Raw genomic sequence first — 282,502 nt, 5'->3', positions numbered from 1 at the left:
CAAACATGATAAAACATAATAACAATAAAACATTGCAGAATAGAATACAGTAAAAAAGAGCAGAACAATAGAGAGAATAGAGAGAGAGAGAATAGAGAGAGAACAATAAAACTACAACTATTACTTTTTATTTTATATTTTTGTTTGTGTTTTTTTTTTTTTTTTTTTTACACTTTTTTTGTAACTGTAACTTTTATAACTGTAACCGGTTCCAGGTTCGGGTCTCTCAAAATGCGATGGCATCTTGGGAGACCCTGTGAAAGTGTGTCCTAGTCTGTGCAATGCTGTACCCTACGCTAATACTCAGCTAGTGAATGGTAGCATTCAAAACATTCACCAATGCAAAGACCAGGATTGTCAGGACAGGAGGGACAATAATAGCGGGTGTCATGCCTATATCCGCGCTTACTGCAGACACGACATCTTTTTTGGGGGAGTTCGTTGGGTAGGGGTACTAGGGGGAGGACATAAAGAAAATGCCTCTCATGCAGCCAACTGCATTTGGTTGGGGATGTGAATGGGGGAAGTACGGGCGCTGCAGAAGCGGTGGGTTCCCAATTAGGATTGGCGAATGCAGCAGGAAGGGCATTATGGGCACGACGGGCCTGTGTTTGTCTTCTTTGTGGCAGCGGGACACTACTTGTGCTTGCCACCTCACCAGCTTGAACTGCACTTATGGGACTCGCCACGTCACCAAGTGTTACTGCAGTGCTGGTTTGACTACGACCGGGGTGTACTAGGCCGCTGGTGCTTGCCAGTTCACCAAAACGCTACCAAAAAAACTGTTAGCGATCGCAGGGATCAGGCCTGACTCTGCGAACGCTGCAGTTATGCGTTTCGTGTTTTGTAAGTGACAGTGATCGATCGATACTGCACTTGGGTGGGCTGGGCTGGGCCGGGCGGAGGGGCAAAACGCAGGTGCTAGCAGGTATCTGGGCTGATCCCACTAACACTGCGTTTTTGGGAACCCTAAACTGCTGGGGATGCCAGTATAGATCTGATCGGATCAGATCAGATATTGATCAGTTCAGATACTATACCACTAAGGGAGGTGTACGGTGCGTGCGTGGGTGTTAGCGCTACTGGCACTAACCTGATGCTGCCTGGGGCTGGTGCTTGCCAGTTCACCAAAACGCTACCAAAAAAACTGTTAGCGATCGCAGGGATCAGGCCTGACTCTGCGAACGCTGCAGTTATGCGTTTAGTGTTTTGTAAGTGACAGTGATCGATCGATACTGCACTTGGGTGGGCTGGGCTGGGCCGGGCGGAGGGGCAAAACGCAGGTGCTAGCAGGTATCTGGGCTGATCCCGCTAACACTGCGTTTTTGGGAATCCTAAACTGTTGGGGACGCTAGTATAGATCTGATCGGATCAGATATTGATGCGTTCAGATACTATACCACTAAGGGAGGCGTACGGTGCGTGCGTGGGTGTTAGCGTTACTGGCGCTAATCTGACGCTGCCTGGGGCGACGCATATCACCGCCGGGCGATCAGGGGGCTAAATCTTTATTCGGCGGGTGCCCTGACACTATAAAAAATAAACAAACTAACCAGCGTCACCCGTAACGGTTATACAGTGATCAGTGGTGAAAGGGTTAACTAGGGGGCAATCAAGGGGTTAAAACATTTATTAGGTAGTATATGGAGGTCCCTGTCGCTATAAAACGCTGACGGCGAACCTAAATATTTACCTCACTAACTAGCGTCACCAGCGACACTAATACAGCGATCAGAAAAATGATCGCTTAGCGACACTGGTGACAGGGGGTGATCAAGGGGTTAAAACTTTATTAGGGGGGGTTAGGGGGGTACCCTAGACCTAAAGGGGGGTAATACTAACTGTCCTAACACTGTAAATGTCACAAACTGACACCAATACAGTAATCAGAAAAAAAAAAAAAAAAAAAAAAACCTGCTGGTGTCAGTTTGTGACAGGGGGGGGGTGATTGGGGGGGGATCGGGGGGCGATCGGGGGGGTGTTTTGTGTGCCTGGCATGTTCTACTGTGTGTGTGTGTGTTGTGCACTCACATTGCAGTCTTCTCTCCTCGGCCCGGAACGGAAAATACCGAGCCGAGGAGAGATGACATCATTTCCTCTGCCTCTGTGTACAATACAGAGGCAGGGAAATGATCCCATTGGCTGAGAGCGATCGCGAGGGGGGGGCCACGAATGGATGGCCTCCCCCTCACCTCCGATCGCCGGGGGAGATTTGCCGACCGCCGCAGGCACCGGGGGGGGGTCCGATCGGACCCCCCACCCGCGGGCAGGCAAGGACGTACATGTAAGTCCTTTTGCCTGCCCGTGCCATTCTGCCGACGTATATAGTCGTGCGGCGGTCGGCAAGTGGTTAAAAACATATCATTAGACATTAAATGGTAGTAAACCACAAAGCGAGAGATGATGATCCTGATTGCATAAATCTAGATCTCCAACGCATTTCGACTTAATAAATCTTCCTCAGGGGGATGGTGGTTGTTAGCATTTTAGAGAAATCTATGATCATGAATAGTATAAACATTTTCACATTATGCTGGAAAAGACAGGGATGGAATGCATCAAAAGCACTATGTCCTAAAACACAAGGGACATATATACGTATGAACCTGAGTAGCTTGGTATATGCCTGAAAGTTACTTTTTAAGTAGCTGGGTCTGTCATAGATACAACTAAAAGCCAAACAAACTGATGTGGAGCAAGATCTCTGTACTGCAGAGCATACAGTAACTATTCCACTGACCCTTTTCCTGGAATCTATGCTGCTTGGAAGGACAAAGCTCGGCGACTAGGCCTCATTCTCCTTAAACGTACCCTAAAGAGGCTGCTTTACCAGAATCAACGTATTTTTGAATTTGGAGACAAAAGCAGCCGTCTCCTAGCTTATTTGTCTAAACCTGATTACCAACCCTGTAGTATCCCTGGAATTATCAAATCTGTAGGTAAGCTGGTTGTCCATACTACTGAGGTGGTACAGACCTTTCTGGACTTCTATGAAGAGTTGTATACTACACCAATGACATAAAGAAGTTTGTCTCCCACTGCAATAACAACTAGAAAAGGGCACTGCCGAAAAATGTGTTCATTTTCGATTTCATTTTATTTGTTTGTTTTTTTTTTTAGTTTTTCGGGTCATTCGTAAATTTGAAAATTCGTAAATTCATATAGCACCCTCTACCTTAGGTATGTTGCTAGAGGTAGTTGTTGTGTTTTTTGTTTTTTTTACAGCCAGTGCAGGTAAATTTAGGCAGGCCTAGCTGTGAACTAGGCCTGTTTGTTTTGATCTGGGGGGCTGGGGAGTGGTTTTGAGAGTAGCAGCAGGTGACTGACATGCACTTCATCTCTCTGGTGCCTCCTCTGTTTTTAGAGGGTTCTGGAAAAGAGGCAGGGCAGAGGAATGGAGTGGCATGGAGTGTATCTGGGAGCCCTGACCAATCCCCAACCAGGATTGGCATGGGGCAGGCCTCCTATATACACTCATGGTCAGCCTGCTGTGGGAGGAGTTTTTGGGTGGAAGAACTGAGTGTTAAAGTGTTAGGCTGTGGTGGCCTTGGAGGGAGTCCCCTTTCTAGGGGGTGACCTTGGGCCTGGAGTTCGGGAGTTGGGAAGGAACCCCTTCATACAACCCTGTCGTGGGGTGTCCTGACTAGGAGCAGGAAGAGGACAGTGGGGAGCACTTCAGGGAAAGTAATTCAAGAGGGATACATTGTGGGGTCGGTAAGTGACAGGCAGAGTGAGGAGATCTGAGAGAAACATGCCAGGAGTGGATGTGAAACCAGAGGGAGAGACTGTGATGTTGCTGGTGTTTAGGTCAAGGTGCTGCAGCCAGGAGGGTTGGCAGGACTTGCACAGGACTAAATGGGACCAGTAGTCCACCAAGATTACGTTAGCACAAAAGTACTTTTTCATTATTATTGGTTGCTACACCAAAGGGGACTGCAGACCACTTCCAGCAAATGGCAGATATTGAACAGTTGGGACTTATTCAGAGTGAGGCCTAACCATGTGCTAACAGTGACAGGAATCTAGGATTGCGCAGTAGAGAAAGTGGAACTAGGAAAATTGGAAAGGGGGACTTTTAAGGTGCCTAGAGAAATTACAACTATTTCATATATAAAATAAATATCTGATTTTATTAAATACATATAAAAAAGATATAACAATCTTTAAAATAAAAAGGTGTAAATGTTCAGACCAAAATGTCAGTATATTTACTGTACAAAAACATATTTCTCGAACTGTTTCGCTATTCATAATTGTCTGTGTACAGCGTGTTCACCCGAAAAGATTTTCCGGTTGGCATGTGAACCTACCTGGACCTCCAGACCGTCAAGTGTGAGAATATCAGCGTGTCATAGGAGAAACAAAGTGCCCATAAACGACCAACTGGTATAAACAATTTGGAAGCTGTAATTTTCTTTCGTCTGCCACCAGAGGGAGACAAAGAATGAGCAACATTAGCAGCAAAGAAAGTATAGGTAGTTCAAGTACAGGTGTCAAACTGAATTCTGATCAAGGACATCAAAAAATTCCTTCTCTCCAAATCTAGATCTTTTTAAAATAAAGAGGCTGAAAAGGCTGGTGTGGAGCTCTTGGTGGAATGCACGGAGGATGGTCTTTACCATGGCCTCTTTTTTTTTTTTTGGCTAAGACCATCCAGTCCACCAGGAGCTCCACACCAGCATTTTCAGCTGAAGAAGTTTTTGATGTACTTGATCATGAATGCAGTTTGACACCTGTACTTAAACTACCTGTACTTTCCTGCTACCTGCTGCTAATGTTGCAAGCTTTCTAGTAACTCCTCATTCTTTGGCTCCTTCTGGTGGCTGACGAATGAAAATACAGCTTCCAAATTGTTTATACCAGTTGGTCTTTTGTCACAGATCATTTATGGCAGGGGTCTTCAAACTATGGCCCTCCAGTTGTTCAGGAACTACAATTCCCACCATGCCTAGTCATGTCTGTGAATGTCAGAGTTTTACAATGCCTCATGGGATGTGTAGTTCTGGAACAGCTGGAGGGCCGTAGTTTGAAGATCCCTGATTTATGGGCACTTTGGTTCTCCTATGACACGCTGATATCCTCACACTTGACGGTCTGGAGGTCCGGGCAGGTTCACATGCCAACCGGAAAATTTTTTCAGGTGAACACGCTGTACACAGACAATTATGGATCTCCTGAAGAAGCCATCATAGCGAAACATTTAGAGAAATATCTTTTTGTACAGTAAAAATACTGACATTTTGGTCTGAACATTTACACTTTTTTATCTTAAAGATTGTTATATTTTTTTTTTATATGTATTTAATAAAATCAGATATTTGTTATACATGAAATAGTTGTTATTTCTTTAGGCAGTCTTAAAAGTCCCCCTTTCCTATTGTCCTAGTTCCTTCAAATAATTGGGATGTGGTGCCATGCTCCACTCATCCTGGGCTGATTCTTCTATTTTTGTAGAGAAAGTGGAGTTTACTCATAAGTGATGTGCTGGAGGAGTGTGGAACTTTAGAGACTGCCAATATAGATTCAAAATAGTTTGTTCAATCTAAGAAGATCAATTATCTGGGCATCCCATGTCCCTTTCCCCTTCCAAGTTAAATCCTCTCAGTAAAAAACAGCAAAAACAAGCTGATGGACTGTTCATTGTCTGGCAACGTGTGACTGGAAGTGAATGCCGTGCCGAGCAGTGTGACGGGTGGAACTACTTGCTACACTCAGCGACTCCACAGGGGAACCACTACATTTTTAGGTCCCACTGAGATTCCACTGTCACGGTTGACCTGCTAGCCTTCGCCCCTAGCAACGCAGGAGAAGGGGGGACTCTGTCTGTCCTGTTACAATGAGGATTAAACCCTAGGGAAAAGGACTTGTGTGTTGCCTGCAATTCAGCGTTTAACAAGTGCCGTTGTCAATAGCAACCACTCAGGATTGTCATAATTACAGTTTCTGCTACCCAGTTACCCCAACCAGTGCTGGGGCAGACACTCGTACTAATCCTGCAATTCAGTGACTGTTAAATATGTGCCATCACCCGTGGCAACCACGGCGGGTGATCGTGGCCATGGATTACAAATATGTCCAGCGCTCTGTATGGCATGGGCTTTTCCCACTGGATTACAGGAAACTTGAACTTTGCTCCAAAGTCCTGCTTAAAGGCAAGTGTGCCTGAGAATGTCTACTGTTGCCCCGGGTAATAGGCAGCCTGAGGGTGCCTGCGAGCGGGATTATGTCAAGTCAGTTCTTTACAGGGAGACATTGGCCATTAACTTCATTTTTGCCACAGCCAACCACTGGACAATTCACCTGCTATCAGTCTCTAGTTACTTTGGCGTGGTCATCGCTAAGCAACATGTCTGGGCAAATCCTGATAGCATCAGCACACCTGCAAAATTCAGTTCATCTAACAAGGGGTTAAAGCAGCACGTGCAGAATGGAGCCTGCTTATCAGTTCCACAGGCACCTGGCAGACGGAGAGTCGGAGGGTAGAGCCACACCCTGGAGAAAACTAACAAGTTCCTGCCAGCAGCAAACACCACGAGGCAGCTGAAGATGGCAGAGGGCAATCGCCTGATGCCCACTGTGCAGTGGTTACCTGACATGCAGGAGTGGGCGCTGGTGGACACTAGCGTCCGGCTGGAGCTACGCGGAGGGTTCGCCTTGGGAGTGGTGGATGGAGCGGAGTGACACTGCCTGCTCTTTCCTGGGTGCCGGATTCCGACGGCGGAGGTGACTGCTTGGGCCCGGTGTGGCCAATGTGGGGAGCCACTTACCAGTCTGGAACCCGTCCAGCAGGAGCCGCAGTACTACAATGTCAACCTGCTATTAGGACTTTGTACGCTGCAGCCACGAAAGACCCTGAAGACGGAGAGGGCCAAAGACCACCACCCAGAGGCGGAGAGGTGTTGTGGCCTTGCGACCTCTCCATGAACACCGAGGACATCGGCAAGGAGATTGCCATGACCTGTGGCCTAGCCAGGGGCCTGGCCACTGCATGTGCTAGTGTTCAGGAGCCCGATGACATCCCAGAAGGAGCCCATCTAGACGGAGGTGCGCCTCCAGGTGAGCTGGACGAAGTAAGCGAGGGTCGGATCATAGATTGGGGTTTCCCCGGAGTGCCAGCTGAGTTTGGGTCCGTGGAACAGTTGACGGAGTGAGAGTGGGAGACCGGGGAATCCCAAGTCCTTGAGGCAGGTAAAGGACCCGAGTCAGCAGCGGGATCCAAGTTGGCTGTAAGAACCGTGATCAGCAGCAGACAATCCCCAGAACCCAAGCCCACCACTACCCAGATCGGGGAACCTTCTCATTGGCAGTGGGTCAGTCAGGCCCTTACTGCCTGTGTTCTGGGGAACATTTATTAAGAGTGTGTGTGCGTGTGTATGTATATATATATATATATATATATATATATATATATATATAATGCATTTCATGGATTTTATTCCATGCGATACAGTGGGTGTGGTGTATGCAGTCAAATGTCCATGCAATTTAATCTATGTGAGTAGAACCATAAGAGCACTAAAGGACCGCATGGAGGAACATGTTAGGAACATTAGGAAGGGGTTCGAAAAACATTACCTCTCTATACATTTTAGGGATGTCCATAATAAAAGCACAGAGGGTATGCAATTTTGGGGCATTGAGGCACCCAAACGCCAATGGAGTGGTTCCAACTATGTGGGGGATATTAGTAAACGCGAATCATGATGGATACACCAGTTGGGCTCTTTGGCACCTGGTGGGTTAAATAAAGAATTTGATTTAAAGCATTTTATTCTTGAGCCCAGACAGCACAATGTCTTGGGCCGGCCCTGATAATACAGATTTGGTTTGTTAAGATTTAAAAGATGGGGTTATGTCAAGTAAAAAGGCGTGGCCTGGTCGGGTCTGGGCTTAGGTTGTCACTCCATTCGTTGCAGTGGGACAACATGGACGTGCGACTTCCGGGGGTTACCCTTCCTTTCTTAAATGGATATCAAACTTGTCAAGCCTTAAATTGGGCATGCCCATGAAATGGTAAAAAACTGCAGTACTCAGAATTTTCTATAGGCTTTAAAATCCTTTGCAGGTTTTTTTAACCATGAATGACGCCCCAGGAATGATTAATTTCACTTTGACAATACCTCACATGTATGGTGCAATTTTTAGTTTTTTTAGTTTTTATTATTTCTTTTATTATATTCAATTTAAATTTTTTTAACACGTTTTTTTTTTTTTAATGCAACCTTTTTGCTATAACAAGGGTGAGCTAAAAGGCCCCTATATGATAGCATGGGCCAGTGACAGGTTCTCTTAATAGATATATCAAGGGTCTCCCCTGCCCTCGACTCCAGCTAATTACTGGTGGTTAGCTAAAATTACATTGGTGGTCAGCTAAAGTACTGACCACCAATGTAAAGAACATTCTTCCCACTGATCACCAATGTAAGGAACATCCTTCTCACTGATCACCAATGTAAGGAACATTCTTCTCACTGATCACCAATGTAAGGAACATTCTTCTCACTGATCACCAATGTAAGGAACATTCTTCTCACTGATCACCAATGTAAGGAACATTCTTCTCACTGATCACCAATGTAAGGAACATTCTTCTCACTGACCACCAATGTAAGGAACATTCTTCTCACTGATCACCAATGTAAGGAACATTCTTCTCACTGATCACCAATGTAAGGAACATTCTTCTCACTGACCACCAATGTAAGGAACATTCTTCTCACTGATCCCCAATGTAAGGAACATTCTTCTCACTGACCACCAATGTAAGGAACGTTCTTCCCACTGACCACCAATGTAAGGAGCGTTCTTCCCACTGACCACCAATGTAAGGAACGTTCTTCCCACTGATCACCAATGTAAGGAACGTTCTTCCCACTGATCACCAATGTAAGGGACATTCTTCCCACTGATCACCAATGTAAGGAGCATTCTTCTCACTGATCACCAATGTAAGGAACGTTCTTCCCACTGATCACCAATGTAAGGAACGTTCTTCCCACTGATCACCAATGTAAGGGACGTTCTTCCCACCGACCACCAATGTAAGGAACATTCTTCTCACTGACCACCAATGTAAGGAACATTCTTCCCACTGATCACCAATGTAAGGGACATTCTTCCCACTGATCACCAATGTAAGGAACATTCTTCCCACTGATTACCAATGTAAGGAGCATTCTTCCCACTGATCAGCAATGTAAGGAACATTCTTCCCACTGACCACCAATGTAAGGAACATTCTTCTCATTGGCCACCAATGTAAGGGACATTCTTCCCACTGATCAGCAATGTAAGGAACATTCTTCCCACTGACCACCAATGTAAAGGACATTCTTCCCAGTGACCATCAATGTAAGGAGCATTCTTCCCACTAATGACTAATGTACTGTGAGTTGTTGAGTAATTAGGCCAGAAAGCCAGAAGACCAGAAAGTTATTTTAAGGGTTCCCCAATTTTAGGATAGTTGAGGAAAGCTGCACTAGATCTGGGCACATGGCCCATTGGGGAAGATGCCTTTAGAATTCAGCCATTGCACTGGGTTACAATGAAACAATAAACAGCTGTTGTCAGGGAGCGAGTGAGGACAGAGCCTAAAATTGACACTCTCCGTCACTCGCCTCTTGCTGTGTCTCAAGGCATTTCAAAACAATGAATTCTCAATATCTGGGGAAGAGCCGCTTTCCAGCCAACTCACCATCCTCTGCTTCGTATACAAGTCTGAGACACACTGGAGTGACCCTCACATTCACACTGATGGGTCTTTTGTTGGTGAATCTTCTGGTCAGCGCCCTGAAGACAGGCTCGGTACAACACCCCTGAACCCTCACAATGCACAGTGACTCCTTTATTATATAATTATCTGCTTGATGGCAGAAAAGACCATCAAGATACAGCCAAACAGGTACCAGCACACAAGCACACACCCCGATGAAGTCATCGTGCACATGCAGTCTACATCATGGCCGCCTGCCAAGAACAGCACATAAGATCCAAGTTTTAAGTGTATGTCAAAGCAAATAGTATCATTTACTATGTGACTGCATAGCTCGACAGATAAACAATTAAACAATTTATGAAACCTTTTTGTCTTTGTTGCCTACCTATGCAAAATAAAAAAAATTCACAGCCCAGGTGAGTAGAGGGACCCAAAACCCAAGGGACACCATTGGGTTTTCAAGGACCATAAATTATGCATCTGATTTCCCCAAGGTATTTTCTGAAAGACATAGTGACTCTTTTGAACATGCAGGAAAGAAAATGAGAAGTATTTTTTTTTACATTAAGTTGTCAATAAGATATTTGACATACGGCATAGACATACTTAGAATTACGCTCCAAAACACATTCAGCTACTCCACCAAAATATGGTGATACCACATGTGTTAGACTTTTTCACAGCCTAGCTACACAGAGGCCCAACATCCAAGGAACACTTTTAGGTGTTCCGGGACATAAATTACACATTTAATTTCCTGACTACCGATCATATTTTTGAAGGCCCTGGAGCACCAGGACAATGGAATCACAAACAAAAGGACCACATTTTGGAAAGAAAACAACCCAACATATTTTCTTTGTGACATAGTGAGTCTTTTGAATACTTTTTTTTATTTTTTATTTTTATAATTTTTTTTTTCCAAGTTTTTATGTAAATTCGAAAAGAAAATAAAAATTATTAAGTTGTCAGTCTATTAAAATATTTCTTGCACACAGACTGAAGAAGCCCAATCACGGGGCGCAATGCGTCTAGGGAGGAGCCGAGCCTGTAATGTTACGTTGTTCTCAATGGCTGAGTTGGCTGATGATCATTTATTTTGGAGCATTATTCAAGACTGTTTTTAGTAAGTGCAGTTAATGTGTGGAAATAAACGTGTTTTTAAAGCGGAGTTCCACCCACATTTGGCACCTTTCGGGAGGGGAGGGGGAGCAGATACCTGTCCCACTTTTGGGAGCCTTGGCCGCAGTACATTGCTAGTAGAAGAGCGCAGCGGATATCTTGCGCATGTGCAGTAGGGACCCGGCGTGAAGCCGTAATGCTTCATTGCCTGGTTCCCTTACCGGCAATGGCGGCGGCAGCACCCAACAACTGATAGAAACAACAGCTGCGGTGCCGACATCGCTGGACTCCAGGACAGGTAAGTGTCCTATTATTTAAAGTCAGCAGCTGCAGTATGTGTAGCTGCTGGCTTTTAATTTTTGCAGCGGTGGACGGACCTCCGCTTTAACAGTATACACAATGAACTACCACAGTGCTCAACAGCACCATGGTAGTTCTTTGAGAACTACAAGCTGACAGCCACAAAGGATCTTGGGGCTTGTAGTTCATTCATAGCCGTTTTTAGGGTGGAACATGTAACATATTCCCAAAGGTGAACTTATCCTTTAACTGGCAATTGCTCACTAACACTTTATATCATTTTTTTCACACAAATAGAGCTTTCTTTTTGGTTTTTGATCACCTCTGTTTTTTTTTATATACTGTATATTTTTTATATATTTTAAATGAAAAATGTAATGAGTGTAAAATGTGCTGCTTTAACTAACAGATCTGGTTGTTTTTTCTCCCTGCAGGGAGAATAAACAGCCAGATCACTCATCTGTATGCAGAGCCTTGTGTGTTTGCAAACACAGGACTCTGCGCTGTGTTTGGCTACAGCTGATCAGCAGGTCTCAGCCATAAATCATTGGCTGGGACTGGCTGACAGTGACAGGTTAGCTGACACAGAGAGTCGGCTTGGGAGCAACACGGAAGAAATGGCTGCACTCCAAGATCCATCAAAATTCTTATTTAACGAACGAACATCCCAAGTGTTAAGAATAAGACTAATTAGGACTAAGAACTCATGTTGGGAATCTATTTACTCAGCATAACCTCATGTTTTATAATTTACCAAAAAAAAGGGGTAATATATTGGGTTTATCTTGTTTTTTTAGAGTGCAGGTTCCAGGGCTTCCATCTTTTTTTCCTTTCCTTCCTACCTGCTGAGTCCTGACCTGGAAGAGCAATGTGTATATCACTTGTTGGCACACCTGACAGGCACTTGATTCTCCCAGGTCATTGGCACAAGGATGAGGATGATGGTTCTGGAACCTGCACCATGGAAAACAAGTCTTCAATGGCTGCTCTCGTCTTTCTGTCCTGACAGATCCACTTTAAGCATCAATTATCCTTGTGACAAACTCAACTGGGACGGGGGCTTTTGGAGAGTACTAGGGGCTAGCCTTCTACCCACTGATTATAGCCCACGGAGGAGACTGGGGATTTTGTCTGCTTCTCCCTGTCAGAGCCTGGAAAAGAGCTTCAATCTCTGATACCATGGAGAGAACAGATCATCCTCTAATGATGGACAACAATGTGATGAATGCCGAGAGCGAGGCTTGGATTATTTCTCTGAAGACAATAAAGCTTCCTTTCTGAAGTGGATGGAAAGGTGTATTACAGGTATGTACAGATGAATGGTCAGAGGCAATATGGTGGCCCTCCTTCAGACTGGGTTGGATAAGCTTCTCCACTTGGGACAGAGATATTTATAAACAATATCCCTCAAGAAACCTATGAAGCTAAATTAATTCCACTTTCTCAGACTGCTGGAACATTGTATGAGTTTTGTCTTATGCCGCGTACACACGAGCGGACTTTACGGCAGACTTTCCCGGGCGGACTTTTCGATGGACTTTATGACGGACTTGCCTACACACAATCCACCAAAGTCAGTCGAATTCGTACGTGATGACTTACGACCGTACTAAAACAAGGAAGTTCATAGCCAGTAGCCAACAGCTGCCCTAGCGTGGCTTTTTGTCCGTCGAACTAGCATACAGACGAGCGGACTTTTCGACCGGACTCGAGTTCGACGGAAAGATTTAAAGCATGTTTCAAATCTAAGTCCGTCCATCTTTTGAGAAAACAAAGTCCGCTGGAGTCCATGCACGATCGAATTGTCCGAAGATCCCATCCGCCGGGCAAAGTCTGTCGTAAAGTCCGCTCGTGTGTACGCGGCATTATGATAACTTTTTTAGTGGACAGATTACACCAAACACCTGACAGACAGCATGTGTAATGTACTTTGTGTATCTGTGGGACTGGTGCCGTACTGTCTGGATGGGCACTGATCTGAGTCACCCAGGCTTGTCCCGGTGACTAGTTAATTAGCTTGCTGTTTAATTAAATTACTGTTTATGTTTATGTTGGCCGTTCCTTAGATGTACTGATGATTTAGATTGCTGTTTACAGTTTGCATTGTGTAGGATAATGTGATCAAGCTTTTACCTTATCTTGTGTGTTATATATTCTGTGTGAGTTTGCAATAAAGTCAGTTCCAGTTTGCACCTAAGCTAGTGTCGTCTAGTTCTGGAGTGCAATGCTCAGCTATAATACCTGGTTCCTAGATCCAGTGTGGAGGAAGCTATATCTTGGCGGAAGCACCCAGGCAGGGTGCCAGGTGGTCTGTCACATTTGGTGGCAGCATTGGGATGCTTTCTGCAGTCTTGGACATCAAAACCCCCACTGGAGCAGAAGAGGAGAGGTACAGATACCAGCCGCCGTGGCAGAGGAATTCGTAATGAGGCTGTGAGAGATGCAGCTGCAGCACAGAGGACCAGTGCCAATGCAGGTCCTGCTGGGATGGTGTGACTTTGTCTGCCAGCAACTCTGGAAGGAAGAGCTGGACCGAGAGCAGCGCCTCCAGGAAAAAATTCTCCCCTCCATCCAAGAAAGGTACTGGTTGCAGTACAAAGTGCGAGTGCAGTTGTTGGGGGAACAACCACACGAGGAGTGGACAGCTGAGTCAAGCAGACTGGTCCGGGCAGAGATGCAGCTGGATGAGAACTACAGAGCCATCCGGTGGCATGTAGCCCAAGTGTGCCCTTGGATAGTGGACGACAGCCCAATGGAAGGCTTTGGCTATGGCGGCTTGGGGCTGTTGTACGGGAGACTGTCACAAGACCCTGACTTTGGGAGTGATCTGGAGTAGTGTTTGGAGGAAATCATGGATTACAGAGACTGGATGCTGAAAATTTCGGAAGTGCTCTGGGCACAGGAAGATTTGGAGTTTCTAGCCATTCAGGGATGAGAGCTGGAGATTGCCTACAGACAGCTGCTAGACTCTGCTCAGCAGCAGAGCTGGGCTCCCTTTGCCTGGGTCGGGAAGTACCAGCCGACAGCTCCTAAATCCTGGCTGAAGTGTCGGAAATGGGGCAGAGGTCTGCTTGAACCCCTGGACTTAGGATCCATGACCAACACAACACCAATACTTGGCCTTTCTGAAACCCCATTAGTTGCCTCATGTTGCTTTGGAAAGTCACAGTGCTAACTGACACGCCACTTTTAAAGCTGACACATACTGCCAACTGACAGTCCAACTAATACAACTCACCTCGGCAGCTTTTTTTGTCATTGTAATATAATTCCTTTAAACTTTAATTTCATTTTACATCTAGTTTCCATTTTTTGTCAATAAGATTTGGATACTAATGAAAAATGTTGTAGAATGTAGATCCGAGAAGTTTATGATTACCTTTGGAGATTAATAAGGAGGAAATTTGACCATCATTTATACGAGATTTTATCTTCTATATCAACTGCAGGTTTAGGCATCTGAGGATACAAGGTTTGGATATTTAACCCCATTTATATTTACTTTGGTTGAACTCCATTGACATGTCTTTTTTTATCTCTAACTCTACTCTCCTGAGATATTCTGCTCTGCTGGAGGACTCTTCTCCTTCCTCTATAACTCTACTCTCCTGAGATACTCTGCTCTGCTGGAGGACTCTGCTCCTTCCTCTATAACTCTCCTCTCCTGAAATACTCTGCTGGAGGACTCTGCTCCTTCCCCTACAACTCTCATCTCCTGAAATACTCTGCTCTGCTGGAGGACTCTGCTCCTTCCCCTATAACTCTCATCTCCTGAAATACTTTGCACTGCTGGAGGACTCTGCTCCTTCCTCTATAACTCTCCTCTCCTGAAATACTCTGCTCTGCTGGAGAATTCTGCTCCTTCCTCTATAACTCTCCTCTCCTGAAGTACTCTGCACCGCTGGAGGACTCTGTTCCTTCCTCTATAACCCTCCTCTCCTGAAATACTCTGCTCTGCTGGAGGACTGTGCTCCTTCCTCTATAACTCTCCTCTCCAGAAATACTCTGCTCTGCTGGGGGACTCTGCTACTTCCTCTATAACTCTCCTCTCCTGAAATACTCTGCTCTGCTGGAGGACTCTGCTCTTTCCTCTATAACTCTTCTCCCCTGAAATAATCCTCTCTGCTGGTGGACTCTGCTTCTTCCTCTATCTAACTCTCCTCTCCTGAAATACTCTGCACTGTTAAAAAAAGCTTAGTTGCTCCCTGTGTTGGGATCATATACACAGTACACATATATATAAAGGAAGGTCGGACACAATGTAGAAGGAAGTTCTTATATTTTAATGAAAAATGTTGCTTTCAGTTACAAGAATGCAATCCAGATACATTGTTAGATTGTACAGATATGACTTGTGTCTGAAGGACAACAGCAAGGTTCAGTTCTACTGATCACTGTCAGTGATAAACCGTAAAGAAAACATCTTTTAACCCATACTCATTGAAATCTTATGATGATTGGTCCTTTAATGCAAAGCTCGGCCTTTTTAATAAACATGATCCTTAATTGAGGGGATAAAATCACCAACTTTTATATAGTATTTGTTCCTTCATTTTCTTTTATCATTTGTGGAAGCTTTTAAGTAATAGACGATGTTCAGTGATATTTAGTAACAAAAACAACACGTTTTGGTGGTCTGAACACGCCTTCTTCAGGGTGGATGTTGTATATATTCAGTTTCCAAAATTGATCCAGCAGCAAATTGTTTTGCCTATTTCGAATACTGTATCACTCACATAAACTTCATATAAACTCAAATTATAAATTCAGGCCCTGATGAAGAGGGAGTGTTCATACCCTCGAAACATATTGGAAGTTTTATTCATTTATTTTATGAATGTTTATTTCTTTGGACTCCTTTGTGGTTTAGAGCTCTTCATGCGATCTTTCTCTTTCAGCAATAAGAACTTGACAAGGGTTCTAACCCTTCCACGCCCCATCCAAAACAAAACAAAAAAACAGATGTTGGCTATGCATGCACTTTAAAGTGACCCTGTCAAGGGGTTAGAAAAAATCCAAAGGTATTACCCTGTAAAGAAAACAGCGTTAAACTTACCTGTACATCAACCAGTTTGAAGGAAATTCACTATGTAGTAGAACACCCGGTGTTGATCTTCTCAACTCCTCGGGCTGGTCCAATAGCGATTTCCCCATTGACTGCTGTGGTTCCTCCTGCTGACCCCTATTCACCGTAGGACATAATAGTGACGTCTTTGGGAGGTCTTTGGGAGGAACCACAGTAGCCAGCAGGGGACATGTTAGCCTACACACCCAGAGGTGTAGCATAGGATCCATCCCGGGAGCTGTGCTACAGGGCAAATTTCTGCACACTGGCAAACAGACAGGTAAGTATGGAGAATTTTTTTATCCCAGGGTACTGTTTTTGGACTTTTTCTACACCCCTGACAGATAGCATGTGTAATGTACTTTGTGTATCTGTGGGACTGGTGCCGTACTGTCTGGGTGGGCACTGATCTGAGTCACCCAGGCTTGACCCAGTGACTAGTTGTTAATTAGCTTCCTGTTTAATTAGATTACTGTTTATGTTTGCCGTTCCTTAGATGTACTGATGATTTAGATTGCTGTTTACAGTTTGCATTGTGTAGGATAATGTGATCAAGCTTTTACCTTATCTTGTGTGTTATATATTGTGTTTGAGTTTACAATAAAGTCAGTTCCAGTTTGCACCTAAGCTAGTGTCGTCTAGTTCTTGGGTGCAAAGCTCCGCTATAATACCTGGTTCCTAGATCCAGTGTGGAGGAAGCTGTATCTTGGCGGAAGCACCCATGCAGGGTGCCAGGTGGTCTGTCACATTTGGTGGCAGCATTGGGATGCTTCCTGCAGTCTTGGACATCAAAACCCCCACTGGAGCAGAAGAGGAGAGGTACAGATAACAGCCGCCGTGGAAGAGGAATTCCTAGTGAGGCTGTGAGAGATGCAGGTGCAACACAGAGGACCAGTGCCAATGCAGGTCCTGCTGGGATGGTATGACTTTGTCTGCCAGCAACTCTGGAAGGAAGAGCTGGACTGAGAGCAGCGCCTCCAGGCAAAAAATTCTCCCCTCCATCCAAGAAAGGTACTGGTTGCAGTACAAAGTGCGAGTACAGTTGTTGGGGGAACAACCACACGAGGAGTGGACAGCTGAGTTAAGCAGGCTGATCCAGGTGAGATGCAGCTGGATGAGAGCTACAGAGCCATCCTTTGCCATGTAGCCCAAGTGTGCCCTTGGATAGTGGACGACAGCTCAATGGAAGGCTTTGGCTATGGCGGCTTGGGGCTGTTGTACGGGAGACTGTCACAAGACCCTGACTTTGGGAGTGATCTGGTGTAGTGTTTGGAGGAAATCATGGATTACAGAGACTAGATGCTGAAAATTTCAGAAGTGCTTTGAGCACAGGAAGATTTGGAGTTTCTAGCCATTCAGGGATGGGAGCTGGAGATCGCCTACAGACAGCTGCTAGACTCTGCTCAGCAGCAGGGCTGGGCTCCCTTTGCCTGGGTCGGGAAGTACCAGCCGACAGCTCCTAAATCCCGGCTGAAGTGTCGGCAATGGGGCAGAGGTCTGCTTGATCCCCTGGACTTAGGATCCATGACCAACACAACACCAATACTTGGCCTTTCTGAAACCCCATTAGTTGCCTCGTGTTGCTTTGGAAAGTCACAGTGCTAACTGACATGCCACTTTTATTGCTGACACATACTGCCAACTGACAGTCCAACTAATACAACTCACCTCAGCAGCTTGGTTTGTCATTGTAATATAATTCCTTTAAACTTAAACTTCATTTTACATCTAGTTCCTTTTTTGTCAATAAGATTTGGATATTCATAAAAAATGTTGTAGAATGTAGATCCGAGAAGTTTATGATTACCTTTGGAGATTAATAAGGAATTAATTCCCTGTTAGAGGAAATTTGACCATCATTTATACAAGATTATATCTTCAATATCAACTGCAGGTTTAGGCATCTGAGGTTACAAGGTTTGGATATTTAACCCCATTTATATTTACTTTGGTTAAACTCCATTGACATGTCTTTTTTTATCTCTAACTCTCCTCTCCTGAGATACTCTGCTCTGCTGGAGGACTCTACTCCTTCCTCTATAACTCTCCTCTCCTGAGATACTCTGCTCTGCTGGAGGACTCTGCTCCTTCCTCTATAACTCTCCTCTCCTGAAATACTCTGCTCTGCGTGAGGACTCTGCTCCTTCCCCTATAACTCTCATCTCCTGAAATACTCTGCACTGCTGGAGGACTCTGCTCCTTCCTCTATAACTCTTCTCCTTCGAAATAATCTGCTCTGCTGGAGGACTCTGCTCCTTCTTATATAACTCTCCTCTCCCGAAATACTCTGCACTGCTGGAGGATTCTGCTCCTTCCTCTATTTAACACTCCTCTCCTGAAATACTCTGCACTGTTAAAAAAAGCTTAGTTGCTCCCTGTGTTGGGATCATATACACAGTACACATATATATAAAGGAAGGTCGGACACAATGTAGAAGGAAGTTCTTATATTTTAATGAAAAATGTTGCTTTCAGTTACAAGAATGCAATCCGGACACATTGTTAGATTGTACAGATATGACTTGTGTCTGAAGGACAACAGCAAGGTACAGTTCTACTGATCACTGTCAGTGATAAACCGTAAAGAGAACATCTTTTAACCCATACTCATTGAAATCTTATGATGATTGGTCCTTTAATGCAAAGCTCGGCCTTTTTAATAAACATGATCATTAATTGAGGGGGATAAAATCACCAACTTTTATATAGTATTTGTTCCTTCATTTTCTTTTATCATTTGTGGAAGCTTTTAAGTAATAGATGATGTTCAGTGATATTTAGTAACAAAAACAACACGTTTTGGTGGTCTGAACACTCCTTCTTCAGGGTGGATGTTGTATATATTCAGTTTCCAAAATTGATCCAGCAGCAAAGGGTTTTGCCTATTTCGAATACTGTATCACTCACATAAACTTCATATAAACTCAAATTATAAATTCAAGCCCTGATGAAGAGGGAGTGTTCATACCCTCGAAACATATTGGAAGTTTTATTCATTTATTTTATGAATGTTTATTTCTTTGGACTCCTTTGTGGTTTAGAGCTCTTCATGCGATCTTTCTCTTTCGGCAATAAGAACTTGACAAGGGTTCTAACCCTTCCACGCCCCATCCAAAACAAAACAAAAAAACAGATGTTGGCTATGCATGCACTTTTTTTTTTTTTTAAAGATATTTTTATTATTAATTTTATAAATCAGTTGTACAAAACAAGCACAACAAACATCCACTTAGTATGCTCGGTCAGTCATTGGTAAACAGCAATAACATGTAGCTCATATAAACAGAGATAGACATTGGTACATCTGCTAATATTTGCACGTAACAACTCATACAAGCAGTTCGTCTGTACATAACGGTACCAATAGTTTGCATAAATTATATATTATCCTGGCGCGACCTGTAAACACCCTAGCTACATATCCTACAAGGTGAGGGTCAGAGGGCTAGCAAGCCATCTGCCCCAAATTTTATGGAATGTTTTTGTCCGCTTTCTTAGTTCGAAAGTGAGTCTATACAGTGGTATCACATCATTGATTAGTTTTAGCCATAGAGATTTCAAGGGTGTTGATACACCCTTCCAAGACAACAGGATGGTCTTTCTGACATAAAAGTAGAGGATTCGCAGTAGTCTTTTGGCCTGTGTGGATATCTGTAAGTCTCCAAAAATCCCCAATAGACCATTTTTTGGGTGGATAATATTGGGAAGGCCTAGAGCTGAGGAAATGAAAGAGCCCACTTCTACCCAGAAGTCCTGAACCACCGGGCAGTTCCAGAAGCAGTGCATAAAATCAGCACTCCCTCCACAACCGCGAAAGCACTCATCAGAGGTCCTCAGTCCCATTTTGTGTAATCTGGCCGGGGTAAGATGAGAGTGGTGAAAAAATTTAATCTGTATAACTCTATCTCTAGATGAGATGACCGTCGCTTTATATGTGTCTCTAAATTCAGTCCAGTCTTCCTCAGTAAATGAGATGTTCATGGATGTCCATTTTTCCTGTGCTTTACTAAATCGGGGGTTAACGTCCGTCATTAGGGCCTCATAATAAGTTGAAATAAGCTTATTAGGGTCTGGTTGTCTTAGTAGTCTCTCTAGTGGAGGCAAATTTATGGGATTCTTTAAGGAGCCAAACTGAGCTCGTATAGCATGCCTAAGTTGATAGTAGTAGAGTAAATAGGAGCGTGGTAGGTCGAAGTCCAGTCTCAGCTGTTGAAAAGTTTTAAACCCCTGGGCATCATACAGATGACATAGGTATTTTATTCCCTTAGAGTACCATCTCTGAGTGTCCGGCAATGAGTGTAGTTCCTGCAGAGTAGGGTTGAACCACAGGGGATTGTTTTGGGATGTGGACCAGGAAGATTTAGATATTTTTGTAGTGATATATCGAAAAAGTAAAAAAGAAGTTGCTAGCATGGAAGTGCCCGGTCGACTTGGAACCCCACCTCTATAAACAATGTTATGTAGAGTTTCCATGGAAGACGCAATGGCTCCCTCGGTGGTAGTACATGCATTTGCCGGGACCGGACATAGCCAATCATGCACATGCACTAACTGTGATGCTAAGTAATAAAGAAAAAAGTTTGGAAACGCCAACCCCGCCATATGTGACGGCAGCCGCAACGTCTCCAGTGCCACCCTGGGAGTCCCCCCACTCCACAGGAACGTTGTACAGATCGCATCTATCCTTTTAAAAACAGATCTGGGGATTTTGCAAGGGGAGTTAGCTAGTACGTATAGTAGTTTTGGTAAGTAGATCATTTTAAGGAGGTTTGCTCTTCCCATAAGATCTAGGGGTAAGTCCATCCACTGTTTAATTTGTTCCTGTAGTCTATTCAGTATGGGGTCTAAGTTATTAGTAATGTAGGTGGACAGGGGCGACTGTACCAACACCCCAAGGTATCGAAAGGAAGTCACTACCTGTAAGTTGGAGTCCGGGTGGATCTGGGAGATCGCCGCTGAATCCAAAGGGAACAGGCTGGACTTGTCCCAGTTCACCCGGAATCCAGAAAAATCCCCAAACCTATTAATCTCAGCCAATAGCGACCGAAGTGATGCATTGGTATCTGCCAGATACACCAAAGTGTCATCTGCATACAGCGAAATACGTTCCTCAATGGTAGCAATAGGCAGGCCATTGATGGAGGAGGATGTACGTATCCTAGCCGCCAGTGGCTCCATAGCCAAGGCGAATAGAAGCGGGGATAAAGGACATCCTTGCCTCGTGCCCCTGGTAATGGAGAATGATTTAGTGATGGAGGAATTAACGCGCACTCGGGCTTGGGGGGATGTGTAAAGTAGCCTAATCCATGCCACCACGCGAGGACCGAAACCGTACACCTGCAGCACACGAAAGAGATATGGCCACTCCACACTATCAAATGCTTTGCATGTGTCCAAAGACACAATGGCACGGGTACGGGGGCATTCATGAGGGTATTGCAAGTTTTGGAATAGTCTGCGGATATTCATTCTTGTGGACCGCCCAGGTATAAAACCCCCTTGGTCGCTATTGACCAGGGACGTAACTACAGTATTTAAGCGATTTGCAAGCACTTTTGCTAGGATCTTAACATCCACATTTATGAGGGATATTGGGCGGTATGACTCACATTTAAGTGGATCTTTGCGGGGTTTCAGCAGGAGCACGATCAAGGCCTCTCGCATGGTGGGGGGAAGGATACCAGCATCCAAAGCCTTATTATATGTACGTAGCAGAAATGGGCACAGTAAATCCTTAAATTGTGAATACCATTCAGTGGGATAACCATCCAGCCCAGGAGTCTTGTGGGCTGGCATTTGAGTAATGGCTACTGCAATCTCTTCAACTGAGATGGGAGCGTCTAACATCTCTCTTTCCTCAGTGGAAATGGAGGGGAGAGATATGTCAGCAAGGTATTCGTTTAGCTGGGGCTCAGTGTACTCAGCTCTACAAGTGTAAAGTTCTGTGTAGAAATTTAGAAAAGTTTCCATAATATCCCCAGGGGCCTCACTCATTTGGCCTGTCTTAGTATAGATACAAGGAATAGATACTGGGGGGTGGTCAGGCCTCGTCAGATATGCTAAAAGGCGCCCGGCCTTGTTGCCATGTTCAAATGATTTCTGTGCCGTGTGTAACAATTTCTTTTTTGTAAGGTCTAAAAGACGTATTTCATACTCCCTACGTTTCAATAGCCATGTTTCTCTTGTGTCTGGAGTTGGATCAGAGGTATATACCGACTCCGCTTGTACCATGGCAGTTTCAAGTTCTGCCGTATGTTGTTGGTTATTTTTTCTCAAGACTCCAGTGATGGACATAAAGGTGCCCCTCAATGAGGCCTTGAAGGCCTCCCACTCTATAGAAGGGTCCACTGTCCCCACATTGTCTCTCCAGTATTCCTTGATACCTTGTTTACATGTTCCCTGCACCACCTCATCCTCCAGCCAATAAGAATTTAACCTCCAAATGGAGGGGATAGATCCTGGAAGGATGGTGAGGTCCACAGAAAGGGGCGCATGGTCTGAAACCCCCCTAGGTAAATAGGAAGTTGCAGCGACAAAGGGGAGGGTGTCTGCTGGGGCAAAAGCCATATCAATTCGAGACATGGTGTGAAATGAGTCTGAATGACAAGAGAACTGACTATCATCTGGATGTTTCCAGCGCCATAGTTCAGTAAGGTCATAAACCTGCATCCAGTTCAAAAGGGAGGGAAAGGGTCTACCCCCACCCCCCAAGCGATCCACGGCCGGGTCAAGTACAGCATTAAAATCACCAATGTAGAGGAGAGGTCCGGGGGGTCTATCCAATAAGTGCAATGATAATTTCAATAATACCTCCACCGAAAAGGGTGGAGGAATATAGAGGTTAACAATAGTAAACGTTATTGAGGAGATTTGTAGAGTAAGTACAACATATCTCCCGTTTGGATCTGTCTTGACTTGTAAAGTTTCTGCTGGGAGGGATTTTGCCACTAAGATGGAGACTCCCCTAGAGTAATTTGTGTGCGTAGCATGATAACCCCGAGCCAGCCATGGACGCTTAAGGGCCCTCACCTTCGTGTCAGTTAGGTGGGTCTCCTGTAAACATACCACATGAGGGCGACATTTCTTTAGGACTGAAAAAACGAGAGCTCGTTTTTGGGGGGCATTTAAACCTCTAGTATTCCATGATACTATTTTTAGGGACCCCGACATTGTATGCCAAACAATATATCATGTTCATAAGGATATATATGCACATACTCATCTAGTACCTCACAGGCCGCGCCAGGCCACATGCATTCAATGATATGTATAACACATTTCAAATACCTATGTTTACTTGAGTCTGTATCGTCAGTATACAGGCCCGAGTAAGCCAATAAATCGATCCGAGCAGTATCTATATAAATTGTAAAAAAGAGAAAAAAAGAAAAAAAAAAAGAAAAAATACTAAAGAGCACAAAAAGGTGCAAACCGTGTTTGAAAAACCCGTAACCCCCGCCCCGCTCGGCCATCCCCAACTTAGCGAGCCTTGGATCCCAAAACCCAAACAGACCCCTTCTACCCCGTAAAAAAAGGGGGAAGAAAGTGTTATTGAGGGTCTAACTATTCCGTGGTCACACCACTATCCGGTGGGGAGGTAACGTGGAGATCAGTGTGGCTCCCAACTGATATTAGAAAAAAAAAATAAAGTTGTGTCCTGATTCAGGATCAGTCCTTCTCACTAGTAAAAGGAAGAAAAAGGAAGTTGAAATGCTGGATCAAGTAGAAATGCCAAGGACCGTTGCAGGATTATAGATCTTTCTTCCTTCTTCTCTCTCTTTTTCCTTTCATTACAAGACCTCAGGTATAGGCGAGTAGTCCCATATGTTGACGTAGGCCTGTGGTGAATAGGGGACTGCATGGTTTCATCCAGAAAGAGTTCAGCCAAGGGGAACATTACACAGGGGAAGCTGTCAGTGTCCTCTGCGCCTGTCTGCGGGCCCATAGCGATCATTTAGCCAAGCCATGGCTTCTTTAGGGTTGGAGTAGAAGTGAGCTTTACCATCAAATATGATGTGGAGCTTGGCAGGGAACAGCATGGCATATTTCAATCCTTCCTCACGTAAACGACTCTTCACTGCTGAGAATGATATGCGCTGGCGCTGCACCTCAGCAGAGAAGTCAGGATAAATAGAGATATTGTTGCCGTTGTATTTAAGCGGACCTTTCTCTCTTGCTATTCGTAAAATGGCCATTTTATCCTGGAAATTAAGGATGCGGGCGATGATTGAGCGTGGAGGTGCTCCCTCTGGGGGAGGACGTGGGGGTGTGCGGTGTGCCCTCTCAATCACATATGAAAATGATGGCGCATCAGTGCCAAAGATATCCCGCAGCCAGGAGTACAGGAATTTTTCAGGGTGGGAGCCCTCCGCGCGTTCAGGGAATCCAACAAAACGTAAATTGTTCCTTCTAGAACGATTCTCCAAATCGTCGATTTTGGCGCGAAGAGCTGCTAGTTCCCCAGTATTATCTCTCACTTTAACAGTTAGGGGGTGCATAGTGTCCTCCACGGAGCTAATACGTTCCTCCATATCCCCAGCCCTGTCACGTAGGTTTTGGACATCCTGTTTGAGGAGTGAGAAATCCATTCTTATGGAGGCTATTTGAGTAGTGAGGGAGGCCTTACAATCTTGTATAGCCAGCATAATAGTGGCTAGGGTTGGTTCAGCAGGGGGATTTAGCTCTCCATCATCATCTGTGAATTGCTGGGGGTCTTGGGCTGTCTGGGGGTCTTGTGATAACTGGGAGACAGACTGTGTACGGAAGATAGCAGGAGTAGAGGCACTCACCCCACCAGCAGAGCTCCGGTCATCAGACATATTCGCCTGCAGCATAGCTGCCTGAGAGGTTTGTGTCCCGGCGCCATCTTGCCTCCGGAATCCCGCCAGACGGTCCGACGTGGATGGGGGCCAAGCCGGCCCGTATTTCACCATGTTAGCCAGCCTGCTTCGTGCCCACTGCCGTGGGGAACAAATTGAGACCTTCGGCGAGGAGATAGGACTCAGGATGCCTGTAGGATGGTTGTTGAGAGCCGGAGCGCTGTGACTATGCGGCCGCTCGCTCCACCATCCTATGCATGCAGTTTAAAGTGACCCTGTCAAGGGGTTAGAAAAAATCCAAAGGTATTACCCTGTAAAGAAAACAGCGTTAAACTTATCTGTACATCAACCAGTTTGAAGGAAATTCGCTATGTAGTAGAACACCCGGTGTTGATCTTCTCAACTCCTCAGGCTGGTCCAATAGCGATTTCCCCATTGACTGCTGTGGTTCCTCCTGCTGACCCCTATTCACCGTAGGACATAATAGTGACGTCTTTGGGAGGTCTTTGGGAGGAACCACAGTAGCCAGCAGGGGACATGTTAGCCTACACACCCAGAGGTGTAGCATAGGATCCATCCCGGGAGCTGTGCTACAGAGCAAATTTCTGCACACTGGCAAACAGACAGGTAAGTATGGAGAATTTTTTTATCCCAGGGTACTGTTTTTGGACTTTTTCTACACCCCTGACAGACAGCATGTGTAATGTACTTTGTGTATCTGTGGGACTGGTGCCGTACTGTCTGGGTGGGCACTGATCTGAGTCACCCAGGCTTGACCCAGTGACTAGTTGTTAATTAGCTTCCTGTTTAATTAGATTACTGTTTATGTTTGCCGTTCCTTAGATGTACTGATGATTTAGATTGCTGTTTACAGTTTGCATTGTGTAGGATAATGTGATCAAGCTTTTACCTTATCTTGTGTGTTATATATTGTGTTTGAGTTTACAATAAAGTCAGTTCCAGTTTGCACCTAAGCTAGTGTCGTCTAGTTCTTGGGTGCAAAGCTCCGCTATAATACCTGGTTCCTAGATCCAGTGTGGAGGAAGCTGTATCTTGGCGGAAGCACCCATGCAGGGTGCCAGGTGGTCTGTCACATTTAGTGGCAGCATTGGGATGCTTCCTGCAGTCTTGGACATCAAAACCCCCACTGGAGCAGAAGAGGAGAGGTACAGATAACAGCCGCCGTGGAAGAGGAATTCCTAATGAGGCTGTGAGAGATGCAGGTGCAACACAGAGGACCAGTGCCAATGCAGGTCCTGCTGGGATGGTGTGACTTTGTCTGCCAGCAACTCTGGAAGGAAGAGCTGGACTGAGAGCAGCGCCTCCAGGCAAAAAATTCTCCCCTCCATCCAAGAAAGGTACTGGTTGCAGTACAAAGTGCGAGTGCAGTTGTTGGGGGAACAACCACACAAGGAGTGGACAGCTGAGTTAAGCAGGCTGATCCGGGTGAGATGCAGCTGGATGAGAGCTACAGAGCCATCCTTTGCCATGTAGCCCAAGTGTGCCCTTGGATAGCGGATGACAGCTCAATGGAAGGCTTTGGCTATGGCGGCTTGGGGCTGTTGTACGGGAGACTGTCACAAGACCCTGACTTTGGGAGTGATCTGGTGTAGTGTTTGGAGGAAATCATGGATTACAGAGACTAGATGCTGAAAATTTCAGAAGTGCTTTGAGCACAGGAATATTTGGAGTTTCTAGCCATTCAGGGATGGGAGCTGGAGATTGCCTACAGACAGCTGCTAGACTCTGCTCAGCAGCAGGGCTGGGCTCCCTTTGCCTGGGTCGGGAAGTACCAGCCGACAGCTCCTAAATCCCGGCTGAAGTGTCGGCAATGGGGCAGAGGTCTGCTTGATCCCCTGGACTTAGGATCCATGACCAACACAACACCAATACTTGGCCTTTCTGAAACCCCATTAGTTGCCTCGTGTTGCTTTGGAAAGTCACAGTGCTAACTGACACGCCACTTTTATTGCTGACACATACTGCCAACTGACAGTCCAACTAATACAACTCACCTCAGCAGCTTGGTTTGTCATTGTAATATAATTCCTTTAAACTTAAACTTCATTTTACATCTAGTTTCCATTTTTTGTCAATAAGATTTGCATATTAATAAAAAATGTTGTAGAATGTAGATCCGAGAAGTTTATGATTACCTTTGGAGATTAATAAGGAATTAATTCCCTGTTAGAGGAAATTTGACCATCATTTATACAAGATTTTATCTTCTATATCAACTGCAGGTTTAGGCATCTGAGGATACAAGGTTTGGATATTTAACACCATTTATATTTACTTTGGTTAAAATCCATTGACATGTCTTTTTTTATTATCTCTAACTCTACTCTCCTGAGATACTCTGCTCTGCTTGTGGACTCTACTCCTTCCTCTATAACTCTACTCTCCTGAGATACTCTGCTCTGCTTGTGGACTCTACTCCTTCCTCTATAACTCTACTCTCCTGAGATACTCTGCTCTGCTGGAGGACTCTACTCCTTCCTCTATAACTCTCCTCTCCTGAAATACTCTGCACTGCTGGAGGACTCTGCTCCTTCCTCTATAACTCTCCTCTCCTGAAATACTCTGCTCTGCTGGAGGACTCTACTCCTTCCTCTATAACTCTCCTCTCCTGAGATACTCTGCTCTGCTGGAGGACTCTACTCCTTCCTCTATAACTCTCCTCTCCTGAAATACTCTGCACTGCTGGAGGACTCTGCTCCTTCCTCTATAACTCTCCTCTCCTGAAATACTCTGCTCTGCTGGAGGACTCTACTCCTTCCTCTATAACTCTCCTCTCCTGAAATACTCTGCACTGCTGGAGGACTCTGCTCCTTCCTCTATAACTCTCCTCTCCTGAAATACTCTGCTCTGCTGGGGAACTCTGCTCCTTCCTCTATAACTCTCCTCTCCTGAAATACTCTGCTCTGCTGGGGGACTCTGCTACTTCCTCTATAACTCTCCTCTCCTGAAATATTCTGCTCTGCTGGAGGACTCTGCTCCTTCCTCTATAACTCTCCTCTCCTGAAATACTCTGCTCTGCTGGAGGACTCTGCTCTTTCCTCTATAACTCTCCTCTCCTGAAATATTCTGCTCTGCTGGAGGACTCTGCTCCTTCCTCTATAACTCTCCTCTCCTGAAATACTCTGCTCTGCTGGAGGACTCTGTTCCTTCCTCTATAACTCTCCTCTCCTGAAATACTCTGCTCTGCTGGAGGACTCTGCTCCTTCCTCTATAACTCTCCTCTCCTGAAATACTCTGCACTGCTGGAGGACTCTACTCCTTCCTCTATAACTCTCCTCTCCTGAAATAGTCTGCTCTGCTGGATGACTCTGCTCCTTCCTCTATAACTCTCCTCTCCTGAAATGCTCTGCTGGAGGACTCTACTCCTTCCTCTATAACTCTCCTCTCCTGAAATACTCTGCTGGATGACTCTGCTCCTTCCTCTATAACTCTTCTCCTTCGAAATAATCTGCTCTGCTGGAGGACTCTGCTCCTTCCTCTATAACTCTCCACTCCTGAAATACTATGCACTGCTGGAGGATTCTGCTCCTTCCTCTATCTAACTCTCCTCTCCTGAAATACTCTGCACTGTTAAAAAAAGCTTATTTGCTCCCTGTATTGGGATCATATACACAGTACACATATATATAAAGGAAGGTCGGACACATTGGAGAAGGAAGTTCTTATATTTTAATGAAAAATGTTGCTTTCAGTTACAAGAATGCAATCCAGATACATTGTTAGATTGTACAGATACGACTTGTGTCTGAAGGACAACAGCAAGGTTCAGTTCTACTGATCACTGTCAGTGATAAACCGTAAAGAGAACATCTTTTAACCCATACTCTTTGAAATCTTATAATGATTGGTCCTTTAAAGCAAAGCTCGGCCTTTTTAATAAACATGATCATTAATTGAGGGGGATAAAATCACCAACTTTTATATAGTATTTGTTCCTTCATTTTCTTTTAACATTTGTGGAAGCTTTTAAGTTATAGACGATGTTCAATGATATTTAGTAACAAAAACAACACGTTTTGGTGGTCTGAACACTCCTTCTTCAGGGTGGATGTTGTATATATTCAGTTTCCAAAATTGATCCAGCAGCAAAAGGTTTTGCCTATTTTGAATACTGTATCACTCACATAAACTTCATATAAACTCAAATTATAAATTCAAGCCCTGATGAAGAGGGAGTGTTCAACCCTCGAAACATATTGGAAGTTTTATTCATTTATTTTATGAATGTTTATTTCTTTGGACCCCTTTGTGGTTTAGAGCTCTTCATGCGATCTTTCTCTTTCAGCAATAAGAACTTGACAAGGGTTCTAACCCTTCCACGCCCCATCCAAAACAAAAACAAAAACAGATGTTGGCTATGCATGCACTTTAAAGTGACCCTGTCGAGGGGTTAGAAAAAATCCAAAGGTATTACCCTGTAAAGAAAACAGCATTAAACTTACCTGTACATTGACCAGTTTGAAGGAAATTCACTATGTAGTAGAACACCCGGTGTTGATCTTCTCAAATCCTCGGGCTGGTCCAATAGCGATTTCCCCATTGACTGCTGTGGTTCCTCCTGCTGACCCCTAGTCACCGCAGGACATAATAGTGACGTCTTTGGGAGGTCTTTGGGAGGAACCACAGTAGCCAGCAGGGGACATGTTAGTCTACACACCCAGAGGTGTAGCATAGGATCCATCCCGGGAGCTGTGCTACAGGGCAAATTTCTGCACACTGGCAAACAGACAGGTAAGTATGGAGAATTTTTTTATCACAGGGTACTGTTTTTGGACTTTTTCTACACCCCTGACAGGGTCACTTTAACGTTCAGCTTGTTGCTGTGTGGTAACTGTAGACACATTGGTATAAAGACAACTGTAGTAAGCAACAGACATGCACATCCCTTCTATAACATTTCCCATTGAGAACAATTAGACACTTCTAGAGCTTCATGGAGCAAAACTGATCACAAATACTATTTAATAGGTCGTTGATTTTGCAGCCCGGCCTTACAATATGAACATATTCAGGAAGGCGGATTTGCGTTTCTAAATAGCACTTTCCCAGAAGTCCTAGAAAAAGCCATGCAATGTATGGGGTTAGGTCAGCACCAGGCAATAAAGCTGTCACAATAATTTATATGGAGCTCTGTCCATGATAATGATTATGTTGTCCTGGAAGGAGATGAGGGCAAGGCGGTCAAGTGAAGAACACCCAGCGGCCATGATCACTCAAAGGGGCCTATTGATTTTTGAAGCTATAATAGATGCAGGATTGCTAATAATACTGGACAAAAGACTGTGAAATTGTTGTTTGGTCTGGCAACACTTGATATCTACAATATCTAGATGGTAGGACCAAGTATTGGCCTACATGCTTTGGAATCCATGCATCCCGTCTTATTTCATGGTAACGGTTCAGGCTGGTCATGGCAGCAGGTGTATAGGCACAGCATAGGGTTCTTTAGGAAAGGCTGAGCTCAATTTTTAGCCACAGCATACCCAAGTTTTGCTGCTCACCATCAGGGCTGCTGTTAGAAATAATGGGGCCCTGTACAGCCTTCCTGACGGGGCCCCCCACCCACCTTGACCTTATCCACCTACGCCCCGAAAATGGAAAAAAAAGCTCCTCCTGGGCCCCTCAGTTGACGTGATGGGGCCCAGGAAAATGTAATTTAAGCCCTGATAAGCAAGTTTGAGCGGGGTGTGGTCTAGTAAAATCAATTTATTAATTTATGCAGAAATGAACAATAAAGCCACACTGGGCCCCCCTGTTTAGCTGATGAAGCCTGGGCCCAGTACAACAGGACCAGTTGTACTGCCTTATCAGTGGCCCTGCTCACCATGTATAACCCTTTATGGTTACCAGATAGGTGAATCTAATAATCGCCAATTTTGCAAATGGACTCAAAAAATGTATAAAGACTTTTTTTTTCTTTTTGTAGAGAGTTTACAGCCAAAAGTTTTGAGAATGACTCAAATATAAATTTTCACAAAGTCTGCTGTCTCAGTTTTTATGATGCCGATGAAAATGAACTTAATCCCCAAAAAAAACATTTCCACTGCATTTTAGCCCTGACACAAAAGGACCAGCTGACATCACGTCAGTGAAACACAGGTTTCAGTGTTGAGGAGAACAAGGCTAGAAATCACTCTAATGCTGATTGAGTTAGAATAACAGACTGGAAGCTTTAAAAGGAGGGTGGTGCTTGAAATCATTGTTCTTCCTCTGCTAACCATGGTTAACTGCAAGGAAACACGTGCAGTCATCATTGCTTTGCACAAAATTGGTATTCACAGGCAAGGATATTGCTGCTGCTAAGATTTCGCCTAAATACACCATTTATCGAATCATCAAGAATTTCAAGGAGAGAGGTTCAGTTGTTGTGAAGAAACCTTCACGGCACCAAAGAAAGTCCAGCAAGCACCAAGACCATCTCCTATAGTTGATTCAGGGCACCACCAGTGCAGAGCTTGCTCAGGAATGGCAGCAGGCAGGTGAGTGCATCTGCACACACAGTGAGGAGAAGACTTTTGGAGGATGGCCTGGTGTCAAGAAGGGCAGCAAAGAACTCACTTCTCTCCAGGAAAAACATTAGGGACAGACTGATATTCTGCAAAAGGTACAGGGATTGGACTGCTGAGGACTGGGGTAAAATCCTTTTCTCTGATGAATCCCCTTTCCGATTGTTTGGGGCATCCAGAAAAAAAAAAACTTGTCCGGAGAAGAAAAGGTGACCGCTACCATCAGTCCTGTGTCATGCCAACAGTAAAGCATCCTAAAACCATTCATGTGTGGGGTTGCTTCTCAGCCAAGGGAGTGGGCTCACTCACAATTTTGCCTAAGAACACAGCCATGAATAAATAATGGTACAAGAACATCCTCCAAGAGCGACGTCTTCCAATCATCCAAGAACAGTTTGGTGAGGAACAATGCCTTTTCCAGCATGATGGAGCACCTTGCCATGAGGCAAAAACAATAACTAAGTGGCTTGGGGAACAAAAGATCGAAATGTTAGGTCCATGGGCAGGAAACTCCCCAGACCTTAATCACATTGAGAGTTGGTGATCAACCCTCAAGAGGCGGGTGATCAAAAAAAAACCCCACAAATTCTGACAAACTCCAAGCATTGATTATGGAAGAATGGGCAGCCATCAGTCAGGATGTGGCCCAGAAGCTTATTGGCAGCATGCCTGAGCAAATTGCAGAGGTCTTGAAAAAGAAGGGTCAACGCGGCAAATATTGACTCTTTGCAGTAATGTAATTGTCAATAAAAGCCTTTGACACTTGCTTGTAATTATACTTCAGTATAGCATAGTAACACCTGACCACGAAATCTAAAAACAGTGAAGCAGCAGACTTTGTGAAAATTAATATTTGTGTCATTCTCAAAACTTTTGGCCATGGCTGTAAACCAACCAGGGTTTCACCTTGTTCTGCAACTTTCCATTTGAACGTTTATAAACTAGACAAAAGTGTTGTGCCTGATAGGAAACAATGTGAAAAAAATTGAAACAATTATATGATGGATCTTTATAAAATAGGCCCTTTTAAGCAGCCCTTCCCAGAATTCATAGCAAAAGCCGCTCAAGCAAGGAGGTGGGCACCGGTTGGCACTGCGCAATGAAGTCGTAACAGTAATTTATAGCGAGCCCTGTCGCTGATAAACATGACTTCATCCTTGTTTGGCAAAGCAGCAGCAGCAATATAACGAGCAGCCAGCAGATACAAAAAAAGAAAAAAAAAGAAAACCTTTATAGTGATCACTGTCACTGATAAATTATGAAGACGCAAGGAGCCCTGTGACTGGTTGGTAGGTGGGATGTAGAAAGGGTCCAGCATTGAGCTCCTATAGGTGCAAGTTGACTTGACAAGCTCCCCTGATCTAGAAATTCCTTTGGACCTCCCAAACCTCCCCACTCAAGGCGTTGGCTGCTCCCACCAGGGTCCAGGTGAAGAGGGCGATCTGCTTGCGCAGCTCGCTGCTGTCAATTTGGACCCGGCTGAGCTGTTCCATCAAGGCTTCCAGGGTGTGCTCACCTCGCCCGATGAGGATATGGCGGTACGGGTAATTGATGGCGGACACATACTGGGACAGGAAGTAGAACTCCACCTTCAAGAGAAAAACACCAGAGTGAGTAGATACTATGAGGCTGTACATTCCAAGTTACCCATGGGACTTTAAATGAGCTTCAACACAATTATATAATGAAATGTTTTTTTAAAAATTATTTAATAAGACAATTAGAAACAAATTATACATTGTATGTAGGAACATGCCTATATAAAATGAACTAGCTGATTCAACCTATATAAACGAACACCAGAGGGCGCCAATCTGAATGTAGTAATAATAACATATTGTTACACTCAAATTAGTGCCCTCTGGTGTTCATTTGAGATGTAATATTAGATAAGCACCTGAACGAACACAACATACAGGGATATACAATGTAATACTGACATATAATCACACACATGGGTTGGAAAATACCGTGTGACATAAAATATTGCAATGACCGCCATTGTATTCCCCAGAGTCTTTGCTAAAATATATATATATATATATATATATATATATATATATATATATATATATAAAATGTTTAGGGGTTCCAAGTTGTTTTCTGATTTTAACTTGTAAACAACAAGTGTCAGTGTTAAAATTCCACAGAATACCAATCAAATGGCAGGATCAAGTGCATCCCACTACTCGACGCGTTTTGTGAAAATAATTCACTTCCTCAGGAGTAGATGCTACTGACCTACTGACATGGTATCTGCAGACCCCCCAAAAAATATATAAAGGTATCAAATTTGGGAACATTAACCACATGACCTCCGGAAGGTTTCACACCAATCGGGACCAGGGCATTTTTTGCTGTTCAGTACTACGCTACTTCAAGTGTATGGTCATATAACACTGTATTTATTTATATAATTTTCTTCATGCAAATAGGGTTTTTTTTTTGGTGGTAATTTATCACCACTGGGTTTTTTATTTTGTCTTATAGAAACGAAAAAAGACCAAAAAATTTTTCATAATTACATTTTCTAGATTCTGTTTTGAAATATATCCGATAGAAAGTTTAAAAACTCAAATTATTTCACAACTTTAGGCCGAGACGTATTCTGCTACAAAAATCCCAGTAAGCATAGTAATTGGCTTGTGCAAAAGTTCTAACGTCTACAAACCATGGGATATGAAAAGGAGGTATGACTAAAAAGTACTACCTATGGTCGGACTTTATAGGCCAAGAAACAATGGAAAAAAGGGGGATAATATAAAACGTAACATTTATTGGAAAAGTATAAAATATAGATATAATAGTTGATAATAGTAAAAAAACATAATACATATGCATATATGCAATTAGTACAGTGAGCCCTTGTGCATCTACGCGTTTCGCCATTAGGCTTCTTCAGGACACGACTAAGGTTCAAAAACTCAACAGATAAGAGAACAAATCTTACTATCTGAAATGAAATACATTGCCATTAAATGATCTTATCTGTTGCGTTTTTTGAACCTTGGTCGTGTCCTGAAGAAGCCTAACGGCGAAACGCGTAGACGCACAAGGGCTCACTGCATATATGCATATGTATTATGTTTTTTACTATTATCAACTGTTTTGTCTATATTTTATACTTTTCCAATAAATGTTATGTTTTATATTATTCCCCTTTTTTCCATTGTTTCTTGGCCTATAAAGTCCGACCATATGTAGTACTTTTTAGTCATACCTCCATTTCTCCTCCTCAATATTACGGACGTGGCAATTGAGTGCTCCTTTTTTCTATTTAAACCATGGGATATATAGTGGAATTTACTTATTTGCTATATTGTAATGGCAGTGATCAATTACTTGCAGTGGGACTGTGATAGGGTGGCGGACAATCTGGCGCTAACAGGCATTTACCTGGAAGGGTCACTAACTGACACTGATGTCGCTAGTGACACCAATACAGTGATCAGTGATAATACTGTACACTGTCTCTGTTCTAATGACATTGGCTGTCAAGGGGTTCACATCTAGAGGTAATCAAGGGTTTAACTGTGTGCTTAACTGCTTGCCTCCATCATCAAATGACGTCGTCCTAGAATGTGACCCTCCCCCCCCCCGGTCGCACCATGTTGCTAGGACAGGGTGCGACCCCGATCTCTGTAAAGAGCCTATCACGCGGCTCCTTAACCATGTGATCGGCGGTGTCCAATCACAGCCAGTCACATGTAAACACGGAAGTGCCGGTAATCGGCTCTCGTCGCCTCACACTGACAGAGTGTGTGGCAAGGAGAGCTGATCGGCGGTAGACATGTGCGCCGTCCATAAATTTGTTTAGTTTTGTTGCGTTCCGTTTCGTATTAAGATTAATTCGTGATTCGTGTCCGAAATTCAGTTCGGATTCGTACGAAATATGAATTTTCGTTAGGTTCGTAAAATGTTCGTAACAATAACGAAAGTTTGTTATGAAAAATTTATCATTATGAGGGGCTCCCACCATCCCTGTGCTGTGCTGACTTCCTGGGGTTTTTAACTTTTAGTTTCGTTAACTTTTCGTAACAATAAAGAAAGTTCGTTATGATAAATTTATCCGAATTTCGTAAACAAAATTTCGTATTTTGACCAAAATTCGTATGCATAAAAATTTGTATTTCGGATCCTTACGAATGTACGAATTTTCGGAAACTAAGTGCACATGTCTAATCAGCGGCATCTCCTCCCAGGGGACATCGAGATATGTAATCAGGGTACTGATCATCAGTGCCCTGATTACAATACAGCACAACCAGTGCCAGCAATCAGTGCCCACCAGTGCCAGCAATCAGTGCCCATTAGTGATGCCAGTCAGTGCTGGCTATCAGTGCTGCCCATCAATGCCCATCAGAGCTGCCTATCCATGCCACCCATCAGTGCTCATCAGTGAAGGAGAAAATTTACTTGTTTACAAAATTTTATAACAAAAACGAAGAAAGCCTTTATTTTATTTTTTTATTTTTTTAATTTTAAATTTTCGGTCTTTTTTAATTTGTAGCGCAGAAAAATTTTAAAAAATCCCAGTGGTGTTCAAATACCACCAAAAGAAAGCTCTATTTGTGTGGGGAAAAAAATGATAAAAATGTCATACATCGTAGCCTGACCGCGCAACTGTCAATCAAATTGCGAGAGCGCTGAAAGCTGAAAATTGGCCTGGGTAGGAAGGGGGTATATTTGGAAAAAATACACTTTTTTGAACTAAAATATAAGACAACAGTAAAGTTAGCCCAATTTTTTTTTTATATTGTGAAAGATAATGTTACGCCGAGTAAACTGATACTCAACATGTCAGGCTTCAAAATTGTGCCCGCTCGTGGAATGGCGACAAACTTTTACCCTTAAAAATCTCCATAGGCGACATTTAAAAAATTCTACAAGCTGAATGTTTTGAGTTACAGCAGAGGTCTAGGGCTAGAATTATTGCTCTCACTCTACCGATCGCGGCGATACCTCACATGTGTGGTTTGAACACAAATTTATTTTTTTCTTATTTATTTTACCTTTTATTTTTTATTTTTAATGTTGTCACTTTTATTCCTTTTACAAGGAATGTAAACATCCCTTGTAATAGAAAAAAAGCATGACAGGTCCTCTTAAATATGAGATATGGTGTCAAAAAGACCTCAGATCTCATATTTACACTAGAATGCAATAAAAAAAAAAAAAATTGTCATTTAAAAAAAATCATTTTAAAAAAATGGCCCTTTAAGAGCTATGGGCGGAAGTGACGTTTTGACGTGGCTTCCGCCCTGCATTGTTATGTAGATGGGTGGGGGCCATTCCCCCCCCCCTCCACTTGTCTCCATACCTAACAGGAGACAGGACGTGATCACCTCCGCTGCTGCCGACGGAGGGCACCGGAGCGAAGCGGGAGGGGGGGCGCCTCTCCCGCCGCTGATAAAAGTGATCTCGCAGGGAATCTGCCGCAGAGACCATTTTTATCTTGTAGTGGACTGCCCATTGAAGACGAGGATACCAGGGTTATGGCAGCTAGCTGCTGCCATAACAACAGTATCCTCCTTCAAACAACCGATGTAAAACTGCGGTGGGCGGTCCGTAAGTGGTTAAGCTGTAAATTTTATTAGTATTCTAATGTTACTTTTATTTACATTTTTGGATGTCTTAAGTACTCTCATTTTTACATATCTACTATTTTTGTTTCCAATTTGGCCCGGTTTTCTCCCCTTCCCTCTCTCAGAGACCAGATGGGCATACTGTATAATGTTTTCCTATCTGGTCTCCCTAAACATGGCTGCCGTGGCAGCTGTATTTAGCCATGTAGATCTAAACCTGGATGTAATCAGGGTTTGGGGCGTGGTTCCTCTTTGGGCGGATGGGAGAGAGGCTTGGAGTGCAGGGGGAATGGGCGCTTCTATTCCGTCCCCCCCCCATATAAGGAAGATACGACGAGCTCTGACCACGCCCCTGATGACGTTTCTCTTGGACGAAACGCCACGTAGGGTGGAGCTCTGACGTCACGACGCTGTCGTCTTTGTGGTTGGAAACTAATTGCTATTCATAACAGACTGCTGCTTCTGATATGCTTGTTTTTATTTGCTAAAATGTGAATACCCTGGCTGTTTTTTAAATAAATGTGAAACTAGTTTTGATATATTACACCATAAGGAGTTGCTTTCTTGTATTCTATGCATGTACCTTTTGAACCTTCATCTGGTGAGACTACAAGACCCAGCCATCTATGTATCAAGTGAAGTGGTTTTGTGGTGCTGTGGATGTATCATGCATGTTTGACCACCTGTAATTCGGTGGTCCATTTTCTTTGGTAAGAGGCCTGGTGTGTTGATGTTCGGTGGAGGATAAGTCCGTGCTCACCTAATCGTGTCTTTGTCTACACCGTGGGTGGTTCCAGATTTTTCCCTGAACAAGGACTTTATTCTAAACACTATAGACTTTTACTTTTATGTTACTAGCGCTGCATACATTTATTTTTTAAAACAATTTATTCTCTAGGGCCTCTGCTTTAAAAAAAAAAATCTAGAATGTTTGGGGGTTCTAAGACATTTTCAAGCTAAAAAAAATGCTGATTGCTACACAAAAAGTGCCAGAGAAGATCTGGAGCTGAAGCGGATATAGTGTATGTAGCCAAGAAAGGATTTATTTTGAAAGAGCGCTCCGAGCTGCCAGCTTTACTTGGCAAAGAGAGCAGTCCTCTGCTGAGAGACGATGTTACTCACCCTCATGATCCGCACGTTGAAGTACTGGATTATCTTCTCGTTGTGGAGGTCTGAATTTGCAATTGCCTTCTTCAGCCTGTCCGTTGCTCGCGCATAATCCCCGCGCGCGGAGTACAACCAGGAAAGGGTCAGACCCTGAGGCTGAAATACACACAAAGCTTTATGGTCACCCTTTGTCCAACGTCAATAATGTGTGGTCGTGGTCACACGACCGTCCTGTAGGAGCACAAACTGACCGAAACATTTTGTGTGCCTTTATTCTCTATAACTCCGATTACTTGAAGCAAACATTTACCGGACACTTTATTAGGTACACCTGTTCAATTGCTTGGTAACACAAATTGCTAATCAGCCAATCACATGGCAGCAACTCAGTGCATTTTGGCATCTAGACGGTGAATATGACTTGCTGAAGTTCAAACCGAGCATCAGAATGGGGAAGAAAGGGGGGTTTAAGTGACTTTGAACGTGGCGTGGTTGTAGGTGCCAGACGGGCTGGAAGGGGCATTTCATAAGCTGCCAATCTGCTGGAATTTTCACACACAACCATCTCTCGGGTTTACAGAGAATGGTCTGAAAAAGAGAAAATATCCAGTGAGCGGAAGTTGTGTGGAGGAAAATGCCTTGTTGATGTCAGATGTCAGAGGAGAATGGGCAGACTGGTTCCAGATGATAGAAAAGCAACAGTAACTCAAATAACCACTCGTTACAACCAAGGTATGCAGAATACCATCTCTGAACACACAACACATCGAACCTTGAAGCAGATTGGGTGCCACCCCTGTCAGCTAAGAACTGGAAACTGAGGCTAAAATTGGCACAGGATCACCAAAATTGGACAATAAAGAATTAAAAAAACATTGCCTGGTCTGATGAGTCTGTATTTCAGCTGCGACATTCAGATGGTGGGGTCAGAATTTGGAGTAAACACAATGAAAGCATGGATCCATCCTGCCTTGTATCAACGGTTAAGGCTGGTGGTGGTGGTGGTGTAATGGTGTGGGGGGGATATTTTCTTGGCACACTTTGGGCCTCTTAGTACCAATTGAGTGTAGTTTAAACGTCTCGGCCTACCTGAGTATTGTTGTTGATCATGTCCATCCCTTTAGGACTACAGTGTACCCATCTTCTGATGGCTCCTTCCAGCAGGATAAGGTCAAAAAGCTCCAATCATCTCAACACTGGTTTCTTGAACATGACAATGAAATCACTATATTCCAATGGGCTCCACACTCACCAGATCTCATTCCAATAGAGCACCTTTGGCATGTGGTGGAATGGGAGATTGGCATCATGAATGTGCAGCCAACAAATCTGCAACAACTGCTTTTCTGGGGTTTTTCACCTTCCTCTGGATCAACTGTGGGTATAGGATTGGGTATATGGGATTTTATATTTTTTATTTTATTTTATTTTTTATGGGTGAACTAGATGGACTTTTTTTCATGTGTCTTTTTTCAACCTGACTAACTATGTAACTATGTGATCATGTCACTATGGAGCAAAATCTCTGAGAAGTGTTTCCAACACCTTGTTGTATCTATGCCACGAAGAATTAAGGCAAAAGGGGTCCAACCCAGTGCTAGCAAGATGTACCTAATAAAGTGACCGGTGAGTGTAGATCTGATGTCAGGAGCCTCACCTCTAGCTTGTCGGTGTACTTTCTCAGGCTGATCAGATGTTCTAGGAGCAGCGTGTTATAGGCAGTGTATTCCAGAGGAAGGATCCGGTCATGGGACAGCTTCATCAGAGACAGACCGGCGACCTGTGCCAGTGTCAGAGCCACCGCTGGTAACCGACCACTCATAACACTGTTCAGATGAGGCTTCTGAGAAGAAGAAGGAGACACTGAGGACTGTTCTGCAGAACCTTCTGATAAAGAGAGAGGAGACGGAGGAAAGAGTCCAGAGTCTGCAGGAACACAGGAGGAAAGTAGAAGAAAAAGCATCTGGTGACACCGAGAGAGTCACTGTCCTGTTTAGAGATCTCAGGAGACGTCTGGAAGACCTGGAGAAGAGAATCCTGAGGGAAATCTCCGGGAGGGCAGAGTGGATCTCCATCTCCATCCGGGATCTGGAAATAAAGAAGGAGGATCTGTCCAGGAAGATGCGTCACATTGAGGAGCTGTGTAACATGACGGATCCACTGACTGTCTTACAGGAATCAGACACAGGTGACTTGTGTGATACTGAGGATGGAGATAATGAGGACAGAGAGAGACATGAGAAGCTCCTCCATGATGGAGGGGGTCTGGATGTGGATGGGATATCACACACATTACACACATTATCTGATATAATAACTGAAGGAAATGTATCCTTCTATATACAGAGAGCTGCAGACATATTACTGGATGTAAACACAGCTCATAATATTCTCCATATATCAGATGACAGGAAAACTGTATCCTGGTCAGATAGAAAACAGAATCGTCCAGAAACACCAGAGAGATTTCAGGGTTATCCTCAGGTGTTGAGCAGTTGGAGTTTCTCCTCAGGGAGACATTACTGGGAAGTGGATGTCGGGGGATCAGATTGGTGGAGAGTCGGGATGTGTTACCCCAGTATAGAGAGGAGAGGAGGGCAGTCACTGATTGGATGTAATAAGAAGTCCTGGGGATTGTACAGGAAAGAAAATGAGTATGGGGAGATACATTACAGTAATATGATCCCCTTACCCCCCAATATCCCCAGTAACAGAGTCAGGATATATCTGGATTATGAGGTCGGACGGATCTCCTTTTATGATCTGTGTGACCCGATCCGACATCTCCACACCTTCACCACCATCTTCACTGAGCCCCTCCACGCTGGGATATATGTAGGGAGAGGTTGTATAAAGATGTGTGGGGGGAATAGGGAATAATAGTAATAGTGAGAACTCCGCCCAGAGACTGGTGATGTCACAGGGATGGGTAGTGGGATTGGTAGAATATTCAGCCAATAGGATAAAGCAGTGGGTGGGACTTCAGTCAGTGCCCTGCAGGTTTTTGTTAAATGTGAGATTTCTCCCTCTGTCACTCCCTGTGATTGGGTAGGAGATCTCTCCAGTTACTGGAGTAACAATGAATTACATGTTCCTATTTGTCAGTAAAGAGGGGTGTGGTCTATCTATCTATCTATCTATCTATCTATCTATCTATCTATCTATCTATCTATCTATCTATCTATCTATCTATCTATCTATCTATCTCATGATAATTACTTTCATTGTAATCATTAATCAGAAAGTTATCACAGTGTGTGACATCACAAATCTCCTCCTCCTGCCCCTCCCCCTACTCTCTGACCCTCCCCCATATGCAGTCACTCTGTGTGGGGTGCAGTGCGGTCGCTGTGATTGGATAGGATGGGGTCCCCTCTCCTCTCTTTCCTTCTCCTATTCCATACAATCTATACTAAATAGAGATGAAAAGAAATGTAACAATCTCAGAGGAAATATATGAAGAAGGGATCTAGAGATTTACTGCTAAGACAATGAAATGTGATGTATCATTAAAGTGTATGTCCACCCATAATGTTTTCTTTTCTTAGTTTTGGATGGAGTGGGGGAGAATTAGAACCCCTGTCAGGTTTTTACTACTATCCAGATTTCCATTAAAGAGATTTCCTCTCACTTCCTGTCCCGGTGACAAGATTTTACCAATCAGGAAGTGAGGAGAGCTCTCCACAATTATAATAAAATCTGACTGGGGCTCTAGCCTTCCTCTATTCTACTAAAAATGTATGTCTGGGTCCCCTTTGCTGATTTCCTCTCACTTCCTGCCCGGTACAATGTTGTTAGCAGGACAGGAAGTGAGGGGAATCCCCAGATATCAGTAAAAACACAACAGGGGTTCTAATCCTCCCTCACTCCATCCAAAAACTATAAAGAAAAGTTCTTAGCTTGGCATAGACTTTAATAGAATGTATCAGTAATATAATTGTGTTGGTGTCACTGTTATCAGCACTGAGATGTATATTGCTGTGCAGCATGTTCTCCGGTCTCACCCTCATCTTCCCCACCAGAGAGGACAATACCTTACAGAGACACGGCATACATTAGGCTGGTAATATGTAGAATATACGGGAAGCCAAAGAGGGTGAGACCGGAGAACACAATCAGGGCTGCTGTTAGAAATCATGGGGCCCCGTACATTACCTGACAGGGACCCCCCAGCCTGGATGGGTGTGTGGGGTCAGGTGTATGGCCCTGAACACGGCTTCAGCTGCAGGAACAAATTCATACAGCCAGAGTACCTGTGTGAATGAACCCTTAATTATGTTTTTTTTTTTTTTTTTACAATTTATGTTTGTTTTATTATTTACATTTTTTAACAGCCCTGTGTGTAGAGGGGTTTTGTGAAATATAAGGGGTCCATACAGACCCCTGATGATACACTCTTGAGACAGAAGAAGAGATTGAGAACAGAGATCCCCACTCCTTTCTTTGGAGCTGAAGCTGCAGAGAATGAATGAACAGGAGGTGCTCTGTACAGAGGCTTACTGTTCATTCACAAACTGAAGCATAGTAAGCACAGTTTATCATGCTTCAGTTATGAATAAACACAGGAGTGATCATTATCAATCACTCACTGTGTTCACTCAGAAAAAGAAGGGGCTGATAAATATGACATATATACTGGTCCCCCTGTGTGCCCACAGCAGCTGACAGCCAGTGCCAGGTAGAGGAGGAGAAGCTGACAGAGCTGTGGGGGGAGGGGTGGACACAGGGGGATCAGAGCTGTGGAAATGGGGATTGGGAACAGGAGAGGGGTGATTAGAGCAGTGGGGGGACCAGTCTCTGAAATGGATCCCCCTGCAGCAGCCGGTGGGAAGGAGAGAAGGAGAAGTCATCTGTACTTTGGGGAAAATGGTGGGGGCTCTGAGCTGTGATCAGCAGCTTTTCGAGGGCGTGGCATTCGTTTGTGGGCGGGGCATACTGTAACAGAAAAATATGCATCGATTCGAAAAATGGGCGTGGCTTGAGCTGAATAGCAGGCGTGTCTTAAATGGGCGTGGCTCAGAAGGGGTGTGGTATGAGATGAATGAGGGATGGAGGGAGAAAGAAAGAAAGAGGGAGAGAAAGAAAAAGAAAGAGAGAAAGAAATAGAAAGAGAGAAAGAAAAAGAGAGAAAGAAAGAAAGAGGGATGGAGGGACAGCAGGCCCAGATCCTACACAACAATAGAAATCTGTGTATTCCAAAAAGTTTAACAAATCAGCAGATAAAGATACTCCATACACCTGGTGTTGGCGCTTCAATCATCCCGTCACCATGTTTGTTATGGTGTCAGGATGATTGAAGTGCATTATTTCTATTATTACATTGTAATATAGAATGAAATTATTTAACTCACCATAATGCAGAATCAGTGGGAACCCTGAGCGTGTCACCTGCCACGTCACCTGCCACCAGATGCCATCAGGTGTCCCCAGCAGAGTCCTCCCTTACATCAGGCATTTCAGCGGAGTCCTCCCTTACATCAGGCATTGCAGCGGAGTCCCCCTTACATCAGACATTGCAGCGGAGTCCCCCCTTACATCAGGCATTGCAGCGGAGTCCTCCTTACATCAGACATTGCAGCGGAGTCCCCCCTTACATCAGACATTGCAGCGGAGTCCCCCCCTTACATCAGACATTGCAGCGGAGTCCCCCTTACATCAGGCATTGCAGCAGAGTCCCCCTTACATCAGGCATTGCAGCGGAGTCCCCCCTTACATCAGACATTGCAGCGGAGTCCCCCCTTACATCAGACATTGCAGCGGAGTCCCCCCTTACATCAGGCATTGCAGAGGAGTCCCCCTTACATCAGGCACTGCTAGCAGAGTCCTGTCTTTACACCAGGCATCCCCCAATGGAGTCAGGCATTCCCAGCAGTGCAGAATGGGACAAAATAGCCGGGTGGCTGCCAATAGCAATTGAGCTGCGGTGCCGCCCACCCCTTCCCACATCAGGTCGCAGTGGGGCGGGAGGTGTGCGGTGCCACAGCTCAAATTCTATTGGCAGTCACCCGGCCATTACTAAATAGTAATTTGGCCTCCGGGAAAATGGCGGCCAGTGGAGACATTGTCTCCGTCGGCCACAGACCACTAGCAGCGGGCGGCAGCGGGCGGCAGCGAAAAAAGAAAAAAAATAGTAAAATTTGAATTTCCCGGGACATTACCGGGAATGGCTAAATCCGGGAAAGGGGGCTAAATCCCGGGAATGTCCCGGGAAATTCATGACAGTTGGCAAGTATGCTAGGGATCCTATATGAGGCTTTATTTATTTTTTGAGACCCAAGTATATTGCATTGTTTTGGGACCTCAAATGGTCTTAAAGAGACTCTGTCACTTGTCCACTCCCCTTTATATTACCCAATATTGCTCTCCTCCGATGCTCCTCCCAGTACATGATCATTATGTATAGTGAGATGGGACATTGTATAGAGTGCTGGACCTGAGACAGAGCGCAGAGTGTAACATGACTTATGAGAGGCACAGATGGAGGTGTACTGGCCCTTTAAGACCAAATCTATCTATCTATTTATCTCTCTATCTATCTATCTATCTATCTATCTATCTATCTATCTATCTATCTATCTATCTATCTATCTATCTATCTATCTATCTATAATATAAGATTACAATATGTCGTAGAAATAAGAATATAATAAGTTTGAAGATTGTGACATTCTTTTTCATCATATATCGCTGTCATCATGTATGATTGATAAGTGTATCTACATTATTATATCATATATTATATCACTTTTATAATGGATCCTAATATAATGTGTCCCCATAGAATGGATCACCAATAGAATTCTATGGGATCACCTTTATAACTAATGATTTTATATTGTATAACTTATACTGATTTTTAGGTTTTTGATTTATTCGATTTTTAGATTTAGGTCACATCATAATTGCACAAATCAAAATAATATTTTTGCTGAAAATACAGGAAAATCATTATTAGCGGATACAAATACAACATAACTTACAAAATTCCTTCTAATTCTAGAACATGAACCTGTATTGAGCTAATAAATAACAAATATTTGTAAATTTTAAATTGTGTTGTTTTTTGTAAACCAGTGAGAATTGAAGGAACACAGAACTGTAAATAGGCGACTTACACTGACCAATGGCGGCAGCCAGTTGGGACTGAGAAAAAATGTTACAACACACCCCTTTTATAGAAATCATTGTAACGATTGACTTCTGCTGAGCAGGGACGGCCGCACACTGATTGACATTGAGCCGATCCCCGCTGAACCGGCTGAATTTCCATCCATGTATGGCCAGCTTTAGGGTTCATTAACACTGGGGGCAGGGACTGACACTCCTTCGAAAAGTGGTCCATACTCAGATCACTTTTCAGGGGTGTTTGACAATATCTCACCTCCTCACCACCCATTTTAACCCCTTAAAGCAACGCCACCACCCTGCAACTGTGTGCATTACACATGGATATGGGGTGGTTGTAGAGTGTCCCTATCTACTGTAGAGTCCGGAGGGAAGGGTTCCTCTGGGCACGACCGACCTGGAAGCTGCAATCAGAATCATGTGATGGAAACCAGATCCTATGAAATCTATGAATGTGTCATGTTTGGTGGGTGGTGGTATCTGCCGAATGCAATAAAGGGGTACCTGCTTTGCTTCATGGCCACAACATGTGTACACCCCTGACTGCTGACTGCAGCTAAAGGGGGAGCAGTTTTGGGCTCAACCAGGGGGTTATACCACCCCCCAACTGCTAGTGTGAAGGATTCTCATGTGTGTTGGTGCACCACAGACAGCCAATCATAAGCTGAGGAGACATTCCTCGCCCTGCAGCTGCACATATACATGTCCCTTGAAGCACATGGGGGGAGGGGAATCAGTGGACACGGGGGGGGGGATCAGAGGAAACGGAGTGATGAAAGCCCATGGAGGATCAGAAGAGATGTCAGAGATCTGCAGAAGGGGGAGAACACTAACTGCAACCAATAGAAAATAGGAATGGTGCTAGCTGCGGGGGTTGGGGGATTGGGGGGGTTCACTTTTTGAATGAATAGCTGTAATCGGCCATTTTTCTACTCACCAGAGTCTGGGGGTCACTTCTGGTATAAGTTGAAGGTTAGAAATAGAAATGATTTGAGGCACTAAGGACTTTCATGGTACCATTGAACTCACCACACTAAATACAGTGTAAAATCATTATGTTTAGTATGCCGCGTACACACGGTCGGACTTTCCGGCGTACTTGGTCCGGCGGACCAGAGTGTGCCGGACAATCCGCCCGTGTGTAGGCGCCAGCAGGCTTTTCCGGCGGACTTTTTCCCAAAAGTCCGCCGGACCTAGATTTAAAACATGTTTTAAATCTTTCCGTCGGACTCAGTTTCGGGCGGAAAGTCCGCTCGTCTGTGTGCTGGTCCGACGGAAAGCCCGCTCGTGTGTATGCTGGTCCAACGGACCAGATACAACGTGAGGGCAGGGTATTGCATTTCGCGCTCGCAAATTTTCCTATTGCGGCGAGCGCGGGGCATACCAGGCTCTTAGGTCTGGTATGGATTATAAAGGGGAACCCCCTATGCCGAAAAAACAGCGTGGTGTCCCCCCTAAAATCCATGCCAGACCCCGATCTGAGCACGCAGCCTGGCCAGTCAGGAAAGGGGGTGGGGACGAGCGAGCGCCCCCCCCTCCTGAACCGTACCAGGCCGCATGCCCTCAACATGGGGGGTGGGTGCTTTGGGTGAGGGGGGTGCCCTGCAGGGCCCCCCCACCCCAAAGCACCTTGTCCCTATGTTGATGAGGACAAGGGCCTCTTCCCGACAACCCTGGCCGTTGGTTGTCGGGGTCTGCGGGCGGGGGGCTTATCGGAATCCGGGAGCCCCCTATAATAAGAGGGCCCTCAGATCCCGGCCCCCCCATCCTATGTGAATGAGTATGGGGTACATGGTACCCCTACCCATTCACCCAGGGAAAAAGTGTAAATAATAAAACACTACACAGGTTTTTAAAATATTTTATTAAACAGCTCTGGGGGGGGTATCTTCCTCCGGCTTCGGGGGTCCCTCCGGTTCATCTTCTCTCGGCGTCCGGTTGGTTCTTCTCCGCTCTCTTCTCCCGGTGTTCCAGTTCTTCGGCCGGCTCCTCCGCTGTCTTCAGGTAGCTCTCTTGCCAGCGGAGGTCCGGACTTCTGGACTTCTGGGCTTCTTGTCTTCTCTTCTCTTCTCCAGATGTTGACACAACGCTCTCTCCGGCTGGACTGCTCTCTGAGGGCTGCGTTGTGACTTATATAGGCGGAGACCCCGCCCCCTTATGATGTCACAGTCCCTGGGCATGCTGGGACTGTGACGTTTTAGGGGGCGTGGTCACCGGGTGATGTTGACCACGCCCCCTAAAAAGTCACAGTCCCAGCATGCCCAGGGACTGTGACATCATAAGGGGGCGGGGTCTCCACCTATATAAGTCACAACGCAGCCCTCAGAGAGCAGTCCAGCCGGAGAGAGCGTCATGTCAACATCTGGAGAAGAGAAGACAAGAAGCCCAGAAGTCTGGACCTCTGCTGGCAAGAGAGCTACCTGAAGACAGCGGAGGAGCCGGCCGAAGAACTGGAACACCGGGAGAAGAGAGCGGAGAAGAACCAACCGGACGCCGGGAGAAGATGACCCCCGAAGCCGGAGGAAGATCCCCCCAGAGCTGTTTAATAAAATATTTTAAAAACCTGTGTAGTGTTTTATTATTTACACGTTTTCCCTAGATGAATGGGTAGGGGTACCATGTACCCCATACTCATTCACATAGGGTGGGGGGCCCTCTTATTATAGGGGGCTCCCGGATTCCGATAAGCCCCCCGCCCGCAGACCCTGACAACCAACGGCCAGGGTTGTCGGGAAGAGGCCCTTGTCCTCATCAACATGGGGACAAGGTGCTTTGGGGTGGGGGGGCCCAGCAGGGCGCCCCCCTCACCCAAAGCAACCACCCCCTATGTTGAGGGCATGCGGCCTGGTACGGCTCAGGAGGGGGGGCGCTCGCTCGTCCCCACCCCCTTTCCTGACCGGCCAGGCTGTGTGCTCGGATCGGGGTCTGGTATGGATTTTAGGGGGGACCCCACGCCGCTTTTTTGGCGTAGGGGGGGTTCCCCTTTATAATCCATAACAGACCTAAGGGCCTGGTATGACCCGCGATGGGGCTCGCAAGGTGTCAATCTCACCGATAAAAGCGGCAAGATTGACATCCTTTTCTAGTCCCGTCGCACCTGAGTCACGTTCAAAATGAACGGACTTGTCCGTGTGTGGGCAAGTACGTTCATTCTGAAAGTCCGCCGTAACTCCGGCGAAAGTCCGTTGGAAAAACGGGCAGACTTAGCCCGCCGCAAAGTCTGGTCGTGTGTGGGCAAGTCCGTCCGTTTTAAAGTCCGGCGCACCTGGCGGACAAAGTCCATCAGAAAGTGTGCCGGACCAAGTAGGACAGAAAGTCCGACCGTGTGTACGCGGCATTACAAAAGTTATACAAAATCATTAATAAATACATCACACACCAGCGACAAAATGTAATATAAAAAAAAGTAAAGGGAACTAAACCCCTTCAAAGACTGGATGTCTTCATATAGTCCCCCATAAATGTAAGAAACCTGTAATAGGTGTTAGTAAAGCCTTCTTGCCGACATGTTTCGCGGGGTAATCGCTTCCTCAGGAGTTTTAGAAGGAGTAATAATCTACAGAGCACAAAACATAAATCATAGCACACCAAGAAAACATGTATAGACATACAGTATGTGCCCATGTATACACGTATGATAAAACACACATACACATGTGCACACAAGATACACACACATAATAAATTCACTATATGCAGCGCATCACCACATGCACTGTGCAAGAAACTCATATGGCCAATGAAAACAGGAGAAGGGGGGGGGCAACACTCCCCCCAAAAATTCACACAGACCCATCCAGGAAGGGAACACCACATATGGTGGTGGAAGCCAGGTAAGGTGAGGGCTGATAAGCTCTGTTTGATATACGTATTTCTTAATATTATAGCATTGTAAGGGTAGCCAACCAGATGTTGTACAAGTGTACAGAGTACTCTATATACACACCAAGGAGATGTAAGGATCCTATAATATTGTACACTGGCAGTGCGTGATCAAAGAAATAGGAATCCTTCAAAAGTACTAGCTGGTCAAAACCAAACCTATATAGATAAGTAGAGAGAAATCATTAGAGATGGGCCAAACACTCCTGGGTTCAGTTTGCAGCAGAACTCCTGAACAGGGGAAAAGTTCTAACCCAAACGGTGAAACCCCATTGAAGTCTACGGGAGCCGAACAGGAAAAAATCAAAAGTCCCCATTTTAAAGGCTTATATGCTAGTAATTGGCCATTAAAGGGATATGGGGGCCGGGTACTGCCCTGGAGGACTCGGCTTTTGGGGAAAAAAAAAAGAAAAAACAGCGTGGGGTCCCCCCCTCCATACCAGGCCCTTTGGGGGTTTTTTTTACAATTTTTTTACCGCCAATTGTTTTTTTTTTTATTCAGCTGTCAGCGATGAAGCATATTGACAGCTGATGACTCATCAGTTGTTAAGGACGCTGCGCCCGGCTTCCCAGCCCTGCTCCTTTACAACCAGCCTTTACTGCACCATGATTGGGCAAAGCTTTGCCCAATCAGGGCGCAAAATGCACTGTGCAAACACCCACCGAACACCCTGCAAATTTAGGTGTTCCTTGAATAGGGCGAAAAGCCAATGTTTGGCCCAAACTCATGTTCGGCCTGAAAGGTTCACCCAACACTAGTAATCATTAACCCTTATCGAAAATTGTGGGCATCTCGGGCTCTATAGTTGGACTTCATAGCTCACCTCAAAAATCAGCCTGAATCAGCACATCATGACAGCAGTCCCGAGGTTAGATGTATATACCACTTGTAATGATGTCATAATCCTTAGCATATAATTTTTTAGCCATCCGTGGAGCAGATAAGTGTAATTCCATTAAAACATGTAAGGGTATAAATTATGTGCTGATAGTTTCACAGACTGAGAGATGAGGGTAAGTTGAGGGAAACCTATAATTGAAAAACAGGACAACCATGGTAAGATACATATAAGTGAATTCAGCTGATCGACCGATTCAGGTAAGTCCCTTAAACAAAATTGCAAAGTTTCTATCTTACCAACAGGTCCAAAAGTTCACATATCACTGCCAGAGGGTCTATTTGAAGGGAGCGCATCCCCCTATATATAGCCCTGGCTCCTGCCTGGCAGCCGGTGACATCACCTGCCCAATCCGTACTGCGCATGTGCCGAAAAGGGTGCATGTGCAGTGTCACGCGAGGGTTGCCATGGAGAGAGAACAACATCCGATCCATTGGCCACCCCGAGCAATACAGGATATTGCCATCATATGATGTTAACCCAGCGACGCCTAGTGGACAGCGGATAGACTGCAAGGTGTTTGCAGTGTCCTGTATAAGGGACCACACAATTTCTGGAGTAAAAACCAGTCCAGGCATCACCCCCACATCGACAGGAAAGGAGAACCAGTTGGGCCATTCAGCACCTCATTGGCCAAGAGTTAAAACAACACGGTGCACAGGGGCCACATATCTCTGGTTACAATACAGCAGGTAACAATCTCAGACATTCTAAGACAAATAAATATAATAACTACAAAAACAGCAACAACTATTATTGACTAAAGTAAGTAAATCCAAACAACTATGAACAAATCACCGCAATGGGCCTTAGGCAGGGCAATGGACATGTAAATGTCAAAAAAAATTACACTGTATTACCAAAAGTATATCCTGCCCTTACACCCATATGAAGACAAGTTTATTGGACGATTCAGCATTACAGTACAGTCAACTTACAGTGATACAGTAGTATACAGGTCTAGTCATCAGTAGATCGGTACCCGTCCACGTGTTTCCACCCAACCGATATTGATCAAGTACACACATATCGAGAATTCAATTGTGCATGATAAGTATTCCATGTCATTAACTCTATGGCATCTCTTACAATTTCCAGTTGTAGCATGTGTAGAGGACTAGGGTGGGGGGGCAGCACCCATCAGCAAGTCGATCAGCTGTATTCAGATGGGGGGATCAAAATCATCACAAGCATCTATCCAAGCAGACCAGACCTTGTCAAACTTCCCCGGGCATTGTCTGCTCTCATAAGTCAGCCGGTATAGGGGCAGCACCGAGGTCACCGAGCGTTGCCAGGAGACATGAGTGGGAGGATCCTCCGACTTCCATTTCAGCAAAATTTCACGTCTAGCGTAATATAGTGAGAAGGTCAGACATAGTTTGCAATACCTATCCCCTTCTACATCCTCCATATGGCTTAATAGTAGGATTTTCGGTACGACCTGTACCTTTGTCTTACATATGTCACTTAATGTGGAAGACACAGCCACCCAGTAGGGTCAGATTTTGGGACAGGACCAGACCATATGCCAGAATGTGCCCACCTCATGTTTGCATCTTTGACAGTTGGGTTCCCGCTGAGGGTATATACACGCCAGCCTCTGCGGGGTGTAGTAAGCCCTATGTAAAAATTTTAGTTGGGCAAATCTGTCTTTAGCGGCAATCATAGAAGGGATATATGAGGAGAGGCACTCCTCCCACTCTTCTTCTCCCAGAGACGGTATATCTGCCCTCCACTTATCCCAGGATTTAGTGAATTTGGTGTCATATTCTACTGTGAGGTATAAATAGAGGGAGGAGAGAGGTCTCCCCATCACATCAGAGATCAGAAGGCGCTCTATGGAGTCTGACTCCAGGGTCAAGGGTTCAGGAAACTGGGCTACAAAGGCAAGCTTCAGCTGTCAGTACCTAAACTGAAAGGAGATCGGTAGAGAGTAGGTACGTTGTAGTTCCAGGAAAGTCATGAGCCTACCATCTAGGACTATGTGTTTCATAGCCATATGAAGTTTAATGGCATCCCAGTCTTAGTCCATACGGTTCAATATTGAGTTGGCCCACCCTTTACAGCTATAACAGCTTCAACTTTTCTGGGAAGGCCGTCCACAGGGTTTAGGAGTGTGTCTATGGGAATGTTTGACCATTCTTCAGAAGCGCATTTGTGAGGTCAGGCACTGATGTTGGACGAGAAGGCCTGGCTTGCCGTCTCAAAGGTGTTTGATCGGGTTGAGGACAGGACTCTGTGCAGGCCAGTCATGCTCCTCCACCCCAAACTCGCTCATCCATGTATTTATGGAACTTGCTTTGTGCACTGGTGCGCAGTCATGTTGGAACAGGAAGGGGCCATCTCCAAACTGTCCCCACAAAGTTGGGAGCATGAAATTGTCCAGAGTGTCTTGGTGTGCTGATGCCTTAAGAGTTCCCTTCACTGGGGCTAAGCCCAACCCCTCATAAACAACCCCACACAATAATCCCCCCCCACCAAATGATTTGGACCAGTGCACGAGGCAAGGACCATAAAGACATGGATGAGAGAGTTTGGGTTCATGTGTGTGTAAAGGCATGCGTCCCAGTACTTTTGGTAACAGAAAAGGTTTGTATGTATTAATTGCATTTATCCCAGGAGGGATAGTGGCTGCTAGCCGCTCAATCCAAAGTGTTTCACATTGTAAAATGCGATTATCCCAGTCCCCCCCTCTTGGATCTGGGGGGACCACTTCCAGCACAAAGAATGATATCGTAGTGTTATCAAATCTGTGATAGAGACCAATATGTCTAGAGATGGGGGTGACAACTTTGCCATTGCCTAAACAGTAGACATGGTCTCCAATTCTTTGGCCAAGTTGAGTTACTTGAAGGTTGCTGAAAGGACCATGAGCTTATTACAGAAGCAAGAATGCAGCCAACAAAAGGGATACTGAGCTGGCCAGCTGGAAATGATACCTCAGTTTTTTTGCTAGTGTCCTCAGCTGATGGACAACCTCTCTCTACTAAGATCGGTTTTCTGTCAGGAGCATCTAGTGCTCCTGCTTCTCATTCCAGCATCCTGGTTTTGCCTGTGGCATTCTCCTTCTGTCTGTCCACCTGCAAGTTGATTTTTGCGGCCAGAGGCGTAATTAGAATCTTCAGGGCCCCGATGCAAGAAACCATAAATGGCCCCCTGACCACGACCGGGGCCCTTCCTTTTGAGCCCAGGGCCCTTCCCACTGTTCCCAGGTTTCACAGCCCTTTATTATGGTCCCACAGCAGATCCCTTTCACATGTTCTGCAGTGGGCCCCCTCCCTATCGTCTTGGATTCCCCCATGGTGGTGGAGTGCCAGGGCCCAGTTGCAAGTGCGAACTTTGCGACCTTGCTAATTACACGATTGGTGGCAGTAGGACTGTGAATGGTGTCAGTCAATACATCAATGGACGGTGTCAATATGGCAGTGGACATTTTCAGTAATGCATTGGATGTGGTCAGTAGGGCAGTGGACGGGGTTAGTCGTTTTTAATGTTTGATAGTTTTTTTATCATTTTATTTTATTTTTTATTTTTTTTAGATTGTATTTTATTTATTTTTTTACACAATTATTTAAGTGCCCCATTAGGGGGCTTTGGTGAGATATCAGGGCAGTATGACAGGGGTGACAGATGAGGGGGCAGTGTGACTGATAGGGGGTAGTATGACAGTGGGGAGGCAGTGTGACAGGTGGGGGGCAATGTGAAGGGGAGCAGTATGACAGGTAGCAGTGTGACAGAAGGAGAGCAGTGTAACAGGTGAGGGGGCAGTATGATCGGGGGCAGTGTGACAGATGGGGGGCAGTGGGACAGGTGGGGGCAGTGGGACAGTAGGACACACAATATGCTGTGGCAGAGAATATGCTTTCTAGACTTCCTTGCAGGAGCAGCCTGAGGAAAGTAAATGTCCTACCTTACCCGGCAGAAGCAGCTTGGAACCAAGAAGCCGGCACTGGAATTGGGAGGTGGAGCGGGAACTCCAAGCAAACATTGGCTGCCAGAAATACCCAGAACCGGGCTGGATCAAAGGGGCAGTGGGGCGGCTTATAGGGCAACCGATGCTCTCCCCCTGCAGCAGCTGAATGTTTGTTTCACCTCCTCTCCCTCCCGCTGGCATTCAGCGGCTGCAGGGGGGAGAATGCAATGCTCTATATTCTGCCCCACTGCCCCTCTCATCCAGGTGTAGTAAAATGTGACAGGGGAGCTGCACAGGCCCCCTACAGCATGGGGCCAGGTCGCAATTGTGACCTCTACGACCCCTATAGTTACGCCACTGCTTGTGGCCAGACTCTGGGTGGAGACCAAACCTGATATAAATCAGCCAAGCCTGCAGTTTCATGCTTGTGATAGAGTGTATAATACCTGATCAACTTTGTCTTTCTGTCTGTCCTGCTCTGCTGTTTGGATTCCCTCATTAAACCGCTGTATGGTCTTGGCCACCATGCTGCAGCTCAGTTTCAGGGTCTTGGCAATCTTCTTATAGCCTAGGCCATCTTTATGTAGAGCAACAATTCTTTTTTTCAGATCCTCAGAGAGTTCTTTGCCCTGAGGTGCCATGTTGAACTTCCAGTGACCAGTATGAGAGAGTGAGAGCGATAACACCAAATTTAACACACCTGCTCTCCATTCACACCTGAGACCTTGTAACACTAACGAGTCACATGACACCGGGAAGGGAAAATAGCTAATTGGAACCCAATTTTAACATTTTCACTTAGGGGTGTACTCACTTTTGTTGCCAGCGGTTTAGACATTAATGGCTGTGAGTTGAGTTATTTTGAGGGGATAGCAAATCTACACTGTTATACAAGCTGTACACTCATTAACTTACATTGTAGCAAAGTGTAATTTCTTCAGTGTTGTCACATGAAAAGATAGAAAATATTTACAAAAACGTGAGGGGTGTACTCACTTTTGTGAGATACTGTATATCTGGCTCAGCTCCAGTTTCTTCTAGCTTGGATATTGCCTTGCTAACCCTGGCAGATCCTGCTTTTAAGCAGCTTGTCCAGGTGAACCAGAATAGTATCCAGTAACCTTTATACTCCGCATTTAGTCAATCAATGAACCAGGTGTGAACGCCATTTTTTGCATATATCAACGGTAATCTACTGTAATCTAAAGTCCTATATGTTTCAACCACATTTCCTGAGTTTCTTACCTACTGTAATATTGCGTTTCTGTGCAAGCCATTCCACTCTCCCACTAAAGTGCAAGGGACCTTGTTCACTTAGATTGAATATCTAGGACAGGGGAGGACTTGCAATTGGCATATTATGCTGGTTTACATCGCTACTTTTATTAGTGTTTTTCAGTACTGTGTATTGTGAATTTTTTATTTTTTTTTTCTATTTCAGACTTGTAATACCTAAAATGTTAAATAAAGATTATACAAAAAAACTAATTGTAAATTTAACAGCCTTGACACATTTTGATCATTCCATTCCAAGATCTTCCTCAGGGGGAATAAGAGAAGGGGGGAAGTATTGAAAATACATAATCAATTACTTAAGCCTCAATAATTATCATTACATTAAATGGTCTGCAGTGATAGGTGGGGTACCCCAAGGCTCTACCCTGGGACCAAATCTGTTTAACTTATTCATAAACGACATTGAGGTTGGTATAAATAGCTCAATCTCAATGTTTGCTGATGATACGAAGCTAAGCAGCACAATAACTTCACAAAAGGTTGTAAAAAAACCTTACAAGAACACCTCAATAAAATAGAGGGGTGGACAATTACTTGACAAACAAGGTTCAATGTTGAAAAATGTAAAAGTAATGCACTTGGGGGCTAAAAACAGAAACGCAAGTCACTCGCTAGGGGGGAGAACCTTTAGGGGAATCCAGGATGGAAAAAGATCTGTGGGTCCTAGTAGATGACAGGCTCAGCCATGGCATGCTGAAGCAAGCAAAGCCAGCAAAATATTAGCATGCATTAAAAAGGGTATCTACTCAAGAGATAAAACTATAATTCTACCACTTTATAAAACTCTGGTATGGCCGCATCTGGAGTATTCTGTCCAGTTATGGTCACCAATCCTCAGGAGGGATGTGCTGGAACTGGAGAGAGTCCAGAGGAGGGCAACAAAACTAATAAGGCGACTGGAGAATCTCCGTTATGAGGAACAACTACAAACATTAAACGTATTCTCCCTGGAGAAGAGATGCTTGAGAGAAGACATGATAACAATATACAAATACCTCAATGGTGATTCTATCATAGGGAGGAAACCATTCAGTTTCAGGGAACTGAAGAAGACACATGGCCGCATATATTTACTGGCATGGGGACTTAGATTTATTCTATTTACGGACTGGCTGTTATGCAATCCTTACACTTGGCTATGTGATACACCGGTAAGCTCATGGAGGCTAGATATGGATTTGGGGATAGATGTAATGTTCTTTTGAACTTTTATCTTCCTTCCTTTATTATTGCATATATCTATACATGTTTTTCAGGTTAGGAATCCGGCGACTCCTGGCCTTTACCATTAGATTTTGGTTTAGTGATATGGAAGTGTGACCTTTTAAACCATTTACTCCACTTCTACACAAGATCTTGCCTGTGGCCAATATGGTGTACGTTCTTCAATACTGTTTACCCTCCTCACTTCAAGAAATATTTTTGATTGATACACATGGAAAGGATAAATATAACTGCCCCTATCCATATATGTTTCTTAGACCAAGCATTGGGTAAATGTTGTGCATTAGGGATGAGCTTCGAGTTCGAGTCAAACTCATGTTCGACTCAAACATTGGCTGTTCGCAAGTTCGCCAAACAGCGAACAATTTGGGGTGTTCGCGGCAAATTCGAATGCCGCAGAACACCCTTTAAAAGTCTATGGGAGAAATCAAAAGTGCTAATTTTAAAGGCTTATATGCAAGTTATTGTCATAAAAAGTGTTTGGGGACCCGGGTCCTGCCCCAGGGGACATGGATCAATGCAAAAAAAAGTTTTAAAAACGGCCATTTTTTCAGGAGCAGTGATTTTAATAATGCTTAAAGTCAAACAATAAAAGTGTAATATCCCTTTAAATTTCGTAGCTGGGGGGTGTCTATAGTATGCCTGTAAAGGGGCGCATGTTTCCTGTGTTTAGAACAGTCTGACAGCAAAATGACATTTCGAAGGAAAAATTCCATTTAAAACTACCCGCGGCTATTGCATTGCCGACAATACACATAGAAGTTCATTGATAAAAATGTCATGGGAATTCAACACAGGGAAACCCCGAACCAAAATTAAAAAAAAAAAATGACGTTGGAGTCCCCCTAAATTCCATACCAGGCCCTTCAGGTCTGGTATGGATATTAAGGGGAACCCCGGCCAAAATTTAAAAAAAAAATGATGTGGGGTTCCCCCTAAATTCCATACCAGACCCTTCAGGTCTGGTATGGATTTTAAGGGGAACCCCATGCCAAAAAAACGGCGTGGGGTCCCCCAAAAAATCCATACCAGACCCTTATCCGAGCACGCAACCTGGCAGGCCGCAGGAAAAGAGGGGGGGATGAGAGTGCGCCCCCCCTCCTGAACCGTACCAGGCCACATGCACTCAACATTGGGAGGGTGCTTTGGGGTAGACCCCCAAAACACCTTGTCCCCATGTTGATGAGGACAAGGGCCTCATCCCCACAACCCTGGCTGGTGGTTGTGGGGGTCTGCGGGCGGGGGGCTTATCGGAATCTGGAAGCCCCCTTTAACAAGGGAACCCCCAGATCCCGGGCCCCCCCCCGTGTGAAATGGTAAGGGGGTACTTACCCCTACCATTTCACTTAAAAACTGTCAAAAATGTTAAAAATTACAAGAGACAGTTTTTGACAATTCCTTTATTTAAATGCTTCTTCTTTCTTCTATCTTCCTTCATCTTCTTCTTCTGGCTCTTCTGGTTCTTCCTCCGGCGTTCTCGTCCAGCATCTCCTCCGCGGTGTCTTCTATCTTCTTCTCCTCGGGCCGCTCCGCACCCATGGCATGGGGGGAGGCTCCTGCTCTTCTCTTCATCTTCTTCTTCATCCTCTTCTCTTCTTCCTTCTTCTCTTCTTCATTTTCTTCTCCGGGCCGCTCCGCACCCATGCTGGCATGGAGGGAGGCTCCCGCTGTGTGACGGCGTCTCCTCGTCTGACGGTTCTTAAATAACGGGGGCGGGGCCACCCGGTGACCCCGCCCCCTCTGACGCACGAGACATGAGGGGACTTCCCTGTGGCATTCCCCGTGAAGGGTCTGAAGGGTCTGGTATGGAATTTAGGGGGACTCCCACGTCATTTTTTTTTTCATTTTGGTTCGGGGTTTCCCTGTGTTGAATTCCCATGACGTTTTTATCAATGAACTTCTATGTGTATTGTCGGCAATGCAATAGCCGCGGGTAGTTTTAAATGGAATTTTTCCTTTGAAATGTCATTTTGCTGTCAGACTGTTCTAAACACGGGAAACATGCGCCCCTTTACAGGCATACTATAGACACCCCCCAGGTACAAAATTTAAAGGGATATTACACTTTTATTGTTTGACTTTAAGCATTATTAAAATCGCTGCTCCTGAAAAAATGGCCGTTTTTAAAACTTTTTTTTGCATTGATCCATGTCCCCTGGGGCAGGACCCGGGTCCCCAAACACTTTTTATGACAATAACTTGCATATAAGCCTTTAAAATTAGCACTTTTGATTATTCATGTTTGTGTCCCATAGACTTTAACGGTGTTCACGTGTTCGAGCAAACTTTTTTCCTGTTCGCATGTTCTGGTGCGAACCGAACAGGGGGGTGTTCGGCTCATCCCTATTGTGCGTTCATCATCAGAGTTGGGTCAAGCCACCTGGGAAAGTAATCTTATTATCATCCATCTGAAATTTACATAGGACTCCTTGGGTGGTTGATATCATGTACATTTTATCAATTTGACCATTTTCCATATTAGATAGGATATATTCAAATTATTGGCAATTATATATGGTATATGTTTTATAGATTGTAGTCACCTGCGAGCGATTGGTTTATAGTGCTGGTGTGTCTCACATATCCTCATAATTATACATTGAGCGGGGAGAAGAAAATTGTACATAACCATAATGGGTAGTATTTTGAGGTTTGGCTTGTATTGTAACAATTACACCCCCCCAGTTTATATAATGTTTATACATATACATATATTTTGTAGTTTTTGAACACTGTTAGGTGTTCCACTTCTGGTTCCCCTTTCCGCCATTGTTGTTGGGCATTCTGTATGACTACTCGTGTATTCCTAGATGGATGCCCCCAGCCGGTTGGCCCTATTATTTTGGGGGAAAACATACCTCATTTTTAAGAAGCTCAGGACTCATGTGTTTGGTGACTGTCTTTTTTATGTACCGTATATACTCGAGTATAATTCGAGGCCCTAATTTACCACAAAAAATGGGAAAAACTTAGTGACCCGAGTATAAGACGAGGGTGAGAAATGCACAGCTACTGTAAGTGGAAAAGAGGGTCAACAATGCCCATTTGCAGCCTCACTGTGCCCATTTGCAGCCATAGGTCCCCCGAACTTCAAACTCGGTAGTTAAGGGTTCTTAGATGCCCCATAGCTGCAGCCAAAATTTGGGGTCTCTGAACCCAAAGGGTCCCAAAATGACATTGCTGCAGATGGACACAGTTGACCGACTTTGGGGCCCGTATCTTGGGCCCACTTAGTGTTAGGAACCCCAAATTTGGTGTGCAAACCCAGTGGAACTCGTACCATAAATTATTCAAAGCTGGGGTTTCTAGCACCAAGTGTCCCTGAGATACAGGGCCCCAAAAATTGGTTCAGAAAATGTCAAGCACTTTTCTGCAGCAGAGAATGACATTTTCCGAACCGGGTTTGGGGCCCCGTAACTCGGGGCCACTTGGTCCTAGGAACCCCAGCTTGGATATGTTGTGGTACCAGTTCCACTGGGTTTGCACACCAAATTTGGGGTTCCTAGCACAAAGTGGCCCTGAGATATGGGGCCCCAAATTCGGTTCGGAAAATGAATTTTTTTGCTGCAGAAAAGTGCTTGACTCGAGTATAAGTCGAGGGGGGCACTATCAGCACAAAAAAATGTGCTGAAAAACCCGACTTATACTCGAGTATATACGGTAAGTGGTGAGAAGATTTGTACATGTAATATAATAGTAATTATTGTGGCTTAAGTAATTATGTATTTTCATTACCTAGATACCCCTTTCTCTTGCCCCCTGAGTAAGATCTTGGAATGGAATGATAAAAACACATTGGGGCTGGTGTGGTTCATAAATTTACAATTTAAATACTTACTTAGCATTGATTATATGACTATTTGTCTATTGCTAGAACTAACGGGGTCACACATTTGAGTCAGAGCTTATGTGTCCATTTTTTTTAAATCAGATTCTTTTTATTGATTTTTAAAACATAAGAAGAGAAAAAACTCTTCCTTAAAACAAAAACATAAAACATACATCAAATTACGTTGCCAAGATGTGTCCATTTTAATGTGTAATGTGTTTCAATGTTTTTATAATAAAGCTACTATTTTATTGTACATATTCTATGGTTGTCATGAACAATTTCTGCTGCAACAAATTCCTAAGGGTAATGGTGTATATATATGTAGCGCCTACCCCGATTTTCCAGGAGCCTGATGGTCAGGGCCACCATCAGAAATTTTGGGGCCCCTTACACAGTTTTAGGCCTGGGCCCCCCATCCCCGTACCTGACCATCAACATTCCCCAGGGCCCGCCCATTGGCAGTCCCACCGATTCCCATCCCATGTCCTCCTCTTTCAGTCTCATCTCCCCGATCCCATGTTTTTCTCCTCCTAAACCAGTCCCATGTCCTCCATCCTATGTCATCCTTCTCTAGTCCCATCTCCTCCATCCCATGTCCTTATTCTCCTCCAGTCCCATCTCCTCCTCCTCCAGTCCCATCTCCTCCATCCCACATCCTCCTCCTCTAGTCTCAACTCCTCCATCCCATGTCCTCCTCTTCCTCCAGTCCCATTTCCTTCTTTTCCTCCAGTCCCATGTCCTAATCCTCCTCCAGTCCCATGTCCTAATCCTCCTCCAGTCCCATGTCCTAATCCTCCTCCAGTCCCATGTCCTTATCCTCCTCCAGTCCCATGTCCTTATCCTCCTCCAGTCCCATGTCCTAATCCTCCTCCAGTCCCATGTCCTTATCCTCCTCCAGTCTCATGTCCTAATCCTCCTCCAGTCCCATGTCCTTATCCTCCTCCAGTCCCATCTCCTCCATCCCACATCCTCCTCCTCCTCAAGACCCATCTCCTCCATACCATCTCCTTCTCCTCCTCCAGTCCCATCTCCTTCTCCTCCAGTCCCATGTCCTTATCCTCCTCCAATCATATCTCCTCCATCAAATGTCCTCTATCCCATGTCCTCCTCCTCAAGTCCCATCTCCTCTATCCCATATCCTCCTCCTCCAGTCCTATCTCCTCCATCCTGGGACTCCGGTTCTGGTGGCAACTGTCTCCAAGGGCATTTCTCTCTCACTACCGGTTGTGTCTATGGGACCTCACAATGGGACACAGATGGTAAAAAAAGAATATGTTTTTAACATGAAAAAAGTGCTTGCTTTATATATACTTATATACTTATATATTATACATAACTAGAACATCTAATAGGGTTATATCATTGCATGAGATTTCCCCTCACGTCCTGTCTTGATGTCACCAGAACAGGAAGTAGGGGAATCTCACTGTGGGGAAAAAATAGCTTCCAATTGTTGCCTTATAATGTCCATATTAATATATATATATATATATATATATATATATATATATATATATATATATATATACCGTATTTATCGCCATATAACATGCACAGGCGTATAACACGCACATTCATTTTAAGAGGGAAGTTTCAGGGAAAAAAAACTTAAATTTTAAATAAGGAACTTTGAAGTAAAATAAGGGTCAGTGCCCATCTGCAGCTTCACCATTGCCATCAATGCAGCCTGATCAATGCCCATCTGCAGCCTCACAAGTGGCATCAATGCAGCCTCATCAGTCCACATCAATGCAGCAGCCTCACCACTGCCATCAATGCAGCAGCCTCACCATTGCCTTTAGTGCAGCAGCCTGATCGATGCCCATCTGCAGCCTAGAGGAGACAGGGAGGAGGGCGGGACGAGCGCCGACAGATTACATACAGTGAGAATCTCCTATGATAGACAGAACAGTGGTCCAATGGCGGCCCAGGAGACGGGACTTCCTATTACAGAGGCTGCCAAGTAAACAGGAAATTCTCACTGCATGTAATCTGACGGAGCCCCTCCCGCCCCCCTCTCTGTCCCCTCCGAGGCAGCTATAATTGAAGTATTGGCGTATAACATGCACAACACGCTATTTGCACCCAATTTTCATGGTGAAAAAGTGAGTGTTATACGCCAATAAATACAGTATATATTTATATATATATATAGAAACAATTGCTGGCTATATCCCCACAGGGAGATTCCCCCACTTCTTGTTCTGGTGACATCAAGACAGAAAGTGAGGGGAAATCTCCTGCAATGAAATAACCCTATTAGATGTTCTAGTTATGTATAATGCTAAAGTATATATAAAGCACCTTTTTCCCCCCATTTTGGCCAAATTATGAAAGAGTTTAAATCCCGTTTGTTTTATTTCCCCCATCTGTGTCCCACAGGTTGCAGGAAAAAAATTGCTTGATTCCCCCATCAATACAGACAGTGTTGATGGGGAATTCCCTGCTGCGGTGCCATTGTATTCTCCTGGAGTGGGGTGGGAAAACTGCCCCCCACCAGGAAAACACAGTGATTATTGCTTGTGGCTACAAGAGCTGCTAGCGAAAATTGTGTGTAAAATCTGACAGGCTGGTTGTACTCAAGTTGATCGATCAATCAACTTAGGTACATTCAGCCTGCCCATACATAGTTTGAATCTCGGCCGGTCTATGCTAAACAGACCGAGATTCGAACCGTCTATAGCCTTATCTGCACTCTAGCTGCAATCCTCACACAGGGGCCGATCCAGTTTTTCTCAGCAGAGGATCTGTCCGTGGATCCCTTGCTGAGCGGGCAACTGATAGGTCTGTGTACACTCATGCTGTCCGTTTACACCCAACTGTCCTCTGATCTGGACAGACGGAGGGGAATGAGGCCCATCCATCTTTTCTTTATGCCAGATCAGATCAGATTGGAGATAGGAGGGTGTAAACTGACAAATTTCCATTTAAATCTGCCGCTCCATAGAGAACAAATGGGTGGTCCGATCAGGTTTGCCTCGAAAACGGACAGGAGGACCCGATCGGACCACTCATGTGAAAGGGGCCTGAAAAACAATCCGCATGGATTGCTTTTTATAGCATTGGCTAGTTTAATGAACCTGGACCAATAACAATCACTGTAATGCTACCCATATTGCTGTCCTTTTAACATGGTGACATAAGTGGACACCTATGCTGCACATGTGTAATGTTATGTTTATCCTGCTAAAAGGACAGCAATAGGCCTGGCAATACAGTGATTGATATTAACAGGGGAGCACAGGCTGTGCACTGTACATGTCTTCTAGCAGCTTCTGGGAAACTTTTCTTTTCACTCACCTCGATCTCTGCAGAGGAATTCCATCCCACCAATACAGGAAGCACAAGGCTCTGCAGTGATGGACAGTCCACCCTGTGTACCTATTGGCTAAGGAGGCAGCATGTGGTGAGGCAGCCCGCCTCCTGCTGCCTTCTCAGCCAATGAGCAACTGAAAGGCTGTTAAGTCCCTCCCTCATAACATCTCCCGAGTCCCAGCCCTGCCAGCTTACCCTGTGCTGATTATGTGCTTAGCCTCCGGCTCCTCTCTCCTGCACACTTCCTGGTTGCCAGGCCCCTCCAGACGCTCGGTCCCGGTACATGTGTATCGGCTGTACCCCCCTGATGGAGGCACTGCTGATGGTGACTACCGAGGGTAGGGATGGCTGACATACATTCTCAAGGTTGCAGGTTTGTGGGCATGGTGGGTGATGAACAAGAAGAAATTGGGCGCCAGTCACTTTTATGCTTTAAACAATAGAGAAGTTTATTTCTCAGAACAGGAAAAATGTGGGAGAGAGGGGAGTAGAGCACAGGACACCCTTAATAATGATCAGCAACAGGCAGATTGGCTGACTCCGTAGACAAAAATAGGTGAAGTAAGGTAGACAGCAGTACAGGAATAAAAGGCTTTAAGCTGAACCAGCACATCTGTACTTTGTAGGACAGGCTGTCTCCTATAGTAACTGAACTTTACTCACAGCTTCATCTCAGATTCCCTTGGATGAGTTCTCAGCTACTTTGTCCCAGCCACTTCATAGCCTCCTGCTCATGAAGGGTCCTCTCTCTGGTGCTTCCCTAGAACTCCATCCCTTTAGAATCATTCCAGATTTTTGGCAGGCTTTCCTCCGCATAAACTTAAACACCCGGATAGGCCTTGAGAGGCTTAGCAGCCGGGAGCCACCTGGATAGGCTGCAGACTTAGTAGCCAGGAACTGTACACACACCATCCACCCAGGCCAAAGCCCCTGAGCAGGAAAGACTGACCCTGTCACCTGACTTGGTTCCATTAAATAGCTATTCCCAGCATGCATCACAGAGGATATGATTGGCTGAGAAAAGTATGTTTATCCATAACTTGCATATACTGTAGCTCATCATACTAATGTCAAAGGCAACAGTGCCACCTACTGACAAAAGGGAGAAGCCACACTGAACGGAATTAACAGAAATTATTTGACACTTAAATGCTACAAATTAGACAGGCTAGTTACCACCCAGCATAACTAAATTTACCTGCAGCCCTACTCTAAGGACGAGGGCGCTACATATATATGGTATGCCCTCTGCACTCACCCAGTTTATCTCTGTTACCTCGCTCCCAGTGACAGAATGGGGTCCCGCTGTGCACATAGTTAACTCCTTCTGCTCTCCTGTACCATACAGCTAGGGCATGGGGTCTCCATACTGTGGGTTCGTTCTCTGATACTTTTCAGGGAATCAACCACTAGGGAGAAAGCCAAGACACCGACCCCCTCACTACGAAGGATCCATCACCCATGCCAGGTACTATGATTATTGACAGGCTGCTGTTCACTTTGGTTACCTGTGACAGCTGTTCTCTTCTCCTCCACACCTGCTGCCAGGTTAACCCTCTGTAGTGGTCCTGCTTCTGAAACCCATGTGTGTAATACAGGCCTTGTTCTTTCAATACACCAGAAACCACCATGCACCCCTCAGTGACTTCAGACCAGGCTTTGGAACAGTTCAAAGAATTTTACAGGAATTTCTGCAATAGTACAGAAGAAAGTGCATCACAATCATCCTGACTACTCTTTGGCTGCCCAGGCATACCTGAAAAGGTGGAAGTCCATATATGGTAGTAACCATTCCTGGTGAATCCGTTACGGAACTCTGGACTCTTCTGTTCCTATAGGACTACATAGCTCAGCAGACCTTTCTCTGTAATCCCATGTGCAGGTTCTCCCCCCGAGCCCGGTCTCCTCCTGTTTATACATGAACCGGGAAAGAAGGCGGGACCCAAGTGTAGCCCAGGAACCCGGCATCCCGCAGCCTAACCCTTGCATAAACTGAGCAGTCTGTCTAACTTGCTGACATAAGGAATTTCCCCTACCTGCCTACATACGTCTATAGAGATGTGAAAATGTCATTGGCATCTAGGTGTCTGTTCTGATCAACAGGCCTGCTATTTCCTTTCAGCTTGTAATTTGGGACTATCTGTCCATGGCTGATTACTGAATCAGGATAATACTGTATCTTTAAAATCACTGAATTAATATATCAACAATCATACTACTTTTACATTTATAATACATGGGTTTTCTCATTGTGTCACATCAATGAGAACTGGCCGTCTTATCTGGTAAGGAAACGTTCCTTGTTCTTCATAAATACATGGTGGTTTTAGTCCCTGGGCCTCCTTCCTCCCTAAGGCAGTAGAGCTTTCAGCCCCATCCAGCCATCATGTATTTTACCCTTTCATAGACTTTGACAGGCTGCAGGCCTAGATGCTTCACCTAATATCCCAGAATTGGACACACATGGACTAAAACCTAGTGTGCAAGGGGCCATGGTGTGCTCTTCTTCACACCTATCTTTATCCCTTTCTCACCTTCAAAGTTGGGAGGTTTGGTTATCTTTACTACAGTGAAAAAAACCCACTCTTCTGTACTTTAATCTCTACATCTAATATTACTGACCTAGTTGAGCCTCACCCTGTGTAGCAGAATGTGACCCACCCAACTGCATTCTTCCCCAGTGTCAGAGAATTTCATTTAACTTCCTTGTCTGTTGTCAGCGATGGCGTCTGCTGATTTAAGAGCTGATACCAACAAAACCTGGGGAATGCCCAGGAAAAAATCCAAGCCTACTTACCACCAGCTCGCAGACAACCACTTGACCTGTCTAACAGTATGCGTTAAAAACAGGGGTTTAGCCCGCATGCATTTGCAAATGCATGCGTAAGCCACAGAGCCACGTCACGGCACCCTGATATCTGTGGTCCTAACACTAAAATTTGAGTGTCCCCACAGTGGAGGCACATACATTCTGATGGATAAGTGAGGGCAGGTGGACTGAAGGGAGCCCACCCCTTCTTAATGGTACAGGAGCACACCAAACACCCATCAGATAGCACAATGGCTGCAAAGGTGTTGGCGCGTGGCTGGACCAATACACACACCAACGTGATCACAAAAAACTTGCCACCACCCTCATTTATAGCTGGCTATCGCAGTAAGCGGCATTGGAAGGCTACAAACATGATTTGAGAGCTGAGCTGGAATGTTTTGCCTGTCTAAACATTTATACAGATCCTGTAAACTTAAAATGTGGACACAACTTCTGCCGGGTCTGTATTGATCGTGTGTTGGATACACAGGAGGGGTCTGGAGGATATTCCTGTCCTGAATGCAGAGTGAAGTTTCATGACCAGTGTAGTCAAGATATCCCCAACTTTCTCTTACCACCCTTACACCCCACAAACTCCCCCCACCCCCATTCCCATACCACCATCCAATGATAAGACCAGACAAGAGTTTGGAGTATAAATGGCCATAGCAGCCTTTTTATTAACAAAAAATATTAAATAATTTCCAAATAACCTTTGTAACGACAACTTTTTAAACACAGCCTGTTGGTCTTTGATGGCACCCCGAATGTAACATTTTCCACAACTACACTGCGGGACCTTTTACCATAAAAGGCCTCCAGCCATATCACCAGCTCAGAGACAACCCCTTTCCCGCAGTGCAACCAGTACCGTATTCCAGCATACCATTCCACTGGAATACCACAGATGGGCCCATACCACCGATGGGCCCCCTCCACTTCCATCCCATCTGTTTTCTGCCACCATCAAAGACCAAAGACACAGCTGCTATGACGACCCGAATCCATTGATCCTAAAATAAAAGAAAACAAACGAACAACACACAAAGACAAAACAATAGGGAAGGTGGGTGGGAAACTGCTTCCTTCTGTCTCCCTCACCAACTGCTCCCGGAAGTCCCGGCCTACTCTTTTTATACAGCTCCTCCCCCCTCCAGCACTTTTCCTCCTGAATCCTCCCCCTCAATCGTCTTCCAACTTAACCCCTTATTGACTCTCCTTTCCACCTTGTCATGCCCGGCCCTACACTACTTGTTTCCTTTATCTTCTCCGTTCCAGGCCTTACTGGATCGGCCTGCACTGCAGAGGAACATAACACTGAGTAACATAGTGGAGAATTTCCTGTCTGCTCAGCCAGATCAGGAGGAGTCCGGGGTCTTCTGTACTCACTGTGTGGACTCTCCTGTACCTGCTGTTAGATCCTGTCTGCTCTGTGTGGTTTCTCTGTGTGATAAACACACAAGAGTCCACAAAAAATAGAGATGAAAAAAAATGTAACAATCTCAGAGGAAATATATGAAGAAGGGATCTAGAGATTTACTGCTAAGACAATAAAATGTGATGTATCATTAAAGTGTATGTCCACCCATAATGTTTTCTTTTCTTAGTTTTGGATGGAGTGGGGAAGAGTTGGAACCCCTGTCAGGTTTTTACTACTATCCAGATCTCCATTAAAGAGATTTCTCCTCACTTCCTGTCCCGGTGACAAGATTTTACCAAGCAGGAAGTGAGGAGAGCTCTCCACAATTATAATAAAATCTGACTGGGGCTCTTTTCTACTAAAAATGTATGTCTGGGTCCCCTTTGCTGATTTCCTCTCACTTCCTGCCCGGTGCAATGTTGTCAACAGTGGTTCTAATCCTCCCTCACTCCATCCAAAACTATAAAAAACATTTCTTAGCTTGGCATAGCATTTAATAGAATCAGTAATATAATTGTGTTGGTGTCACTGTTATCAGCACTGAGATGTATATTGCTGTGCAGCATGTTCTCCAGTCTCACCCTCATCTTCCCCACCAGAGAGGACAATACCTTACAGAGACACGGCATACATTAGGCTGGTAATATGTAGAATATACGGGAAGCCAAAGAGGGTGAGACCGGAGAACACGCTCAGGGCTGCTGTTAGAAATCATGGGGCCCCGTACATTACCTGACAGGGACCCCCCAACCTGGATGGGTGTGTGGGTTCAGGTGTATGGCTCTGAACACGGCTTACTTATTCATGTGACCAAATGCTTGTGTGAATGAACCCTTAATTATGTTTTTTTTTGTTTTATTTATATAAAAAAAAATTAACATTCCTGTAGGCAGTGGGGGGGGGGGCTTTGGTGAAATATTAGGGGTCTAAACAGACTGCTGTTGTTTCACTTTTAAGACAGAGGAAGAGATTGAGGACAGAGATCTCCAATCCTTTCTCTGCAGCTGAAGCTGCAGAGAATGAATGAACAGGAGGTGCTCTGTACAGAGGTTTTCTGTTCATTCACAAACTGAAGATTAGTAAACAGATTTCAATTATGAATGAACACGGAAGTGATCATTATCAATCACTCACTGTGTTCACTCAGAAAATGAAGGGGTTGATAAATATGACATATTTACTGGTCCTCCTGTGTGCCCACAGCAGCTGACAGCCAGTGCCAGGTAGAGAAGGAGAAGCTGGCAGAGCTGTGGGGGGAGGGTGGACACAGGGGGATCAGAGCTGTGGGGAGAAGAGGGCCACCATGGGATTAGAGCTGTGGGGATTGGGGATTGTGGACAGGAGAGGGGCGATCAGAGCGTTGGGGGGGGCAGTCTCTGAAACCAATCCCCCTGTGGCTCCCCCGGCAGCAGCCGGTGGGAAGGAGAGGAGGAGAAGTCATCTGTACTGTGTGGGGGAGATGGTGGGGGCTCTGAGCTGTGATCAGCAGCTTTTTGAACTGCCTGCACCATAAAGCTGCCCAGACCCCATACAGGAGGGCCAGTTCTACCCCCTCTGTGGCCCTGAACACGCTGAACAGCAATATACATCACAGTGCTGCTACCAGTCACACCATCTGATTGGTTGCTCCGGGTCTCACACTCTGCACTACTGTGCTGAATAAGAAGAGATGTATTATGGGAAAAGGAGAACACGGGGTTAATCTGTTACTTTATCTTTCTGAAAGCCTACGAGGGAAGCCGGGGGCCCAAATACTGTATATGACATTGTCTGGAGGTCACAAAAATATTACATTGCCTAGGGGCCCCAAATATATCATATGGCTTGGGAACACAAGTATGTGACATTCTCTAGGGTTCCCCAAATATGCCCCAGTCCCTGGGGGCCCAAATATGTCACGTTGTGTGGAAGCCTGTAAAATCTATCATTGTCTGGGGGGCCCCAAACATTTCCAAGGGTCTGGTGGCAGGGCTAAGCCAAAGAGTTACAGAAGAGGCGGCCAACTTGGGTACTTCAGTGGGATGGGGGCACAAAAATGTCAGAACCTGCAACCTATACCGCTATAGTTCACAGCTCATGGGGGGGACACTTTGATTTTTTTTACCTTGGGTGCGAAAAGGAGTCTGTCTGGGGCCCCAAGTGTATCTCAATGCCTAGGAATCTTATATAAGGCTTTATTTATTTTTTGAGACCCAAGTATGTCACATCGCTTTGGGACCCCAAATGGTCTTAATTTGGCTGCCAAATGACCAGGCCACTTTTTGCAATTCAACACTGCATCGTTTAACTGACAATTTCGCGGTCGTGCGACGTGGCTCCAAAACAAAATTGAAGTCCAAAATTGAAGAGAAAAATAGAGCGACAATTTTGAAAAAAAAGCAATATTTTTTACTTTTTGCTATAATAAATATCCCCCAAAAATATATAAAAAACAATTTTTGTTTCCTCAGTTTAGGCTGATACGTATTCTTCTACATAATAAGTGTTTATTGATTGGTTTGTGCAAAAGTTATAGCGTCTACCAAATAGAGGATAGTTTTATGGCATTTTTTTAATATATATATTTTTTTACTAGTAATGGCGGCGATCAGCGATTTTTATTGTGACTGCGACATTATGGTGGACACAATCGGACAATTTTGACACATTTTTGGGACCATTGTCATTAATACAGCGATCAATGCTATAAAATTACATTGATTACTGTAAAAATGTCACTGGGAGTGAAGGGGTTAACCACTAGGGGGCAGTGAAGGGGTTAGGTGTGTCCTAGGGAGTGATTCTAACTGTCTGGGGGATGGGCTGTGTGTGACATGACACTGATCGCTGCTCCCGATGAGGGGGAGCAGACGATCAGTGTCCTATCACTAGGCAGAACAGGGAGATGCTGTGTTTATACTGGCATCTCCCCGTTCTTCAGCTCCGTGACATGATCGCGGGCACCCGGTGGACATCGAGTCTGCGGGTCCCGCGAGCACGGTCACGGAGCTAACAACAGGCACGCGCGCATGCACGGCAGAAAATTCAAAGTGATGTACAGGTACGTTAATTTGCCCAGCCATGCCATTATGCCGACGTATATCGGCGTGAGCCGGTCTTTAAGTGGTTAAAGAGACTCTGTCACTTGTCCACTCAGGGTCAACCCACTTATATTCCCCATTGTTGCCCTCCTCTGATGCTCCATTCCTCCCCCCATGTAGGTTCCATGTAGGAATATGTCAGAGCTTACACAGGATTGATGATGTCACCCCTCCCCCTCCCTCATGTGATAGTATTCAAGCCTGGGGATTGGCTGCTTACGCCTGAGCATTGTTTGCTGGGATCACATGATCCCTCATACCTGGGAAATTGGGAACCTAGCAAGGGCTTTCATGGAGCTACAACATATTGGGGAACAGTAAAGGAGGATATATAGGGGGTTTGGAGGGTTTTTAAGAGAAACTTCCAACTTTAGCCTGAAAGGACAAAGTGGGTGGAGTCTCTTTATCCCCCCTCTGGGCTGGCCAAAGGTTCCTCAGTCAGTATGACTATGTTCAGTGGTACGAGGTAATGGGGTGCACTGATCTGGGGGTGCAGTGTTTACCTGGAGAGATGTACTTACTGTTATTTATAGACTGCAATATAACAGTGTACACTTCTCCAGCTCTGAGTGTGGATATACATGGAGACTCTATAGGGGTGTACGGCTGCTGCATTACTTACAGAAGGGGGCGGGGCATTATTTCCTATAATATAAGATTACAATATGTAGTAGAAATAAGGATATAATAAGTTTGAAGATTTTGACATTCTTTTTCATCATATATTTCGCTGTCATCATGTATGATTGATAAGTGTATCTACATTATTATATCATATATTATATCACTTTTATAATGGATCCTAATATAATGTGTCCCCATAGAATGGATCACCAATAGAATTCTATGGGATCACCTTTATAACTAATGATTTTATATTGTATAACTTATACTGATTTTTAGGTTTTTGATTTATTCGATTTTTAGATTTAGGTCACATCATAATTGCACAAATCAAAATAATATTTTAGCTGAAAATACAGGAAGATCATTATTAGCGGATACAAATACAACATAACTTACAAAATTCCTTCTAATTCTAGAACATGAACCTGTATTGAGCTAATAAATAACAAATATTTGTAAATTGTAATTTGTGGGGTTTTTTTGTAAACCAGTGAGAATTAAAGGAACACAGAACGGTAAATAGGCGACTTACACTGACCAATGGTGGCAGCCATTTGGGGTTAAGAAAAATTTCACAACACACCCCTTTTATAGAATTTGTTCTAATGATTGACTTCTGCTGAGCAGGGACAGCCGTACACTGATTGACATTGAGCCGAACCGGCTGAATTTCCATCCATGTATGGCCAGCTTTAGGGCTCATTCACACTGGGGCAGGGACTGACACTCCTTCGAAATGTAGTCCATACTCAGATCAAATGCAGCGCCACCACCCTGCAACCATATGCATTGCACATGGATATGGGGTGGTTGCAGAGTGGCCCTATCTACTGTAGAGTCCGGAGGGAAGGGTTCCTCTGGGCACGACCGACCTGGAAGCTGCAATCGGAATCATTTGATGGAAACTGGATTGTATGAAATCTATGAATGGGTCATGTTAGGTTAGTGGTGGTATCTGCCGAATGCATTAAGAGGTACCAGCTTTGCTTCATGGCTATGGCATGTCTACATCTCTGATTGGTGCCTCTGAAGTTAACGGGGAGAAGTTCAGGGCCAGTAATACCATGGCTCAACCGATGGGTTTTACCACCCCGAAATGCTAGCCTGGATGAGCCTCAGTGCTGGTGCACTGCAGACAGCCAATCATAAGCAGCGTAGACCTTCCTCATCCCACAGCTGCACGTATATATGCCCCTTGAAGCACATGGAGGAAGGGGAATTGGTGGACATGGGGGATTCGGAGGACAGAGGGGGATCAAAGCCCACAGAAGATCAGAAGAGGTAGCAGAGAGCCACAGAGGGGAGAGGACACTACAACCCAGGAAGCAGGAATGGCACTAACTGCAGGGATCGAGGGGTGCCCACTTTTTGAATAAATAGTTGTAATCAACTACTATTCTACTCACCAGAGTGTGGGGATCACTTCTGGTATAAGTTAAAAAAGTTGAAGGTTGCTGAAGCGACCATGAGCTTATTGCAAAAGCAAGAATGCAGCCAACATAAGTGATGCTGGGCTGGCCAGCTGGAAGCGGGTCTGTGCCGCCGTATTCCTTACATTGATGACAGTGAAGCGGTTAAGAATTGACTATGGGTTATATGCTGCCACCTTCAGCTGAGGTCACTAGCAAACAATGTTGTTAGGACTGCTTATATAACTGCTCCCAGCAATCCTCAATTTTTTTGCTAATGTCCTCAGGTGATGGACATCCTTTCCCACTGCTAAGATCAGATCAGACCCTGCCACAAGGGAGACATAGGGTGAGCCTAAAAAAGCTGACTCTGGAACTGGACTCAGAGTGTTCTACAGGTCCAGAGCAGTGGTGATCTGAGTCCAAGTAGTTTGAGTCCCACAGAGGAGAGGCCATCTGGTGGTACATCCCCTGTGAAGGTGCCTTTTCCCGGTGTGGTGAGTCTGAGGCTTTGCCCCTTCCCCTGACCCTTGTGACATATGTCGGACAGAAGAGAAATAAGACATTGGAGCTGCCTAGCACACACCATGCACAGGGCCATGATGGGGTTGTTCAGGGTTCTTCTCAAAAAACTTTGTCTCCACACCTCAGCATTTTCCTTATCTCCTTGTGTACTTCCCATTCCTCCTTTTAAACTACAGTAGAGAGGAATTTACTGCCTTTATGGCTGATGGCTGGTATGGAAAGTTTCTGCAATCAGAGACCACAGGACACACAAGGCGTAAGCAGGAGATGGCAGAGTTCTTTCCCATTCAGTGTTCCAGAAAATCTTTTACAATCCTAATTTCACAATCTTTACTAAACCAAATAAAAAAGTTGCGCAACAATTGTCACCAAATAGTAAAAAAAATAATTATTTTGTGAGAACTTGCCACATACTTTGAGCCTAGTTGTCTAACCATCATACAGTACACACGGTCGGATTTTCCGATGGGAAATGTTCGATGGGAGCTTGTTGTCGGAAACTCCAACCATGTGTAAGCTCCATTGGACATTTTCTGTTGGAATTTCCGACAAACAAAATTTCTCAAATGGATCTCAAATTTTCAGACAACAAAATCTGTTGTCGGAAATTCCGATCGTGTGTACACAATTCCAAAGCACAAAATTCCACGCATGCTCGAGATCAAGCAGAAGAGCCTCACTCGCTATTGAACTTGGCTCGTTGTACGTGTCGTACGTCACCACGTTCTTGACGTTCGGAATTTCCGACAAGATTTGTGTGACCGTGTGTATGCAAGACAAGTTTGAGCCAACATCTGTCGGAAAAAAAACATGGATTTTGTTGTCGGAATGTGTGATCGTGTGTACGCGGCATAAAGCTGGTCATACACTGTAAGATTTCTCTCATTCAGACACAACAACTGAATAAGACAAATTTGTCAATTTCTTCAACACCTATTCAGAGCGGATGGACAAATCTAAAGTGTCAGCTATTGTAGTGTAACATCTGTGGTTGTCAGAATACCCATACAGTGGCTGCATCTGCATTTTTCCATGTATAGATAGAAGGAAGTTGGGTAGGAATGTGTTGATAGGGCCATCCACTGAGCAAACTACGGCTGGTTCATCAGGAACTGGGAAAATACCCATGATACCATGTTTATACAATGTGTGGATAAAGTGGCTGTAGCTATAGTTTTGGCGGTTTGCTGGAAGCTTCCCGGCTCATCACATGGGTGTCATGTCATTACACATGCATAAAACAATTTGGCTAAAGACTGCAGAACTTGCTTCTAAGAAGAAGAATCTGGTCAGCATGGCCTTTGAAGGGCAGCATCTTCACATCTACTTTTGATTCCATTATCAGGGATGCCTACTGGTGGCAAGAGCAGAAGAAGCCAAAGAAACAGACTACAAAGTCTTCAAAATGTTCCTTTCATTTCTCCACTCCTGCATCTTACCCATCAAGACCCACCAAGCTTGGCTTCCAGTCTACTCACAAGTTCTTGGGCTCAAATTTTGATAAATTCTCAGACAAGCTTTCCATGAAAGATGGTCATGGGACCACAATGAGGAGGGTCAAGCAAAGGTTTAAACTTCTGTAGAATCCTCCTACACCCACCCCACTGTCTCCAGCAGCATTCCCCCCAGGGCATATGTGTCTTTTTCAGCTGTTGGAGTGGAAGAAAAAATATCCCCAAATAACCTCCATGCCACCTTCTATAATATTAGGGACTGTGCTACTCCACTAGGAAAGGTTACCATTTGCCGCTGATTTGTCCAGAAAGAGATCCCTGCCCTTGACCAGCATGTGGAATGTAATGTGTGTGTTGCTGGACTGACATTGTACACATGTACACATGACAATGGAGATGTGGTCCAAATAGTATGGGCAGGGATACTTCATATCATTCATAGCATACTGGGTCAAACATATGGTGGCTGGGAAGAATGCAGGGCTGAGCAGAACACCGGAGTAGGTGGTGGTGCCACACATTTTGTCCGATGGTGACAGTACAGGCATCTCTATCCCATCCTCCTCACTTACTTCATCCTCTGACTCCTTGGAACCAGCAGCCTTCCCCTAAGAACCCCAGAGCATAAGCAATATTCCAGGCTAAATGCTTCCATACTGGGGACAGGAGCAATTCTGATTTAGAGCTGCTGGCAGCTCTCTAGGCTGAAAGGTGGCTGACCCCACACACCATCCATATCCAGGCAAAGTTATGTGTGACAACAGCACTAAACTTATGGATGCCCCTCGCCTGGGGAAAAAGCACATGTACCTTGCCTGGCACATGTCCTAGTGGTTCATTGGATCATCATGAAGTGCCCTAGCTTTCAGTGAGTCTTTCGTCGGGCCAGAAGGGTTTGTGGCGCTTTGGGTGGTTATAGCTTGCCTAGCAGAGTTACAGCTCCAATATTAGCTGCCTCAACTGTGACACCTCCAGGCGTCAGAGCCGGACAGAGTGGGAATGTAAGGTATGTACTACAACCTGTTCTTTGATCCCTAGATATAACAAGCATTTAACCCTTGCAAAGCAGGCAAATTGCAAGGGTGTATTTTTAAAAATTCTCAGAATTGGGCTTTAAGAACTTCTTTGCTGCATTTCCTGATGGTGGCAGGATCCCTTCTGATAACTAACATGCCTCTGATCCTTTGATTCCTGAAAGAAGAAGCAACAATGGCAGCGGCTGCTTCAGCATTGCTTTGTAGGGTTTTTCAAACTACAGCAGACAGGCCTGGCTTCGGGCAGTGCTTAATCACATGATTGCTGACTACATTGGGTCCAGGGCTGATGTAGGCACTCTCAGATACGTAGACCCTACACACTATTGGGTGTCGCTGAATCATGGGCTGGATCTTGCACAGTATGCGTAGTTTTTTTTACAAAGAGGAGAATCCACTTATCCCCTGACAGTCGACCACTTTTATTAAAATGAACCAGTCTTGGATTACCAATGACTACAAAACCTCTGCCGCTGATACTATAGACTAGAATTAGAACTGCCACCTTTACCAGCTTGTCATGCACCTGGTGAAGATCGAGCTAAAGAGGGGACTTCTCCTGCACCTCTTGTCAAACACCCGTGGTAGTGGGGACAGGACACAAAGTATCACAAAGGCCAATGTAGCAGGCAGTGGCAACTGTTGGGAGCAGAGACCAGTACACAGTGACACTTGATCAGTGGACAGGAGCAAAGCCAGGACACAAGTCAAAAGGTCATGAACAGCCAGGCAGCAAGGTACAGGAACATTAGGCAGAGGAAGCATCAGGATACAAGTTAGGGTCAGTTCACAGCTCAGACAGCGAAATGCAGAAACGTAGAAGGAAGAAGCGGAGTCAGGGTACAAGCCGATACAGGTAGGCAGGAATCCAAAGATCTGTCAGAGGCAAGTTGGGTCAAGCACGGGAAGGCAAATATAGTAGGTCAGGGCACAGGTACATCAGGAACTAGTTGAAGACCACTCAGCAATCTGTTCATGTTACAATCCAGCCTTAATAGGCTGTTTGATGCCAATGCCAGGCATATACGTGTGCATGCACCACATGTTTGCACATGCATGCTAATACCCATCTTGCATTGACCCCTTGCACAGAATTTTGTCTTGTTCCAATACCTACTGGGCTTTTCTTACACAGAGAGACCTAGCGGTGCTGGGTCTAGTGGTGTACATTAAACCTATTTGAATGGATGGCCTAGTAAGTAGCAAGCAAAGGTAAGAGGTGGAGGCCTCAAGTTTAAGATTAACACTTGTATTTTAATTTAAGAGAGGTATGGAATGTCATTTGGAGGATCATTGGCTAGGAGTCTGAGTAGATAACATTCAGTATATTAAAAGCATTGTATTATAGATTGTTGAGTTATGGACAAGGTTTGAATAAAAGATTCCAAATGTTGAAGAAGTTTTGAACCCGTAATTCCATATGGAGGGAGGCCTTTACCCTTTCCATGCGAAAAACATAGGATAATTTAGCTATACATTAAGAAATAGTAGGAGGTTTTGGGTAGATCCACTAATGTGGGATGAGGGATATGATAGTAAGCAGGTGCTTGCAGTCCCTTTATATTTTAATGCCTGAGAAATGAATGAGGCCAAAAAGAGCCCATTCTGGAATTAGAGGTAAGTAGGTTACCAGGTATGTGGTAGCATAATGCACTACAGAGTTCCAAAAACATTTAATCCTTGGGAAAAAAGCATGGAAGAGGTCCACATCTAATTGTCCACATTTCAAGCAGCAAGAAGAGGTGCTTAGGCCCATAAGGTAGGAACAATGCGAATATATACTGTATAAGAGTGATCGAAAAGTTAAAGCATCATTTCACTGTACATTGTTGCTTTGATCCTGCCCCAAGACAAACACAGAAATTTTAAAAAGGGCATCAAGTGAAAGCTGGGGGGGAATTTTGGTTCTATTTGTTAAGACCAGCCAGTGAAGAGGAATAGTCCAGTGGCTATTGTATAGAATGTAAATTGCTTTTTATATGGGTTAGGATATCCCCGAAGTATATCCAAAGAATTTCCCCAATATTTCTGAGAAAATGTTTTTTTAAAATAGAGGCAATGTACAATTTCATTTGTAAAAAGAGAAATGGATTATTGGATAAAGAAGGAAATTTCTCTAGGGCTACATTGAAAGAAAGTGGTTGCTTGTTGTTGTCTAACACACTGGGGCTAATTTACTAATAACAATGCGTTGCACCAGTTCATACCTTAATTGGTGCGCTGGAAAAGTCATTAAGCGAACGTGCAAACCGGCACACTTTGAAGCGCAAAATGAAAATAAATATGTAAACTGCAACTATCGCTAGGGTAACTGCGGTTTTCTCATTGCTAATAGCGCACGCCCAATACAATTGGTTAATTTCATCTCATTGGATGTGTCTTGTTAGGCAATTGGTAGGTGTTCTCAGTTAATTAACCCTTTTGATGCTAATCTCATTCCTATTACTTCTAATATATCTTTGAAATGTGTTTTTTTCTATTTTTACCCAAATCTTTCAATACATTAGAAACGCTTCTCTGTTCTTTGTAAACCCAATAAATTATTATTTTCAGATCTTGAGCTTTAAAGGTGACCATACACTGCAATCAGTTAGATCTTAAATAAATTCAATTAAGTGCAAGAGCCTGTTTGATTTCCTATTATTTGAATTGTTCAAGTGCGTATTCCTGTTATCTATTTTGCCGAAATATTGAGTTGTACAGAGATTGGCCAATCAGATTGCATAGTGCATGACCATCTTAAGTGCCAAATTTGGAATGTAGATGTGCCATGACCCACTTGTATATTTCTTGGGCATTATACAAGGCACATGAGAAAACACCTTTTTTCAAGACATGCTAGAGTGATCAGGAATCTTCAAACTACGGCTCTCCAGCTGTTGCGGAACTACACATCCCATGAGGCATTGTAAAACTCCGACATTCTCAGACATGACTAGGCATGATGGGAATTGTAGTTCCTGAACAACTGGAGGGCCGTAGTTTGAAGACCCCTGTGCTAGACCATTATTATGCCTCCAGAATTGGGAGTGTGGCATCTACCCAACTTCTTTCTACTGGTGGACACAAGAACCTACATCTATAGATATATATTTAGGCAGCACAGTGGTGTAGTGGTTAGCACTTTCACCTAGCAGCAAAAAGGGTCACTGGTTCGAATCCCACCCATGACACCATCTGCCTGGAGTTTGCATGTTCTCCCTGTGCCTGCGTAGGTTTCCTCCAGGTACTCTGGTTTCCTCCCACACTCTAAAAACATGCTGGTAGGTAAATTGGATCCTGTCTAAATTGGCCCTAATATGTATGAATGTGTGTTAGGGACCCACACAATCACCACCCCTTGTTAACAAAAAAATAAAAAATTCTTAGTTTGCAAATAAGGATTATCTCTTCCTCAGGGAAAATACCTAATAATTTGGGGTGTACACAACAAAGTGCTAGAGTACAATTTGCCTTGGATTGACCTGTGTGTCCCCAAGGAAAGACATTGGTAGGGTTTTACCCTCACTTCCTGTTTGGCTGTGACAGGAAGTGAAGCCAACTTTCAAAAAAGGGACACAAAGCCCAACCTAAAAAAAGACAAGCAGGGGTTCCAACATTCACTTGGTTTCCCTCAAATGCCCACAATTAGAATAGGATTGTCTTGAGCTCGATTTTAGATTGGTGCTCTAAATCAGTGCTTCTCAACCCTGTCCTCAAGTACCCCCAAAAGCCAATATTGAAGATTTTTCTTCATCTTGCACAGGTGCTTTAAATCCAAGTCAATGGCTTGGTATTTTGGACAGCTATTTTAGCTAAGATAAATTCACAAAACAAGTCCTGTCGGTGGTACTTAAAGACTGAGGCTGAGAACCACTGTGCTAAAATGGAAAATTGAATATTTGCCGCTCTGTAATTTTCCTTTCATGGTGACTATCCATGGCAGCATACGCACAATCCATGCATATGCTACCATGAAGGCACCAGGAAAATAGCTTTTAGACAAATCACACCTTTTTTGTTTTGCCATGCCAATCAGCATAGTTAAAGCTGCAGCTGGGAAATTGTTGCATGAAAATTAACAAAACACATAAAACAAAAAAGTGCTACAAATTTTATTGGTCAACAAAACAGGACTTGGAAAAGAGTAAGGAAAGCATAAAACACATGTATGTTAATTTGAGACACTAACAGAATATGGTTTTGAGGTCTGACCCTTTTGCAGGGGAAATTAACAGGAGTTAAAAGGACTACGCCCACAAACAGACATCTATTAAGGATTTAAACATTAGTCACAACATCTTGAAGAAGATTTTGCAAAATAATGCAGCACAGACAATTAAATCAAAGTGAAACAACCTACAAATGACACACGTTGAAAACATCAAAAATATTTCAGGGGGAAAAATCCCCCCACCCAAAAAATACAATAAAACAAAGTAAAAAAAACTTGCTCTAAAACACATCTGTTTTGCAAAGACATAAGAAAGAAAATACAAAGAGAAAATACATGTTTTACAAACTCTATAAAGACACCCAAATGTACTCTCTTGCCCCCCCCCCCCCCCCCCCACACACACACACACACACAATCTTGCCACTTTTCAGGGCAAGGTAAAGAATGCTATCTGCAAGCTTTATATAACATACCATATTTATCGGCGTATAACAGGCACCGGCGTATAACACGCACCCCAATTTAGGAGGGAATTTTAAGGAAAAAAAAACTTTTAGGAGGGAAGTTGAAGGAAAAAAAACTTACATTTAAATGCCCATCATTGCAGCCTTCTCAGTGCAGCCTTGCCCCAGTGCAGCCATGTCAGTGCAGCCATGTCAGTGCATCCTTGTCAGTGCAGCCTTCCCCAGTGCAGCCTTGTCAGTGCAGCCTTCCCCAGTGCAGCCTTGTCAGTGCAGCCTTGTCAGTGCAGCCTTCCCCAGTGCAGCTTTGTCAGTGCAGCCTTGTCAGTGCAGCCTTCCCCAGTGCAGCCTTGTCAGTGCAGCCTTCCCCAGTGCAGCCTTGTCAGTGCAGCCTTCCCCAGTGCAGCCTTCCCCAATGCAGCCTTGCATCCTGTGATCCCTGCCATCCTGTCTTTCAAAATCGCCGACCGCGATTTGAAAATGGCGCCGCCGGCGCCGAAATGCACAGAGCCGGTCCTCGGCTCTTCTCATCGGCTCTCATTTACTTTTGGCTCCACTCGTAGTCCCAAGCGGAGCTATCCGAACCTAGCCGAGTACACTCGGCTAGGTTCGGGCGGCGCTCGAGTGAAGACGAAAGTGGCCGAGAAGAGCCGAGGACCGGCACTGTGTATTTCGGCGCCGGCGGCGCCATTTTCAAATCGAGGTCGGCGATTTTGAAAATCTGACAGCTCCGGATCGCAGGGGATCAGCGTATAACACGCACCCGCGATTTTCCCCTGATTTTAAGGGGAAAAAAGTGCGTGTTATACGCCGATAAATATGGTTTGCGTGCTAAAGAGGCAATTGAAAACACATGCACAGTCCATGAAACACACAAAAATGCAAGTTCACCCAATCTAGAGACAGAACTTCAAAGTGGGTACACCTGTCCTTAAGTTACTCACCCAAAAAACACACTCTCTGAGCATTCCCAGAAACATCCAAGTGCTGTTCACACACAAAAGAAGAAAAAAAAGCAAAGTCCCTGAGCATGCCCACACCAATCCAAATGCATTTCACACACCAAAAGGCACAGGAAAAAATCAAAGTCCCTGAGTATGCCCAGACCAACCCAAATGCAGCTAGCACAAAATAAGCCCCACCCCCCTGCCCAAAATTAAGAACATCATCCAAGCATGCTACAAAATTACAGATGAGACAAACACCCCCCGGTCCAGGGGGCAAACAAAGAGCGTAACATGGGCAAAAGTTATACAACAAATATCATTGCAGTCTATGGGAACTGACTTGTTAATTTTGCTAGTCCCCACTTGGCTGGCTTATCTTCTAGTTATTGGCCTTAAAATGGGTATGGGGCCCAAGTCCCACCCTAAGGGACATATATCACCAATTTGGACAATTCCAAAAACGAAACAAGGAAAAGTGCCTTTAAAAATGCTTAAAAGCTAGTGTAGCAATAACTCACGGTGGAGCTGCTGGTTTATTTTTGGGCCTGTCCTCTATTCTTCTCACCCCTCTTAAGTTGTTCAATCCCCTTGACACAGCTGTAGTGCAGTGTTGTAATGATATTAGTTCCAACTTTAACCCACAACATACACTTATATTTATTTACCTCTACCTGGGTGCTTGTAGCTCCACCTGCAGGAGAAATAACAACACTGCACACAAACTTCTGTAATAACCAAAATAACTTCTTTTTTGGGTAAATGATATATTTTATATAAAGATTTATTACAGTGACTACACTATCACACCAACGTAGTGCAACAGTATAGTAAATAGTTGACAGTCTTGGTAACATACACAAATATACCTAAATATATATTTATACCAGGGAGCTCCCCCTGCTCTAAACCGTAAAGTCCCTACCCTTTGTAACTAGATGCAGGGCCCTGCAATAAAAGAGATAGTCTTGACGTCTTCAATCTTCGCTAGCTATGAAATGGTAATTGTAATCCACAGAGAGTTCTTCTGAGGTGTTGCGCAGTGTAAGGTAATACACAAAGGCAATTATTATCCAGCAAACTGATTAAGTGTTCTTATACGAAAAAGACAGACATCTAGTGTCAGCTCTCGAATATTGTAGTCTATGCAAATGTAATATTCTCCAACTCAGCTTGTTCCATGGGACTATCTGTCCCAGCAACAATCTGTGAAAGTTCTAAGTGTGTGTATTATTAAACAAACTTCCGGGTTTTAACCCTCTCACCACATGGGATCCGGGCAGATGGATGTCTCAGTTTCAGCAGTTCTCAGTCCATATGGAGCCACCACCAAGCCATCACACTGTTCCATTTACTAACGACTGTGAGTCCTCAGTTACCTCCCCATGGGTCTCCGGAACAATCATATATATATGTGTATTTAAAAGGTGTCACCTGATGCCCCTAGGTTCATACCTGAATATATGGCTTCATGTACACGGGACGTTGTTACAACCTCTCCTGAACGATTTAACTTGACAGATAATAAACCACATTTAAAAACGTTTGTTTTGCCACATTTACATGTTTTGCCAAATAGCCAAAAATGAAAAACACCTGTATACTAAACGTGGCTAAACGTGAGTTACCGCGTTTAGAAGCGTTTGGCGCTTGAACTGTTCAGAAACGGACCAGTCAGATCTCCGCTTTCCTCTATGGGGGGATCGGATGAAAATGGACAGACGGTCCGCAGGCGGATGGAAAAATAGGGTTTTCGGTTTCAGTTTCGGAGCATAGCAGAGACTGATGTCATCGGATATTCATCCGCTGACATCCGCTGTCCCATAGGAATACATGTATGTCTGTTTTTCATCCGAAAACGGATGGATGAAAAAGGGACATACGAAAGGGGCCTTAGTGTGTTCTTCTTTACACCCATCTTTCCCTCTTTCTCTTAAAGTTGGGAGGTTTGATTATCTTTACTACTGTGGAAAAAAAACCTTCCTTTTCAATACTTTAATAATACAGATCTGGATCAGCCTCACCCTGTGTAGGAGAATGTGACCCTCCCAACTGCATTCTTCTCCGGTGTCAGAGATTTTCACTTTCATTTCTCTCTTCTACTGTCAACGATGGCGTCTAACCTGAGAGCTGAGCTGGAATGTTCCATCTGTCTGAACATTTATACAGATCCTGTAAACCTGAGATGTGGACACAACTTCTGCCGGGTCTGTATTGATCGTGTGCTGGATACACAGGGGGGGTCTGGAGGATATTCCTGTCCTGAATGCAGAGAGAAGTTTCCGGATCGGCCTGCACTGCAGAGGAACATATGACTACGTAACATAGTGGAGAATTTCCTGTCTGCTCAGCCAGATCAGGAGGAGTCCGGGGTCTTCTGTACTTACTGTGTGGACTCTCCTGTACCTGCTGTTAGATCCTGTCTGCTCTGTGAGGTTTCTCTGTGTGATAAACACCTGAGAGTCCACAAAAAGTCCCCAGAACACGTCTTATGTGACCCCACCTTGTCCATGGAGAGCAGTAAATGCTCTGTCCATAAGAAGATCCTGGAGTATTACTGCACTGAGGATGAGACCTGTATCTGTGTGTCCTGTAGTTTGGCTGGAGAACATCGAGGACACCAGGTGGAGATGCTGGATGAGGCTTCTGAGAAGAAGAAGGAGACACTGAGGAATGTTCTGCAGAAACTTCTGACAAAGAGAGAGGAGACGGAGGAAAGAGTCCAGAGACTACAGGAACACAGGAGTAAAGTAGAAGAAGAAGCATCTGGTGACACCGAGAGAGTCACTGTCCTGTTTAGAGATCTCAGGAGACGTCTGGAAGACCTGGAGAAGAGAATCCTGAGGGAAATCTCCGGGAGGGCAGAGCGGATCTCCATCTCCATCCAGGATCTGGAAATAAAGAAGGAGGAGTTGTCCAGGAAGATACGTCACATTGAGGAGCTGTGTAACATGACGGATCCACTGACTGTCTTACAGGAATCAGACACAGGTGACTTGTGTGATACTGAGGATGGAGATAATGAGGACAGAGAGAGACATGAGAAGCTCCTCCATGATGGAGGGGGTCTGGATGTGGATGGGATATCACACACATTACACACATTATCTGATACAATAACAGAGGTAAATGTATCCTTCTATATACAGGGAGCTGCAGACATATTACTGGATGTAAACACAGCTCATAATGATCTCCATATATCAGATGACAGGAAAACTGTATCCAGGTCATATAGAGACCAGAATCGTCCAGAAACTCCAGAGAGATTTCAGGGTTATCCTCAGGTGTTGAGCAGTCGGAGTTTCTCCTCAGGGAGACATTACTGGGAAGTGGATGTCGGGAAATCAGATTGGTGGATAGTCGGGATGTGTTACCCCAGTATAGACAGGGGGAGGGGTCAGTCACTGATTGGATGGAATAACAAGTCCTGGGGTTTGTGGAGGAATGGTGATCAGTATTGGGTGATACATGACAGTAATAAGATCCCCTTACTCCCCAATATCTCCAGTAACAGAGTCAGGATAGATCTGGATTATGAGGTCGGACGGATCTCCTTTTATGATCTGTGTGACCCGATCCGACATCTCCACACCTTTACCACCACCTTCACTGAGCCCCTCCATGCTGGGATAAATATAGGGAGAGGTTGTGTAAAGATCTGTGGGGGGAATAGGGAATAATAGTAATAGTGAGAACTCAGCCCAGAGACTGGTGATGTCACAGGGATGGGTGGGATTAGTAGAATATTCAGCCAATAGGATAAAGCAGTGGGTGGGACTTCCGTCAGTGCCCTGCAGGTTTTTGTTAAATGTGAGATTTCTCCCTAATAGTAATAGTGAATGACATGTTCCTATTTGTCAGTAAAGAGGGGTGTGGCCTATCTATATAATTATCTATCTATCTATCTATCTATCTATCTATCTATCTATCTATCTATCTATCTATCTATCTCATGACAATTACTTTCATTGTAATCATTAAACAGAAAGTTATCACAGTGTGTGACATCAGCAATCTCCTCCTCTGGCCCCTCCCCCCTACTCTCTGCCCCTCCCCCACATGCAGTCACTCTGTGCGGGGTGCAGTGCGGTCGCTGTGATTGGATAGGATGGGGTCACCTCTCCTCTCTTTCCTCCTCCTATTCCATACAATCTATACTAAATAGAGATGAAAAGAAATGTAACAATCTCAGAGGAAATATATGAAGAAGGGATCTAGAGATTTACTGCTAAGACAATAAAATGTGATGTATCATTAAAGTGTATGTCCACCCATAATGTTTTCTTTTCTTAGTTTTGGATGGAGTGGGGAGAATTAGAACCCCTGTCAGGTTTTTACTGCTATCCAGATCTCCATTAAAGAGATTTCTCCTCACTTCCTGTCCCGGTGACAAGATTTTACCAAGCAGGAAGTGAGGGGAGCTCTCCACAATTATAATAAAATCTGACTGGGGCTCTAGCCTTCCCCTATTCTACTAAAAATGTATGTCTGGGTCCCCTTTGCTGATTTCCTCTCACTTACTGCCCAGTACAATGTTGTCAGCAGGACAGGAAGTGAGGGGAATCCCCAGATATCAGTAAAAACACAACAGGGGTTCTAATCCTCCCTCACTCCCCTCAAAACTATGAGGAAAAGTTCTTAGCTTGGCATAGACTTTAATAGAATGTATCAGTAATATAATTGTGTTGGTGTCACTGTTATCAGCACTGAGATGTATATTGCTGTGCAGCATGTTCTCCGGTCTCACCTCATCTTCCCCACCAGAGAGGACAATACCTTACAGAGACACGGCACACATTAGGCTGGTAATATGTAGAATATACGGGAAGACAAAGAGGGTGAGACCGGAGAACACTATCAGGGCTGCTGTTAGAAATCATGGGGCCCCGTACATTACCTGACAGGGACCCCAAGCCTGGATGGGTGTGTGGGGTCAGGTGTATGGCCCTGAACACGGCTTACTTATTCATGTGACCAAAGTACTTGTGTGAATGAACCCTTAATTATGTTTTTTTTTGTTTTATTTATATTAAAAAAATTAACATTCCTGTAGGCAGTGGGGGGCTTTGGTGAAATATTAGGGGTCTAAACAGTCTGCTGATGTTTCACTTTTAAGACAGAGGAAGTGATTGAGGACAGAGATCTCCAATCCTTTCTCTGCAGCTGAAGCTGCAGGGAATGAAGAAACAGGAGGTGCTCTGTACAGAGGCTTTCTGTTCAATCACAAACTGAAGCATAGTAAACACACTTCAATTATGAATGAACACAGAAGTGATCATTATCAATCACTCACTGTGTTCACTGAGAAAAAGAAGGGGCTGATAAATATGACATATCTACTGGTCCTCCTGTGTGCCCGCAGCAGCTGACAGCCAGTGGGAGAGAGAGGAGGAGAAGCTGACAGAGCTGTGGGGAGAAGAGGGCCACCATGGGATTAGAGCTGTGGGGAATGGGGATTGTGGACAGGAGAGGGGTGATCAGAGCAGTGGGGGGGCCAGTCTATGAAACCGATCCCCCTGTGGCTCCCCCTGCAGCAACTGGTGGGAAGGAGAGAAGGAGAAGTCATCTGTACTGTGGGGGAGATGGTGGGGGCTCTGAGCTGTGATCAGCAGCTTTTTGAACTGCCTGCACCATAAAGCTGCCCAGACCCCATACAGGAGGGCCGGTTCTACCCCCTCTGTGGCCCTGAACACGCTGAACAGCAAATATACATCACAGTGCTGCTAACAGTCACACCATCTGATTGGTTGCTCCGGGTCTCACACTCTGCACTACTGTGCTGAATAAGAAGAGATGTATTATGGGAAAAGGGAAACACGGGGTTAATCTGTTACTTTATCTTTCTGAAAGCCTACGAGGGAAGCCGGGGGGCCAAATACTGTATATGACATTGTCTGGAGGTCACAAAAATATCACATTGCCTAGGGGCCCCAAATATATCATATGGCTTGGGAACACAAGTATGTGACATTCTCCAGGATTCTCCAAATATGCCCCAGTCCCTGGGGGCCCAAATATGTCACATTGTGTGGAAGCCTGAAAAATCTAACATTGCTGGGGGCCCCAAACATTTTCAAGGGTCTGGTGACAGGGCCGAGCCAAAGAGTTACAGAAGAGGTGGCCAGCTTGGGTACTTCAGCGGGATGGGGGCACAAAAATGGCAGAACCTGCAACCTATACTGCTATAGTTCACAGCTCATGGGGGGGGGACACTTTGATTTTTTGCCTTGGGTGCTAAAGGAGTCTGTCTGGGGCCCCAAGTGTGTCTCAATACCTAGGGATCTTATATGAGACTTTATTTATTTTTTGAGACCCAAGTATGTCACATTGCTTTTGGACCCCAAATGGTCTTAACCACTTCAGCCCTGGACCATTTGGCTGCCAAATGACCGGGCCACTTTTTGCGATTCGGCACTGCGTCGCTTTAACTGACAATTTCGCGGTCGTGCGACGTGGCTCCCAAACAAAGTTGACGTCCTTTTTTTCCCACAAATAGAGCTTTCTTTTGGTGGTATTTGATCACCTCTGCGGTTTTTATTTTTTACGCTATAAACACAAATAGAGCGACAATTTTGAAAATGAAAGCAATGTATATATTTTTTTTGGTTTGTGCAAAAGTTATAGCGTCTACAAAATAGGGGATAGTCTTATGGCATTTTTATTAATATATATTTTTTTTTACTAGTAATCAGCGATTTTTATTGTGACTGCTACATCATGGTGGACACATCGGACAATTTTGACACATTTTTGGGACCATTGGCATTAATACAACGATCAATGCTATAAAATTACATTAATTACTGTAAAAATGTCACTGGCAGTGAAGGGGTTAAGTGTGTCCTAGGGAGTGATTCTAACTGTCTGGGGGATGGGCTAGCAGTGACATGACACTGATCACTGCTCCCGATGAGGGGGAGCAGACGATCAGTGTCCTGTCACTAGGCAGAACAGGGAGATTCTTTGTTTACACTGACATCTCCCCATTCTTCAGGCGCGCACGCACGGCGGAAAATTCAAAGTGATGTACAGGTATGTTACTTTGCCCAGCCGTGCCATTATGCCGATGTATATCGGCGTGAGACGGTCTTTAAGTGGTTGAAGAGACTCTGTCACTTGTCCACTCAGGGCCAACCCACTTATATTCCCCATCATTGCTCTCCTCTGATGCTTCGTTCCTCATGTGGGTTCCATGTTGGAATATGTCAGAGCTTACACAGGATGGGATGGATGATGTCACCCCTCCCCCTCGCTCATGTGACAGTATTCAAGTCTGGTGATTGGCTGCTTAGGCCTGAGCATTGTATGCTGGGAGAACATGATCCCTCATACCCGGGAAATTGGGAACCTAGCAAGGGCTTTAATGGAGCTACAACATATTGGGGAACAGCAAAGGAGAATATATAGGGGGGTTTTGGAGGGTTTTTAAGAGAACCTCCCACTTTACCCTAAAAGGACAAAGTGGGTGGAGTCTCTTTATCCCGCCTCTGGGCTGGCCAAAGGTTCCTCAGTCAGTATGACTATGTTCAGTGGTAAGAGGTGATGGGGTGCACTGATCTGGGGGTGCAGTGTTTACCTGGAGAGATGTACTTACTGGTATTTATAGACTGCAATATAACAATGTACACTTCTCCGGCTCTGAGTGTGGATGTACATGGAGACTCTATAGGGGGTGTACGGCTGCTGCATTACTTACAGAAGGGGGCGGGGCATTATTATCTATAGTATAAGATTACAATATGTAGTAGAAACAAGAATATAATAAGTTTGAAGATTGTGTCATTCTTTTTCATCATATATTTCGCTGTCATCATGTATGATTGATAACTGTATCTACATTATTATATCATATATTATATCACTTTTATAATGGATCCTAATATAATGTGTCCTCGTAGAATGGATCATCATTAGAATTTCAATGGGATCTCTTTTATAACTACTGACTTAATATTGTATCACTTATACTGATTTTTAGGTTTTTGTTTTATTTGATTTTTAGATTTAAGTCACATGATAATTGCACAAATCAAAATAATATTTTTGCTGAAAATACAGGAAAATCATTATTAGTGGATACAAATACAACATAACTTACAAAATCCCTTCTAATTCTAGAACATGAACCTGTATTGAGCTAATAAATAACAAATATTTATAAATTGTAATTTGTGGGGTTTTTTTGCAAACCAGTGAGAATTAAAGGAACACAGAACTGTAAATAGGCGACTTACACTGACCAATGGCGGCAGCCAGTTGGGGTTAAGAAAAATTTCACAACACTCCCCTTCTATAGAATTTGTTCTAATGATTGACTTCTGCTGAGCAGGGACGGCCACACACTGATTGACATTGAGCCGATCCCCTCTGAACCGGCTGAATTTCCATCCATGTATGGCCAGCTTTAGGGCTCATTCACACTAGGGGCAGGGACTGACACTCCTTCGAAAAGTGGTCCATACTCAGATCAAATGCAGCGCCACCACCCTGCAACCATATGCATTGCACATGGATATGGGGTGGTTGCAGAGTGTCCCTATCTACTGTAGAGTCCGGAGGGAAGGGTTCCTCTGGGCACGACTGACCTGGAAGCTGCAATCAGAATCATTTGATGGAAACCAGATCCTATGAAATTAATGAATGGGTCATGTTAGGTGGGCGGTGGTATCTGCCGAATGCATTAAATGGGTACCAGCTTTGCTTCATGGCTGTGGCATGTCTACATCCCTGATTGGCAAAAAAAAGGGGGGAGAAGAGCTTTAGGGACTTTAAGGAAGCCCAGACCTGGTGAGGTCACGTATTTCCATCCCTACGGGACTTTAAATGAAATCATGGCCTGGTAAGGTCATATATTTCCATCCCTGACAAGTCAAAAACAAAGGAATTGGGGAAAGTGGGACTTTGAATGAAGCACTTGGTAGCGTATAGATAGTTAGCTGAACAAGGGAACTTTATTTTGTGTACATAGTTGGTAACCATACATATAGTGTTCATATCAATAAAATAGGTAAGCATTGGGGTACATATAGTTAACCATAATTTGGCAATACATATGTCTCAAATGCAATCAATGGTAAAGTTCAGGCAAGATAAAAACAAAATGGTACAAATGATGATACAAAGCCGTGAATAAGACCATAACAAAATTCCCAGAGTTCAACCTGAGGTGGGTTAGATAAGGTTAAAATTACGAGGTAATGCCTGCAGGACCTGAGGCCTCACTTTAGCCTGTAGAGGTACAATTACATAAGAAGTTGAGATCTGGATGTATTTGAGTAAAAAACGCATCAATTAGCTCTACGCGTTTCGTGGCTACTTCGCCACTCGTCAGGAGCATGCGTGTAATCTATGGTGGAAATAATAAAGGAAAAACAAAAAAGCTGTCAATAATGATGGGGTAGAGTAGAGCCCCAATCAGCATCAAAGTGCATACTTACCAGTTGAGGTCCAACGGTTACCAGTACACTGACATGGTGCCAGGAATAACAGGCGACATTCCCTACCGGGGGCCGTGGTGGACAGCCCAGCGGGGGCACCAAGAAGTCAGCGATCGAGGCGGGCACGGGACCACAAGGTATCTCTAGGAGAGAATATTGAGAGAGAAAGAGGTGAGGGATAGTGAGGTAGACAGGGGCTAAAGAGTTAGCAAGTGATGAAGGAGAAAAAGAGGGGACCGTGCAGAGAAAACTGTGTGTCGACATCACGCCTCCCACGCTGCACGTGCGGCGTTCCCCGCGCCGTCACGTGGGCATGCTTGGGTTTCCACACTTGTTGACAGCGGAGGAGACTGGCTTGCCGGCGAGTCGGGGTATACTTCCGACTGTCGGCGTCCCTCCCCCGCAACGTGCAACACGGCGTGATGGGGGTGGGCGGCCCTTCGGTGGTGTTCATAGGGGCGGCCTTCCGGGCGGTCCGGGCACATGAGGCTCTCCCTTCACTTACCTCCACACACAGGACTCTTGGCTCCTTGTCCATACAGGTACTTACTCACTTCTCACGTCTCACTTTTCCCAGCGTGGCACTGGTTTTCTGGTTTCATCTTGGTCGGTGGTCACTCCCTCTGGCATCACTCAGAGCTGCCAGCACCCCACTTTTAATTTTAGTTTTCTCTGCACGGTCCCCTCTTTTTCTCCTTCATCACTTGCTAACTCCTTAGCCCCTGTCTACCTCACTATCCCTCACCTCTTTCTCTCTCAATATTCTCTCCTAGAGATACCTTGTGGTCCCGTGCCCGCCTCGATCGCTGACTTCTTGGTGCCCCCGCTGGGCTGTCCACCACGGCCCCCGGTAGGGAATGTCGCCTGTTATTCCTGGCACCATGTCAGTGTACTGGTAACCGTTGGACCTCAACTGGTAGGTATGCACTTTGATGCTGATTGGGGCTCTACTCTACCCCATCATTATTGACAGCTTTTTTGTTTTTCCTTTATTATTTCCACCATAGATTACACGCATGCTCCTGACGAGTGGCGAAGTAGCCACGAAACGCGTAGAGCTAATTGATGCGTTTTTTACTCAAATACATCCAGATCTCAACTTCTTATGTAATTGTACCTCTACAGGCTAAAGTGAGGCCTCAGGTCCTGCAGGCATTACCTCGTAATTTTAACCTTATCTAACCCACCTCAGGTTGAACTCTGGGAATTTTGTTATGGTCTTATTCACGGCTTTGTATCATCATTTGTACCATTTTGTTTTTATCTTGCCTGAACTTGTACCATTGATTGCATTTGAGACATATGTATTGCCAAATTATGGTTAACTATATGTACCCCAATGCTTACCTATTTTATTGATATGAACACTATATGTATGGTTACCAACTATGTACACAAAATAAAGTTCCCTTGTTCAGCTAACTATCTATACGCTACCAAGTGCTTCATTCAAAGTCCCACTTTCCCCAATTCCTTTGTTTTTGACTTGTCAGGGATGGAAATATATGACCTTACCAGGCCATGATTTCATTTAAAGTCCCGTAGGGATGGAAATACGTGACCTCACCAGGTCTGGGCTTCCTTAAAGTCCCTAAAGCTCTTCTCCCCCCCTTTTTTTTGCATAACAGAACCAGGGATGGAAGCACTTGGTTATGCCCCATGATTTTACCTCCATTATCCCCTTGCATCTATTGACCTGATGTGAAGCCTCCCCTGTTTATTTAATTAGTTTATAATTGTTTTACAATTTTCATTCACCAATGCTTTCTTTTCATTTTAATATCCAAGTCATCTATTTGTTCCCGGAGTGCAGGGTTGCCGAACTGTGGCAGGGTTGCCATGGCATCGGGTTTTTCCTGATCCGGGGGCTGTGACGCACACTACGGGCCTCCGCCTAACCCCGCCTCCTATGACGCCTTGGGGAGGCGGCGGCACCTTACTGTGTGTCGACATCACGCCTCCCACGCTGCACGTGCGGCGTTCCCCGCGCCGTCACGTGGGCATGCTTGGGTTTCCACACTTGTTGACAACGGAGGAGACTGGCTTGCTGGCGAGTCGGGGTATACTTCCGACTGTCGGCGTCCCTCCCCCGCAACGTGCAACACGGCGTGATGGGGGTGGGCGGCCCTTCGGTGGTGTTCATAGGGGCGGCCTTCCGGGCGGTCCGGGCACATGAGGCTCTCCCTTCACTGACCTCCACACACAGGACTCTTGGCTCCTTGTCCATACAGGTACTTACTCACTTCTCACGTCTCACTTTTCCCAGCGTGGCACTGGTTTTCTGGTTTCATCTTGGTCGGTGGTCACTCCCTCTGGCATCACTCAGAGCTGCCAGCACCCCACTTTTAATTTTAGTTTTCTCTGCACGGTCCCCTCTTTTTCTCCTTCATCACTTGCTAACTCTTTAGCCCCTGTCTACCTCACTATCCCTCACCTCTTTCTCTCTCAATATTCTCTCCTAGAGATACCTTGTGGTCCCGTGCCCGCCTCGATCGCTGACTTCTTGGTGCCCCCGCTGGGCTGTCCACCACGGCCCCCGGTAGGGAATGTCGCCTGTTATTCCTGGCACCATGTCAGTGTACTGGTAACCGTTGGACCTCAACTGGTAGGTATGCACTTTGATGCTGATTGGGGCTCTACTCTACCCCATCATTATTGACAGCTTTTTTGTTTTTCCTTTATTATTTCCACCATAGATTACACGCATGCTCCTGACGAGTGGCGAAGTAGCCACGAAACGCGTAGAGCTAATTGATGCGTTTTTTACTCAAATACATCCAGATCTCAACTTCTTATGTAATTGTACCTCTACAGGCTAAAGTGAGGCCTCAGGTCCTGCAGGCATTACCTCGTAATTTTAACCTTATCTAACCCACCTCAGGTTGAACTCTGGGAATTTTGTTATGGTCTTATTCACGGCTTTGTATCATCATTTGTACCATTTTGTTTTTATCTTGCCTGAACTTGTACCATTGATTGCATTTGAGACATATGTATTGCCAAATTATGGTTAACTATATGTACCCCAATGCTTACCTATTTTATTGATATGAACACTATATGTATGGTTACCAACTATGTACACAAAATAAAGTTCCCTTGTTCAGCTAACTATCTATACGCTACCAAGTGCTTCATTCAAAGTCCCACTTTCCCCAATTCCTTTGTTTTTTACATCCCTGATTGGTGCCTCTGCAGTTAACGGGGAGCAGTTCAGGGCCAGTAAAACCATGGCTCAACTGATGGGTTTTACCACCCCCGAAATGCTAGCCTGAATGAGCCTCAGTGCTGATAAACTGCAGACAGCCAATCATAAGCAGCGTAGACCTTACTCATCCCACAGCTGCACGTATATATGACCCTTGAAGCACATGGAGGAAGGGGAATTTGTGGACATGGGGGTTCGGAGGACAGAGGGGGATCAAAGCCCACAGAAGATCAGAAGAGGTAGCAGAGAGCCACAGAGGGGAGAGGACACTACAACCCAAGAAGCAGGAATGGCACTAACTGCAGGGATCGAGGGGTGCCAACTTTTTGAATAAATAGTTGTAATCAACTACTATTCTACTCACTAGAGTGTGGGGATCATTTCTGGTATAAGTTGAAAAGTTGAAGGTTGCTGAAGCGACCATGAGCTTATTGCAAAAGCAAGAATGCAGCCAACATAAGTGATGCTGGGCTGGCCAGCTGGAAGCGGGTCTGTGCCGCCGTATTCCATACATCGATGACAGTGAAGCGGTTAAGAATTGACCATGGGTTATATGCTGCCACCTTCAGGTGAGGTCACTGGCAAACAATGTTGTTAGGACCACTTATATAACTGCTCCCAGCAATCCTCAATTTATTTTGCTAATTTTGCTAATGTCCTCAGGTGATGGACATCCTTTCCCTCTGCTAAGAACAGATCAGACCCTGCCACAAGGGAGACGTAGGGTGAGCCTATAAAAGCTGACTCTGGAACTGGACTCAGAGTGTTCTACAGGTCCAGAGCAGTGGTGATCTGAGTCTCAGTAGTTTCAGTCCCACAGAGGAGAGGCCATCTGGTAGTACATCCCCTGTGAAGGTGCCTTTTCCCGGTGTGGTGAGTCTGAGCCTTTGCCCCTTCCCCTGACCCTTGTGACATATGTCGGACAGAAGGAAAATAAGACATGGGAGCTGCCTAGCACACACCATGCACAGGGCAATGATGGGGTTGTTCAGGGTTCCTCTCAAAACTTTGTCTCCACACCTCAACATTTTCCTTATCTCCTTGTGTACTTCCCATTCCTCCTTTTAAACTACAGTAGAGAGGAATTTACTGCCTGTATGTCTGATGGCTGATATGGAAAGTTTCTGCACTCAGAGACCACTGGACACACAAGGCGTAAGCAGGAGATGGCAGAGTTCTTTTCCATTCAGTGTTCCAGAAAATCTTTTACAATCCTAATTTCACAATCTTTACTAAACAAAAAAAATAAGTTGTGCAACAATTGTCACCAAATAGTAAAAAAAAATAATTATTTTGTGAGAACCTGAGGGCTTGCCACATACTTTGAGCCTAGTTGTCTAACCATCATACAGTACACACGGTCGGATTTTCCAACGGGAAATGTTTGATGGGAGCTTGTTGTCGGAAACTCTGACAGTGTGTAGGCTCCATTGGACATTTTCCGTCGGAATTTCCAACAAACAAAATTTGAGATCTGGATCTCAAATTTTCCGACAACAAAATCTGTTGTCGGAAATTCTGATCGTGTGTACACAATTCCGAAGCACAAAATTCCACGCATGCTCGGAATCAAGCAGAAGAGCCGCACTGGCTATTGAACTTAATTTTTCTTGGCTCGTCGTACCTGTTGTACATCACCACGTTCTTGACGTTTGGAATTTCCGACAAGATTTGTGTGACCGTGTGTATGAAAGACAAGTTTGAGCCAACATCTGTCGGAAAAAAAACATGGATTTTGTTGACGGAATGTGTGATCGTGTGTCTGCGGCATAAAGCTGGTCATACACTGTAAGATTTCTCTCATTCAGCCACAACAACTGAATAGGACAAATCTATCAATTTCTTCACACCTATTCGGAGCGGATAGACAAATCTAAAGTGTCAGCTATTGTAGTCTGACATCTGTGGTTGTCAGAATACCCATACAGTGGCTGCATATGCATTTTTCCATGTATAGATAGAAGGATGTTGGATAGGAGTGTGTTGATAGGTCCATTCACTGAGCAAACTACGTCTGGTTCATCAGGAACTGGCAAAATTAGTTCTGTGTATGGGCCAGCTTTAGAGATCTTACTAGTGTTGCTGTTGATACCATGTTTATACAATGTGTGGAGAAAATGGCTGTAGCTGTAGTTTTGGCGGTTTGCTGGAAGCTTCCTGACTCATCACATGGGTGTCATGTCATTACACATGCATAAAACAACTTGGCTAAAGACTGCAGAACTTGCTTCTAAGAAGAAGAATCTGATTAGCATGGCCTTTGAAGGACAACATCTTCACATCTACTTTTGATTCCATTTTTAGGGATGCCTACTGGTGGCAAGAGCAGCTAACTTCAGCAGTAGAAAGCCTAAGAAACAGACTACAAAGTCTTCAAAATGTTCCTTTCATTTCTCCACCCCTGCATCTTACCCATCAAGACCCACCAAGCTTGGCTTCCAGTCTACTCACAAGTTCTTGGGCTCAAATTTTGATAAATTCTCAGACAAGCCTTCCATGAAAGGCGGTCATGGGACCACAATGAGGAGGGTCAAGCAAAGGTTTAAACTTCTGCAGAATCCTCCTACACCCACCCCACTGTCTCCAGCAGCATTCCTCCCAGGGCATATGTGTCTTTTTCAGCTGTTGGAGTGGAAGATAAAATATCCCCAAATAACCTCCATGCCACCTTCTATAATATTAGGGACTGTGCTACTCCACCATGAAAGGTAACCATTTGCCGCTGATTTGTCCAGAAGGAGATTCCTGCCCTTGACCAGCATGTGGAATGTAATGTGTGTGTTGCTGGACTGACATTGTACACATGTACACATGACAATGGAGATGTGGTCCAATTAGTATTGGCAGGGATGCTTCATATCATTCGAAGCATACTGGGTCAGACATATGGTGGCTGGGAAGAATGCAGGGCAGAGCAGAACACCGGAGTAGGTGGTGGTGCCACACATTTTGTCCGATTGTGACAGTACAGGCATCTCTATCCCATCCTCCTCACTTACTTCTTTCCTCTGACTCATTGGAACCAGCAGCCTTCCCCTAAGAACCACAGATCATATACAATATTCCAGGCTAAATGCTGCCATGCTGGGGACAGGAGCAATTCTGATTTAGAGCTGCTGGCAGCTCTCTAGGCTGAAAGGTGGCTGACCCCACACGATCTATATCCAGGCAAAGTCATGTGTGACAACAGCACTAAACTTATGGATGCCCCTCGCCTGGAAAAAAAGCACATGTACCTTGCCTGGCACATGTGCTAGTGGTTCATTGGATCATCATGAAGTGCCGTAGTGTTCAGTGAGTCTTTCGTCAGGCCAGAAGGGTTTGTGGCGCTTTGGGTGGTTATAACTTGCCTAGCAGAACTACAGCTCCAATATTAGCTGCCTCAACTGTGACACCTCCAGGCGTCAGAGCCGGCCAGAGTGGGAATGTAAGGTATGTACTACAACATGTTCTTTGATCCCTAGATATAACAAGTATTTAACCCTTGCAAAGCAGGCACGTTGCAAGGGTGTATTTTTAAAAATTCTCAGAATTGGGCTTTAAGAACTTCTTTGCTGCATTTCCTGATGGTGGCAGGATCCCTTCTGATAACTAACATGCCTCTGATCCTTTGATCCCTGAAAGAAGAAGCAACAATGGCAGCGGCTGCTTTAGCATTGCTTTGTAGGGTTTTTCAAACTACAGCAGACAGGCCTGGCTTTGGGCAGTGCCTTAATCACATGATTGCTGACTACATCAGGTCCAGGGCTGATGTAGGCACTCTCAGATACGTAGACCCTATATACTATTGGGTGTCAAGGCTGAATCATGGGCTGGAGCTTGCACATAGGGATGAGCCGCACCAGAACTTGCGAACAGGCAAAAAATTTGTTCAAACACGCGAACACCGTTAAAGTCTATGGGACACGAACATGAATAATCAAAAGTGCTAATTTTAAAGGCTTATATGCAAGTTATTGTCATAAAAAGTGTTTGGGGACCTGGGTCCTGCCCCAGGGGACAAGGATCAATGCAAAAAAAAGTTTTAAAAACGGCCGTTTTTTCGGGAGCAGTGATTTTAATAATGCTTAAGGTGAAACAATAAAAGTGTAATATCCCTTTAAATTTCATACCTGGGGGGTGTCTATAGTATGCCTGTAAAGGGGCGCATGTTTCCCGTGTTTAGAACAGTCTGACAGCAAAATGACATTTCAAAGGAAAAAAAGACATTTAAAACTACTTGCGGCTATTAATGAATTGCCGGTCTGACAATACATAAAAAAGTTCAAAAAGAAAAAGAAGATATCCCCCGTGGGGTTTTAAAGCAGCAAAAAATTATGAAAATAGGTTGTTACTTGAAAAAGTTTTTTTATTAATGGAACGTAACCATAATGGTTAAAATAGGAGCTGTGCTACAGGAGATAACACAAATGAAGCAAAAACAAATAATGACGACGTCTGTGCCCCATTATATGACGAAACACGCATCGGGAGGAGCTGACGTGCTGACATCTCGCGTGTGCCGTTCAAGGGATGGGTGTTTGTATGAGCCGGCCGGCTAATCTGCTTTTAATTACTACAATCTTGTAAGTGGCTTTCTTATTTCTCAAATAAATATGTCTGTCAGTATTACGCTATGGTACCCTTCTTTTATTCTGGAATACATCTGAACGGTATCTACATCCACCTACACTTGGTATCTGTGAACCATGAGTTTGGTGGTGCCTGCCTAGTATATAGATCAGCCTGAGGGTTCTTCCTGGTATCCATCTGTTTGGCTCCTGACCGGATAAAGGCCCTGGCTGGGTATAGGTCGCAAGCTTTTACTGCTTGCCATCTGGTAAGCGAGCATTTTGGGTGTTTAGCACTGGTGGTGCGGTGGAGGATAAAATTGAACTTTCTGATTACACTACAAGCTTGGTTCTACTATAAGCACTGTGGAATTAAGAAGATGGACTTTTTAGTTTAAATTCAATTCATTTTATATTTATAGAATAATATTTTCTTCACTATTTTTCACTTCCATATTGGTCTTTGTTGTTGGAATGTCCGATCAATGTCCGACCGTGTGTATGGGCATAACAAGGGGACCCCCAGATCCCGGCCCTCCCCCCTGTGTGAAATGGTAAGGGGGTACCCCTACCATTTAAAAAAAAACTGTCAAAAATGTTAAAAATGACAAGAGACAGTTTTTGACAATTCCTTTATTTAAATTCTTCTTCTTTCTTCTATCTTCTATCTCTCTTCGGTTTCTTCCTCAATCTTCTTCTTCTTCTGGTTCTTCTAGTTCTTCCTTCGGTGTTCTCATCCGGCATCTCCTCCGCGGCGTCTTCTTATCTTCTTCTCCTCGGGCCGCTCTGCATCCATGATGGCATGGAGGGAGGCTCCCGCTGTGTGACGCTTCTCTCTTCATCTTTTTCTTCATCTTTTTCTCTTCATCTTCTTCTCTTCATCTTCTTGTCTTCATCTTCTTTTCGGCCCGCTCCGCATCCATGATGGCATGGAGGGAGGCTCCCGCTGTGTGACGCTTCTCTCTTCATCTTTTTCTTCATCTTTTTCTCTTCATCTTCTTCTCTTCATCTTCTTGTCTTCATCTTCTTTTCGGCCCGCTCCGCATCCATGATGGTATGGAGGGAGGCTCCCGCTGTGTGACGCTTCTCCTCTTCTGACGGTTCTTAAATAATGGGGGGGCAGGGCCACCCGGTGACCCCGCCCCCTCTGACGCACGGGGAGTTGATGGGGAATTCCCTGTGGCATTTCCCGTGACCTCAGAGGGGTGGGGTCACCCGTTACGTAACCCCGCCCCCTTCTCTCACCCCCCCTCTTTTCCTGCAGCCTGCCAGGTTGCGTGCTCGGATAAGGGTCTGGTATGGATTTTTGGGGGGATCCCACGCCGTTTTTTTTTTAAATTTTGGCGCGGGGTTACCCTTAATATCCATACCAGACCTGAAGGGCCTGGTATGGAATTTAGGGGGACCCCCCACGTCATTTTTTTTTTTAAATTCTGGTTCGGGGTTCCCCTGTGGGGAATTCCCATGCCGTTTTTATCAATGAACTTTCATGTGTATTGTCGGACCGGCAATTCATTATTAGCCGCGAGTTGTTTTAAATGACTTTTTTTCCTTTGAAATGTAATTTTGCTGTCAGAATGTTCTAAACACGGGAAACATGCTCCCCTTTACAGTCATACTATAGACACCCCCAAGATATGAAATTTAAAGGGATATTACACTTTTATTGTTTCACTTTAAGCATTATTAAAATCACTGCTCCCGAAAAAACGGCCGTTTTTAAAACTTTTTTTGCATTGATCTATGTCCCCTGGGGCAGGACCCAGGTCCCCAAGCACTTTTTATGACAATAACTTGCATATAAGCCTTTAAAATTAGCACTTTTGATTTCTCCCATAGACTTTTAAAGGGTGTCCCGCGGCATTCGAATTTGCCGCGAACACCCCAAATTGTTCGCTGTTCGGCGAACTGGCGAACAGCCGATGTTCGAGTCGAACATGAGTTCGACTCAAACTCGAAGCTCATCCCTACTTGCACAGTATGCGCTGCAGCTTGTGGATTGCCCTGGAACAAGAAGGCCTTCGGCGCAGCAGTAGGTTTTTTTAGAAAGAGGAGAATACACCTATCCCCTGACAGTCGACCACTTTTATTAAAATGAACCAGTCTTGGATTACCAATGACTACAAAACCTCTGCCGCTGATACTATAGAATAGAATTAGACCTGCCACCATTACCAGCTTGTCACGCACCTGGTGAAGATCGAGCTAAAGAGGGGACTTCTCCTGCACCTCTTGTCAAACACCCCTGGTAGTGGGGACAGGACACAGAGTATCACAAAGGCCAATGTAGCAGGCAGTGGCAACTTGGTTGAAAGATCTGGATGACCATGGATCACCGGACAGGGACCAGAGACCAGTACACAGTGACACTTGATCAGTGAACAGGAACAAAGCCAGGACACAAGCCAAAAGGTCATGAACAGCCAGGCAGCAAGGTACAGGAACATTAGGCAAAGGAAGCATCAGGATTCAAGTTAGGGTCAGTTCACAGCTCGGGCAGTGAAATGCAAAAACGTAAGGAAGAAGCGGAGTCAGGGTACAAGCCAATACAGGTAGGCAGGAATCCAAAGATCTGTCAGAGGCAAGCTGGGTCAAGCACAGGAAGGCAAATATAGTAGGTCAGGGCACAGGTAGATCAGGAACTAGTTGAAGACCACTCAGCAATCTGTTCATATTACAATCCAGCCTTAATAGGCTGTTTGACGCCAATGCCAGGCATATACGTGTACACGCACCACATGTTTGCACGTGAATGCTAATACCCATCTTGCAGTGACCCCTTGCCCAGAATTTTGTCTTGTTCCAATACCTACTGGGCTTTTCTTACACAGCTCCCGCCACCTCTCCTTGTCCATTCTGGTGCTTCGGCACTGTAAAGATGCCAAACAATCTTTCCACAGCTGCCAGATTTCTAATGATTACTGTAGGGTAAATCCGGCATTGCAGTTTTAAGCCTACTCCTGGCACGGTGAAGGTGCCACACAATGTTTACGCAACTAGACCTCAACTGACACACTTCTAATATTTGCTGCTGGGAAAATGCTGTGTTGTGCCTAGAAGTTAGTGGATGCTAGGGCACCTAAAGTTATATGTGACTATTGTCTATCAGATAATATGCTCTATTTTTTCAAGATAAAACCCTGCCCTGCCTCTCACTCTTATATTTTGGCCTAACCAAGCTGTTTAAACTATCCAGCCACTGTACAATATTTGTGGCTATTGTCTTTCAGATAAAACAATTTTTTTTTCACTTTTTTTTTTCATTAAATTTTTTTGTGAGAATGCAATTAACAAGAACAATGGCCCCAACATTTGTCTGACAGGTTAAATCAAGAAAGACAATATATAGTATGTTAGCATAAGTTGAGAGAGACCTAGCGGTGCTGGGTCTAGTGGTGTACATTAAAAATATTTGAATGAATGGCAGTTGGACTAGTAAGTAGCAAGCAAAGGTAAGAGAGGGAGGCCTCAAGTTTTAGATTAACACATGTAATTCAATTTAAGAGAGGTACTGTATGGAATGTCAATTGGAGGATCATTGACTGAGTAGAGTCCTCTGGAGTGTGCCTTACATTCTCCTCTAGAGTGCCCCCTTACATCCTCCTCCAGAATTGCCCTGAATCTCTAGCAAAGTTCCCAGGATTCCAGACGGTACAATTGTCCCCTCAATAGCAGCCAGTTTGTCTTTGAAGATGGGGGCAAGTTGTCAAAGAAGAATACTTGCAGTGATTTTGGGGGATAAGAGCATTCTGTATGTGCTAGGGGGCACACTTTGGGAGGGGAGAGAAATTGTGTTGGAAGAGGGGGTTGAGTAAAAAATCTGACCCCCCCCAGCACAATATATCTCCCCTCCTAAAGTGCCCCCTAGCACATACAGCATGCTCTTATCCCCCAAAATCACTGCAAGTATTCTTTTTTGACAACTTGCCCCCTGTCTCTGTGTCTCTTTCTCCTGCAAGTGCCAAGCATTAATATTCTGTACAAACCTCAGATCAGCATGTCATGTCCTGTTAAGTGCTGTGTCCATTCCCCTCCCCCTCCTTCTCCTGTCTGTGACATCCGAGCCGAGGAAAAAGGGGAGGGGACTTCAGTCCGTGTGTTAGTGTGAGGTGGGCAGGAGGGGGGAGGAAGGGAGAGATGCCGTACACGCAGCGTGTGGGAACAGAAACACCCCACACAAGCTGCAAGCCAGTCACTGGAGCCAAGTGCAGAGGTGAAAGAACCAGCAGTGACTCCCAGCAGCACTAGCGTGGAGGAGGAAGTGAAATCCTTTCAACGCTGGGCAGTGACGTCACTGGTTGCCAGATGCCAGGCGGCTATAGCAACCAGTAATCAGGAGTAGGTGGAGGAGGTGGAAGTGGAGCCAGAGCCAGGGCTATGGCGGCTCGGTCCGCCTCTGTTCCCAGATTGTCAGAGTGAAGGTGCCTGGGACTGGGGACAAAGATGTAATTTACGGGATAATCCCGGGCAATCCGGGACACGTGGGCACCCTACCTCTTTGTGCTAGAAGTCAGCTGCTAGATGTAAGCTAAAAGGGACGTTGGCTAGTGTCCTGAAGAGGCAAAGTTCACTGAGTTCCTTCTGCTACAAAGGGACTTGTTTATTCCGTACAGCTGCTGTATGGTCCTACTGATAATCTGATACACATTTGTCCTCACCTGTGAATAGTTCATTTGGAGTATTCTACTAATTCCCTTCTCCTATACAAGTTCTCCAAATAAAATACAAAAACAAATCCCTTAGACTGGTCATTGGAAATAACGAGCGGCAGTGTGTGCACCTGGCTGTGTGAAAATCCCCCGTGACTGGCTGTGGATCAATCAGTGGGAGACCCAGGCACAAATATTCGAGCGGCTCCTCCGGGGTAGCGCTACACAAGTTACATTGATCAGTGGAAATAATTCAACTTTCGGTGATATATAATTGTCCAGCATAGAGATGGTGGAATATCTGTTTCATCAGAGACTTATTACATATTCAGAGAAAAAAATATAAGGTATGAAGAAAACATTCACTTAGTATTTACAGTATGAATGAGCAATGTAGGTTCAGATCCCTAATGACATCTGAAAGCTCTGGAGGGATGGAAGAGTTCCATCTTTAGGTAATATTTTGTGTGACTGCCTCTCTCTCTCCCCCCTCTCCCACCCCTCTATAACCCATATCCTCTCTTCCCCCGCTCTCCTCTCTTCCCCCCCTCTCCTCTCTTCCCCACCCCTCCTCTCTTCCCCACCCCTCCTCTCTTCCCCACCCCTCCTCTCTTCCCCCCTCTCCTCACTTCCCTTCCCCTCTCCCCACTCTCACTCCTCTCTCCCCCTCTCTCTCTCTCTCTCTCCAATCTTCCCCCCTCTCTCCCTCTCCCCATCTCTCGTTCCCCTCTCCCCTCCCCCCTCTCCTCTCTAACCCCCCTCTCACAGTCCCCCTCCTCCCCTCTCTCTCCTCCTCTTCTCACCCCCCTTCCCCACTATCTCCCCCTTCCTCTTCATCCCCATCCCTCTCACTCCCCTCCCACCCCTCTCTCCCCCCTCTCCTCTCCCTTCCCATCCCTCTCTCTCTCCCCCCTCTCCTCTCCCCCCCTCTCCCCCCATCTCTCTTCCCCTCTATCTTCTCTCTTCTTCCCTTTCTCTCCTCCTCCCCCCTCGCTCTCTCTCTCTTCCCAACCCTCTCCCCCATTTCCCTCATCTCCTTCTCCTCTCAATCACCCCCTCCCTCTCCCCCACTCTCTCTCTCTCTCTCTCTCTCTCTCTCTCTCTCTCTCTCCTCCCCTCCCTCTCTTCTCCCCTTTCTCTTTCCTCTCTCTCCGCTCCTCATTCATCCCTCTCTTTGTCTCCCACCCCCACATTATTTTGCTCCCCTTTTCTCTCTCCTCACCTCTCTCCCCCCCTCCCCCCCACTCTCTCACATATTTTCCCACTTCCCTCTTTCTCTCCTCTCTCTACTTCCCTTTCACCCTCCTCGTTCCCCCTTTTGCTCCCCCCTCTCTCCTCTCCTCCTTCTCCCTCTCTTGGCAGGGAAGAGGGAGAGCAGGAGGAAGGCCAAGTTGCTGCACCATGGCCCTCTGGGTTGCACTTGCACGCTGGGCCAAAAGTTGCCAGTCGGCCCCTGCTTTCATTTTTCTCTACACTAGTTTGCCTTTTCCTGACACTGCAGTACAAAGAAATTCAGCATCTGCTTTTCTGTATTCAGGTTCACTGACCATAGTAAATGCATTGGCTGTGTCCACAGCAGGTATGGGGAATAGGTTTAGGAAAATAGATGATGGATCTATGGCCTTTGTTAGGTAATGTGAAATTTAGGCATAACGTAGAGCTGTCTAGTAAGTGACCTTCACTATACAGAGGAAGCTTGTGATGCAGTGCATATCCTGGTGTGATGTGATCCAATGACATTCTGGAATCCTTGAGGACTGGCCATGGGTGAATTACCATCAGTTCATTGTACACTGTATAATGCAATGTATTCATTTTTATTGCTTGAATTATTTTTATTATTATGAGTGGTGTCTTATGTCTAAGTTTTCCCTAAGGCCTCACAAAGCCTAGAGCCGCCTCTGGTCACAGCTGATCACAGATCGGGGTAAAGTGCCAATCACAGTGGACCTTTATCATGTGATCAGCTGTGTCCAATCACAGCTGATCTCATGTAAACAGACTTACCAGTTATCGGCAGTCCTTTCCTCACACGCTGTGTCTTTGTGAGAAAAGGAGAGCCGATAACCGGCAAGGCTGCAAGTACATTGTTTACACTGATAAACAGGGCATTGATCATCAGTGCAGCCCCAACAGTGTTTATCAGTGCAGCTTATCAATGCCCATTGGTGCTGCTTATCAGTGCCCATCTGTGTCACCTCATCAATGCCCATCAGTGCCACCTCATAAGTGCAGCCTCATCAGTGCCCATCAGCAAAGAAGAAAAATTAAAAATTACTTATTTGCAAAATGTTATAACAAAAACTAAGAAAAAGTTTTTTGCCATATTTTTGGTATTTTTCTGTTTGTTTAGCAAAAAAAACCCAGTGGTGATTTACCACTTCCCGCCCGGTCAATAGCAGATTGACATCTGGGAAGTGGTTCTGTTATCCTGACCGGGCGTCATATGACGTCCTTCAGGATAACATGCCGCCACGCGCCCGTGGGGGCGTGCATCACAGCGATCAGTGGAGCGGTGTGTCAGTCTGACACACCGCGCCACTGATCTCGGTAAAGAGCCTCTGGCGGAAGCTCTTTACCACATGATCAGCCGTGTCCAATCACGGCTGATCACGATGTCAATAGAAAAAGCCGCTGATCGGCTTTTCCTCACTCGCGTCTGACAGACGCGAGTAGAGGAGAGCCGGTCGGCGGCTCTCCTGGCAGGGTGGTCTGTGCTGATTGTTTATCAGCGCAGCCCCCCCCCCTCGGATGCCCACACTAGACCACCAGGGAAGCCCCCAGGACCACCAGGGAAGTGGGCAACATGTGGATGGCCAGGTATGTACCCCATGGCCATCCACATGATGCAAATGATGCCCAATCTGTGCCAGTCAGTGCCCACAAATGGGCACTGACTGGCACCATCATGTACCAAAAAAAAATCAGTGATGCCCAGCAATGCCACCCATCAGTGTCATCAGTGCCACCCATCAGTGTCCAGCAGTGCCACCTATCAGTGCCCATCAGTGCCCATCCGTGCCCACCTATCAGTGCCCATCTGTGCCACCTATCAGTGCCACCCATAATTACCCATCAGTGCCGCCTATGAGTGCCCATCAGTGCCACCTATAAGTGACCATCAGGGCTGCATACCAGTGCCAGCTATCAGTGCCCATCATCAGTGCCCGTCGGTGCCACCTCATCAGTACCACCTCATTGGTGCCACCTCATCGGTGCCCATCAGTGCCACCTTATCAGTGCCTGTCAGTGCAGCCATATCAGTGCCCGTCATTGAAGAAGAAAACGTACTTATTTACAAAAAATTTTAACAGAAACAAAGAAAAACTTGTTTTTTTTATTTGTTGCGCAAAAGATAAAAATCGCAGAGGTGATCGAATACCACCAAAAAAAAGCTCTATTTGTGGGAACAAAATGATAAAAAATATGTTTCAGTACAGTGTTGTATGGCCGCGCAATTGTCATTCAAAGTGCAACAGCGCTGAAAGCTGAAAATTGGATTGGGCGGGAAGGTGTCTAAGTGCCTGGTATTGAAGTGGTTAATGACCACAAAAATAAAGCTCTATCTGTCTTGAAAAAATGAAAAAAATGTCATTTGTGTACAGTGTAGCATGTCTGCGCAATTGTCATTCAAAGTGTGACAGCGGAGAAAGATGAAAATTGCCCTGGGCAGGAAGGGGGTAGAGATTATTTTGGGGGATGTCGTATTTAGTACAAGTGCTAAAAGGTTTTAGGATATGTTTCAACGTCAAGTCTTTGTATAGAGGTAATATCCTAAATAGTAGAATTCTTGTGAGCTTCCATATATGTATACCAATTAGTTCATCTAGACAGCTGCTAGCACTGATCACGCCCCATATGACCGTGCAGACCAAACTAAGATACAAAGGAGAGCCGCGCTATCCTAATCTAAAAGTGTGATAGCAATAAATAATATACTTCCATATCTGCTTTCACCAAATCACAATAAATCATATGTAGCCATGGTGTTGCAGCTAGTAACAAACAATCCGCCAAATCACCCCACTGCCAGACTTCATACATCTCATCCAGAGACAATGAACAGTCTTTTGCGAGCTTTGTTTTTGTTGTTTTATTGGGGGGTCCAACTTGGATAGGAATATGGGATGCCCATAGGATAAGTCTTTGCCATCATATTTAAGGATTTGAATACACTTTGAATAAAGTTAGAGCCAGAAGATATAATGTGCATATAGGATTTAGTATTAGTTTCCTCCTGCATCTCCATGCAGACTGTTGCTCCAACCTGTGGCCCAACCCCCGCAGACTATTCCATCTAATGCTGCGTACACACAATCGGACATTCTGACAATGAAATCCTGGGATTTTTTTTCCTACGGATGTTGGCTTGTCTTGCATAGACACGGTCGCACAAATGTTGTTGGAAATTCCGATTGTCAAGAATGCGCTGACGTACAACACGTACGACGACACTATAAAGTGGAAGTTCAATAGCCAGTGCGCTACCTATTGGGCTCCTTCTGCTAATCTTGTGTGTAGCACTAACTCACGGTGGAGCTGCTGGTTTAAGCGGGTCTGTTACCTTCACCTTGCTTCCCTTGGTTTCACCAGCACCGGTCTAGGGGTTCCGTTGAGTTTACTGCTGGACAACACACGCACCAACACTGGAGTACGTTTTCAATGCTTTATTGAACAAACAAACTTTAGGAAGTAGCAGGAAAGAGGCGGAAGAGAAAACTTTCAGGAGAAACTCAAATATCTTCTTGCAAAATCTTAGCGACAAATGTCCTGGTAGAATTCAGATAATTATGTGGAATGCGTTCCCGTCATGGGACGCACTCTTTGCTCGTCTGGATAGGCCTCTCTCAACGGTCTAGCAGCCAGTACACGGCACGAATCTAAAGTCTCTGCCACAGACTAGTTTGGGGGGGTAAATCTGCACAATCCTCTGCCACAGGATGTATCAGATTTTCTGCAGTGAACAGTCAGTCACAGTGCCTGAACCTTTAAGCTGAACCGGCAACACTATGCTGTATAATTACTTCTTTTGGATACGTCCTCCAGCCGAGTCACCAGGCCCCTCTATAGACCAGTATGCTGCGCGATCTCTCCAAGACGGGTCCTCCCCTGGGATCTCCTCAGCTATCCAGCTTCGTCACACAGGACCGACAGCTCAGGACCATTTCTCGGCCGCAGTGGTAGGCCCCAGACAAGCCTCTGGACCCACCCCTGCACCGTAGCATCGTGGGTCTCCCAATTGGAGGACCACGAGGTAGCTCCTTAATGCATACCTGTCGGCCAGGAGGGCCAGCAGGTGGCTGTAAAAAAACCCTTAGAACATGGCGTCTGTCCCATAAATACCCTCTTCCCAGAATGCAACTCGGAGGACCACCTCCACCGAGCTTGTCTCCGAGACAGAAGAGCATCTATAAACCTTGACACGTTGTCTTTCCAACACTGACCAGTATCAACAGCGACACCCACCGGTCAGCACGGAAGCACACACAACGTCAGCCAAGCTGGAACAGAGGCAAACTTTTAACCTTCCTAACAAACAATTTACCAAATTTACCTAACCTGCGGTAGATTGTAAATCTACCAGCGCTACACGTGTTTATCTTGTGTTAGTAGAAGTTTGGTGAGAGTCGATTCGCGATTTTCAGCCTCGTGCTTTTCAGTTCGTTACTGCAGTTCGTTATTGCACCCACAAAGCGCATACCAAGATATCCCGTGATGGCAGATGGCACATGTTGACACACTGGGGGTTATTTACGAAAGGCAAATCCACTATGCACTACAAGTGCAAACTACAAGTGCAAAGTGCACTTGAAATTGCACTGAAAGTGTACTTGGAAGTGCAGTCGTTGTAAATCTGAGGGGTAGATCTGAAATGAGGGGAAGCTCTGCTGATTTTATTATCCAATCATGTGCAAGCTAAAATGCTGTTTTTTATTTTCCTTGCATGTTCCCCCTCGGATCTACAGCGACTGCACATCCAAGTGCACTTTCAGTGCAATTTCAAGTGCACTTTGCACTTGTAGTTTGCACTTGTAGTGCAACGTGGATTTGCCTTTAGTAAATAAACCCCACTGTGTGCATCTTCAAAATTTGGCTTTCAACATTTTTTAGAAAAGTTCTAATAAAAATTTAAAAAATTGTAAAATGTTGGTGTGTTTTATATTCTGCCTAAAACATCAATGATGTTTTGGAGTCTTTTTTCAACATCATTGATGTCTTCCTTGATCTTCTGTAAATCACAGTTGCACATCTCTGATGAGGACGTGTGCACTTGCACTTGTGAAATGAGATTCTTCTTCCACAACACCCACATCACCTAAAAGAAAACAACACACCATGTATTAAATAAAATAAAGAAAAAAACTGCGCTTAGAAAAAGAAGAAAGAACAAGCTGCGGTCATAAGTGTGGCCCACCAAATTAAATCAAAAAGGAGAAAACCGCGCTATGAGTGATATACACAAAAGTCCAGTTGTGAAGTCCCATATAACATGAAATGAATAGTCCCAATTACAGTCCAGGCAAGGAGGATAAGTAGGTGATATAAACTTCTTCCAAAGGAAACAGTAATGGTAGACACAGTTAGCAGAGCACTCCAATATATATTGCGCTTACCAGAAGTAAGACATAAACGGGCGAGTGGATTAAACCCAGCCTGGGCCTTTAGATGTATACTCCAGGTGAAGCAGGAAGGGCGCCCTCGTCCCGTGTATCCACAGATATAATTCAAAAAAAGGTATAACAAAAATATAGCGTAATATTGTTTTAAAAAACACACGCCAAACCAGAAAAAGAAGTGACACTCAATTAGCCTTAAATCACGTGTGATCATATAAAATCCTATGCTGAATAGCTAGGACAATATGGTGAGTATCATGCAATCATGCAGAAAAGGTGAAATCAAAAAATTAAATATAAATGTAAATTTTATACGGGTGAAAAATGCAACGACTTCCAAAATCTGCTTACCAGATATAATTGGACAGTCGACGTGTGTAAAACACCCCAAGAATATGTGAAAGATTGTGGAGAGAACTCCCACCAGGTGCTGAGAAAACTAATAATACGAGCTGCTTACCAGAAGGCAGACCCTCGTATGCAGATATAGTGAAAACAGGAACCAAACACCAAAGAACAGATATTAAACGGACCTTCGGGATTGTCCCCTTACCAGACAAATAAAGCAAAAAGGCAGATGTATTACGATCCCAGCCAGGCTCCCGACCGGAATGGTGTATCTCGTCTTGCCCTCTCTGTCCGGACTCAGCAGCACATATATAATGAAGAGCCAATAGTGTAATACTGCATATAGTAGATTTATTGTAAAAGGAATAACACTTACATAAGTACAAAATTTAAAAGCTGAGAAGACAGTAAAAACGAAGCCGGCCGGCCTCCGGACACACTCCCGTCCTCAATCAAACGACATGGTGACGTCAGCACGCCCCTTCCAGACGCGTTTCGTCATACGTTTGACGTTCTCAATGGGGAACAGGCAGCGTGCTGAGCCACCACGTTATAAGCCCAACTCAAACCTCGCTCTGAGTCTGTATGAGGCCCGCCCCCTGCCAGTCTCGATGGGGATTGGTCAGGGCTCACACACAAGCTGCCTGCCACTCCAGTTCCAGGCCCAGCCCCTTTTCCAGAACCTTCTCTCTGGAAACAATGGAGATGCCTCAGAGCTGCCTAAATTTGCCTGAGCTGGATAAACCTAGTAAATTTACCTTACTAGCACCTACCTATTGGTAGAGGGTGCTACACATATGATTAAAATCAAAAGGTAGGGGACAGGACGGTGCAGGAGACAACAGAGTGTTCTCAGCGCGGAAAGGGCACACCAGCTCAGCGACCACAACAGCTTTTGATATCTGTATATAGTGGTGCACTGCAGCACCCACTAAATGTGAGTACCCCAGTAAAGGGACTATTGTTGTATATGAATAAATATTGTAAACAATATCACACTATCTAGTTTCCACTGTTATACTTTTATGTGGATAACATACCAGCAATTAGCCCTGGTTAGGGTTTGGACAGATCGGGTTTGGAATCATGCGTCCGGGTTTCAGATTGCCTGAAACCTGGACACAATATTCAGACTGGACTATGGCCTCTCAGCAGGGTTGCTGGCTGCAGTTGTCTAAGTTGAGAGTGTCTGTTACACTCTCTTTCACACTGTCCAAAGGCGGCACTAACAGTTCCCCCCACATACAGACAGGAGAGGAGAGAGGGCTCGATCTGCTCCTCTTCCTCCCACCCCTACCCCCCTGTGTCTGCCCACACACCAATCCCCAGCTCTGTGCCTCAGAAAAGGGAAGAGGGGGGCTGGAAATTTGAAGTCTAGCAGCCTCAGATACACCTGGATGAGAGGTGCTGACTGCCAAGGGGGGAGTGAGCTCACCATCCAACCCTGTGTGTGACTGAAGTCTCCCCCTTCTATCTCCTGCCTCTGAGCGAGTACACTAAGGTAAATCAGGGTTCTCAGAGCACCCCTTATATCACAGTTCCCCTTTACACCGGAGGCCACAGTGTTCCCTGTGACGAACGCGGGTGTCAGATCCCTGCCCTCCTCGCTAACTCGCGACAAAGGACCAGCCAACCTCACACCACGCTGTCACTTACGTAACAATGCCACTCTCAGCCGCGCCCAGCACAAAGATTTTCCAGCTTGCGGGACCACAATCTAGGTGCGAGCAGCCTGAGAGTGATTGTCACTGGGCTAATTACACAATTAACCCATTAACTGCCACCACCCCCGTTTAAAAGACCGAGCCGGGGGAGACTCGTAATTTTGCAATACCAATTATAATTTGAGAATAAGCGTCTGCCACACACACTGCCACTACAGACAGGTCTGCTCAGAGTCTTACTCTATAACAGTAGCGCCTTTCAAGAGGCAGGTTCGTTTATAGCTTGCATTAAGAGCTTTAGAGACAAGGTTAACACTTTTCAACATAAGGGTTTATTATGAAAAGGTCAAGGTTGATGCAAATAAAATATTTACAGAAAAAAGATGTTTCAAAAAATAAAGACAATATACAGACACAAAGCAATAAGGTAGAATTGGGAAGGAAGGATACTTGCAATTAATGTCCGAGGGTTGATCAGAGTTCGATCGATGAGCTAGGTAATCGGTTCTCGACTTGGCAGATGTTTCTTCTTGGATGGTAAAAAGGAGAACTGACCATTGTCTTGACATCTCCTCTTTTCTGTCAAATCAAAGGGGGTGTTGACAGCGACCAGTAACCAATCATCTGGCCAGCTGGTTTTAGGGGTTGGTTGCTGGGAGGTGTCTACACTCATGACCATGTCCCAGGTAGATTTCTTTAATACATATTCATATATCTGCATCTGTAGTGTTGACAGACTCCAAATATCCATATTATTATTCAACTTGAGATTTCCTTCAAAACAAGTCTAAACATGCCATATCTATAACGTATAGCCTGCTTTGGAGGAATAAGTGGTCCTAGGGGTTTCCCATATGACCTGACATAGGGGTGTCTGGACTTGAAACGTTCCATATTATCTGAGGAAGCTAAATATGTCCAGATTATGGCTGTGCGATTACCAAGTCAGAAGTTATGAAACATGCTGAAATTTCATACTTATTCTAGTGAGGTGTATTCAGAAGACTTTACGACCTAGGCCTGTTTGGTCTCTGAATGGGGAGGGTGACAGTTTTACGACAGGCCTGAACACTGCCCTTACAACAAATGTTTTCTACTGACCTAACCTTTCTGTTTTCTCTGTTGAGATAACCTTTTCTGTTGAACTTAAAAAGCTTTGAATTCCTAAGGTGGGGAAGACGGAGTTCAGAGTTCTCTGTGAGGTTACATGGTTAGCCAAACTGTCATGGCTACTTCCACACAAGATGGCAGCTAGCTACAGCTTTTCATGTCCCGTACTTGATATCGTTACACCTCCCCCCTTAGGTGGTTGCATGGGAGGGAACTACAATTTCCCTCCTGACGCAACCGACTCCTGCGGGCTCGGCTTGTCGTGACAGCCCATCAGCATTGCCATGGGCACTGCCTTTCTTATGCTGGATGGTGAAATCGTATTGCTGAAGAATTAGGCTCCACCGAAGTAGTTTGCCATTCTCCCCAGCAACACGATTTAGCCAGCTCAAGGGATTGTGATCCGTGATCACAGTGAAGTGCCGTCCATAAAGGTACGTTTGTAACTTCTGGAGAGCCCACACGATCGCAAGACACTCCTTTTCGATCGTGGCATATGCTACTTCCCTGGGAAGCAGCTTCCTGCTCAGGTAGAGGATGGGATGCTCCTCTCCGGCCTCGTCCACCTGGCTCAGGACTGCACCCAATCCAAAGGCAGAGGCATCCGTCTGCACAAGGAAACGGCGGGTGAAGTCTGGAGCCTGCAGCACAGGTGCACTGGCCAGCGCCTCCTTCAAGGCCTGAAATGCCTGCTCACATTCTGGTGTCCAAGACACCACCTTGGGCAGTTTCTTTTTGGTTAGGTCAGTCAGAGGTTTGGCCAGGCTACTATAGTTACATACAAATTTCCTATAGTAGCCAGCGGTCCCCAAGAAAGACATAACCTGCTTTTTGGTTTGAGGGGTAGGCCAGGCCAGGATGGCCTCAACCTTCCCTGTCTCGGGTTTCAGGGTACCTCCTCCTACCTGGTGTCCCAAGTACTGCACATCAGTCATGCCAATCTGACACTTACTGGGTTTTACAGTCAGATTGGCAGACGTCAGTTGGTCCAGGACCTGTGACAGGTGCACCAGGTGTTCTTCCCAGGTAGGGCTGAACACGGCGATGTCATCCAGGTAGGCTACGGCAAAGGTTTCCAGCCCCTCCAGTAAGTCATTCATGACTCTCTGGAAGGTAGCTGGGGCATTCTTCATCCCAAACGGCATGACGGTAAACTCGAACAATCCGAATGGGGTGATGAAGGCCGACTTTTCCCGAGCCTCAGGGGCCAGAGGAATTTGCCAGTACCCCCTGCTCAGATCCATGATTGTTATATAACAGGCGGCCGCCAGCCTATCTAACAACTCATCAATCTGGGGCATGGGGTAGGCATCTGCAGTAGTGATGGCATTCAGCTTCCGGTAGTCCACACAGAACCTGGTCGTCTGGTCCTTTTTGGGGACCAAAACTACCAGTGGCGCCCAGACTGTCCGAGCTCCCTGAACGACCCCTAACTGCATAATTTCCTCAGTCTCCTTTGCCCCGCCTGTCTGCGCCTCCTGCAAGGCAAGGTGGGCTGCAAGGGTGAGGGGAGGATACACACGGTCGCCCACCTTGTGGACGCCGTGGGGTGCCCTCCCAGGGTTTCCCATGACCCAAACACGGCATGCCGTAAGCACTGCCAGCATCATGGGTGCCTGGAGTGGAAGGAAAGGTGAGTGGGACTGAAGGCCTAAGCCCACTCCCTGAGTGTCAGCTATCACTTCTAGCAGGGCACCTAACTCTTTCCGTTCAGGTATACGGTCTCTGCCAATGACAGGCGCTGTGCTGGGACATGGTGTGAACATCAAGTTAGGCCACAAACCATTGTGTTTCACTCCAACCCTGGCCTTCCTGATTTCACCTGGACCTTCACAGACCATATCAGGTGACACCTTCAACACATTCCCCTTAGGCTGACTGGACACAGTGAGCAACTGTTTAACCCTTTCAGTCTCCAGGCCTCCTGCCTGTAGACCAGTACAGCCTCTCTGCCCACTGTCCCTATCATGCTTTTGTTTATTTTTCTCAGCAGGGGAGCTAACAGCTGGCCTGCTGAACACTGCAAAGCCTTTGTCTCTCAGCAGTGCTGGCTGAGGTGTGGGACTACAAGTACCAACCAGCCGTCCTGTGACACACAAGGACAACTGCTGGGGTGTAGTCAAGGCAGAATACTCTGGGTCAGAGTCAGGAATGGGGCCACCTGGGCCACTCCTGGGCTCTGCCGCCAGAGACTCTATCTTCTCCACCCTCCCAGCATTGTGGGTGACCTCCAACAACGACATAACATCATTACATTCAGTAATTACATTCTTAACATCAGCTACACAAGCATTTGATATTGGCACATGCAAGGGGGCCTCCTCTCCTTCTGTAGGTGAAGAAGACCCCTGAACCTCCACTCCACCCTCCCCCTCCCTCTGTCCATCCACAGGTTGCCCAGATATTACCCCAACATCTGTAAACAGTACCTTGGTAAATCCAGAGAGTTCTGTGGGAGCATCCTGGGTGCTTTTAGCAGGGGCATAGTAAGAAACAAGGGTACCTAAATCAGCACCCAACAACACCGCAGTGGGGATCTCCTCCGAGACTCCCACTTCTCTCATCCCACTTCCGGCACCCCAATCAATGAAAACATAGGCACGGGGTACTCGTGAGCGGGTTCCCCCGACTCCGGTGAGGGTAAAAAACTTTCCAGGGATGATGTCCCTTCTTTCTATCACCTCTGGTCTGACCAGAGTGACTTCAGCTCCTGTGTCACGGAAACCAGTAACGATCCGGTGGCCCACAGTGACTGGCTGCAAGTTGGCGGTGGTTACCCGAGTTTTCCTGCGGACGAACAGCACGGAAGAAGGGTTGCTAGCCGGATGGCCAGGTGATGTCGTCTTCTTCTGCTCAGGGCACTGCGTCCGGAGATGTCCGGCTGCCCCACAGTTGTAGCATTTGCGTTTGTCCATTAGGAAGGCCTTGGCTCCAGGAGTTGCAGGTTCCGGCTGCTGAGGAACTTGTTTGGTAGGCAGAGGAGGGGTTGCCGTGTGCGATTTCCCTCCTTTCCAGCCATTCAGAGGAGCCTTGCGATGGTCAGATACCCGAGAGTGGATATAGGTATCTGCCAGTTCTGCTGCTGCTTTGGCAGAGGCTGGCTTTCGCTCCAGCACAAACTGTCTGACGTCTGTAGGACAGATGTGCAAAAGTTGATCTGCAATCATAAGATTAGGGATGAGCTTCGAGTTCGAGTCGAACTCATGTTCGACTCGAACATTGGCTGTTCGCAAGTTCACCGAACAGCGAACAATTTGGGGTGTTCGCGGCAAATTCGAATGCCGCGGAACACCCTTTAAAAGTCTATGGGAGAAATCAAAAGTGCTAATTTTAAAGGCTAATATGCAAGTTATTGTCATAAAAAGTGTTTGGGGACCTGGGTCCTGCCCCAGGGGACATGGATCAATGCAAAAAAAAGTTTTAAAAACGGCCGTTTTTTCAGGAGCAGTGATTTTAATAATACTTAAAGTCAATCAATAAAAGTGTAATATCCCTTTAAATTTCGTACCTGGGGGGTGTCTATAGTGTGCCTGTAAAGGGGCGCATGTTTCCTGTGTTTAGAACAGTCTGACAGCAAAATGACATTTTGAAGGAAAAAACTCATTTAAAACTACCCGCGGCTATTGCATTGCCGACAATACACATAGAAGTTCATTGATAAAAACGGCATGGGAATTCCCCAAAGGGGAACCCCGAACCAAAATTAAAAAAAAAAAATGACGTGGGGGTCCCCCTAAATTCCATACCAGGCCCTTCAGGTCTGGTATGGATATTAAGGGGAACCCCGGCCAAAATTAAAAAAAAAAAATGACGTGCGGTTCCCCCTAAATTCCATACCAGACCCTTCAGGTCTGGTATGGATTTTAAGGGGAACCCCGCGCCAAAAAAAAAAAAAAAAACGGCGTGGGGTCCCCCCAAAAATCCATACCAGACCCTTATCCGAGCACGCAACCTGGCAGGCCGCAGGAAAAGAGGGGGGGACAAGAGTGCGGCCCCCCCTCCTTCCTGAACCGTACCAGGCCACATGCCCTCAACATTGGGAGGGTGCTTTGGGGTAGCCCCCCAAAACACCTTGTCCCCATGTTGATGAGGACAAGGGCCTCATCCCCACAACCCTGGCCGGTGGTTGTGGGGGTCTGCGGGCGGGGGGCTTATCGGAATCTGGAAGCCCCCTTTAACAAGGTGACCCCCAGATCCCGGCCCCCCCCCTGTGTGAAATGGTAAGGGGGTACATAAGTACCCCTACCATTTCACGAAAAAAGTGTCAAAAATGTTAAAAATGACAAGAGACAGTTTTTGACAATTCCTTTATTTAAATGCTTCTTCTTTCTTCTATCTTGCTTCATCTTCTGGTTCTTCTGGCTCTTCTGGTTCTTCTGGTTCTTCCTCCGGCGTTCTCGTCCAGCATCTCCTCCGCGGCGTCTTCTGTCTTCTTCTCCTCGGGCCGCTCCGCACCCATGGCATGGGGGGGAGGCTCCCGCTCTTCTCTTCTTCTTTTCTTCTTTTCTTCTTTTCTTCTCTTCTTCTTCATTTTCTTCTCCGGGCCGCTCCGCAATCCATGCTGGCATGGAGGGAGGCTCCCGCTGTGTGACGGCGCTCCTCGTCTGACAGTTCTTAAATAACGGGGGGGGGGCACCCGGTGACCCCGCCCCCCTCTGACGCACGGTGACTTGACGGGACTTCCCTGTGGCATTCCCCGTGACGTCACAGGGAAGTCCCGTCAAGTCACCGTGCGTCAGAGGGGGGCGGGGTCACAGGGTGGCCCCCCCCCCCCCCCCCCCCCCGTTATTTAAGAACTGTCAGACGAGGAGCGCCGTCACACAGCGGGAGCCTCCCTCCATGCCAGCATGGATTGCGGAGCGGCCCGGAGAAGAAAATGAAGAAGAAGAGAAGAAGAGAAGAAAAGAAGAAGAGAAGAAGAGAAGAGCGGGAGCCTCCCCCCCATGCCATGGGTGCGGAGCGGCCCGAGGAGAAGAAGACAGAAGACGCCGCGGAGGAGATGCTGGACGAGAACGCCGGAGGAAGAACCAGAAGAACCAGAAGAACCAGAAGAACCAGAAGATGAAGCAAGATAGAAGAAAGAAGAAGCATTTAAATAAAGGAATTGTCAAAAACTGTCTCTTGTCATTTTTAACATTTTTGACACTTTTTTCGTGAAATGGTAGGGGTACTTATGTACCCCCTTACCATTTCACACAGGGGGGGGGCCGGGATCTGGGGGTCACCTTGTTAAAGGGGGCTTCCAGATTCCGATAAGCCCCCCGCCCGCAGACCCCCACAACCACCGGCCAGGGTTGTGGGGATGAGGCCCTTGTCCTCATCAACATGGGGACAAGGTGTTTTGGGGGGCTACCCCAAAGCACCCTCCCAATGTTGAGGGCATGTGGCCTGGTACGGTTCAGGAGGGAGGGGGGGCCGCACTCTCGTCCCCCCCTCTTTTCCTGCGGCCTGCCAGGTTGCGTGCTCGGATAAGGGTCTGGTATGGATTTTTGGGGGGACCCCACGCCGTTTTTTTTTTTTTTTGGCGCGGTGTTCCCCTTAAAATCCATACCAGACCTGAAGGGTCTGGTATGGAATTTAGGGGGAACCCCACGTCATTTTTTTTTAAAAATTTTGGCCGGGGTTCCCCTTAATATCCATACCAGACCTGAAGGGCCTGATATGGAATTTAGGGGGACCCCCACGTCATTTTTTTTTTTTTAATTTTGGTTCGGGGTTCCCCTTTGGGGAATTCCCATGCCGTTTTTATCAATGAACTTCTATGTGTATTGTCGGCAATGCAATAGCCGCGGGTAGTTTTAAATGAGTTTTTTCCTTCAAAATGTCATTTTGCTGTCAGACTGTTCTAAACACAGGAAACATGCGCCCCTTTACAGGCACACTATAGACACCCCCCAGGTACGAAATTTAAAGGGATATTACACTTTTATTGTTTGACTTTAAGCATTATTAAAATCACTGCTCCTGAAAAAACGGCCGTTTTTAAAACTTTTTTTTGCATTGATCCATGTCCCCTGGGGCAGGACCCAGGTCCCCAAACACTTTTTATGATAATAACTTGCATATAAGCCTTGAAAATTAGCACTTTTGATTATTCATGTTCGTGTCCCATAGACTTTAACGGTGTTCGCATGTTCGAACGAACTTTTTTCCTGTTCGCATGTTCTGGTGCGAACCGAACATGGGGGTGTTCGGCTCATCCCTACATAAGATCTTCCAGGGATTCAAAAGAATCGGCTTTCAAGCCTTTAGTCCACTGCCGGAATGTGGTACGTAAGCGACCTACCACATCCATGTATGAGTCCCCAGGCCCCTTTTGCAAGGACCTAAAACGCTTCCGGTACACTTCCGGGGTTAGCTGAAACTTTTGGATGATTGCAGCTTTTAGGGCCTCATAATCGTCGCACTGTTCTTCTGACAGTTCGACATAAGCATCCAGGGCCTTGCCTCGTAGCCCTGGTGTCAGGTACCGGGCCCATTGTGCTGGGGGGAGATGGTACTGACGGCAAGTTTTTTCAAACGACAGTAGATACACGTCAATGTCACTGTCCTTTTCCATAACTGGAAACTTGGCTGCCGGGGTCACTGGCAGAGAGGCATCCCTGTGCTCTAGGGATCCGAGGTTCTGAGCCTGTCGCTGCTGCTGGAGCCTAGCCATCTCCAGTTCGTGCCGACGATCAGCCTCCCTCTCAGCCCTGCGTTCCTCCCGCTCGGCCTGGCGTTCCAGAAACTGCAAGTACACCACAGGATCCGTCTCCTTGAGGTTTTGTAGAGTTTCTTGCATTTGAAGAGAGTCTATGATGGTTTCAGGCAATCTGATGCTAGCCTGCTCTTGTGGTGGCTTGGAGGTAACAATCCGTGGTATTCCAGTGTCAGTCTCTGCTTGCCCATCTGGTGAGGCCGCCTCTGAACCACTGGGCTCTGGAGTAGTGGAAACCCTTTCTGGTCCAGTTTCCCCCAGGTTCTGGTGTGCACGGATATCAAACTCCTGTAAGGCATGTATCAAGCCTTCACGATTTTTCCCACCGACCTCAATTCCTCTTTCTGCGCACTCAACAGTCAGTTCATTCTTGCTCATCTTTTTATATGCTGATAACCCAGACATGTTGCAAGCAGAAGAGATAGAACAGAAAGAAGAGATAGGAAGAAGGTGTAGGAAGGAGCTGTTGCTGTATGTCTCTCTTGAAAAAATAAAAATCAAAAAATATGCACCAGCTTGTCTCTAAGGACTGTTTCCACAAAGGTTACAATCCTTCAGTGCAGAGCTAATTCCTAACAATGCACTGAATGCTCTTAATGCGAAACTATCCCGCTACGCTGCCAGCCAATATGTGACGAACGCGGGTGTCAGATCCCTGCCCTCCTCGCTAACTCGCGACAAAGGACCAGCCAACCTCACACCACGCTGTCACTTACGTAACAATGCCACTCTCAGCCGCGCCCAGCACAAAGATTTTCCAGCTTGCGGGACCACAATCTAGGTGCGAGCAGCCTGAGAGTGATTGTCACTGGGCTAATTACGCAATTAACCCTTTAACTGCCACCACCCCCGTTTAAAAGACCGAGCCGGGGGAGACTCGTAATTTTGCAATACCAATTATAATTTGAGAATAAGCGTCTGCCACACACACTGCCACTACAGACAGGTCTGCTCAGAGTCTTACTCTATAACAGTAGCGCCTTTCAAGAGGCAGGTTCGTTTATAGCTTGCATTAAGAGCTTTAGAGACAAGGTTAACACTTTTCAACATAAGGGTTTATTATGAAAAGGTCAAGGTTGATGCAAATAAAATATTTACAGAAAAAAGATGTTTCAAAAAATAAAGACAATATACAGACACAAAGCAATAAGGTAGAATTGGGAAGGAAGGATACTTGCAATTAATGTCCGAGGGTTGATCAGAGTTCGATCGATGAGCTAGGTAATCGGTTCTCGACTTGGCAGATGTTTCTTCTTGGATGGTAAAAGGAGAACTGACCATTGTCTTGACATCTCCTCTTTTCTGTCAAATCAAAGGGGGTGTTGACAGCGACCAGTAACCAATCATCTGGCCAGCTGGTTTTAGGGGTTGGTTGCTGGGAGGTGTCTACACTCATGACCATGTCCCAGGTAGATTTCTTTAATACATATTCATATATCTGCATCTGTAGTGTTGACAGACTCCAAATATCCATATTATTATTCAACTTGAGATTTCCTTCAAAACAAGTCTAAACATGCCATATCTATAACGTATAGCCTGCTTTGGAGGAATAAGTGGTCCCAGGGGTTTCCCATATGACCTGACATAGGGGTGTCTGGACTTGAAACGTTCCATATTATCTGAGGAAGCTAAATATGTCCAGATTATGGCTGTGCGATTACCAAGTCAGAAGTTATGAAACATGCTGAAATTTCATACTTATTCTAGTGAGGTGTATTCAGAAGACTTTACGACCTAGGCCTGTTTGGTCTCTGAATGGGGAGGGTGACAGTTTTACGACAGGCCTGAACACTGCCCTTACAACAAATGTTTTCTACTGACCTAACCTTTCTGTTTTCTCTGTTGAGATAACCTTTTCTGTTGAACTTAAAAAGCTTTGAATTCCTAAGGTGGGGAAGACGGAGTTCAGAGTTCTCTGTGAGGTTACATGGTTAGCCAAACTGTCATGGCTACTTCCACACAAGATGGCAGCTAGCTACAGCTTTTCATGTCCCGTACTTGATATCGTTACATTCCCCCTTACATCAGAGTCCTCACTGTGCATCAAAGTTCTCAGTGTTCCCCCTTAAATCAGGGTTCCCAGAGCATCCCTTATGTTAGAGTCCCCAGAGTTCTCCCTTACATCAGAGTCTGCAGAGTCCCCTCTTACAGTGTAAGGGAACTCTGCAGATTCAGATGTAAAAGGGAAACTCTGCGGATTCAGATGTAAAGGGGCACTCTTGTGATTAACTTCATATGATTAGAAATGTTATTTAATTGCAAAATAAATGTATAGTTTATACTATAAAAAAAATGCTTCCCCCTGCAGAACATAAGAATTTCTTTGGAGGGCCCCAGATGAATTTCTGGAGGTACAGACAATTACACCACTTTTTTGAGGTACACGGCAGCTCCATAAGAGACATAACATTACTTACGCACTTTGAGGGCCTATTCATAGCAGACGAGCCTACCACACACATGGTCTCAGACCTTTACCAACTGCTAGGGTCATCAGCCTCGACCTCCAAGCCCAACTTTATCCGTGTCTGGGAGAGGGACTTAGGTCGGACATTTACTGGACCTTAGCTGGCACACCTATATCAGCTTACCAACTCCAGCTCTGCAGATTCTAAAATGCAAGAGACAAATTATAAAATACTGTTATGCTGGTATAGGGTCCCTGCTGACCTGGCATGGATATACCCTGATGACTCTGAATACTGCTGGCGGGGCTGTGGAGGTCGAGGATCTCTACTACACTTGTGGTGGGACTGCCCACTGATCGCACCCTTCTGGAAGGAAGTTAGGGAACAGATTAGGACAGTTCTGGGAATAGAAGTTCCCCTCTCCCCGGTCCATTTCCTCCCTGCATTCCTCCTATGCCAATAAGCCACTATAAAAAAAAAATGCACTACCTCACCTGCTGAACGCTCCCAAAAGATTACTTCCCATCTACTGGAAAAAGGCACAGGTACCGGGCAAGGAGGAATGGATACGCAGAGTGAATGAGATCAGAGAAGCGGAGGAATGGGTAGCTACATGTAAAGGCAACAGGGATAAACGTGACTCCAGGTGGATCCTATGGACAGATCACTTTTCTGACCCCAACCAGGTCCCTTCTAGTTTAGACATGGATCTGTTGAAGCTAGCAGAACCAGCCCAGGGTCTCCGTGATCGTCCTCAACAGTAGCTGTGTACACTCCCCCCTCTAGACAGGGACGTTGAAAACGAACATTGTATGCCTAGGTTTTGACGATGGATATGACTGCCTGGCGGCTAGGAATCCAGTACGAATGCTGAAGACATGACTGCTGAGGCGCAATGGGCTTAGGTCCCAATTAACCTAACACCAAGGGATCAAACCCCCCACCAACCCTTGCCCTTTAACCCATTAAATAAGACACTTACAACCATTACATTGGAAAGGGCAAGTCCATAGCTTTATTAAATTCCAACACATAACATGTGAACACATTTAACCAGTGCCAGTCACAGTCATACTGTGAGCACTTAACTAGAAGACTGAAGTGGGGCCTGTCCTTACCATAAGTGCTGTACAGACAGCCTACTTCCAATTTTCCATCAAGGGCATAGCCCATTACAGCAACTTTAACTGCTGGCAAGGTCAAGAAAACCACAGCAAGCTGTGACATACCATAACATAGGAAAAAAGGGGGCGGGAGGATGGGCAGCTCTTCCAATGACTCTTCCAAAAGACCCAGAATTCCCTGGGGCACACGATTTCCTGAGATCAGGCCCATCCCATCCCACATGTCCCAACCAATCGTTCCCCTTGTCATGCACCTAGCCATGACCCCATCAGTCAAGGCTCTCTTTCCCTAGGGAGGGGCTCAAGAGGCCTTCCTTAACGAGCTTAAGGTGGAGTTCCACACAAAAATGGAACTTCCGCTTTTCAGAACCCCCCCCTCCGGTGTCACATTTGGCACCTTTCAGGGGGAGGGGGGTGCAGATACCTGTCTAAGACAGGTATTTTCACTCACTTCCAGGCATAGACTCCCACGGGAGTCTACGCCTCTTCCTGTCCCCCCCCCCCGCTGTCTGCTGGGACACACACAGGTCCCAGAGACAGCAGGGACGATTCGGATTGTGCAGCGTGACTTGCGCATGCACAGTAGGGAACCAGGAAATGAAGCCGCAAGGCTTCATTTCCTGATTCCCTTAACGAAGATGGCGGCGGCAGCATTCGACGACCGACGACGTACGGCCTCGGGTGTCGACATCGCTGGACCCTGGGACAGGTAAGTGTTCTTATTTTAAAAGTCAGCAGCTGCAGTATTTGTAGCTGCTGAATTAAAAAAAAAAATTTGCGGGACTCCCTTTTTAAGGTGAAATCATCTCTCCCCCCCCCCTTCCCCTGCTTTTACTGTTTCCCCCATCTCCCCTCTACATCCCCCTACCACATCCCCCCTTTTTCCATCCTATCTCTCTCTTCATTCCCCATAATAATGATTTATTACTAAAGGGTTATACCACTCAAAGGCCTGATAATATTTATTTTATTTATTTATTTATTTCAGGTACTTATATAGCGCCGTCAATTTACGCAGCGCTTTACATATATATATTATACATTCACATCAGTCCCTATACCCTCAAGGAGCTTACAATCTAAGGTCCCTAACTCACATTCATACCTATACTAGGGCCGATTTAGACAGGATCCAATTAACCTACCAGCATGTCTTTGGAGTGTGGGAGGAAACCGGAGTACCCGGAGGAAACCCACGCAGACACAGGGAGAACATGCAAACTCCAGGCAGGTAGTGTTGTGGTCGGGATTCGAACCAGCGACCCTTCTTACTGCTAGGCGAAAGTGCTACCCACTGCGCCACTGTGCCGCCCATATATATTATCTACTACTGCTGGGACTATTAAAAACCACAATGTCTCCCTGCTGGAAATAAGTCACTTGATGGGAGATGGTAGTCTCATGCCTCCCACAGGCTGGGGCGAAGCACTAGAGGAGGTTAGCTGGAGGCCTTGGTTGCCCCCCTCCTCTGGCGTGGAGCCCGGATCGGGTAGTGTTGGGGTCAGGCCGGACACCCCTTACCAGCTGAGGCAGACACAAGGCAAGAAACAGGCCGGCTGGCCAGTTGGCCACTGTGCAGTTGGGGACAGGAACCCTAAGCTTACTAGAGTTAGCAGGCCGATAAAAGCACAAGATATATGCCCCTATAAAGGGAATAACCCTTTTTATGTTGTAGCTATGTCTACCCTATTTCTATTTGTTGTCCTTACCCTTTGTTACCAATGAAACGATAAAATGTATGTCACTATTCAGCGTATGCCACAAATGTATGTTATGCTGTGACTGAACTAATAAACAAAGTTTTTACAATAAAAAAAAATGCTGTGCGCCGCTAAAGTGTTCAGGTTTGACTTGAAGAAAAGGTGGCAACCCTATGTATTGTGTAAGTGTAATGGGAAAAGTGCAGCGCTAGAGATACAAATGTACCCGAGGTATGAACCTAGGGGAAAAAGGGGGACCTGCACAATAAGAATTGTCTTGAAATGTGCAGAAGGTTAGTGGAAGTGTTAGGAGTGTTTGTGAAAACACAAGTGTGATGTGCGCTGATAATGAATCAAGTGCAAAAGTGCAATCAATGCTATCAAAGGTCAGGTAGCACCATGTGATCAGGTGACACCTTAAAATACATACTGTATATATATATACTTTTGTAGTTATTGTTGATTCACTTGATTCATTATCAGCGCACATCGCACTCCTAACACTTCCACTAACCTTCTGCACATTTTAAGACAATTCTTATTGTGCAGGTCCCCCTTTTTCCCCTAGGTTCATACCTGGGGTACATTTGTATCTCTAGCGCTGCACTTTTCCCATTACACATTTACACACAATTATGCACCGTACACACGGTCGGACTTTGTTGTCGTAATTTCCGATCGACAACCACGCGGTCACGTACACCACGTACAACGAGACTAGAAAAGGCCGGTTCAGAACCAAGCGCGGCACCCTTTGGGCTCCTTTTGCTAATCTCGTGTTAGTAAAAGTTTGGTGAGAGACGATTCGCGCTTTTTCAGACTCGTGGCTTTCAGACCGTTTTCTGCCGTTCAGTTTGTGCTTGTGGGTTTGTATCTGCTCTTCAGTGCGTGCAGTCAGTTCGTATCAGAGTTTTCTGTGTGATCTTGCCTGCTCGTTGCTGTTTTTCAGGTCGCTCTTCACAGGCCTTGCTGTTCTTCAGTGCGTTCTGTTACTTCATTCTGAGCAGGCGACCGTTTTCTAGCCATGTTTCGCATGCATACTCCTCGTAGAGTTCGTGCTGTGCGGGGGCTTGTTGTTGGAGTCCTGTCCTTGACACAAGTCCAGTCCATGAACAGGGTGGGGAGGAGTTCATGGACCAAGAATTGGTTGCTTCAGCGTGACCAGTTCTGTCATATGCCTTTGCTCCGTGAGATCCATGAGAATAATCCTGATGATTTCAGGAACTTTCTCCGGATGACGGACCCCGTGTTTCACCGTTTGTTGGCTTCGCTGACCCCCTATATCAGCAGGCAGGATACCTGCATGAGGCAAGCCATCACTCCGGAGCAGAGGTTGGTTGCTACCTTGCGGTATTTGGCCACAGGGAGAAGTCTGCAGGACTTAAAGTTCTCGACAGGCATCTCCCCCCAGGCTCTGGGTATCATCATCCCAGAGACCTGTTCTGCCATCATCCAGGTCCTGCAGAAGGAGTATATGAAGGTAAGATTTTTATCCTTTAATATCACATTTTATTGTATTGAATGTTTGCTAATATCTTGTATTTCTTTCCTCATTCTCTAATTCCCATGATTGTAATATGCTGTTAATGTCCCCTTTGTTCTCATGCATGCTGGATTTTTATGTAATTATTATTTTATGTCCTTCATACATATTTGCCCTTCAATAACCTCTCCAGCATGGTGTCTCCTGCCCTATATTCACCTCATGTAGTCACTTAACAAAGTATTTTATCTGCTCTATAGTAGTGCTTTACCCCAAACACCCCCTAAAATGTTTGGAAATGTTATTTTTGATTTAAATTCAGGCAGAGTGCCAGAGGCTTTTTTTTTGTTGTGTCCCCAAATTTTTTGTAACCCTCCCTCCCCCAACTGCTAAGTCAGCTGATCACAATTCTCTATCCTCAATCATCTATCTGCTGACTTTGCCAATCCCATACACACTATACCCATCTCTTTACTGGTCAGATTTATGGATGAATTCCCCAAAGCATGTAGTGCAAGGGCCTGCCTGTATAATTTCCAATGGTACTGTTTAAAGTTTTTGTATCCTATTATTATCTTGATAGGTAATATCAGAATGTCCAAATGTGCTCAAATGTGTACAGTGTGTATTTATATCTTTGTATTCAGACACTTCTTACCTGTCCAGTGGTCTGCCAATAGTGTAACTAAGGAGGGGCTGTTCCAAGTAATACCCATTATTTAGGCATTCATCTCTCAATGAAGTGAAGAGGGTTACCTGTCCAAGAGTTCCCCCCCCCTATAATGTTAGAAATGGCCCATGAGAGGGGGGGGAGGGGGAATATGATAGGTGTACCTTATACTTTGGTGTTGTTAAATTCCCCTTAATAAATGCTATCTGGAGGTTGCCCCATAATGTTTGTGTCTAATCTGCTTGCCATGTTTCTGTGAAAAAATAGTAATGTTTATTGTTTTTTTCCTCAACAGTTTCCTTCAACGCCACAGGAATGGCAGACTGTGGCCTCCCACTTTGCCCAGCGGTGGGACTTTCCTAACTGCGGAGGGGCAATTGATGGGAAACACGTCCACATTGTCCCACCACCCAACTCGGGGTCGTACTATTATAATTGCAAGGGGTTTAATAGTATAGTGATGTTGGCGGTGGTGTCGGCTAATTACGAGTTCCTGTATGTGGACGTGGGGAAGAATGGCCGGATGTCCGATGGTGGAGTCATCGCCCAGACGGAGTTCTACAGGCGTCTCCAGAATGGCAGCTTGGACTTGCCACCTCCAGAGGACAATGTTGAAGGTCTCCCATTTGTGTTCGTTGCTGATGAAGCGTTTGCGCTGGGGGACCACCTGATGCGGCCATTCCCGATGAGGACCCTCACCCCGGAACAGAGGGTTTTTAATTACCGGCTGGCCAGAGCCCGAAGAGTGGTGGAGAACACATTTGGAATCCTGGCCAGCCGGTTCAGATTATTTCTGACACCCATCCATATGGCGGAGTATATACTGAACCATATAATACTTGCCTGCTGTGTTTTCCATAATTTTTTAAGAAAACATTCAGCCAACTATGCTGGCTCAGTTGGGCCTGAGGCCAGAATCCAAAATCCATCAACACTGACGGCGCTTGAAAGCGGCCGTCCTGGCTTGCCCTCCCTGAATGCCCGTGATGTCCGGTTATGATACCTGGAGTTCTTTGCGGGTAGGGGGGCTATCAATATGCTAGACAATCTGTGAAACCTTTTTCAAATAAAAAACAACCAAAAGAAATTCTTTGTGGACATTTACTGCTTGTGTTTGTTTTAGCTGACCCTGACAGAAATGTGTTGAGTGCAGAAAATGTTGTGATTGAGTAACCTTATAAAAAACACTGTTGGCTGGTATTTCCTAAATGCAAAAACACATTTCAATACAAGTGCACTTGCAACTGCACTGAAACTGCACTTGTAGTGCAAAGTGTATTTGCCCTTAGAAAATAACCCCCATGTTTGCATAAAACAGCAATTACATCACCCCAAAAGTGTTGTAGTGTTGAGACAATAATCCACACATTCTTGAGTAACCAACTTTTTTATAGCTGCACAATCACATGTGCATTTACCAAAGGTTTTTAAAACAAACCAACATGTTTGTTGTATAACAATTTTTGCTGTAGCATTATCAAAAATCGAAATGTCCTTTTCTGATAAAACAGACCTGTGTAAAACCAACAAGAAAGCCAAAAAACTTGAACTTACAAAGTTCACATTAGGTAAAACCTGAAGGCTATATCAGACAAGAGTATTTAGGAACTGTGTTTGATATAGCGTTCAGATGGGGGGAAATCACCCCTGGAAAAGCCAAATTTGGAAGATGCACACCAAGTTCAGAATGTCAACATGTGCTATCTGCCATCAGGGGGGATCAAGGGACGTGTTTTGGGGGAGCAAGCCCTTCCTCACCGCTACTTTATAATTGAGGAAGGTGTTGCACCCCCAAAACGCGTCCATTGATCTCCCGTGTTGTCAGATAGCACATGTTGGCACACTGAGTGCATCCTCCAAATTTGGCTTTTCAAAACATTGCAAAAATATTTTAAAGATTGGACCACAATCCAAAAAGGTGATTTTGTGGCCTTTTAAATTCACCCCAAAACATCAATGATGTTATTATTTTTTTTAATAACATCACTGATTTGTTGCTGTATGTTGTGCAATTCGAGATTACACCCCATGATCTCCCCGATCAGGATCTGGGCACTTTCAGAAGTAAAGCGTTCTCTCTCCCTCACATCATGATCACCTAAAAAGAGATAAAGAAAACAAAAACACGTATCAAAAATCTGTCACCATCCATCTCTTTTACCTGAGCCTGTGGTCGCAGACACTCACCTGTTGTGGTGCCAATCTCCACCACATCTTCTTCTTCCTCCTGCTCTTCTTCTTGGGTTTGCGGTATTTCACCTTCTTCCAGAGGTGGGGGGTCTCTGGTCTCCTGGGATGAGGGGTGTCCTCCGAGTCTTTTCTCCCCTATGTAAAACAAAAATGGTATACTTAGCACACAGATATTTGATGGCAGAACTAGAAATAGGAAACATTGCTTGGAAGTGGGGTACAATTGTCTATTTTAGCCGAGTTCCAAGATGTAATTTTCTTATTGACCTTTGTCAAGCTGCAATACTTTACCGGTTTAGTACAAAGTTCACAGATTTAGCCCCCCCTATAGTTTACACTGGCGCACCTGTGTGGCCCCCCTAATAAAAATGGTGTTCTGGGGTCCCACACTAGTACTCCAGTATCCAGATGTGAAAACAGCTGCTCAGTGTCCTCTCCTTACACAGAATCTAGTTGGCATTTCATTCTAGTAACAAACCCATCTACACAAACAAATATTTGGCATCCAAGTAGGCCCAAAAAAAATGTGGGAAAATGCATATGGCCTAAACAATGGTGTTTTAGAGGCCCAAAGAAAAATGTTTGATACAAACGAATAATGGGCCCATGAACATTAAAGTTGCCCTTTTAAATGTTACAATTACTAAAAGCATATGGAGCAGAACGAACGGAATAAAGACAGAAAGAATAGGAACACAGCACAACTACTTACTTTTTTGCAGCACTCTCCGGATCTTTCGGTACTGCTCTGGCTCTCTCAACTTCAGGTCCGACCACCGCTTCCGGAGCTGATCTTTTGATCTTCGGACCCCGAAATTCCTCTCCAGACTCCTGACCACTTTCGCCATGATCTTGGCCTTTCTGATGTTGGGGTTGGGGTAAGGCCCATACTTCCCGTCATAGTCGGACTTCTTCATGATGTCGACCATCTCCAACATCTCCCCAAAGGACATATTTGTGGCCTTAAAACGTCTCCTTCTGGATCGGGACGTGTCCGGATCCGGGCTTTCCTCCTCCTCGTTCCTGCAATTAGCACGCACCTGCTCTAACTCTGCCATCATGCTCTTCACCCACTGCGCTGAACGAAAAGGGGCGGGGAATAGACTAGAAAGAACGTCAGGGGCGGGCGGAGTTACACGCATGCGCAGTGTATATAAAGCGTAACACGCGTGCGTATTACGTACGATCTGTGAGCGGAGGAAGGAGCATTGGTGGTGCCGATTGTAAGAACGAAGGTAAGAGACAAACTTGTGCCTATACTGCTTCTACATTGAAGCTTATATTGTAACAAGATTAGGAGAGTTTTGTGTGACATTAGGCTTTGTCTTGTGTTGTGTCTTGCAGTGAACATGGATATGGTACTCAAAGATAATGACTTCATGTCAGTATTCATAGATATGCTAAGGGAGCTGCCCTGTCTGTGGGAGATTAACCACCCCCATTTCAAGAACCAAGCAAAGAGGAAGGCAGCACTGGTGCAATTGTTGGTAATTGTGAAGCAGGTGATTCCCACGGCAGACATCACTTATTTAAAGAAATTAATTGGTGGCCTGAGGAGCACATATCTAAGGGAGCGCAAGAAAGTCCTGGATTCACAGAGATCCGGAGCAGCAGATGACATCTATGTCCCCAGGATGTTGTCCTATGACAGGCTGCATTTTCTGGCAGGCCAGACTGAACCCAGGTCATCCCTCTCAAGTCTTCCTTCCCCCCCGGCTGAGGCTTCTGACGCCCAACCTGGGCCTTCCAGGCCACATGTGGAGGAGCCCAGATTGAGCCAGGTATAGCATTCCTCTAAATATTTCTGCTTGTCCAATCAATGGTGTTAACTAGATGTTAGTTGGGAGTACTAATTTAGGATTGTGATTGATGATGCAAAACATAAAACCATGTCCCTTTTTCATACACAGGGAAGTCTCAGCCAGGAGGTGGCCGGGCCGAGCCGGCTGGCTGATCTACAGGTCCTTCCACCCCTCCTGGAAACAGAAAGTGGAAGGAGGAGGAGTGCCCTAGAGGAGGCTACCGAAGGAGTCTTTTGGAGGGCTACAGAGGTCCTGGGAGCAGGACAGACCGTGGAGGAGGACATTGCTGCCGTCATATAAAATGCAGAGGATGGAGGAGGGCCAACAAGTAATGTGTGAGGCCCTCATATCGGAGGCTCTGGAGAAAGGTATGAGGGGCCAAATTACACCTGAGACACACCTTTGTGATGGTCCTCCTCCTCCTCCTGCAGGTCCTCCTCCTCGTCCTCCCTCTCCTCCAGGTCCTCCCAGTCCTCCTCAAGGTCCTACTCCTCCTCCTGCCACATCTCCAACTGCACAGCCACAGCCCGGAAGGAAGCGTGAAAGGAAGACCAGAAAGTGAGGACCCTGGATCCAGTCTGGTCGGCCAAAAGATGCAGCCTCTTGTGGTACCACAGCCTGGGGACATACATGTCATCTGCTGCTATCCGAGTCTCTGCGAATCCCGGACCAGACTGCACTCCCTTATATATGGACTCCTCAGGCCACCAATTTTGATGTTGAAGAATTGTTGTCTGCCGTGGGGGGTCCCAGGCTTCACTAATTTCTCCTGTTGATCCAGTGTTGCCTTCCTCTTTGTTTGGTTCTGATCCCTTAATAAAGGATTTTTGTTTTGAATTATACTCTCCTATGTGTTTTACTTAAAAAATTACAGTTGGTTTGTGAGGATTCAGGTACATTTCAAATATACAATGTGAAATGAACAAGGGACACCAACAACAAACAATCTCCTTGAGATTAAATAATAAAAGATATCAATGGTGTTGGGGTAACTTGACACACAAAACACACACAAAAATATTCAGGAGTAAAAATAAAAATAACATTGAACAAAGATCAGCCTTGGAAAAAATCCAAACATTACAGAAAAAAAAAGGCGTCAGATAAAAAACAAAAAAATATATAAAAAAAAAACCTGTCAGATGTGACAACTAATAACAATATATTGAGGGAATCCCAATAAAAAAAACACAAAGAAAACTTTGTGAGAAGTGTGTGTGAATATGAGCAGCAAAACTACTTAATTCTTGTCACATTATAAAGAAGAAGAGAGTGCGCTGTATTAAACCATTTTTAACATTGCAGCGTGACGAAAGTGCTGTATCCATTGCGAACGCTAAGTTTACCAGAACGAGCTGTTCCGTGTCGGAATTTCTTCTGAGCATGCGTGGCACTTTGTGCGTCGGAACAGGCCACACACGGTCGGAATTGAGGCGATCGGATTTTGTTGTCGGAAAATTTTATCTCCTGCTGTCCAACTTTGTGTGTCAGAAAATGCGATGGAAAATATCCGATGGAGCCCACACACGGTCGGAATTTCCGACAACATGCTCCGATCGGACATTTTCCATCGTCTACTCTGGCCTTCCTATTAGGCATTTGATTTACTCGGAAATGCGGCGCATGTGACTTTTTTTTTAGTTTAAATGTAGCGACATCTGATTTGTAACTGGGGGAGGCGAATATTCCTGAAAACTAGGAGCAAGTCCATAATTAGTTATCAACAGTGATCCCCCCCCCGGCTCTCGATCAATCACAGAATTAGCAATCTTATCCAGTAAGGAACCCTTCCTTGTCCTTCACAAAGAAATGGCGGTCTTTAGTCCCTGGGCCTCCTTTCCCCCCAAAGCTGCGTACACACGCTCAGATTGTTGGCCAACAAAACCGCAGAATTTTGTCTGAAGGGCGTTGGCCCAAACTTGTCTTGCATACACACGGCCACACAATGGTTGGCCAAAAAATACGAACATAGTGACGTACTTTATTGTTTTTCAGCACTTTAGCGCCACCCTTTGGGCTCCTTCTGTTAATTTTGTGTTAGTAGAAGTTTGGTGAGTGTTGATTCGCACTTTTCAGTTTGCGTTTTTCATTTCGTGCTTTTCAGTTAGTTTCTGGACAGCCAATCGTCAACCAGACATGTTGCGGAATCGGAGGAGATAACATGTTATTTATTATTGGCTTTGGAGTTATTGCTTTGACATTATTTTTTGGTTGAATCATGATTTGATTTTGTATATTTTCTATCTTTTCGGATGCATAGAATGCACTTTTTGGTTAAGTTCTATTGGCAGACAGCATGTCTAATTTTATTTGTTTTCTTTTTTTAATGCACAATAAAAAAATTGTGTAGAATAATACTTGGCTGTGTGTTTTACTTCAAATGACACTTTGGGAGTAGGCTGTTATATTTTAAAAAATACAATATAAAATTAACAAGGGACACCAACATAGTTGTATCTTTGATCTTAAAAACTACAGGATAATGGTGTTGTGGTAACTTGCAAAAAATAAAAAAGTATAATAATATTATTCTTGATATCACTAGAAAAAAAAGCCTTTGAAAATTTGTTTGCAATAACTCCATCAGTATCACCAGCTTCATTATTATCCCATTAAAGAAGAAGAGAATTGTGCGCTGCATTTCCAGATTTCATAATTTGTCGCGTCATGAATGTTAATTCTCCATTGCGAACGCTAGTTTACAAGACCAACCGCTTCTGGCTCATCCTTGCTTCCGAGCATGCGTGTTTGTACTTTGGACTTTTGTCCGACGGACTTGTGTACACACGCTCGGAAAATCCGACAACACACATTTGTCCGCGGAAAATCCGACAACAATTGTCCGATGGAGCGTACAAACGGTTGGATTTTCCACCAACAGCCTGTCATTGAACATTTCCCATCGGAAAATCCGATCGTGTGTACGAGGCTTAAGGCAGTAGAGTGTTCAGCCCCATCCAGCTGCAGTGTATGTCAGCCTTTCAAAGACTGACAGGCTGCAGGAAGCAGGCCTAGATGCTGCACCTGTGGCTCCTGGGAATACTAATATCCCAGAATTGGACACACTTGGACTAAACGTCTAGTGTACAAGGGGCCTTAGGCTTCATGTACACGGGACGCTTTTACAACCTCTCCTGAATGATTTAACTTGACAGATAGTAACCCACATTTAAAATGCCGGTTTTGCCACATTTACATGCCGTGCATAGCGGCGTTTTGCTGCGTTTGCATTTAGAAACGCTAAAAAAAAATAGCCAAAAAATGAAAAACGCCTGTAAACTAAATGTGGCTAAATGCGAGTTACCACGTTTAGAAGCGTTTGGCGCTTGAAATGCCTGTAAACTCAGCTTCTGAACGCATTTTTTTGCGTTCCAAAAAATGCCTCTAAGCTCAACTTCCTAGAAAGGACTATAAATGACCCTGTGTACATGAACAGATAAGATAACATAGAGGAGAGTTCAGGGGCAGTTGAAAAAAAACAGCCAACTGCTCCTAATGCCATGTACACACGGTCTGACTTTTCGACCAGACTGGTCCAACGGACTTTCCAGTGGACTTTCGACTGACTTTTTAATGAACGGACTTGCCTACACACGATCACACCAAAGTCCAACAGATTCGTACGTGATGACGTACACCGGACTAAAATAAGGAAGTTGATAGCCAGTAGCCAATAGCTGCCCTAGCGTCGGTTTTTGTCCGTCGGACTAGCACACAGACAAGCAGATTTCTGGGTCTGGCGTAGTTAAGACGTAAAGATTTGAAGCATGTTCCAAATCTAAAGTCCGTCAGATTTGCGACTGGAAATGTCCGCTGATGGTCCGGTGAAACCCACACACGATCGGATTGTCCCCCGGATTTGGTCCGTCAGCATCTGTCGGACAAGTCCGGTCGAAAAGTCCGACCGTGTGTATGCGGCATAAGTGTCCGTCTACCAGCAGCAATGTACATAAGGCCTAACGCCGCGTGCACACGGTCGGACTTTTCGTCTACAAAAGTCTGACGGACGCCGACGGACTAAAGCTGGCTGACAATCCGATCGTGTGTGGGCTTCCCCGGACTTTCAGCGGACTTTTCCAGCCACAAATCTGACGGACTTTAGATTTGAAACATGCTTCAAATCTTTACGTCGTAACTACGCCGGACCCAGAAATCCGCTCGTCTGTATGCTAGTCCGACGGACAAAAACCCACGCTAGGGCAGCTATTGGCTACTGGCTATCAACTTCCTTATTTTAGTCCGGTGTACATCATCACGTACGAATCCGTCGGACTTTTGTGTGATCGTATGTGGGCAAATCCGTTCGTAAGAAAGTCTGCCACAAGTCTGCCAAAAGCATGCCAAAAGTCTGACAAAAGTCAGTCGAAAGTCTGTTGGACTTTTGTAGCCGAAAAGTCCAACCGTGTGTACGCGGCATTAGTGTGTTCTTCTTTACACCCATCTTTCCCTCTTTCTCTCAAAGTTGGGAGGTTTGATTATCTTTACTACTGTGGCAAAAAAACTTCCTTTTCAGTACTTTAATAATACTGATCTGAATCAGCCTCACCCTGTGTAGGAGGAAGTGACCCTCCCAACTGCATTCTTCTCCGGTGTCAGAGATTTTCAGTTTCATTTCGCTCTTCTACTGTCAGCGATGGCGTCTGCTAACCTGAGAGCTGAACTGGAATGTTCTGTCTGTCTGAACATTTATACAGATCCTGTAATGCTGAGATGTGGACACAACTTCTGCCGGGTCTGTATTGATCGTGTGCTGGATACACAGGGGAGGTCTGGCGGATATTCCTGTCCTGAATGCAGAGAGAAGTTTCAGGATCGGCGTGCACTGCAGAGGAACATAACACTACGTAACATAGTGGAGAATTTCCTGTCTGCTCAGCCAGATAAGGAAGAGTCCGGGGTCTTCTGTACTTACTGTGTGGACTCTCCTATACCTGCTGTTAGATCCTGTCTGCTCTGTGAGGTTTCTCTGTGTGATAAACACCTTAAAGTCCACAAAAAGTCCCCAGAACACGTCTTATGTGACCCCACCTTGTCCATGGAGAGCAGGAAATGCTCCGTACATAAGGAAATTTTGAAGTATTACTGCACTGAGGATGATACCTGTATCTGTGTGTCCTGTAGTTTGGCTGGAGAACATCGAGGACACCAGGTGGAGATGCTGGATGAGGCTTCTGAGAAGAAGAAGGAGAAACTGAGGAATGTTCTGCAGAAACTTCTGACAAAGAGAGAGGAGACGGAGGAAAGAGTCCAGAGTATGCAGGAACACAGGAGGAAAGTAGAAGAAAAAGCATCTGGTGACACCGAGAGAGTCACTGTCCTGTTTAGAGATCTCAGGAGACGTCTGGAAGACCTGGAGAAGAGAGTCCTGAGGGAAATCTCCGAGAGGGCAGAGCGGATCTCCATCTTCATCCGGGATCTGGAAATAAAGGAGGAGGAGCTGTCCAGGAAGTTGCGTCACATTGAGGAGCTGTGTAACATGACGGATCCACTGACTGTCTTACAGGAATCAGACACAGGTGACTTGTGTGATACTGAGGATGGAGATAATGAGGACAGAGAGAGACATGAGAAGCTCCTCCATGATGGAGGGGGTCTGGATGTGGCGGGGGTCTTACACACAGGTTTATCTGATATAATAACAGAGGTAAATGTATACTCCTATATACAGGGAGGTGCAGACATATTACTGGATGTAAACACAGCTCATAATAAGCTCCATATATCAGATGACAGGAAAACTGTATCCAGGTCAGATATAAATCAGAATCATCCAGAAACACCAGAGAGATTTCAGTATTATCCTCAGGTGTTGAGCAGTCGGAGTTTCTCCTCAGGGAGACATTACTGGGAAGTGGATGTCGGGGGATCAGATTGGTGGAGGGTCGGGATGTGTTACCCCAGTATAGACAGGAGAGGATTGGAGTCAGCGATTGGATTTAATAACAAGTCCTGGGGGTTGTGGAGGAAAGAAAATCAGTATGAGGTGATATATGACAGTAAATGGATCCGCTTACCCATCAATATCCCCAGTAACAGAGTCAGGATATATCTGAATTATGAGGTCGGACGGATCTCCTTTTATGATCTGTGTGACCCGATCCGACATCTCCACACCTTCACCACCACCTTCACTAAGCCCCTCCATGCTGGGATATGTGTATATAAAGGTTGTATAAAGATCTGTGGGGGGGATAGGGAATAATAGTAATAGTGAGAACTCCGCCCAGAGACTGGTGATGTCACAGGGATGGGTAGTGGGATTAGTAGAATATTCAGCCAATAGGATAAAGCAGTGGGTGGGACTTCAGTCAGTGCCCTGCAGGTTTTTCTTATATTTGTGATTTCTCCCTCTGTCACTCCCTGTGATTGGGTAGGAGATCTCTCCAGTTACTGGAGTAACAGTGAATGACATGTTCCTATTTGTCAGTAAAAAGGGGTGTGGTCTATCTGCATTACTTACAGAAGGGGGCGGGGTATTGTTTCCTATGGCTCCTCCCAGTACATGATCATTATGTATAGTGAGATGGGACATTGTATAGAGTGCTGGACCTGAGACAGAGCGCAGAGTGTAACATGATTTATGGGAGGCACAGATGGAGGTGTACTGGCCCTTTAAGACCAAATCTATCTATCTATCTATCTATCTATCTATCTATCTATCTATCTATCTATCTATCTATCTCATGATAATTACTTTCATTGTAAACATTAAACAGAAAGTTATCACAGTTTGTGACATCACCAATCTCCTCCTCTGGCCCCTCCCCCACATGCAGTCACTCTGTGCGGGGTGCAGTGTGGTCGCTGTGATTGGATAGGATGGGGTCACCTCTCCTCTCTTTCCTCCTCCTATTCCATACAATCTATACTAAATAGAGATGAAAAGAAATGTAACAATCTCAGAGGAAATATATGAAGAAGGGATCTAGAGATTTACTGCTAAGACAATAAAATGTGATGTATCATTAAAGTGTATGTCCACCCATAATGTTTTCTTTTCTTAGTTTTGGATGGAGTGGGGGGAGAATTAGAACCCCTGTCAGGTTTTTACTACTATCCAGATCTCCATTAAAGAGATTTCTCCTCACTTCCTGTCCCGGTGACAAGATTTTACCAAGCAGGAAGTGAGGAGAGCTCTCCACAATTATAATAAAATCTGACTGGGGCTCTAGCCTTCCCCTAATCTACTAAAAATATATGTCTGGGTCCCCTTTGCTGATTTCCTCTCACTTCCTGCCCGGTACAATGTTGTCAGCAGAACAGGAAGTGAGGGGAATCCCCAGATAGCAGTAAAAACCCAACAGGGGTTCTAATCCTTCCTCACTCCATCCAAAACTATAAAGAAAGGTTCTTAGCTTGGCATAGACTTTAATAGAATGTATCAGTAATATAATTGTGTTGGTGTCACTGTTATCAGCACTGAGATGTATATTGCTGTGCAGCATGTTCTCCGGTCTCACCCTCATCTTCCCCACCAGAGAGGACAATACCTTACAGAGACACGGCATACATTAGGCTGGTAATATGTAGAATATACGGGAAGCCAAAGAGGGTGAGACCGGAGAACACAATCAGGGCTGCTGTTAGAAATCATGGGGCCCCGTACATTACCTGACAGGGACCCCCCAACCTGGATGGGTGTGTGGGGTCAGGTGTATGGCCCTGAACACGGCTTCAGCCGCATGAACAAATTCATACAGCCAGATTTCCTATGGTAAGGAACCCTTGTGTTTTTTTTTTTTACAATTTATTTTTGTTTTATTATTTACATTTTTTTAACAGCCATGTGGGTGGGGGGCTTTTGTGAAATATCAGGGGTCCATACAGACCCCTAATGATACACTCTTGAGACAGAAGAAGAGATTGAGGACAGAAATCCCCACTCCTTTCTCTGCATCTGGAGCTGCAGGGAATGAATGAACAGGAGGTGCTCTGTACAGAGGCTTACTGTTCATTCACAAACTGAAGCATAGTATGCACAGTTTATCATGCTTCAGTTATGAATGAACACACGAGTGATCATTATCAATCACTCACTGTGTTCACTGAGAAAAAGAAGGGGCTGATAAATATGACATATTTACTGGTCCTCCTGTGTGCTCACAGCAGCTGACAGCCAGTGCCAGGTAGAGGAGGAGAAGCTGGTAGAGCTGTGGGGGGAGGGGGGACACAGGGGGATCAGAGCTGTGGGGAATGGGGATTGGGGACAGGAGAGGGGTGATCAGAGCTGTGGGGGGCCAGTCTCTGAAACTGATCCCCCTGTGGCCCCCCCTGCAGCAGCTGGTGGGAAGGAGAGAAGGAGAAGTCATCTGTACTGTGGGGGAGATGGTGGGGGCTCTGAGCTGTGATCAGCAGCTTTTTGAACTGCCTGCACCATAAAGCTGCCCAGACCCCATACAGGAGGGCCGGTTCTACCCCCTCTGTGGCCCTGAACACGCTGAACAGCAATATACATCACAGTGCTGCTAACAGTCACACCATCTGATTGGTTGCTCCGGGCCTCACACTCTGCACTACTGTGCTGAATAAGAAGAGATGTATTATGGGAAAAGGAGAACACGGGGTTAATCTGTTACTTTATCTTTCTGAAAGCCTACGAGGGAAGCCAGGGGCCCAAATACTATATATGACATTGGTGGCCACAAAAATATCACATTGCCTAGGGGCCCCAAATATATCATGGATTGGGAACACAAGTAGGTGACATTCTGTAGGGTTTCCCAAATATGCCCCAGTCCCTGGGGGCCCAAATATGTCACATTCTGTGGAAGCCTGAAAAATCTAACATGTCTGGGGCCCCAAACATTTCCAAGGGTCTGGTGGCAGGGCCGAGCCAAAGAGTTATAGAAGAGGCGGCCAACTTGGGTACTTCAGTGGGATGGAGGCACAAAAATGTCAGAACCTGCAACCTATACTGCTATAGTTCACAACTCATGGGGGGAGGACACTTTGACTTTTTGCCTTGGGTGCGATAGGAGTCTGTCTGGTGCCCCAAGTGTGTCTCAATACCTAGGAATCTTATATGAGGCTTTATTTATTTTTTGAGACCCAAGTATGTCACATTGTTTTGGGACCCCAAATGGTCTTAAAGAGGCTCCGTCACTTGTCCACTCAGGGCCCATCCCTACCCCTTTATATATACCATAATTGCTCTCCTCTGATGCTCCATCCCCCCGTGTAGATTCCACGTTGGATTATATCAGAGCTTACACAGGATTGATGATGTCACCCTTCACCCTCCCTCATGTGACAGTATTCAAGCCTGGTGATTGGCTGCTTAGGCCTGAGCATTGTATGCTGGGAGAACATGATCCCTCATACCCGGGAAATTGGGAACCTAGCAAGGGCTTTGATTGAGTAACAACATATTGGGGAACAGCAAAGGAGAATATATAGGGGGGTTTGTAGGGCTTTCAAGAGAACCTCCCACTTTACCCTGAAAGGACAAAGTGGGTGGAGTCTCTTTATCCCGCCTCTGGGCTGGCCAAAGGTTGATCAGTCAGTATAACTATGTTCAGTGGTAGGAAGTGATGGGGTGCACTGATCTGGGGGTGCAGTGTTTACCTGGAGAGATGTACTTACTGTTATTTATAGACTGCAATATAACAGTGTACACTTCTCCGGCTCTGAGTGTGGATGTACATGGAGACTCTATAGGGGGTGTACGGCCGCTGCATTACTTACAGAAGGGGTTGGGGCATTGTTTCCTATGGCTCCTCCCAGTACATGATCATTATGTATAGTGAGATGGGACATTGTATAGAGTGCTGGACCTGAGACAGAGCGCAGAGTGTAACATGACTTATGGGAGGCACAGATGGAGGTGTACTGGCCCTTTAAGACCAAATCTATCTATCTATCTATCTATCTATCTATCTATCTATCTATCTATCTATCTATCTATCTATCTATCTATCTATCTATCTATCTATCTATCTATCTATCTATATATCTAATCTATCTAATCTATCTATCTATCTAATCTATCTAATTTAAGATTACAATATGTAGTAGAAATAAGAATATAATAAGTTTAAAGATTGTGTCATTCTTTTTCATCATATATCGCTGTCATCATGTATGATTGATAAGTGTATCTACATTATTATATCATATATTATATCACTTTTATAATGGATCCTAATATAATGTGTCCCCATAGAATGGATCACCAATAGAATTCTATGGGATCACTTTTATAACTACTGATTTAATATTGTATCACTTATACTGATTTTTAGGTTTTTGATTTATTCGATTTTTAGATTAAATTCACATGATAATTGCGCAAATGTTTTTCAAAATAATATTTTTGCTGAAAATACAGGAAAATCATTATTAGCGGATACAAATGCAACACATTCAAAATATTTGTAAATTTTAAATTGTGTTTTTTTTGTAAACCAGTGAGAATTGAAGGAACACAGAACTGTAAATAGGCGACTTACACTGACCAATGGCGGCAACCAGTTGGGATTGAGAAAAATTTTACAACACGCCCCTTTTATAGAAATCGTTCTAATGATTGACTTCTGCTGAGCAGGGACGGCCGCACACTGATTGACATTGAGCCGATCCCCGCTGAACCAGCTGAATTTCCATCCATGTATGGCCAGCTTTAGGGCTCATTCCCACTAGGGGCAGGGACTGACACTCCTTTGAAAAGTGGTGCATACTCAGATCACTTTTCAGAGGTGTTTGACAATATCTCACCTCCTCACCACCCGTTTTAACCCCTTAAAGCAACGCCACCACCCTGCAACTGTGTGCATTACACATGGATATGGGGTGGTTGTAGAGTGGTCCTATCTACTATAGAGTCCAGAGGGAAGGGTTCCTCTGGGCATGACCGACCTGGAAGCTGCAATCAGAATCATGTGATGGAAACCAGATCCTATGAATTCTATGAATGGGTCATGTTTGGTGGGTGGTGGTATCTGCCGAATGCAATAAAGGGGTACCTGCTTTGCTTCATGACCACAACATGTGTACACCCCTGACTGATGACTCTGCAGCTAAAGGGAGAGAAGTATTGGGCTCAACCAGGGGGTTATACCACCCCCCAACTGCTAGTGTGAAGGATTCTCATGTGTGTTGGTGCACCACAGACAGCCAATCATAAGCTGAGGAGACATTCCTCGCCCTGCAGCTGCACATATACATGTCCCTTGAAGCACATGGGGGGAGGGGGATGAGTGGACATGGGGGGGGGGGATCAGAGGAAACGGGGTGATGAAAGCCCATGGAGGATCAGAAGAGATGTCAGAGATCTGCAGAGGGGGGAAGACACTAACTGCAGCCAATAGAAAATAGGAATGGTGCTAGCTGCGGGGGTTGGGGGATGGGGGGTTCACTTTTTGAATGAATAGCTGTAATCGGCCATTTTTCTACTCACCAGAGTCTGGGGGTCACTTCTGGTATAAAGTTGAAGGTTAGAAATAGAAATGTTTTGAGGCACTAAGGACTTTGATGGTACCATTGAACTCACTACACTAAATACAGTGTAAAATCATTATGTTTATTACAAACGTTATACAAAATCATTAATAAATACATCACACACTAGCGACAAAATGTAATAATATATAAAAAAAGTAAGGGAACTAATCCCCTTCAAAGACTGGATGTCTTCATATAGTCCCCCACAAATGTAAGGAACCTATAATAGATATTAGTCCAGCCTTCCTGCCGACATGTTTCGTGGGGTAACCGCTTCCTCAGGAGATTTAGAAGGAGTAATAATCTGCAGAGCACAAGACATAAATCATAGCACACCAACAAAACATGTATAAACATACAGTATGTGCCCATGTATACATGTATGATAAAACACGCATACACATGCCCACACAAGATACACACACATAATAAATTCACTATATGCAATGCATCACCCCATGCACTGTGCAAGAAACTCATATGGCCAATGAAAACAGGAGAAGGGGCAACACTCACCCGAAAATTCACACAGACCCATCCAGGAAGGGAACGCCACATATGGTGTTCTCCCCGGTCAGTGTGGAAGCCAGGTAAGGTGAGGGCTGATAAGCTCTGTTTGACATATGTAATTCTTAATATTATAGCATTGTAAGGGTAGCCAACCAGTTGTTGTACATAGTGTACAAAGTACTCTATATACACACCAAGGAGATGTAAGGATCCTAAAATATTGTACACTGGCGGTGCATGATCAAAGAAATAGGAATTCTTCAAAAGTATTAGCTGGTCAAAACCAAACCTGTAGAGATAAGTAGAGAGAAATCATTAGAGATGGGCCAAACACTCCTGGGTTCAGTTCCCAGCAGAACTCCTGAACAGGGGAAAAGTTCTAACCCAAAAGGTGAAAACCCATTTAAGTCTATGAGAGCCGAACAGGAAAAAATCAGGTCCCCATTTTAAAGGCTTATATGCCAGTATTTGGCCATAAAAGGGATATGGGGGCCGGGTACTGCCCTGGAGGATATGTATCAATACAAAAACATTTTTTAAAGTGCAACAATAAAAATGAAAAATTCCTTTAAATATATATTCCTGGGAAGGGTCCCCTTAGTCTGCCTCTGATGTGGCACATCTGTAGCATGTATAGAACCTGCTGCAGCAAAAATGACATTTCTGAAAAAAAAAAGTCAAATCCCATTTAAATTGACTCACAGTTGCAATTGCCGGGACCCAGCTTTTGGGAAAAAAAAGAAATAAAATGGCGTGGGTCCCCTCACTCCAAACCAGGCCCTTTGGGGGGGTTACGATATTTTTACCGGCAATTGTTTTTTTTATTTTTATATTCAGCTGTCAGCGGGGAAGCTCATTGACAGCTGATGACTCATCAGTTGTTAAGGACACCGCAGCCGGCTACCCAGCCCTCCTTAACAACCAGCTTTTACTGCACCCTGATTGGGCAAAGCTTTGCCCAATCAGGGCTTAGAATGCACTGTGCAAACATCCACCTAACACCCTGCAAATTCAGGTGTTCCCTGAATGGGGCGAAACGCCAATGTTTGGCCCGAACTCATGTTCAGCCTGAAAGGTTCACCCAACACTAGTAATCATTAACCCTTATCGAAAATTGTGGGCATCTCTTGCTCTATAGATGGACTTCATAGCCCACCTCAAAAATCAGCCTGAATCAGCACATCATGACAGCAGCCCAGAGGTTAGATGTATATACCATTTGTAATGATGTCATAATCCTAAGCATATAATGTTCCAGCCATCCATGGAGCGAATAAGTGTAATTCCATTAAAACATGTAAGGGTATAATGTATGTGCTGATAGTTTCACAGACTGAGAGATAAGGGTAAGTTGAGGGAAACCTATAATTGAAAAACAGGACAACCATGGTAAGATACATATAAGTGAATTCAGCTGATCGACCGATTCAGGAAAGTCCCCTAAAACAAAATTACAAAGTTTCTATCTTACCAACAGATCCAAAAGATCACATACCACTGCCAGAGGGTCTGTGACAATTTTAGGGGAGCCCATCCCCCTATATATAGCTCTAGCTCTTGCCCGGCTGCCGTGACATCACCGTGCCCGATCCCGTACTGCACATGCGCCGAAAACAACACATGCGTAGTGTCCCACGAGGGTTGCCATGGAGAGCGGACAGCGTCCAATCCATTGACCACCCTGGGCAATACAGGATATTGTCGTCACATTATGTCAACCCAGTGACACCTAGTGGACAGCAGATAGACTGCAAGGTGTCCACAGTTTCCTGCATAAGGGACCACACACTCGCTGGAGTAAAAACCAGTCCAGACACCACTCCCACATTGTCAGGAAAGGAGAACCAGTTGGACCAGTCAGCACCTCATTGGCCAAGAGTTAAAACAACAACACAGTGCACGGTGCCCACATATCTCTGGTTACAATACAACAGATAACAATCTCAGCCATTCGAAGACAACAAAAATATAATAACTACAAAAACAACAACCATGGGGGCGTGGCCAAGATGGCACACTGAGTGGATGTCTGTGCTGGAGCTCTGCTGTTAAACAGGGCCAATCTCCTGCCATTCGGCTCCAATATCGCCTGCTGATAGCTTGCTGACACCCTCATGTGACGCTGATCCTCTGGGGCAACTAAAGGACGGGGTAAGAGGCTCCATTTCCCCCCTATACTGGAGGAATCGTTTCCGGCCTGCGGGGACCGTGTGGAGGCATCTGCACGCTCCTTTGCCAACATGGCGTCCCAGACTGAGTAGGGGGGACAAACCTCTTCTACACAGCCGGGCCTGGCTGAAGTCCTGGCGGCCATAGCCACCTGTCAGGCTTCTACCACTACTAATCCAAAGTGGATGCTGTGCAGCTGGATGTGGGACCAGGGCCGGTACAAGGGGTGGGCAGAAGGGACGGGTGCCCTGGGCAGAGTATTACATGAAGGGGAAGGGGTGCACTGGAGCCGCACTGTTGTGAAGTTGCCTCACTTACAGAAGTGACGGTAGTGTCATTACGATCAGGCAGAGCAGGAATCTCCATAGCTGCTAAAGGGAGGAGACTGCTCTCTCTTCCCTCCAATAGCAACCTGTGGGCAGAAGAGAGGAGGACAGCTATAGAGAAAACCTCCTTCTGTGTATAGAGAGCTGGGGAGTGAGGGTAAAGTGCCCTTCAGTTTGTTTCCACAGAGCAGAGAAATGCAGCTTTTTGCTAATGACAAGAGGAAAAAACAAAATGTATGTGTGTGCAATCACTGCCCCCCCGCATGTCAGCCTCCTGCTATCCTCTGCAAAATATCAACAAAAAAGACTTACTCCTGCCCTCGTGAGGGCGTTATTGGTGTGGATACGTAGTACTGTTGAAATGGCCAAACTGGAGAAGGTGGTCATGTGTGTCCGCTGCCTAGACTGACCAGGGGTGGTCTGAAGAAAATAGTGTGGGAAGGACGGATGGAAGGTGCGTAATTAAACACTTGCATCAAATCATACAGTTTATTCATGAGCAATGGAATACATACATGTAGGAAATAAAAACATACTACGTTTCGTAAAATGGGGTTACAAAATATGCACTTGTAGAATTACAAGTGGGACATGCCCAAACAGGGGCAAGTGCTAAAGAATAGGCTGACGCGTTTCGAGGATAACCTCTTCATCAGAGCTTTGAGAGAAGGAACACAGTCTGTATAAACAAATGGACCAACACGTATGCACATGGGAAAGGAGTGACTAGTGAGGAGACATATCATGTGAAGGATACTTAGTTCTCCTTAGCTCCATGTAAGTCCACATCAGAGCGCTCTATCTCCCACCCTCTAGGGTGGGAGATAGGTGATGTCTCCAATTGTACCCTGTCAAGTCCCTGCAAGGCACTGTGTCTGTCACCGTCCATGCAAGGCATAGATACTGGACTGAAGGGGAGCCTACCCCTCCTTAAAGGTACAGGAGCACACCAAACACCCAGCAATAGCACAATGGCTGCAAAGGTGTTGGTGCACTGCTGGACCAATACAAACACACACGTGATAACAAAAGCTTGCCTCCACCCTCATCTATAGCTGGCTTTTGCAGTAAGCGGCATTGGAAGGCTAAAACAGGTAACAACAAAGCCTGTTTTTAACACACACTGTAAGACAGGTCAATTTGGTTGCCTGCGAGCTGGTGGTAAGTAGGCTTTGTTTTTTTCCTGGGCATTCCCCAGACTTTGTTGTAACCTCTACAGTCAGCCTATGTGTGTCCTATGGAGGGACAAAGCTGCAGAGAACCGAATGGCAACATTCCTAAAAGTTGATAGCAGCACGGAGGACCTGAGCTGAGCCACTTCCCTCTATAGAAAGCCCGGAGCAACAGCAATGAAGTGAATAGGCGCAGGGCGGGCATGACGGGGTTAACAGGGAAATTAACTATACTGAGGGGTGGTGATTATGGAGCCGAGGGGGAGGGGCCGGAGGAATACTTAAAAGGTGACTCCGCCTGGGATGAGTCACCAAAGCGTTGGGGAAAGTTCAGAGAGAAGCATGGCAGAGGTGGAGAGAATTTTGGCCCAGCTCAGAGAGGAGGCAGCAGTGCGGGGCCCCGAGTGGCTTCAAGAGACATTACGTACGGCATTGCTGAGGCCAGTTGCTGCGACCGGGCCAGCAGGCAGGAGCGGTAATAGAGCACGCAGGGCCAGGCCGACGGAGCGGTATTCACCGGAGCAACGTTTGAAACACCCACCATTTTAATCTGTAGGGCATTTGCTTTAAAAAAATATATAATGTTTGGGGGTTCAAAGTAATTTTCTTGCAAAAAAAAAACTTTTTCATGTAAACAAAAAGTGTCAGAAAGGGCTTTGTCTTCAAATGGTTAGAAAAGTGGGTGATGTGTGACATAAGCTTCTAAATGTTGTGCATAAAATGCCAGGACAGTTCAAACCCCCCCCAAATGACCCCATTTTGGAAAGTAGACACCCCAAGCTATTTGCTGAGAGGCATGTCGAGTCCATGGAATATTTTATATTGTGACACAAGTTGCGGGAAAGAGACAAATTTTTTTTTTTTTTGCACAAAGTTGTCACTAAATGATATATTGCTCAAACATGCCATGGGAATATGTGAAATTACACCCCAAAATACATTCTGCTGCTTCTCCTGAGTATGGGGATACCACATGTGTGAGACTTTTTGGGAGCCTAGCCGCGTACGGGACCCCGAAAACCAAGCACCGCCTTCAGGCTTTCTAAGGGCGTAAATTTTTGATTTCACTCTTCACTGCCTATCACAGTTTCGGAGGCCATGGAATGCCCAGATGGCACAACCCCCCCAAATGACCCCATTTTGGAAAGTAGACACCCCAAGCTATTTGCTGAGAGGTATAGCGAGTATTTTGCAGACCTCACTTTTTGTCACAAAGTTTTGAAAATTGAAAAAAGAAAAAAAAAATTTTTTTCTTGTCTTTCTTCATTTTCAAAAACAAATGAGAGCTGCAAAATACTCACCATGCCTCTTAGCAAATAGATTGGGGTGTCTACTTTCCAAAATTGGGTCATTTGGGGGGGTTTGTGCCACCTGGGCATTCCATGGCCTCCGAAACTGTGATAGGCAGTGAGGAGTGAAATCAAACATTTACACCCTTAGAAATCCTGAAGGCGGTGATTGGATTTCGGGGCCCCGTACGCGGCTAGGCTCCCAAAAAGTAACACACATGTGGTATCCCCATACTCAGGAGAAGCAGCTGAATGTATTTTGGGGTGCAATTCCACATATGCCCATGGCGTGTGTGAGCAATATATCATTTAGTGACAACTTTTTGTAAATATTTTTTTTTTTTGTCATTATTCAATCACTTGGGACAAAAAAAATAAATATTCAATGGGTTCAACATGCCTCTCAGCAATTTCCTTGGGGTGTCTACTTTCCAAAATGGGGTCATTTGGGGGGATTTTGTACTGCCCTGCCATTTTAGCACCTCAAGAAATGACATAGGCAGTCATAAACTAAAAGCTGTGTAAATTCCAGAAAATGTACCCTAGTTTGTAGATGCTATAACTTTTGCGCAAACCAATAAATATACGCTTATTAACATTTTTTTTACCAAAGACATGTGGCCGAATACATTTTGGCCTAAATGTATGACTAAAATTGAGTTTATTGGATTTTTTTTATAACAAAAAGTAGAAAATATCATTTTTTTTCAAATTTTACAGTCTTTTTCCGTTTATAGCGCAAAAAATAAAAACCGCAGAGGTGATCAAATACCATCAAAAGAAAGCTCTATTTGTGGGAAGAAAAGGACGCAAATTTTGTTTGGGTACAGTATTGCATGACCGCGCAATTAGCAGTTAAAGCGACGCAGTGCCAAATTAGAAAAAGGCCTCTGGTCCTTAGGCAGCATAATGGTCCGGGGCTCAAGTGGTTAACACAGCGGTTTACGAATTTCCTGCTCAGACCAACGTTAGATTTCATAGGGTTTATAACAGATGATGTTTTTTCTACTTGTACGTTTTTATGTTTGATACTTGAGTCTTTAGATTTGTTAAATAAAGTAGGCTGCTACGGCTTTTGTTACCCCAAGAGCATGGTGTGGTCTCGGTTAATATGAATAAGGTATATAAGTGGGGTAATAAGTTTTGGGAGTTAAACACATCTGTTATACAACAGTCATGTTGTTACTGCAAGGAGGAAGGAAACAGCTTCAACATCCTACAGCTGAATATTATGTGGGTTTTGGTATTGCAGCAGAGGAGAGCTTGCTTCAAAAAAACTGATAACATGTATTGTGGAAAGGGGGGGGGGTTGGAATGTATGGAGGGGGGTCTGACAGCTATATATTACTCAGAGATAAGGAAATATACTATTCCCGAAGAGCTTCTTCATCTCAACAAATATTGCTCTTTTATTACTAATTAAAGTAACAATAGCCAGGTTAAAGGAAACCTAACATGAAACAGGGAGGTTGGCATTGGTGTTTTTTATCTGAAAATGCTAGTTGCTTGGTTGGCATGCTGACTGCATTGTTCTGATTCAGTGGAGGTATACAGATTGGGGCATGTGAATTTTGGCAGACTTTCCTGACATACATGTTTTAGGTCAGAATGTATTATAGATAGAGGGTCAGCATAACACCAACTAACTAGCATTCTCAGGAAGAGGTTGTCAGGAAAAGGGCTTATAGTTCACTAATCAGACCTCGTCCCCCTTTTCCCAAACACACAAATTCACAGGACTCTGCTAAGGGGTTGGGGTGCTATAAGTAAAGTGTAATATGCCTTATTGCAGGTGCTTAGGAGATATTATGTTGCCTCTTCTCTACCTGTTTTAGGCTGGGTTCACATTATTGCCATGATAAACATCACATGTGATTTGCACCGCATTGCTGTGCAGATCACATGCGATGTCTTTGCGATGCAAATTCAGCCGTACAGTTTGTATGGCTGAATTTGCATCACATTTTTTTGGTCCGCACTGGAATCGGATGGCATGGGTGTTCACACCCATGCCATCCAATTACTGTACCATTTCACAGTACACATTGCCATATAAAAGAAACCAAGGTAGATATGGAGCTGTTCTAATATCAGATGTTTTTGTTTGGAAGATTGATTAAGTATACTGCCGCTACCAATTAGTGAAATAAGTTAATAATAGGGAAAAAATTAGAATACAAATGATGCTACACTACTGAGTACTAGGGATGAGCCGAACACCCTCCGGTTCGGTTCGCACCAGAACCTTCGCACGAACATTAGAACCCCATTGACGTCTACAGTCCCTGCACAAAATGTCATTTTTAAAGGAATAATGCCCTGTACACACGGTCGGATTTTCCGTTGGAAAATGTGTGATAGGACCTTGTTGTCAGAAATTCCGACCGTGTGTAGACTCCATCACACATTTTTCATAGGAATTTCTGACACACAAAGTTTGAGAGCTTGTTATAAAATTTTCCGACAACAAAATCCGTTGTCGGAAATTCCGATCGTGTGTAAACAAATGCGACGCACAAAGTGCCACGCATGCTCAGAATAAATTAAGAGACGAAAGCTACTGCCCCGTTTATAGTCCCGGCGTACGTGTTTTACGTCACCGCTAGGGATGAGCCGAACACCCCCCCCGGTTCGGTTCACACCAGAACCTGGGAATGGACCGAAAGTTCGCACGAACGTTAGAACCCCATTGACGTCTATGGGACTCGAACGTTCGAAATCAAAAGTGCTCATTTTAAAGGCTAATTTGCATGGTATTGTCCTAAAAAGGGTTTGGGGACCCGGGTCCTGCCCCGGGGGACATGTATCAATGCAAAAAAAACTTTTAAAAACGGCCGTTTTTTCGGGAGCAGTGATTTTAATGATGCTTAAAGTAAAAAAAAAAGTGAAATATTCCTTTAAATATCGTACCTGAGGGGTGTCTATAGTATGCCTATAAAGTGGCGTGTGTTTCCCGTGCTTAGAACAGTCCCTGCACCAAATGTCATTTTTAAAGGAAAAAATCTGATTTAAAACTGCTTGCGGGTTTAATGTAATGTTGGGTCCTGGCAATAAAAATGAAAATCAGTGAGACAAACAGCATGGGTACCCCCCAGTCCATTACCAGGCCCTTTGGGTCTTGTATGGATATTAAGGGGAACCCCGCACCCAAATTAAAATAAGGAAAGGTGTGGGGCCACCAGGCCCTATATACTCTGAACAGCAGTATACAGGGGGTGCAAACAAGACAGGGACTGTAGGTTTGTTGTTAAGTAGAATCTGTTTGTAATTTTGAACAGGTACATTTTTATTGTGTTTAGCTCCAGCCAAAAAATCTTTTTTAAGCTTTTTGGAAAACATAGGGAAGGGTTATCACCCCTGTGACATTTGTTTTGCTGTCTGTCCTCTCTTCAGAAGATTTCACCTCACTTTTTGTCCCAATGACAAATGTTTTTTGAAAATTTGGGGTTTTTTGTGGAACAAGGATTGGAAAGCATCAGTGGAAAGGAGAAATGTTTTTCCCATATTAACTCTTACAGGAGCGAATTTCCCTTCCTAGGGGTAGATTTCATCTCACTTCCTGTTGTCTCCTTCCATTCGCAAGTAGGAGTCATTTGTAAGTTAGATGTTTGAAAGTATATACTCAGCAGAAATTTGGGCCTTAGGTGTTGTTGTGGCCACAACACTGTAAGCCCTCACAGGGCCCTGCTGTGAAATATTAGATTAAGAATTGTAACTACATGCCCCTGTTGACCAGGGGCAGGAAAATTGGGCCTTTGGTGCTGGTGGTGGTGCTGGTGCCACAACACTGTAAGTCCTCACTCGCTCTTGGTGGGCGCAGAAATGGGCCCTGCTGTGAAATATTAGATCAAGAATTGTAATTACATGCCCCTGTTGAACAAGGGCAGAAAAATTGGGCCTTTGGTGGTGGTGGTGGTGCTGGTGCCACAACACTGTAAGTCCTCACAGACACTCTAGTTGGAACGCAGGAACGAGCCCTGCTGCAAAGTATTGCATCAAAAATTGTAATTACACGCCCCTGTTAAACAGGGGCTGAAAAATTGGGCCTTAGGCACTGGTGCCACAACACTGCAACCCCTCACAGATACTCTAGTTGTAACGCAGAAACTAGCCCTGCTGCAAAGTATTGCATCAAAAATTTTAATTACACGTCCCTGTTAAACAGGGGCTGAAAAATTGGGCCTTAGGCACTGGTGCTGGTGCCACAACACTGCAACCCTTCACAGATACTCTAGTTGGAACGCAGAAACGAGCCCTGCTGCAAAGTATTGCATCAAAAATTGTAATTACACGCCCCTGTTAAAAACAGGGGCTGAAAAATTGGGCCTTAGGCACTGGTGCTGGTGCCACAACACTGCAACCCCTCACAGATACTCTAGTTGGAACGCAGAAACGAACCCTGCTGCAAAGTATTGCATCAAAAATTGTAATTACACGCTCCTGTTAAACAGGAGCTGAAAAATTGGGCCTTAGGTGATGGTGGTGGCGCCCAGAACCAAAAATGTTCTTACAAGCTATCAGCGTGATCATTGAGGAGGAAGAGGATAATTACTCAAGGATAGTCACTCAGAATCAGCATAGGCAGTCTTTGAAGGGATCTGAGATTTCAAAAAAAATTATTCAGTTACATCAGCATCAGGTGCTTGGTAGCTGGTGGTGATCCAAGACTGATTCATTTTTATGAAGGTCAGTCGATCGACCGAGTCGGTGGACAGACGCATCCTGTGATCGGTTACAAAGCCTCCAGCAGCACTGAATGTGCGTTCCGAAAGAAGGCTAGATGCAGGACAGGCCAGTAGCTCAATTGCATACTGTGCAAGCTCTGGCCAGTGATCCATCCTCAAGACCTAGTAACCCAGAGGATTTTCGGTGGGAAAGGTGTCAAAGTCAGATCTTGCCCCTAGGTATTCCTGCACCATGTAAAACAGACGCTGGTGATGGTTGCTGGAACCGATCATACCTTGGGGCTGCGGACCAAAAAATTGTCTGAATGCATCGGTCAGATGGCCACCTTCTCCACCACTCCTTCTTTGACTGACCGAAGCCTCAGCAACACGTTGTCCAGAAACAGGAGTTTGTAACCTCCCAGTCTCTGGGAACGTGTTGCACAGACCTTTCTGCAAGGCCTCCCGAAGATGTTTCATCCTCTGCTCCCTCTGCGATAGCAAGATAAGGTCCGCAACCTTACCCTTGTAACGTGGATCAAGGAGGGTTGCCAGCCAGTATTGGTCCTTCTCCTTGATACCACGAATACGAGGATCCTTACGCAGGCTTTGCAGGATCAGGGAGGCCATGCAGCGTAGGTTTGCTGAGGCATTCGGTCCGGAGTCCTCTGGGTCACTAAGGACGACATGGTCCGCAGCCACCTCCTCCCAGCCACGTACAAGTCCATGTGTTTCTTGGGACTGATCCCTTAAAGACTGCTGCTGATGCTGAGTGCCAGGCTCCACCTCCATACTGACACAATATTCCTCCTCCTCCTCCTCGTCCTCTTCCTGTGTGATCGGCAGGCACGCAGGAACACTGTCTGGATAAAGAAGGCCTTGAGCTAAGGAAGTCCTGCTCTTCCTGCCTCTGTTCTGCCTCAAGTGCCCTGTCCATTATTCCACGCAGCGTGTGCTCCAACAGGTGGACAAGGGGGACAGTGTCACTGATGCATGCACTGTCACTGCTCACCATCCTCGTGGCCTCCTCAAACGGTGACAGGACAGTGCATGCATCCCTGATCATGGCCCACTAGCGTGGGGAAAAAAAAACAAGCTCCCCTGACCCTGTCTTGGTGCCATAGTCATACAGGTACTCATTGATGGCCCTCTGCTGCGTGTGCAGCCGCTGCAGCATGGCCAACGTTGAGTTCCACCTGGTGGGCATGTCACAGATTAGGCGGTTCTTGGGCAGGTTAAACTCCTTTTGGAGGTCCGCCAGCCAAGCACTGGCATTATATGACCGGCGGAAATGCACACAGACTTTCCTGGCCTGCCTCAGGACATCCTTTAAGCCCAGGTACCTGCCCAAGAACCGCTGCACCACCAAGTTAAGGATGTGAGCCAAACAGGGCACATGGGTCATTTGTCCCTGTCGGAGGGCAGAGAGGAGGTTGGTGCCACTGTCGCAAACCACCATTTCTGCCTTAAGTTGGTGTGGCGTCAACCACCTCTGAAAAGCTCAGCAAAGCTGGCCCCCCCACAATCAGCACAAATAAAAACTCAAGTGTGTCTCTTTAGTGCTACGTTTGTGCTGTTTTGTGCCGTAAAAATTTACATTTGTGCTGCTTTTATTTTTAAGATATTAGCAATTGTTTTTTCCAGACTGTGACATCACCTAGCCCCCCTACAACACCCAAATGACACAAAACTGGTCTCGTTGGTTAGTGCTACGTTTGTGCTGTTTTGTGCTGCTAAAAATTCCGTTCTATCTTTTATCGTTTTTGCGTTATTAATGATTTATTAAAGGTCACCAAAGGTCAGTCAGCCCCCCTACAACGCCCAAATGACACAAAACTGGTCTCGTTGGTTAGTGCTACGTTTGTGCTGTTTTGTGCTGCTAAAAATTCTGTTCTATCTTTTATCGTTTTTGCGTTATTAATGATTTATTAAAGGTCACCAAAGGTCAGTCAGCCCCCCTACAATGCCCAAATGACGCAAAACTGGTCTCGTTGGTTAGTGCTACGTTTGTGCTGTTTTGTGCTGCTAACATTTCCGTTCTATCTTTTATCGTTTTTGCGTTATTAATGATTTATTAAAGGTCACCAAAGGTCAGTCAGCCCCCCTACAACGCCCAAATGACACAAAACTGGTCTCGTTGGTTAGTGCTACGTTTGTGCTGTTTTGTGCTGCTAACATTTCCGTTCTATCTAGTATCGTTTTTGCGTTATTAATGATTTATTAAAGGTCACCAAAGGTCACTCAGCCCCCCTATAATGCCCAAATGACGCAAAACTGGTCTCGTTGGTTAGTGCTACGTTTGTGCTGTTTTGTGCTGCTAAAATTTCCGTTCTATCTTTTATCGTTTTCTCGTTATTAATGATTTATTAAAGGTCACCAAAGGTCAGTCAGCCCCCCTACAACACCCAAATGACACGAAACTGGTCTCGTTGGTTAGTGCTATGTTTGTGCTGCTAACATTTTTATTTGTGCTGTTATGGTTTTTAAGTTATAACAGTTTTTTTTTTTTTCAAACCCCACTCACTTTGCCCACCCTACAATCAGCACAAATAAAAACTCAAGTGTGTTTCTTTAGTGCTACATTTGTGCTGTTTTGTGCTGCTAAAATTTCTGTCCTACCTTTTATCGTTTTTGCGTTATTAATGATTTATTAAAGGTCACCGAAGGTCACTCAGCCCCCCCTACAACACCCAAATGACACAAAACTGGTCTCGTTGGTTAGTGCTACGTTTGTGCTGTTTTGTGCTGCTAAAAATTCCGTTCTATCTTTTATCGTTTTCGCGTTATTAATGATTTATTAAAGGTCACCAAAAGTCAGTCAGCCCCCCTACAACACCCAAATGACACAAAACTGGTCTCGTTGGTTAGTGCCTCATTTGTGCTGGTTTGTGCTGCTAAAATTTTTATTTGTGCTTTTATGGTTTTTTAGCTATAACAGCTTGTTTTTCTATTTGTGCTTTTTTGTGTCATAATAATAAAAATTCGTGCTGCTTTTATTTTTAAGATAATAGCAATTTGTTTTTTCCAGATGATGACATCACCCCGCTCTCCTGTCACATACCTGGTTAGTGAGCTCCTGGTTAGAAAGCAGCTATGGGAGCACAGTGAGGTATGAGTGCCTGTGATCAGTCCAGTAGACTGCGTGGTGGAAGCAGTCAGCAGGTGGATGTGGCGGCAGAACCAGCTGGTGGCAGATGAGCTGGCACTGAGCTTGGCTGGTGGCAGACTGTGGGTAAGCAGCTGGAAGCAGGAGACAGATGAGACCTTGCTGGGCTGAAGAGCTGTAGCAGGCTGGATGAGCAGGATGCAGGGTCAGATGAGCCGGATCCATAATGGTCAGGCAGATCAGGCATAGACGGCACACAACAGGATAATCGGGTCACAAACCAAGTCAGCAACAGGAGGTAGATCAGGCAAGAAGAGAAGGCAGAAGCAGAATCCAGAGACAAGCCAAGGTCAGGGCAGGTAGCAGTCAAACGGAGGTCAGGAGCAAGCTGGGTTAGGATCAGAGGTCAAACACAGGAATCAGGAATGAACACACAGAAGCGGCACACCAAATTGCAGCCTGTTTAAATAGTCTGTCTGGTGCCAGCATTGGTGACAGGCTCACGCTCATCTGCCCAGCCAGTTGCCAGTCTGCGCATATGTATGTACAGGGAGACATCATTTGTGCTATGCGAAAGCCTTCCCTGACACCCCCTACAGCAGCCAAACAAAATGAAAACAGGCTGGTTGGTTAGTGCCACGTTTGTGTTGATTTGTGCCTATTTACTTTCCATTCTGTGACGGCGTCTCTTCGTCTGACGGCTCTTAAATAACTGGGTGGCCCCGCCCCCTCTGACGCACGGGACATGATGGGACTTCCCTGTGGCATTCCCCGTGACATCACAGGGAAGTCCCGTCAAGTCACCGTGCGTCAGAGGGGGGCGGGGTCACCGGGTGGCCCCGCCCCCCGTTATTTAAGAGCCATCAGACGAAGAGACGCCGTCACACAGCGGGAGCCTCCCTTCATGACAGCATGGGTGCGGAGCGGCCCGGAGAAGAAAATGAAGAAGAGAAGAAGAGAAGAAGGAAGAAGAGAAGAGGATGAAGAAGAAGATGAAGAGAAGAGCGGGAGCCTCCCCTCATGCCATTGGTGTGGAGCGGCCCGAGGAGAAGAAGATAGAAGGAGGAGATGCTGGACGAGAACACTGGAGGAAGAACCAGAAGAGCCAGAAGAACCAGAAGAAGATGAAGGAAGAAAGAAGAAGCATTTAAATAAAGGAATTGTCAAAAACTGTCTCTTGTCATTTTTAACATTTTTGACAGTTTTTTAGTGAAATGGCAGGGGTAAGTACCCCCTTACCATTTCACACGGGGGGGGCGGGATCTGGGGGTCCCCTTGTTAAAGGGGGGTTCCAGGGGGCTTCCAGATTCCGATAAGCCCCCCGCCTGCAGACCCCCACAACCACCGGCCAGGGTTGTGGGGATGAGGCCCTTGTCCTCATCAACATGGGGACAAGGTGTTTTGGGGAGCTACCCCAAAGCACCCTCCCAATGTTGAGGGCATGTGGCCTGGTACGGTTCAGGAGGGGGGGGCCGAACTCTCGTCCCCCCCCTCTTTTCCTGTGGCCTTTGTTTTTGTTTTTGTTTTTTTTTTGGCGCGGGGTTCCCCTTAAAATCCATACCAGACCTGAATGGTCTGGTATGGAATTTAGGGGGAACCCCACATCATTTTTTTTTTTTTATTTTGGCCGGGGTTCCCCTTAACCCCTTCCCGCTGACTGAACGCACATATGCGTCCTCGGCTTTCCGGGGTTATACCGGGATGATGCCCGCAGCTGCAGGCATCATCCCGGTACCATTGTTTTCAGCGGGCGATCGGCTACCCGAATATAACAACCGATGCGGCTAAAAGCCGCTCGGCTGTTATACCGGAGGAGCGGGAGGGGACATCCCCCCCCTCCCGCCGCCTCCCGCCGCTGTTACCGGGCCTCCCGTGCGATCGGGAGGCCCGGTGTCCATTCAGGAATCTCCGGCGGCTGGGGGCGGGCTGGAACGAAGCTGTGAGCGGCTTCGTTCCAGCCTTCTAATTGTAAACGCGGAAGCGACGTCATGACGTCACTTCCCGTTTACTCGGCTGCCAATGGCGCCGAATTTAAAAAAGTACACAGTATTCAGAATCGCCATTTTCGGCGATCTGAATACTTTGAAGTGTAAAGGAGGGATGGGGGGTCTTTTAGACCCCCCATCCCTCCATAAAGAGTACCTGTCACCACATATTACTGTCACAAGGGATGTTTACATTGCTTGTGACAGCAATAAAAGTAAAAAAAAAAAAAAAATTTTTAAACACAATTTATAAAAGTACAAAAATAAATAAAATAAATAAATAAAAAAAAAAAAAATTTTTAAAGCGCCCCCGTCCCCGCGAGCTCGCGCAGCGAAGAAAACGCATACGGAAGTCGCGCCCGCATATGTAAACGGTGTTCAAACCACACATGTGAGGTATCGCCGCGATCATCAGAGCGAGAGCAATAATTCTAGCCCTAGACCTCCTCTGTAGCTCAAACCTGGTAACCGTAAAAATTTTTTAAAGCGTCGCCTATGGAAATTCATAGGTACCGTAGTTCGTCGCCATTCCACGAGTGCGTGCAATTATAAAGGGTGACATGTTTGGTATCTATTTACTCGGCGTAACATCATCTTTCACATTATACAAAAAAATTGGGGTAACTTTACTGTTTGGATTTTTTAAAATTCATGAAAGTGTCACTTTTCCAAAAATTTGCGTTTAAAACACCGCTGCACAAATACCGTGTGATAAAAAATATTGCAACAATCGCCATTTTATTCTTTAGACTCTCTTCTAAAAAAATATATATAATGTTTGGGGGTTCTAAGTAATTTTCTAGCAAAAAATACGGATTTTAACTTGTAAACACCAAATTTCAAAAATAGGCTTAGTCATGAAAGGGTTAATATCCATACCAGACCAAAAGGGCCTGGTATGGAATTTAGGGGGACTCCCACGTCATTTTTTTTTTTAAATTTTGGTTCGGGATTTCCCTGTGGGGAATTCCCATGCCGTTTTTATCAATGAACTTCTATGTGTATTGTCGGCAATGCAATAGCCGCGGGTAGTTTTAAATGGCTTTTTTTCCTTCGAAACGTCATTTTGCTGTCAGACTGTTCTAAACACAGGAAACATGCGCCCCTTTACAGGCATACTATAGACACCCCCCAGGTACGAAATTTAAAGGGATATTACACTTTTATTGTTTGACTTTAAGCATTATTAAAATCACTGCTCCTGAAAAAACGGCCGTTTTTAAAACTTTTTTTTGCATTGATCCATGTCCCCTGGGGCAGGACCCGGGTCCCCAAACACTTTTTATGACAATAACTTGCATATAAGCCTTTAAAATTAGCACTTTTGATTATTCATGTTCGTGTCCCATAGACTTTAACGGTGTTCGCGTGTTCGAGCAAACTTTTTTCCTGTTCGCATGTTCTGGTGCGAACCGAACAGGGGGGTGTTCGGCTCATCCCTACTCCTGACCTCCGTTTGACTGGTACCAGCCCTGACCTTGGCTTGTCTCTGGATTCTGCTTCTGCCTTCTCTTCTTGCCTGATCTACCTCCTGTTGCTGACTTGGTTTGTGACCCGACTATCCTGTTGTGTGCCGTCTATGCCTGATCTGCCTGGCCATTATGGACCCGGCTCATCTGACCCTGCATCCTACTCATCCAGCCTGCTACAGCTCTTCAGCCCAGCAAGGTCTCATCTGTCTCCTGCTTCCAGCTGCTTACCCACAGTCTGCCACCAGCCAAGCTCAGTGCCAGCTCATCTGCCACCAGCTGGTTCTGCCGCCACATCCACCTGCTGACTGCTGCCACCACGCAGTCTACTGGACTGATCACAGGCACTCATACCTCACTGTGCTCCCATGGCTGCTTTCTAACCAGGAGCTCACTAACCAGGTACGTGACAGGAGAGCAGGGTGATGTCATCATCTGGAAAAAAACAAATTGCTATTATCTTAAAAAAAAAGCAGCACAAATTTTTATTATGACACAAAAAAGCACAAATATAAAAACAAGCTGTTATAACTAAAAAACCATAACAGCACAAATAAAAATTTTAGCAGCACAAACCAGCACAAATGAGGCGCTAACCAACGAGACCAGTTTTGTGTCATTTGGGTGTAGTAGGGGGGCTGAGTGACCTTTGGTGACCTTTAATAAATCATTAATAATGCAAAAACGATAAAAGGTAGGACAGAAATTTTAGCAGCACAAAACAGCACAAATGTAGCACTAAAGAAACACACTTGAGTTTTTATTTGTGCTGATTGTAGGGTGGGCAAAGTGAGTGGGGTTTGAAAAAAAAAACTGTTATAACTTAAAAACCATAACAGCACAAATAAAAATTTTAGCAGCACAAACCAGCACAAACGTAGCACTAACCAACGAGACCAGTTTTGTGTCATTTGGGTGTTGTAGGGGGGCTGACTGACCTTTGGTGACCGTTAATAAATCATTAATAACACGAAAATGATAAAAGATAGAACGGAAATTTTAGCAGCACAAAACAGCACAAACATAGCACTAACCAACGAGACCAGTTTTGTGTCATTTGGGCATTATAGGGGGGCTGAGTGACCTTTGGTGACCTTTAATAAATCATTAATAACGCAAAAACGATAATAGATAGAACGGAAATGTTAGCAGCACAAAACAGCACAAACGTAGCACTAACCAATGAGACCAGTTTTGTGTCATTTGGGCGTTGTAGGGGGGCTGACTGACCTTTGGTGACCTTTAATAAATCATTAATAACGCAAAAACGATAAAAGATAGAACAGAATTTTTAGCAGCACAAAACAGCACAAACGTAGCACTAACCAACGAGACCAGTTTTGTGTCATTTGGGTGTTGTAGGGGGGCTGACTGACTTTTGGTGACCTTTAATAAATCATTAATAACGCAAAAACGATAACAGGTAGAACGGAAATTTTAGCAGCACAAAACAGCACAAATGTAGCACTAAAGAAACACACTTGAGTTTTTATTTGTGCTGATTGTAGGGTGGGCAAAGTGAGTGGGGTTTGAAAAAAAAAATAAACTGTTATAACTTAAAAACCATAACAGCACAAATAAAAATTTTAGCAGCACAAACCAGCACAAACGTAGCACTAACCAACGAGACCAGTTTCGTGTCATTTGGGCGTTGTAGGGGGGCTGACTGACCTTTGGTGACCTTTAATAAATCATTAATAACGCAAAAACGATAAAAGATAGAACGGAAATGTTAGCAGCACAAAACAGCACAAACGTAGCACTAACCAACAAGACCAGTTTTGTGTCATTTGGGCATTGTAGGGGGGCTGACTGACCTTTGGTGACCTTTAATAAATCATTAATAACGCAAAAACGATAAAAGATAGAACGGAATTTTTAGCAGCACAAAACAGCACAAACGTAGCACTAACCGAGACCAGTTTTGTGTCATTTGGGAGTTGTAGGGGGGCTAGGTGATGTCATAGTCTGGAAAAAACAATTGCTAATATCTTAAAAATAAAAGCAGCACAAATGTAAATTTTTACGGCACAAAACAGCACAAACGTAGCACTAAAGAAACACACTTGAGTTTTTATTTGTGCTGATTGTAGGGGGGCCAGCTTCGCTGAACTCCTCTGAAACTGCCCCTGCAGAGCTGACAGAACCTCTGCCCCAGTGTGGCTCCTGTCCCCCAAGCACACCAGCTCAAGCACCGCATGGCATCTTTTGGCCTGCGTACTTGCATAGCCACCTTGAACGGCTACGGAGCACCGCTGGTTCCGAGGACAAAGCACAGGAAGAGGCCATGGAGGAAGAAGAAGAGGAGGGGGTGGATGAGAGAGGTGTGTCACAATCATTAGTAGTGGCATTTTTGAGGCGTGGTGGCGGAACAACCTCCAACACTACTGCACCTTGTCCTGCATCCTTCCCAGCTGCCAGCAGAGTCACCCAATGCACCGTGAAACTTAGGTAACGTCCCTGTCCATGCCTGCTGGACCATGAGTCAGCGGTAATATGCACCTTACCGCTGACCGCCCTGTCCAGCGAGGCATGGACACTGCCTTCCACATGCCAGTAGAGAGACGGAATCGCCTTTCGTGAGAAAAAGTGGCGTTTGGGTACCTGCCACTGAGGAACCGCACATTCCAAAAACGCACGGAAGGGGGCAGAGTCTACCAACTGAAAAGGCAGCAGTTGAAGTGCTAGCAATTTTGCCAAGCTAGCATTCAACCGCTGGGCATGTGGATGGCTGGGAGCAAACTTCTTTCGGCGGTGCAGCAGCTGGGGCAGGGAAATTTGCCTGGTACAATCTGACGTCGGTGTACCGAAAGCAGATTGCCCACAAGTACTTGGCTGTGACACACCTAATGCTACACCTTCATTCCTCTCAGTGCAGGTCTCAGAGAGGACTGAAGGTATAGTGGGGTTGGAGATCTCAGCTGATGAGGAGCAAGGAGAGGTCCTCTTTGTTCTTTGGTGTGGGTCTTTTAGATACGCTTGCCAACAAACTGCATGGCAGGTCAACATATGTCTGGTCAAGCACGTGGTACCCAAGCGGGAGATGTTTTGGCCACGCGAGATACGCTTGAGACATATGTTGCAAATAGCAGCGGTGCGATCTGATGCATTCATCTCAAAAAAGGCCTACACCAAAGAACTTTTTGAAAAATGCGCAGAGACTGCAGCGCCCTGCACATGTGGAGCTTTGTGATGCAGTCAGTGTGCTGCCCTTAGGCTGGCCCCTGGAGGGCATCCTGCCTCGTTGGTGATGTGCCGCCTCCTCCTCCTCCTCTCTCCAATCAGGCACCCACGTTGAGTCAGTGACCTCATCATCCCCTCCCTCCTCATCACTGGAGCAAACCTGGCAGTATGCTGCAGCAGGGGGAGCATGACTGCCAGATTGCTGTCCTTCTTGGGCACCCCCTCTGTCCGTGCTCACGTTACTGCCTTCATCGAGCTCAGTATCATCATCAGAGCCTTCCAAACGCTGGGCATCCTCCTGAAGCATGTACCCAACACTGTGGTCAAACAGTTCGAGGGACTCCTCAGGAGGACATGGTGGGGCTAGGGAAGGAGTCACTGATGACATTGAGCCGAGGGAAGAGGCCGCTGCTTTGCCAGACAAAGTACCCTGAGCATGGGTGAGAGAGGATGAGGAGGATGAGGACGGCTTGGTCATCCACTCGACCAAGTCTTCCGCATGTTGCGGCTCAACATGGCCAGCTGCCGAAAAAAGGCCAAGCGTGTCCCACGGCCATTTGCTGATGAGGATGCACCGTCTCCACGACCAGCACTAGACACAGAGCCTGCTTGCCCTCTTTTATTGGCTTGCGACTGTCTGCCTCTCCTTCTTGGCCTTCCAGACATACTAATGGCCTGTAGCTGCACTATGTTCGGATATATATATATATATATATATATATATGTACTGATACTGCAGCTAGCAAAATCAACTGCCTGCCTGTAGTATGAGAACACCACCAACCTTCTACAGGTAGCTTTAGCTGAACACTGTGCAGAGCTCGCAAAAAAATAAGTTGTAGGTTTAGCTGAACACTGTGAGGAGGACGCACCACACTAACTTGTAGTTTTAGCTGAACACTGTGAGCCGGACGCACTACACTAACTTGTAGCTTTAGCTGAACACTGTGCAGAGGTCTCACTACACTAACTTGTAGTTTTAGAAGAACACTGTGAGCAGGATGCACAGCACTAACCTGTAGTTTTAGCTGAACACTGTGAGCAGGACGCACTGCACTAACTTGTAGCTTTAGATGAACACTGTGCAGAGGTCTCACTACACCAACTTGTAGGTTTAGCTGAACACTGTGAGCAGGACGCACCCCACTAACTTGTAGGTTTAGCTGAACACTGTGAGCAGGACGCACCCCACTAACTTCTAGGATTAGCTGAACACTCTGAGCAGGACGCACTCCACTAACTTGTAGTTTTAGCTGAACACTGTAAGCAGGACGCACCGCACTAACTTGTAGGTTTAGCTGAACACTGTGAGGTGGACGCACCACACTAACTTGTAGGTTTAGCTGAACACTGTGAGCAGGACGCACCCCACTAACTTGTAGTTTTAGCTGAACACTGTGAGCAGGATGCACCGCACTAACTTGTAGGTTTAGCTGAACACTGTGAGGTGGACGCACCACACTAACTTGTAGGTTTAGCTGAACACTGTCAGCAGGACGCACTGCACTAACTGTAAATAGTCTAGCTGCCTGACTGTGGTACTAATAGGATCAAAAGAACACCAGTAATTTTCTTTAGGTAGCTGTATATACTGTAACAAGACAAGCCTGCCTGTCAGTAAGAAGATAACAGGAACGGATCTAGCTGAGCACTGTGAGCAGGACGCACCCCACTAACTGTAAATAGTCTAGCTGCCTGACTGTGGTACTAATAGGATCAAAAGAACACCAGCAATTTTCTTCAGGTAGCTGTAAATACTGTAACAAGACAAGCCTGCCTGTCAGTAGGAAGATAACAGGAACGGATCTAGCTAAACTGAATACAGTGTATATATATATATATATGCAACATCTGGGATGCATATATATACACAATACACTGTAAGTGCAGCTAATTCACTTATTGTCCTGCCTAATCTAGCTAACTCAAATGAAATGACACTGTCTCTCTATCTATGTATCTCAACGCCGGAACACACACTACACAGGGCCGCCCTGCAGGCGGCCTTATATAGTGTGGGGCGTGTTCTAAATCCCCTGAGCCATAATTGGCCAAAGCCACCCTGGCTTTGGCCAATTACAGCTCTCTCTACTGACGACGCTGTGATTGGCCAAACATGCGGGTCATAGTGCATGCTTGGCCAATCATCAGCCAGCAATGCACTGCGATGCCGCAGTGAATTATGGGCCGTGACACGCCACACGAATTTGGCACGAACGGCCCATAACGTTCAGAATTCGGTGAACGACCGAACAGCCGATGTTCGAGTCGAACATGGGTTTGACTCGAACACGAAGCTCATCCCTACTGAGTACCTACTGGTATGTGCTAATAGTTATACCCCAGATAAGGGTAAGCAAAAGTGCCTGCTTAAAGACAGCTTAATCTCTCAATTAGTCCTGCAAACGTGATAGTGAAAAATATTAAACTATAAATAATTTGAACCGATATGGTGATTCTGATAATATAATTAAAAAACTATATGTATATCATATACTATACTATACTATAATATATAATAAATCCATAAACTAAAAAAGTGATGTGTATACGTGTTAAGATACTTTATATGGCCATATGGCCGCGATCCGGTGCCCTTCCGCCGCTACTGACGGCTCCGGTAAGCGGCGGAGGGCACCGGATCGCGGCCATATGGCCATATAAAGTATCTTCGATCGCGTCCGCCTACCTTCTGTGCCTGGAGATGAGTGAGGCTAAGATGGCGCCCACTCGTCTCCATGACACTGCTGGGCGGAAGCGACGTCAAAACGTTTCTTCTGCCCACGCCTCTTAAAGGCACATTTTTTTCAATGTTTTTTTTTTAAATGGCTTTTTTTTTATTGCATTTTAGTGTAAATATGAGATCTGAGGTCTTTTAGACCCCAGATCTCATATTTAAGAGGACCTGTCATGCTTTTTTCTATTACAAGGGATCAAACCACACATGTGAGATATTGCCATGATCAATAGAGCGAGAGCAATAATTCTAGCCCTAGACCTCCTCTGTAACGCAAAAATGCAACCTGTAGAATTTTTTAAACATCGCCTATGGAGATTTTTGAGGGTAAAAGTTTGACGCCATTTTACGAGCGGGCGCAATTTTGAAGCATGACATGTTGGGTATCAATTTACTTGGCGTAACATTATATTTCATAATATATTATATTTCATAATATAAAAAAAAATTGGGGTAACTTTACTGTTGTCTTATTTTTTTTATTCCAAAAAAAGCTGCGCAAATACGGTGCAAAAAAAAGTATTGCATTGACTGCCATTTTATTCTCTAGGGTGTTAGAAAAAAAACAATATATAATGTTTGGGGCTTCTAAGTAATTTTCTAGCAAAAAAAACCTGTTTTAAACATGTAAATACCTAAAATCCAAAACGAGGCTAGTCCTTAAGTGGTTAACACGTATACACATCACTTTTTTAGTTTATGGATTTGTATTATATATTATATTATATTATAGTATAGTATATGATATACACCTAGTTTTTTAATTAATTTATCAGAATCACTATATCGGTTCAATTTATTTATAGTTTAATATTTTTCACTAAAGTAGAAAACAGTGCTGCGCAAATAAAATGTCCTTAAAATAATATATCAAAATAAAACAGATGAAGAAAGGAGATGAGACCACCAGTGGAGACTCAGGACGACAGGGGATGAATCTATGGTGACTATGATCCCTTCACCGCACATGGATGGCCCCTCACCTGAAACCTTCGACCTGAAACAGGTCATACAGCATAAACACCATACAAAGGGTAAACTGATCCAGGTGGTGGTACCTTCGTTTTTCAAACTCCAACACTCATCAGGTAACAGGGATGTTGTATATGCAAATAAAAATAGGCAATATAGTGCTCTCTGTACGTACTTTTTCTTAATTTAAAAAGATAAAATCATGCACTTACAGAGACCGGCACTCAGGTCCGAGTGCCGGCTTGACGGCGTGTGATCATAGTAAACAGGCTGACAGCCGCGGGTGACATCATGCGCTCCTGGCCCCCGTACGCTTTACGTCCGTGAGCGAGACTTCATCAGCGTGGGGCGGGATACGCAAAGACGGCCCGCATTGTTTATATATAGTGCCATAGTAACAGTGAAGCGCCAATCACAGTACTGGTGCAGTAATCCCGGGAGACATGAACCAGCACCTCACTCCAGCTGCACCAGAACATGTGATCGGCACACAAAATTAACGCTCAGCCTCACAAGGAATGAAGAGCAAATTAGTACAATAGTACCTATGTGTAATTCCTCAAATCAAAAGTTTTAATAACCGCTCTAAAGGCTTAAAAGGGAAAAAAACTTGAGAGCGACGCAGGGACATATAAGTTCTCATAAAAAAGAGACTAGCTTATTACCCTTTTTAGATAGGGGAAAAATAGCAATTCCACTGCTAAAGTCGCATAGAATCGCATAAAGAAAAAAGGGAGAGAAAATCGCATAAAAAATACTAAAAATTGACAGTCAAACCGCGCGAAACATTAGTTCTTGATAGAGGTTTGAAGTTTGCACCTATTCGCAATTTAAATAAATTTCAAGCCTATATCAACATACAGAAATATATTCGCAATTTAAATATCAAAAAATACTTTCTCTCTAATCCAGCACAACGGATCACTCCCCAATTGGATACTACTTCTAGGCATTCCAACCTTCGTAATCGATCCGTGTTTAATCCCCTATGCAGTGATAATAGGCATTTGGAGGTATTTAGGAACATGGTTTGTCATGATCTCGATAAACTCAAGATCAAGAAGGCTAGAGACTCTCAGGCCATTAAAAGAGGTATACCCTCCCTTGAGCAAAGGAAGGATATAGTGATACGGCCTGCGGACAAGGGGGGAGGATTGGTTGTGCTTAGTAAAGCGTATTATCAGGCTGAAATGGTAAAATTATTGAATGATCGGAACACTTATCAACTCTTGAGGGGTGACCCTATGCTGACTTTTAAGAATAATCTACACTCTTTAGTAGAAAAAGGCAAAAGTAAGGGAATTTTGAATCCTAAGGAGGCGGCCTACTTGGATCCTTTCTATTGTAGGACTCCCATAATATATATTTTACCTAAATTACATAAAAATTCCGAACATCCACCTGGTCGTCCGATTGTGAACGGAATTGACTCCGTCACCTCGAGGCTTGGCCAATATCTTGATTTTTTTTTTCAGCCACTTGTTACTAAAACCAAAGCATTTTTACGTGACACTAAACAAATTCTTCAAATTCTGTCCACCCTCCCATGCACTACGTCCAGTATATTGATTACTGCAGACGTTGGTTCTTTATATACAATTATTGATCATAAACAGGCCTTGGATTCTGTTAGATGGGCTCTGGCAGCCACTGAGTTCCCAAGTGACCAGATCTCCTTCTTACTAGAAAGTTTAGAATTTTGTTTGTTGAACAACTATTTTTGGTTTAATGGTGATTACTTTCTGCAGACGCGAGGTGTGGCCATGGGGACTAGGTTTGCTCCCAGTGTGGCCAACCTGTTCATGGCCCACTGGGAGGAAGATACCATATTTCATGACCCCCCATTGCAATTATCGTGCTACAGAAGGTACATTGATGGTTTAATCATGGTGTGGGAAGGTGACCTAGCGAGTTTGCAAGTCTTCATGGATAAGCTGAATGATAATAATAAAAACATTGAGCTGACATGGACGATCAACCAACAACAGATCACATTTTTAGACCTGGAAATTTTTAAAGGGGAGGCGGGCTTTCAAACCAGAAATCACTTTAAAGCAACGGATAGGAATGCGTACATTCCACTGACTAGTTGTCATCACAAATCGTGGCTTTGCAATATTCCAAGAGGCCAATTCATCCGCTTGCGTCGTAATTGTACCTCAGATGATGATTTCCTATCACAGTCACATGTTTTGGCAACCAGGTTTAAAGAAAAAGGTTACACGCAAGCTATGGTTGACTCAGAAATCGCTAAAGTACTTTCAACAGATAGGAACACTATTGTGGCAGATAGGGTCAAACCCACCGAAACAGAAGACAGTGCCACCAGTTACCGTATTATACTGGATTACAATATCCAGTATAAAAAACTTGAGCAAATTATAGCTAGACACTGGCCTATCCTTAAAGGTGACCGTACTCTGGGGTCTGTTCTCCCTGAGCACCCACGGTTCATATATCGCGAAGCCCCCTCCTTACGTGATCGGATAGCACCAGGGGTCATTGATCCACCAAAAATAGGGACTAATAGGCTGTTTGTTTTTTTGTCTGGCTTCTATGCGTGTGGCAAATGTGCCACTTGCAGGAAAGCCAGCAAAAATATCAAAAGGCGGAAGGAATTTGTTTCAAATGTCACGCACAGAAGTTATCAAATTGAAGGTTTAATTACGTGTTTGTCTGTGGGAGTGGTCTACATGCTGGAGTGTGATTGTGGCCTCCAGTATGTGGGCCGCACCTCAAGAGCATTGCATGTTAGAGTTGGCGAACACATTAGTAACATCAAACGGGGGGTAAAAACCCACAGTGTGTCTAGGCATTTTCGCCTTTGTCACCATAAATGCCTAAAGTTTTGGGGGATAGAAAAAGTTCCCCGCCACTGGAGAGGTGGCCATTACATCAGACAACTTAGCCGTAGAGAATCCTTCTGGATTTACGAGCCCAAGGTCCTATCTCCAGCTGGAATGAACGTTGATTTTGATTTAAATTGTTTTATTTCTAATAGATGATTTTTATGTATTATATTTATGTAGTTTATTTTGTTTTGCAATAATGTTACTGTTCGTAATAATGTTATTGTTTGCAATGTGTGCAATTGATTATGTGTATGTGATCGTGCCCAGGTGATGTCCGCGGTTTGACTGTCAATTTTAAGTATTTTTAATGCGATTTTCTCTTCCTTTTTTCTTTATGCGATTCTATGCAACTTTAGCAGTGGAATTGCTATTTTTCCCTTATCTAAAAAGGGTAATAAGCTAGTCTCTTTTTTATGAGAACTTATATGTCCCTGAGTCGCTCTCAAGTTTTTTTCCCTTTTAAGCCTTTAGAGCGGTTATTAAAACTTTTGATTTGAGGAATTACACATAGGTACTATTGTACCAATTTGCTCTTCATTCCTTGTGAGGCTGAGCGTTTATTTTGTGTGCCGATCACATGTTCTGGTGCAGCTGGAGTGACGTGCTGGTTCATGTCTCCCGGGATTACTGCACCAGTACTGTGATTGGCGCTTCACTGTTACTAAGGCACTATATATAAACAATGCGGGCCGTCTTTGCGTATCCCGCCCCACGCTGATGAAGTCCTGCCAACGGACGTAACGTGTACGGGGGCCAGGAGCGCATGACATCACCTGCAGCTGTCAGCCTGTTTATTACTATCACACGCCGTCTAGTCGGCACTCTGTGCCGGTCTCTGTAAGTGCATGATTTTGTCTTTTTTAATTAAATAAAAGTACGTACAGAGAGCACTATATTGCCTATTTTTATTTGCATATACAACATCCCTGTTACCTGATGAGTGTTGGAGTTTGAAAAACGAAGGTACCACCACCTGGATCAGTTTACCCTTTGTATGGTGTTTATGCTGTATGACCTGTTTCAGGTCGAAGGTTTCAGGTGAGGGGCCATCCATGTGCGGTGAAGGGATCATAGTCACCATAGATTCATCCCCTGTCGTCCTGAGTGTCCACTGGTGGTCTCATCTTCTTTCTTCATCTGTTTTATTTTGATATATTATTTTAAGGACATTTTATTTGCGCAGCACTGTTTTCTACTTTATGCATTTGAGGTGTTGTTGAATTTACCTTAGTGTTTGCTTGCATTTACCGTTTGAGTTGTCCGTTAATTAGTCAGCGCTGAGTACATTTCCATTAGCATATAATATTTTTCACTATCACGTTTGCAGGACTAATTGAGAGATTACGCTGTCTTTAAGCAGGCACTTTTGCTTACCCTTATCTGGTGTATAACTATTAGCACATGCCAGTAGGTACTCAGTAGAGTAGCATCATTTGTATTCTAAATTTTTTCCCTATTAATAACTTATTTCACTAATTGGTAGCGGCAGTGGAATTAATCAATCCTCCAAACAAAAACATCTGATATTAGAACAGCGCCATATATACTTTTGTTTCTTTTAGTTTCTCATTTACTCCACCTAGTGGTAGTAATTTGGTAGAGGCAGCAGTTCCATTAAAAATTAAAATTGAGCTGGTGCTTTATTCCTTTGCACAGATACATTTTTTCTTCTTACACATTGCCATATGCAAACCAATCTGGGGGTGTCCGTAACTTCACATTGACACCCGCAGCAGTTGTCAGTTGTCAGTGTGAACTGCTGGCAATTTAGTTGCAATGCAGAAACCCGCACAGGAATTGCAGGGTTTCCCACATCAGTGAGAACTCAGCCTGAACCTCTAAAAGTCTTCACCACTATGCTGTAAGTACACAAATTGCAAATGGTTTCCGGGTGGCCCATTAGGTCATATTCTTTTTTAACAGAAAATTTTTATTAAACAAAATAGGCATTACAATACAAAACGATAAAGTGCATTCAATGATTTACAGGTATAGACAGGAAAACCACCGACAGTCATACTTTCTCTGATGTTCCAGCTGTGCAGGTGTCATAAATACTAGTTACATATACACATTCGTGCATGTCAGCAATAGTAAAACCACACATACATTATGTAGATATCCGTTAGTCTTGTGGGCCAGGGGGGAGAGAAGGAGAGATACAACAAAGCAGGGAGTAATCAGGGTGAGCAGAGAAAAAGAAGGGGGGGGAAGGGGGGCGCAAGATGGGAGGGGGGGCAAGGTATGACTAGTAGGCATGATGTAGACCATGTCCGCTGGTGTGATTCATGTCATAATTAAGGGGAGGGGGGGTCAGGGCTGTCAGAGGCATCTATCCAAGAGGACCAGATTTTATCAAATTTCCCTGGGCATTGTCTACTTTCATAAGTCAGCCTATATAGAGGAAGTACCGAGGTCACCAACCGCCTCCACGAGGCCAGAGTAGGAGGTTCCTCTAGTTTCCATCTCAGTAGAATTTCACGTCTAGCATAATATAATGAGAACGTAAGACACAGTTTACAATACCTGTCCCACTCTACATCCTCTATATGGCTTAACAATAGAATTTGAGGATCAACCTGTAGATCCAATCCGGTCACATTACTAAGTGTAGAGGCCACTGCCGTCCAGTAGGGCTGGAGTTTGGGACAGGACCAGACCATGTGCCAGAAGGTACCCACCTCCTGCCTGCACCTCTGACAATTAGGGTCCCTTTAAAGGGTAAATTCACGCCAACCTCTGTGGGGTGAAGTATGCCCTGTGTAGGAACTTAAATTGCATAAACCTATCTTTTGCGGCAATCATAGAAGGAATGTATGAATGTAAACATTCCTTCCACTCCTGTTCGTCAAGGGATGGGATATCCATCCTCCATTTTTCCCAGGATTTGGTTAGTTTGTTATCATATTCTACTGTCAAATATAAGTATAAGGTCGAGACTCGAGAAAGGTCTCCCTATTACACTGGAGATCAAGACACGCTCAATGGATCCGACTCCAAAGTAAGGGGGGCAGGAAACTGGGCCTCAAAGGCATGCTTCAGCTGCCAGTATCTGAACTGAAAAGAGAGCGGAAGCACATATATTCGTCTCAGTGTCTGGAAAGTCATAATCTTACCATCTTGAACTATGTATTTTTAGGTAATGATTCCCTTTTTTCGCCCACAAAGAAGAGTCTGGGATGCTGTATAGGTGGGAGAGCATAGGATTGCCCCACAGGTTCATGTGTGGTGAGATGTGATTTGGTTTTGCATAAATCTTCCTAGCCTCCTGCCAGACCCTCACCGTGGTTCGCATCAGAGTTGTCATAGATGAGCTAACCCTAAGTCCACGAAATGGCAGATTGCTCAGGGCTGCAAAGGAGCCCAGGATGGCCGCTTCCAGGGTGACCACTGGATTTTGTGCTGGCTGGGAGGACCACCATCGCACTGTGACCAGGATGGCCGCCCAGTAATAAAGCTGAAAATTTCGGGAGCGCCAGCCCCCCCCCAAAAGTGGGAGGTATAATATCTGCTTGGCCACCCTGGGGGGCCTCCCAGCCCAGACAAAGGATATCAGCAGACTCTCCAGCCTCCGGAAGAAAGTCCTGGGGATGTGTGTGGGGGTATTATGGAAGAATTATAAGTATTTAGGGAGATAGATCATTTTTAGCAGATTGACTCTACCTACTGGGGTCAAAAGGAGGGAACGCCAAGCAGCACATTTAGCCACTAGCTGTGTCATGAGTGGCCGTAAATTATTTTCCATATAATCCTGCACCTCACTACTAATTTTAATCCCCAGATACTTGAAATCCTCCACCCATTTGAGCTGCAGATGTGGCACACGAGGGGTCGAGGGATGGAGCGAGAAGAGGACCGACTTGTCCCAATTAATACGAATCCCTGAGTAGAGACCGAATCGGTTAATTAGGTCCAGTGCAGTCTGCAAAGAGGATGACACATCTGCTAAGTAAAGCAGAGCATCATCCGCATACAGAGACAGCTTTTCCTCAATTGGGCCCATCCGAAGTCCCCTCACCCCAGGGTCCGCTCTCAGCAATATAGCTAGGGGCTCCATTGCGAGGGCAAACAGGCTCGGGAAAGAGGGCAACCCTGTCTCGTGCCCCAAGCTAGCTGATAGGCAACCGTTGGTGCAGATTCTAGCTTAGGGGCCATGGTATAACATGCGGAGCCAATTTGTGAAACCTGGACCAAACCCGAAGCGTGAGAGCACCTCCCATAGGTAACCCCACTTGACGGAATTAAAAGCCTTCTCCGTGTCGAGTGAGGCCACCATCCCCATTGCCGTCTCATCTGCCCTATCTATGTGAGTAAGAAGGCGTCTGATATTAATATCGGTGCCTCTTCCCGGCATGAAGCCCGTTTGGTCCCTGTGGACAAGGGCAGTGATGACCAAGCTTAGTCTATTAGCCAAAATTTTTGCCAATATTTTCGCATCAACATTTAACAGGGATATGGGCCGATATGAGGAGCACAATGTGGGGTCTTTTCCCGGCTTGGGGATCACGACTATTATCGCTTCACTCATGGCTTCGGGAAGTTTCTCAAGGCGAACCGACGCAGAGAAGAGATTATGGAGTTTATCAGCGAGCTCTGCAGCGTACTGCTTGTAGAACTCCACTGCAATTCGGTCGGGTCCCAGAGTTTTCCCCGCCTGCATTGATTTAAGCGCCTGCATTATTTCCAAAACCGTAATAGGAGCGTCGAGTTTGTTGCGATATGTTTCAGTAAGAGTTGGAATGTCAATATCAGCCAGGTATGATGTGAGGTCCTCCCTACTGTAGTCTGCCCTAGAGGTGTAAAGGGATTTGTTGAATTCTGCAAAACAGTGATTAATCCCATTCGGGGTATGAGTCAACTGTCCTAAAGATTCCCTAATATGTGAGATGCTCATCCCCCCTGCCTGTTCTCTGGAGAGCCAGGCCAACAGTCTCCCCGACCTCTCCCCCTGCTCAAAGATCCGTTGGGACTGTGCTAACATTTTCTTCTGAGTAAGAGAGGTGTGGAGATGAACAACCTCCTTAGTCATGAGCTGTAATTGCGAATAATGTTGAGGATCTGGGGTGCGAACAAAAAGAGCCTCTGCACTAACCGCCTCCCCCTCAGCCCTAGTCAAGTCCGCCCTGCGGTCTCTACGTACTATGGCAATGATGGTCTGGTAATGCCCCCTCGTCGTGGCCTTGAAGGCATCCCATACAACCATGGCCTCCGCTGAACCAGGATTAGCTGCCCAGTAACCAATCAATTCCATTCTGAATTGAGCATTCACAGCAGTGTCTGAAATCCAAAATCTAGATAGCCTCCATATCCTGTCAACTGAGACCAGGGAGAGGTCTAGCATCAAAAACAAGGGTGCATGGTCTGAAATTCCCCTGGGCAATATTTGTATGTCTGTGACCCTGGGAAGGACCGGGCTCCCTGCAAAGACCAGGTCTATGTGAGATAATGTTCTATGGGAAGCCGAGTGACACGTGAATGCCCGGTCTCGGGGGTGTCTCCACCTCCAGACATCCGTCAGGCCATAGGCATCCACCCACTCAGCTAACCAAGAGCAGTGGTGTCTCGCAGTCGTCAGTCTGGCCAGGTCTGGATCAGGGACTAGATTGAAATTACCCAGAATGATAGTATTGTCAGAGGCAAACTCAGCCATCTTGCTGGTGATTTGATTCAGCACCAGCAAGGAGGCCGGAGGAGGCAAATATAAACCCACAATGGTCCACGTCAACGAGTGGATTTTAGCATGAATGAAGACATACCTACCGTCTGGGTCCAAGGCCAAATCCAGGAGCCAGAAGGGAAGGGACTTCAATACCAGAATACTAACACCCCTGGAAAAACTAGAATGCGTAGAGTGATAATGATAACCCACCCAGGGTTTTTTAAGGGTGAGAACCCTGCTCCCCATAAGGTGCGTTTCTTCGAGCACACAGATATGTGGGTTATAAGCTTTAAGGAATTGGAACACCAGGGATCGCTTGACCGGGGAGTTCAACCCCCTGGTGTTCCATGAAAGGATGTTAGGGTAGACTTAATGCCTCCGGGCTGGTCCGGAGCCTCTTGGCCGTCAGGAAAGGCCGCGGCCTAGTTACTTGTGAGGGTTTTTTTTCCAAATTCGGCCTGCATCCGCCAAAGGCCGGGCCTCCCCGCCACCACCCACGGCCTGTGTGAGGTGGTGAGCTTCGTCCTCCAGCGCAGGGTGCGCAAGGAGTCTCCGTCCCACTCCAGAGCCCGCCAGGAAAGGCCGCATCTGCGGCCTGGCTACACGAGGCAGGCCGGGAGACGTCCGGGGGGAATGCGAACTGCAGCCTCCGGGTTGGAATCTCTCAGCCCCCGCAGCAGCAGGCAAGCCCGATCACCCTTCTGGTCTGCAGGGGTGAATTTCGAATTGAAAATCTGCCCTGGATCCGGATAAATGTTGAAGAAGAGCAGAGCTCTCTAAAAAAGCAGCCGCTCACAGAGCCATCTTGGCCCTGCCCCCATTAGGTCATATTCTGCATGTAGTACTGCCCACCAAACACTTCAGGGAATTTTTGCCATACTATGATACAAAGCATCACAGCCTGGCATGTGTATACCTCCATATACAAAACAATTTATCAAGATTTCTCCTTCTATCCAACATTTACTATAATCTGTACCCAGGACTAGGGATGAGCTTTCTGTTCGGGTCGAACATGAGTTCGACTTGAACACTGGCTGTTCGCCCGTTCGAAAACCGAACATTATGGGCCGTTCATGCCAAATTCGAGCAGCGCATAATGGCCCATGATGCACTGCGGGAGCGCAGTGCATTGCTGTATGATGATTGGCTAAACCATGCACCATGACCTGCATGCTTTGGCCAATCCCAGCGCCCTCAGCTAAGAGAGCCATAATTGGCCAAAGGCAGCGTGCCTTTGGCCAATCATGATTGGCCAAAGGCAGCGTGCCTTTGGCCAATCATGGCTCAGGGGGATTAAGTCCACGCCCCACACTATATAAGGCTGCCTGCACGTCGGCCCCGTGTAGTGTGTTGTTGGCGTGGACGGAGACCCCCGAACTCCAACACATATTCCACCAATACACTGTGGGACCTTTTTCCACATGATAGGCCTCCAGCGGATAATCAGCTTGGAGACAACCCCCTTCCCACAGTGCAACCATTACAGTATTCCAGCTAACCTTTCGCTGGAATACACCGGAGAGGCACATACTACCGATGAGCCCGCACCCCTTTTCCATCACATATGTTTACTGCCACCGTCAAAGACCAACAAAACACCGCCAATCCACAGCTGTCATGACGACCATCTGCCATGTTCCTGAAAGAAAGAAACACATAAACCAACAAACACAGACAACATATAGGGAGGGCGGGAAAAACTGCTCCTTTCCTTCTTCACAAGTTTCTGTTCCCCAGCCCAGTCCCTCCTCCTCCTTATATATCACCACTCCCCCTTGGACTATACTCACTGTCCCCTCCTCTCTAGCTCTTCAATATTAACCCCCAGCGTTGTCTTCCCTAAACACATTGTCATGCCCAGCCCTGCACTACTTTTTCTTTCTGTCTTTTCCGTTCCGGGCCTCACTGGTCTATTGTTTCTAATATACTTCAGGCAGGCAGGTTATTCAGTTAGCTGCAGTGTATTATATATATATATATATATATATATATATATATATATATATATATATATATATATATATATTAATATAAATATGCATATACAGACAGTCTCGCGTATGTATATATCCAGGGGACTGCAGGCCATTTTCCTAGTGTACTGTTCAGGCGGGCAGGTTATTCAGTTAGCTGCAGTGTATTTAATATATATATATATATATATATATATATATATATATATATATACAGACAGTCTCGTGTGTATATATATCCACTGCATACAGTTTAGCTATATCTGACTGCAGGCCGTTCCTGGTGTACGTTTTCTAGTATACTTCAGGCGGTGTACACAGTACACAGTACCGTGCACCCCTAGAGCAGTAGCTATTACTTTTCTGGTGGTGTACACAATACAAACAGTGCACCCATAGTTGCTATTAGACTTCTGTTGGTGTACATAGTACCGTGCACCCCTAGTGCAGTTGCTACTACTTTTATGGTGGTATACACAGTACACAATACATACAGGGCACCCATAGTTGTTATTACACTTCTGTTAGTGTATACAGTACCGTACACCCCTAGTGCAGTTGCTACTACTTTTCTGGTGGTGTACACAGTACGCAATACAAACAGTGCACCCATAGTTGCTATTAGACTTCTGTTGGTGTACACAGTACCGGGCACCCCTAGTGCAGTTGCTATTACTTTTCTGGTGGTGTACACAATACAGTGTAGTGTGGTGTTGCAAAACAAAATCCCCATCATGTCCGGAAGGCCACCAAGGAGAGGCAGACGCTTACAGGCCACTAAAAGAGGGTAAGCAGGCTCTGTGTCTACAGTTCACAGTGCTGGTGATGGACATGGTGCAACTTCTTCAGGTGGCCGTGGGGCACGCTTGTCCTTTTTTTCTGCTGTAGGGACAGGGGCAGAAAAATTGGGCCTTTGGTGGTGGTGGTGCCACAACACTGTAACCCCTCACAGATACTCTTGTTGGGCGCAGGAAGGGGCCCTGCTGTGAAATATTAGATCAAAAATGGTAATTACATGCCCATGTTAAAAAAGGACAGAAAAATTGGGCCTTAGGCAGTGGTGGTGGTGCCCTAAACCAAAAATGTTGTTGGAAGCTAGCATCATCAAGATTGAGGAGGAATAGGATAGTCACTCAGCATAGGCAGTCTTCAAGGGATCCCACATCCATAGAAATATCAATCAGTTACATCAGCATCAGGTGCTTTATAGCTGCTGCTGATCCAAGCAAAAGATTGCCACTCCAATCTCTCAAATCCGTATCAAGACACCCGCCCTAATGGAACTCACAGGTGCTGGCTCTGCACAAGCTTGTGGAAAGAGAAAAATATCCTGGACGGCCGCACACCATAGAAGACATCTTTATTGATATGAAGAAATAAAATCCAAATGCAGTCACCTCATGTACAGGGAGGAACAGGAAAGATAGCTAACATGTTTCACGCCCCATCATGGCGCTTATTCATAGCTGATCCAAGACTGATTGATCTTTATGAATGTGAGCCTATCAACGAAGTCTGTGGACAGGCACACTCTATGATCCATTACAATTCCTGCAGCAGCACTGAATGTACGTTCAGAAAGAACACTGGATGCAGGACAGACCAGTAGCTCAATTGCATATTGAGCTAGTTCTGGCCAGTGGTTTATCCTCAAGACCCAGTAACCCATTGGATGCTCTGTTGGAAAGGTCTCCAAGTCTGCTCTTGCCCCTAGATATTCCTGCACCATGTAATGCAGACGCTGGCGATGGTTGCTTGAACCGATCAGACCTTGGCGTTGAGGACTGAAAGATTGTCTAAAGGCATCGGTCAGCCGGCCACCTTCTCCACTGCTCTTCCTCTGACTGAACGAAGCCTCAGCAACACGTTGTCCAGCACCAGGAAATTGTAACCTCACAGGGTCTGGAAATGCATTGCACAAACCTTTCTTCAAGGCCTCCTGAAGATGTTTCATCCTCTGCTCCCTCCGCGAAGGCAGGATGAGTTCTGCAACCTTACCCTTGTAACGTGGATCAAGAAGGGTTGCCAGCCAGTAATGATCCCTCCCTTTGATACCACAAATTCTAGGGTCCTTACGCTGCATGGCCTCCCTGATTCTGCAAAGCCTGTGAAAGTTTACAGAGGCATTCAATTCTGAGTCCTCTGGGCCACTAAAGATCACATGATCTGTAACAACCTCTTCCCAGCCACGTAGAACTCCTTGGGTTTCTGGGGACTGAAAACCATCCCTTGAAGACTGCTGCTGAGTGTTATCCTCCATGTCCATGCTGACACAATCCTCCTCCTCCTCTTACTGTGTGTTTTGCAGGCCTGCATAAATAATATCTGGATAAAGGGGGCCTTGAGCGGTAAGGAAGTCCTCCTCTTCCTCCCGCTGTTCTGCCTCAAGTGCCCTGTCCATTATTCCATGAAGCATCTGCTCCAACAGGAAGACAAGAGGGACAGTATCACTGATGCATGCATTGTCGCTGCTCACCAAATGGTGACAGGACAGAGCATGCATCCTTGATCAGTAGCCACTGGCGTGATGAAAAGAAGCCAAGCTCCCCTGACCCTGTCCTGGTGCCATACTCACACAGGTACTCATTGATTGCCCTCTGCTGCATGTGCAGCCCCTGCAGCATTGCCAACATTGAGTTTCACCTGGTGGACATGTCACAAATGAGGCGGTTGGTGGGCAGGTTGCATTCCCTTTCAATGTCAGCCAACCGAGCACTGGCATTGTATGACCATTGGAAATGACCACAGACTTTTCTGGCCTGCTTCAGGAGATCTTGTAAGCCTGGGTACCTGCTCAAGAACTGCTGCACCACCAAATTCAGGATGTGTGCTAAACATGGAACATAGGTCAAGTGTCCCTGTCGGAGGGCGGAGAGAAGGTTGGTGCCATTGTCACATACAACCATTCCTGGCTGAAGCTGGCATGGCGTCAACCACCTCTGAGCCTGCCCCTGCAGAGCTGACAGAATCTCTGCCCCAGTGTGGCTCCTGTCCCCTAAGCAGTGGTTTAATCTTAAACTACGTAGAGGGTTCTTTACTGTAAGAGCGGCAAGGATGTGGAATTCCCTTCCACAGGTGGGGGTCTCAGCAGGGGGCATCGACAGTTTCAAGAAACTATTAGATAAGCACCTGAATGACCGTAACATATATACAATGTAATACTGACATATAATCACACACATAGGTTGGACTTGATGGACTTGTGTCTTTTTTCAACCCTTACCTACTATGTAACTATGTAACTCATGCACCGCAAGGCATCTTTTTGCCTGAGTGCTTGCATAGCCCCTTGAACTCTTACGGAGCACTACTGGTTCAGAGAACAAATCTGCAGAAGAGGCCATAGAGGAAGAAGAAGAGGAGGGGGTGGAGGAGAGAGCTGTGGCAGAATCATTAGTTGTGGCATTTTGGAGGCGTGGTGGCGGAACAAGATCCAACAATACTGAACCCTGTTCTGCATCCTTCCCAGCTGCCAGCAGAGTTACCCAGTGTGCCATGAAGGAAAGGTAACATCCCTGCCCATGCCTGCCAGACCATGAGTCTGCGGTAATATAAACCATACTGCTGAGCGCCCTGTCCAACAAGACAAAAACATTGCCTTCCACATGCCGGTAGAGAGCTGGAATGGCCTTCCATGAAAAGAAATGGCGTTTTGGAACCTGTAACTGAGGTACAGCACATTCCACAAATTCACAAAAGGGGCAGAGTCTACCAGCTGAAAAGGCAGTAGTTGCAGTGCCAAATTTCTTTTTACGGTTTAGCAACTGGGGTAGAGAAAATTGCCTGCTAAAATCACATGGTGGTGTACTGCTAGCAGATTGGCTGCAAGTACTTGGGACACCTATTGCTATACCTTCATTCCTCTCAGTGCAGGTTTTCGAAAGGACTGGAGGTATAGTAGGATTGGAGATGAGTAGCAAGGAGAAGTCCGCCTTTTTCTTTGATGTCGGTCTTTCAAGTGCTGTTGCCAACGGACTTGTTGCCTTATGAGTTTATGTGAAATCTACATTAATAACTGTAAAGTATTGGAATTATGAATATATGTAATTTAGCTTTTACCTATGTAGGGCGGAACATATTATCTTCACAGAAGTCGGTGCCTAGGCTTGTGTATACAAACAATGGGATCCAAACCTCATTGTTTTACACATACTTACTTCAAAGGATCCCATGCTGGGATATGCAATGAAGGGAGGCCAATCCGTAATCAATACTTAACTTCCCGAGAAAAGCTCCTGCTCAGAATAGTCATAAGGATTTGCATTAAAGGGGGCTGACTTATGCAAATTATAGGGATTGGAGCCAGTCCTTAACCAGGAATAGGGAAGCTCACCAATCAGAGTCACGCTATGCCAACCAATGAGGCATTAGCATGTAATGATATACACAGACTAGATTGGAGGGAAACACACACTTTTATGGGAGAGCAACCATAAAAATGTAACCTTGGGGCAAAGGATAATTATGGCAAAGGTCTGCATTTTACTTGTAACTAAATATGTTTGTAGATTAATGTTTTCAGGAATATACTCTGTATTTCTTCATGTAATTCTCTTATTTTAACCTAATATTTTCTTCCTTGGTGTAGACTAAAGATAGATTAGATAGACTTTCAACTACAGTACTCACCAATAAATGTTGTTATTATGTTAAAGCTTTCACTCATGGTCAAAGAACTCTCATTTAACCCAAATCATATCTGAGAGATATTAAATCTCAAATATAGTATACAAGAAAAAGACTGAATGGGAGGTCGTCATATGTCTGGTCAAGCATGTGGTGCCCAATTGGCTGCTGTTGTGGCCACGCTTCAGACATAGGTTGCAAACAGCAATGGTGCGATCTGCTGCACGTGTCCAAAAAGGCCCACACTAAGGAACCTTTCAAAATCAGCAGGGAGTCAGCAGCACCCTGCACCTGCGGAGCTCTGCGGTGTGATGCAGTAGGGTGGCTGCCCTTAAGCTGCCCCCTAGAGGACATCCTGCCTCGTTGGAGTTGTGCCTCCTCCTCCTCTAATCTATCAGGCACCCAAGTAGAGTCAGTGACCTCATCATCTCCTCCCTCCTTGTCACTGGAGCAAACCTGGCAGTATGCTGCAGCTGGGAAAACGTGACTGCCAGTTTCTTGTCCTTCTTGGGCACCCCCTCTCTCTAGGCTCACGTTACTCCCTTCCTCAACCTGGGAACCAACATCGGAGCCTTCAAATCGCTGCACATCCTCCAGCATCATGTACCCGACACTGTGGTCGAATAGTTCAGGGGACTCCTCCATGCATGATGGTGGGGCTACGGAAGGAGTGACTGTGGACAAGGAGCCGGTGGAATAGGCCCCTTTGGCAGCTGCATAGGAAGGAAAACTACTCTGAGCCTGGGTGACAGAGGATGAGGAGGATGAGGACGGCTTTGTTATCCACTCCACCAACTCTTCTGCATGTTCTGGCTCAATAACACGGGCAGCAGCAGAAAAAAAGGACAAGTGTAGCCCACAGCCACCGGCAGAGGATGCACCATGTCCATTACCAGCACTGTTGACTATAGACACAGAGCCTGCTTGCCCTCTTTTAGTGGCCTGTGAGCATCTGCCTCTCCTTGGTGGCCTTCTGGACATGATGTATATTTTGCTTTGCAACACCGCACTACACTGTATTGTATACTGTGTACACTACCAGAAAAGTAGTAGCAACTGCACTACGACTGCACTGTATTGTAATTACAATTTTTTTTAAAGTTGTTTTTATTGTAATTTCAAGGTAAAAAAAAAAATACAATACAGAGCCTATTGGGCATACTCAGGCTCGGTCACACACAAACTAAAATAATAATAAACAACTAAACTACTGTACGCTCAACCACCTGTACAGATTATCTAAAGTATTCTTCTACTTCCACAGATACTCCACATAGCTTATTTTAATTTATTTATGAAATGGAATGAAGTACACGTTACATATACACATTCACATTCCCCCCTCTCCCAATAACTATTGACTGAGCAACCCAACCCAAGCCTACAAGTTCAGAGATGCCACTTGAGCCGTTACAGGTAATTAATAGAGCGTTACTAATCATCCATCAAGTCTGCATTAGTGAACAGGGATTCTGTCCAGATGTCCCATATTTTATGGAATTTCTTAGCACAGCCACACGACAGGTAAGTAGCCTTGTATAGTGGCAGAGCCGAGTTCACTAACCTCTTCCAAAAATGTATTGAGGTTGCAGACAAAGCCTTCCATTGGAGTACTACAGACCTAAGAGTATAATAAAGTAATAATCCTAGTAGGGTTCTGCTTGCCTGGCGAGGGGCCATCGGTTCTACAAGTCCCAACAGACATACCTCCACTGACAATGGCACAGGAATGGTGGTGACAGGCAAAATAAAAGTGGTGACCTCAGCCCAAAAGACTTTAAATTGACCACAGTTACAAAAAATATGAATGAAATCTGCTGAGGGCAAGTCGCATCTCCAGCATGAAGCTGGGATGGATGGATATATTTTGTGTAGGTGCATGGGCGTGTAATACACTTGATGTAGTATTTTGAATTGCACTACTCTATCTCTAGCTGATACTAACTGTAAAAAGGGACACTCCCACATTTCCTCCCAATCTTCTGTATCTAGTGTAGGGAAATCGACCACCCACTTCACCTTAGAATTTTCAAGGTCCGTGTGAATGTTAGGAAGTAATGTTTTATATATGGTGGATAAAGGTTTAGATCCTGAGCAAAGTCTCCAGGTTTGAGGTGTAAAAGGCCACTTGTGCATGTAATTATAATTTTTAATCTAATATTTCACAGCAGGGCCTGTTCCTGCGCTCAACAAAAGTATCTGTGAGGCTTTACAGTGTTGTGCCACCACTGCCTAAGGCCCAATTTTTCTGCCCCTGTTTAACAGGGGCATGTAATTACAATTCTTGATATAATATTTCACAGCGGGGCTCGTTCCAGCGCCCACCAAAAGTAACTGTGAGGGCTTACAATGTTCTGGTACCACCAACACCTAAGGCCCAATTTTCCACAGAGTGTATAGGACAGGTCGTATAGTATATACAGGCGGTCCCCTATTTTCAAACATCCGACTTACAAATGACTCCTACTTACAAACGGAGGGAGACAACAGCAAGTGAGAGGAAATCTACCCCTAGGAAGGGAAATTCTCTCCTGTAAGAGTTAATATGGGAAAAACGTGTCTCCACTGATGCTTTATCACCAATCCTTGTTTCCCTAATAACCCAAAATTTTCTAAATTCAATTGTCATTGGGACAGAAAGTGAGGTGAAATCTTCTGAACAGGGGCACAGACAGCAAAACAAATGTTACAGGGGTGATAACCCTTCCCTATATTATCCAAAAAGCTTAAAAATAGATTTTTGGGTTGGAGCTACACTTTAAAAATGTACCAGTTCAAAATTACAAACAGATTCAACTTAACAACAAACCTACAGTCCCTATCTTGTTTGTAACCCGGGGACCGCCTGTATCCTGCTGTTCAGAGTATATAGGGCCTGGGGGCCCCACGCCTTTTTTTTTATATATAGGTGCGGGGTTCCCCTTAATATCCATACCAGACCCTAAGGGCCTGGTAATGGGCTTGGGAGGGGGGGTGCAAGATTACATTACAGCCGCAATGTTTTAAATGACTTTTTTTCCTTTTAGAAATTTCATTTTGCTCTCGGACTGTTCTAAACATGGGAAAAATGTGCCACTTTACAGGTATACTATAGACACCCCCCAGGCGTGATATTTAAAGGAATATTTCACTTTTATTGTTTCACTTTAAGCATTCTTAAAATCACTGCTCCCGAAAAAAAACGGCCATTTTTAAAACTTGTTTTTGCATGGATCCATGTCCCCTGGGGCAGGACCCGGGTCCTCAAACACTTTTTAGGACAATAACTTGCATATAAGCCTTTAAAATTAGCACTTTTGATTTTTCACGTTCGAGTCCCATAGACTTTAATGGTGTTCGCACTAATTGTTTGTCTGTTCGCATGTTCTGCCATGAACCAAACCGGGGGGTGTTCGGCTCATCCCTACCCACAACTAGCTACACATTCTAATGCATATCAGGTCTGACATGCGTACTACTACTCTCTAAGAATAAGAATATGTGTATAATCTGATAGGTGAAGACATGCATAAGAGGAAGTATGTCAGAGCCGATATGCATTAGAATGTTTACCTCCATATATCTGCTTTTGCAATTATGGGGTCATTGGGAGATTTGGTAAGTTGTAATGATTGCAGCAGCCTGCTGTAACCAGTACATACATTTCAGCGCTGCATATACCTCCCTAACTCCTTGGCGGTGGGGGTGCAGTTTGGCATTTTCGCCCTGGGCACTAGTTGACCTTGTCCCACCACTGTGTGGGACTATTCAGGCAGGACATGGACAAAGTGAGATCCAGGCTGTCCTCTGCTGAGCAAAGGCTGGGGCATGTGGAGGACACTGTTGCAGACCATTCCAATGAATTCTCCACTCCCTGCAAACCAATATCTGTGCCCTGGAATACAAGGCTGAAGATACAATCACAACCGGAGGAACAATCTCCACATAGTGGGTCTTGCAGAAGGGGTGGAGGGTCCCCACCCGACGGAGTTCATGGAGAAGCTGCTGTGTACCCTCCTGCCAGTTCTCACCCTTCTATGCTGTGGAGAGAGCCCACCGTATTCCCCCCAAACCTGGGCCCCTGGGGACACGGCCACGCACCCTAATCCTGAAACTCCTCAACTTTAGAGACAGGGATGAGGTGCTCCGAGCTGCCAGGGTACAGAGGGATCTCGACTACCAGAACACTAAACTTTTAATCTTCCCAGATTATTCGGTGGAGACACAGAAGATGAGGCGATCCTTTGACCAGGTTAAAGCTACCATGCGTACCCGAGGTATTCGCTACAGTGTCCTCTTTCTGGCCCGGCTGTGGGTCCAAGATGGCGAAACTACCAGGTTCTTTACATCATCCAGAGATGCATCCTCCTGGCTGGAATCTTGGCCACCGCACCATTGAGAGGTGAGCTCTACATCCTTTTCCCAATGCCCTGCAGGAGTCTGTAGGCTCTGAGTCCTTTTTGGGTCGGGTTAATGCTCTGGACTGTTGATTTCCTGTGAAGGGTCATTACCGGCTTAAACCGTTGCCTATGTGCACCACCAAGTTGTTATTTTGCACCTGTTGTGCCTACTATGTTGATCTTAAAGCGGTTGTATAGTCATTTTTTTAACTTTTACCTACAGGTAAGCCTATAATAAGGCTTACTTGTAGGTAAAAAAAATATCTCCTAAACTTGTACAGTTTAGGAGATATACCCCTTGCTATGAGCCGCTGACTGCAGCTGTGCATGTGCACAGGGGATTCTCGGCTGAAGGCCCGGCAACTGCTGGACCTTGCCGGGAAAGAAATCTCACAGGGCTGGAGCGGCGATACCCGGAAGACACGCCGAGGCATAATGTCAGCTACCTCGGCATGGACCAGGTAAGATACCGACGCCTCGTTCTAAGGTAAGTATTTCATAATGAGCTAGTATGCGGTGCATACTAGCTTATTATGCCTTTTGCCTTACAGAGGGATAAAAAAAAAAAAATGTCAGCGGGTATACAACCGCTTTAAGTAACACACTGAAGAACTGTGCCCCTGGTAAACCCAGGTGTTTTTCTGGTAAACTTTTTATCTATCCCTGAACTGTGGAAGATCCTGCTGTATTCCATATGCTGTGTTGCCATTGGCAACCTCCTATGGGAAAATATGCTGATGTCTCCTTTTACAATGGAAAAGGGATGAGGAATTTTCTCTACCTTCAAAACCTATGGTTGCAGCTTGACGAGCTCTGTTACACCTCTTAATATGGCTGCTGGCGGACTCTAGTGGCCTTTTAAGGGAATTACAGGGTCCTTTTGTTTACAAGATCCCAGGGTACTGTTTTCTCACAATCACTGTTCTGCTGGGACACTTATCTTGGCTGCACATCAATACTTCCTGTTCCTCAGCAGTTACCTTAAAGCGGGGTTCCACCCAAATTTTAAACAATATCTGTATGTATTCTCTTCCTTGCCTAGATGCTGACATGCCGTTTAAAAAAATTGAAATCGCCGTAATTACCTTTTATTTTTCTATTCTTCTTTGCACTTCCTGGTTCTCCTCCCATGGGAGTAGGCGTGTTTCTAGCCTCTCCCAGACTCCTGGGAGCTAGTCTCAGGCTTCCCAGGATGCCACTGAGCATGTGCGGGAACGAGCGGTGAATGCTGGGAGCACAGCATTCACCACATCCAGGAAATAAATGCTTGTGGGCTTCAAATGCCCACAATGAAGATGGAAACCGCCTGCAGTGAATAATATAAGTTATTCTTTCCGACGAAATCTGACACAGGCGGACATATTACACACAATATGTGAGTATGTAATGCTGAGAAGAAAAGTTTGTGAATGAACTAAAAAAAAAAAAAAAAGATAGGTAGACCCCCGCTTTAATGTCCTGGATGATCCTTTCCCATCAACGCATTACATTTTTTTTCTATTTTTTTCTTGCCCATTTTCTTTTCTTTTTTTTATTTTCCTTCTCATGCAGGAGAAGCCCTCCATTTTATTCTATTACCATACCTCACAACTTTCGAACTTCAGAATGAGGGACACACTTTAGGGAGGAAGTGGCAAACGTGCACTGTGGCAAAAGTGGGTGTGGTCAAACGTGTAACAGTGGGAGGGTCTTAATGGGCGTGGTTAAACAAAACCAAGTTTTCATTGTACCTCTAAAATATGCTTTGATTGCTGTGCCACAAGATATAGTCTCACAGACACATACAAACCTCAGCACTATCATTTAAATAGCAAGACAGGCAGATGGCAGGAGAGTGCAGGGATGGTGTTAGCAATGGAGGCGCCCAGCTGTAGTACTTACCTTTCACTTTGATCTGAATGGACGATGACAGGTTCTCTTTACTGCCAGACACCCCTAGGTGACTATACCTCATCTCAGATCTCCTGTAGGGGGCCCACACACTAGACAGATCCAATCTGCAGAGAGATATAATATCTGCAATGAGAGATCTCACCAATACATACAGAGAGCTGAGGGGGAGGCCAGCCTGATATCATCTCCCCCACCACCACCAGCACAGCGAGTGGATGGAACATCACACAGCATGTAATACCCAGGAAGTGATATCCTCAGCACTGTACATAGTGATGGCATAATAACAAACATCAGGGCTGCAGACACACAAATAGAGTTGCCACCTCATCCCTTTAAACCCGAACACATATGAATTACACAGGTTCTGAGGCTAATTTATTGCAGATAAGGCACCAAGTGAGTTTAATTACCACCTTTATCAGCCACAGAACCTGTATAACTAATATGTGTTCGGGCTTAAAGGGATGAGGTGGCAACCCTACACACAAACCTCCTCAGAAAGCAGCTGACATGCTGGGACCTGTAGTCCCTGCTGTGAATGGCTCAGATACCCTACCAACCAATCAGAGCTCAGCCTCCTCTCACCTCACATTCATCTCCAGTGTTCTCCCTGTGCATAGTACTAAAACTATTGGCATATATTTAATATTGGCATGCATTAAAAAGGGGATCAACTCCAGAGATAAAACGATAATTCTCCCTCTCTACATGACTCTGGTCCGGCCGCACCTAGAGTATGCTGTCCAGTTCTGGGCACCAGTCCTCAGGAAGGATGTACTGGAAATGGAGTGAGTACAAAGAAGGGCAACAAAGCTAATAAAGGGTCTGGAGGATCTTAGTTATGAGGAAAGGTTGCGAGCACTGAACTTATTCTCTCTGGAGAAGAGACGCTTGACAGGGGATATGATTTCAATATACAAATACCATACTGGTGACCCCACAATAGGGATAAAACTTTTTCGCTGAAGGGAGTTTAACAAGACTCGTGGCCACTCATTAAAATTAGAAGAAAAGAGGTTTAACCTTAAACTACGTAGAGGGTTCTTTACTGTAAGAGTGGCAAGGATGTGGAATTCCCTTCCACAGGCGGTGGTCTCAGCGGGGGGCATCAATACTTTCAAGAAACTATTAGATAATCACCTGAACGACCACAACATACAGGGATATATAATGTAATACTGACACATAATCACACACATAGGTTGGACTTGTGTCTTTTTTCAACCTCACCTACTATGTAACTATGTAACAGAAGCTGCTCATACTGGAAAGGACCTAGGGGGAGGGGCGGGGCTTAGATACAACGTGCTAGAGGGGAGGGACCACTGTGTTCTGTGTAAGGGATGAATGGGGAAGTGTAGTGTGCGGATGTGGTAAGGAGGGGGAGGAGCACTGCATCTTATGAAGTACAATGGGAGCTGCTCTTTCATTACACTGGTTATATGAGAGAGGGGGCGGGTCTGAGTTGCAGTCCCGCCCATACCCGACATCACATATTGGATCTGACAGGTGAAGTCTGTCATCGGAAATGCACACTGCACATCCAGCTGGTTTGCCAATCCCTGGCTGTTTACACTGCTGCAGGTCCTATCTAGCCACAAGTTGATATACAATATAAGCAACATAATTATGTGATTTTGCGGGACAAACAACCCTTACAGCGGGCTAGAGGGACAAACATCTGCATGCGGGAAAGTCCCGCCCAATCCGGGACAGTTGGGAGGTATGTATTACCGTTGTAATCCTTCTACAGTGGAGATTCCATTTCCTCCAAGCTGACAGACTAACTCCACTACGAGACACTACGAGATTACACCCACTGGTCCACGCCTCCTATTATTGGGTGTAACACGTTTAAGGGTGGATGCGGGGACGCCACTGTCCTGCATGCGGTGGCATGCAGCGCAGCGATCATGGCCGCGCCGTGTTGCTAGGACACGGTGTGACCCTGATCTGTGTAAAGAGCCATGGCTCTTTAACCATGTGATCGGCTGTGTCCAATCACAGCCGATCACATGTAAACATGGAGATGCCGGTAATCAGCGCTCCTCGCCTCACACTGACAAGGTGTGAGGAGAGGAGAGCCGATCAGCGGCATCTCCATGCAGGGGGACACCTACATGTGTAATCAGGGCACTGATCATTAATGCCCTGATTACAACTGTGTAACCAATCAGTGCCCACAAGTGCTAACAATCAGTGCCCATTAGCGATGCCAGTCAGTGCTGGCTATCAGTGCCGCCTATCAGTGCTGTCCATCAATGCCCATCAGTGCCACCCATCAATGCCCATCAGTGTCGCCCATCAGTGCCACCCATCAATGCCCATCAGTGTCGCCCATAAGTGCCACCCATCAATGCCCATCAGTGCCACCCATCAATGCCCATCAGTGCCCACCAGTGCCACCTACTAGTGCCCATCAGTGCCACCTAACAGTGTCCAGTGCCACGTATCAGTGCCCATAAGTGCTGAATATTAGTGCCACCTAATCAGTGCACATAAGTGCCACCTCATCAATGCCCACCAGTTCAGCCTATCAGTACCCATCAGTGCTGCCTCATCAGCGCGCATCAGTGAAGAAGAAAAATTACTTAGTTACAACATTTACTGACAGAAACTAAGTAAAAATCATTATTTTTTTCAAAATTTTTTTTTTTTTTTTTTTTTTTTTAGTATGTAGCGCTGGTAGATTTTTCATCTGCTGCTGATAGGTAAATTTAGTGGGTTATCTGTTCATACATAGTCAGGTTTCCCTCTGTTCCAGCTTGGCTGAGTTGCATGTAGTTTCGCACTGTGCCTGTGGGTGTCGTTGTCGCCATGGGTTGGTGTTGAAAAGGCAAAACGTTGAAGTGTATAAGTGCTCCTCTGCCCGGGAGATAACTCGGTGGAGGTGGTCCTCTGAGTTGCATTCTGGGAGAGGGTATTTATGGGGCAGACGCCATGTTTTAGGGGTCTTACTTTCCACCTGCTGGCCCTCCTGGCCGACAGGTATGTGTTAGGAGTACTACCGCGTGGTCCTCCAATCGGGAGGCCCACGTTGCTCCAGTATGTGGGTGGGCCCAGAAGCCTGTCTGGGGCCTATCACAGCGGCAGAGGAATGGCCCTGAGCTGTCTGTCCTACGGGAAGAAGCTGGACAACTGAGAAGATCCCAGGTGAGGACCCGTCATGGAAGGATCATGCAGAGTGACTCAGTTGGAGGACGCATCCTAAAGTTAACCTACCACATAGTACAGCCGGGTCGGCTTAAAGGTTCTAGTGCTGTGTTTGCTATTCATCATAAACCATTACATCCTGTGGTTTCTAGTTCATTCAAGTCTGTAGCAGAGACTTTTGTTCGTGCTACGTACTGGCTGCTAGACAAGTGAGAGAAACCTATCCGGGCGGGCAAAGATTCAACTCTAAAGTGAGAACACATTCGACTACAAGATTCAAAGTTATAATGATCCACTAAGAAAAGGTATTTGAACTTCCCTGCAACTCTTCTTCTGCTTCTTTCCTGCTACTTTCTTCAATCACGTTCATTAAAGCATTGGAAAAGATACTCAAGTGTCCGGTGCCTACATTGTCTGGTATTAAACTCAACGGGACCCTAGACCCGGTTCTGGTGAAATCGAGGTAACGAAGGTGACGATAACAGCTTGCTTTAAACCAGCAGCTCCACCGTGAGTTATTGCTACAAGTAAAAAGTAAAAAACCCACCAGTGATTAAATACCACCAAAAGAAATCTCTATTTGTGTGAAGAAAATGATAAAAAATATGTTTGGGTACAGTGTAGCACGACCGCGCAATTGTCATTCAAAGTGTGACAGCGCTGAAAGCTGAAAAATGGCCTGGGCAGGAAGGGGGTGTAAGTGCCCAGTAGGCAAGTGGTTAAACGGTCCTTGGTGTTCAGAAGCATAACCCACATATTTGTGTACTCCAGGAGACACATCTCCAGGGATCCAAAACTTCCTGCCTTAAAAAATCGTGGGTGGGCCTCCACTACCACACCACATATTCCACCTATGCTCGTGGGGTCAGCATCCTAGTTAGAAAAACTTTGCCGTTTAGGCTTATTGAAGTCAAGACGGACACCCGGCTGGTAGATATGTGATTCTGCATGCTCATATATATGACAAGTCTGTGGTGTTGGTGGGGATCTATGTTCCACCCCCAGCCTCAGTCCAGGTTCTACAGCTTATTATGCAAGTTGTGATACAGATTGATACTAATGCGGTCTATCTTATGGGGGATTTCAGTATGGTCCCTTCCTCTGCTATGGATAGATTGCATACTTCGGCTCGTGACTCTCCTGATCTCTGGCAGTGGGCTGACACCTTTGCCCTCACGGATGTTTGGAAACACATGCATCCGAATTTGAGAGAATTCACTTGTCACTCTGCCACCTACAAGACCCTGTCTAGAATAGATCTGGTTTTTGTGTCTCAGGGCGCTTTGCGGTATGTCCAGGGGGTGTCTGTGCTTCCCAGGGGTATCTCTGATCATGCCCCCTGTGTCTCTCCCTTGTTCTGTCCACCCCCCCTGAATCTCACATTTGGAGCAGTGGCGGCTGGTGCTCCATTTTTTGGGATAGGCGCAAACAAAGCCCCAAGATAGATAGATAGATAGATAGATAGATAGATAGATAGGTAGATACTGGGTGGGATAGATAGTGTATGTGCTGTCTGCTTACCAGAGATCTGTGATTGTTTAGTGAGGTCTGTTCTGTGTGATCTGGTCATTTTGTCTTGAAAGTTTCACACTGATCCAATAGCTATGGAGTATACTGGATAGTGGGAGGAAACCTGGCCGATGAGAGAATGAATGTCCATACAGCTCTAGCGAATTAGAAGCGGATGTGCCCCAAGGCATGCTGGGTGACTGTATTTATATTTGAAGAGCACATAAACTTGGGGTCTTCCTCTAGAGAGAGAGAGGTGCAGGTGGGGAGGGGGGCTGCTGCCTCTCCCCAGCGCAGGCTGCCATGCAGCCTCAGGTGAGCGACCTGAGGGCCTGAAACACTGAAGCTACAACCCATGGTTCTTGTGAGAGTTTACTAAGGGAGGATGTCTGTGGATCCTGTCTGGTACTGCTGAGGAAGGCTGCCATTGGTGCTTCAGGAGCCTTGTGGGTACAGACCCCCACAGGGAATCCCAGGGACTTGTGGTGTTAGATCCCCCTCTGAGTGCTAGAAGTCAGCTGCTAGATGTAAGCTAAAAGGGACGCTGGCTAGTGTCCTGAAGAGGCAAAGTTCACTGAGTTCCTTCTGCTACAAAGGGACTTGTTTATTCCGTACAGCTGCTGTATGGTCCTACTGATAATCTGACATTTGCCCTCACCTGTGAATAGTTAATTTGGAGTATTCTACTAATTCCCTTCTCCTATACAAGTTCTCCAAATAAAATACAAAAACAAATCCCCTAGACTGGTCATTGGAAATAACGAGCGGCAGTGTGTGCACCTGGCTGTGTGAAAATACCCCGTGACTGGCCGTGGATCAATCAGTGGGAGACCCAGGCACAAATATTCGAATGGCTCCTCCGGGGGTAGCGCTACACAAGTTACATCGATCAGTGGAAATAATTCAACTTTCAGTGTTGTATAATTGTCCAGCATAGAGATGGTGGAATATCTGTTTCATCAGAGACAGCGCTGAAAATTGCCCTGGGCAGGAAACGGGTAGAGATTATTTTGGGGGATGTCGTATTTAGTACAAGTGATAAAAGGTTTTAGGATATGTTTCAACGTCAAGAGTTTGTATAGAGGTAATATCCTAAATAGTAGAATTCTTGCGAGCTACCATATATGTATACCAATTAGTTCATCTAGACAGCTGCTAGCACTGATCACGTCCCATATGACGGTGCAGACCAAACTAAAATACAAAGGAGAACCGCGCTATCCTAATCTAAAAGTGTGATAGCAATAAATATTATACTTCCATATCTGCTTTCACCAAATCACTATAAATCATATGATTAAAATTAAAAGATAGGGGACAGGACGGTGCAGGAGACAACAGAGTGTTCTCAGTGCGGAACCAGCTGAGCGACCACAACGGCTTCTGATATCTGTATAGAAAGGTGCACTGCAGCACCCACTAAATGTGAGTACCTCAGTAAAGGGACTATTGTTGTAAATGAATAAATATTTTAAACAATATCACACTATCTAGTTTCCTCTGTTATATTTTTATGTGGATAATGTACCAGCAATCAGCCCAGGATCCCAGTACAAACACTGAACCCAGAGGAGGTTCATATGCGTGTTTTTGACCAAGAATAACTGCAAGGTCACTCGCTCTAAGATAAGCGCACACACTGAAGGGGGAGCACCTGATTGGACACAAGAACACGTTTGGTCATTACCAATATAATCTGTGGATCTGATTAAAATTGGAAAGGACTTTATATTTACACCAACGCATGTTATCGCATGAAGAATTTTGCACGTAGCACTTTGGTGCACTGGAACACTTTTTGATTTATAAAATTGTAGCACTTCACAAGGACATTATTTATAAGTGTATGCACCGCATCATATTGTTACTGCATTATAATCACTTTCATGTCACTGGGACACTTTAAGTATTAGATAAGATATCTTTTGATTTTAATCATATGATTTATAGTGATTTGGTGAAAGCAGATATAGAAGTATAATATTTATTGCTATCACACTTTTAGATTAAGATAGCGCGGCTCTCCTTTGTATTATAGAGGTAATATCCGCTTGGCTTCATGATATGGGGAAGGCAATATTCCAAGTATTCTAGAAGTGTTACAATGTTTTGCAAGTTGCCAGGGCTGGATGAGGCTGAGGGTAAATGATGCCAGTTGGTCCGGGTATCTTGGATCATAGGATATTGTGACGTGATCTGTACGTTAACCATTGAAGTCTACATTTTACATACTTTGTGAATAATTTGGGATATGGGGATGGGGTGGTTTTTCTGAACTCTTTTTTTTATATTGTAATATAAATATATAAATGTAAAAGCGGATGATATTATTGGTGGATGAATAATGTACACATGGATGAAGGGGTGATACTATCTATAGCTGAGATGTGACATTACCTGTAACAATGATGTGATAATACAGATATTCTTTTCATTCAATGACCCTTATTACACACACAGGACTTTCATAATTCAGCAGTCAGAGTAGCAGATAAATGGTCACAATTTAAAAACCTAAAAAGACAAATCTTGAGCCTGAAGATTGAGGAAATTAACAATCAGATGCTGGAAACATTGTGATATCCTTGTAGCTATATATAGGGATAAATGAACTGTCACCTTACCAAGCCTGGAAGAGAATCTGTAGATGTATTGACTATGAACTCAGCTGGGGAAGAGGCCTGAAGACACAGAAGACTCTGAACCATTTACCAACAATTCTCATCATGTCAAAGATCAGAGGAATATTTTTTACCTAATATAAAATCCAAAATATTAAAGTGGTTCTAAAGGCATTATATGGACTAGGGTAAAAAACCTTCTGGGTGCAGCTCCCCCCCAGCCCCCCTTATACTTACCTGAGCCCCATCTCAATCCAGCAATGTGCATGAGAGCAGCGGCTCTCCCAGGTATCTCTCTCTTCATTGGCTCACACAGCAGCAGGAGTCATTGGCTCATGCTGCTGTCAATCAGAACTAGTGAGCCAATGAGGAGAGAGTGGGGGCGGGCAGAACTGCGCTCTGTTTGTGAATGAACAGTGTCCATTCTCAGAAGTGCGGCTCGGGAGCGAGTCTGCTCGAGTGCCCCCATAGCAAGGGGCCTCTTGTGGCTAAAAGCCTGGACAGCTGAAGCTGCCTATATAAGACTATTCACACGTACGACCTTTAAAGAAGTCCATTTGAAGAGGCATGTGACCAATTCATAGACGGTGGCACAGGAGGGAAGGTTTAACTTCCTCAGCGGAAGATTCCAAAACCCCCCTTCTCTGGAGCCTCTACCTCCGCAAAATGCAGAGCCCCTAACCGCTTTATTCAGCCCTTCCTATCAGTGCAAGACTTAGCCCACAAAGCCCACCCAGTCTTCTCCAAAGCCCTCTTCCCAATTAAGGGGCGCCATCACTCCTAAGAGTGGAGGGATATCTGTTACAGATTGCCCCTCTCTGGGTCGCAGGTGCCCCAGACCTGTGGGTTTAATCTGTGGTTTGAAAGGGGGTGCAAAATAGAGTTTAAAACTCTACACCCTCAATGCTTTCTTCTTTCATATCAACCAATGTATAAGGACAGTCAGATTTGCAAAATGCCCTGAGCCATCTCTCAGGAGTAGTTGTACAAGTACCTCCACAAGACAGGCTTAAAGAATTTTATTCAAACCTGTTCATAGTACCAATGCCCAACAGGGATATTCATCCTATTCTGGACCAAAATCTCCCATAATTGTCCATGAAATCCACAAGGTTGGTCATTTCCTCTCTCAGACAAAGGGAATAAATGGCATTTGAAGACATCCAAGATCCCTATCTGCATGTTGCCATTTATCTACTTCATCAGCACTTTCTGCGATTCACAGTGGCAGACAATCACTTCCTGTTTGTCGCTCTGCCCTTTGGCCTATCCTTTGCTCACAGAGTATTCACAAATTTCCTAGCACCTCTTCTTGCCCTTCACTGAACAAAGGGCATCCAGGTCACAGATCATCTGGACAACCTTATTGTGAAGGATTCATCTCCCTTCCAGCTGTTGACAAACAAAAACAAATAAAAAAAGTTCATCATAAAAAATTGGTTAAAGACGATCGAAGTCCTCTAGTTAATCAATCCTGATGAGGACAAATAGGAAAGCCGCCACCAACACCCAATACTACTTACCCTTACCGTCAGTGTGTAGGGTACACACATTAAATGTAGAGGTTATGTACCCAGCAATCCTCCTCCACAGATCGATCGACTCCACAGAAGATTAAAACGTCTCATTCAATAATGAAATAAAGACCTCCAAAACTTTCTACATAGAATGGAATTCCACTGATAAACTCCAGTATCTACATAAATATAAGAAAGAAGACCTCTCATTGCGCAGGTATCCAGAAAACAAAATTCATTTAAGGATAAAACTGTTATGCCGCGTACACACGGTCGGACTTTTCGTCTACAAAAGTCCGACAGCCTGTCCGACAGACTTCCGACGTACCTTCGGCGGACTTGCGGCAGACTTTCTTACGAACGGACTTGCCTACACACGACCACACAAAAGTCCGACGGATTCGTACGTGATGACGTACACCGGACTAAAATAAGGAAGTTCATAGCCAATAGCTGCCCTAGCATGGGTTTTTGTCCGTCGGACTAGCACACAGACGAGCGGATTTCGGGGTCCGTCGTACTTACGACGTAAAGATTTGAAGCATGTTTCAAATCTAAAGTCCGTCGGATTTGAGGCTAAAAAAGTCCGTTGAAAGTCCGGAGAAGCCCACACACGATCGGATTACCAGCCAGCTTTAGTCCGTCAGCGTCCGTTGGACTTTTGTAGACGAAAAGTCCGACCGTGTGTACGCGGCATTACACTCACATGGTTGAGAAATCTGACAGGCAAGGGGAAACAACCTGTGTTTCCAACCAACAAAATGGCCGCCGGGTCCCAGTCTGCACCCTACGTCACACGTCCTTAGCTCCACCCAACGTTTCGTCATAAACGTGCACCATCAGGGGCGTGGTCAGGGTGTGTGTGAGGCTCTTGTTTATAGGGACAGGCCGGCTTAAAGTGGATGTAAACCTGAAAAAAAAAATAATGATATCATACTGTAGAGTATAAGATTTCCTATCATTTGAGCCCAGTCTTGCCACACAGAGTTAATCCATCTCTGAGCAATCCCCTTTTATTGTTCAGTGAGAAAAATCTTGACAAACTGAGAAAAACTTTGTCAAATCCTCCCCCTTGCTGTGAGTGACAGGTGATTTACATATCTCCTGCACTAGCCTAAGACACAGGCATTATTTTTTAATTCCCTCCCCCACTCCTTTCTTCAGCAGCTCTGCAAGGATTGGCTGTTCCACACCTCACCATGATTTGGCATGCTGAAGTCATGTGGTTACTTTCCTGTCTTTTCACTGGATGTTAGAGATCATAGCAGAAGTTCAGTGTTAGAAATACACAGGAGAGTGTAGAGGTGGGCGGGGAGTCTACTGACATCACGACTCCACCCACCGAGCTCCAGACAACAGACCCGCCCACAGAATCTGCAGTTTTTCGGGTCTCATAACAGACAGAGGGGAGACATTTGACAGGTAAAGATACATGCAGGAGGCGTGTATATCCTTATAGATAACCCCTATGGCAGTAGTTTAGAAAGGATGACATTGGGTTTACATCCACTTTAAAAACCGTAAATTAGGTGCGTTCCACAGGCCGGATGTTGTCTCCATCTCATGACCCAGGAACCACATAAAATTCCGAAGCTTATTACAAACTGTTAGTAATGTGTATATATGCTATAAAAAACATATTAAAAACAATCACTCAAAGGAGATTAGCAAGCAAAAGGACAGTGTAAATCTTAGACTAAAAAAAATTTTTTAGATAAAAAGTAGGCCAAACAGACTCGGGAAGGACAAACAGACTCAGGAAGCGGCGGCATCTTGTGGTGAAAAGCGAGTATTACACCAACATAAGATATAACAAATTCACACAGAGAAATACAGGCCAACTTAGTACAAGAAATATAAAAAATTGGTTATAAACCAAAGTATAAAACTATAAATCATAAACAATATACAATAAGAACATGTATATAAAAACTACAGACATTAAAAAATGCTGAAAATAGCAGCAACAAATACTGCAATCCCTACTGAACATTATCCATTGTTGATGAAGGAATTTATATCCCATTCAACATTCATTCCAGATGGAGTGAATGTCTGGGTTTTATAAATCCACCTCATTTCCAGTTTTGAAACCTCCCTAACCATATTACTCCCTCTCCAATGACCAGCAAACTTGTCAATTCCCAAGACGGTAGTACCTTCAGGGTTACAGTCATGCTTAAGAGCATAATGCTTGGAAAGGTTGTGTTTAGGGAATGGCATTCAATTTACAGATCGGAAATTTTTGACAGGGAAAGAAACCACCCATGTTCTGAAAAAAAGAAAGTTGTTTCGGAGGGTCTATCACATTGAGAGCCAGCTGAAATTTCAAAGGGGGACCCCTCTATATACCACACGGGGCATATCGGGTAGGTTTGATCCCAAAACCCTATCTGCTTTCAATACCTTCCAATGCCTTTGCATGAGTTGCTTAATCGCATAATGCCCATTTGAGTAGACGGTGACAAAGGAGAATTTAAAACTATCATCCTGGTTCTTAGATTTAGGGATCAACATCTCTATTTCTATCTAAAGCTGATCTAAAAGCTGCTTCTAATTCATTGTCATCATATCCCTTTTCCAGAAATCTTCCTCTGAGTATTGAGGCCTCTTGCACAAAATCATCACGATGATTCGTGCAATTTCTCCTCAATCACAGAAACTGGCTCTTAAGAATTGATTTTAGCCACAATTTGTGATGACAGCTCCTAGAATCAATTTTACAGTTCCGATCAGTTTCCTTAAAGTAGGTGGATGTAATCACTGCACCATCAACAACCCTAATTTTAAGGTCATATCTGACCTACTGGTTTCATAGGTAAGGAAAATACCCCTTTCACTGGTATTAAGCCCTGTCATAAAAATATTCAGGGATTCTAAGTCACCATCCCACAGGAGGAGGATGTCATCTATATATCTTTTCCAGAATACCAGATTAGACCTGGATTCTTGATAGACGACATCCTCCTCCCATTTGGCCATAAAGAGATTGGCCATGCTGGGAGCGAATTTTGCCCCCACGGCCACACCCCTATTCTGGACAAAGTAGGAGCCACCATACCAAAAATAATTGTGCTCCATTGCGTAATTCAAAAGGCTCAAAATAAAGGTTCTCTGCTTATCATGAAGGTTATTTCCTTTCAAAAAATGTTTTACTGCTTCCCTTACATGTTGGTGCGAAATTACCGTATATAAGGTGGAGACATCTGCTGTGACAAAAATATAACTCTCCTTCCATTCCACATGCTTAAGTGCATTAATGACCTGTGTGGAATCCCTCAAATACGATGGAGTAATAGTAACCAGAGGTTGCAAAAAGTGATCCACATATTTGCCCACCCTGGAAGAAATCGAATCAATACCACTAATGATTGGCCTCCCAGGGGGGCAAATTGGATCCTTGCACTTTGGGCAGGTAATATATTACCGGTATCCTAGGCGCCATTGGAATAAGAAAAGCTTTCTCCTTTTTGGAAATGATCCTCTGTTGGTATCCCTCTTTTACCAATGCCACCAACTCTTTGTTATAATTGGAAGTAGGATTCTCCTTCAGGGGAACATATGTTTCCCGGTGGGAGAGCAGCCTTAACATTTCAGTATTGTAAGCATCCCTATCAAGTATGACAATCCCGCCGCTCTTATCAGCGGGGCGTACGATGATGTCATTCCTTTCTTTGAGAAGCTCCAATCCCTTTTTAAAAGTGTACTCTCTCCTATTTTTCTTAATCTGTAATGCTTGTAAATCCTTATATAGAGATTGATGGAGCCAAATGGCTCGGAGGATTGAACAATGAGGCATTAGATAAATTAGAATCCCTCATATCAACTGAAACCGCCGGGTTAGAGCGGTATGGATTCGAGACCATGTAACGCTGAATATTGACCTTGCGAATGAAATTTTGAACGTCAATAAACGTTTCAAATCTGTTTAAAGCTCTGGAAGGTGCAAATTTAAGGTCACGATTCAAAACATGTTTCTCTTCGGTGGACAAAATTGCTTTACTGATATTAAAGAGGCAAGAGTCCTTTATACACGCCTCCTGTTTAGAGCGGATCCTCCTCCCCCATATGAAACCCCTTTTTAGTTTTATGTCTCTTTTGTTGTTGTGGGCCCCGGGAAAAAATGACTATTATAATGTCCTTCTACTGGACCTCCTCTCCCTCCCTTAATATAATCAGAGGGGTGATTCTGTTGTTGCCCCCAATTACCACCTAAGGGGGTTCTCGGTGAATACCCATTCTGTGGTTGATTTTGGGGAGTCCAATTATTAGGGTGCTCAGTGATAAATCTATCATCCCTATAGGGACTATCCCTACTCCCCAAAGGTCCAAAATGATTGTGGACAGCAGTGGGGAAAGGGGTATGAGACATCTGTTGTGCTCACCTCTCCCCCCCTCTGCCCTGAAAGGCACCCCTAGTGGGCCTTGGAGGTTGAGGCTGGCTAGAGCCAGGGTGTACCAGGGGAACATCTGGAGCAAGGCCCTGAGAAGTCAGCAAACCTCCCCCCCTAACAACTGAGGCAGCCATACCATTTTGATCAGGTTGGCCCGGCCTGCCACAGAAAGGGGGAGTCTACTCCGGATATCGCATTTTTTTCTAAATTTTAATAGGAGAGGGACCAAGTTGTCCTCAATAAACGCACCGGGGTCCTTGGACAACACGACACCGAGGTACTTCATTTTCCCCGTGACTCTCAGTTGGGGTAGGCTCATTAAGATAGGATTGGCCAATGGATCGCCCGGCAGGAGCGATGATTTCTCCCAGTTGATAGTCAATCCTGAGAATTTTCCGAAGTCCTCCACCAGGTGCATTGCTTTCTCCAATGAGGAGGTCGTGTCCCCAAGGAAAAATAGGACATCGTCCGCAAAAAGCGCTATTCTCTCCTCCTCGCCTTTTCTGTGAAAACCCTGCAGTTCGGATGATGATCTCACCGCTCCAGCCAATGGCTCCATGGCCAAAACAAACAACAAAGGAGACAAGGGACAACCCTGTCTAGTCCCTCTTTCGAGGGGGAAGCTTTCCGAATAGTCATTGTTTATCTTGAGTCTTGCCTTTGGGTGATTATATAGGATTTTTAACCAGCTGATAAATACGGGGCTGAATCCAAACCTCTCTAGCACCCACCAAAGATATTCCCACTCCAGGCTATTAAAGGCCTTGGCGGTGTCCAAAGACAGTATGGCTCTAGACCCCGCATTCTCCGCTGGGACCTGGAGGTTCAAATACGCCCTTCTTATATTAGTGCTGGTAGACCGACCGGGGATAAACCCCGATTGGTCTGGATGTACAAGTTTTGCAATGCACTTGTTTAACCTGGACGCCAACACCCTTGCTACGATCTTGGCGTCCGAACACAGTTGTCACGTACCTTGTGGACGAGCCCGACTTGCAGGGGATGGCCTCTCTTGCGGCTCTGACTCGAGGGCCCTGGTAGGGTATACAGGAAGCACAAGAATCAGGAGTGGCACGAGTGCCTGGCAGGATCAACAGCAGAAGGTAGGTCTGGAACTCTGGAAACACTGTGCAGTGGAGATTAAGCTGATCTGGTGGGTAGACTGGAACACTGGTGCAGCAGACTGGAACTGGATAGCAGGCTGGAACACACAGGACAGCAGACTGGAACACTGGTGCAGCAGACTGGAACCACACAGCAGACTGGAACTGGATAGCAGGCTGGAACACACAGGACAGCAGACTGGAACACTGGTGCAGCAGACTGGAACTGGATAGCAGGCTGGAACACACAGGACAGCAGACTGGAACACTGGTGCAGCAGACTGGAACCACACAGCAGACTGGAACTGGATAGCAGGCTGGAACACACAGGACAGCAGACTGGAACACTGGTGCAGCAGACTGGAACCACACAGCAAACTGGAACTGGATAGCAGGCTGGAACACACAGGACAGCAGACTGGAAGGTCAGACAAGCCGGATCGATAGCCAGGCGGACTGTAGATGAGCCAAAGGGTCAGGCAGAAGAGTGGTCAGACAAGCCGGGGTCGGATGCAGGCAGAAAGCAGGGATGGTCGGAGACAAGCCGGGATCAGATGCAGGCAGACAGCTAGGATAATCAGGAACAAGCCGGGTCTAGCACAGGAAACAGGAAGTGTTCTCAGGAAGTGCACACGTAACGCTGTAGAGCAGACAGCAAGATTCTCATGTGACAGATCAGTTTAAATAGCCCGCCTGGTGCGCGTGCGCATGCGTGCGACTGCCCGCACAGGGCGTCTGATACTGACAGGACTTTCCTGACATTGCCCCCCCCCAAGGGGCAGCCTCCGGATGCCCAACCGGGCCCATTTCTCAGGATGGGTTCTCTTAAAGGATTGAACTAAGCTTTTAGCATGGATGTTCTCCTCAGGCTCCCACGAGTTCTCTTCCGGGCCATACCCTTTCCACTTGATCAGGAATTGGGCTTGATTGTTCCTTTTCCTGCAGTCAAGGATGGCTTCAATTTCAAATTCTTCCTCACCGTCCACTATTACAGGATCTGGAGGATTCAGATTTCGTTCAGGAAAAGGATTGGAGACAAAAGGTTTCAACAGGAAACGTGAAAAACAGGGTGAATTCTGAGTGAGTCCGGGAGTTCCAATTCAAAAGCTACTTCATTTATTTTCCTTTTTACGGGAAAAGGACCCAGGAATTTAGGACCCAACTTCTTGGAGGGACAAGTCAGTTTCAGGTTTACAGTGGATAACCATACAAGATCACCTGGTTCGAGTAGCAATTCCCCACGTCTTTTCCTGTCGAAAGTTACCTTGTTACGTTCTTGGGACTTCGTCATGGTAATATTTGGTTATTGACAGAGAAAAAATTTATTGTTTCCTGGACTGCTGGTACGGAACTTTCAGGAATGGAGCTGGGCAAAAAGGTAGGGTGAAACCCGTAATTGGCAAAAAACGGACTTTGCTTTGTGGCAGAATGGACAGCATTATTATAGGCGAATTCAGCCAAGGGGAGCAACGAGAACCAATCATCTTGAGAAAAGGAAGAGAAACAACGAAGATATTGCTCGAGAGTCTGGTTGGTCCTCTCCGTTTTTCCATTCGTCTGGGGGTGATAGGCGGTGGAAAATGATAGCTCAATTCCTAGGGCTTTACACAAGGCTCTCCAGAATCGGGAAGTGAATTGTACTCCTCGGTCAGAAATGATATTAGCCGGAATTCCATGGAGTTTAATCACTTCTCTAATGAACGTTTGTGCAGTTTCAGGAGCAGAGGGGGTACCCTTCATTGGAATGAAATGAGCCATTTTAGATAACCGATCTACCACCACAAAGATGGCAGTGTGCCCTTCAGCTGGAGGCAACTCGACAATGAAGTCAATGGACAGCATCTTCCATGGCCTGTCTGGGACAGGTAGAGGTTTCAGTAATCCCCAGGCCCTGGTTCTACTGACTTTATTCCGAGCACAGATGGTACAGGATTCCACATACTTCTTACAGTCCTTAGGCACTTGGGGCCACCAAAAGGTGCGCAGGACAAGATCAGCCGTCTTGGTAACACCAAAATGCCCTGCTAGTGCGTGATCATGACAAAGTTCTAAAATTGTGACCCGTAGGCCTTCAGGTACAAAGATCTTACTCCCAAACCAAAGCAGACCATCCTTTTCTTGTAGTTTTGTTCTCATAGCAGGTACCAACCCTACTGAAGCTTGCTTAATCCGGGAAAGTAGGTCTTCTTGCAACAGGAAAAAATTTCCAGGAGAAAGGATCGTATCTGGAGGTGAGGTTTCTTGAGGCTTGTGGAACATCCTAGACAAAGCGTCAGGTTTTATATTCTTGGAGCCTGGCCGATAGGTCACGTGGAAGGAGAACCTGGAAAAGAACAAGGCCCATCTGGCTTGTCGCGGTCTCAACCTCTTTGCGGATTTAAGATATTCCAGGTTTTTGTGATCTGTGTAGATCAGAATAGGATGAGCAGCTCCTTCCAAAAGATACCGCCACTCTTCCAGAGCGGATTTTATGGCCAGTAGTTCCCGATCTCCTACATCATAATTCCTTTCTGCGGATGATAGTTTGCGAGAAAAGAAGGCTACAGGGTATAACAGAGCTTTGGTCCCTTGTCGCTGAGAAAGAATCGCACCAACAGCACTCTCAGAAGCGTCCACTTCCAGGACAAATGGTAAAGAGGAATCGGGATGTTTCAAAACAGCAGCAGAGGTGAACAGTCTTTTGAGAGATTCAAAGGCGGATTGAGCTTCGGGCGACCAATGAAAACGCACCCCTTGTTTGGTCAATTGAGTGATGGGCTCAATGATGGCTGAGAACCCCTTAATGAATTTTCTATAGAAGTTGGCAAAGCCAATGAAACGTTGGACTCCTTTCTTGTCAGTAGGGGCTGGCCAGTCAAGAATTGCAGCAACCTTATGGGGATCCATCTTGATCCCTTCCACGGAGATGATTAGCCCCAAGAATGGAATACTCTCTTGCTCGAACTCGCACTTTTCAGCCTTAGCGTACAAGCCATGTAGCCGGAGTCGAGCTAAAACACATTTAACATGTCTGCGATGGGATTCCAGGGAAGAAGAAAAGATGAGAATGTCATCTAAGTAGACTATGACAAATAGATCCAAATAGTCCCGGAAAACATCATTTATGAAGTACTGAAAAGTTGCAGGGGCGTTACATAGTCCAAAGGGCATCACCATGTATTCAAAGTGCCCGAAGCGAGTGCGGAAAGCTGTCTTCCACTCATCCCCTTTTCTGATGCGAACTAGGTTGTAAGCCCCTCGGAGATCTAATTTGGTGAAAATAGTAGCAGTCCCCAGTCTCTGGAATAATTCTGGTACCAAGGGGAGAGGGTACCGATTTTTAACAGTTATTTTATTGAGTTCGCGGTAATCTATACAAGGACGAAGAGAGTGATCCTTTTTTTTCAACAAAAAAAATGCCTGCACCTGCTGGGGATGTAGAGGGCCGGATGAAACCCTTTTCTAGGTTCTCGTCGATGTATGCTTTTAGTGCTCCTTGCTCCAGCTCGGTCAAAGGAAAAATCCTGCCAAAGGGAACTTCGGCTCTGGGAAGGAGCTCGATGGGGCAATCGTAAGCCCGATGAGGAGGAAGGGTTTCAGCCCCTTTTTTACTAAAGACATCTAAAAAGTCATGATAGACCTTGGGGACCGCCTGGAATAACTCAGAATCAGTGTTGAGACATAACAGAGCAGGGGATTCACCAGAGTCCTTCAAAGTGCAGAACTGTTGACAGTACTGAGAGGAAAACGTAATTTCTCCTGTGACCCAGTTGATAGTAGGGTTATGGGCTTGTAGCCACGGCATGCCAAGAATAATAGGAAATAAAGGAGAAGTGATGATGTCCAGGCGAAGCAGTTCTTGGTGCAAATTGAAGATGGTGACTGGAAGGGGAGCGGATTCTTGTATAACTGGCCCAGATTTTATTGCAGACCCGTCGGCCAGATGAATAGAGAGTCCATGGGCCTTGTAACGTAGTGGGATCTGGTGTTTAGCTGCAAAGGATGAGTCCAAGAAGCAGCTGCAAGCCCCGGAATCAATGATAGCGGGAACCTGTAAAGTCTTTCCTGGGAGCTGCAAAGATATAGAAAGAGTCAAGTGAGCGGAAGTCTTAGGCCAAGCAGTCACATCACCAGAGGAGACAGACAGGCACTTACGGAGTTTGTTAGGACAGTTCCTGACATAGTGTCCGGGTTCCCCGCAGTACAGGCACAGGTTGTTAGCCCGGCGACGTTGGTGTTCCTCCGTCGTGAGAGATGGGCGGAAGACTCCAAGTTGCATGGGCTCAGAGGTATCAGGTGAAACAGCAGGACTAGAGGTGGGTGCAGGATGGGTATAGCTGGGGACCCTAGGCAACATCCAGGTTGGGCGAGTAGGCCCAGCACCTCTTTCTGCTCTTCGCTCCCTCAACCGTCGGTCGATCTGTATGGCAAGGTTAATCAAGGCATCCAGAGTCAGAGGAATTCCCACTCGGGCCAGTTCATCTTTTAAAGGGTCGGAAAGTCCCATACGGAACTGGTAGCGGAGGGCAGCGTCATTCCAGTCCGTGTCTGCACTCCATCGGCGGAATTCCGCAACGTAGTCCTCTACTGCCCTACGCCCTTGTTGAAGGGTGTGCAGGGCGGCTTCTGCGGTTGCAGAAAGCTGTGAGTCCTCATATAGCTGGGCCATTGCATCAAAGAAGGTGGTTAAATTGGTCAACACCTCGGCTTTCAGTTCCAGAAGGCGGTGAGCCCATGTTTGGGGGTCACCCAGGAGCAGCGAGATCACAAAACCTACTTTGGTGGCTTCGAGCGAGAAGGTGCGAGGTTGAAGGGCGAAGTACAGTTCGCATTCATTCCGGAATGCCCTGAATTTACTTCGTTCTCCAGAAAACTTTTCAGGAGTGGGAACCCTTGGTTCAGGGGGCAGCATCACTACTGTAGGGGAAGTAGTACTGCTAGCAGAGGTAGATGGCAGAGAAGATCCCTGGGTCTCAGTGGGACCAGACAGTACTTGGACCCGTTCTTCCAGACGTGTATATCCTTCCTGGAGACTCTTAACAGCCTGTGTAAGGCCGGCCAGGTGCATACAAAGTTCTTCCATAGGAGAGGCTCCCTGCTCGGGCTCGGTCATGGCTGTCTGCTACTGTCACGTACCTTGTGGACGAGCCCGACTTGCAGGGGATGGCCTCTCTTGCGGCTCTGACTCGAGGGCCCTGGTAGGGTATACAGGAAGCACAAGAGTCAGGAGTGGCACGAGTGCCTGGCAGGATCAACAGCAGAAGGTAGGTCTGGAACTCTGGAAACACTGTGCAGTGGAGATTAAGCTGATCTGGTGGGTAGACTGGAACACTGGTGCAGCAGACTGGAACTGGATAGCAGGCTGGAACACAAAGGACAGCAGACTGGAACACTGGTGCAGCAGACTGGAACCACACAGCAGACTGGAACTGGATAGCAGGCTGGAACACACAGGACAGCAGACTGGAACACTGGTGCAGCAGACTGGAACTGGATAGCAGGCTGGAACACACAGGACAGCAGACTGGAACACTGGTGCAGCAGACTGGAACCACACAGCAGACTGGAACTGGATAGCAGGCTGGAACACACAGGACAGCAGACTGGAACACTGGTGCAGCAGACTGGAACCACACAGCAAACTGGAACTGGATAGCAGGCTGGAACACACAGGACAGCAGACTGGAACACTGGTGCAGCAGACTGGAGCCACACAGCAAACTGGAACTGGATAGCAGGCTGGAACACACAGGACAGCAGACTGGAAGGTCAGACAAGCCGGATCGATAGCCAGGCGGACTGTAGATGAGCCAAAGGGTCAGGCAGAAGAGTGGTCAGACAAGCCGGGGTCGGATGCAGGCAGAAAGCAGGGATGGTCGGAGACAAGCCGGGATTAGATGCAGGCAGACAGCTAGGATAATCAGGAACAAGCCGGGTCTAGCACAGGAAACAGGAAGTGTTCTCAGGAAGTGCACACGTAACGCTGTAGAGCAGACAGCAAGATTCTCATGTGACAGATCAGTTTAAATAGCCCGCCTGGTGCGCGTGCGCATGCGTGCGACTGCCCGCACAGGGCGTCTGATACTGACAGGACTTTCCTGACAACAGTAATGATATCGGTCTATATGAGGTGACTTCCAGTTGGTCTTTCCCCTCTTTTGGTATCACCACTAGGGATGAGCTTCGAGTTCGAGTCGAATTCATGTTCTACTTGAACATTGGCTGTTCGCAAGTTCGCCGAACAGCGAACAATTTGGGGTGTTCGCGGCAAATTCGAATGCCGCGGAACACCCTTTAAAAGTCTATGGGAGAAATCAAAAGTGCTCATTTTAAAGGCTTATATGCAAGTTATTGTCATAAAAAGTGTTTGGGGACCTGGGTCCTGCCCCAGGGGACATGGATCAATGCAAAAAAAAGTTTTAAAAACGGACGTTTTTTCAGGAGCAGTGATTGTATTAATGCCTAAAGTCAAACAATAAAAGTGTAATATCCCTTTAAATTTCATACCTGGGGGTGTCTATAGTATGCCTGTAAAGGGGCGCATGTTTCCTGTGTTTAGAACAGTCTGACAGCAAAATGACATTTTGAAGAAAAAAACACATTTAAAACTACCCGCGGCTATTGCATTGCCGACAATACACATAGAAGTTCATTGATAAAAACGGCATGGGAATTCCCCACAGGGCAACCCCGAACCAAAAAAAAAAATGATGTGGGGGTCCCCCTAAATTCCATACAAGGCCCTTCAGGTCTGGTATGGATATTAAGGGGAACCCCAGCCAAAATTTTAAAAAAAAATTGACGTGGGGTTCCCCCTAAATTCCATACCAGACCTGAACCCCGCGCCAAAAAAAAAAAAAAAACGGCGTGGGGTCCCCCCAAAAATCCATACCAGACCCTTATCCAAGCACGCAACCTGGCAGGCCGCAGGAAAAGAGGGGGGACGAGAGTGCGGCCCCCCCCCCCTCCTGAACCGTACCAGGCCACATGCCCTCAACTTTGGGAGGGTGCTTTGGGGTAGCCCCCCAAAACACCTTGTCCCCATGTTGATGAAGACAAGGGCCTCATCCCCACAACCCTGGCCGGTGGTTGTGGGGGTCTGCGGGCGGGGGGCTTATCGGAATCTGGAAGCCCCCTTTAACAAGGGGACCCCCAGATCCCAGCCCCCCCCTGTCTGAAATGGTAAGGGGGTACTTACCCCTACCATTTCACTAAAAAACTGTCAAAAATGTTAAAAATGACAAGAGACAGTTTTTGACAATTCCTTTATTTAAATACTTCTTCTTTCTTCTATCTTCCTTCATCTTCTGGTTCTTCTGGCCCTTCTGGTTCTTCCTCCGGCGTTCTCGTCCAGCATCTCCTCCGCGGCATCTTCTATCTTCTTCTCCTCGGGCCGCTCCGCACCCATGGCATGAGGGGGGAGGCTCCCGCTCTTCTCTTCATCTTCTTCATCTTCTTCTTCTTCTTCATCTCTTCTTCCTTCTTCTCTTCTTCATTTCTTCTCCGGGCCGCTCCGCAGCCATGCTGGCATGGAGGGAGGCTCCCGCTGTGTGACGGCGTCTCTTCGTCTGACGGTTCTTAAATAACGGGGGGCGGGGCCACCCGGTGACCCCGCCCCCCTCTGACGCACGGTGACTTGACGGGACTTCCCTGTGACGTCACGGGGAATGCCACAGGGAAGTCCCGTCATGTCCCGTGCGTCAGAGGGGGGCGGGGTCACCGGGTGGCCCCGCCCCCCGTTATTTAAGAACCGTCAGACGAAGAGACGCCGTCACACAGCGGGAGCCTCCCACCATGCCAGCATGGCTGCGGAGCAGCCCGGAGAAGAAATGAAGAAGAGAAGAAGGAAGAAGAGAAGAAGAAGAAGATGAAGAAGAAGATGAAGAAGAGAAGAAGATGAAGAGAAGAGCGGGAGCCTCCCCCCCCATGCCATGGGTGCGGAGCGGCCCGAGGAGAAGAAGATAGAAGACGCCGCGGAGGAGATGCTGGACGAGAACGCCGGAGGAAGAACCAAAAGAGCCAGAAGAATCAGAAGAAGATGAAGGAAGAAAGAAGAAGCATTTAAATAAAGGAATTGTCAAAAACTGTCTCTTGTCATTTTTAACATTTTTGACAGTTTTTTAGTGAAATGGTAGGGGTAAGTACCCCCTTACCATTTCACACAGGGGGGGGGGCCGGGATCTGGGGGTCCCCTTGTTAAAGGGGGCTTCCAGATTCCGATAAGCCCCCCGCCCGCAGACCCCCACAACCACCGGCCAGGGTTGTGGGGATGAGGCCCTTGTCTTCATCAACATGGGGACAAGGTGTTTTGGGGAGCTACCCCAAAGCACCCTTCCAATGTTGAGGGCATGTGGCCTGGTACGGTTCAGGAGGGGGGGGGGCCGCACTCTCGTCCCCCCCTCTTTTCCTGCGGCCTGCCAGGTTGCGTGCTCAGATAAGGGTCTGGTATGGATTTTTGGGGGGACCCCACGCTGTTTTTTTTTTTTTTTTTTTTTGGCGCGGGGTTCCCCTTAAAATCCATACCAGACCTGAAGGGTCTGGTATGGAATTTAGGGGGAACCCCACGTCAATTTTTTTTAAAAATTTTGGCTGGGGTTCCCCTTAATATCCATACCAGACCTGAAGGGCCTTGTATGGAATTTAGGGGGACTCCCACATCATTTTTTTTTTTTTAATTTTGGTTCGGGGTTGCCCTGTGGGGAATTCCCATGCCATTTTATCAATGAACTTCTATGTCTATTGTCGGCAATGCAATAGCCGCGGTAGTTTTAAATGTGTTTTTTCCTTCAAAATGTCATTTTGCTGTCAGACTGTTCTAAACACGGGAAACATGCGCCCCTTTACAGGCATACTATAGACACCCCCCAGGTATGAAATTTAAAGGGATATTACACTTTTATTGTTTGACTTTAAGCATTATTAAAATCACTGCTCCTGAAAAAACGTCCGTTTTTAAAACTTTTTTTTGCATTGATTCATGTCCCCTGGGGCAGGACCCAGGTCCCCAAACACTTTTAATGACAATAACTTGCATATTAGCCTTTAAAATTAGCACTTTTGATTATTCATGTTCGTGTCCCATAGACTTTAACGGTGTTCGCGTGTTCGAACGAATTTTTTTCCTGTTCGCATGTTCTGGTGCGAACCGAACAGGGGGGTGTTCGGCTCATCCCTAATCACCACTATGTCAGCCTCCAGCATTGATGGGGGTAGCCTTCCGTCCTTAGTCGTCTGTTCCAGTACTTTTAAAAGCTCCGGAAGTAAAACCTCCCCGTACTTCCTGTAGATCTCCAATGGCAAACCGTCCGGGCCAGGAGATTTCTGGCCTGACAGCTCTGCGACAGCCTTTTGCAACTCCTCCAGAGTCAGGGGAGACTCCATCTCACTCCTGTCCCCCTCCGAGAGCACAGGCAGAACTACCCCTTCCAGAAATCCATCCATATCGCGCCGGTCCGACCCCCGGCGCGACCTGTACAGGTCCCTATAAAACGTGGAAAAGGTCTTTAGGACCTCGGCGGGGTCTGAAGTAATCTCTCCAGCCGGTGTCCTAATTGAAAAAATGGCCGATGGGGATAGGTTAGACTTGGTTATAAGTGCCAACATCCGACCTACTTTCTCCCCTTCGCCATAGTAATTTTGTTTCTGGAAGAGTCTTTTATTTTCTATTCTTCTATTAATTAATTCTCTGTACTCTTGTTGTCTACTGAGCCAGACCTCCCGTTTTTCAGGGGTTGGGTCCGCCACGTATTGTGCTTCTGATTCCATGGCTTCCCTGCTAGCCCTCACCTCCCATTCCCTTGACGTTTTCTTTACTATGACAACCTGCTGGTGTAATAGTCCCCTAAGGAATGCTTTTAAGGTGTCCCACACTACCCCCGCAGGGGCTGTACCTGAGTTAAATGTTACAAACTCTTTTAATTTGGATGTAACTTCTACTGGGCTGCTTATTAAATCCAACCATAGTGGCTTTATTGTCCACCTTTTCCGGCTAGGTCTGGCGCTTAAGTTCAGAGTCAAGGTCAAGGGAGAATGATCTGAAATACCCCTCGGCTTATACTCTATATTCCCTATTAGTTGCAAAGCTTCACTGTTGCCTACTGCCATATCTATACGCGAGAGAGTAGAGTGTGACCCTGAGTAGCAGGAATACTGCCGGGTTTTTGGGTTGTGAGATCTCCATAGGTCGCACCACCCAACCTCTGCCAGAAGTTGGCCTAAGCGGCCCTCCGATAACCTTTCCGCCCGGTTCATAGGCGGAAACCGGTCCATTTTATTATCCAAAACTGCATTAAAATCCCCCACCAATATTATCGGTACATCTAACTTACTTTCCACAAATTCCAGCAAATCCAAAATGGTCTCTGTTTTAAACGGAGGAGGAATATAAATGTTTGCTATTACCAGAGGCTTATTTTCCACAACGCAGCTCAAGAAAACATAGCGTCCCAACGCGTCAATTCTGGCTTCCCTGCAGTAAAACGAGATACTTCTCCCCACCAATATGCTCACCCCTCTTGAGTATGAGGTGTAGACTGAGTGATACTGTTCTTGAAATTTGTGGTTCCGAACATGTAGTTTAGTATCGTTGGTAAGGTGAGTTTCCTGCAGGCAAGCCAGTTCAACGCCATAGGCTTCCATTGCCGTGAAAACTGCTGCCCTTTTGGCGGGATCAGCCATGCCCCTGATGTTCCAGGAGCCTATCTTTAGCGTTTTAAAAGGCATCTAGAAGAAAAAGGCAAAAAAGTAACAAAAAAGCCAAAAAAGAAAGAGGAAAAAATGCCCAAAAAGAAAGGGCATTTCATTAGTGCATTTGTGGATACCAAATTGATCGTGGGCGCTGTGGTTGTGTTAACCAAAGAAGAAAAAGAATAATAAATAGATAGAGTGGGGAAGGGCAGGGGGCCCCCGCGTCCAGGAACCCCCCCCCCCCCACGTTTCCCAACTGCAAGTGCAAACCACGTGTGCTAATATACTTTGCTTTTGTTATTGTGAGCCCACCCTTTGTAGCTATGTGTGCCTTACAATCACCCCATTGCCTAGCCCTATGACTCGCTGTAAACCCCCCTTCCCCCCACCCTCTACTTTATGCATCCCCCTTCTTACCACCCTGATTCGTGACCCCCCCTCCTGCCTAATTAGGCTAGCCCTAGGGGCTGTACTTGTGACCTTTTTCCCCCCTCCCAACCACACAGAAAATACCTCCCCACACATATGCTGAAAAGATACGTTGTGACTCACTACCACACTCATCCCCCCCTCCCCCCCATCCACAGCCCTCCCCCAAACCCCCAAAACAACACTTAAAACATGCAAAACTAGTGGGATCACATCCTTCATCTGTGCTTCCATCTCACATACCCCCCCTTCCCCCCTCCTCCGTGTCAGCTGCTCATTACTGTGAAAAAGGAGGAAAAAAAAAAAATCGCATTTTCCTCCTTTCCTATCCAAGTTTAAATAGCCTTATTTAACCCCTAGCTCTACAGGTCCGCTTTGTTATCTTCCAGCCACTTTATTGCCCCTGCTGTTGTGTCAAAAAAATGGGTAGACCCTAAGGCAGTGACACGTAGCCGTGCAGGATACAGCAGGGCGTATTCTATTTTATAAGTCCGTAGGTTATGCTTAATGTCCCTGAATTCAGCCCTCCGCTTCTGGAGATCTGGGGAATAATCGGGAAAAAATAAAATCTTGACTCCGTTGTATAGGATCTCCCCCAGCTCTCTAGCCCTACGCATCAATGTTACCTTGTCTGTGTAGTTAAAAAGCTTCATTATTATTGGCCTAGGATGCCCCCCTGATGGTGAGGCCCTAGTTGGCACCCTGTGGGCAATTTCAATAGCAAAGAGGTGAGAGAAGGTTTCCATCCCGAATATTCCCTTGAGCCACTTCTCCAAGAACTCCTCAGGGTGGGGGCCCTCACACCGCTCCGGTAGGCCTACCACCCTCACGTTATTCCTGCGGGACCTATTTTCCATTTCCTCCATTTTAACTTTATGCAAACCCATCTGTGTTTTTAATGCCTTGAGCTCTTGCTTCAGTGGGGTTAATTCGTCCTCAGCCTGGCTAACTCTCTCCTCCAGTGCAGTTGTTCTAGCAATAGTCCTTTGCAGTTCTTGGCTTACTATAATTAGCTCTTCCTTTAGTCCCGTCAGCTGGTCGCACAGATCGCTTAGGGAGGCCTTACAGGAATTGACAGCACATAGAACATCTTTCAGTGTGGGTTCAGCTTCTGCTGGTGCGTCTTGCGCAGCAGCATTGTTAGTTGCTAATCCCGCGGCTCACCCGCAGAGCTTTTACTGCTCGCCGTTTTTATTGTGTGCATTGCCGCTGGTCCTTTTCCTAGGCTCTTCCTGTCCCCTGAACCCCCCGCATGCGGTCTGTCCTGCTGCTGCTGAGTGTTTTTAGATGGTGATGAGGTGGAGGGGTGCGCAAATTTTTCCAGTTTGGCCGCAGCGGCAGCTGCTGCCTGGTTCACCTTTTCTTTTGAGGTACGGGTCATTTGGGAGCTAGTGTTGTCCTGCTGTTGCAGTTCCTCTCCCTTTTTTCTAGTCATGGCTATTTACATAAGCCAAGGGAGTATGTAAAAGAGTTGAGCCGCTCGTGGGGTTGGTACTTCCCCCCCCCCCTCTCTTCACCCCTCTCTTCACCTTTCCCTTACTCTTTCTCCCTTCCCTCAGTGCTATCTCAGCCCCAGCAGTGCCCTTCTAGTTTGCAGCTGCCACTAGATTGATTGTCCAGTTTGGAATTGCCGGTATTTCAGCTCTATTAAGATTATATAATGTGGTGAAAGATTAACGTCTTTCTTATTGATGCAGCCCTCCACCAGCCATCGAGGGGTATCTTCTCCCTGGTGGACACAGATCGCTGTGTGTCAATGTATCAGGCTGCCCAAGCCTGCCTAAGCCCAAGGGCAGGTCGTTAAGTAGCAATGTGACCGGCTGCCTGGGCCCACCTGTACCTCCACCCCCCCTCGTCCGTGGCAATAAACTAGCCCTTGAGGAGAGGGGAGAGGCAGTCCACCTCTGAATTAACTGCAGGGGTTGGTACCTTGATGCTGCCGGGTACCTGGGCAGCACAGGGACGCTTCCTAGTGGTGGATCCTCTCGCTGGTGACACACGCCGTCCCCACCGCCTCTTCCTGTTGAAACCGTTGCCCGGGTAACTGCTCAAAACAAATAGCCCGAGCTCCTCCTCGCCGCTCCGAGGGCTCTAGTCCGCATCCTTTCCCGAGCGGCTGTACCGAAGCACCGCCGGCACACTCCGGACTGGGCGATGGTAGGGGAGCCAGGCAGCCAGGCAGACGCGAGCACTGCGGGGGAAAGGAGGCTCAGTCAGCCGTGCCGGAGCACTAGGTTAACTCCGATGAGCACGGAGGCATCGGGCTGGGGGAAGCTCACTCGCCCCTCCTCTCACTCTTGCATCCGGTCACGCCCCCCGTCCCGGTAACCAGGTTTTTTAATCACATAAAGAGGCCACTAATGTCATCAGTGGGACCATTAGTTTCACAGAAAATGCCCTCTGGATTAATGGCATGTGAAGCTCTAAATTGAAATATATCCATTATTAATATATGGCTATTCAGCTGCAACAATAAAAACCCAAAACAGCTATAAAAATAGAGATCTGTTGCGCTTGAAAAAATAAACTAAGAAAAAGGCAGCTGACACTAAATTTCTGGTTGCAACGAGACAACATATAAGAAGAGGTGCAGCACTAGAAAAATAAAAACAGATAAAAGTTCATCATAAAAAATTGGTACACAAGTATGTCAGAAAACTTAATATAAAGAAATACTTTTTGTCTAATAACTATAATTTAAGAACAAAGAAAGCAGTAGCTACAGTGGGAGTTGATAGCGGACTCAAAAATAAATCGCTATTCAACCCTCCACAAACAGCCAACCATCAGATAGAGGTTTTCAAACAACTAGTCTTGAAAGATCTGGACAAAGTTAGACCCAACAAAACTCTAAACCCTAAGCATATAACAGAAGGCATCAAAGCCCTGGAGAATAGAAAGGACATAATCATCCGTCCGGCGGATAAGGGAGGAGGAGTGGTGATTATGGATAAAACCTATTACCACACACAACTCTCTAATATGCTTAAAGATGAAAACACATATGAGAAACTTAAGAAGGACCCTACCAACAAGTATAGGGAAGACCTCCACAATCTAGTAGATTATGGATTTTAAATGCGAGTCCTTACAAAGAAAGAAAAATTATATTTATGTCCCAGCTTTAATAGAATACCAACTATATATACGGTTCCCAAAATTCATAAAGATCCAGAGAGACCTCCAGCCAGACCTATTGTGAACGGCATAGACTCAGTAACATCTCGAGTCGGCCAGTATTTAGACCACTTCTTACAGACAAGTGTTGTGACTACAAAAGCGTATTTGAAAGACACTACAAGCTTCTTGCAGAAGATTAAGAACGTATACTTCTCTAAGGACGAGGAAATATATCTGGTGACTGCCGATGTGGCGTCATTATATACAATAATTCAGCATGATGACGCGCTTTTGTCTTTCAACTGGGCTTTTAGCCAGAGGGACGACATTCCCTTCATCCAAAAGAAATTCTTAAGGATGATACTGGAATACTGTTTAACCCACAATTACTTCTGGTGTGCGGGGAATTTTATAGCCAGAAGACCGGCGTTGCAATGGGCGCCAAGTTTGCGCCAAGTTTGGCGAACTTATTTATGAGCGGATGGGAGGACAAATGGGTGTACTTAAACAGGAGGAAAGAATTAGTGTTCTACCAACGCTACATAGATGACCTGTTCATCATATGGCAGGGCACTGAATCCTCACTAATTGAATACTCCCAATGGCTCAATAGTAATACCAATAATATTAAATTGGAATTTAATTGGAGCCGAGAGCAGATACAGTACCTGGATGTCATGATAATGAAAGGTGAGAACCAACTTCATACGAAAGCATATTTCAAGAGCACAGACCGCAATAGCTATATTCCCGTACAGAGTGGACACCACCCGCAGTGGTTAAGGAATATACCTAAGGGCCAATTTATGCGGGTACGTCGTAACTTCACCTCTGATGCTGATCATTTTACCCAAGCAGAACTTATTAAACAACGTTTCATAGAAAAAGGCTATAAGATCCAACCCTTAGACAAACTAATTACAGAGGTAGGACGCAATTCACAGGACTCTTGTTTGGTCCCTAAAGCAAGGAGACCAAAGACAAGCATGAATGGGGTTTTATAAGTGGTTTTCACGAACAGTATCGTGAAATCGAGACAATCATAAAGACCCACTGGAACATACTGTGTATGGATAAGGTGCTGAGTAAAGTGTTACCAGAAAACCCGCCATTTATATATAGGAAAACCCCTTCATTTGGAGACCAAGTAGTGAAAAAAGTACTCGACCCCCCAACCAGAACTGAAATGTTTTGGGACCGATCAGGTTTTTATGCCTGCAGAAAATGTAAATCGTGCCAACAAGTAGCAACTCATTTGAGAGGCCTAACAAGCTTCGTGTCAACAGCGAATGGTAAAGAATTTCAAATTAGAGAATTCATCTCATGTATGTCTACTCACGTAGTGTATGCCCTGGAATGTCCGTGTGGCCTCATGTATATCGGGCGCACAAAAAGAACATCGGGCAAAAGGGTATCAGAGCACATTTATAATATCACTATAGGATACAAAGAACATAGGGTGTCCCTACATTTTAGGGAAAAACATGATAGAAATCCCACTGGCCTCAAATTTTGGGGCATAGACAAACCACACCCCAAATGGAGAGGTGCCAACATGATAAGAGAAATTTCCAAAAGGGAATCTCAGTGGATATTCCTGGCTAACACACTTAGTTCTAATGGACTAAACATAAAACTGGACCTGAATTGCTTTATAAGCAACTACTAAAGGCAAACCATTCTATATGACTTTTACTTTCGTATTTTATCACATGTATAACCCAGCGTACGAAAGATTAAAGTTATCCTCTATAGGTTCCCCAAAGTAGAAGTGTTTTTTTAGTTAAGTTTTTAGCTTTGTTAGGTTCATGTAACTTTTAATTTTAAATATTTTAAAAAAATAGTAATATTTATCTTTTTTAGGAGTTTTCTTGCGTGAGTAAATGTATTATTGTACTTGATGTGATTCTGTTTGCATCCGCATATGTGGTAGTTTTTTGGCTTATGTTTTTTCATGAATTTTGGACGATAAACTCCATTTGAAGGAAAAACATAACCGCAATATTAATGACGAGGCAAGTTCTAGTGATATTAATGACTGTAAATAGTCAGAACCACTATACAGATATAATTGGCTGTCCCTCACAAATTTACGTGACAAAAGATCCAAACATAAGATCTACTGTGATCAATAATTTTATTAGGGTAAGATTATTTGAAGAGTTTTTGAGTCTCTAATACACTATATAAACATAACATATATGCGGAATGACAGCATTACATTAATAATTCCTTTTTTATTTCATTCTTAGTTGGAGACAAATTAGAATGTAATAACATAATCTCAAAGAATTAATACGAGGTGTATAGTATTTTTATGCATATAGTATTTGCTTTCATTATAACAATGCTATAGAGAGAACCATAGTTGGATGGATGGGATGCTGTGCGTCAGCTCGGCACTGTCCACATAGGAGAGGGCGGGGAGGGGATGATATCTGTGATGACGGCGCTGAACGTTCCCGCCTCCTTAAGCTATTTAAATGAATTGGTCGTGTTGCGTGGCCACGCCCTTTAAAGACGTAATGACGAAACGCGTCAGGCGTGACCACGCGACCCAACAGCCAGACCTAGAACAAGTCATCCCGGGACCCAAGTGGGCGGGATGTTTACTCTTCCTTCCAGCGGTGAGCTGACATTTCTTACGGACAGGCTGTGTTTTAATCTAAGAGCTTTTTATACTTTATCTGGTAAACGCAACATTGTAGCAGGGAGTTTGGTAAATTTAAAAAAAAAAATATAACACTATGGCAAGCATCCCCTCTCTTTACTTATATGACACCTAACGAACACGGAGAACTGACCTACACCAGCGGGAGCAGAGCAGTTCATCCCTGAGGAGAGATATCACAGGCAGACCTGACCCCTACCACAAAATCGATCATGACAAGCGGGAGCAGAGCCGACTGACCCCAGGAGAGATATTACAGGCATATCTTATCTAGACCTCTGGTGAGCATACACACAAAAGGGGTTTCTCATGAGGTGACATGGTGAAGGTATAGAGCCAAACAAAAGATGCACTGGGGATAAATCAAAGAGTGGACCGCAATCCATCAGATGCATGCATGGGTTATTATACTAAAGACTTTCTGCACTAGTCTTCTTATATGTTCCACAGAGATGGTGGACTAGGACTTTTTGTGGTTTTTATATTACTTGTTGACTACTACTAATCACACTTATGGTTGCAAATCCATTTCTTAAGCGCTGTTAATATTTTCTCATGTGGGAAGATATATTTATTTCATTATTTACTATATCATGTTTTATTAGTTATAATAGCAGCTTATAAGTGTAAAAAATATCTACTATTCATCCATTTTGAGCGCTGGGATTAGGGATTCCCTAATTTTTTCTCTGATTTTTTTTTCCTTTTTATAAAAAATTGGTTGAAGACGATCAAAGTCCTCTAGTTAATCAATCCTGATGAGGACAAATAGGAAAGCCACCACCAACACCCAATACTACTGACTCTTACCGTCAGTGTGTAGGGTACACACATTAAATGTATAGGTTATGTACCCAGCAATTCTCCTCCACAGATCAATCGACTCCACAGAAGATCAAAACGTCTCATTCAATAGGGAAATAAGGACCTCCAAAACTTTCTCCATGGAATGGAATTCCACTGATAAACTCCAGTATCCACATAAATATAAGAAAGAAGACCTCTCATTGCGCAGGCATCCAGAAAACAAAATTTATTTAAGGATAAAACTGTTACACTCACATGGTTGAGAAATATGACAGGCAAGGGGAAACAACCTGTGTTTCCAACCAACAAAATGGCCGCCGGGTCACGGTCAGCGTCCTACGTCACACATCCTTATCTCCACCCAACGTTTCGTCATAAACGTGCATCATCAGGGGCGTGGTCAGGGCGTGTGCGAGGCTCTTGTTTATAGGGACAGGCCATAAAAACCGGAAATTAGGTGCGTTCCACAGACCGGATCTCAGACCCAGAAATCACACAAAATTCTTATTACAAACTGTTAGTAATGTGTATATATATATGCTATAAAAACATATTAAAAACGGTCACTCAAAGGTGATTAGCAAGCAAAAGGACAGTGTAAATCTGAGACTAAAAAAATTTTTTTTAGATAAAAAGTAGGACAAACGGACTCGGGAAGCGGCGGCATCTTGTGGTGAAAAGCGAGTATTACAACAACATAAGATAATAAACAAATTCACACAGAGAAATACAGAGCAACTCAGTACAAGAAATATAAAAAAAATTGGTTATAAACCAAAGGAGGTTTTCAGACTGGAAACGAGGTGGATTTATCAAGCCCAGTCATTCACTCCATTTGGAATGAATGTTGAATGGGATATAAATTCCTTCATCAACAATGGATAATGTTCAGTAGGGATTGCAGTATTTGTTGCTGCTATTTTCAGCATTTTTTAATGTCCGTAGTTTTTATATACATGTTCTTATTGTACATTGTTTATGATTTATAGTTTCATCCTTTGGTTTATAATAGGGTGCCCACGTGTCCCGGATTGCCCGGGACAATCCCGCAATTAGCAGGTCTGTCCCGGGCACCTTCATTCCGGGACAATACAGTGTCCCGGAATGATACTGACAGAGTGAGCAAACCCTGCTGTAGCACTGGGGCTCACTCCACCTCCACCTGATACTCTACTGGCCACTGGTTGCTACAGCCGCCTGGCGTGTATCAACCAGGGACGTAAAAGATGCAACTCCCTGCTCAGCACTCAAAGCGGAGGAGGAGTTAACTTCCTCCTCCTTCCCGCCTAGTGCTCTCCACCACGCTGGATGACCTCCCACCTCCTTTATCCTCTGGCAAGTGACACGGCATCTGGGTCAGGTGTCAGTGGGGGCCCCACTCAGGACATCCCAAAGAAGAGTCTCTGCTACCGCACTTCTAGTCCCCATAGAGATCTCTACTGGGCACCTGACCAATCACAGTACAGAGCAGCTGACACCAGCGATGTTCCCCGATCAGTGCGATCGCACAGTGAGTGTTATTCTAGTAGGGGGGGAGCCGCCAGCCTCTGCCCACAACATAAGGAGAATCGCTGGGGACACTCTGGATTGTCAGAGGGACTTGTAGAAGTTCTATAAAGCTGTCTGTTAGATGGATGAGCCTCCTTGTCAGTCCATTTCTTCACCTCCCCCCTCCCTGACCTGCCAGCTTGGAATGCTCCGCGGGGGCCGTCCTAGAAGAATCATAAATCACTGTGAGAGGACCATAAACCAGTGCTCAGGAGGGAGAGGGCAATGTACAGCTGTCAGTGTGTTTGTACATGTCTACTGCCTATGTGTGCGACACTGAGACATGAGACAAAACTGGCTGTGTGCAGAGAGACCCCTCACCCACTCACAGCATGTCACTGTACACAGAGAGACAGTCCCTTACCTGGAGACCAGTCCCTCTCCTTCACCCACTACTGTGTATGGTATTATCCCTGATTAATAGGGACAGTCCCTGACCTGGAGACCAGTCCCTCTCCTTCACCCACTACTGTGTATGGCATTATCCCTGATTAATAGGGACAGTCCCCGACCTGGAGACCAGTCCCTCTCCTTCACCCTCTACTGTGTATGGTATTATCCCTGATTAATAGGGACAGTCCCTGACCTGGAGACCAGTCCCTCTCCTTCACCCACTACTGTGTATGGCATTATCCCCGATTAATAGGGACAGTCCCTGACCTGGAGACCAGTCCCTCTCCTTCACCCACTACTGTGTATGGCATTATCCCTGATTTTTACGGACAGTCCCTGACCTGGAGACCAGTCCCTCTCCTTCACCCACTACTGTGTATGGCATTATCCCTGATTAATAGGGACAGTCCCTGACCTGGAGACCAGTCCCTCTCCTTCACCCACTACTGTGTATGGCATTATCCCTGATTAATAGGGACAGTCCCTGACCTGGAGACCAGTCCCTCTCCTTCACCCACTACTGTGTATGGCATTATCCCCGATTAATAGGGACAGTCCCTGACCCGGAGACCAGTCCCTCTCCTTCACCCACTACTGTGTATGGCATTATCCCTGATTAATAGGGACAGTCCCTGACCTGGAGACCAGTCCCTCTCCTTCACCCACTACTGTGTATGGCATTATCCCCGATTAATAGGGACAGTCCCTGACCTGGAGACCAGTCCCTCTCCTTCACCCACTACTGTGTATGGCATTATCCCCGATTAATAGGGACAGTCCCTGACCTGGAGACCAGTCCCTCTCCTTCACCCACTACTGTGTATGGCATTATCCCTGATTAATAGTCACAGTCCCTGACCTGGAGACCAGTCCCTCTCCTTCACCCACTACTGTGTATGGCATTATCCCCGATTAATAGGGACAGTCCCTGACCTGGAGACCAGTCCCTCTCCTTCACCCACTACTGTGTATGGCATTATCCCTGATTAATAGTCACAGTCCCTGACCTGGAGACCAGTCCCACTCCTTCACCCACTACTGTTTATGGCATTATCCCTGATTAATAGGGACAGTCCCTGACCTGGAGACCAGTCCCTCTCCTTCACCCACTACTGTGTATGGCATTATCCCTGATTTATAGGGACAGTCCCTGACCTGGAGACCAGTCCCTCTCCTTCACCCACTACTGTGTATGGCATTATCCCTGATTAGTAGGGACAGTCCCTGACCTGGAGACCAGTCCCTCTCCTTCACCCTCTACTGTGTATGGCATTATCCCTGATTAATAGGGACAGTCCCTGACCTGGAGACCAGTCCCTCTCCTTCACCCACTACTGTGTATGGCATTATCCCCGATTAATAGGGACAGTCCCTGACCTGGAGACCAGTCCCTCTCCTTCACCCACTACTGTGTATAGCATTATCCCCGATTAATAGGGACAGTCCCTGACCTGGAGACCAGTCCCTCTCCTTCACCCACTACTGTGTATGGCATTATCCCCGATTAATAGGGACAGTCCCTGTTTTATAAACAAACCCCTCTGTCCTTTTATTGTCTTCTGTCCCTCTACCAAGTGTAACTATCGTAGTTCTAATCCCTGTTTGGTAAGCAGTCCCCGATGTACAGAGAAGGTCCACGTTATAGACAGTCCATTAAAGAAACGGTCCTTATTATCCACTTGCTCTCCGAAAGATTTACCCCTCCTTAATGACCAGGCCATTTTTGCAAAAAGTCACTGCGTTATTTGAACTGACAATTGCGCAGTCATGCAACGCTGTAACCAAATAAAAATGAAAGATATCCTTTTTGTTCCCACAAACAGAACTTTCTTTCGGTGGTATTCGATCACCTCGGCGGTTTTCATTTTTTTGCACAATAAACAAAAAAGAGCGTCAATTTTGAAAAAAAAATATTTTTTTTTACTGCTATAAAACATCCAATAAAAAAATTGAAAAAAATAAATTCTTCATCAATTTAGGCCAATATGTATTCTGCTACATATTTGTGGTAAGAAAATCCCAATAAACGTCTATTGATTGGTTTGCGCCTTTATGTTTATAGAATCTACATGGAACATTTATGGAATTTTTATTTATTTTTCTTCTACTCGTAATGGTGACAAACAGCGACTTCTAGCGGGACTGCCATGTTGCGGCGGACAAATTGGACATCCTGCATCTGGTGGCAAGTGACACGCTCAGGGCTCCCACTGATTCTGCATTCTGGTGAGTTGAACTATTTCATTTATATATTATAATGCAGTAATAGGAATAATGTGATTAGATCATCCTGACACCATATCAAGCATGGTGTCAGGATAATTAAAGTGCCAACACCAGCCATTCGCCCGACAAACCACCCGCTGCCAAATTCCCCGTCAACTCCCGAGACTATATACCACCTCGCACACCACCACCCATCCGCCAGTTGCCTCCACCCCCTGGTAATTGGCAAAAGTTTTGTTCCATGAAACAGGTCCCTCAAGAAAGGAGGGGGGGGGGGGTGTCCCTGAATGGCAGTTTGGAAATGTGGTCACCCTAATATCAGTCTTTCCACAGACTGCAGGAAGCAGGTCTAGATGCTGCACCTGTGGCTCCTGGGAACACTAATATCCCAGAATTGGACACACTTGGACTAAACGTCTGACTACTGCAACTCACTCCTCATTGGCTTACCTTTAAATAGACTATCCCCCCTTCAGTCCATCATGAATGCTGCTACCAGACTCATCCACCTTACAAACCACTCAGTGTCTGCTACCCCTCTCTGCCAATCCCTCCATTGGCAACCACTCGCCCAACGAATTAAATTCAAAATACTAACAATAAGTTACAAAGCCATCCACAACTCTGCCCCCAGCTACATCACTAACCTAGTCTCAAAATACCAACCTAATCGCCATCTTCGTTCCTCCCAGGATCTCCTGCTCTCTAGCTCCCTCATCACCTCCTCCCATATCCGCCTCCAGGACTTCTCCCGAGCCTCACCCATCCTCTGGAATTCCCTACCCCAATCTGTCAGACTGTCTCCAAATTTATCCACTTTTAGGCGATCCCTGAAGACTTTCCTCTTCAGAGAAGCCTATCCTGCCTCCATCTAACAACTGCATTATTTTCTCCATTAGCTCATCCCCCACAGCTATTACCCTTTTGTATAACTTGACCCTCCCTCCTAGATTGTAAGCTCTAACGAGCAGGGCCCTCTGATTCCTCCTGTATTGAATTGTATTGTACTTGTACTGTCTGCCCTCATGTTGTTGTAAAACGCTGCGTAAACTGTCGGCGCTATATAAATCCTGTATAATAATAATAATAATAATAATAATAATAATAATAATAATAATAGTGTACAAGGGGCCTTAGGCTTCATGTACACGGGACGTTTTTACAACCTCTCCTGAATGATTTAACTTGACAGATAGTAACCCATGTTTAAAACGTTCGTTTTGCCACGTTTACATGCCGTGTATAGCGGTGTTTTACCTCGTTTGCACTCAGAAGCGCTTAAAAAAAATAGCCAAAAATAAAAAACTCCTGTAAACTAAACGTGGCTAAATGCGAGTTACTGAAGTGTTTGGCGCTTGAAATGCCTGTAAACTCAGCTTCTGAGTGCATTTTTTTTGCTTTCCAAAAAATGCCTCTAAACTCAACTTCCTAGAAAGGACTATAAACGACCCTGTGTACATGGACAGATAAGATAACATAGAGGAGAGTTCAGGGGCTGTAGAAAAAACTGCCAACTGCTCCTAAACGTCCGTCTACCAGCAGCAGTGTACATGAGGCCTTAGTGTGTTCTTCTTTACACCCATCTTTCCCTCTTTCTCTCAAAGTTGGGAGATTTGATTATCTTTACTACTGTGGAAAAAAACCTTCCTTTTCAGAACTTTAACCACTTCCGGACCGCCGCACGATGATATACGTCCTTACTTTGAAGGGGGTATGGTTGTTATGGCAGCAGCTAGCTGCCATAACCCCGGTATCCTCTTCTTCAGCCGGCGGTCCGGTTTCCAATAAGAGTGTTCACCGTGGCGGAATCACCGCAAGATCACTTTTATCGGTGGCGGGAGAGGGCCCCCCTCCCGTCGCGCTCCGGTGCCCTCCGCCGCTTACCGGAGCCGTTGCCAGCGGCGGAGGCGATCGATTCTTTACCCTTGCTGGGCATGAAGATGAGTGAGGGGAAGATGGCCCCCACCCGTCTCCGTAACAATGCAGGGCAGAAGCGACATCAAAACGTCATTTCCGCCCATAGCTCTTAAAGGGCGATTTATTTTTTTAAATTACAATTTTTTTTTTAATTGCATTTAAGTGTAAATATGAGATGTGAGGTCTTTTTGACCCCAGATCTCATATTTAAGAGGTCCTGTCATGCTTTTTTCTATTACAAGGGATGTTTACATTCCTTGTAATAGGAATAAAAGTGACACAATTTTTTTTTAAAAAGAACAGTGTAAAAATGAAAAAATAAAAGGTAAAATAAATAAGAATTTTTTTTTTTAAACGCGCCCCATCCCGCTGAGCTCGCATGCAGAAGCAAACGCATACATGAGCAGCGCCCACATATGAAAACTGTGGTCAAACCACACATGTGAGGTATCGTCGCGATCGGTAGAGTGAGACCAATAATTCTAGCTCTAGACCTCCTCTGTAACTTAAACATACAACCTGTAGAATTTTTTAAACGTCGCCTTTGGAGATTTTTAAGGGTAAATGTTTGTCACCATTCCACGAGCGGGCGCAATTTTGAAGTGTGACATGTTGGGTATTAATATACTCGTTGTAACATTATCTTTCACAATATAAAAAAAATTGGGCTATCATTACTGTTGTCTTATTTCTTAATTAAAAAAAGTGTACTTTTTCCAAAAAAGTGCGCTTGTAAGACCACTGCGCAAATAAGGTGTGACAGAAAGTATTGCAACATCCGCCATTTTATTCTCTAGGGTGTTAGACAAAAAAAAGGTATAATGTTTACGGGGGTTCTAAGTAATTTTCTAGCAAAACAAAAAATGTATTTAACTTGTAAACAACACATCTCAAAAAGTGGTTGATACTGATCTGGATCAGCCTCCCCCTGTGTAGGAGGAAGTGACCCCTCCCAACTACATTCTTCTCCGGTGTCAGAGATTTTCACTTTCATTTCTCTCTTCTACTGTCAGCGATGGCGTCTGCTAACCTGAGAGCTGAGCTGGAATGTTCCGTCTGTCTGAACATTTATACAGATCCTGTAAACCTGAGATGTGGACACAACTTCTGCCGGGTCTGTATTGATCGTGTGCTGGATACACAGGGGGGGTCTGGAGGATATTCCTGTCCTGAATGTAGAGAGAAGTTTCTGGATCGGCCTGCACTGCAGAGGAACATAACCCTACGTAACATAGTGGAGAATTTCCTGTCTGCTCAGCCAGATCAGGAGGAGTCCGGGGTCTTCTGTACTTACTGTGTGGACTATGCTATACCTGCTGTTAGATCCTGTCTGCACTGTGAGGTTTCTCTGTGTGATAAACACCTGAGAGTCCACAAAAAGTCCCCAGAACACATCTTATGTGACCCCACCTTGTCCATGGAGAGCAGGAAATGCTCCGTCCATAAGAAGATCCTGGAGTATTACTGCACTGAGGATGATACCTGTGTCTGTAAGTTTTGTGTGACTGGAGAACACACAGGACATAAGATGAAGTCACTGGATGAGGCTTCTGAGAAGAAGAAGGAGACACTGAGGAATGTTCTGCAGAACCTTCTGATAAAGAGAGAGGAGACGGAGGAAAGAGTCCAGAGTCTGCAGGAACACAGGAGGAAAGTAGAAGAAAAAGCATCTGGTGACACCGAGAGAGTCACTGCCCTGTTTAGAGATCTCAGGAGACGTCTGGAAGACCTGGAGAAGAGAGTCCTGAGGGAAATCTCCGGGAGGGCAGAGCGGATCTCCATCTCCATCCGGGATCTGGAAATAAAGAAGGAGGAGCTGTCCAGGAAGATACGTCACATTGAGGAGCTGTGTAACATGACGGATCCACTGACTGTCTTACAGGAATCAGACACAGGTGACTTGTGTGATACTGAGGATGGAGATAATGAGGACAGAGAGAGACATGAGGAACTCCTCCATGATGGATGGGGTCTGGATGTGGATGGGATATCACACACATTACACACAGGTTTATCTGATATAATAACAGAGGTAAATGTATCCTTCTATATACAGGGAGCTGCAGACATATTACTGGATGTAAACACAGCTAATAATTATGTCCATATATCAGATGACAGGAAAACTGTATCCGGGTCAGATAGAAACCAGAATCATCCCAAAACACCAGAGAGATTTCAGGGTTATTATCAGGTGTTGAGCAGTCGGAGTTTCTCCTCAGGGAGACATTACTGGGAAGTGGATGTCGAGGGATCAGATTACTGGATGGTCGGGATGTGTTACCCCAGTATAGAGAGGAGAGGGGGATTGCAGTCAGCGATTGGATACAATAACAAGTCCTGGGGTTTGTACAGGAGAGAAAATCACTATGGGGAGATACATGACAGTAAAGGGATCCTCTTACCCTCCAATATCTCCAGTAACAGAGTCAGGATATATCTGGATTATGAGGCCGGACGGATCTCCTTTTATGATCTGTGTGACCCGATCCGACATCTCCACACCTTCACCACCACCTTCACTGAGCCCCTCCATGCTGTGATATATGTAAGGAGAGGTTGTGTAAATATCTGTGGGGGGAATAGGGAATAATAGTCATAGTGAGAACTCCGCCCAGAGACTGGTGATGTCACAGGGATGGGTAGTGGGATTGGTAGAATATTCAGCCAATAGGATAAAGCAGTGGGTGGGACTTCAGTCAGTGCCCTGCAGGTTTTTGATAAATGTGAGATTTCTCCCTCTGTCACTCCCTGTGATTGGGTAGGAGATCTCTCCAGTTACTGGAGTAACAGTGAATGACATGTTCCTATTTGTCAGTAAAGAGGGGTGTGGCCTATCTATAGAATTATCTATCTATCTATCTATCTATCTATCTATCTATCTATCTATCTATCTATCTATCTATCTATCTATCTATCTATCTATCTATCTATCTATCTATCTATCTATCTATCTATCTATCTATCTCATGACAATTACTTTCATTGGTAATTATTAAACAGAAAGTTATCACAGCGTGTGACATCACCAATCTCCTCCTCTGGCCCCTCCCCCTACTCTCTGCCCCTCCCCCACATGCAGTCACTCTGTGCGGGGTGCAGTGCGGTCGCTGTGATTGGATAGGTTGGGGTCACCTCTCCTCTCTTTCCTCCTCCTATTCCATACAATCTATACTAAATAGAGATGAAAAGAAATGTAACAATCTCAGAGGAAATATATGAAGAAGGGATCTAGAGATTTACTGCTAAGACAATAAAATGTGATGTATCATTAAAGTGTATGTCCACCCATAATGTTTTCTTTTCTTAGTTTTGGATGGAGTGGGGAAAATTAGAACCCCTGTCAGGTTTTTACTACTATCCAGATCTCCATTAAAGAGATTTCCTCTCACTTCCTGCCCGGTACAATGTTGTCAGCAGGACAGGAAGTGAGGGGAATCCCCAGATAGCAGTAAAAACACAACAGGGGTTCTAATCCTCCCTCACTCCATCCAAAACTATAAAGAGAAGTTCTTAGCTTGGCATAGACTTTAATATAATGTATCAGTAATATAATTGTGTTGGTGTCACTGTTATCAGCACTGAGATGTATATTGCTGTGCAGCATGTTCTCCGGTCTCACCCTCATTTTCCCCACCAGAGAGGACAATACCTTACAGAGACACGGCAAACATTAGGCTGGTAGTATGTAGAATATACGGGAAGCCAAAGAGGGTGAGACCGGAGAACACAATTAGGGCTGCTGTTAGAAATCATGGGGCCCCGTACATTACCTGACAGGGACCCCCCAACCTGGATGGGTGTGTGGGGTCAGGTGTATGGCCCTGAACACGGCTTCAGCTGCAGAAACAAATTCATACAGTCAGAGTACCGGTGGGAAGGAACCCCTATTTGTGTTTTTTTTTCTTTTTTACAATTTATTTTTGTTTTATTGTTTACATTTTTTAACAGCCCTGTGTGTGGAGGGGTTTTGTGAAATATTAGGAGTCCATACAGACTCCTGATGATACACTCTTGAGACAGAAGTGATTGAGGACAGAGATCCCCACTCCTTTCTTTGGAGCTGAAGCTGCAGAGAATGAATGAACAGGAGGTGCTCTGTACAGAGGCTTACTGTTCATTCACAAACTGAAGCATAGTAAGCACAGTTTATCATGCTTCAGTTAAGAATAAACACAGGAGTGATCATTATCAATCACTCACTGTGTTCACTCAGAAAAAGAAGGGGCTGATAAATATGACATATTTACTGGTCCCCCTGTGTGCCCGCAGCAGTTGACAGCCAGTGCCAGGTAGAGGAGGAGGAGCTGGTAGAGCTGTGGGGGGGGGAGGGGTAGACACAGGGGGATTAGAGCTGTGGGGAATGGGGATTGGGGACAGGAGAGGGGTGATCAGAGCAGTCGGGGGCCAGTCTCTGAAACCGATCCCCCTGTGGCTCCCCCTGCAGCAACCGGTGGGAAGGAGAGAAGGAGAAGTCATCTGTACTGTGGGGGAGATGGAGGGGGCTCTGAGCTGTGATCAGCAGATTTTTGAACTGCCTGCACTATGAAGCTGCCCAGACCCCATACAGGAGTGCCGGTTCTACCCCCTCTGTGGCCCTGGACACGCTGAACAGCAATATACATCACAGTGCTGCTAACAGTCACACCATCTGATTGGTTGCTCCGGGTCTCACACTCTGCACTACTGTGCTGAATAAGAAGAGATGTATTATGGGAAAAGGAGAACACGGGGTTAATCTGTTACTTTATCTTTCTGAAAGCCTACGAGGGAAGCCGGAGGCCCAAATACTGTATATGACATTGTCTGGAGGCCACAAAAATATCACATTGCCTAGAGGCCCCAGATATATCATATGGCTTGGGAACACAAGTATGTGACATTCTCTAGGGTTCCCCAAATATGCCCCAGTCCCTGGGGGCCCAAATATGTCACATTGTGTGGAAGCCTGAAAAATCTAACACTGCCTGGGGGCCCCAAACATTTCCAAGGGTCTGGTGGCCAAAGAGTTACAGAAGAGGCGGCCAACTTGGGTACTTCAGTGGGATGGGGGCACAAAAATGTCAGAACCTGCAACCTATACTGCTATAGTTCACAGCCCATGGGGGGAGGACACTTTGACTTTTTGCCTTGGGTGCTAAAAGAAGTCTGTCTGGGGCCTCAAGTGTGTCTCAATACCTAGGGCATAGTTGCCAACATTGAAAAAAAAAATTCAGGACACTTTTTTGCATGTAGGCGGAGCCTGCTATAATTCGGGGGTGTGGCATTCGTTTGTGGGCGGGGCATATCGTAACAGAAAAATGTGGCGTGCAAAGCGCGCACAGCGAAAAATGGGCATGGCTTGAGCGGAATAGTGGCTGTGTCTTAAATGGGCATGGCTCGGAACGGGTTTGGTATGAGATGAATGAGGGATGGAGGGAGAAAGAAAGAAAGAGGGAGAGAAAGAATAAGAAAAAGAGAGAAAGAAAGAGGGATGGAGGGACAGCAGGCCCAGATCCTACACCACAATAGAAATCTGTGTATTCCAGAAAGTTTAACAAATCAGCAGATAAAGATACTCCAAACACCTGGTGTTGGCGCTTCAATCATCCCGGCACCATGGTTGTTATGGTGTCAGGATGATTGAAGTGCATTATTTCTATTATTACATTGTAATATAGAATGAAATTATTTAACTCACCATAATGCAGAATCAGTGGGAACCCTGAGCGTGTCACTTGGCACATCACCTGCCACCAGATGCCATCTGGTGTCCCGAGCGGAGTCCTCCCTTACATCATGCATTTCCAGCTGACTCCTCCCTTACATCAGGCATTGCCAGCAGAGTCCTCCCTTACATCAGGCATTGCAGCGGAGTCCTCCCTTACATCAGGCATTGCAGCGGAGTCCTCCCTTACATCAGGCATTGCAGCGGAGTCCCTCTTACATCAGACATTGCAGCGGAGTCCCCCCTTACATCAGACATTGCAGCGGGGTCCCCCCTTACATCAGCCATTGCAGCGGAGTCCCCCTTACATCAGGCATTGCAGCGGAGTCCCCCTTACATCAGGCATTGCAGCGGAGTCCCCCCTTACATCAGACATTGCAGCGGAGCCCCCCCTTACATCAGGCATGGCAGCGGAGTCCCCCTTACATCAGGCATTGCAGCGGAGTCCCCCCTTACATCAGAGATTGCAGCGGAGTCCTCCTTACATCAGGCATTGCAGCGGAGTCCCCCCTTACATCAGGCACTGCCAGCAGAGTCCTGTCTTTACACCAGGCATCCCACAATGGAGTCAGGCATTCCCAGCAGTGCAGAATGGGAGAAAATAGCCGGGTGGCTGCCAATAGCAATTGAGCTACGGTGCCGCCCACCCCTTCCCACATCAGGTCGCAGTGGGGCGGGAGGTGTGCGGTGCCACAGCTCAAATTCTATTGGCAGTCACCCGGCCATTACTAAATAGTAATTTGGCCTCCGGAAAAATGGCGGCCGGTGGAGACATTGTCTCCGTCGGCCACAGACCTCTAGCAGCGGGCGGCGACGAAAAAAAAAATTGGTAAAATTTGAATGTCCCGGGAAATTCGTGACAGTTGACAATTATGCTAGGGATCCTATATGAGGCTTTATTTATTTTTTGAGACCCAAGTATATCACATTGTTTTGGGACCCCAAATGGTCTTAAAGAGACTCTGTCACTTGTCCACTCCCCTTTATATTACCCAATATTGCTCTCCTCCGATGCTCCTACCCAGTACATGATCATTATGTATAGTGAGATGGGACATTGTATAGAGTGCTGGACCTGAGACAGAGCGCAGAGTGTAACATGACTTATGGGAGGCGCAGATGGAGGTGTACTGGCCCTTTAAGACCAAATCTATCTATCTATCTATCTATCTATCTATCTATCTATCTATCTATCTATCTATCTATCTATCTATCTATCTATCTATCTATCTATCTATCTATAATATAAGATTACAATATGTAGTAGAAATAAGAATATAATAAGTTTGAAGATTGTGACATTCTTTTTCATCATATATCGCTGTCATCATGTATGATTGATAAGTGTATCTACATTATTATATCATATATTATATCACTTTTATAATGGATCCTAATATAATGTGTCCCCATAGAATGGATCACCAATAGAATTCTATGGGATCACTTTTATAACTACTGATTTAATATTGTATCACTTATACTGATTTTTAAGTTTTTGATTTATTAGATTTTTAGATTTAAGTCACATGATAATTGCGCAAATGTTTATCAAAATAATATTTTTGCTGAAAATACAGGAAAATCATTATTATCGGATACAAATACAACATAACTTACAAAATTCCTTCTAATTCTAGAACATGAACCTGTATTGAGCTAATAAATAACAAATATTTGTACATTTTAAATTGTGTTTTTTTTTTGTAAACCAGTGAGAATTGAAGGAATACAGAACTGTAAATAGGCGACTTACACTGACCAATGGCGGCAGCCAGTTGGGATTGAGAAAAATGTTACAACACGCCCCTTTTATAGAAATCATTCCAACGACTGACTTCTGCTGAGCAGGGACGGCCGCACACTGATTGACATTGAGCCGATCCCCGCTGAACCGGCTGAATTTCCATCCATGTATGGCCAGCTTTAGGGCTCATTCACACTAGGGGCAGGGACTGACACTCCTTCGAAAAGTGGTCCATACTCAGATCACTTTTCAGAGGTGTTTGACAATATCTCACCTCCTCATCACCCGTTTTAACCCCTTAAAGCAACACCACCACCCTGCAACTGTGTGCATTGCACATGGATATGGGGTGGTTGCAGAGTGATCCTATCTACTGTAGAGTCCGGAGGGAAGGGTTCCTCTGGGCACGACCGACCTGGAAGCTGCAATCAGAATCATGTGATGAAACCAGATCCTATGAAATCTATGAATGGGTCATGTTTGGTGGGTGGTGGTATCTGCCGAATGCAATAAAGGGGTACCTGCTTTGCTTCATGGCCACAACATGTGTACACCCCTGACTGCTGACTCTGCAGCTAAAGGGGGAGAAGTTTTGGGCTCAACCAGGGGGTTATACCACCCCCCAACTGCTAGTGTGAAGGATTCTCATGTGTGTTGGTGCACCACAGACAGCCAATCATAAGCTGAGGAGACATTCCTCGCCCTGCAGCTGCACATATACATGTCCCTTGAAGCACATGGGGAAAGGGGGATCAGTGGACACGGGATGATCAGAGAAAAGGGGGTGATGAAAGCCCATGGAGGATCAGAAGAGATGTCAGAGATCTGCAGAGGGGAGGACACTAACTGCAGCCAATAGAAAATAGGAATGGTGCTAGCTGCGGGGGTTGGGGGATTGGGGGGGTTCACTTTTTGAATGAATAGCTGTAATCGGCCATTTTTCTACTCACCAGAGTCTGGGGGTCACTTCTGGTATAAGTTGAAGGTTAGGAATAGAAATGTTTTGAGGCACTGAGGACTTTCATGGTACCATTGAACTCACTACACTAAATACAGTGTAAAATCATTATATTTATTACAAAAGTTATACAAAATCATTAATAAATACATCACACACCAGAGACAAAATGTAATAATATAAAAAAAGTAAAGGGAACTAAACCCCTTCAAAGACTGGATGTCTTCATATAGTCCCCCACAAATGTAAGGAACCTATAATAGATGTTAGTCCAGCCTTCCTGCCGACATGTTTCGTGGGGTAACCGCTTCCTTGGGAGATTTAGAAGGAGTAATAATCTGCAGAGCACAAGACATAAATCATAGCACACCAACAAAACATGTATAGACATATAGTATGTGCCCATGTATACACGTATGATAAAACACAGATGTTTGTATATAGTGTACAGAGTACTCTATATACACACCAAGGAGATGTAAGGATCCTAAAATATTGTACACTGGCGGGGTGTGATCAAAGAAATAGGAATCCTTCAAAAGTACTAGCTGGTCAAAACCAAACCTATATAGATAAGTAGAGAGAAATCATTAGAGATGGGCCAAACACTCCTGGGTTCAGTTCACAGCAGAACTCCTGAACAGGGGAAAAGTTCAAACCCAAACGGTGAAACCCCATTGAAGTCTATGGGAGCCGAAAGGAAAAAAATCAAAAGTCCCCATTTTGAAGGCTTATATGCCAGTAATTGGCCATAAAAGGGATATGGGGGCCGGGTACTGCCCTGAGGGATATGTATCAATGCAAAAACATTTTTTAAAGTGCAACATAAAAAAATGAAAGATTCCTTTAACCACTTAAGGACTGCCTCACGCCGATGTACGTCGGCAAGGCGGCAGGGCAGGCAAAATCACGTACATACACATGATTTGCCTCCTGTGGGTGGGGGATCCGATCGGACCCCCCCCGGTGACCAAGGCGGTCCTCTTTTGTCCCCCGGCGATCGGATGTGAGGGGGAGGCCATCCGTTCGTGGCCCCCCCTCGCGATCGCCGTCGGCCAATTGGAACATTCCTTTGCTGCTGTATGCTAAACAGCAGCAAAGGAAATGATGTCATCTCTCCTCGGCTCGGTATTTTCCATTCCGGCGCCGAGGAGAGAAGACATCAATGTGAGTGTAAAACACAAACACACACACAGTAGAACATGCCAGGCACACAAAACACCCCCCGATCACCCCCCCGTCACAAACTGACACCAAGCAGTTTTTTTTTGTTTTTTGTTATTTTTTTCTGATTGCTGCATGGTGTCAGTTTGTGACAGTTACTGTGGTGGGACAGTTACTGTTAGCCCCCTGTAGGTCTAGGGTACCCCCCTAACCCCCCCTAATAAAGTTTTAACCCCTTGATCACCCCCTGTCACCAGTGTCACTAAGCGATCATTTTTCTGATCGCTGTATTAGTGTCGCTGGTGACGCTAGTTAGGGAGGTAAATATTTAGGTTCGCCGTCAGCGTTTTATAGCGTCAGGGACCCCCATATACTACCGAATAAAGGTTTTAATCCCTTGATTGCCCCCTAGTTAACCCTTTCACCACTGATCACTGTATAAGTATTACGGGTGACGCTGGTTAGTTCGTTTATTTTTATAGTGTCAGGGCACCCGCCGTTTATTACCGTATAAAGGTTTAGCCCCCTGATCGCCCGGCGGTGATATGCGTCGCCCCAGGCAGCATCAGATTAGCGCCATTACCGCTAACACCCACGCACGCAGCATACGCCTCCCTTAGTGGTATAGTATCTGAACGGATCAATATCTGATCCGATCAGATCTATACTAGCGTCCCCAGCAGTTTAGGGTTCCCAAAAACGCAGTGTTAGCGGGATCAGCCCAGATATCTGCTAGCACCTGCGTTTTGCCCCTCTGTCCGGCCCAGCCCAGCCCACCCAAGTGCAGTATCGATCAATCACTGTCACTTACAAAACACTAAACGCATAACTGCAGCGTTCACAGAGTCAGGCCTGATCCCTGCGATCGTTAACAGTTTTTTTGGTAGCATTTTGGTGGACTGGCAAGCACCAGCCCCAGGCAGCGTCAGGTTAGCGCCAGTACCGCTAACACCCACGCACGCACCGTACACCTCCCTTAGTGGTATAGTATCTGAACGGATCAATATCTGATCCGATCAGATCTATACTAGCGTCCCCAGCAGTTTAGGGTTCCCAAAATCGCAGTGTTAGCGGGATCAGCCCAGATACCTGCTAGCACCTGCGTTTTGCCCCTCCGCCCGGCCCAGCCCAGCCCACCCAAGTGCAGTATCGATCGATCACCGACACTTACAAAACACTAAACGCATAACTGCAGCGTTCGCAGAGTCAGGCCTGATCCCTGCGATCGCTAACAGTTTTTTGGTAGCGTTTTGGTGAACTGGCAAGCACCAGCGGCCTACTACACCCCGGTCGCAGTCAAACCAGCACTGCAGTAACACTTGGTGACATGGCGAGTCCCATAAGTGCAGTTCAAGCTGGTGAGGTGGCAAGCACAAGTAGTGTCCCGCTGCCACCAAAAAGACAAACACAGGCCCATCGTGCCCATAATGCCCTTCCTGCTGCATTCGCCAATCCTAATTTGTGAACCCACCACTTCTGCAGCGCCCGTACTTCCCCCATTCACATCCCCAACCAAATGCAGTCGGCTGCATGAGAGGCATTTTCTTTATGTCCTCCCGAGTACCCCTACCCAACGAACCCCCCCAAAAAAGATGTTGTGTCTGCAGCAAGCGCGGATATAGGCGTGACACCCGCTATTATTGTCCCTCCTGTCCTGACAATCCTGGTCTTTGCATTGGTGAATGTTTTGAATGCTACTATGCACTAGTTGAGTATTAGCGTAGGGTACAGCATTGCACAGACTAGGCACACTTTCACAGGGTCTCCCAAGATGCCATCGCATTTTGAGAGACCCGAAGCTGGAACCGGTTACAGTTATAAAAGTTACAGTTACAAAAACAGTGTAAAAAAAAAAAACCAAAACACAAAAAAATATATAAAATAAAAAATAATAGTTGTCGTTTTATTGTTCTCTCTCTCTCTCTATTCTCTATTGTTCTGCTCTTTTTTACTGTATTCTATTCTGCAATGTTTTATTGTTATTATGTTTTATTGTGTTTGTTTTTCAGGTATGCAATTTTTTACACTTTACCGTTTACTGTGCTTTATTGTTAACCATTTTTTTGTCTTCAGGTACGCCATTCACGACTTTGAGTGGTTATACCAGAATGATGCCTGCAGGTTTAGGTATCATCTTGGTATCATTCTTTTCAGCCAGCGGTCGGCTTTCATGTATAAGCAATCCTAGCGGCTAATTAGCCTCTAGACTGCTTTTACAAGCAGTGGGAGGGAATCTCCCCCCCCCACCGTCTTCCGTGTTTTTCTCTGGCTCTCCTGTCTCAACAGGGAACCTGAGAATGTAGCCGGTGATTCAGCCAGCTGACCATAGAGCTGATCAGAGACCAGAGTGGCTCCAAATATCTCTATGGCCTAAGAACCGGAAGCTACGAGCATTTTATGACTTAGATTTCGCCGGATGTAAACAGCGCCATTGGGAAATTGGGGAAGTATTTTATCATACCGATCTTGGTGTGGTCAGATGCTTTGAGGGCAGAGGAGAGATCTAGGGTCTAATAGACCCCAATTTTTTCAAAAAAGAGTACCTGTCACTACCTATTGCTATCATAGGGGATATTTACATTCCCTGAGATAACAATAAAAATGATTTAAAAAAAAATGAAAGGAACAGTTTAAAAATAAGATAAAAAAGCAAAAAAATATTAAAAAAAAAAAAAGCACCCCTGTCCCCCCTGCTCTCGCGCTAAGGCGAACGCAAGCGTCGGTCTGGCGTCAAATGTAAACAGCAATTGCACCATGCATGTGAGGTATCACCGCGAAGGTCAGATCGAGGGCAGTAAGTTTAGCATTAGACCTCCTCTGTAAATCTAAAGTGGTAACCTGTAAAGGCTTTTAAAAGCTTTTAAAAATGTATCTATTTTGTTGCCACTGCACGTTTGTGCGCAATTTAAAGCATGTCATGTTTGGTATCCATGTACTCGGCCTAAGATCATCTTTTTTATTCCATCAAACATTTGGGCAATATAGTGTGTTTTAGTGCATTAAAATTTAAAAAAGTGTGTTTTTTCCCTAAAAAATGCATTTGAAAAATCGCTGCGCAAATACTGTGTGAAAAAAAAAATGAAACACCCACCATTTTTAACTGTAGGGCATTTGCTTTAAAAAAAATATATAATGTTTGGGGGTTCAAAGTAATTTTCTTGCAAAAAAAATAATTTTTTCATGTAAACAAAAAGTGTCAGAAGGGGCTTTGTCTTCAAGTGGTTAGAAGAGTGGGTGATGTGTGACATAAGCTTCTAAATGTTGTGCATAAAATGCCAGGACAGTTCAAAACCCCCCCAAATGACCCCATTTTGGAAAGTAGACACCCCAAGCTATTTGCTGAGAGGCATGTCAAGTCCATGGAATATTTTATATTGTGACACAAGTTGCGGGACAGAGACAATTTTTTTTTTTTTTTTTGCACAAAGTTACATAGTTACATTGTAGGTGAGGTTGAAAAAAGACACAAGTCCATCAAGTCCAACCTATGTGTGTGATTATGTGTCAGTATTACATTGTATATCCCTGTATGTTGCGGTCATTCAGGTGATTATCTAATAGTTTCTTGAAGCTATCAATGCTCCCCGCTGAGACCACCGCCTGTGGAAGGGAATTCCACATCCTTGCCGCTCTTACAGTAAAGAACCCTCTACGTAGTTTAAGGTTAAACCTCTTTTCTTCTAATTGTAATGAGTGGCCACGAGTCTTATTAAACTCTCTTCTGCTAAAAAGTTTTATCCCTATTGTGGGGTCACCAGTACAGTATTTATAAATTGAAATCATATCCGCCCTCAAGCGTCTCTTCTCCAGAGAGAATAAGTTCAGTGCTCGCAACCTTTCCTCATAACTAAGATCTTCCAGACCCTTTATTAGCTTTGTTGCCCTTCTTTGTACTCGCTCCATTTCCAGTACGTCCCTCCTGAGGACTGGTGCCCAGAACTGGACAGCATACTCCAGGTGCGGCCGGACCAGAGCCTTGTAGAGCAGGAGAATTATCGTTTTATCTCTTGCGTTGATCCCCCTTTTAATGCATGCCAATATTCTGTTTGCTTTATTAGCAGCAGCTTGGCATTGCATGCCATTGCTGAGCCTATCATCTACTAGGACCCCCAGGTCCTTTTCCATCCTAGATTCCCCCAGAGGTTCTCCCCTCAGTGTATAGATTGCATTCATATTTTTGCCACCCAAATGCATTATTTTACATTTTTCTACATTGAACCTCATTTGCGATGTAGTCGCCCACCCCATTAATTTGTTCAGGTCTTTTTGCAAGGTTTCCACATCCTGCGGAGAAGTTATTGCCCTGTTTAGCTTAGTATTGTCTGCAAATACAGGGATTGAACTGTTTATCCCATCCTCCAGGTCGTTTATAAACAAATTAAATAGGATTGGTCCCAGCACAGAACCCTGGGGAACCCCACTACCCACCCCTGACCATTCTGAGTACTCCCCATTTATCAACACCCTCTGAACACGCCCTTGTAGCCAGTTTTCAATCCATGAACTCACCCTATGGTCCATGCCAACGGACCTTATTTTGTACAGTAAACGTTTATGGGGAACTGTGTCAAATGCTTTTGCAAAATCCAGATACACCACGTCTACGGGCCTTCCTTTATCTAGATGGCAACTCACCTCCTCATAGAAGGTTAATAGATTGGTTTGGCAAGAACGATTCTTCATGAATCCATGCTGATAACTGCTAATGAAATCGTTCTTATTACTAAAATCTTGTATATAGTCCCTTATCATCCCCTCCAAGAGTTTACATACTATTGATGTTAGGCTAACTGGTCTGTAATTCCCAGGGATGTATTTTTTGTCACTAAATGATATATTGCTCAAACATGCCATGGGAATATGTGAAATTACACCCTAAAATGCATTCTGTTGCTTCTCCTGAGTACGGGGATACCACATGTGTGAGACTTTTTGGGAGTCTAGCCGCATACGGGACCCTGAAAATCAAGCACCGCCTTCAGGCTTTCTAAGGGCGTAAATTTTTGATTTCACTCTTCACTGCCTATCACAGTTTCGGAGGCCATGGAATGCCCAGGTGGCACAAACCCCCCCCCCAAATGACCCCATTTTGGAAAGTAGACACCCCAAGCTATTTGCTGAGAGGTATAGTGAGTATTTTGCAGACCCCACTTTTTGTCACAAAGTTTTGAAAATTGAAAAAAGAAAAAAAAATGTTTTTCTTGTCTTTCTTAATTTTCAAAAACAAATGAGAGCTGCAAAATACTCACCGTGCCTCTCAGCAAATAGCTTGGGGTGTCTACTTTCCAAAATGGGGTCATTTGGGGGGGTTTTGTGCCACCTGGGCATTCCATGGCCTCCGAAACTGTGATAGGCAGTGAAGAGTGAAATCAAAAATTTACACCCTTAGAAATCCTGAAGGCGGTGATTGGTTTTCGGGGCCCCGTACGCGGCTAGGCTCACAAAAAGTCCCACACATGTGGTATCCCCATACTCAGGAGAAGCAGCTAAACGTATTTTGGGGTGCAATTCCACATATGCCCATGGCCTGTGTGAGCAATATATCATTTAGTGACAACTTTGTGCAAAAAAAAAAAATTGTCACTTTCCCGCAACTTGTGTCAAAATATAAAATATTCCATGGACTCAACATGCCTCAAAGCAAATAGCTTGGGGTGTCTACTTTCCAAAATGGGGTCATTTGGGGGGGTTTTGTGTCATCTGGGCATTTTATGGCCTTCAAAACTGTGATAGGTAGTGAGGAGTAAAATCAAAAATTTACGCCCTTAGAAATCCTGAAGGCGGTGATTGGTTTTCGGGGCCCCGTACGCGGCTAGGCTCCCAAAAAGTCCCACACATGTGTTATCCCCGTACTCAGGAGAAGCAGCTGAATATATTTTGGGGTGCAATTCAACATAAGCCCATGGCCTGTGTGAGCAATATATCATTTAGTGACAACTTTTTGTAATTTTTTTTTTTTTTTATTTGTCATTATTTAATCACTTGGGACAAAAAAAATTAATATTCAATGGGCTCAACATGCCTCTCAGCAATTTCCTTGGGGTGTCTACTTTCAAAAATGGGGTCATTTGGGGGTGGGGTTTGTACCGCCCTGCCATTTTAGCACCTCAAGAAATGACATAGGCAGTCATAAACTAAAAGCTGTGTAAATTCCAGAAAATGTACCCTAGTTTGCAGATGCTATAACTTTTGTGCAAACCAATAAATATACGCTTATTGACATTTTTTTTACTAAAGACATGTGGCTGAATACATTTTGGCCTAAATGTATGACTAAAATTGAGTTTATTGGATTTTTTTTATAACAAAAAGTAGAAAATATCATTTTTTTTCAAAATTTTCGGTCTTTTTCCGTTTATAGCGCAAAAAATAAAAACGGCAGAGGTGATCAAATACCATCAAAAGAAAGCTCTATTTGTGGGAAGAAAAGGACGCAAATTTCGTTTGGGTACAGCATTGCATGACCGAGCAATCATCAGTTAAAGCAGCGCAGTGCCAAATTGTAAAAAGTCCTCTGGTCTTTAGGCAGCCAAATGGTCCGGGGCTGAAGTGGTTAAGGTGTCACCTGATCACATGGTACTACCGGACCTTTGATAGCATTGATTGCACTTGATTCATTATCAGCGCACATCACACTTGTGTTTTCACAAACACTCCTAACACTTCCACTAACCTTCTGCACATTTCAAGACAATTCTTATTGTGCAGGTCCCCCTTTTTCCCCGAGGTTCATACCTGGGGTACATTTGTATCTCTAGCGCTGCACTTTTCCCATTACACATTTACACACAATTAGTTTTATTGTTGGTGCTGGCAGCTCATTTTTTCTATATTAGCTGCGCAATAATTTTCTATATTACTGTATTGTGTATGGTCTGCTGAAAAAAGAGGATTGGAGAGAGTATGGACAGCTTTAGGACAATACCAAGAAATAAACTGTTTTCATATAGGAAAGTGGAGGGATAGCTGGGATATACACATATATACACATATCCGTGATATCAGCTGTCGTCTACTCTGGCCTTCCTATTAGGCATTTGATTTACTCGGAAATGCGGAGCATGTGACTCTTATTCAAGTGTAAATGTAGAGACATCTGATTTGTAACTGGGGGAGGCGAATATTCCTGAAAACTAGGAGTAAGTCCATAATTAGTTATCAACATTGATTCCCCCCCCCATCACAGTGGCAATTCGCTCCGGGGTAGGACTCCTCCTAGAAGAGCCTGCTGCTGCCGTGGCCGATGCTTCTCCTTCCGGCCGAACAGGAGGCGGGTCCCGTTCTAAGACTCCTGGCTCTCAGGATTGGCTTCCTGATTGGCCAGGAGGAGAAGCAGGAAGACATTAGTGAATATTAATTAGCTAATGTCACACAATTTGGTGGGCTCGGGGCACAGTGCTCTGCGCCTCAAGCAGACCATTTTTGAATCCAATCACATGCTTAATCATGTGCTTCAAAAAAAACAAACACATTGGAATCCATGTTTCCGGCACCCCGCATGTAGATTAGGGGACTGGACACATGGATGGGGGGGGCGGCGCCCCTGTGCCCCTAATGGACGGGCTGCCACTGATACATTTTCTATTTGCTACAGTTATTGTTATTGTCTCTCAACAGCTTTGCAGGATCGAGATAGAGGGCATTCTAGTCATGTCAGTGGAACCATTTTGACCAAGAAGGAGTTGGTATTGGACAACCTCCAATTCCTAGGAGACAATCTGTGGTCATTTCCAGACCAATCAGACATGCTGTCTCAAGGACCAGTGTACCATCCTGCTTCATGGTCGTGGGCTTTAACGCTTGGCTGTTAAAACCCAGGTCGTGAAAGTTTGAGGTCTCTCTGACTCTGTTATTTCAATGCTGCTTAAGGCTGGAAATCAACCTCTCACAAGGTCTATCACCTTGGAGGGCTCTGTATAGCTTCTCTGGAGCAGTAATTAACCTTAAGCATCCTGAAGGGTCAAGTCTTAGCATTGGCCATTCTCTTTCAGAAACTGATAGTCACTTATTCCCTTTTAAAGGCCTTTCTTTAAGGGGTGGCTCACATTGCTTTCACTTTCATTCACCTGTGTCACAACGGGATCTCAATTTGGTCATGTTCGCTCTACAGAAGCCTCCCCTTGAACTCATTCAGGATATTCCCTTGGTTGACCTTACTTGTAAGGTGGGTTTTATCAGTGTATCATGTCAATGAGACAGATTTCAGAATTAGCAATCTTATCCAGTAAGGAATAGGGATGAGCCGAACACCCCCCGGTTCGGTTCGCACCAGAACCTGCGAACGGACTGAAAATTCGCACGAACGTTAGAACCCCATTGACGCCTATGGGACTCGAACGTTCGAAATCAAAAGTGCTCATTTTAAAGGCTAATTTGCATGGTATTGTCCTAAAAAGGGTTTGGGGACCCGGGTCCTACCCCAGGGGACATGTATCAATGCAAAAAAAACTTTTAAAAACGGCCGTTTTTTTGGGAGCAGTGATTTTAATGATGCTTAAAGTAAAAAAAAAAAAAAAAAAGTGAAATATTCCTTTAAATATCGTACCTGGGAGGTGTCTATAGTATGCCTGTAAAGTGGCGCGTGTTCCCCGTGCTTAGAACAGTCCCTGCACAAAATGTCATTTTTAAAGGAAAAAATCTCATTTAAAACTGCTTGCGGGTTTAATGTCATGTCGGGTCCTGGCAATATGGATGAAAATCAGTGAGACAAACGGCATGGTTACCCCCCAGTCCATTACCAGGCCCTTTGGGTCTTGTATGGATATTAAGGGGAACCCCGCACCCAAATTAAAATAAGGAAAGGTGTGGGGCCACCAGGCCCTATATACTCTGAACAGCAGTATACAGGCGGTGCAAACAAGACAGGGACTGTAGGTTTGTTGTTAAGTAGAATCTGTTTGTAATTTTGAACTGGTACATTTTTAACGTGTTTAGCTCCAGCCAAAAAATCTTTTTTAAGCTTTTTGGAAAACATAGGGAAGGGTTATCACCCCTGTGACATTTGTTTTGCTGTCTTTCCTCCTCTTCAGAAGATTTCACCTCACTTTTGTCCCAATGACAAATGTTTTTTGAAAATTTGGGTTTTTTTGTGGAACAAGGATTGGAAAGCATCAGTGGAAAGGAGAAATTGTTTTCCCATATTAACTCTTACAGGAGAGAATTTCCCTTCCTAGGGGTAGATTTCATCTCACTTCCTGTTGTCTCCTTCCGTTTGCAAGTAGGAGTCGTTTGTAAGTTAGATGTTTGAAAGTAGGGGCCTGCCCTATATACTCAGCAGAAATTTGGGCCTTAGGTGTTGTTGTGGCCACAACACTGTAAGCCCTCACAGGGCCCTGCTGTGAAATATTAGATCAAGAATTGTAATTACATGCCCCTGTTGAAGCAGGGGCAGAAAAACTGGGCCTTTGGTGGTGGTGGTGGTGGTGCCACAACACTGTAAGTCCTCACTCGATCTTGGTGGGTGCAGAAATGGGCCCTGCTGTGAAATATTAGATCAAGAATTGTAATTACATGCCCCTGTTGAACAAGGGCAGAAAAATTGGGCCTTTGGTGGTGGTGGTGGTGCTGGTGCCACAACACTGTAAGTCCTCACTCGCTGTTGGTGGGTGCAGAAATGGGCCCTGCTGTGAAATATTAGATCAAGAATTGTAATTACATGCCCCTGTTGAACAGGAGCTGAAAAATTAGGCCTTAGGCACTGGTGCTACAACACTGCAACCCCTCACAGACACTCTAGTTGGAACGCAGGAACGAGCCCTGCTGCAAAGTATTGCATCAAAAATTGTAATTACACGCCCCTGTTAAACAGGGGCTGAAAAATTGTGCCTTAGGCACTGGTGGTGGCGCCCAGAACCAAAAATGTTCTTACAAGCTATCAGCGTGATCATTGAGGAGGAAGAGGATAATTACTCAGGGATAGTCACTCAGCATCAGCATAGGCAGTCTTTGAATGGATCTGAGATTTCAAAAAAAATTATTCGGTTACATCAGCATCGGGTGCTTGGTAGCTGGTGGTGATCCAAGACTGATTCATTTTTATAAAGGTCAGTCGATCGACCGAGTCGGTGGACAGACGCACCCTGTGATCGGTTACCACGCCTCCAGCAGCACTGAATGTGCGTTCCGAAAGAACGCTGGATACAGGACAGGCCAGTAGCTCATTTGCATACTGTGCAAGCTCTGGCCAGTGATCCATCCTCAAGACCCAGTAACCCAGAGGATTTTCGGTGGGAAAGGTGTCCAAATCTGATCTTGCCCCTAGGTATTCCTGCACCATGTAAAACAGACGCTGGCGATGGTTGCTGGAACCGATCATACCTTGGGGCTGCGGACCAAAAAATTGTCTGAATGCATCGGTCAGACGGCCACCGTCTCCACCGCTCCTTCTTTGACTGACCGAAGCCTCAGCAACACGTTGTCCAGAAACAGGAGTTTGTAACCTCCCAGTCTCTGGGAACGCGTTGCACAGACCTTTCTGCAAGGCCTCCCGAAGATGTTTCATCCTCTGCTCCCTCTGCGATGGCAAGATAAGGTCCGCAACCTTACCCTTGTAACGTGGATCAAGGAGGGTTGCCAGCCAGTATTGGTCCTCCTCCTTGATACCACGAATACGAGGATCCTTACGCAGGCTTTGCAGGATCAGGGAGGCCATGCAGCGTAGGTTTGCTGAGGCATTCGGTCCGAAGTCCTCTGGGTCACTAAGGACGACATGGTCCGCAGCCACCTCCTCCCAGCCACGTACAAGTCCATGTGTTTCTTGGGACTGATCCCTTAAAGACTGCTGCTGATGCTGAGTGCCAGGCTCCACCTCCATACTGACACAATCTTCCTCCTCCTCCTCCTCCTCCTCCTCGTCCTCTTCCTGTGTCATCGGCGAGCACGCAGGAACACTGTCTGGATAAAGGGGGCCTTGAGAGCTAAGGAAGTCCTCCTCTTCCTGCCTCTGTTCTGTCTCAAGTGCCCTGTCCATTATTCCACGCAGCGTGTGCTCCAACAGGTGGACAAGGGGGACAGTGTCACTGATGCATGCACTGTCACTGCTCACCATCCTCGTGGCCTCCTCAAATGGTGACAGGACAGTGCATGCATCCCTGATCATGGCCCACTGGCATGGGGAAAAAAAAACAAGCTCCCCTGACCCTGTCCTGGTGCCATAGTCGCATAGGTACTCATTGATGGCCCTTTGCTGCGTGTGCAGCCGCTGCAGCATGGCCAACATTGAGTTCCACCTGGTGGGCATGTCACAGATTAGGCGGTTCTTGGGCAGGTTAAACTCCTTTTGGAGGTCCGTCAGCCAAGCACTGGCATTATATGACCGGCGGAAATGCACACAGACTTTCCTGGCCTGCCTCAGGACATCCTGTAAGCCCGGGTACCTGCCCAAGAACCGCTGCACCACCAAGTTAAGGACGTGAGCCAAACAGGGCACATGGGTCATTTGTCCCTGTCGGAGGGCAGAGAGGAGGTTGGTGCCATTGTCGCAAACCACCATTCCTGCCTTAAGTTGGCATGGCGTCAACCACCTCTGAACCTGCCCCTGCAGAGCTGACAGAACCTCTGCCCCAGTGTGGCTCCTGTCCCCCAAGCACACCAGCTCAAGCACCGCATGGCATCTTTTGGCCTGCGTACTTGCGTAGCCCCTTGAACGACTACGGAGCACCGCTGGTTCCGAGGACAAAGCACAGGAAGAGGCCATGGAGGAAGAAGAAGAGGAGGGGGTGGAGGAGAGAGGTGTGTCACAATCATTAGCATTTTGGAGGCGTGGTGGCGGAACAACCTCCAACACTACTGCACCTTGTCCTGCATCCTTCCCAGCTGCCAGCAGAGTCACCCAATGCGCCGTGAAACTTAGGTAACGTCCCTGTCCATGCCTGCTGGACCATGAGTCAGCAGTAATATGCACCTTACCGCTGACCGCCCTTTCCAGCAAAGCATGGACATTGCCTTCCACATGCCGGTAGAGAGCCGGAATCACCTTCCGTGAGAAAAAGTGGCGTTTGGGTACCTGCCACTGAGGAACCGCACATTCCACAAACTCACGGAAGGGGGCAGAGTCTACCAACTGAAAAGGCAGCAGTTGAAGTGCTAGCAATTTTGCCAAGCTAGCATTCAACCGCTGGGCATGTGGATGGCTGGGAGCAAACTTCTTTCGGCGGTGCAGCAGCTGGGGCAGGGAAATTTGCCTGGTACAATCTGACGTCGGTGTACCAAAAGCAGATTGCCCACAAGTACTTGGCTGTGACACACCTAATTCTACACCTTCATTCCTCTGAGTGCAGGTCTCAGAGAGGACTGAAGGTCTAGTGGGGTTGGAAATCTCAGCTGATGAGGAGCAAGGAGAGGTCCTCTTTGTTCTTTGGTGTGGGTCTTTTAGATACGCTTGCCAACGAACTGCATGGCAGGTCAACATATGTCTGGTCAAGCATGTGGTACCCAAGCGGGAGATGTTTTGGCCACGCGAGATACGCTTGAGACATATGTTGCAAATAGCAGCAGTGCGATCTGATGCACTCGTCTCAAAAAAGGCCCACACCAAAGAACTTTTTGAATAACGCGCAGAGACTGCAGCGCCCTGCACATGTGGAGCTTTGGGGTGTGATGCAGTCAATGTGCTGCCCTTAGGCTGGCCCCTGGAGGGCATCCTGCCTCGTTGGTGATGTGCTGCCTCCTCCTCCTCCTCCTCTCTCCTATCAGGCACCCACGTTGAGTCAGTGACCTCATCATCCCCTCCCTCCCCATCACTGGAGCAAACCTGGCAGTATGCTGCAGCAGGGGGAGCATGACTGCCAGATTGCTGTCCTTCTTGGGCACCCGCTCTGTTCGTGCTCATGTTACTGCCTTCATCGAGCTCAGTATCATCATCAGAGCCTTCCAAACGCTGGGCATCCTCCTGGAGCATGTACCCAACACTGTGGTCAAACAGTTCGAGGGACTCCTCAGGAGGACATGGTGGGGCTAGGGAAGGAGTCACTGATGACATTGAGCCGAGGGAAGAGGCCGCTGCTTTGCCAGACAAAGTACCCTGGGCATGGGTGAGGGAGGATGAGGAGGATGAGGACGGCTTGGTCATCCACTCGACCAAGTCTTCCGCATGTTGCGGCTCAACACGGCCAGCTGCCGAAAAAAGGCCAAGCGTGTCCCACGGCCACGTGCTGATGAGGATGCACCGTCTCCACGACCAGCACTAGACACAGAGCCTGCTTGCCCTCTCTTATTGGCTTGTGACTGTCTGCCTCTCCTTCTTGGCCTTCCAGACATACTAATGGCCTGTAGCTGCACTAAGCTGGGATATATATATATATATATATATGTACTGATACTGCAGCTAGCAAAATCAACTGCCTGCCTGTAGTATGAGAACACCACCAACCTTCTACAGGTAGCTTTAGCTGAACACTGTGAGCAGGACGCACCCCACTAACTTGTAGGTTTAGCAGAACACTGTGAGCAGGACGCACTGCACTAACTGTAAATAGTCTAGCTGCCTGACTGTGGTACTAATAGGATCAAAAGAACACCAGTCATTTTCTTCAGGTAGCTGTATATACTGTAACAAGACAAGCCTGCCTGTCAGTAAGAAGATAACAGGAACCGATCTAGCTGAACACTGTAAGCAGGACGCACCCCACTAGCTTGTAGGTTTAGCAGAACACTGTGAGCAGGACGTACCCCACTAACTTGTAGGTTTAGCAGAACACTGTGAGCAGGACGAACTGCACTAACTGTAAATAGTCTAGCTGCCTGACTGTGGTACTAATAGGCTCAAGAGAACACCAGTAATTTTCTTCAGGTAGCTGTAAATACTGTTACAAGACAAGCCTGCCTGTCAGTAGGAAGATAACAGGAAAAGATCTAGCTGAACACTGTGAGCAGGACGCACTGCACTAACTTTAAATAGTCTAGCTGCCTGACTGTGGTACTAATAGGATCAAAAGAACACCAGTAATTTTCTTCAGGTAGCTGTAAATACTGTTACAAGACAAGCCTGCCTGTCAGTAGGAAGATAACAGGAACTGATCTAGCTGAACACTGTGAGCAGGACGCACTGCACTAACTTTAAATAGTCTAGCTGCCTGACTGTGGTACTAATAGGATCAAAAGAACACCAGTAATTTTCTTCAGGTAGCTGTAAATACTGTTACAAGACAAGCCTGTCTGTCAGTAGGAAGATAACAGGAACGGATCTAGCTAAACTGAATACAGTGTATATATATATATGCAACACCTGGGATGCATATATATACACAATACACTGTAAGTGCAGCTAACTGACTGACTGTCCTGCCTAATCTAGCTAACTCAAATGAAATGACACTGTCTCTCTCTCTCTCTATCTCTCAGCACACCGGAACACACTGCACAGGGCCGCCGTGCAGGCGGCCTTATATAGTGTGGGGCGTGTACTAAATCCCCTGAGCCATAATTGGCCAAAGCCTCCTTGGCTTTGGCCAATTACGGCTCTCTGTTCAGGCGGCGCTGTGATTGGCCAAGCATGCGGGTCATAGTGCATGCTTGGCCAGTCATCAGCCAGCAATGCACTGCGATGCCGCAGTGAATTATGGGCCGTGACGCGCCACACGAATTTGGCGCGAACGGCCCATATCGTTCGCAATTCGGCGAACAACCGAACAGCCGATGTTCGAGTCGAACATGGGTTCGACTCGAACACGAAGCTCGTCCCTAGTAAGGAACCCTTCCTTGTTCTTCACAAAGAAATGGTGGTCTTTAGTGCCTGGGCCTCCTTTCTCCCTAAGGCAGTAGAGTGTTCAGCCCCATCCAGCTGCAGTGTATGTCAGCCTTTCAAAGACTGAGACAGGCTGCAGGAAGCAGGCCTAGATGCTGCACCTGTGGCTCCTGGGAACACTAATATCCCAGAATTGGACACACTTGGACTAAACGTCTAGTGGGCAAGGGGCCTTAGGCTTCATGTACACAGGACGCTTTTACAACCTCTCCTGAACGATTTAACTTGACAGATAGTAACCCACATTTAAAACGTCCATTTTGCAATGTTTACATGCCATGTATAGTGGCGTTTTGCCGCGTTTGCGTTTAGAATTGTTAAAAAAAAAGCCAAAAATGAAAAACGCCTGTAAACTAAACATGGCTAAACGCAAGTTACTGCGTTTAAAAGTGCTTGGCGCTTGAAATGCCTGTAAACTCAGCTTCTAAACGCCTTTTTTTTGCATTCCAAAAAAATGCCTCTAATCTCAACTTCCTAGAAACGACTATAAACGACCCTGTGTACATGGACAGATAAGATAACATAGAGGAGAGTTCAGGGGCAGTTGAAAAAAACTGCCAACTGCTCCTAAACGTTCGTCTACCAGCAGCAGTGTACATGAGGCCTTAGTGTGTTCTTCTTTACACCCATCTTTCCCTAAAAAGTTGGGAGGTTTGATTATGTCCGGGAAATTTGGCTGTACCCTATGCACACAGCCATATCTCCTGTGCTCCTAAGCACACATTCCGTCTAATGATATAATGTGCCTTACCTATCATTCCATTTCCCTTGCATCCCCAAGTAAACAGACACCACCATCATAGCTTACGTTCTCAGCTCCATCAGCATGACTGCCTTTCTGAGCCGTGCATCTTCTTTTATTTACACATAAACAGGAAGCCACACACAGCATGTGACCTCAACACAGGATATGACCAAATAAGGATATGACAACACAGAAACTTATGGCCCCAACAGCCAATCGCTTCCTCCATGCAAAATGACATCACAGGAAATGACACTAAAGGGGAGGGCACTCACAGGAAGGGAAAGGGGGAGGGGAAGTACCCACTTCAGCCCCGGAAGAATTTACCCCCTTCCTGACCAGAGCACTTTTTGCGATTCGGCACGGCGTCGTTTTAACTGACAATTTCGCAGTCGTGTGAAGTGGCTCCCAAACAAAATTGACATCCTTTTTTTCCCACAAATAGAGCTTTCTTTTGGTGGTATTTGATCACCTCTGCGTTTTTTCTTTTTTGCGCTATAAACAAAAAAAGAGCGCCAATTTTGAAAAAAACGTATTATTTTTTATATTTTGCTATAATAAATATCCTCCAAAAATATATAAAAAAATTTTTTTCCTCAGTTTAGGCTGATCCGTATTCTACATATTTTTGGTAAAAAAAAAAAAATCTCAATAAGCGCTTATTGATTGGTTTGCGCAAAAGTTATAGCGTTTACAAAATAGGGGATAGTTTTATGGCATTTTTATTATTAATTTTTTTTTTACTAGTAATGGCGGCGATCAGTGATTTTTATCACGACTGCGACATTATGGCGGACACATCGGACATTTTTGACACATTTTTGGGATCATTGTCATTTATACAGCAATCAGTGCTATACAAATGCACTGATTCCTGTGTAAATGACACTGGCAGTGAAGGGGTTAACCACTAGGTACCAGTGTAGGGGTTAAGTGTGTCCTGGGGAGTGTTTCTAACTGTGGGGGGGGGGGGGGGTTGTGTATGGCACGTCACTGATCTCTGCTCCCGACCACAGGGAGCAGAGATCAGTGACACTGTCACTAAGCAGAACGGCGAGATGTTTGTTTACATTAGCATCTCCCCGTTCTTCCTCTCCCTGAGATGATCGTGGGCATCCCCGCGGACATCGAGTCCGCAGGACCCGCGACCCGACTCACAGAGCTTGCCTCGTGCGCTCCCACAGGCTGCCCCTTAAAGGGCAACGTACAGGTAAGTGATTCTGCCTGTACGTGCCCTTCTGCCGCAGTATATCTGCAAGAGAGATATATGTTTCTCTGGTTATGCGGACTTCGCTTCTCTAATGTACATAGCCATCTGAAGGCAAGAAGCCCGGCGCATTGCGCTTGATACCTACAAACCAACAAACCTCCACACACACAGAGATCACGTCTCACATCCCATGAGAAGGTTTTCATAATGACCGTTTTTACCGCTGGTCTCGATTCAACCCAAGTGCGCTCTGCTAGAGCGCTCCTCGATTAAATCAGACACAGGGAGACAGATGACAATCTATAAAACACACATTATAAAATTTCCACAACAATTATCTGTACTATTGTGGAAAAAACCTTCCTTTTCAGTACTTTAACCACTTCCAGACCGCCGCACGCCGATATACGTCCTTACTTTGAAGGGGGATATCGTTGTTATGGCAACAGCAAGCTGCCATAACCCCGGTATCCTCTTCTTCAGCCAGCGGTCCGGGTTCCGCTAAGAGTGGTCTCTGCGGCGGATTCGCCGCAACTTCACTTTTATCGGCGGCGGGAGAGGGCCCCCCCCTTCCGCCACGCTCCGGTGCCCTCCGCCGCTTACCAGAGCCGTCAGCAGCGGTGGGGGCGGTCAGATCTTCACTCTTGCTGGGCATGGAGGTGAGTGAGGGGAAGATGGCCCCCACCCGTCTCCATAACAATGCAGGGCAGAAGCGACGTCAAAATGTCACTTCTGCCCATAGCTCTTAAAGGGCTATTTATTTTTATTTATTTTTTTAAATGACACATTTTTTTATTTTTTTTTTATTGCATTTAAGGGTCGGTTCACACTAGGGTGGCCACGTGTCCCGGATTGCCCGGGATTGTCCCTTATTTGAGATTTTTGTCCCGTGTCCCGGGTACCTTCATTCCGGGACAATACAGTGTCCCGGAATGAAAAAAAAACACACCGCCGGCTGGCACCACTGTCCGACTCCGTCTCTGAGTCTGCCACCCTTATCATTTTACAGTACAGTACACAAGTAACACACACAGATGTCACAGATATGCGCAGCTTAACTGGTTGCTAGGCTAGGGCCGCCCGCCCTGCGTCTAGCAACCAGTGATGTCAGCTGGCACCGTCAGTCACGTGGGAGTCAGTGCAGTGGGCACCCGCACGGCGCACTCTAGACTCTACACGCTACGGCTGAGCAGCGCGCCTCTGTCTGAGAGAGAGAGCAGCCGCCAGCCTGCCAGTCCAGTCCACACTTAGTTACTAGCCTGCCCTGTGCCCAGCAGCCCCAGTCAGTGTGGTGGTGCCTGCCAGTCCCGGACCCGGAGCCGCCGCCGAGCCGACTACTCCAGCAGCCACACATTGCCAGCGGCCAGCCAGCTTCTCTCCGTCCTGAGTGAGTCCTGACTCCTGACTGAGCCGCCTCGTCCGAGTCCTCCCTCCGGCTCCCTCCCGCCCACGAGGTCCGCCCGCCAGCCAGAGTACTTCAGGACAGGTTAGTGTAACTTCCACAGTCCACTACCTAGTTACAGCAGTGAGCAATGCACACTCCCTCTCAAATCTGCTGCTGTCCCCAGACCCCCACCCCCCTCAGTTCTGCTGCTGTCCCCCACACAGCCACACTCCCTCTCAGTTCTGCTGCTGTCCCCCACCCCCCTCAGGTCTGCTGCTGTCTCCCACACTCCCCCTCAGTTCTGCTGCTGTCCCCCCCAATCCCCCTCAAATCTGCTGCTGTCCCCCACTCCCTCTCAGTTCTGCTGCTGTCCCCCCCACTCCCCCTCAGTTCTGCTCTCCCCCTCCATCTTTCCTCCATGTCCCCCTCCGTTCTGCTGCTGTCCCCCTCCGTTCTTCCTCCGTGTCCCCCTCCATTCTGCTGCTGTCCCCCTCCCTTCTTCCTCCGTGTCCCCTCCATTCTGCTGCTGTCCCCCTCCGTCCTGCTGTCCCCCTCCGTTCTTCCTCTGTGTCCCCCTCTGTTCTTTCTCCGTGTCCCCCGCCGTGTCCCCCTCCGTTCTCCCTCCGTGTCCCCCTCCGTTCTTCCTCCGTGTCCCCCTCTGTTCTGCTGCTGTCCCCCTCCGTTCTTCCTCCGTGTCCCCCTCCATTCTACTGCTGTCCCCCTCCATTCTTTCTCCGTGTCCCCCTCCGTTCTTCCTCCGTGTCCCCCTCCGTTCTTCCTCCATGTCCCCCTCCGTTCCTCCTCCGTGTCCCCCTCCGTTCTTCCTCCGTGTCCCCCTCCGTTCTTCCTCCGTGTCCCCCTCCGTTCTGCTGCTGTCCCCCTCCATTCTTCCTCCGTGTCCCCCTCCGTCCTGCTGTCCCCCTCCGTTCTTCCTCCGTGTCCCCCTCCATTCTGCTGCTGTCCCCCTCCGTTCTTCCTCTGTGTCCCCCTCTGTTCTTCCTCCGTGTCCCCCTCCGTTCTTCCTCTGTGTCCCCCTCCGTTCTTCCCGTGTCCCCCTCTGTTCTTCTTCTGTGTCCCCCTCCGTTCTTCTTCTGTGTCCCCCTCCGTTCTTCCTCTGTGTCCCCCTCCGTTCTTCCTCCGTGTCCCCCTCTGTTCTGCTGCTGTCCCCCTCCGTTCTTCCTCCGTGTCCCCCTCCATTCTGCTACTGTCCCCCTCCATTCTTCCTCCATGTCCCCCTCCGTTCTTCCTCCATGTCCCCCTTTGTTCTGCTGCTGTCCCCTTCCATTCTGCTGTCCCCCTCCGTTTTGCTGCTGTCCCCCTCTGTCCTGCTCTCCCCCTCCATTCTTCCTCCGTGTCCCCCTCCGTTCTGCTGCTGTCCCCCTCTGTCCTGCTCTCCCCCTCCATTCTTCCTCCGTGTCCCCTACCATTCTGCTGCTGTCCCCCTCCGTCCTGCTTTCCCCCTCCGTTCTTCCTCCGTGTCCCCCTCCATCCTGCTGTCCCCCCCCCACCCAGATCTATCTGTCCACTCCTCAACTCACCCCCTCGATCTCCTCACGGATCCTAAACTTACTGAATGACATATCGGTATGGATGTCACACCACTTTCTCAAACTCAGTCTTTCTAAAACGGAGCTTGTTACATTTCCTCCTTCCCGGTCCCCCCCCCCCATGATTTTACCATTAAGATAAACAGCACAACCATTGGTCCCTCCACACATGCCAGGGTGCTGGGTGTAATCCTTGACTTTGATCTCTCCTTCAGCCCCCACATCCAATCGCTGGTTAAATCCTGCCGCCTTAACCCCCGAAACCTCTCCAAAATTAGACCCTTCTTGACTAATGACACCACAAAGCAACTTATTCACTCCTTGATTGTTTCCCGCCTCGACTACTGCAACTCTCTCCTTAATGGCCTACCCTTACGCAGGATATCCCCCCTTCCCCACTGGTTACCACTGTTTGCTTTTTTTTCCCAAAAATTGGCAAAAAAAAAGTATCAAAAACCATCCTTTTTGGGCGGCGCGGGGGGGGGGGGTCCCTGAATGGCAGTTTGGAAATGTGGTCACCCTAGTTCACACTAGGACGACTTGTAGCGTTCCGTTCTGTACAATGGAACCGTTCTAATCGGAGCGACGCAAGTCGCTCCGACTTAGAAAAAGGTTCCTGTACTACTTTGGGGGCGACTTGAGGCGACTTGCATAGACTTCTACATAGAAGTCGTTTTGCAAGTCGCCGCCCCTGTCGTGTCCAGGTCGCCTGAGGCAGTCGCGCTGCCTCAGTGTGAACCGGGGCTAAGTGTAAATATGAGATCTGAGGTCTTTTTGACCCCAGATCTCATATTTAAGAGGTCTTGTCATGCTTTTTTCTATTACAAGGGATTTTTACATTCCTTGTAATAGGAATAAAAGTGACCCATTTTTTTTTAAACAGTGTAAATATAAAAAATAAAAAGATAAAATAAATAAGAAAAAAAAATTTAAACGTGCCATGTCCCGCCGAGCTCGCATGCACATGTGAGGTATCACCACGATCGGTAGAGTGAGAGCAATAATTCTAGCACTAGACCTCCTCTGTAACTTAAAACATGCAACCTGTAGATTTTTTTTAACGTCGCCTTTGGAGATTTAAAAAAAGTGCGCTTTTAAAACCGCTGCGCAAATACAGCGTGACAGAAAGTTTTGCAACGACCGCCATTTTATACTCTAGGGTGTTAGAAAAGAAAATGCATAATGTTTGGGGGGTTCTAAGTAATTTTCTAGCAAAAAAATTGTTTTTAACTTGTAAACAACACATCTCAAAAAGAGGCTCGGTCCTTTACCACTTCCGGACCGCCCACTGTATATATACGTCATTTTTTTAAAGATGAATATCTCGGTAACGGCAGCAGCTGCTGCCACAACCGAGGTATCCATCTTTTCAGCGGGCGGTTCTGTCCACGCGGGTTCGCCGCGAGATCACCGTTATCGGCGGCGGGAGGGGTGCGACCCGCCGCTCTCCCGCACCCTCCGCCACTTACCGGAACTGTCGGTAGCGGTGGAGGCGATCGGGTCCTGTCACTTCCTCGGTATGGAGATGAGTGAGGCTAAGATGGCCCCCACCCGTCTCCATACCATGTGACGGCCGGAGCGACGTCATTACATCAGCTCCGCTCACTTCTCTTAAAGGCACATTTTTTCTTGTGTCATTTTTTTAAACGACTTTTTTTTTTTTTTTTTTTTTGCATTTTAGTCTAAATATGAGATCTGAGGACTTTTTGACCCCAGATCTCATATTTAAGAGGACCTGTCATGCTTTTTTCTATTACAAGAGATGGTTACATTCCTTGTAATAGGAATAAAAGTGATCCAATCTTTTTTTTTTTAAAAAAACAGTGAAAAAATAAATAAAATAAAGTAAAATAAATAATAAAAAAATAAATAAATTTTAAAGCGCCCCATTACGCCGAGCTCGCGCGCAGAAGCGAACGCATACGTGAGTAGCGCCCGCATATGAAAACGGTGGTCATGTGAGGTATTGCCGCGACCGGTAGAGCGAGAGCAATAATTCTAGCCCTAACGCAAAACATGCAATCTGTAGAATTTTTTAAACGTCGCCTATGGAGATTTTTAAGGGTAAAAGTTTGACGCCATTCCACGAGCGGGCGCAATTTTGAAGCGTGACATGATGGGTATCAATTTACTTGGCGTAACATTATATTTCACAATATAAAAAAAAATTGGGCTAACTTTACTGTTATCTTATTTTTTTAATCAAAAAAGTGAATTTTTTCCAAAAAAAGTGCGCTTAGAAGACCGCTGCGCAAATACGGTGCAAAAAAAAGTATTGCAATGACCGCTATTTTATTCTCTAGGGTGTTAGAAAAAAAACAATATATAATGTTTGGGGGTTCTAAGTAATTTTCTAGCAAAAAAACCTGTTTTAAACTTGTAAACACCTAAAATCCAAAACGAGGCTGGTCTTAAAGTGGTGAAGTGGTTAATACTGATCTGGATCAGCCTCCCCCTGTGTAGGAGGAAGTGACCCTCCCAACTGCATTCTTCTCAGGTGTCAGAGATTTTCACTTTCATTTCTCTTCCTCTGTCAGCGATGGCGTCTGCTAACCTGGGAGCTGAGCTGGAATGTTCCGTCTGTCTGAACATTTATACAGATCCTGTAAACCTGAGATGTAGTCACAACTTCTGCCGGGTCTGTATTGATCGTGTGCTGGATACACAGGAGGGGTCTGGAGGATATTCCTGTCCTGAATGTAGAGAGAAGTTTCCGGATCGGCCTGCACTGCAGAGGAACATAACACTACGTAACATAGTGGAGAATTTCATGTCTGCTCAGCCAGATCAGGAGGAGTCCGGGGTCTTCTGTAATCACTGTGTGGACTATCCTGTACCTGCTGTTAAATCCTGTCTGCACTGTGAGGTTTCTCTGTGTGATAAACACCTGAGAGTCCACAAAAAGTCTCCAGAACACGTCTTATGTGACCCCACCTTGTCCATGGAGAGCAGGAAATGTTCCATCCATAAAGAAATTTTGAAGTATTACTGCACTGAGGATGATATCTGTATCTGTGTGTCCTGCACTTTGGCTGGAGAACATCGAGGACACCAGGTGGAGATGCTGGATGAGGCTTCTGAGAAGAAGAAGGAGACACTGAGGAATGTTCTGCAGAACCTTCTGATAAAGAGAGAGGAGATGGGGGAAAGAGTCCAGAGTCTGCAGGAACACAGGAGGAAAGTAGAAGAAAAAGCATCTGGTGACACCGAGAGAGTCACTGTCCTGTTTAGAGATCTCAGGAGACGTCTGGAAGACCTGGAGAAGAGAGTCCTGAGGGAAATCTCCGGGAGGGCAGAGGGGATCTCCATCTCCATCCGGGATCTGGAAATAAAGAAGGAGGAGCTGTCCAGGAAGATGCGTCACATTGAGGAGCTGTGTAACATGACGGATCCACTGACTGTCTTACAGGAATCAGACACAGGTGACTTGTGTGATACTGAGGATGGAGATAATGAGGACAGAGAGAGACATGAGGAACTCCTCCATGATGGAGGGGGTCTGGATGTGGATGGGATATCACACACATTACACACATTATCTGATATAATAACTGAAGGAAATGTATCCTTCTATATACAGAGAGCTGCAGACTTATTACTGGATGTAAACACAGCTAATAATAAACTCCATATATCAGATGACAGGAAAACTGTATCCAGGTCAGATAGAAAACAGAATTATCCAGAAACACGAGAGAGATTTCTGCGTTATTCTCAGGTGTTGAGCAGTCGGAGTTTCTCCTCAGGGAGACATTACTGGGAAGTGGATGTCGGGGGACCAGATTGGTGGATAGTCGGGATGTGTTACCCCCGTATAGAGAGGGCAGGAAAGCGGTCACTGATTGGAAAGAATAAGAAGTCCTGGTGTTTGTGGAGGAAAGAAAATTACTATGGGGTGAGACATGACAGTAAAGAGATCCTCTTACCCTCCAATATCTCCAGTAACAGAGTCAGGATAGATCTGGATTATGAGGTCGAGCGGATCTCCTTTTATGATCTGTGTGACCCGATCCGACATCTCCACACCTTCACCACCACCTTCACTGAGCCCCTCCATGCTGTGATAGGTGTATGGAGAGGTTGTATAAAGATCTGTGGGGGGAATAGGGAATAATAGTCATTCTTTTCTTAGTTGTGGATGGAGTGGGGAGAATTAGAACCCCTGTCAGGTTTTTACTAGACTATCCAGATCTCCATTAGATTTCTCCTCACTTCCTGTCCCGGTGACAAGATTTTACCAAGCAGGAAGTGAGGGGAGCTCTCCACAATTGTAATAAAATCTGACTGGGGCTCTAGCCTTCCCCTATTCTACTAAAAATGTATGTCTGGGTCCCCTTTGCTGATTTCCTCTCCTATCTGGAATCACCAGATAGCAGTAAAAACCCAACAGGTGTTCTAATCCTTCCTCACTCCATCCAAAACTATAAAGAAAAGTTCTTAGCTTGGCATAGACTGTAATAGAATGTATCAGTAATATAATTGTGTTGGTGTCACTGTTATCAGCACTGAGATGTATATTGCTGTGCAGCATGTTCTCCGGTCTCACCCTCATCTTCCCCACCAGAGAGGACAATACCTTACAGAGACACGGCATACATTAGACTGGTAGTATGTAAAATATACGGGAAGCCAAAGAGGGTGAGACCGGAGAACACGCTCAGGGCTGCTGTTAGAAATCATGGGGCCCCGTACATTACCTGACAGGGATCCCCCAGCCTGGATGGGTGTGTGGGGTCAGGTGTATGGCTCTGAACACAGCTTCAGCCGCATGAACAAATTACTCATTTATGTGCCAGAGTACCTGTGGGAAGGAACCCTTAGTTAAGTTTTTTTTACAATTGATTTTTTTTTATTTTTTACAGTTTTTAACAGCCCTGTAAGGGGGGGGGGTGAAATATCAGGGGTCTAAACAGACCCCTGATGATTCACTCTTGTGACAGAGGAGGAGATTGAGGACAGAGATCCCCAATCCTTTCTCTGCAGAGAATAAATGAACAGGAGGTGCTCTGTACAGAGGCTTTCTATTCATTCACAAACGGAAGCATAGTAAACACACTTCAATTATGGATGAACACAGAAGTGATCAGTATCAATCATTCACTGTGTTCATTCAGGAAAGGAAGGGGCTGATAAATTTGACACATTTACTGGTCCTCCTCTGTGCTCGCAGCAGCTGACAGCCAGCGGGAGGGAGAGGAAAAGAAGCTGGAAGAGCTGAGGGGCACAGGGGGATCAGAGCTGAATGGAATGGGGATTGTGGACAGGAGAAGGGTGATCAGAGGAGTGGTTGGACAGTCACCGAAACCGATCCCCCTGGGGCAACCACCAGGAAGGAGAAGTCATCTGTACTGTGGGGGAGATGGTGGGGGCTCTGAGCTGTGATCAGCAGCTTTTCGAACTGCCTGCACCATAAAGCTGTCCAGACACCATACAGGAGGGCCGGTTCTACCCCCTCTGTGGCCCTGAACACGCTGAACAGCAATATACATCACAGTGCTGCTAACAGTCACACCAAACTGATTGGGTCTCACGCTCTAGGGTTCCCCAAATATGCCCCAGTCCCTGGGGGCCCAAATATTTCCCATTCTGCCTAAAAAAATGTAATATTGTCTGGGGGCCCCAAACATTTCCAAGGGTCTGGTGGCAGGGCCGAGCCAAAGAGTTACAGAAGAGGCGACCAACTTGGGTGCTTTAGCGGGATGGAGGCACAAAAATGGCAGAACCTGCAACTTTTACCGCTATAGTTCACAGCTCATGGGGGGAGGACACTTTGATTTTTTGCCTTGGCTGCTAAAGGAGTCTGTCTGGGGCCCCAAGTGTGTCTCATTACCTAGGGATCCTATATGAGGCTTTATTGTTTTTATTTTTTTTGAGACCCAAGTATGTCACATTGTTTTGGGATGCCAAATGGTCTTAAAGAGACTTTGACACTTGTCCACTCAGGGCCCAACCCGACCCCTTTATATTCCCCAATATTGCTCTCCTCTGCTGCTCCATCCACCCCCCCCCCTCATGTGGGCTCCATGGTGGATTATGTCAGAACACAGGATTGATGTTGTCACCCCTCCCTCATGTGACAGTATTCAAGCCTGGCGATTGGCTGCTTAGGCCTGAGCATTGTATGCTGGGAGAAAATCACATGATCCCTCATACCCGTGAAATTGAGAACCTAGCAAGGGCTTTGATGGAGCAACAACATATTGGGCAACAGCAAAGCAGAATATATAGGGGGGTTTGGAGGGTTTTCAAGAGAATCTCCCACTTTACCCTGAAAGGACAAAATGGGTTGAGTCTCTTTATCCCGCCTCTGGGCTGGCCAAAGGTTCCTCTGTCAGTATGACTATGTTCAGTGGTAAGAGGTGATGGGGTGCACTGATCTGGCACTGATCTGGGGGTGCAGTGTTTACCTGGAGAGATGTACTAGTGGTGATCAGCGTGGGGGGTATAGGGGTGTCAGTGAGTCAGGGTGCAGGTGTCTGTGTTGATGGATCAGTGTGGGGGATGTTGCTGTGTCAATGAGTGGGGGTGCAGGTGTCTATTCTGACGGATCAGTGTGGGGGGTGTAGGGGTGTCAGTGAGTGGGGGTGAAGGTATCTGTGTTGATGGATCAGTGTGGGGGGTGTAGGGGTGGGAATCTGGGGTCTGTGTTGACGGATCAGTGTGCGGGGTGTAGGGTTGTCAGTGAGTGGGGGTGGAGGTTTCTATGTTGATGGATCAGTGTGGGGGTTGTAGGGGTGGGGGTGCAGGTGTCTGTGTTGATGGATCAGTGTTGGGGTGTCAGGTCAGTGAGTGGGGATGCAGGTGTCTGCAATGATGGATCAGTGTGGGGGGTGTAAGGGTGGGGTGCAGGTGTCTGTGTTGATGGATCAGTGTGGGGGATGTTGCTGTGTCAATGAGTGGGGGTGCAGGTGTCTGTGCTGACGGATCAGTGTGGGGGGTGTAGGGGTGTCAGAGAGTGGGGTGCAGGTGTCTGTGTGGATGGATCAGTGTGGGGGGTGCAGGTGTCTGTGTTGATGGATCAGTGTGGGGGGTTATTGGTGTGTCAGGGAGTGGGGGTACAGGTGTCTGTGTTGATGGATCAGTGTGGGGGGTGTAAGTGAGTGGGGGTGCAGGTGTCTGTGTTGGTGGATGAGTGTGGGGGTGTTGGGGTGTCAGTGAGTGGGGGTGCAGGTGTCTGTGTTGATGGGTCAGTGTGCGGGGTGTAGGGATGTCAGAGAGTGGTGTGCAGGTGTCTGTGTGGATGGATCAGTGTGGGGGGTGCAGGTGTCTGTGCTGATGGATCGGTGTGGGGGGTGCAGGTGTCTGTGTTGATGGATCAGTGTGGGGGGTTATTGGTGTGTCAGGGAGTGGGGGTGCAGGTGTCTGTGTTGATGGATCAGTTTGTGGGGGGAGCTGACTGGTCTCTCCCTTTAAAACTGTGTCCTAGTAAAAGCTGCCTACATACTGTGCATGGAGTCTGTACAATAGTTCTGGAATTTTTCTCTGAAATAATAAACTCTACTTTTTATTTCACTATAAAACTTGCCTCCTCTCTCCTTCTTAAATTGCAGCCCAATCAAGCTGATCACATATTCCTGCCACTGTACTATACATCTGGCTATTGTAAATAAAGAGTGCAGCGCTAAAAATATACTTGCAATATATAAAACAAGGCATATAACAGGTGCAAAGATTAATAAAGTGCATTCAGTGCAATCAATAATTTAGGAACAATATATAGGAAATCAAAAGCAAAATATTGCATAAAAAATAGAACATGTAATAAAGTAAAAAATGGAGGCTTAACACGGACACCTTTATTGGGTAAGTTACTCCTGTGCCCACTGAAGTAAACTCAGTCACCTTTCTCCCCCGGTATGTATTGATTCTACAGGCCTGACATTTCCCATAAAGGTAATAACCTTCCAGATCTCCAAAAAAGGTGAGTCTACTAGAAGGGCTTAAGACATTGGGTGCTACTGTTTTTCTTAAATTGGGTGCCCCCCTGAGGAAGACCCGGGGTTGGTCAGGCATTAATTATCCTCTTGATTGCCCAATGATGGCTTGAGAAGGTAGTAAACAAAGCTGATCCAAAATCGTCCGAATTTCCACCTCGGACTGGATTATCAGTTATCAATTGCTGACGATCCCTATTCCCAACTTCCAGTATGAGGCAATCTAAAGCTTTTTCATTATAGCCTTTGGCCAAAAACCTGGTTTTAAGAATGGGTGCTTCCCTCAAGTAGTCATCCAAATGAGTACAGTTGCATTTTAAACACAAAAACTGGCCTATAGAAACTGCACTTACCCAGGAGGGATGGTGACAGGAGTCTAGTGGAATGTACCCATTCCTATCTGTTGGCTTGAAGAAGGTCGAGGTAACAATTCTACCCTCTTGCATCGAGATTTTCAGATCCAGAAAATGGATCTTAATAGGACTCTATGTATTAGAAAGAATATTGTAGTCCGACCGGCGGACAAGGGAGGGGCTATCGTATTTTTGGATCATATAGTGATACATATACCCCTTTACCCATGGACAATACGTTGAAATTTAAAAAGGAATTGAAATTACTTGTAGAGAAAGGTTTCAATATGGGCATTTTGAATAAAAAGGAGGAGGAACATCTGGTACCCCTGGCCCCTAGATTGCCTACTGTGTACTCGCTGCCCAAAATTCATAAAACCTTGGTAAATCCCCCAGGAGGACCCATCATCAGTGGCATCGATTCTATCACATCCAGAGTAGGCAAGTATATTGATTATTACTTGTAGCCATTGGTGATGGGTACTCCTTCTTTTCTTAAGGATACGAAACATGTTATTAATATTTTAAATACTATTGAATGGAAGCCCATGTATCTATTGGTGACTGCAGAGGTTGCATCTTTGTATACAGCCATTTCACACAAATTGTAGTATGAAGCGGTCCAATGCTTTCTCTTTCAGGATTCCACTGTTCCCTCTGTACAAAGTAATTTTATTTTAGAATTGCTCGATTTTTCCATGTCACACAACTACTTCAGGCATGATGGTGTATTTTATCTGCAAACAAAAGGCGTGGCCATGGGGGCAAAATTTGCCCCCAGTATGACCAACCTTTTCATGTTGAAGTGGGAAGAGGACACAATTCTATGTAATAGACGTTCAGAGTAAATTATATTGAAAAGATTCATCGATGGGCGGCACAGTGGTGTAGTGGGTAGCACTCTCACCTAGCAGTAAAAGGGTCGCTGGTTCGAATCCCAACCACGACACTACCTGCCTGGAGTTTGCATGTTCTCCCTGTGCCTGCGTGGGTTTCCTCCGGGTACTCCGGTTTCCTCCCACACTCCAAAGACATGTTGGTAGGTTAATTGGCTTCTGTCCAAAAATTGGCTTTAGTATATGAATGTGAGTTGGGGACCTTGGATTGTTGGCTCCTTAAGGGTAGGGACTGATGTGAGGGTGTACTCACTCAGGTTGAACTGGATGGACTGGTGTCTTTATTCAACCTTACTAACTATGTAACTAACTATGTAACTATGATGTTCACTTCATATGGGATGGTGACCTCCAATCAGTTAATTCATTTTTGACCTTTTTGAATAGCAACAATAGTCATGAGGCGAGTTCTATTGAGATCCATTTTCTGGATCTAAAAATCTCAATACAAGAGGGTAGAATTGTTACCTCGACCTTCTTCAAGCCGACGGATAAGAATGGGTACATTTCACTAGACTCCTGTCACCATCCCTCCTGGGTAAGTGCAGTTCCTAAAGGACAGTTTTTGCATTTAAAACGCAACTGTACTCATTTGGATGACTACTTGAGGGACGCACCCATTCTTACAACCAGGTTGTACTGGAAGTTAGGAATAGGGATCGTCAGCAACTGATAACTGATAATCCGGTCCGAGGTGGAAATTTGGACGATTTTGGATGAGCTTTTTTTACTACCTTCTCAAGCCATCATTGAGCAATCAAGAGGATAATCAAGAGGCACTGGCCAATTATAAAAAATGACCGTGTCCTTAGTCCTCTAATGCCTGACCAACCCCGGGTAATCTTCAGGGGAGCACCCAATTTAGGAAAAACAGTAGCACCCAATGTCTTAAACCCTCCTTTTTAGACCTACCTTTTTCGGAGATCTAAAAGGCTATTACCTTTGTGGCAAATGTCAGGCCTATAGAATCAATTCATACTGGGGGAGAAAGGTGACTGAGTTTACTTCAGTGGGCACAGGAGTAACTTACTCAATAAAGTGTCCGTGTGGCCTGGAATATGTGAGGCGCACGAATGCTAGAACATATAGCCAACATCCAAAAGAGTTTTGACAAACATGATGTTTCTAATTTTTATGATTTGAAGCATAACCGAGACTCCACGGGCACTACCTTTGTTGTCCTTGAAAAATATGTTCCCCACTGCCGCGGTAACAATGGCAAACTGAATATTTCTAGAGCCGAGACCAATTGGATCTATAAATTGTGTTCTCATGTGCCTCGTGGCTTGAATGTGGGTTTGGACATCAACTGTTTTATTAATAATAGTTAATGCCCCCTCCACTATGTTAGAGTGTTCCCTTTGTCATGACTTCCTTGTCTCCCTAATGGGGGTATTTATATCACAGATACAGGCATGTGTGCGTACCCCTGATGACGTCATTGATGACTAAACGATCATCAGGACTGATACGTACACACGCTACTGTGCATGCGCGATCGCTATCTGGCCATTTACAAGGGATTTGTTTGGATTTTTGTATCTATCTGCCTGCATTTAACTAATCTGATGTAAGTGCATTACTTTTTATTAAATTTGAAGCTGATACAGTATCACACTATGTGGAGTCTTTTGTTCCATATATACTTCAGATGATCCATTGATGGTTTTTGGCACTACTTCCTGGTTTGTTGAGAGCCTTCTGGTTTACCAATTAAGGACACCTGAGAGAGCACCTGGGCCTTTCTTCAGTGGATCAGAGATCCAGTCAATCGCTGTATGACCTCCCTGAGTAAGAAGGGGTGGGGGTCGCAGGCTTTCTAGTAAGCCTCCATTTTTTACTTTGGTGATGGGTGTCACACAGCTGGGTGTTTGATCATCATTTTAACATGGTTTTGCAATGGACTTTACACATTGACTTTAGTCCCATATGATTTTTTTTCAGAGATCTGCACCCTTTTTATATATTGCACTGATATTTATGCTTGAAATTGATCTCTAGCTGAATTCTTTTGCACAATTGATGGCACTTATTGCACTTTAATTAAAACATGTTTTATTTTTAATTTCTGCTTAATTCTTTTTTATGCAGTATTTTGCTATTGATTTCCTATATATTGTTCATACACTATTGATTGCACTGAATGCACTTTATAAATCTTTGCACCTGTTATATATTGCAAGTATATTTTTAGTGCTGCACTCTTTATTTACATATTGTTTGTGTCTGGTATCTGGGTTATAGTGCACAGCTGCTGTTTTGTTTTAGTTTCTAAGCGCGGATACAATTTTACACTTATATACATCTGCCCCTGGACAACGTCACCTTTGACGAAACGGCGTAGGGAGGAGCGGCGCGCTGACGTCACCATTACAACGTGTAGTCCCGGAAGCAACGGGCGAACCGGCTCAAATGTTTTACAGGCGCTAATTTTCCACTATTTTGTAAGTGCAATCCTTTAATTAATAAAACGCATACAGTTTTACACTATGGTAGTTTTTCTTTTCAATTTGGCTATCTGCTGATCCTGAGGTATTCAGGGACGATCTGAGAGGAGGAGAGGTGCCATCTGGTGGACACACACAGAGACCTTGGCTGGGTTATAAGCCTAAAGTGGATGTGATCTCCCTAAAAAGAGATCTGTGCAGCTGGTAAGAGGCAGTCATTTTCCAGGTGGAGGAACCTTTCTATCCCAAATCACTTTTTCTACGGTGTTTCCTTGTTTTAAGTCACAAATCAACTAGTGAAGAAAAGACATTTTATATTATGAATATTATTATTCATTATATTATATTATTATTATGAATACTTCGTGATCGGCAGCAATATCTGTTTAGAGAATCTGTGGTGATAAGAGTTTTTTCAGTGACTTTTTTTACGTTATTACATGGATGACTTCTAATGCACCCAGGCTCAAACATTGTGATGCAAGTTGTTTATCATTTCACTACATGTGTAAGAATTTTTTAGATTGGGACTAAATATGTCCCTTTTTTGATTGGGATACACAATACTGGTGGACTAATATTATCATCATTCATGTGGACTCATAATGCGCGGTATTTCCTTTTGACTTATATACATCTGACTATTGCCCCTGAAATAAGAGGCTGTCTTTTTTATTTTAGGATAAAAACTGCCTCATCTCTGTAATGTGGGGTTGGGGGTTAAAAGAGTTTTTGCGTGCTCTGTGTTGGTAATTGGTAAACTTTTAATGCCGTTGGTAGTGTGAAAAAAGGACATCACAAGCTATACTATGAAACTTTTTGTAGTATAGATTGGTACGAAGTTGGGGGATTTCGCTTTATTTTTTTCAGTAAAATTGTTTATAGATTTTTAGATCTGTTGTGACTGCTACTTTCACCAGTCAATTCTGAGAGCTGATAAAAAAATGAATTAGGTCTCTGGGCTGTACGGTACTTTTTTTGCATTGTCCATGTCCCCCGCCAGTAGTGCAAAGCTTCTCATGACCTTTCTTAGACAGCTCCTTGTCTATTACCCTTGAAAATTGCCAGAATTGATTTTCAAACGTTATTCCCCATAGACTTCAATGGGGTTCGTATTATATTTGTCAATTTTTGGACTTTATGGTGGGGTTGTAGAATGGCCTGCAAATTGTCAGGGATTGTGAGATCCACAAACAAGTGTCTAAACCGCCAGTCAGTTAATGAAGAGGATATTAGATAAGCCTGAGATACATTGATGACCTGTAAATTCATCTCAGATGGCCTGTAGACTTTATTTTATGGGATTTTATTGAATGTGAATCATCAGATCCTATGGTTACCGTGCATTAGACCAGTGGTCTTCGGCGCCATACCTCCAGGAAGCCTATCAGGGACAGTTTTTCAGTTTCCAAAGCTCCCGTATGTCTCTAATTTCCAGGGACGCTCCTGGTGTTGGGTTTGTCCCTGAACTGGTTTTCTAAACTCACCAACTACACCGTAAAAAAAATCTCTTTTTTATTAAATATTTTTCTAAGAACAATTTATGTATTTTTTTAAGATTGCATTTAGGATAATATAAGAACACAGATGTGTAACTCATGTTATGCAGTTCCTGTAGCACTGGGCCCTAAGACGTTCCACCACCGGGGTGGGGGCCATGACAACTGGAAAACATGTGAAAGGTTCCTGCTTTGGTAAACCGTTCACACTGCTGCAACCCCAAAGTTGTGTGAATTTTTTTTTTTTTTTGCAATTTCCTTGTGACTTCCTTGTGACTTTTTTGATTTGATATTGCAGTCAATGGCACTCAAACTACAGAAAAGTAGTGCAGGAACCACTTTTTTTCGAGTTGCATTGATTAAGACAGCACCCATTGAAATGAATGTGTTTCGACTTGTCATGCGACTTTATGGGGTTGATTTATGGGGTTGATTTACTAAAACTGGAGAGTGCAAAATCTGGTGCAGCTCTGCGTAGAAACCATTCAGCTTCCATGTTTTTTTGTCAAAGCTTAACTGAACAAGCTAGAAGTTAGAAGCTGATTGGTTATTCTGCACAGCTACACCAGATTTTGCCCTGTCCAGTTTTAGTAAATCAACTCCTCTGTGTCGCAAGTTGCATGCAGCAGTGTGAACAGAGGCTTGTAAAGGGTCCTGTGATGGGAGTAAAGGGCCCTGGGATCAGTGGGAAGAGCCCTGGGCCCGGAGCAAAGCTCCGCGGGCTCGGAGGGAAGTGCCCTGGGACTGATAGAAAGAGCCCTGGGATGGATGGAAAGGGCCCCGGGCGTCAGGGGGGCCCTTTATGGTTTCTTGCACCAGGTTCTAGTTATACTTCTGACCTGTAGTCATGTCCACAGTCTCCAACCACAACTGTAAAATGTACCCAGTCCCTCACTGTCTTCTGTAGCAAATCTCCGGACTTCAGCCAACCCCGTAGCATGTCCCAGTCTCCAACCACGCCTATAACATCCCAAATCTGTCCAAACATACAATTTGGATCTGCAGATCTGACACCACAGTTCTAGGGAGTTGTTGAGAACAGGCATTACATCAACACAGATTGATTGCCTTGTAGCCCATCTTCACATAAAGGATTTTGCCTCTCCAATGCTGCCCTCTTCAGATCGGTGAACCAACAACAACAAAAAAGACAAGGGGGCACAAAGGCCTACAGCAATACCCAATAATCCATTTATCAGATAAGAGTAAAAGCCAAATGCATACTTACAAAGTATCACAAGCATAAATGCATTGAGTACGCAACCCAAGTCTTCCAGGAACCAAGATGTGGCAGGGTTTCAGCAAGTCCTGGACATCTTACTGACATACATGCTAACGCATTTTGAGGGACGTGCCCTCTTCCTCACAGCTTAACTTGTGCACTGAGGAAGGGGGAATGTCCCTTGAAACACGTTGGCATGTATGTCTATGAGATGTCCAGGACTTGGTGAAACCCATCCACATCTTACTTTCTCTGAGACTTGGGTTGCATACTCAATTCACGTATGCTTAAGGCACCTTCTAAGTATGCGTTTGGCTTACTTTTAACTAATAAATGGATTATCGGGTAATGCACTAGGCCTTTGCACACCGTTGTCTTTTGTTTTGTTTTTAATCGTCAATCTCTCACTTTATTCTGCAACACGGCCCCAGTCTCCAACCATACCTGTAACCTGTCCCCAAGCACCCACTGTCATCTGTAGCATGTTCCCACTCCCCAAACACACCTGTAGTATATCCAGGGTGTCCATTATCTCCAAACACAACTGTAGTATGTCCACCATCTACAACCACACCTGTAGTATGTCTATTATCTCTAACCACAACTGTAGTATGTCCACCATCTTCAACTACAATTTTTGTATGTCCAACATCCCCAACTATAACTCCAGTATGTCCACCATCCTCAACTATACCTGTAGTATGTCGAACATCCTCAACTATACCTGTAGTATGTTCACCATCCCCAACTATAACTCCAGTATGTCTACCATCCCCAACTACAGCTCCAGTATGTCTACCATCCCCAACTACAGCTCCAGTATGTCTACCATCTCCAACCACAGCTCCAGTATGTCCACCATCTCCAACCACTGCAGTCTGTCGACCGTCTCCAAACCATCACTACAGTATGTCCACCACCCCTAACCACACCTGTACTATGTCCACCATTTCCAACCACAATTGTAGTATGTCCTCCATCTCCAACCACAATTGTAGTATGTTCACCATCTCCAACCACACCTGTAGTATGTCCACCATCTCCAACCACACCTGTAAAATGTCCCAAGTCTTTGAATGTCTTCTTTAGCATGTCTCGGTCTCCAATGTGCTGCATGTCTTCAGCTTCTAATTACACCTCTAACGTGTTGCAAGTTTCTCATTGTCTTCTGTAGCATGTCTCTAGTCTCCAGCCACACCTGCAGTATGTTCATTTTTCAACTACACCCATGTCATGTCCCCAGTCTCTCACTCAGTAGCATTTCCCCTTTTCCAGCCAAATCTGCATTATATATTCACTCTCCAAACCCACCTTTATCATGTCCCCAATCTCTGATCATCATTTCCTCCAGGAAGTTAGTCTGCAGTCTCTCATGGTTCTTTGGTTAGCATTATAGGCCCCTTATGCCTTGTAAGTTGACAATCTCTGTTCTACACCATTCCTAACCATGCCAATGTGTGCCATTTGACTGGGGCCCCAAAATAAGAAGACATGCCTCTGAATCCTTTTGTGTCCATGGCATAATATTATTCCCATATTGTGTTTGGTGTATTCCCAGAATCCACAGAATATGTGGGGGCTATATAAACAAAGAAAACTACTAATGATGCTTTTTTTTTAATAAGTACATAATTAACCCCTTCAGATCTGCGCTATAGCCAATGACGGCTACAGTGCGGATCTGCTTTGCCAGGAGGCCGTCAATAGATGTCCTCCCCTTTGCACGCTCACCACGCCCACCTGAAGGGTGCGCGCTGTGATCACCCGAGTCAATGAGACTCGGGTGATCTCAGATCGGAGTAAGGGGTCGATCCCGGGCCCTTACCACGTGATCAGCTGTCAGCCAATGACAGCTGATCACGCAATGTAAACAGAAGATCGGTAATCGGCTTTCTTTTTCCTTCTCACGCTGACAGCATGAGGAGAAAAAAAAAGCCTATCACTGGCTTCTGTTAAAGGGACATCGGTCCCCGAAGAGGAAGAGACGAAGCCGCCTCGTCTGTGCCCACCAGTACCACCTGCCAGTGCCACGAATCAGTGCCCACAGTGCCACGAATCAGTGCCCACCAGTACATAAGTGCCAGCAATCAGTGGCACCTATTAATGCCCATGAGTGCCACCTATCAATGCCCACCAGTGGTGCCAATCAGTGCCTCATCGCTGCCACCTAGCAGTGCTGCCTATTAGTGTCACCTACCAGTGCCGATCAGTGCCCATCACTGCCAGCTATCAGTGCCACCTATCAGTGTCACCTATTAGTGCCCTTCAGTGCCACCTATCAATGCCCATCAGTGCCGCCCATCAGTGCCACCTATTAGTGCCCACCAGTGCCGCCTATTAGTGCCCATCAGTGACGCCTTATCAGTGTCCATCAGTGCAGCCTCATCAGCGTACATCAATGAAGGAGAAAAATGTAAACAAAATATAAAATGGTTTTGTATTATTTATTTTTTTTCATTTGGTCTTTTTTAATTTTTTAACAAAAAACAAACAAACCAGAGGTGATCAAATATCACCAAAAGATCTATTTGTGGGAAAAAAATTATAAAAATTTCATTTGGGTACAGTGTTGTATGACCGCGCAATTGTCATTCAAAGAGTGACAGCGCTAAAAGCTGAAAATTTGGTCTGGGCAGGAGGGGGGTTTAAGTGCCCGGTTAGCAAGTGGTTAAAAGGCAATATGGGCAGCTAAATGGAAGATGTTGATCAATATGATATCATACACTCAGGCCGGTGTGCGATTATCATTACATGAAATGGAGCAAAGCTGGATGGAGGAACAGGCTATCCTGATTAACAATAGGCTAAGCAACAGCACTCAATGCCAAGAAGCAGCTGAAAAAGCAAATACAGTCCTGATATCTATAGAGAGAAAGTTAGAAACACAGGAAGCAAGTGTAGAATTATGTATATAATAGGACTATATTTATACTATAAACCAGAGGCTCTGGATGGACAGTTGGAGAAATAGTTCTATATGTAGGATGTATCTGGTCTATAAACTAGAGGCTCTGGATGGACAGTTGGAGAAATAGTTCTATATGTAGGATGTATCTGGTCTATAAACTAGAGGCTCTGGGTGGACAGTTGGATAAATGGTTCTATATGTAGGATGTATCTGGTCTATAAACCAGAGGCTCTGGGTGGACAGTTGGATAAATGGTTAGGATGTATCTGGTCTATAAACCAGAGCTCTGGGTGGACAGTTGGATAAGTGGTTCTATATTTAGGATGTATCTGGTCTATAAACCAGAGGCTCTGGATGGACAGTTGGAGAAATGGTTCTATATTTAGGATGTATCTGGTCTATAAACCAGAGCCTCTGGGTGGACAGTTGGATAAATGGTTCTATATTTAGGATGTATCTGGTCTATAAACCAGAGGCTCTGGATGGACAGTTGGAGAAATGGTTCTATATTTAGGATGTATCTGGTCTATAAACCAGAGGCTCTGGGTGGACAGTTGGATAAATGGTTAGGATGTATCTGGTCTATAAACCAGAGCCTCTGGGTGGACAGTTGGAGAAATGGTTCTATATTTAGGATGTATCCGGTCTATAAACCAGAGGCTCTGGGTGGACAGTTGGATAAATGGTTCTATATTTAGGATGTATCCAGTCAAATTTTTGGACTTCATGATGGATTTGTAGAATGGCCTGCAAACCGTCAGCAGTAGCATGATATGCGATCCACAAACAAGGGTCTAAACAGCCGGTCAGTTATTGAAGAGGATATTAGATAAGCCTGAGATTCATTGATGACCTGTAGATTGATCTATGACAAAATGTACAGTAGGCCTGTAGAGTCTCCTGACATTATTTTATGGGCTTTTATTCAGTTTGAGTCTTTCTGTACCTGTCAGGCCAACCAGAACCACAAGATGGCGATATCATATCATCAAATCTTATGTGTTTTTTTTTTTTGGTTTTTTTTAACAGAAAAGTCTGATCTTATGGTTACCCTGCATTAGACCAGTGGCCTTCAGCGCCATACCTCCTGGAAGCCTATCAGGGACAGTTTTTCCATTTCCAAAGCTCCCGTATGTCTCTAATTTCCAGGGACGCTCCCGATGTTGGGTTTGTGCCTAAGCTGGTTTTCTAAACTGGCCAACTGCACCATAAAAAAAAACTCTTTTTTTATTCAATATTTTTCTAGGAGTAATTTATGTTTTCTGACAGACTCCATGGCAGCCTACGCATGGGTTAATTCCGCCTCTCATACCTCATAGGACTCCACTCCCATAAATCTTTGCATTTGGTCAGAGACCGTGTTCCTTTTTTGTCCTCCTCCTAGGACCAAGGTGTATCTCTTACCTTATGAAATTTGTTGATCCAGTCCTGGTGGTCTGCACGTGTTTGTTGGTGATGGCGGTGTCTTACTGAAGTCCAGCTTCCCCTGCTATTAGCAGGGCGGACATGAGAGGTTCACTTTGATGCCTTGAAGAGCTTATTAGACCAGCCATTGGCTGGGAAGCGGCAACTCGGCCAATCGTCCCAGCTATTAGCAGGAGGCCTCCTCTAACAATATCCCGGTCGTGCGGTGAGCGCTCCTCTTTGCTCCCAATCCCAGGACGGATCTCAATGGGTGCCGTGGTAATGTATGCCCTTCTGTTTTCTAAAACATGGCAGCCTGTTTTTGTGTATTGTTTCGTCTCTAGCTCTTTTTTAGTGGCCATGGCGGCTGGGACGCATCTGCGTTCCAGTCCGCCGCTTCCCCGCTCTGAGTGCGCAGCTGTGAAGTCTCGATTGAGATCGAGGCTTGGTTTGCACCTGCGCAGCCCGGGTGAGATGGCGGCGATTGCGCAAGCGCAAGCGCCGTGGAGCGGCGTCAGTCACAGCGTAGGGACGCTGTGGCCGCGATGACGTCATCACAGGCGGCAGATTCCATTAGCTGTCAGATACAGCTATTATTTGGGTTGCTCTCACGCTCAGGCAGCAAGCTTCCCTGTGTCCATTACTCTGGCTTCCAAGGTAAGGAGATTTGTTGTACCTTCCTGTATCTGGGTTTTTTTCTAAAAAAAAAAAATGGGGAAAAGAGAAAGAGAAAGTAAATCTATTATTTATTAGTTTTTCTTATTGAATTGTTTTCAGTCTTTTGATTCTGTCGCCATGGATGTGTCACCGCCCCCTAGTGGCCAACCCTTACACCGCAGGTAGGATGGAAGTATTTTTATTTTTTATTCTGCCTGTATTGTTTGGGGTATTATTTAGGAGCAAAGTATTCTTTTCTCCCCTTCAGCCCTTCTATTTCTGAACTGCAGCTATCGGCACATAAAGAGAAAGACCAGTCTAGGTCTCAACATCACCAGTCCACGTTTGGTTCTAGACGTACTAGGTCATCCTCCAGACACCGCAAAGAGGGTTCAAGATCTAGGTCCAGTCATCATTCCCCCCTGCCATTCCAGTCGCTCTGAGAGAAAAGCTTGCTGGGGATGTAAAACTCAAGTCCCAGAGGGTAAATCTCTCTGTGAGTTATGCTATTCTAGAGCTACGACGGAAAGAGGAGCTGAGGACCAGCAAGTGGAAGCTCTGGTTAAGAAAGTGGTCCAAGAATCTCTTAACAAAACAGATTTTGACCGGGCAGTAATTCCTCCTTCTGTTATAGCTCCAGTTTTTGAAGAAACTGAGCCCGAAGTTCCGGGTCCATCTCAACATAGTCTCTCTTTGAGTGGTTCCTCAGACAGCAAGGCAGAGATAAATGAGCCTGGTGCACTTTTTGACTTCTCCCTGGTTCCACAGTTGGTCAGAGCGGTTAAAGACGCATTGAGATGGGAAGAACCAGTAGAGGCACCCTCTAAACAGAGGAAATACTTTAAGCATCTTAAGAAGGATCGCCCAAATTTCCCCTTCCTGGGTGAACTGGGCGAAATTATCTCGGATGAATGGGGTAAGGTTGAAAGGAAAAACTCTTTAATTTCCAAGATAGCAAAGATGTATCCTTTCAAGAGTGATGAAGTAAAACATCTTGAATCAGCCCCCCTTGTCGATGCAGCTCTCATGAGGCTGGTGAGACATGTTACGCTCCCTCTAGAGGATACCGTCTCTTTCAAGGATGGTTTGGAGAGGAAGATTGATACAGACTTAAAACATATTTATGTCACGGCGGGGATGGCTTGTAAACCGGCCCTGGCCCTCGCAGCTTTGTCTAAAGCTATGGAGTCTTGAACGGATGATGTGGGTGCAGCTTTAGGAAGTGTGTCTGAAGACTTATTCAAGAGCTCTCCAGTACATGAGCTGAAGCTGGCATCGGTCTTCCTGGGGGAAGCATCCATTGACATTATTCGTCTTGTGGCACATGTCATGCTCTCGTCAGTTACAGCAAAACGCGCCCTATGGTTACGCCCATGGGTTGCAGACCCTGCCTCTAAACAAGCTTGGTGATTCCATTCGAGGGTTCCTCACTCTTTGGAAATAAACTCGATTCTGCCATTTCCCGTGCTACTGGGGGCAAGTCAAGATTCTTACCCCAGGACCGTCGTATCCTTAACCAAAGAAGAACTCAACCTAGACAAGAGCCAGAGCGCGCTAGAGATGCTCGCTGCTACAGACCTGGCCGTGATTTTAGAAAAAACTGGAGGAGAGGCCAGCCTTCCAACCAAAGATCCTCAAAGTCAGCCCCGTCAAGTGGACAGGAGACTTCCAAGTCCTTTTGATACGGCGCCTGTCCAGACGGAGCAAGTAGGGATTACTGGACCGTCAAAACGGTCTCCTCACGTCACACTTGGGTTTTCAACAATCCACCCATACACCAGTTTGTGCCTACGGTCCTTTCCGCACTCAGAAGAGAAAAAACAAATTCTTCCATCTTATACAGATTCACTGATTGCCCAGGGGGCCGCCATTCAAGTTCCATCAGAAGAAAGATTTCTTGGGATTTATTCCCCCCTTTTCATGGTCCTCAAAAAGAATGGCTCTTGGAGACCAGTAATCGACTTGACACATCTAAACTCCTTCATCAAGAAGGAAAAATTCAAGATGGAAACCCTGCTGACAATCCGACAAACAGTACAACCAGGAGATTGGCTGGTCTCCATAGACCTGAAAGATGCCTACTTTCATGTGCCGATCGCAAAAGAATTCCAGAGGTATCTCCGATTTGCAGTAGACCAGAGGCATCTCCAATTTACATGTCTCCCATTCGGGCTCACAACATCGCCTCGAGTGTTTTCGAAGCTCTTTTTGGCTGTGGTGGCGCTAATCCGGGTCAAAGGCATTCGGTTACACCATTATTTAGACAACCTACTCCTACTGTCTCAAGACAGGGAACAGATGTTGTCACGTCACATCGGGATCAAGTCATCTCTACCCTGACAGAGTTCGGTTGGCTATTGAACAGAGAGAAAAGTCACCTAGTTCTGACACAGGCTCTAGTATTCCTCTGAGCCCAATTCAACACAGTGGAGAGCACCATCTCTCTGCCTCTGGAGAAAATTCCGGTAATTCGGGAGAGAATTCGTCTAGCGTTGTCAGCAACTCTCCTCAGAGCCTCACAGTGTCTCAAAATAATCGGCACTATGGTAGCCACAGCCCCCATGGTGAGGTGGGCGCAATGGAAAATGTGGCCCTTTCAGAAGGGGTTTCTCCAACAATGGGATCCAGGGTCTCGAAACCATCTTGTTCGGGTAACCACCTCCATGCGGGAGGGCCTCCCCTGGTGGCTGCAACGGTAAAATCTCCTCAATTGTCATTCCATAGCACCTGTCTCCTGGATTACAACGGACAAGCAACAGAGGCTGGGGCGCTCTCTGTCTGACGGAGATAGCCCAAGGCAGGTGGGACTTCCCATCCCAAGGGATAGACTCAAATGTCCTGGAGCTTCAAGCTGCCTTCCGTGCCCTTCAAGCTTTTCTCCATCTGATATCAGGAGCCTCAGTCCTCCTGAGGTTGGACAACACGACCGCAGTGTCATATATCAAGAGACAGGGGGGCACTCGCAGTCTCTCCTTACTGAGGGAAGTAAGCCCGATCATGTCCTGGGCCCAGACGAACTTAACAAATCTATCCGCTGTTTATCCCCGGGAATTCAAAATGTCCGGACTTCCTTTCAAGAGTCACCCTGGACAACAACGAGTGGTCCCTCCACACCGAAGTTTTCAATTGGCTCCTGTCTCTAGGGATGATGCCAGAAGTAGATCTGTTCGCATCCCCGTGCAATTTCAAGCTGGGGAAATATTACATGAGGTGTCGTTGTCCCCAAGCCTTCGGAGTGGATGCCTTGACGGACCAGTGGAGATTCCACAGGGCTTATGCCTTTCCCCGGTTCCAATCATTCTTCGTTTTCTATCGAGGCTCAGGTGGGAGGATGTCGAGGTACTGGCAATTGTTCCGTTCTGGCCCAACAGGCCATGGTTTCCTCTCCTGATGCAACTCAGTTACCGAGAGCCGGTCCCTCTCCCGTCCAGACCAGATCTCCTGCTGCATCGAGCGTCTCTTCACCCTTGCCCATCCCAGATCCATCTGATGGCTTGGTGGTTGAGAGGAGAAGGTTGGAAGCACTAGGATGTCCAAGTACAGCTATTGCTACATTGTTGAATGCCAGAAGAGCGGGCACCAACAGAGTTTATCAAAGGATTTGGGCAAAGTTTGCGGACTATGTGATTTCCACCAATGGTTCCTGTAGTAATCCAAGGATTCAGGACATTTTAGGTTTTCTACAAACTGGCCTGGATCTGTCCCTATCGGTGAGTTCCTTGCGGGTCCAGGTTTCTGCAATCTCAGCCTTCACAGGCGTTTCATGGGCCAGACACCCCCTTACTAGGCAGTTCTTCAGGGGAGCAATAAGGCTTAGGCCTCAGAAAAGACCAAGATTCTCTAAATGGGATCTTCCTCTTGTCTTGGATTTCTTCGCAGAAAAGGAGATACGGCATATGGATCAATCATTGATTAAAGAGCTTTCTCTCAAAGTGGTCTTTCTAGTGGCCATAACATCGGCCAAGAGGGTTTCCGAAATTGGTTCCTTAGGATGCAAAGAACCATTCATTACCTTCCTCCCAAATCGAGTTGACTTGATCCCCATGTTAGGATCGAATCCGAAAGTAACAACCATCTTCCATGAAAATCAGGAGATTGTCCTCCCTACTTTCAGGTCTACTGAGGACTCTAATGTTCATCCGCTAGATGTTGGGGAGGTCCTAAAGCAATACCTAGAAGCCACAGCTTCCTTTCACCAATCTGATCATCTGTTTGTTCTCTTTCATGGTAAAAACAAAGGATCACGGGCTTCCTCTAGAACCATCGCAGCATGGATCGTTCAGGCCATACAATGGGCTTATAGGTCTAAGGGTTTGGCTCCTCCAGAGGCGGTAACCGCTCATTCTACCAGGAGCGTTTCTACATCGTGGGCAGCATCCCGGCATGTGTCTCCGGAAGTAATCTGTAAAGCGGCCTCATGGTCATCAATTAACACTTTTATGACGCACTATTGTGTAGAACCGGCTTCTTTGTCTTCGGTTAACTTTGGTTTGCACGTATTATCTGTTGATGGTGCCAATTAAACCTTTTTTTCTTTATCCAGCAATTACCCACCCGGGTGTGTATGGCTAGTTATTTCCCATACGTAGGCTGCCATGGAGTCTGTCAGGAAAACGGAAAATTTATATCAAATACTTACCGTAATTTTCCTTTCCTGATGGACTCCATGGCAGCAGGAGTTCCCTCCCATTTGCTGGAGTAGGCTAAGTTACGGAACACGGTCTGACCAAATGCAAAGATTTATGGGAGTGGGGTCCTATGAGGTATGAGAGGCGGGATTAACCCATACGTAGGCTGCCATGGAGTCCATCAGGAAAGGAAAATTACGGTAAGTATTTGATATAAATTTTCCGTTATTTTGTAAGATTGCTTTTAGGATAATAAATGAACACAGTTATGTAACTCATGTTATACAGTTCCTGTAGCACTGGCAGAACTACCAGAGTCACAAAGTTGGGGGGCAGAAGACATCAGGAAGGGATCGTGCTGCAGAACATGTGAAAGGGACCCGCTTCGGTAAACCGTTCACACTGCTGCTACCCCAATATTGTGCAACTTGCTTGTGATTTCCTTGTGACTTGCTTGCGACTTTTGTGAATTAACATTGCAATCTATGGCACTCAAGTGGCATCAAAGTCGAAGAAAAGTAATGCAGGAACCTTTTTTTTTGTTTGTTTTTTGTTTTAGTCGCTTGGTTAAGACAGCACCCATTGAAATGAATGTGTTTTGACTTGTCATGCGACCTTATGGGGTTAATTTACTAAGACTGGAAAGTAGTGATGGGCAAAACACCACCAGGTTTGGTTTGCACCAGAACTCCCAAACATGTAAAAAAAGTTCGGACCAGAACCCTATTAAAGTCTATGGGACCCGAACTCTAAAAAAAGTCCCCATTTAGAAGGCTTATATGCAAGTTATTGGCCATGAAAAGGGTATGGGGGCCTGGGTACTGCCCTGGGGGACATGTACCAATGCAATTTTTTTAAAAAAAAATATTGTTTTTAAAGAAGCAGTGATTTTAATGATGCTTAAAGTGAAACAATAAAAATGAAAAATTCCTTTTAAATATAGTGCCTGGGGGGTCCCCTTAGTCTGCCTGTAAAGTGACACATCTGTACCATGTATAGAGCCTGCTGCACCAAAACTGAAAAAAAGACATTTAAATTGATTTTCATGGCTGCAAGTATTCTTGGGAAAAAAAAAACATTGCTGGCAATAGAAAAATGTAAAAAAAAAACAGTGTAGGGCCCCACAAAATCCTTAGGTCTGATATAACCCAATTTTTTTTTTTTAAATGGCATGGGATCCCCCCAAAATCCATAGCAGACCCTTACCTGAGCATGCAGCCTGGCAGGCCAGGAAAGGGGGGGGGATCTAGAGTCTCCCACCCCCACCCCACCCCAAAGCACCTTGTCCCCATATTGATGGGAACAAGGTCCTCTTGAGCGGTGACTGTGGGGGTCTGCGGACAGGGGGCTTATCGGAAACTGGAAGCCCCCTTTAACAAGGGGGCCCCCAGATCCCACCCCCCCATGTGAATGAGTAGGAGATACATTGTACCCCTACTCATTCACCAAAAAAGTGTCAAAAAGAAAAAAAACACGGGCGCACACACACAGTTTTTGACAATTCCTTTATTAAAATAAAAAAACAATGTCACTCGGTGTAGATCCATCGTCAATCACGACGCCTGTGGCACCGCTAGACCTGAAAAAAAAAAAAAATAAGCTCAGCCCACGACACAGCCTCCCCATTGATTGCCTGCTCAGCCGTCTGACAGTTATTAAAAAGGTAAGGGGTGAATTCACCTGGCAACATCACCTGTTGGCACGGCCCCCTTGTGACGTCACCGTAAGTATGCATTTGGCTTTTACTTTTATCTAATAATGGATAATTGGGCAATGCACTAGGCCATTTTGCTTCCTTCTTTTTTGTTTTGTTGTTGATACCCGATCTTTCACTGTCTTCTGCAGCACGACCACAGTCTTCAACCATACCTGTAACCTGTCCCCAATTACTGTCTTCTATAGTATGTTCCCACTCCCCAGCCACACCTTTAGTATATCTAGTTTCCAACTACACATGTAATATATCCCCAGTCACTCACTGTCTTCTATAGTATATCCCTAGTGTTTAACAACACCAACAGCATGTCTCCAATATCCAACCAAACCTCCAGCAATAGCTGCAGTCTCCAACCCTACCTGTCTCCTATAAGATGTCCACTGTCTTCAACCACACCTGTAGTATGTGCACCATCTCCAACCACACCTGTAGTATGTGCACCATCTCCAACCACACCTGTAGTATGTGCACCATCTCCAACCACACCTGTCGTATGTGCACCATCTCCAACCACAACTCTAGTATGTCCACCATCTCCAACCACAACTTTAGTATGTCCACCATCTCCAACCACAACTTTAGTATGTCCACCATCTCCAACCACAACTTTAGTATGTCCACCATCTCCAACCACAACTTTTGTATGTCCACCATCTCCAATCACAACTCTAGTATGTCCACTCTCTGCAACCACAGCTCTAGTATGTCAACCATCTCCAAACATAACTCTAGTATGTCCACCATCTCCAACCACAACTTTAGTATGTCCACTGTCTACAACAACAATTGTATGTTTGCTCTCTGCAACCACAGCTCCAGTTTTGTCAGCTGTCTCCAACCACACCTGTAGTATGTCCACCATCTTCAACCACAACTCTAGTATGTCCACTGTCTCCAACCACAACTCTAGTGTGTCTCTATCCATCCACAACTCTAGTATGTTCACCATCTCCAACCACAACTCTAGTATGTCCACTGTCCCCAACCACAACTGTAGTATGTGTGCTCTCTGCAACCACAACTCTAGTATGTCGTCCATCTCCAACCACACCTGTAGTATGTACACCATCGTCAACCACAACTCTAGTATGTCCACTGTCTCCAACCGCAACTCTAGTATGTCCACTGTCTTCAACCGCAACTCTAGTATGTCCACTATCTCCAAACACAACTGTAGTATGTACACTGTCTGCAACCACAACTGTAGTATGTCCACCATCTCCAACCACTACTACAGTATGTTCACCATCTCCAACCACAACTGTAGTATGTCCACCATCTCCAACCACAACTGTAGTACTGTCTCCAACCACATCTGTAAAATGTCTCAAGAATACCAATGTCTTCTATTGGATGTTCTTCAGTCTCCAACCAAACCAGCTGCATGTCTCCAGACTCAAACCACACCTGTAGTAAGTTCAGTTTCCAATTACACTTGTATCATGTCCCCAGTCTCTCACTGTCTTCTGTAGCATATCCCTATCTCCAGTCAAACCTGCAGCATATCTTCGGCCTATAAACCCACCCGCATCATGTTCCCAGGCTCTAATCATCATTTCCTCCAGCATATCTGCAGTCTCTCATGGTTCTGTGTTCAGCATTATAGGCCCTTTATGCCTTGTAAGTGGATAACAACTAGTCTACACTTTACCTAACCATGCCAATGTGTGCCATTTGACTGGGGCCCCAAAACAAGAAGACATGCCTCTGAAGCCTTTTGTGTCCATGGCAAAATATTATACCCATATTGTGTTTGGTGTATTTCCAGGATCCACAGAATATGAGGGTGCTATATAAACAAAGAGAACTACTAATGGTGTTGGTTTTATAATAAGT

The 282,502-nt window shown here is 45.5% G+C and overlaps 3 protein-coding genes and 1 long non-coding RNA gene across 4 annotated transcripts; 3 read left to right on the top strand and 1 right to left on the bottom strand.

Moving 5' to 3' along the window:
• Positions 1-28,688: 28,688 nt before the first annotated feature.
• On the bottom strand, positions 28,689-40,136 carry LOC141133665 (transferrin receptor protein 2-like). The gene is made up of 3 exons (XM_073623161.1): positions 39,898-40,136; positions 38,256-38,396; positions 28,689-33,137 (listed from the first exon to the last, which is right to left on the bottom strand). Exons 1-3 carry the CDS (start codon positions 40,060-40,062, stop codon positions 32,910-32,912), a joined length of 534 nt encoding a protein of 177 aa, XP_073479262.1. The 5' UTR covers positions 40,063-40,136; the 3' UTR covers positions 28,689-32,909.
• A 43,602-nt stretch (positions 40,137-83,738) lies between these two features.
• Positions 83,739-229,306, top strand: LOC141134355 (uncharacterized). The gene is given in 9 exon segments (XM_073623923.1): positions 83,739-85,320; positions 135,855-135,881; positions 135,884-135,933; positions 135,936-137,503; positions 215,817-216,174; positions 216,549-217,160; positions 218,220-218,274; positions 226,718-226,797; positions 226,800-229,306. Coding segments are annotated over 9 exon segments (5,901 nt in total). The 5' UTR covers positions 83,739-83,759; the 3' UTR covers positions 228,390-229,306.
• A 27,727-nt stretch (positions 229,307-257,033) lies between these two features.
• LOC141133664 (E3 ubiquitin-protein ligase Midline-1-like) lies at positions 257,034-261,554 on the top strand. Its single transcript, XM_073623160.1, has one exon. It carries the CDS (start codon positions 257,541-257,543, stop codon positions 259,113-259,115), a length of 1,575 nt encoding a protein of 524 aa, XP_073479261.1. The 5' UTR covers positions 257,034-257,540; the 3' UTR covers positions 259,116-261,554.
• Positions 261,555-262,061: 507 nt separating this feature from the next.
• LOC141134904 (uncharacterized) lies at positions 262,062-262,521 on the top strand. The gene is made up of 2 exons (XR_012243277.1): positions 262,062-262,113; positions 262,360-262,521. It is a non-coding gene; the product is annotated as an uncharacterized lncRNA (long non-coding RNA).
• The last annotated feature ends 19,981 nt before the right edge of the window (positions 262,522-282,502 follow it).

The sequence above is a fragment of the Aquarana catesbeiana genome, linkage group LG03, assembly GCF_042186555.1.
Source record: "Aquarana catesbeiana isolate 2022-GZ linkage group LG03, ASM4218655v1, whole genome shotgun sequence".
NCBI lineage: Eukaryota > Metazoa > Chordata > Amphibia > Anura > Ranidae > Aquarana > Aquarana catesbeiana.
This window is presented reverse-complemented; position numbering and strand designations above follow the sequence as displayed.

Coding starts and splice junctions, on each gene's coding strand:
- LOC141133665 (XM_073623161.1), bottom strand. CDS start 40,062: ATGAGTGGTCGGTTACCAGCGGTGGCTCTGACACTGGCACAGGTCGCC. Junction 38,397..39,897: donor AGTACACCGACAAGCTAGAG/GTGAGGCTCCTG, acceptor TGTGTATTTCAG/CCTCAGGGTCTGACCCTTTC. Junction 33,138..38,255: donor TCAACGTGCGGATCATGAGG/GTGAGTAACATC, acceptor TTTCTCTTGAAG/GTGGAGTTCTACTTCCTGTC.
- LOC141133664 (XM_073623160.1), top strand. CDS start 257,541: ATGGCGTCTGCTAACCTGGGAGCTGAGCTGGAATGTTCCGTCTGTCTG.